The sequence below is a fragment of the Schistocerca piceifrons genome, chromosome 4, assembly GCF_021461385.2.
Source record: "Schistocerca piceifrons isolate TAMUIC-IGC-003096 chromosome 4, iqSchPice1.1, whole genome shotgun sequence".
Classification (NCBI taxonomy): Eukaryota; Metazoa; Arthropoda; class Insecta; order Orthoptera; family Acrididae; genus Schistocerca; species Schistocerca piceifrons.
Window position 1 is genome coordinate 602,696,131 of NC_060141.1, and position 288,358 is coordinate 602,984,488.

At 41.8% G+C, this 288,358-nt stretch overlaps 1 protein-coding gene across 1 annotated transcript; it reads left to right on the plus strand.

Moving 5' to 3' along the window:
- Positions 1 to 33,549: 33,549 nt before the first annotated feature.
- LOC124795088 (transmembrane protein 229B-like) lies at positions 33,550 to 212,951 on the plus strand. The gene is made up of 3 exons (XM_047258912.1): positions 33,550 to 33,644; positions 170,751 to 170,888; positions 209,849 to 212,951. Exons 2-3 carry the CDS (start codon positions 170,759 to 170,761, stop codon positions 210,202 to 210,204), a joined length of 486 nt encoding a protein of 161 aa, XP_047114868.1. The 5' UTR covers positions 33,550 to 33,644; positions 170,751 to 170,758; the 3' UTR covers positions 210,205 to 212,951.
- Positions 212,952 to 288,358: the final 75,407 nt, after the last annotated feature.

Sequence of the window (288,358 nt, forward strand, 5' to 3'; positions counted from 1 at the left end):
CAGTCTTCTGACTGGTTTGATGCGGCCCGCCACGAATTCCTCTCCTGTGCCAACCTCTTCATCTCAGAGTAGCACTTGCAACATATGTCCTCAGTTATTTGGTGGATGTATTCCAATCTCTGTCTTCCTCTACAGTTTTTGCCCTCTAAAGGTCACTCTAGTACAACGGAAGTGATTCCTTCATGTCTTAACAGATGTCTTATCATCTTGGCCCTTCTCCATATCAGTGTTTTCCACATATTCCTTTCCTCTCTGCGCAAAACCTCGCCACTTCTTACCTTAGCAGACCACCTAATTTTCAACATTCTTCTGTAACACCACATCTCAAATGCTTCGATTCTCTTCTGTTCCGGTTTACCCACAGTTCATGTTTCACTACCACACAGTGCTGTACTCCAGATGTACGTTCTCAGAAATTTCTTTCTCAAATTATGACCTATGTTGTCTAGGCCAGGAATGCCCTTTTGCCATAGCTAGTCCGCTTTTGATGTCCTCCTTGCTCCCTCCGTCATTGGTTATTATACTGCCTAGGTAGCTGAATTCGCTAACTTCATCTACTTCGTGACCGTTAATCCTGATATCAAGTTTCTCGCTGTTCTCATTTCTGGTACTTCTCATTACTTTCGTCTTTCTTCGATTCACTCTCAGTCCATATTCTGCCCTCATTAGATTGTTCATTCCGTTCAGAACATCATGTAATTCTTCTTCACTTTCACTCAGGATAGCTATATCATCAGTGAGTCATATTACTGATATTCTTTCACCTAGAATTTTAATTTCACTCCTAAACCATTCTTTTATTTCCATCATTGCTTCTTCTATGTACCGGGAAAAGACTAAATCCCTATCTTACATCCTTTTTAATCCAAGCACATCGTTCTTGGTCGTCGACTCTCATTATTCCCTCTTGGCTCTTGAACATATTGTGTATTACAAATTCTCCCTACAGCTTACCCCTATTTATCTCAGAATTTTGAACATCTTGTACCATTTTACATTGTCGAAGGCTTTTTCCAGTTCCACAGATCCTATGAACGTGTCTTGATTTTTCTTTAGTCTTGCTTCCATTATCAACTGCAACGTCAGAATTGCCTCTCTAGTGTCTTTACCTTTTCTAAAGCGAAACAGATCGTCATCTAGCACATCCTCAATTTTCTTTTCCATTCTTCTGTATATTATTCTTGTCAGCAACTTGTATACATGAGATGTTAAGCTGGTTGTGTGATAAGCCGTAAGGAAGGTATATATACGGACCAAAGACGGATGTGGAATCATTCTAGCGACGACAGGAGAAGCAGATAGGAAAAGCCACTGACAAAGGGCACAGTGTAATGATCCGGCACCTGGGAAAGAGCATATCGGCGGTGCTGGTCGGCTGTTCGTGTGCCACTGTCGTGAGCATCTTTGAAAAGTGATTGAAGAATGGCGAAACCACAACTAGGCCACAAGAGGCTGGTCGTCCACATCTCATCACAGAACGTGGAACTTAGAGACTTGCCCGCACTATATAGCAGGTCAGACGGCTATCTGTGACAAAGCTGACGACAGTATACAGTGCCGGTGCAATTACAAGTGTTTCGGAGCACATTGTTCTGTGTATATTTTTTAACATGGGGCTCCATAGCAAACGGATTCTATCTGTTTCCTAGTTAAACCATCATCATTCATGGCGTTTGCAGTGAGCACTTGGTCATCGGTATTAGACTGGAGACGTGTCGGTTGGGCGGTTGAATCATATTTCTTGGTCAGTGAGGGCAGTATTATGGTATGGGGACAGTCATCTTGATTTCCGTGGGGTCTGTGGTACTAATCGAAAGCCCCAGGAGACTTTTCTGTTGAGCTGACATTATTGCGGACCACCTGCATCATTTCATGCTTGATGGTTTTCTGCCGGCGATGATGTCTTCCAGCAGTATAACTGTTTGTGTCACAGGGCTATACACGTCTCAGAAGAATGGTACTGAACTCACTTTTGATTTCTGGGCTGCCAAATTCGCCTGATCTGAACTAGGTGGAACATAACTCGGACGCTACTGGATGCCAGCTCTGCACTGATAAACCATCGGAACATAACTTACGGGAAATGCGTGGCCTGTGCGTAGACATCTGGTGGTATACAAGGTGTAAATTTTAAGTTGACAAACCAGAATAACTCGAAAAATAAGCTTCACACGAAAAAATGTGTAGAATCCAAATTTGATTATTTTCGAAGGGGACATCTGCTGGTGCTAAAATTAGCCCGTCAACCCAGCCCCCTGGGGGTGGTGCGGGGGGAACTTTAAAATTTCAAATGGGAACCCCCATTTTTTATTGCAGAATCAGATTCTACATAAAAGAACTACGTACATTTTGTCTTAAACAATTGTTTTGATTCTCGGTAGTTGGCGCTGTAATTCAAGAAAATCCATGTGCTCATTTTTTCGTAGAAAATGGCCACGGATAAATAAAAAATACTCATTTACTTCGTAAATTTTGATTCGCTAAAACTAAAGCTCTCCCTCTCTACCCTTAGGGTGAGGTTTGAGAGAGAGGAATCAGAGTTTTACAAATCTTTACCCATATATTAATTTCTCTCGCAGATTCGGATAAGTCCTGTTTATTTCGTGGTCATGAGGCCACACAACTTTTAATTATCAAACAAATCATCTGACTAGCTAACTACCTAACCAATACCTATTTCAATAAGTATTTTTTATTTATCTGTAACCATTTTCCACGCAAAAATGAGAACATTGATTTTCTTGAATTACAGCGCCAACTACCAAGAATAAAAACAAATGCTTAATACAAAATGTACGTAGTTTTTTATATAGAATATGATTCTGCAGTAAAAAATGGGGGTTCCCATTTGAAATTTTAAAGTTTCCGCCCGCCCCACCCCCCAGGGGGCTGGGGTGGCAGGCTAATTTTAGCACCAGCAGATGTCCCCCTCTAAAATAATCGAGTTTGGATTCTACACGTTTTTCATGTGAAGCTTATTTTTCGAGTTATTCTGGTTTGTCAACTTAAAATTTACACCTTATATACCCCCCAGAAACATTTCAAGGACTCGTGGAATTCATGTCACGCAGAATCACTGCAGTACTGTGTTTCAAAGGTGGGGCAACACGCAAGAAAGCGAGTGTTCATGATATTTTTTCTCTTCAATGTATGTAGACTTTACTACACTAAGACAATGAACGAATGTATATAGACTTTACTACACTAACACAGTGAACCAATGGTTTGTTTCTGAACTTCTGTTATTCCGTAATTCATACTAAGCAGGAATCCATACTTTTTTGCACCGTTGTATACTTCACAGCTTGCAAAACGACCATTAGCGTATATTCACTTGCTTGGTTGAAACCTATAGTTTTCGTACATAGTTTGTCTTGGTTTTGGAAGCTCTTGTACATTTCGAAGAGAAAGACTTATATTTTTTTAGGTCTTACTCTAAGAAAACTACAGTAGTTACAGTAATTCTGGACTCTTTATTGAAATATTCATTCATTTTAACACCATGAGATGTGCGGAAGTCGTGGTATAGTAAGTCAACGAATTATTCCTCTGTGTCTTACCTGCGATAAGTACACTAAATATTAATTACTTTTAGAAAATAGGATGTTACATTTTATTAAAAATAAATAAACAGAATTAGCTGACAACGATTTAAAAACTTCACTTTTTTAGAAGCTTGTGTAGCTGCAAAGCATGGTGACATTTGTTCTGATCCGACGAATGAAACAATGAATGCATATTATTATTGCTTTTTGTCGTGGGAAAAGGCGTTATGATCATGTTTCGAAAACATGCTTCCAAAAGTTGTCCACAGACAGAAGTCATGAAATATAATATCGTGCCCGACCTCCATTTTCCCGGCGTAGTGCAGCACTTCGGCGTGGCATGGACTGAACAAGTCGTTGGAAGTCCGCTTCAGAAATATTGAGCCAAGTTGCTTCTACAGCCAATCACAATTGCGAAAGCTTGCCGGTGTAGGATTTTGTGCACAATCTGGCCTCTCTATTATGTCCCATAAAAGTTCGACGGGACTCATGTCGGACGAGCTGAGTGACCAAACCATTCGCTCGACCTGCCCAGAATGATCTTCTAACCAATCGCAAATATTGTGACCCGGTGACATGGCTCGTTGTCATCCATAAAAATTACATCGATTCTTGGGACATGCAAATGGTCTCCAACCAGCCGAACACAACGATTTCCAATCAATGATAGGTTCAGATGAACCACAGAACCCAGTCGATTCCATACAAAAGTAGCCCACACCCTTATGGAGCCACCATCATCTTGTATAGTGCCTTATTGACAACTCTGGTCACGCAGCTACTATCAGCTCTTACCAACTCAGAGCGGGACTCATCTGACCAGACCGCAGTGTTCCAGTCGTCTAGGGTCCACCCATTATGGTCAAGAACACAGGAGAGGCGCTGCAGGCAATTTCGAATAGTTAGCGAAGGTACTTGAGTCGATCGTCTGCTGCCATAGCCCATTAATACCAAATTTCTTCGTTTGTCCCACGTTGATTTATGCGGTTATTTCAGGCGGTGTTGCTTCTCTGTTACACTGACTGCTCTACGCAAACGCCCCTGCTTTCGGACGTCAAGCGAAGGCCGTCGGCCGCTGCATTGTCCTTGGTGACAGGTTGTTGTTGTTGTTGTTGTTGTGGTCTTCAGTCCTGGGACTGGTTTGATGCAGCTCTCCATGCTACTCTATCCTGTGCAAGCTTCTTCATCTCCCAGTACTTACTGCAACCTACAGTCTTCTGAATCTGTTTAGTGTATTCATCTCTTGGTCTCCCTCTACGATTTTTATCCTCCACGCTGCCCTCCAATGCTAAATTTGCGATCCTTTGATGCATAAGAACATGTCCTACCAACCGGTCCCTTCTTCTTGTCAAGTTGGGCCACAAACTCCTCTCCTCCGCAATTCTGTTCAATACCTCCTCATCAGTTATATGATCTACCCATCTTATCTTCAGCATTCTTCTGTAGCACCACATTTCGAAAGCTTCTATTCTCTTCTTGTCCAAACTATTCATCGTCCATGTTTCACTTCCATACATGGCTACACTCCATACAAATACTTTCAGAAACGACTTCCTGATACTTAAATCTATACTCGATGTTAACAAATTCCTTTTCTTCAGAAACGCTTTCCTTGCCATTGCCAGTCTACATTTTATACCCTCTCTACTTCGACCATCATCAGTTAATTTGCTCCCCAAATAGCTAAACTCCTTTACTACTTTAAGTGTCTCGTTTCCTAATCTAATTCCCTCAGCATCACCCGACTTAATTCGGCTACATTCCTTTATCCTCGTTTTGCTTTTGTTGATGTTCATCTTATATCCTCCGCTCAAGACACTGCCCATTCCGTTCAACTGCTCTCATCGGCGAACCTCAAAGTTTTTATTTCTTCTCCATGGATTTTAATACCTACTCCGAATTTTTCTTTTGTTTCCTTTACTGTTTGCTCAATACACACATTAAATAACATCAGGGATAGGCTACAACCATGTCTCACTCCCTTCCCAACCACTGCTTCCCTTTCATGCCCCTCGACTCTTATAACTGCCATCTGGTTTCTGTACAAATTGTAAATAGCCTTTCGCTCCCCGTATTTTACCCCTGCCACCTTCATGGCGACAGGTAATGCCCGAAATTTGGTGTTCTCGGCACACTCTCGCCAGTGTGGGCCTCGATATACTGAATTCACATACGATTACCGAAGTAGAATGTCCCATGCGTTCAAAGTCTGTTAATTCCCGTCGTGCGGCGATAATCACGTCGTAAATATTTTCACGTGAGTCACCTGAGTACAAATGAAAGCTGCGATGATGCACTGCTTTTTTGTATCTTCTGCACGTGGTACTAAGCCTGTCTGTATTTGTGCCTATGGCTAGTGGCCGGAAACATGTTTTGAAAATATGTTTCAAGCTCAGTGTCTACGCAGCTTAAGATTTCTTTAACATGAGCTGAGACAGAAGACAGTATTGAAAACAATGCCTCCCGTACCAAAACATGCTGACTGTTTATCGAGTAAAAGTAATAAGTCAATAACACTCCTTAAGGACGTTCATTTTTATGTATAAACAGGGAGCGCAGTAAACGCCACTCAGAAGCAAACGCATTTCTGTCACTCTGCACATGACGTCAGAGAGGAAAACTTCGCGTCCACATTTGTCTGTTGGGGGTTGTATGATTTCGCGAGTGTTGTTGCTTAGCAACTTTTGTGTAGTGTGTGACTTGCAAACGAAAGCATTTCGAATGTGTCCAAGCAATGCCAGGTTGTGTTGTTGTTGGCTGCAATTCTCACTATCAAAACACTACAGGGACTGAAGCTGTGCTTCCCTCGAGGTGAAAGTATGCAGAAGATCTGGCTGTCAAAATACAGTAGAAAAGATGCTGTGAATATTGCAAATGCTCTCGCCAATTCAGAGAAACTGGTTATGTTTGGTTCCCAGCCATTCTTAGACAGTTACACCCCTAATCAGACATTAGCTAGTGCCCCACTCTCCTCCCTCCTCCTTCCATCTATTGCCCCTCCTCTCACACGCATCGTCACCACCTTTAGCACCTAAATAAACTGATATTTAATTTTTGTGTGTGTGTGTGTGTGTGTGTGTGTGTGTGTGTGTGTGTGTGTGTTTCTGTTAGAATGAAAGACAAAGGAATTCGTGGTCCATCGCAAGTCCTACCCACAAGTCTTTCGCAGAAAAGAAAGCCGACTATCCACAGTGATTGTACACACTTGCTACAAAACACGCTTCCACTTCATTACCCTCTCCATTGCGGCACTTGCTTCACCTGCGCACTGCAACCCCATTTAAAATCAAACAAATTCATAAGTGTGTATTAACTGTTCGTGAAACACTTCATGTTGCACTCCTTACTTCCGAACTGACAGAGATTGGACGATTTCAGGCTGTTAATGCTTTGTGTCTAATCGCTCTAATAATAGCAATAATATTAAAACTATGTACAACACTATAGTAGCCCTTATGTAGTTACTGCTGTGTCGTGCTATCAAGTAATTCATTTGTTTCGAAGCGAGTAATGAAGCAATTTCTGGACTACAGCAGGTGCTATCTGCAACTTTGGGAAGACATTTTCTTAAGCAATTTAGCATTTGTTACTTATATGTCTCACTTTCATCATCAGCGATGTACGGGACGAAACACAATGTATGTTTGTAATGGGTGGACTAAGTGAGGAACCTGTAACCCCCATCGCATTAATGCTACTAATTGAGAAAAAGTGATTATTGATAACGTATACCTGTATAATCGATATTATAGTCCATTAAATTTCGGGCATGCAGCCGCTCAAATAAAACTTCTTCCACTGATATTTCAGCTGCGTATCGTCCGGCCACCCTCAGAGCGAGTCGCAAGATGGCCGGACGAAAGGCGGCTGAAATATCAGTGGAAGAAATTTCATTTGCGCAGCTGCATGCCCGAAATTTCATGGAGTATTCATTACGTCGCGAAAAGTTGAAAATGCACATTAATATTAGAGTCTAATAAAATTGTGATAATAGCAATAGTCTTTTAAAAATAATTTAGTTCCGTAACTGCAACAGAATCGCAGCGTTTAGTTTTTACCCCTCAGAAAATTTCATTTACCCTCATAGGATGGTTACCCCAGGTAGGGAACCACTGTGTTACAGACTTGCCTACTAGACTACCAAATTTACCGTGGAAACGAGTGCTTAAGAGCTATGCACTTCTATAGTGTGATTTGCCTTGTACAGTAGTAATAGCGCCAGTGATGGCACACCATGCGCAGCAGAACGTTAGAGCCATAGAAGAAGCGTAGAGATATTAGAAAAGCTTTCACCGCGGAACGGGTAAGTGTAAATTTACAGATGAAGTTGTTTGTGACGATTCATATAAAGCCATCTTACATAATTCAGTAATGGGACTGCCGAGGACGCTCTGAAGAAAATGTACATTAAATTGGGAGCGCGTATTATGGATCTTCAAAGTCAGTTTTCATCAACGAAGCGCCGTCTGCATGATGGAGAAATTACTCGTAATAAAAATGCATTAATGTCCTGTGAAATTGATTGACTACTGCCGAAAATATTTTTATGCAACCGAAGAAATTTTTTTACATGGATCAAAACGGGCTCTGTGAGTCAAAGAGTAAACTTGCAAATCTGTTACTTCGCGTGCCTTTTCATAGGGAAAGCTACATTTCCCTCAAGGAAGAACTCGGATATCTCTATCTCCGTGGTTAATCTTGCTTTCTTGGGAAAAACGCAGTTTCAGTTGGAATCCAGGAATTTTGAAGGATTTGTTGTTAAATTAGCTAATTCTAATGCTTTCTACAAATAAGACACTTTTATAATCAATTGAGTGCAAGCGACAGTGTCCGCCTGTTAATTTAAGTAGATTTAAGCGTCTGGTGAATATAAAAAAAAATGAGCACTATGCAGAGTGATCAGAAACAGTCAGAAGGGCTTGTAAGGGTGTAGCAGGGTGGATTGCGCTAAGAAGTATTTGTTAACAAATAATTTTCGTACGTTGCGCGGTTTATGAGTTAATTAGTATTACGTTAGCCCATCAGGCCGCTGTGGTCTCAAATTCAAGCTGCCCGTCACATACGATTAGTATCAGTTGTTCTCATAGCTTAGATGATAGCGCACAGGTCTGCTAGGCCTTTGGCTTGGGTTCAGTCCTCACTACCGCCCCATGTCCAATTTTTGTATCGTTCTCTTGTTCGGTTTTAGGAAACCAAACGAAGAACACATTTGACGACAATGTCTCTAGCGGGCCGATTCAGTTTGCGCGTGCAACGACCTGATTAGCTAACTTCAATGCTAATGAACTCGGAAACCTCGCAATGTATCGAATTGTTCCTTATCAATAATTTCTCAGCACAGCTTACTCTACAACTCCGTTATAAGCTTTCAAACTGTTTTGGACCAGCCTGTACGGATCTTGATCTTCAAATTTTTCTCAGAGGCAATTTAGAAAACAACATTGTCATTTCAAACATTTATTTACAGAACACTGCTATAACAGACTATACTTTGGGTTTTTTTTATTTGCATGTTTAGATTCGGTAAATATTTAATTTTTTTTAAGCGGAATTGTCTGTTTAAAGGCTGTTTAGGAACATTCCAGCAATAGCAGAATAACAATTTACGTTCCATTATTTCAATTGAAACTTACATAGAAGACAAATACATCGCATAAATACCAGGCGCACATATTATAACGCTCTTCACGAGGTAGATGCTCTTTCTTAGTGACGTCATAGCGTCAGCCAGTGTCAACATGGAACGCTTACTGTCCAACCTTATTTTCCTACGGATCTCGGCACATAAACAGCAAAACAGTTGGGTGGAGACGCTACAAGCTCTGGGTTGAGGAATGTCTACAAGTGGTACGAAGAAACTGGATAAAACAAAACTGCTCCAAGAACCGACGGGAAACCAATATTGATTGGTAAAGACTGTCATACCGGCTGCCGTCTTTCTCTGTGAGATTGTCAGCGCACGGCAAAAGATGTAAATTCTATCTTGAAGACTTCTAATCGAATTTCAGATAAAAACTTTGATAAAATGTTTTTTGAGCAAGGACACCAGAAAGAAGCCTTATCTGAACAAAAGGCAGAGGCGGAAACGTATGTAGCAGACTTTAATAGCCGGCCGCTGTGGCAGAGCGGTTCTAGGCGCTTCAGTCCAGAATCGTGCAACAGCTACGGTCGCAGGTTCGAATCCTACCTCGGGCATGGTTGTGTGTGATGTCCTTAGGTTAGTTAGGTTTAAGTAGTTCTAAGTTCTAGGGGACTGATGACCTCAGACGCTAAATCCCATAGTACTCAGAGCCATTTGAACCATTTTAGACTTTAATATACATCTAAAGGACACAAGAAAACATGACTAGAGTCATTTGAAGTGACGAGATTAAGATCACCGTCACTGGATGCGATGGGATAGAGTTCGTTTGTCGTCGACCAGTGAAGACTTTTTGCTTCAGAGAACCATTGCCACAATGAATCACCCCATCAATGTCATGATGTTAGGCAGCAGGGTACGACAAGACATTCAGCATCTGCCAGTGGTACATGGCAACATTAGCGCCAAAAATTACCAAGAAAAAGACTCTTTGCGCGATTTACTTCAAGGCAATAACGATCAGCAAGGTAGTAAGCCATTTTACAGCGATAGAGTCGATAAGGAAAGGTTCACAGACCATCGCACAGTGCTGACAGCCTCGTAACATTCCCAAACTCAATTCAATTGAGAATCTGTGGTCGAGGTTGAAAATTATGGTTTTACGATGGAATCCCAGTAACAAGAGGGAGCTGCTAGAGGCCATCGTCAGTTCATGGGCCAGAGAGAACAAACCAGAAGATCTCCGACGTTTGTTAGACTCGACGCAGCGCAGAATTGAGGCAGTGGTTAAATCAAACCGATATCACACTTTGTACTAAATAATTTGTAACTTTTTGAAATTGTTGGGTTGTCTATTATTTTTTATTTTAATTAAACTTTCATATTTTAACTCAAATTTTCAATCAGTGGACATTAGTTTATGTTTCCTGAAAAATTTTATAAATTCTGATACGTTTTTCAACTAAAATAACCTTCTGAGTGCAATATTCAATGAACCTCTATAAAGCGTACAGATTTAGTGTTACTACTGTATTAATCACAAAGGATCTGTAGCTGTCCACCGGTAACAGTTTGAGATAACAGATGGAACGTAAATATAAAGAATGAACCGAAACATGTCCCATTTAAAATGTTAAAGAAATTTTTATCCACCTATTTAAAGATTCTTGATGTAGTCGGTGATACCCCAGACTATCGTGTATATAAATGAAAGTAAATATCGTTTTGTACATGGACGAAAACTGGCGCATTAAATTTTCTTTACAGTTAAGAAGAACGCTACATTGTTGTTTGACGACGAAGCAATTAATTCATCGAACCTTTCATGTAGCGTACGGGTCAGTTGTTCTCTATCGTTTCTCCTCCGTCTCTGCTTCACTTATCAACTTTTATACATTTATGGGAAACACAGACACTTCAGCGGTCAAACAACTTTTCTTTATAGCAGTTTCACCATTTCCCTCCTCAGAAGAATTAAATATTTCATTCATATTGCACCGACAGTACCAAATAAACAAAAGTAAGGGGGGCTAAACAACGACAGAAATGAAATCTCTTGTTCCACTCGTTCGCGTTCCAGAACACGAGAGAAAAAACTCTTGAACTGCCTTCTGTTTCCCTAGCTGTCTGAGTGCAAACAAACACCCTATAATCACTGAGAATGTTATTACAATATTTACTATCATGAAAACACGGATGTTGTCTGTGATACAGAAGATGAAGGTTGTTCTCTGGCACCATGTACTGAGTTGTGTCGTGGGAAGTGCCTCAATGCAGAGGACACGCATCACCAAACTACCGAGCGGGTAGCCTACAAGCGCAGGATGCAGCCAGTTGCTGCATGGAATGGAATCGACCAGCTTTCAAGCTTCTTTAATTGAATAGCGTTACAGTGGCTGAAGACGTAATCGTATCTACATACTTCAGTGACTAGTATATGCACACTGTCTGCGATTCGAAACGAAGCTCGTACAGAGAATTATGCAGAGACATAGCAGCGGTACGCATGCCACAACATGAGCTACCTGATGTGTTCCAAAACGCTGGTATATAAACGAGATGTCTCCGGGGTTCATACCTCGGGTTCTGTTGGTGATAGGAAGGTACGGTCAAGTGTTTTGGATAGCCCTTGGACTAAGGACCGATATTATAAGTAACCTAAGGACCGTCTTATTATCACTGTCCTATAGTATAGGGTGCAAGTATGAATATTACACAATTCCTCCTTGCACCCTAGGCAAAAGGAGTAAATCGTTTGGCTTTCTTTGCATTTGATGTGATCTACGATGGGCCTTAAGGGTCTTGCAGAGGACCATTAGTTCATAGGTTGTTCCTTAGCAAACCCTAAAAGACCGGTTTTTATTATATTTTCGTACCAAAACCGAGCCGCAGATTCCAAGACGGCTATGCACAGCATATGCCTGAAATTTTTACCCTATTAATACATACAAAATACGCACGTAAAGTCCGGTGTAGGGTGAAACCTAAATAATAAACAACCACATAAAATTGCTCAAATGTTAACTTTACGTTCTCCAGGAATTTATCTGGGAGTTCCATTAATAAGTTTTCAAAAATCTTCTCCTTTATTGAGAGACACCTGGAAAACTTGGTTTCTGAGTACAACATAGAGCCGCAGATTCCAAGACGGCTATCCACAGCAAATAGTTGTAATCTATACAATATATGCGTAAGATTCCGATCTCAAACAATCTCAATTTTTTATACATTTATCCGTTCTGTAAAGCCCCAACGACCACCTTAAAGTCAATTAAGAAAAAACATGAAGTAGGGAAAGTTATCTTGGCAGTTACATCTTTGCCGATGAGCTGACACGAAAGAGTTTTGTCAACAACTACATTGTACACCACTGAGCATATTTGTTAGCGAAAGAGAAAGAAGAAACATTGTATTTCAGCAATGGACAAATATCCATGTGACAAATGTGAAATTAATATCTCAAAAGTTAAGTCCAAAGTAATGTCATCAGAGATAACTTTTATGTGGAAGAGAGTTGTAAGCGCAACGAAGAAAATCAATGCGCCTACAATGCTCTTCCACAGAAGAAGTCGCTTGCTAAAACTCATCCAGTGCAGACGTACGAGAGCAATTCTGATCTGAATTATTGAGATTGCGAATCGTGACGACATTGTGTTCGAGTTTAGAAGTGTTTGTTGCTTGACGGGATTCACGGCTTAGGAAACTGACTTTATGAACTGAGACAGGAACAGACAGACTCATTTAACCGTGCACTACGGGTTAATTGAAATCTAATAACGGAATTAGTGAACATTGGACTTGGCTTTAAATTAGTTGGACCTTAAGGAGAAGTGAACATTCTATGAAAGAATACACGCAATTAGTCTTGAGTAGGGCCCAAGTACACGACATCATGAAGATAAAACAATTACGCTAAAGTGTTGAGTTGTGGTAAGAAACTATATCTCAATCGGACTGACTTAACTAAACTATTCCGTGTGCGTGTGGTGTGGGAGTTATGAGTATTTAGTGATAAAATAACAATAAACTGTTCGTTACCAGTTAAATACCCGGTGTGGACTACATCATTAAATAGTTTGATAAATGACTAAATCAACGACTACTCATGAAAGTCTATTTCACTGAAGTGCAAATATTCATTTCATCAGTTGAAAAGTGAACTTTAAAATATTTTCGTATCACGACGCAATCTTACAAAGACTGAATCACTGAGTATCTCTGGATCTCGCTGCATACCAGCACAACAATTCCATAGCAACGAGACAACAGCGTAAAAAAAAAAAACTGTTAACTAAAATATTTCCTCGCAATCAGTGGTGCGTGCTGTGCGAACGAGAGAAGAATTAATAACGACTGCAAATCCGGGCAATTAACAATACAATATTAATAATAAAAAGCATCAATTATACGAGTTCGCATAAGTGGAATCGCTGTGGACTTGTAATTGAGATACAACGACTACGCGAGGAACGCCTTTTCCGAAGTTTTTCAGGTTTTTTTTCTCCCGTTAATCAACGGGGACTGACGTTACATCGCACCGTGTCTCTACTATGCTGCGAGAGCTGTGGCAGTAGCAGCTCTACGGCGTCGACTACATCAACACGCGGTTGGAGTCCGGGGGCACGCGCCACACACAGTTCCCGAGATACAGAGGTTCAAAGTTACCGTAGTTGTACACGTAACATAAACACATAAAATCCGGTATGAGGCGAAAATTTGTAGTGGTGAAGCGCATGCAAAATTTTTATTCACGTAAAGTATGGTCTGAGGTGTCCAATTAGTTTAACGTTATTTCAGGTTTACGTAAGTAAATTATCAAACTTTTACTGACTCATAAAGTTCTTCTCATATGAGAGACGTGCTCTGCTGTGGAAGGGGAAGGAAGGGAACCAGTCGAAAAATGCACCTATTGGATCACAAAATAGGTGAACATGCTCCTTTTTTAAAAGACTAACTGAAACTTTGGATACCAGCTGCTCATTTACTTTCCTTAGCACCGTTAAAAATTTTCCCAAAAATTTTGGCATGCCAATACAATTGCGCTTTTTCATGCTCAGAGAGAAGAAGGTAGTGGCAGTGGGAAACAATTGGAAAAGTAATAAATACTGGAAAGTAGTAGACAGTAGTTGTGGTATAAAAAAAGCGAAGGAGACAATAACAGTGTGGGTGAAAGAAAGGAACACAGTGGCAGTAGAACCTAGTTTACAGTGACAGAACAGTGCTAGGAAAATAATGAAGGGGACAGTGCCACTGGGTCAGGAGTAAAGAGAAGGGGAAGTGGAAGTGAGAGGTAGTGATAATGAGAGACAAAGTCTGTGATAATGACAACGAGGGAGAAACACACAGTCACAGTGGTAAAAGACAGCAGCAATGGGCATGAATAAATGAGATAGTAGTAATAAGAAGGAGCAAGACGGAGACATAAACAGAGAAAGGAACCAGAAGTAGTAGGACAGAACGAAGGATACTGTGGCTGTGAGACAGGAGACAGTGACACTTAGATTGGCACGAAGAGGTAATGATTAGTTGGGCTGAATGAGTGAGTGAGAAAGTGCAAGTGGGAGTGGATGGTATGGGCGACGATGGACTAGTGGGTGTGAATGTGTTACAGGTAGGGGAGCTTGTGGGAGTGAGAGGTAGGTTTCGTGTTAGAAAGAGCGCGAATATGCCCGCATGGCAAAACTTTTGGGAGAAATTTTAAATATGCTGAGGAAGATAGAATAAGGCAGCTGGTACCCCACTTTTCATTCAGAGTCTTTTAACCAGGAGCATAGTCGCCTTTTTTGCGCACCGAGGCGAGCATTTTTTCGATAATCAGAAAGAATGAACTAATTGTAACAACAAGCAAAAGTACTTCATAATTATGCTGCCAGAAAAAATTAGTACACCTTTATTTTGATCCAATGACGGCATATGCCACCTCGGGGATAGTGGATGTACTGATAAATGTTTCAATGTCGTCCACCAACAGATATTGTAGTGGCGTAGCTAACAGGGCGCCATCTGTGTCTACCCTTTAATAAGGAAAGCTCACAGTCAGAGGGCTAAGTGTGGTGCAAACGTGTTAAGCAGGCAGGTGACCATGCCAAGGAGACGCACTCGTATTTCCTATAGCGAGTGAGTTTAACAAGAGTCAAATTGTGGTCTTCCGAGAGGTGGGATGGTCCTCTCGGAGATTTGTTACTCATGTCGGAAGTACTGCGTCAGTTGTGCACCAGTGCTGGCATAAGGGATCACGTGAACATTCTCATACTCGTAGACGAGGTTCTGGACGTCCCCGTAGCATAGACGCCGGCTAGGATCGTCGTATTTTAAGGGCAGCAGTAGCAGGTCGTACAGCTACCACAGCAGAGATAAGACAGTTTGTGAGCCAAGGCGTGCCAACACGAACTGTTGCGAACCGGTTGCTTTTTTTTTTTGTCATCAGTCTACTGACTGGTTTGATGCGACCCGCCACGAATTCCTTTCCTGTGCTAACCTCTTCATATCAGAGTAGCACTTGCAACCTACGCCCTCAATTATTTGCTTGACGTATTCCAATCTCTGTCTTCCTCTACAGTTTTTGCCCTCTACAGCTCCCTCTAGTACTATGGAAGTCATTCCCTCATGTCTTAGCAGATGTCCTATCATCCTGTCCCTTCTCCTTATCAGTGTTTTCCACATATTCCTTTCCTCTCCGATTCTGCATAGAACCTCCTCATTCCTTACCTTATCAGTCCACCTAATTTTCAACATTCGTCTATAGCACCACATCTCAAATGCTTCGATTCTCTTCTGTTCCGGTTTGCCCACAGTCCATGTTTCACTACCATACAATGCTGTACTCCAGATGTACATCCTCAGAAATTTCTTCCTCAAATTAAGGCCGGTGTTTGATATTAGTAGACTTCTCTTGGCCAGAAATGCCTTTTTTGCCATAGCGAGTCTGCTTTTGATGTCCTCCTTGCTCCGTCCGTCATTGGTTATTTTACTGCCTAGGTAACAGAATTCCTTAACTTCATTGACTTCGTGACCATCAATCCTGATGTTAAGTTTCTCGCTGTTCTCATTTCTACTACTTCTCATTACCTTCGTCTTTCTACGATTTACTCTCAAACCATACTGTGTACTCATTACAATGTTCATTCCGTTCAGCAGTTCATTTAATTCTTCTTCACTTTCACTCAGGATAGCAATGTCATCAGCGAATCGTATTATTGATATCCTTTCACCTTGTATTCTAATTCCACTCCTGAACCTTTCTTTTATTTCCATCATTGCTTCCTCGATGTACAGATTGAAGAGTAGGGGCGAAAAGCTACAGCCTTGTCTTACACCCTTCTTAATACGAGCACTTCGTTCTTGATCGTCCACTCTTATTATACCCCCTTGGTTGTTGTACATATTGTATATGACCCGTCTCTCCATATAGCTTACCCCTATTTTTTTCAGAATCTCGAACAGTTTGCACCATTTTATATTGTCGATCGCTTTTTCCAGGTCGACAAATCCTATGTAAGTGTCTTGATTTTTCTTTATCCTTGCTTCCATTATTAGCCGTAACGTCAGAATTGCCTCTCTCGTCCCTTTACTTTTCCTAAAGCCAAACTGATCGTCACCTAGCGCATTCTCAATTTTCTTTTCCATTCTTCTGTATATTATTCTTGTAAGCAGCTTCGATGCATGTGGTGTTTAGCTGATTGTGCGATAATTCTCGCACTTGTCAGCTCTTGCCGTCTTCGGAATTGTGTGGATGATGCTTTTCCGATAGTCAGATGGTATGTCGCCAGACTCATATATTCTACACACCAACGTGAATAGTCGTTTTGTTGCCAATTCCCCCAATGATTTTAGAAATTCTGATGTAATGTTATCTATCCCTTCTGCCTTATTTGACCGTAAGTCCTCCATAGCTCTTATAAATTCCTATTCTAGTACTGGATCCCCTATCTCTTCTAAATCGACTCCTGTTTCTTCTTCTATCACATAAGACAAATCTTCACCCTCATAGAGGCTTTCAATGTATTCTTTCCACCTATCTGCTCTCTCCTCTGCATTTAACAGTGGAATTCCCGTTGCACTCTTAATGTTACCACCGTTGCTTTTAATGTCACCAAAGGTTGTTTTGACTTTCCTGTATGCTGAGTCTGTCTTTCCGACAATCATATCTTTTTCGATGTCTTCACATTTTTCCTGCAGCCATTTCGTCTTAGCTTCCCTGCACTTCCTATTTATTTCATTCCTCAGTGACTTGTATTTCTGTATTCCTGATTTTCCCGGAACATGTTTGTACTTCCTCCTTTCATCAATCAACTGAAGTATTTCTTCTGTTACCCATGGTTTCTTCGCAGCTACCTTCTTTGTACTTATGTTTTCCTTCCCAACTTCTGTGATGGCCCTTTTTAGAGATGTCCATTCCTCTTCAACTGTACTGCCTACTGCGCTATTCCTTATTGCTCTATCTATAGCTTTAGAGAACTTCAAACGTATCTCGTCATTCCTTAGTACTTCCGTATCCCACTTCTTTGCGTATTGATTCTTCCTTACTAATGACTTGAACTTCAGCCTACTCTTCATCACTACTATATTGTGATCTGAGTCTATATCTGCTCCTGGGTACGCCTTACAGCCCAGTATCTGATTTCGGAATCTCTGTCTGACCATGATGTAATGTAATTGAAATCTTCCCCTATCTCCCAGCCTTTTCCAAGTATACCTCCTCCTCTTGTGATTCTGGAACAGGGTATTCGCAGGGAATTCGCTATTACTAGCTGAAACTTGTTACAGAGCTCAATTAGTCTTTCTCCTCTTTCATTCCTTGTCCCAAGTCCATATTCTCCTGTAACCCTTTCCTCTACTCCTTCCCCTACAACTGCATTCCAGTCGCCCATGACTATTAGATTTTCGTCCCCCTTTACATACTGCATTACCCTTTCAATATCCTCATACACTTTCTCTATCTGTTCATCTTCAGCTTGCGACGTCGGCATGTATACCTGAACTATCGTTGTCGGTGTCGGTCTGCTGTCGATTCTGATTAGAACAACCCAGTCACTGAACTGTTCACGGTAACACACCCTCTGACCTACCTTTCTATTCATAACGAATCCTACACCTGTTATACCATTTTTTGCTGCTGTTGATATTACCCGATACTCATCTGACCAGAAATCCTTGTCTTCCTTCCACTTCACTTCACTGACCCCTACTATATCTAGATTGAGCCTTTGCATTTCCCTTTTCAGATTTTCTAGTTTCCCTACCACGTTCAAGCTTCTGACATTCCACGCCCCGACTCGTAGAACGTTATCCTTTCGTTGATTATTCAATCTTTTTCTCATGGTAACCTCCCCCTTGGCAGTCCCCTCCCGGAGATCCGAATGGGGGACTATTCCGGAATCCTTTGCCAATGGAGAGATCATCAGGACACTTCTTCAATTACAGGCCACATGTCCTGTGGATACACATTACGTGTCTTTAATGCAGTGGTTTCCATTGCCTTCTGCATCCTCATGTCGTTGATCATTGCTGATTCTTCCGCCTTTAGGGGCAATTTCCCACCCCTAGGACAAGAGAGTGCCCTGAACCTCTATCCGCTTCTCCGCCCTCTTTGACAAGGCCGTTGGCAGAATGAGGCTGACTTCTTATGCCGCCAATGCTGATTATTTATCAAAATTTAGGCAGTAGCGGGGATCGAACCCGGGACCGAAGGCGTTTTGATTATGAATCAAAGACGCTACCCCTAGACCACGGGTACTACCAGTGGGAATAAGGGCTCGCACACCTCTAGCTCATCTTCCAGTCATGCCACAGCATCGCCGTGCACGGCTCGATTGGGGCCGTCAGAGAATCATTTGGAAAATGGAATGGCGCACCACGGTCTTCAGCAACGAAAGAAGATTCTGCCTGCACGCAAGTGATGGTCTTTTGCGCGTTCGATGCAAAGTGCATTCGTTCAGGACAACATGGCCCCAATCCAGGCCTTATGGCCTGGAGTGCGATAAGCTACAACTCTCGTTCACATTTGGCGTTTCTGGAGGTGCCGCTAGCCAGCCCTCGGTATGTGCAGGACATTTTCAGCCCGCTCTTTTGTCGTTCTTGCAATAGGAATCTGTGTTGTTCCAACTGGACAATGCTCACCCACACACAGCCTGAAGAAACTCAACGTGTTCATGAAGGCACGCAGTAATTTCCCTGGCAAGCAGATCTCCGGTCTTGTTTCCAATCGAATACAATGGGACGAGAAGTGACTCATGCGACTCGTCAACCAGCAGCTCTTACAGAACTATATGAACAGGTTGAGCAGACGTGGCATAAAATAACCCTGGACAGTACACCACGAATTGATATGGGTGTTTCAACATGGAACCTCGGAAGTGCTTGTGGTGTTGATCTGTAAATGTAGTCATTTCATGTATTCCATATGTACTGTTGCAATAATAAATATTGAGTGAATTGGATACCTTAAAAAGGTGTACAAATTTCTTCCAGTAGGGTACATACAAGTTCACCATGATCACATTCTTTGCGTCAAGTAAACAGGGTAACATAGCTTCTAAAGTTAATTCCTAGGGAGCTGTTGTTTGTTGAAGTCTCCAGTCCAAAGACTGGATTAAACCAGCTCTCCACGCTAATAAATCCTGTACGAGCCTCTTAATCACGTAGTTACTACTATAGAATGTATCCATTTGTCCCTGTTTACTGCAGTCAACTCTTAGTCTTCTCCATCAATTTTTACGCTTTAGATTTCCTTCTATAACGAAATTAACTATTCCTTGATGACTCGCGATGTTTCCCATCCACCTATCACTTCTTTTACACAAAGCTCTTTTCTCCTCGTTTCGATTCAGTACCTCTTCACCAGATATCCGATTTACGCATGTTACGCGGTTGTCTATAAGAAAGTAGCAACGCCAGAAGACATTAAAGATTTGCAGGATGACCTGCAGAGGATTGATGAATGGTGCAGGCTGGTAACATTAGCTACCGTAAAATACATAGGAGTAACTGTTCTGAGTGGTCTTAAATGGAATGACAACATCAAACAACTAGTAGGAAAGGCAGATGACATACGCAGATTCAAAGGAAGAATCTTAAGGAAATGTAACCTATCCATGACAGAAGAGGCACAAAAAGTGCTTGTTCGACCAATTCTTGAGTATTGTTTATCTGTCTGGGATCCGTACCAGGTGGAACTGATAGAAGATATAGAGAAGATCAAACGAAGAGGGGCACGTTTCCTCTCGGGATCGTAGAGTTGACGTTAGAGCGTTACAGAGATGATCAACAGACTGCTGGCAGACGTTACAAGAGGTGCGTTGTGCATCACTGGGAGGTTTATTATTGAAGCTTCGAGTGAGCACTTTCCCGGAAGAGTCGGAAAAATGGTTCAAATGTCTCTGAGCACTATGGGACTTAACATCTTAGGTCATCAGTCCCCTAGAACTTAGAACTACTTAAACCTAACTAACCTAAGGATATCACACACATCCATGCCCGAGGCAGGATTCGAACCTGCGACCGTAGCGGTCGCGGGGTTCCAGACTGAAGAGCCTAGAACCGCTCAGCCACCGGCGGCCGGCGAAGAGTCGGACAACATAGTACTTCCTCCCAAATACATCTCTTGCAATGGCCACGACGAGAAAATTCGAGAAATTAGAGCTGGTACAGACGCTTACGAACAATCATTCATACTATGCTCCATTATCGAATGGAACAGGGATGGGGGATCGGTTAGTGGTACCTCCGACACACACCGTAACGTACCTTGCGGACTGTAATGCAGATGTTGACGTAGATCCAACCTTCAGCATTCTTCTGTGTTACTAAATTTCTAAAGCTTCTATCACCTTCTTGTCTGAACTATTTATCTTTAATGTTTCACTTCCAAATAAGTCTACCCTACAAACAAAGTAGATTCAATAAAGACCTCCTAACACTTAAATTTATATCCGATATCAATATAGTTCTCCTTTTTTTCGAAAAGTTTTACTTTGGATTGCAAGTTTTTATTTTACTTTGACTTTACTTCTTGCATCGTTAATTATTTCCACTACTTCTGGTATGTCATTTTCTAATCTAATCCCCCAGCACGTGACTTAATTTTATTGGTATTGATATTCATATTATAACCTGTTTTTCAGACAGTATCCGTGTAAGTCGATTTGAATCCATGACAGAGTGAATAAATGTGCCTCATTTTCTACTTATAGTGTTATTTCCTGTGCGTCTATAGAAATGAAGTACTCTGCTTTAAAATGAGGCTGAGTCTGTTTTTTTGGTGTAGGGTAGAGTGTCTGCTAACGCAGGTTTGCCAGTCCTAAAACATTAATGCGTGGACAGAGAAGTGACCTACACAGCTCTTTGTGCACGTAGCAAAGGGGGTGTTTTGGCGAAGTTGGTCAGGGAACAGTAAGCTTCTTAGGTGCAACTTTCCCCCTCCAAAACCACAGGCAGATAGGGTGCGGAAATCGCTTTGAAACGGCGCTTGGGACCTGGGGAACGAGTGAAACGGATGTGAATACGCTCCACTCTTCATTCTGCATCGTGTACGTTCATATTCTTACCTCAGAGTCCGGCCCCGGCAGCTGAGTGGTCAGCGTGACGGAATGTCAATCCTAAGGTCCTGGGTTCGATTCCCGGCTGGGTCGGAGATTTTCTCCGCTCAGGGACTGGGTGTTGTGTTGTCCTAATCATCATCATTTCATCCCCATCGACGCGCAGGCCGCCGACGTGGCGTCAACTCGAAAGACCTGCACCAGGTGAACGGTCTACCCGACGGGAGGCCCTAGCCACACGACATTTCATTTCATTTCTTACCTCAGAGCGTTTTCAGGTTGTTCAGTCAGTTTTCTTTCGGTGTTTACACTGAGGTGACAAAAATCAGCGATAGCGATATTCATGTATACAGATAGCGATAGTATAGACTATATAAGGTATAAAATGGCAGTGCATGGGCGGAGCTGTCATTTGTACTCAAACGGTTCATGCGAAAACTTTCCAAGGCTATTATGGCTGCACGATGGGAATTAACAGCCTTTGAACGCGGATTGGTAGTTGGAATTAGACGCATGGGACATTCCATTTCGGAAATCGTCAGGGGTTTCAGTATACTGAGATCCACAGTGTCAGAAGTAAGCCGAAATACAAAATTTCAGGCAACTCAATGTCCGACAGCCTTCACTTAACGACCTAGGGCAGCGACGTTTACGTAGAGTTGTCAGTGCTAACAGACAATCGACACTGCGTGAAATAAGAGCAGAAATGAATGTGGGACCTATGTCGAACATATCCGTTAGAACAGAGCGGCGAAATTTTGCGTTAATGGGCTGTGGCAGCAGACGACCGAGTGCCTTTGCTAACAGCACGACGTCTCCTGCAGCGCCTCTCTTGCGCTAAAGTGTGCGTCATTTACGACGGCGGCCGAGTTTCGGTTCGCTCTGCGCATCTGACGTCACAAAACGCAGTCAGCCAATGAACAGAGAACGACGTTGCCAGAGTTCGACTGCAGTGCAGAGCCTGGACGAGCGTCTTCAGTTTTAGAAACATTCAGTCATAAATAAAGTAATTGAACAAAAGCAATGTCCTGATAGCAGACTTTACAAAAGAAAGTTTGGAAAAAGCATTCTTTATACCAATTCCTTCATATTCTATTAATTAATTAAACCAAACAAGCAATAAGCCTCATAATGCAGGCCATAGCAAGGAAATTCATTCTCATTAACCGCTTTTTCGCAATAAAGAACAGCAGTAATTGTTTATTTCCTATTGTACTTCGACGAAACGTAATTCATAGTCATACCAACAGTGTTTGTCGGTATTTTGCGTGATTCTTTAAAATCCTCCAGGAATTCCCTTGAATGACGAGCTGCATTAGCGTAATGGTTAAGCTGTTAGACTGCTAAGCTAAAGGTGTTTCGTTCAAACCTTGTTCAGTGCTTGGTATTTTCTTTATATAAAAACAACATCGAAGTGTCTTACTTCATGAATTTTATTCATTTGAATGCAATTTTTTGAAATTTCTAGTGGCAACTAAAATCGACCATACAGAAAGTATACGCTGTGGACTCCTACCTCTGTAAACTCTTCAAAATTTCGTGAATGGTTGACTACATTTAATGCTGCACAATAACTGCGTTGAACATCGAAACAAAATTAAGTCATTTATGGGGGGAAGGTATCAGTCAAGAAGATGTGTAAAAATCAAATTTTTGGGCCAAATAGTTTGTGTGAAATCGAATGATAAGTATGTCAAATCAGTCAGAACACCATGTGTCTGCACAGGCGAGCAATGCAGTGATGACAAAATCGCGCACAGCGCGGAATGCGGGGAGCACGTCTCTGTAGCAGCGAAAGGGTTAATCCGGCCGTGGTGGCTTTACTTCATAAACTGCGCGCTCTCCCCTAAACGTAAGTTGGCGAACTATTCTATACTATACTATGGCGCTGCTTCTCTTGGCGCGTGCAACTGGCAACGCAGCAATCTCCCCCGTCTGGGCGGGCATGCGCGAGCCGCCAAGATAAAAGAATTGAACTGTACTACCACATCGGTTGGACCCTGGACTACTTAAAAGTCCGTGGGCTAGTCAGACGAGACCCTATTTCAATTAGTAAGTGCTGATGGTAGGACTCAACTGTGGTGCAGACCCCACGAAGCCGTAGACTCAAGTTACACTGTGCAAGCTGGTGGTGGCACCATAATGTTGTGAGCTGTGTTTACACTGAATGGACTGGGCCCTCTAGTCCATCTGAACCTTTCATTGACTGGAAGAGGTTGTGTCCGGCTGGTTGGAGATTACTTGCAGCCATTCATGGACTTCATGTTCCGATGAAAAAACGCCATGTGATTGGGTCATAGTTGTTCGCTTTTGGTTTGAATAATATTCTGGACAATTCGAACGAATGATTTGGCCACCCAGATCGCCGGAAATGATTCCCATTCACCATTCACGGGACATAATCGAGAGATGAGTTCGTATAAAAAATATTCCACCGGCTCAATATTTCTGCGGATTACCTCCAGCGACTTGAGTCCATGCCACGTCGAGTTGGTGTACTGTGCCGGGCAAAAGGAGGTCCGACACGATGACTTTTGTCACCTCAGTGTACATTTTGTCGATGTTTCAATGCTTAGAAGTTTGCAAACCAGACATTCAGGAGAACTTTTCGCTCACTCGCATGATTGCTTTGTGTAAGGACCGCTGGGCCACAAGTAACGATTGTACAAAGGAAGTAGACATTTAGGCAACGCTTATAGCAATAAATCATTTCTCAGTTTGCTGGAATAATCATTGCGAGTCGGCGCGCTTCACCTGAATTCAAGGTTTACAGTCTTTTTGTGTTAATGAACTTAGAATATTCGTGTCTTTATGGGATTGCTGGGTAACGCGTATCACTGTCCAAACTACATTGGATGAGGGTATAAATCATTAGATAGCTTTGGTTATTCAAATCATACGTACCATTTGAGGCGTGTACGACTCGCGTTCTTGCCGTTGGTTACCTCTGACTACCTAACAATCAGGTTTCACTATTCGAGGTATTGCACATCAACATTTTAATTGGTTTTCTTGGTGACAATCCATCGATGAACTGCCACGTGTCCCTCAGACAATCCGCCGGCATTCACAATACCAATAGTGGGACAAGGTCCACTTTGGTGCTGGCTGAAGTGGCCGAGCGGTTCTAGGCGCTACAGTCTGGATCCGCGCGACCGCTACGATCGCAGGTTCGAATCATGCCTCGGGCATGGATGTGTGTGATGTCCTTAGGTTAGTTAGGTTTAAGTAGTACTAAGTTCTAGGGGACTGATGACCTCAGAAGTTAAGTCCCATAGTGCTCAGAGCCATTTGAACATTTCCACTTTCGTAGTCATTAGTTAATCTTGTGCAATAGTAGGCGATGTCCGGACTCGCGGTTTTCTGAGACGTAACACTTTTCGGGAACTTAAAACTGTCTTATTGGTGTGGTGGTGTCTCTCTGTTCATGTATCGTAGCACTTTATGTCGTAGCGTTATAATGGAATGTTTGTCGCGAAAGATTCAGTGAATGTGTGTGCAAATGCACGATTATGCCCCTCGTATCAGAAGTCCGATAATGCCCGTTGTATTCCTCATGCCCGTGCACAGAAATCGTTTGATTACTTTTCTGAAACTAGTAATCAGAATATGTATCAAAAGCTATCTGGGTAATAAAACTTCTATTTAGAAGTCATTTTACGTAGATATAGATATGGCTCTCTTACTGATAATGCCGAGTAATTATAATAACAGCATGTTACTCTCCCACGTACAGGTTGTACTGGGATACATTAATAGCGGGAAACTGTCTTCTTTTGTTTCGTATGTGTGTTTAATAGTACTTTAAATCGTGTCAATTTAAAAGTGAATGAACCACATGCGAGGTAATGCTGGTTCCATCCCATCATCTGCTGCCTGGCACAGCAACCGCTCATGATATTTTTTTGAATAGCCCCAGTCTCGGTGGCAAAATTGTTTTTATCGATATCAGTTACTCTACTTGCCCTTGCGAGGCATCATCGGATGATATGAAGAGAACTGAACAAAGGACATGTAACGAACGGTAACGTAATGGAGCAGGGTTCTAAATCATGCAGCCATGCATGCTCGTATAATAATATATGTCTGAACTCACGTAAAAATGCAGCTGAATAAACTTCACTGGTCAACTGCCACATCAGGGCATAAAATGAGGAAAAAAATTCGTCTGGATAATGCATCCGCTCGTGAAAAGTCTTACCGTAACTAAAAAGAATCTATACGGAAATGAAAATAAAAAAGTAAAATTAATGGAAGGCAATGAAAATGTAAAATGAATGAAATACGTGAGCTGTTATATAGCTTACATGTCCTAAGACCATATCGGCATGTTATACACAGCATAAAAACACGCGTACAACATATATACTTCGAGGTTGAGAGCGTTCTGATGAAGCAGGTCTGCTAAGCACTACAGCAAAACGTACTGTTCTGTACATAGGACAGTCACAGCTAAAAGTACATTATTATTATTTAAGAGTCTTCAAACCGTTTTTTATTCAAAAAAGATCTTATGAACGTACTATTCTGTACATAGGACAGCCACAGTTTAAAAAAAGTACATTGTTATTCTTTAAGAGTCTTCAAATAATTTTTTTTATTAAAAAAGATCTTATGAACTGATGGGTTTCATAGTGAATGAAGATTCTTCAAGCCGTTTTAGCTTTGTAGTCCTACAAAACAGCTGAAGCAACTTAAAGAATCTTCATTCGCTGTGAATCGCATCAATTCACAAGACCTATTTCAGTAAAAAACGGTCCGAAGATTCTTAAATATTAACTACAGCAAAAGCTTCTACCCACACGTGTGGGTTCATGATGACCCTTGAGCTTTAATTAACGATTCCCCAATCCCATTACGATTCCACTCTGGTAATCTGAATATGATTGCACATTATTTAAATATATTTGATCTTGATATAGTGAAGTTGCTGTATGTCTATTGATGGTCATATAGCTAAATGATCAGAGAGTTGTTTTGGGAAGCTATGAGGAAATAGAAGCCATGTCGTTTCCGTTGCAGGCCATCGAACAAACCCTCATCTGCAATAGCTTTTGGAAGGAGTCATCCTTTCCATATTTAATAAATAATATTTTTATGAGATTAAAATTGAAGTATAGCCACAGTGCGTCCCCCACTCATTTATTCATGGCAGTGTGCTTTATCTGGCGACCCATTTCTTTAAAGTATAACTTAAACAGAACGTTCCCTCCCAAAATAGTACAGATAGGCTACACATCATCTCACTGTACTGTCACAACCTCCATCCATTACTCAAATAGTGCGGGTAGGTTACAAACTCATCTGACTGAATTACAATAACACTGACATTCTTAACCACTGCCTTCTTTTCATATCCTTCCACTTGCATAGCTCCAGCATAGTTACCGTACAACTTGTGGATACTTCTTAGTCTCTTTACCTAAACCGAGCGAGGTGGCGCAGTGGTTAGCACACTGGACTCGCATTCGGGAGGACGACGGTTCAATCCCGTCTCCGGCCATCCTGATTTAGGTTTTCCGTGATTTCCCTAAATCGCTTCAGGCAAATGCCGGGATGATTCCTTTGAAAGGACACGGCCGATTTCCTTCCCTCACCGGAGCTAGCGCTCCGTCTCTAATGACCTCGTTGTCGACAGGACGTTAAACACTAATCTCCTCCTCCTCTCTTTACTTTATCCCTGACAATTCAAAATTTTAAAGCATTTTTGTCTAAATCAATATGTGCTACAAATTTGGATTTGCATTTTTTTCAAGGGATCATACTAGTTGCTACAGAATGCGATGACACGAAACTATAATCTTCGTGAGCGAAAACATACAGCCAGAGATTGACGTAACACGTTGCCACACAATGCGGGATAATGGAGATTATTACCTAATATTAATTACACAAGGTTTTGAACCCTGAAACTACTTAATAGTCTGTAATCCCGCACCTGAAACAAGTTGTCACAAGTATCATGTAAAAGCAACAAAAAAGGTCTCGTTAACAATAAGGGCTAATCCTCGCCGATAACAGAGAAAAGCGTGGTTGGAAAGCTATGTCGAGTGGAGTCGGAACTACTGATTGTGCTAGAGACACAAACTCTAGGTCGCTGGCGTTTGCAAAAATGAAAAAATAGAGAAAGGCATGAAGTGTTCCGGGCATATCGATATGTGACGAAACCGACCGGCGGGCCCGTCGGACACATTTTATTGTGTCACTTACATGCAGTTAATATTGTTAGCAAAGTGTTTATCGCCAAGCGTGAACATGCATCGTTTTCCTCTCAGTTGTTGCTGTAAGTGGGATAAGCAGGCTGCTAGGTTGTTGATGTACAGAATATCTAATAATAAATCAATACATAAACATATAGCTCTAAAACAGGCAGTATATTTACAATGTACAGCCGATATTTTTATAAGCCAGAGCTTCGGTACCTTTTCCGTCGATATATCGAAACATTTTCGCGATATATCGAGGGCCGGTAAAGACACTATTAAATATCGATATATTGGAACCCGATATTTTCGAAAGAATCAACAGTCCTAGTCGGTATACCTCGGTTCGAAGGTAGCTGACGGTTAGAAATAACCAGATAATGGTAATGTAACGGAATTATATTATCTACTGATCACTGACATATAAAATAAATCTACTTTTTTAGAAATGTGCTTTTACGTTTGTTACAGAAAATAGAGCAGCCACGATAGAAAGTTGTTTTCCATAAGATACCGAGTCCTTACGTAGGACCCGGCAGCATCACTCAGCCTTCTTTTGCCAGCTTTGGACTGGGCAACACGCAAAGTGAGTGTCCGGTTGTCAGTGTCCCCCACAATGAACCTCTTGCTCGGAACCTCGTAGGCGCATGTCTTCTATCGAAGACTCACACCATCAGACGAGTGACAAGGTCTCTTTCTATCGAGCGCAATGTTTACCGTTAGAGATGTGTAAATTATCTTTGCAATTTACACGACTGAAACTTGAAGCACGCCCGCAGAATGCAGTCAAATTTCGAGGTACAGTGCGTTGGTTCTAGTCGTCCTACGGCTTGGCATTACCCTTAAAAAACATGTTGGCTGAGAGATATTCCCAAGTTGTCCTCGGCAGTCGATTAAACGAACAGATAAAAACATAACAGTAGTGTTCTGTAGCGTTCAGTTTTGGTACTAATTCTGTTCAACTTATCCACATCTGATCTCTTTGTAACAGTATCGAGAAAGTCCGTTTATGAGGACGATCTAGCTTTGCCCATTCAACAGTGTTGAAGCTGGTGGAAAGGTACTCTTTGCGTAGCTAAGAACAATGTATGTATATTTCAAAAAGTGGAGGGCGACACCGATTCAGCGAAGACCGAAGTTAGCTGTTTTCGTCTTAATAATAGAATGGCCAATGCATAGCTAAATGTCGCCTTTATCGATAAACTCCCAAAATATTTAGGTGTAACTGTTGACAGAACCTTGTCGCACAAGAAACACACAGAAAATACCGCAGCAAAGACGAGATCGCGCATTAACATCATACAGATGTTAACTGCTACCTCATAGGACGCTAGAGATCCGACACATCAATGTTCTTCCGTAGTTCTCGTCTGCACTGCTTCCAGATACTATGGTCCAGTATGGATTAATAGTTCACACGTGAGAAAAATCGAAGTTCAGCTAAATGCAGCGATGAGGACAAAAACAGGATGCATCAGCGTGAGACCTGAGTTTCTCCTGGCGTATACAATGTTCAAATAAAATACGGAAATGCAGCTGGGTGACCTTGTCGACAATCGCCAACATGTCTACAGGCGTACACACTGTCATTTTCAAGACAAAACTTCAGCACGTAAGAGCTCCGTACGGGAATTTAATACCTCGGATTTCAGAGAAACGCCAGAAAGCTATCACACCCACATGCACGCACTGCAAACGCTAGTGTCATCACAAAACAAAGATGAAAGTATCGATGGTGAAATCAACGCGGAGGTAGCATAAAATCTGTCCTTCTGTTGTTCTTGACAAGGGAGAGAGCAAGATTCCATGCAGAATTTAAACAAAAACCACCATGTCTATCTATAAGATCACTTTAATTCCAACAGCTTCCTTAATAACACTATCCCAATAGTTGGAAGTGCATCTCAGAATCTGCGTGTTATATTCCATACGATGGACCTCCATAGGATGACCAGTGCCAAGACAATGTTCAGCAATGGTAGATTTACTCGGCTGTTGTAAGCGTACGTGCCGTTTATACTCAGTACACCCGTTCTCCACGGTCCTGATAGTCTGACCAATATACGACACGCCACAACTCCAAGGAATACGGTAGACACCCGCCTTACGCAACCCAACGTCACCTTTTACGGAATGTGAAAGAACCCCGATCTTAGATGGTATTGGAAAAACACACTTCGCATCATGTTTCCGGACAATACGGCTAATCCTGTTCGAAATTCTCGCTGCGTGAGGAGAAAGATGCAATGGACTTTGGAGTCGCCTTGGTATTATCACCACTCATCCGATGCACATTTGGTCGATAGCCCAAACCGAGTCTCATCTTTCGCTGTACCCATTCTGGCGAAAGATATCTAGTGGGCTAACTCAGCTGACAAATACTCAGGGTTCTAGATGACATGGGCTCTGTGAACCAAGGTACGAAGAACACCTTCACGTTGAGCAACTATCAGCCTGCACATATAAGTCAATATGAGTAGGATTCCTACAAACGGCGTGTCTCGACGTACCGCCCATCTCGAAAGTGGACCCATAGTTCTCAGGAAAAGGAAAAAATATAGTGCAGTCCTGTGTTTTGCTTTCAAGAAAATCATTTAGAAATCTCTGTCAAGCATGGAACTGGAACTTTTTTGTGGCTATTTAGAAGTCGCCATTCGTCTTGTAAAATATTAAAAATACTATATTTCCCCGGTCTAACACCCCCCCCCCCCCACCCCACCCCCTCCCCCCACCCCCTCCCCCCACCCCCAGGCTATCGTATGGGCACCTTTGAATGCTCTGTAGCGGTTCTTAGAGTAATTGCATACAGACATACGTATCACACGTAACACATTTTCCGCTGGTTAACATCGTTGGTTCCGTATAGTACTTCCACCAGTTCCCGCTTGACTTCACAAGCTAAATAATGATTCATAAAACATCATCTTCGTCAGAGAACTATAACCACTTCAATAGTGTTAACACTACTTGGAAATAAGAGTAGTGCCAATTTTAACAGATGGTTCAAATGGCTCTGAACACTAAGGGACTTAACGTCTGAAGTCATCAGTCCCCTAGAATTTAGAACTACTTAAACCTAACTAACCTAAGGATGTCACACACATCCATGCCCGAGGCAGGATTCGAACCTGCGACTGTAGCGATCGCGCGGCTCCAGACTGAAGCGCCTAGAACCGCTCGGCCACGGTGGCTGGCCCAATTTTAACCTATGATGTCGTGGTGGTTCAATAATTTTGTGCTCTCTGCTCATGAACTAGCTAATGTTTGCTGCTCTCCCACACAAGAAAACACTAAGCTGTTTTTCGTATCTTGTGCTCATGTAAACTTAGGTTTTATTGAAGTATTTTCAGCAGTTGGTGTGTACTGAAAATCTAATTGCACCGCCATCAGGTGCTACTAAAATGTTTATCACTCCTACTAGTTATAAACCACCATCATGTTCAAGAAAGCTTTTTGTCACAGTATCTGTGTGGGATACATACGTGACGTCCCACGCCTGTCTACACAAAAATCAAATGTATACACTGACAGCAGAACTGAATAATTAGCATTGAAGCATTGCTTACAACATCCATTTGCTTCAGACATCTAACAGTGATATTGTTCCGACACATTACAAGTTTATACAGGATGGAAGCATTGAATTCTTGCATCATATACCTGATAATATTGCTTAATTTACAGCAGTCGAAATTGACAGCAACAATAAATGATTTCTTAGCACCTGATAGTGGTGCAATAGGATTTTAGTATTGTTGAATTGTTACTTCTACTTCCTGTTTTGCCGGCCGCTGTGGCCGAGCTGTTCTAAGCGCTTCAGTCGGGAACTGCGCTGCTGCTACGGTCGCAGGTTCGAATCCTACCTCGGGCATGGATGTGTGTGATTTCCCTAGGTTAGTTAGGTTTAGGTACTTCTAGGTCTAGGGGACTGATGGCCTCAGATGTTAAGTCCCATAGTGCTTAGAGCCATTTGAACTTCCTGTTTTAAACGGTAACTGAAGCGAAACGTGTGTAAAATTTCTTTTTATAAATACGCCTTTATATAAATATCTGATGTGACTTGGACAAAATTAATTGCAATGTCTTCTATACACCTGATGTTCCTGGAAATTTTAAGAGACTAACCCGGCCAGAGAAATTCCAAAACGTTCATGTCTTCCAAAATGAACTGTAATTGGACTGTACACAGCGTTAGTTTCATATTTCTGACTTTCTTTCCTCTTTCAGTTTTTTGGCAGCATTAGTTTAGTAATTTAGTTACATATTTCAGAAATAATTATTACGGTATTTCTTATATGGTGTAATGCTACACTGTGCACAGGCTATATAGTAATTTCTTTTTGTGTGTTACTACATGGTGTCAGTTGATGGATTAGTATCCAAAATGGCAATTCTCTCTTTGTAATGAACAGGTAAGTGCTCTCACAATGCAAACATCCAATTCGTATTGTACTAAGTCACACAGACAGTAGGAGGTAAATGAACTATTAGTTTCATGTAACTTGTGGCGTTTTTCCATTAGTTTAATAAAAACAACAGGTACACATAACAGAGACTTTGTTCATCAATAATACATTCCCCTTCACTTTTTACAACAGTCTGCCAACGCTGGGATAACTTTTCGACTATAGAAATCGCTGTTTTGAGGCGTAGAACTCGTCGAACCATGTTCGGAGCGCACTTTCATCCGGAAAGGAAGTTCTTGGAGAGTGCGGGCGGGCGTTATCGTAGACTAGCATCACTTCATGCATTCTTCCTGGTTGCTGTTCTGGTATTGCGTCTGCAAGACTTCTCTGTTGTTTACAATAAATGGCACCAGTGATGATTACACCTCTGGGAGTTGCTGCTTTGTCTGAGCTCAACCATTCCTTTCTTTTATCTCATTGCCAGTAACGACACAGGATAAGAATGATCGGTGTTGCTCACGAGCCAATTGATGACGAGCAAGTAAAAACACGCAAATGGACACCTGCTGATTTTTGTGATTTTGGCTTAGAGCATGTCGTATCCATACACCCGATTTTTGAACCTTCCTCATTTAATGCAAATGTCGCACTGTGGTAGTACAATCACAATTTATCATATTTCTCGAGTGGATCATTGTGGATTAATGCATTTCTACGATCTTCATCATACCCCGAAGGTCTTCCTGAACGTGGATTGTCACTAACGTCAAAAAACTCTTCTTTAAAACGAGGAAACCGCTTTCTTGACGTGCTCTCTCCGATGGAATTATCCCAATGCCAGTGTGGATAATGGCAAATGTTTCCGGATACCTCTGCTACTGTCAGTGCACTATTGAACTGTTGGAAACTTTCCGATTTCTCCGCTTGGTACTCCATTTTGTAGCGTCCATAGCTCTACACACTGCCTGCCGATATCAAACCGACAGTCTGTTAACTCATGTGGCAACAGTGAACTACTAATAAAAAACGACAATCGATAATAAACCCATAGCAATTGGAAAACAAACACGCTACGAACCTATGAACCAACCGAAAACGTTACTACACGGCTGATTTTTGAATCGATCTCCGTTGTGAACAGAGATCACTTGCTGCGAAACATCGTGTTGCAATACGATTAGCAGAACAAAACACTGTCGCCCGTTCCAACTACGCGCGAACCGCGAGTAGCGCTCGTGTTGGCCAGCTGGTCGCCGGCAGAGCCACCAAGCGGCCGTCGCCGCGGCCGGCATCATGGCGGCGCAGCGCGGCGTGCGGGCGGAGCGACACTGCTGCGGTGGCCACAGCCGTCGCCACGGCCGCTGACTGCTCAGGTAGGTGCCGAGTGCGCATGTGCCACAAGCGATCTCGCCGGGAAAGCGTGGTCTCTCGCGGAAATAGCTCACGTGTGTGGTACTCGCCCGTTCTCGGCCAGGTAGCACCCGCAGCGCCGCTGAAACAGTAGCAGGTGCGGCTCATTGATTGCTGCCGTGGCCCTGCGAACCGGTGAGGAAGCCGACGACATGACGGCACAGCAGCCCCGACCGTCGCGTTCTCTGATAATATAGAAACGCACGATGTTAACTGTCATGTTCACAGACTCTGGTTCCTTCTGATAATACAGTATCCTACCCCTAAAAACAAAAACAAAACATTGAAAGTAGTGTAGAAACTTTGGTACAATCACGTCGAAAACTCATAGCAGCAAACCTAATTTACAATCGTTGAAACTGATTTTTTCATATCTGTAAAATACTTAAGTAGCGGAGTATGTGTTTAAGTAGGAAATAACATTTCGTCGCCATTATTTTCTTTTTCTATTCCTACTGCATGAAATAAAAGGTAAAATCTACATTGTTTCATGGATGATGTTAGATGTTGCTTAAATAACAGGAATAACAAAAATATTAAAAATAACTATAATAATACATCAGCATAAAATGTTAACTTCAAATCATTAGTAACGACAAAGAAAAGAGGAAGAGGTCGCCACGGCATAATGACGGGAAGCAGATAGGAAAATCAAAATCACCAGAAAACTATACATGGGAAGCAAGACAACTGAAAGAGTGTCTCAATATTGCCGCATATACGAGTCCTAAAAAAAAGAATACTAAAAAAAAAAACGCAAGCTTCATTTGCAGCTGAAAAGTTATGAGTTAGTACCTCTTATGCTGTATTTCTCAAAACAGCTGATACTTAACAGTAAGAAATTATCAAGCAACAACAGTAGAATGACCTTCAGGACTGAATTACCTACGCAATGACCTGTCTGAAGAAAGTTTAATCTGTAACTGTCAGAAATATGTAGGTACCTCATCAATACTTCATCGACATGAATTACACTGTACGCTTTTCGTCGATAAGTGTTTATCAATAATTCCTTATGTAATCTCCAATCTAAATACAGGGAAAGCGATAACTGAATGGATATACACGTCATTATTGTCCTCTGTCTCACAGGTACTTTGGGAGATCAAGCCTACGTGAGGAATTTGAAAATATAACTGAGACGTTTCTCAAGTTCTTACCAATGTACCAAAAGCAATTTACCTCGGATTGTCATTCTATGAAGATAAGCAAATTAAAAATTTCTGGTTCTGTCTTTCAGGAAACTTAGTTCTTCTGTCAACGGCTTGGGCGAAAAGTAGAATTGCTACTTTGTTTTGAGGAACTAACCCCACACCAATCGCAATTTTCTCTGACATTTTCTTACTGTTTGAGCAAACAATAGTGAAAGTGATGTTCTATTTTCAACTGCCCATACTCAGAAAAATGATGAGATGGTAGAGGAAAATAGATTCGTGTACTACCTAAAATAACTTTCTGTCAGAATATTTTCTTATCTATCATCATTTCATCCTGTGCCTAAGTAAGCAAGAATTGTGTTGTTCGTTTCTTCGCTTCGCTACAATTCAATCGGCCAACGACGAATTCTGCTGTCAGCAAATAGGGAAAAATGCCAGGGTTCAACGTCCTGTCGACGTCAAGATCCTTAGAGGCGATATATCTGATTTATTTATACGTCTTGCGGCAGTCATTTTTGTCTATATAAAGCAAAAGCTCCTATATGACATTCTGAAGTGTTTTAACACGTCTGCTGATTTCTAATTTCTTCGTAGCCTCACTGTCGAAACTCACTAATCGGAAAAGCACAGTTTTACTAAATTAGCCATAAAAGCTCTCTCCTGGTATAGTTAAGACAAACGACGGGACATTTAAATCATCAATGAGGTACAAAAATGGCAAAGACGAGAGGTCGCTCTTCGAGAGGAGCTAGATTCAAATAACAGCCATCTTTCGTGATTTTCGTTAACGTTTCAGGCCGACATAGCGTTACGGTGTTTTTAAGTCAATATTACATCCAAGAACATCTGACTATGGTGTTTGCTGAACACTTCAGAGAATTTCTATTACTGCTACTTACAAATGTACAACATCGCTAATGATGTTCTACTGGCCTGTTCTTTCTTCTCGTGAACTTCTTCCTTTACAGTACTCTTCATTACGAGATTTATTTGCCCGCTTAGTCATTAAAACTTATTATAAAGCATTACAGTTTAATCTGCTCCACTATGCATGTTTCATTTCTATGCAATTCAGTACTTCAGACTTACATTAAAGGTTTTTCAGAAACCACTACACGTCTCTGGAAAACCTTTTTCGATTTTTGAAACATTCACGGTCGATTAATGCTCAATGTGTCTTTAAATTGTTTAAGGTTCTAGTTTAACGGATGCCTTCATGATTCTCTGTCAGTATTTGGTGTAACTCGCGTTCTTTTCCTACACACACTAATCTTGATATTTTCACTTCTGATATTTTCCTTGGTTCGTTCATCTTTTGCCATATTGCTTTCTACACAGCAGAGAGTTTTTCATTTCTTCTAGTACTGCAAACCAACTTGGCTCACGCCGGTCTGAACCCCAGATCATGTAAGAATTTAAAGAGATCTAATTATTTGGCTCCTGCACCCAAAATTTTTCTTAATCCATCATCGAGGTCGCAATCTGCTTTGTCGACATGAGCTCTCGAAAACAATTACGCTGTTATCCTCTCCAGTCTTTAGGTTCAGCAGTTCTCTTTACACTATTGTACCATTTGACATCCCTTCCATAAGGGCTTTCTAATTACCTAATGTTATTCAGTTCGATAACATTTCTAAGCCTTCATTCTTTTCCACGTCTATACCTCCTACGACCTTTTGCATTTCTTTTTGCCCCTTTTTTTTTATTCCGCTTGTAATAGTATCCCTTCCTTCAAAGTTTCAAACAAGTTAAACAACAGTGATTATTGCGTATCTGCCTGACGTCCTTAATGAAATGACTTGTCTTTCTAGAACTTTCACTTTCATTGCCCTATTTAGTTTACCTGCAGCCACTGTAAATTATTCTTCTGTTTCTATAGTGTACTTATATTCCTCTCTAACCTTGAACATCTTGTTTTTCTTATATTGTCGAAAGCTTTTTCTACGACTGTAAATATTACGAAAACACTCTTGACATACTTCTACTCAATCACGAAAGGTGAAACAATGCAATATATACTTTCTGAACACGCCGTCGTGTCGTCAGCTGTAAACCTGACGCACCCATGTTTAGAGATGGAAGAAAGATTAGCGTTTGTCGTCTGATCGACCGCGATTTCAGAAGGCGTGGAGCATACATTGAAATCTGGTGACGTGTGTAGATGCAGATCGGCGGTTTCGTTTTTATACTGCCCATCGTGACGTTTGGCTTAAACGATTTAGGGAAACCACGAGAAACCTAAATTCGGATGGCCGAAAGAGGTTTTGAATCGGTGTCTTCCTGAATGAGAAGTCAGTGCTCTTACTACTACACTAACTCATTCGGTCGCTGATCAAGGCTTTCCGAGTTCTAACAATGACATACTACTGCTAATTAGTGGGAAATTACGGTGAAGACCATTGGCAGACTGAGATTTAATAGCAAAGCCCTAGGAAGTGTAGTTCTCCAAGGAAGATCACTTACAAAATTTGTGACAGCAGCTGACAATGTAATTAATGGAAACGGAACGCCGCAGCCGCATTTTCAAAGTATTTATTGTTCAGACGGCCAGTTTCAACGCTTCATCTTCAGGTCGTGTTTATGAAAAATGGCTCTGAGCACTATGCGGCTTAACCTCTGAGGTCATCAGTCACCTAGAACTTAGAACTAATTAAACCTAACTAACCTAAGAACATCACACACATCCATGCCCGAGGTAGGATTCGAACCTGCGACCGTAGCGGTCGCTTGGCTCCAGACTGCAGCGCCCAGAACCGCACGGCCACTCCGGCCGGCCCTTGTTTATGAAAAAACAACTTATGTTGTTACAATGCCTATGTGTAATAACGTAATTGGTGTGTAAATAAGATACCACAACTACTTAAACATGGTAAAATGAACAAAACTCAACCAAAGTATCCCGAGAGTGTACACATAAATACATAGAAAGGATTTATATAATTTTTTTTTACAGAAACCTGAGTCATAAAATGACTAAAAGTACATGAACATAAAGACACAGATTAGAAAAAATTGTCATAGTAATCATGCATGTGGAGAATACGGACTCTTCAAGGTAACTATTGGAATACTCTAAAAGTATGTTGTTTTACACTCTTATCCATTTTATGAGTCAAGTTTCTGTAAAAAAATTACATATAAATATAAAGCCTTTCCACGTATTGGTGTGTACACTCACAGGGTACTTGGTTGAGTTTTTTTTTTTTTTTACGATGTCAAAGCAATTCTGGTATGTTATTTTTACATCAGTTAAGTTATTAAATGCAAGCACTGTAACTATATAAGTTGTTTTTTGGTAAACAGGACCTGAAGATGTCGCAAATGTAGCTTCTTTTGAAAATACAGCCGTAGTGTTCCGTTCCCGTTACGCAAAATTATTCGTTAGTCTTGGCCGCTACCAAACTGGATGAACGGAGGAAATATCGAAAATTCAACGAAGAGTTGTGCAGTCAGTTACGTGTGTGTGCAGCCAGCGTGGTAGTGTCACAGAGCATACAACACATTCAAACGGCTGACGCTGGAGTGAACGCACTGTGCATTTCGGAGAGCCTCTCCCACAGAATTCCAGGGGTCCTACATTCCAATATGGTTCAAGAAACACATTACTGTTTCCGACTCATATTGCGTGGAACGATCAAGAGGGAAAGAAAAGTTAGAGTAATTTGATAGTGGACATAGCGATAGCGACGATCACTATCCCCGTCTGTCATCTGTAAGTGTAACAAGGAGAGAGGAAAATATTGTGGTGAGCCATGTGTCCTCTATTGCCATATCGTAGCTCACGGAGTACAGCTGTAGATGTGTTATTGTCTATGTTGTGAAAATTTTTGTCAGTTTTAGGGAGCTGTAAATTAGAAATTCTTGGACGAACTTTACACATATTCAGCACACCGTTCGAATTAACGCATAAACGTGAAGCAAACTACAAAGACAAAGACATACGGCAGAACACCGCATTAATTAAAATCAAACTGAGAAAGAAGTGAAATAATACAATTACTGTATTCAGAAAGCCAGATTCCACAAACATACGAAGATCATTTCGTAAATTCATGGCAACTATGTTATGTCGTGCGAACATGTGGCGTCGCTGTAATCGGACACTTTCAAATTCCCGCAACAAACAGTACCTAAATCAACCGACAGATTGCCACGGCTCGATACGAGCGCCTGAAACATTCAGTGTGAGCTCGGCCGCGCAACAAGACGTATGTAAGCAGAGTGAAACAGCGAGCATACGTGAAAATTGCCTTTGTCGCCGGCAGAAACGCTACTCAGTGTCATGTGCGGAACTACGAACAGCTGTTGCTGACAGCGAAAACGTCCGGAATTTCTGGATAATGAAATCATACTGCATGATAATACTACAGCCCACACTGCAGACGTCATCAAGAATTGTGTACTACGGTAGAGTTGGAGATTCACCCCCACCCATCCTACTCAAATGACCCCCAATCCATTCCACTTCGACCTCATTCCAGCTTTGCAAACAGGGCGAATATCCTCACAGCATTTCGGCACACGTGGTACAAAAAATGGTTCAAATGGCTCTAAGCACTATGGGACTTAACATCTGAGGTCATCAATCCCCTAGACTTTGAACTACTTAAACCTAACTAACCTAGGGATATCTCACACATCCATGTCCGATGCAGGATTCGAACCTGCGACCGTAGCAGCAGCGCGATTCCGGACTGAAGGGCCTTGATCCGCTCGGTCACAGCGGCCGGCCACGGGGTACAAATTTATGACAATACTAATGGCATTCAACGACTGCCCCATCATCGGCAACGCTGTCTGGATCCACTGATGGACTATTTTGAAGGACGGTGATTGATTCTGATTCATTTTTGTTCCGTTTGTACTCATGCACAATGAATTTGCGTAGACTTCCAATGTGTGAATTTCATTTCGCCCTTTGTCTCGACCTCATGTACTGGAACCCTATTGTATGTTGGCATTTACATACAAAGTGCCTTACCGGTTCAACGCACACGGTGAGATTACAATGTTGTCGCATTATCGTAAGATATACTATAGTTGTTCATAACTTATGGACTGACTATCTTCTTGGGATAAATTTCATGAAGCGGATAAAAGTCTATCGCGTGACAAATTTACCTAGATTTGAAGAAAACTTTGATGTAATATATATATATATATATATATATATATATATATATATATATATATATATATATATAATAAGTGAGACGACGACGTGGAGAAAAAGGGAGAAGTAGGACTTCGAAGCATTCGCACTGGTACGTCGAAAACAAAACGTGCGAAGAAACAAAGGAAATGCAGGAAAAGACCCTGTTAGCAGTTGTACGAGAAAAATTAACGAGACACGGTAATAACATGGTATTAATATATCCGAACGGCAGTGTTCGAACCGGTAGCAATAATAGAGAGGAAAGTTGCAGAGAAACACAATTATAGAAATGAGTAATATGGTTTATTAAAGAAGTGTGGGTGCAGGCAATACGAAGAGACTGGCGAGGTATAGATTGTTCAAATGGTTCAAATGGCTCTGAGCACTATGGGACTCAACTTCTGAGGTCATAAGTCCCCTAGAACTTAGAACTATTTAAACCTAACTAACCTAAGGACATCACACACATCCATGCCTGAGGCAGGATTCGAGCCTGCGACCGTAGCGGTCACGCGGTTCCAGACTATAGCGCATAGAACCGCTCGGCCACCCCGGCCGGCGGTATAGATTGTAATAGGGTTTATCAGTCTGATGAAGAGGCTAACCATTACCAGTACAAGGGAGATATTTAGCACTCATGTTAGACAAATAAACAAATCCAGTTTAACAATACATAGTAAGCGACTGATCTAAAAGAAACGCCTTGCTTTGCAGCAAACACTCGTAAGACAACGCTCATGAAAACTGTCAAATCGTTCAAATGGCTCTGAGCACTATGGGACTTAACATCTATGGTCATCAGTCCCCTAGAACTCAGAACTACTTAAACCTAACTAACCTAAGGACATCACACAACACCCAGTCATCACGAGGCAGAGAAAATCCCTGACCCCGCCGGGAATCGAACCCGGGAACCCGGGCGCGGGGAAAACTGTCAATGGCACGCTTCGGAATTTACATTTAAATTGTGAACACTTCTCCTTATACACTCTTACTGTCCTCGAAGTGCTGTTGTCCATTTCAAAGCGGTTCATTTTGCTGACGTGAAATATGCAGTACTGTTAATGAGAGTTTGAAATAATACAAAGGTTTCACGAGGATGAATGGCGTCTACACATTATTTAAAGTACTACGAAGATACAATTAAATATTTAAAGTAAATAATATGTTGTTTCATACAAAAGAAACATATTCTATTAACTCAGTCTGTACTGTCTTAAGAGTTTGCATACATTTGACACAAATTAAAGAAATTTTGAATATTTATCTAAGAAGTTTATTTAGTATCTCGTAGTTACATATGTCTTTGGTAGTCGATTCATCATGCGAATGAGCTTGAGAAGATAATTTATGTACATTGAAGAGCCAAAGAAACTGGTATAACTGCCTTATATCGTGTAGTCGTGTAGGCAAGCATGCAGAAGCGCCGCAACACGACGTGGTATGGATTCTACTAATGTCTAAAGTAGCGCTGGAGGGAATCGACACCGTGAAGCCTGCAGGGCTGTCCATAAATCCGTAAGAGTGCGAGGGGGTGGAGATGTCTTCTGAACAGCACGTTGCAAGGCATCTAACATACGCTCAATAACGTTCATGTCTGGACAGTTTGGTAGCCAATGGAAGTGTTCAAACTCAGAAGAGTGTTCCCGTAGCAACTCTGTAGCAATTCTGGACGTGTGGGGTGTCGCATTGTACTACTGAAATTGCCCAAGTCCGTCGGAATGCACAGTGGACACGAATGGATGCAGGTGATCAGACAGGATACTTACGTACGTGTCACCTGTCAGAGTCGTATCTAGAACACGCCACATGTTTCCAGTGATCAACAGTCCAATGTCGATGTTAACGAGCTCAGGCGAGACGTAAAGCTTTGTGTCGTGCAGTCATAAAGGGTACACAAGTGGGCCCTCGGCTCCGAAAGCCGATATCGATGATGATTCGTTGAATGGTTCATACGCTCATACTTGTTGATGGCCCAGCATTGAAATCTGCAGCAATCTGCGGAAGAGTTGCACTTCTGTCACGTTGAACGATTCTCTTCAGCCGTCGTCGGTCCCGTTCTCGTAGGATCTTTCTCCGGCAGCAGCGATGTCGGAGATGTTGTGTTTTACCGGATTCCTGGTATTCACGGCACACTCGTGAAATGGTCGTACGGGAAAATCCCCACTTCATCGCTACTCGGAGATGCTGTGTCCCATCGCTCGTGCGCCGACACAATGTTCAAACTTGATTAAGTCTTGATGATATATCCTGGTAGCAGCAGTAACCAATATAACAACTGCGCCAGATACTTTTTGTCTTATGCAGACGTTGTCGACGGCAGTGTCGTATTCTGCCTGTTTACATACATCTACGTTTGAATACGCATGCCTATATCAGTTTCTTTGGCGCTTCATTGTATAATCTGTGTAATAATGTATTAATATGTGTAATATAATATGTATAATGAAGGTAATATGATAAACAATAATATAATATACGTATATTAAATATAAAATTTCCTCGCAGGTATAGCTTATGCAATCAATAACAAATGAAACCACTATATCTGTCAGTTGCAGACATATAATTAAAGAAATTTATTATTCTGTTACTATTGGTTAACTTTCTTGAGCTTACTGCAGTTTAATTCAAGAGGATTACACCAGAGGCATTTCATTTTCATTTATAAAGTATCTTCCGTGGTTATTCTGCAAATTGAATACGTATGTTTGTACTTTTTTTGTTTGTTTTAGGCTAAAAGCAGCGTATTGTTTCTGAAGTTGGTATGCGATTTACTTACAGTATGTCTTTACGTATTCTGCTTCTTCCTTCCTTGCTAGCAGTGGTTGACGTCGAAAGACTTCGACTCACATATGCACTTGGCAGTTTTTGCCATTCTACAGTATTTCTTGCGATGCGTTGTTTACGCTTCAGTTTTGTAAACTGAACTGCAGTTATATGTGTTTCTCACTCTGCACAGTAACAGTGTTTATGTTTGTGCATTTGTTTTCGTTCACATTGTGGGTGTTCCCAACCTATGAAATTACTTTTGCTTGTGTGTGTGTGAGTTAATGTAAATTAGTGGAATTGTCCTGTACATTAGGTAGAGATGTGAGAGGAGATAGGGGTTGAATGAAATTTCCTTTTTTTTAGTTTCACAGGTTGGCAATACTCACAATGTCAACGAAAACAAATGAACAGACATAAACATTGTTACTGTGCAGAGTGAGAAACACATAACTGCAGTTCAGTTTACAAAACCGAAGCGTAAGTTCAAAAATGGTTCAAATGGCTCTGAGCACTATGGGACTCAACTGCTGTGGTCATAAGTCCCCTAGAACTTAGAACTACTTAAACCTAACTAACCCAAGGACATCACACACATCCATGCCCGAGGCAGGATTCGAACCTGTGACCGTAGCGGTCGCGCGGTTCCAGACTGTAGCGCCTTTAACCGCTCGGCCACTCCGGCCGGCGAAGCGTAAGTAATGCATTGCAAGAAATACTGCAGAATGGCAAAAACTGCCAAGTGCATGTGTGAGTAGAAGTCTTTCGATGTCAACTGCAGCTGTTCTCAAAGGTAAAGAGTAAATTTTGCAGCACAAGAAATACTGAAGAACGGCAAAAACTGCTATGTGTGATTCTAAGTCTTTTGAGATCAACCGCTGCTAGCAAGGAGAGAACCGGAATATGTAAGGAAACACCGTAAGTAAATTGCACACCAATTTTATAAACAAAATACTGTTTTTAACGTAAAACATCCATAAATGTACAAACGTACATATCCAGTTTGCAGAAAAACCACGGAAGTTGCTTTATAAATAAAAGTGAAACGAGTCTGGTGTATTTCTCTTTAATTAAATTGCAGTAAGCTTTAGATGGAGAACCAATAGTAACTGATTTTAACAGCTGCTGCGGAAGATGGCCATGCAAACAAACGAATTTATTATTGCTTGTATTTCACAAAATACAGGGCGATCAGAAACAGTCTGAAAAGCTTGCACGGGTATTGCAGGGCAGGTTGTGCTAATAAATAACTGTTTAGAAAAAAAAAATCTATACGTTGCGGCGTTTCCGAGATAATTAGCATGAAGTTAGCCAATCAGGCAGTTGTTTGCGCTAATTCGAGCGCCCCTCCACAGACGGTGTCGCCAGACACGTTCTTCATTTTGTTTCCTAACACTAGATAAGAGAGCGATGCAAAAATTGGACGTGGGACGGTGGAATGGATGGAACCCGAGCCAATGGCTAAGCAGTCTCTTGCGCTGTCATCTACCCTATGATAACAACCGGCACTAATTGCATCTGGTCGGTCTCTTGAATTTGCGCTTGCAACGGCCTGATTAGCTAACTACAATGCTAATTAACTCGGAAACGGTGGAAAGTACGGAACTGTTTCTACAACCATTATTTCTCAGCACAACCTACCCTACAAAACTCTTACAACCTTTTGAGACAGTTTCTGGCCGCCCTGATATTTGTTCCGTATCACATTCAGATTCACTATACAAAACTTATCAAGTCTCAGTCATACCAGCTGTATATAGGATCACTTTACTGTCTCCTAGTTATTAATTTAGAACAAAAGAAACATTTTTCGGGAAGTAACTCCAAGCAGACGCCTTGTGTGATGGTTCAATGTTTATGGTAACAAAAAAACTGTACCATCACAGAAGGCGACTGTGATGAGTAAATTTTTTACGAAATAAGTGAAACCAGTTGCCTTTTGGGATTGCACAATTTTATGGTAAAACAAAAATTAATAATTTTTGACGCCATAGCGGATCGACCGCGTTCATACTCAATACTACAACAGTCTAAGTCGCCATCTTCAGATCAAAAGTTCCTTCATGACGTGTGGAGCCGCTTTACGAAGCTGCTGTGCGTATCAAAAAGTAGCAGCAGCCAAGGTTGACACCGAGAACTATTACACTCAGAACAAGTCTTGAGCAAGCTCCGAGGATAGGTCGCTGTGACCCACATCGGCGACAGTAGCACAATATCCCATACTTGACGTATGTCCTCTCTAATGTGTTGCATAATTTGCTCTAATCTTCTTCTTTCAGCGAATTGCTCAGTTCAGATCCTTGCCTTGCTTCTCAACCATTAAGCAACATGTTGAGTAGTTTGTGGTTTAACATAAGGCACCAACGTGAACAGGAGAGCAAATGTAATGGCATGTACTCATAAACGTGAATCCAACAGCACCCAGATTGTATAGGTTACCTAAGCCTCACAAAGAAGGTATTCCAGTGAGACCTGTAGTGTATTCAGTTTCGGCACATTGTCACACACTATCCAGAGAATTAGATTCACAAATGTAAACTAAATTTCGACCAAAATTTTGAATACCTGAGTCGCTTGCATTTGTGAAACAATTAAAACACGATCGTATTCCACTAGGGCTAAGACAGCCTCATTTCATGTCAATGGCCTGTTTCCCAATATTCCTGCTGGAGACGCAACGCAATTTTTTCAACAGAATTGTTACGTGGAGACAGAAGACATGAGACTGAGACATGTTTAAAGAAAAACTATTTCCAGTTTCTACGGACACTGTACAGTCACTCAGATGCGCTAGCAATTGGGTACCCATTGATCCCCTTATTGGAAAAAATGTTTATGGATAATTTTGAGCGAACATTTTTAAGCCTCTAAGTTGTAACATACAATGCTAGACTAGATATGTGGATGACGCACTGTGCTTGTGGACAAACACGACCAGACAGCTAAATAAACTTTTTCAACATTTAAATTCACACTACAGAAAAATTAAGTTTACAATGGAGTTGGTACTTTTGTACCTTTCATTGGCATTTGCAAGCAACAGCATTTATTTAAGATATATAGCAAGCCAACCTCTACAAGCACAGCAATACCTGCCAGTTCCCAGCATACCATAACACACAGACATGAAGCCTTCCACTCCATGGTGCACCGCCTACTATCTATACCACAAACCAAACTAGATTTCGCAGCCGAATTGAAAATAATTAAGGAAAGAGCATCCAGAAATGCTTATAGTCTGACCTTCATTTATGACATACTCAGTAACAAGAAGTGACAGGGTAACAGTACTTCTGTATCCTCCACAGAAAGCACTAGACCACACAGGCAACACATGGCGCCACGCGCTATATGTATGCAGGACTTCACTGGTACCTGCCAGCAAACTAAAATCTAGGACCTACAGTCCAGCTTTCTATATATAAACACTGTTGCCCGCATTCTATTCAACAGTAAAGAAGAGACTCCACCCTTAGGACAGTTTTTTTTTGACAAACTACACTAGTGTCCAAAATTGAACAACAAAAATTTTGCAAGATTGCGTTTATTTTGCCACAAAATAGTACCAACAGGTGGCAGTAAATCGGAAACAATGTAAATAATACGGAACGTAAACATATATGTGTAAAGGTAGAAAAAATTCTTCGTTTTTTCCGAGTTAACGGATTTGCACACACATTTCGACAATGTGTTAATGTGCTCAGTAAGCGGTGTGATCAACTCTGGCAGCAATACAGGCCTGACAACGACGGGGCATGCTGTGAATGATGTCATCAATGTCATCGATCTCATTTTGAGGCAAAACATTCATTCTTCAAGCAGAGCTGCTTGTAAGTCTTGGAAAGTGGTTGATGGATGTTTATGTGATGCACCCCGTCTCCCTAGTGCATCACCGACATGCTCTATGGGATTCAAATCGGGAGAGCAAGCAGGCCAGCCCATGCGTGCAATATCTTCCGTTTACAAGAAAACATCAGCCACCTGTGCTCTGTGTGGTCGAACATTATCGTCCATCAATGTCTAGGCACACAAAACACCGCAACAACCGCATATGAGGTCCCAAGATCTCGTCACGATACCTGACAGCACTTATATCTTGCCGATTTACTCGTACAATTTCATGAAGAGATATTCGAATGGTCAACATAACCCCTCCCCACACCATTAGGGATGCTTCTTGATATCGGTCTCTTTCCACAGTGTTTGGGTCCCGACATCATGTTCCACGTTCCCTCCAGCTGCGAATCCGTAGAGTATCTCTTTCCAGACCAAATCGGGACTCATCTGTGAAAAGAACATTGGCCCACTGTTCGACCGTCCAGATGGCATGTTGACGACTCCACTCTACACTTTCTCTTCTGTGAAGACGCGTCAGAGGCACACATACGGCAGGTCTCCGACAGCAAAAGCCACTCTGCCGAAGCCTTCTGTACACCACCTGCCTCGGTACAAAGCATCCAGTGGATGCTGCGAGGACAGATGCCGTTACCGTGCTGTAGTAAGGCGCCACCGTCGTGTCCCTACAGCCAAATAACGGTCCAACCTTTCTGATGTCACATGTGGTCGGTCCTACCCTGGTCTTCGGGACACGGTTTCGGTCTCCATAAACTGTCGCCAAATCTGAGAAACAACAGAGCGATTCACATTCAGCCATCGGGCCACATCGGTTTGCGATTGTCCTGCCTCCATTCTTCCTATGGCCCTCCACCGTAGAGAGTCTAGGAGGCGTCTTCCCTGTACCAAACAGCACCCTTTGTGGCCGTGTCTACAGCGACTGTGGATGTGGGACTACCCGACAAACACTACCCCGTGTGATAGGTACCGTGACGTCATAGTTGGCGTGGTTGTCCGTTGACTGGAATGTCATCTACAGTGGAGAAAACGATCGTACGAACATCTGTTGACTGTGTGATGAAATCGTGAATTAGACACAGGACGGGGACATCGCAGTTTGTGGCTTTAATTTTGGACACCAGTGCATATGTAGGTCAGTCGGGTAGGGCTATAAATACTAGACTGACTGAACATGAAAGTAAATGGAAATTGAAAGAGGAAGATTACGTCTTTGCTGGACGTGCTCTGAATGAATGTCTTTCTTATGATGTTAAATGTGATGTTTTCCGCAGGGAACTAAAGACAGAAAACTAGGAACACTCGAAATTTTAGCTATTAATGAACAACAGTCAAAAATCCCGAACTGTTCCTTGAAGACCAAACACGGTTCCAATTATTAACCCTTTCCAAAGTAGCAGCAGTCAGTTAATATTTCTCACACAGTTAGATAATACACTGTTATAAGTGTTCGACACCCACATTTCCTAGACACCTTTACCCTGTCTGCCCTCCCTTCCCCTCCCCCTTTTTCAGGATGTTCATCACATTACATTCACCTGTTTGTCGATATAAAGTGGTAGTCTGTGCCATCACTCACTTGCACTTCCTATACTTTTAATCTTAGAGTATAAAGTAATATAAGATTTATTTGTTCAGCGTTGGCCGGCCTCTGTGGCCGAGCGGTTTTAGGCGCTTCAGTCTGGAACCGCACGACCGCTACCGTCGCAGGTTCGAATCCTGCCTCGGGCATGGATGTTTGTAACGTCCTTAGGTTAGTTAGGTTTAAGCAGTTCTAAGTTCTAGAGGACTGATGACCTCAGATGTTAAGTCCCATAGTGCTCAGAGCCATTTGAACCATTTTTTCAGCTTTGCTTTGGGAATTACACTATGTTTGTGTTTTTGTATCGATATATAGTCACAAAAGTTATATATCTTTGAAAAACAATCTTTGTAGAGCTCTGAACTCTCTCTCATGTTCTGTGGATTATCTTTTAGAAATCCAAAATCCGCTTCATAACGACTAAATTAATATTACTGTGGAGCCTCAATAGTGTATATTCAAGTTTTTAGTACTTAGACTCTTCCTATTCTCCGCACGCAGTGTTATACAAATTACGACAACAAAAGAACGAATGAAATGATTTCTAAAATTACATTTGGTTTCAGTTGCTTGGCACTTACTTACTACTCCTAAGCTAATAGTCAGCAGTATCACCATTATTATCTCCCTCTCTCATAGATGTTTGCGGTCACTGCTTCATTCATAACCATTAATTTAAACTTCGCATTCTGCAGTCTAGGTGAAGATATTACGAAGTGTGTACTCCACACTGACAGGCCACAACATTGAGATCACCAACCTAATAACCGGTGTGTCCATTTTCGGCACGAGTATCAGCGACGACGAGTCCTAGCATCGCAGGAATGAGGCATTTGGTAGATCGCTAGAGGGAGTTGTCACTACATCTGCACACACAAGTTACCTAATTCCCGGAAATTCCGGGGAGGGGGCGATGAGCTCTGACGCCACGTTCAGTCACATCCCAGATGAGTCCGATCGGGTTCAGATGTGGCGGGTTAAGGGGCCAGCACATCAATTGGAACTCGCCACTGTGTCCCTCGAACCACTCCATCACAGTACTGGCTTTGTGAAATGGCACATTACCTTACTGAAAAATGCCACTGACGTCGGGGAACATGATCGTCATGGAGCGGTGTACGTGATCTGCAACCAGTGTGCGATATGCCTTAGCCGTGATGGTGCCTTGCACGAGCTCCACTGGACCCGTGGATGCCCACGTGAATGTTTCCCAGAGCATAATGGAGCAGCCGCCAGCTTGTCTCCGTCCCGCAGTACAGGTGTCAAGGAGCTGTTCACCTGGAAGACGACGGATTCGCGCCTTCTCGTCGGCATGATGAACAAGGTATCGGGATTCGCCAGATCATGAAACGCTCGGCCACTGCGCTATTGTCCAGTGCCGATGGTCACTTGTCCATTTCAGTCGTAGTTGCCGCTGTCGTTGTGTTAACATCGGCTGCGGAGGCCCATCGTAAGGAGTGTTCGGTGCACTTTGTGTCCAGACATACTTGAACTCTGCCCAGCATTAAAGTCTACTGTTAGTTCCGCCACAGTTCGCCGCCTGTTCTGTTTTACCACCTTGTCCAGCCAACGACGTCCGACATCTGTAACGAGAGGTGGCCGCCCAACCCCAAGTCAGGACGTGGTTTCACCTTGGTTTCGTCACGTGTAGAAGATTCTCACGACAGGTCATCTCGTACATCCGACAAGTAGTGCAGTTTGCGAAATGCTCCTGCCGTTTCTCCGGGCCATCACAATCTGCCCTTGGTCAATCGCAGATGGATCGCGTTTTCCCCTTTCTACACGCGGATAGTGCTCGCTCGTACTACGTGCACCGTGCATTTGTCCGACAGGTTTCGCTGCTATTCCCTGGACGGGTTTATATCTATAGTAGGTGGCTGGTCGTAATGTTCTGGCTGATCAGTGCTAGCGACTGCTATAAGAATGATTGGCATCCGTTACCTTTCACAACAACGTGCAGTCTGTACAAATTTGAGAAGGGAATGGTACGGTTTTATCGCCTCGAAAATTATATATATATATATATATATATATATATATATATATATATATATATATATATATAATAAGTAATGCAACACATTTTTTTTCTCGGCCAATTTTGGTTGAAAAAAACCGGATATTTCTTGTGGAATATTTTCAAACATTCCCGCTTCGTCTCGTATAGTTTCATTGACTTCCGACAGGTGGCAGCGCTGTACGGAGCTGTTAAAATGGCGTCTGTAACGGATGTGCGTTGCAAACAACAGGCAGTGATCGAGTTTCTTTTGGCGGAAAACCAGGGCATCTCAGATATTCATAGGCGCTTGCAGAATGTTTACGGTGATCTGGCAGTGGACAAAAGCACGGTGAGTCGTTGGGCAAAGCGTGTGTCATCATCGCCGCAAGGTCAAGCAAGACTGTCTGATCTCCCGCGTGCGGGCCAGCCGTGCACAGCAGTGACTTCTGCAATGGCGGAGCGTGCGAACACACTCGTTCGAGATGATCGACGGATCACCATCAAACAACTCAGTGCTCAACTTGACATCTCTGTTGGTAGTGCTGTCACAATTGTTCACCAGTTGGTATATTCAAAGGTTTGTTCCCGCTGGGTCCCTCGTTGTCTAACCGAACACCATAAAGAGCAAAGGAGAACCATCTGTATGGAATTGCTTGCTCGTCATGTGGCTGAGGGTGACAATTTCTTGTCAAAGATTGTTACAGGCGATGAAACATGGGTTCATCACTTCGAACCTGAAACAAAACGGCAATCAATGGAGTGGCGCCACACCCACTCCCGTACCAAGAAAAAGTTTAAAGCCATACCCTCAGCCGGTAAAGTCATGGTTACAGTCTTCTGAGACGCTGAAGGGGTTATTCTGTTCGATGTCCTTCCCCATGGTCAAACGATCAACTCTGAAGTGTATTGTGCTACTCTTCAGAAATTGAAGAAACGACTTCAGTGTGTTTGTAGGCACAAAAATCTGAACGAACTTCTCCTTCTTCATGACAACGCAAGACCTCACACAAGTCTTCGCACCCGAGAGGAGCTCACAAAACTTCAGTGGACTGTTCTTCCTCATGCACCCTACAGCCCCGATCTCGCACCGTCGGATTTCCATATGTTTGGCCCAATGGAGGACGCAATCCGTGGGAGGCACTATGCGGATGATGAAGAAGTTATTGATGCAGTACGACGTTGGCTCCGACATCGACCAGTGGAGTGGTACCGTGCAGGCATACAGGCCCTCATTTCAAGGTGGCGTAAGGCCGTAGCATTGAATGGAGATTACGTTGAAAAATAGTGTTGTGTAGCTAAAAGATTGGGGAATAACCTGGTGTATTTCAATGCTGAATAAAACAACCCCTGTTTCAGAAAAAAAATGTGTTGCATTACTTATTGAACTGCCCTCGTATATATATATATATATATATATATATATATATATATATATATATATATATATATATATATATATATACTGCCTGACGAAGAAGTGCAGGAAGAAAAGAAATGAAAATTCAAGGATTCAAAGAGTGTGTGGCTTTATTTCGGTGACTACAAAATCGAGTCAAATTTAGAAGAAGCATGGAAATATGAGCCCACGTATCAGTATGACGTTGCACCCCCTCTTGCCTGGATGCATGCACTGGTTAGTTTGTGAGCGTCATAAACCCGTTGTATTCACTCCTGAGGCAAGCTAGTTCACAGCTGTTATAAGTGGTCCTAGATATCTTGGAAAATAACGTGGGGACTGAGCTGGTCAAGCACATGTTCTATTGGAGACAGATTTGGGGATTTTGCTGGCTGCAGGAGTACCTCAACATCACACAGACAGTTTACAGAGACATGTGGTGTGAAAAAATTACATCGCGGTCTTTTCGAATGAGACGTGAGGACGTAGGATGTTTGTAACAGGCTGTCGTCGCTTCAAAATTCCCTCAGTCACTGCCAGCTGTGACTTGAAGTCATACCCAACCAGAACCTTGTCGAGTATGCTTGTTCTGAACTTCTCATCTATTCCAAGGTTAGGGCCACCGTCCCCTCAGAATGCCTGACAAACGTGGATGCTGCACTATTCGACGAGCCGGTCAAATGGAGACCTCGAATTGAGACTCCTTCCAAAAATTGTCAGGTGCAGACAACGCTAACACGAGTTCGCAGCAATATGTGTCCACAGTGATCACTCAACATCCAATACTGTTGACGTTCCCTACATTCCCCTCCAGGACTGTTAACAACATTAAACACAAGCCGCACTATTGCACTCTCGTGACCGTACTAGCTGTCACAGAGAAGAGCAGCCGATGATTTACACATATACGAAGTTATTCTGACATCCGAGAATGTCTTCTGGGTGCTTCATTTTCTTTTGTGAAGCAGTATATTTTTTTGTTTATTTGGAGATACATACCACCCCCCGCCCTCCCCTCCTCCTTCCCACTCACATATAGGAATGTAGCACGCAGTTAGAAGTGGAGTATCGTGCGTTAATCCGTTTTCTGGGACATGCAAGTCCAAAGTTATATCCAGTTGAAAGATCTGACGAGGCCACTAAACCACATGAAATTATTATTATTTGTTTTCTGCATAATAACGACGCAGCATTCCATTCTGACTTAGTGGGGAAAGTACAGGAAGAATGCACCATCACATAATACAGTGGTCAGATGGTGCAGGTGCTTCGAGTGTTGTCAGACAGGCCCGAAGGAGGAAGAGAAAAGTGGGAGAACCTGTCTAGGTGAGGAACTGAGAATCATAATAGGACTTACCGCTGCTCGCAAACCAGCATACCACAAACGAGGCGATAGTGAAAACGGTAAGAACATCTCATGGGTCAGTTCTCAACATCTTGCGAGCCTTTTTGACATGACGAAATTCGCTGCCGGCTGGGTTCAAACTGAGGCAGCAATGAAAGTCCTTTATCACGCCAACGAGGACTTCATTATCTCTCTAATCACCAGAGACGAGTGCTATATGTGTGACTCAGACTCAGTGGAAACATGAGGATTTACCATCGTCGACTCAACCATGATCGGAAAAGGTGATGCTGATTGGTTTTGGTACAGGCATGCAGTGGTACCAACAGCTATGCTCCTAAGTTGCAAACCATCACAGAAGCATACTATCGAAACCTCCTGCCGAGGTTGCGTGGTGGCTGTCAAGACAGGGGAATTGCGAGAAGCTGTGCAACGGGGGGTGTGGGGGGGGGGGGGGGGGAGGGGGGCGGTTTGCTCCACAACAAACGTCCACCGCCTTTTCTACAAGACAGTCTCACATGCTGATATTCCTTTTTTTTTTTTTTTTATGTCAGCTTTATCCTCATTATCGTCATCTTCTGACAAGGCACCTAGTGACCTCGTCCTCTTTCCTAGGATAAAGATACCCCTCCGTTTTCGGCTTTTCTAGAATGTGCGAGTCAGTTTTTTAGGCAGAACCTTTGCTGAACACTCAAGATCTCCGCCATCTCATTCATCGCCGGAGAAAAGCATGTTGCATTGAAGGACTAACATCATCACAATTTCGTGGTAGCAGTTGATTCTTTTTTTATTCCTCTCACGCTAAATGCAAACGTCACCATAGCAAAAATTAAACGTAATTACGTACAAAACCTATATAGAAGTTTCTCCGTTTATCCATGATTCCGTAGAAAGTATAAAGATGAGATACAGTATAACTTGTCATGCCTTCCCACCCTAGACTGTGTAATTTAAATAAACTCTTTCGTGAATTATCGTAATGAATTGGAACTTAGGCTTTCCTCCTATCTGTTTTCTGTTTATCTCTCATAGATGTTGTCACTCAAAGCAGTTCATGTAGCGCACTAGACTCTTCAGAAGGTGTAAGCACGCTACCCGCTATTAAAAGTGGACATGCGGATAGTTAATTTCTTTGAAATAAGTCCAAGGATGCCATTACGATGCATTTATTAGCGAACATCGTGAAACACTAACAGTTTAATATTTTGAAACGATTCATCTGAAAAAGTCAATAAAATTCCAGAGCATGATGGTACCGGCTATCACCTAAGAACAGATTTCAGGTACCTCCTATCGCCAACTGGCGAGATCGGAGCGCGTCTGAAATCTCCTACTTACTTCATAGCTCATCTTACACCTTTGGTAATTTGACAATATTCATTTGTCTAGTGAATTAACTGCTTAACTGTATAGCGATGTTGTGGTATTAAAAGCCTCACCACCAGCAGAATCCTCCTAGTATTCACTTTGTCAGAAATAGGCGTTAATAATCAATATTCAGCAAAGAAAATTCTGAGTTTCGCGACAGAAAGCTTATGGTGCCCTTACGTACTGACTGCCAGGCAAGATTCGCTCTCAAGGCTCGCATACTTCTTCCATGATTCACTACTGTGCCATATGTCACACGCCACCACTACCTTCGTGGGAGCTAGCTTCCTACTCCCTGCCATTGTATTCTGGACAGCTGCTTGAGACAGTGAATTACTTCTCTTACATGCCGAGCTCTACTGACTGTAAAATTTATAAAACAAAATACAGCCTAAAACAGCAGCCATTCCTGAATTATAGCACACGTCCGAAACTACACGGATCAGCCAGAACATTATCACCACCGACCTGCTATCGATATCAACCCGTCCGGGCGATAGCAGCGTCACCAGGCTTTTGTCTACTAGTCAGACACGCGCACGGAGCATGCTGTTCGTGCCTGGAAAGAGGGATGTGCGATCAGTCTGAGTCTGACCGAGGGCTTGGGCGTTCGAGGAGTGGTGTGGTGGTGTCTTCGAGACGTGGCGAAACCAAGGTGAAGCCACTTCCACACGTCGTGGTGTTAGGCGACCGCCCTTCATTACAGATGTCGGACTTCGTAGGCTGGGTAGACTGGTAGAACATGTCAGGCGGCGAACTGTGTGTTTGAACACAAAGTGCACCGAAAACTCCTAAAGATGGGCCGCCGCAACTGACTATCCAGGCATGTGCCAATGTTCGCACCACGACATTGGGAACTACGAATGGAATGGGCACGTGACCATCGGCACTGGACGCTGGTGCGATGGCAGAGCGTTGCACAGTCTGATGAATCCCGATGCCTTCTTCATCATGCTGATGGGAGGACGCGAATCCGTCGTCTTCCAGGAAAACAGCTCCTTGACAGCTACGCAGTGGGACGAAGACAGGCTGGCGGCAGCTCCATTATGTTCTGAGGAACATTCGCTTCAGCATTCATGGGTCAAGTAGCGCTCGTGCAAGGCACCATGACGGCCAAGAAGTATCGTACTGTGGTTGGAGACCATGTACACCCCTCCACGACAATTACGTTTGCCGACGGCAGTGGCATTTTTAGGTAAGATAATGCGCCGTGTCACAAGGCCAGGAGCGTGATGGAGTGGTTCGAGGAACACAGTGGCGAGTTCCAGTTGATGTGCTGGCCCCAACTCGCTAGATCTGAACCCGATCGAACACGTCTGGGATGTAATTGAATGTGGTACCAGAGGTCATCGACCCCTCGGCGGAATTTTCGGGAATTGGGTGACTCGCGGGTGCTGGTGTGGTGCAAACTCCCTCGAGCCACCTACCATGGCCTCATTGCTTCCATACGGCGACGCGCCGCTGCTGTTATCCGTGCCAAAGGTGAACATACCGGCTGTTAGGTAGATGGCCATAATGTTCTACCTGATCAGTCTACACAGCAGCGATAGGAAATAATGCTAATTTAAAATAATGGCGATTGCTGATTGTGATGTGTGATGTAAGCTATTATTCAATGCAAAAAGCTACTAAAGCTTTATCTTCAAACGTAAGAGGGCCTCGTGTTACATTGGAAAAATACGGTCCTTTGCACAACATTAATCCTTCGCTCAATCCCACAACACGGAGGTATTCACATCATCGCCGCAGGATTTTCAGAGTGCGAGTCTCAGCCCATGCTAATTTACCATATAAACTGAGTACCGAAGTACCCTAATTTGTAGGTTCGAGCAAACTGTATTTTCACCAACTTAAATTATGTAAAAACCATTTAAGAAAGCTAAGTAAATGTCAATAACGGAAGTTTTTTCGAAGGTCTTAATCCACTTTTTAAAAGAAGAGGCAGGCAGCACTGGTCGATTTTGATTAATTCGAAAGTGGGCGCGGAAGGCCATGCCTAGACGTAAAAGCTACTGTTTTGGTAAAACGCGCGATGTTGCGTTTCCATCGCTCCGTTGCTTTTGAATGCTACCGCGACGGGAACATGGCAGACTGCATCCTCACTATCTTCCATCAACAGAGCGCGATTCCCGCACCTTTCAAACTAGCTCTTCGCTCTGCCGCGCCCTGTACTTCTCCAGATATTGGCACACGACAATAGCTTTTCCGTAACGCATCCAAAAAAAGAAGTCAAGTATTAAGTACAGAGTGTAAGAAAATAACCCCGACATATTTTGAACGGTAGCAGCTGACATTTTAGATGGCGATAAGTTTGTCTTTAGGAAAGCCAAGTGCGCCAGAGGCAGTTCTGACGTTGCGGTTGATAATGGAAGAAAGACTGAAGAAAAGTGAAGACACGTTCATAAGGCTTGTCGAATTGCAAAAGCGTTCGACAATGTCAAATGGTGCAAGATGTTCGACAACTGAGAAAAATGGGGATAAATTTCAGGAATGGCAGGTGATATACGGTACATACAAGAACCAAGACTGGAAGACCAAGAAAGAAGTGCTCGAGTTAAAAAGGATGTAATAAAGTGATGTAGTCTTTCGCGCCTTCTATTCAGTCTGCACGTCGAAGAAGCAATGATGGAAATAAAAGAAAAGTTCAAGAGTGGGATTAACATCCTAGGTGAAAGGATATCAATGTTCAGAATCGCTACCCTCAGTGAAAGAGAAGACGAATTACAGGAGGTATTGAGTGGAATGACAGTGTAATGAGTACAGAACAGAAATGAGAACAGCGAGAAACTTAACATCATAACTGGTGATCACAAACTAGGTGAATTTAAGGAATTCTGCTACCTAGGCAGCAAAATAACCCATTACGGACAGAGCAAGAAGGACATAAAAATCGGACCAGCACTGGCAGAAAGTGATTTCCTGACCAGAGGAAGTCTACATAGGTCTTCATTTGAGGAAGAAATTTCTGAGAATATACATTTGGAGCACTGCATAATATGGCAGTGAGTCACGGACTGTGGGAAAACCGGAACAGAAGAGAATCGAAGCGTTAGAACGCGATGCGCCGGAAGAACGTTGAAAATTATGTGGATTCATAAGGTAAGGAATGAAGAGGTTCTCGACAGTCGGCGAGGAAAGGAATATATAAAACACACTGCCAAGGAGAGGGGACACGATTTTAGGACATTCGTTAAGACATTACCGAATAACTTCCGTGGTACTGGAGGGAGCTGCAGAGGGTAAAAGCCGTGGAGGAAAACAGAGACTAGAATACATGCAGCAAATAATTGGGGAAGTAGGAAGTAGGTTGTAAGTGCTGCTCTGAGATGAAAAGGCTGGAACAGGAGAGGAATTTGTGGTGGGCCACAAGACTGATGACTCAAAAAAAAAAAAAAAAAAAAAATGAGGATAGGAACCAATGTCTGGATGCGATGCAATGACACTACAAGACGTGGAAGCCACAGCGACAAACTCCTACCGCTAGGCCATCCCCTTGGCAGCAAACGTGAAGTTGAACGCTTGTAGATCGCTAGCGGAACTTCTCGTAAAGAGCCTGTCAACATCTCGGAATTTAGATGGCGTCAACGCATCTATGCCTGTCGTAACAACAGAGCTTGCAGTTTTTACAGTCATCCCAAATATATACAGTTTTTTCGATCATTCCTAGCATTTACAGTGATGGAACAATATGTTAATCACAAATCATTTCTTCAGAGTCTTCTTTCTTTCGTTTCATCGGTTTCCCGTATCTATTGATACCGTAGCCCCGTTCTTAATGTCGGCACACCTGACATACCATTTTTGTTTTGTTAGTCATCAGTCTTCTGACTGGTGTGATGCGGCCCACCACGAATTCTTCTCCTGTGCCAGCCTTTTCATCTCAGAGTAGCACTCGCAGTCTCCGCGCTCAATTATTTGCTGGATGTATTCCAGTCTCTGTTTTCCTCTACAGTTTTCACGCTATGCAGCTCTCTCTAGTACCATGGAAATTTTCCCTGCATGTCTTAAAAAATGTTCTATCATCTTGTCCCTTCTTCTTGGCAGTGTGTTCCATATATAGCTTTCCTCACCAGTTCTTCCGAAAACCGCCATATTCCTTACCTTTAAAAGAAATAACTTCCATAATAAAATCTTTAAAAACAAAGCATTCTAGTGGTTACGATGAAATATCAACAAAGTTAATTAAGGCATGTTCTTGTGAGTTTAGTACAATTCTAAGTTACTTGTGTAACCAGTCAATTATAACTGGGACATTTCCTGACTGGCGAAAATATGCAGATGTTAAGCCTCTATTCAGGAATGGGGATAAAGAGATACCATCAAACTACAGACCGATTTCACTTTTGCCAGCATTCTCAAAAATTTTAGAAAAAGTAATGTGCAGGCAGCTTCTCAACCATCTCACCACAAATAGCACATTATCAAGAACACAGTTTGGATTTCTGAAGGGTTCTGGTATCGAGAAGGCTATTTACACCTACCGTGAAAATGTACATAATTCATTAAATAACAAATTACAAGCAGCAGGTATTTTCTGTGATTTGTCAAAGGCATTTGATTGTGTGAATCACAACATCCTTTTAAATAAATTAGAATTCTATGGTGTCACGGGCAGTGCTGCAAAATGGTTCCAGTCATACCTCGCTAACAGGAAGCAAAGGGTGTCTGTGCAAGGAACTAGTGAATTAAGTCATCAGTCATCATCAGAATGGGAAGAAATTACATGTGGTGACCCACAAGGATCCATCTTAGGGCCATTGCTTTTTCTTGTGTACATTAATGATCTCTCATCAGTTACACTGCCAGAAGCAGAGTTCGTTTTGTTTGCAGATGACACAAGTATTACAATAAATAGTATGTCGAGTGTAGTTCTAGAAAGATCTGCTAATGATATTTTCATTGATATTAATAAATGGTTTAAAGCCAACTCACTGACATTAAACTTCGAAAAGACTCACTATATGCAATTCAGAACCTGTAAGAGGTTTCCACCCAACATATGCATAAAGTATGAAGAAGAACAGATAGAAGAGGTTGACAGTCTCAAATTCCTGAGATTACAACCTGATAATAAATCCAGTTGGGTGGAGCACACCACACAACTTCAGAAATGCTTTAACAAATCTGTATTTGCAATTCGAGTGTTAGCAGACGTAGGAGACATAAAAATGAAAAAACTTGCATACTTTGCCTACTTTCATTCCATAATGTCATATGGTATAATATTTTGGGGTAACTCTTCAAAAGTTTTCAGAGTCAAAAAGCGTGTAATACATATTATTTGTGGAGTAAAATCACAGACGTCCTGTAGAAACCTCTTCAAAGAACTGGGTATACTAACTACTGCCTCTCGGTATATTTACTCCTTAATGAAATTTGTCCTAAATAATATATCTCTTTTTACAACAAACAGCTCAGTTCATACATACAGTACCAGGAACAAAAATGATCTGCACAAGAACTTAAAAGCACTTACTTTAGTTCAAAAAGGGGTCCACTACTCAAGAACATTCATCTTCAATAATTTGCCAGCAAACATAAAAAATTTAGTTACAAATAAAGATCAGTTTAAAAGGAACCTGAAAGACTTACTAGTGGCCAACTCCTTCTACTCCATTGACGAAATTCTTAATAGAAACAAATGATGTATTGTATATACTCATACTACTAGTATTGTCATTTTAGCTTAAAAAAAAAGATCTATTATATATACTCAAACTATTAGTATTGTTATTTCAGGTAAAAAAAATGACATGTTCCACATCCACGAGGATCTCCTCAGCACGAATCGATGGAACGAAAAACTAATCTAATCTAATCTTCTAATTTTCAACATTCTTCTGTAGCACCACATCTCAAACGCTTCGATTCTCCTCCGTTCTGGTTTTCCCACAATCCATGCCTATCTGTCATACTATGCTGTGCTCCAAATGTATGTTCTCAGAAATTTCTGCCTCTAATGAAGACCTGTGTTTCATGCTAATTGACTTCACTTTGCCAGGAACGCCCTTTTTGCCAGTGCTAGTCTGCTTTTTATGTCCTCCTTGCTATGTCCATAACGGGTTATTTTGCTGCCTAGGTGGCAGAATTCGTTAACTTCACTAGGTTTTTGATCACCAGTTATGATATCAAGTTTCTCGCTGTTCTCATTTCTGCTACTGCTTATTACTCTCGTCTTTCTTTGATTTACTCTCAATCCATATTCTGTGCTCATTAGACTGTTCATTCTATTCAACACCTCCAGTAATTCTCATTCACTTTCATTGAGGATGGCAACATCATTAGCGAATCTTAACACTGATATCCTCTCACGTTGAATTTTAATCCCTCTCTTGAACCTTTCTGTTATTTTCTTAATTGCTTCTTCGACATATAGATTGAACAGCAGCGGCGAAATAATACGTCCCTTTCTTACACCATTCTTAATCGGAGCATTTAGTTTTCGGTTTTCCGCTCTTACTGTTCCTTCTTGGTTCTTGTACATAGCGTATATCACCCGTCTTTCCCTTAAGCATACCTATATTTTTGTCACGATTTCAAACATCTTGCACCATTTGACATTACTGAAGGCGCTTTTACCAGGTCGACAGATTCTATGAGCGTGTCCTGAGTTCTCTTCAGTCTTCTTTCTATTATCAACTGCAAGGTCAGAACTGCGTGCCTGGTGCCTTTGGCTTTCGTAAAGCCAGACTAATCGTCAGCTAACAGCAAGTGAATGAATTGAATTACCCTGGGAAGGTGCCCTGTGTGTTAGCACAGAAGAGACAAAGTTAATTTTGCGTTACGTTTTGAATGACGTCGTGTTTATGCGAATGGAACTCGTTTTTGAATAGGTCTTGAGCAGAGGAAGCGTATTATCGAATAAAAATATAAGATGCTATTTTAAAATGATGTATTGTTGTTCATATGCTCGTAACGAACAAAGATACAAGAAAGATAAATCTTGCTGATTAATGTACCCCAGGTAGCGAAACACAATTGCTTTGCTCTTGACAGTAAGTTGTTTGAGGTGATCAAGATTAATAGGACACCCTGTACGTGTGGCAAACTACGCTGAGCGGCATGTCGACAGCTTCTGTTCAACAGGAGATCCGTTCTTCTTGAAAATTTGCTTCTTCTAGCAAGCAGTCAGTATCTGTTTAAGATTGCAGTGCGTTTTTCGCTATACCGGGTGATTCAGTTGCCCCTGCCTATCGGCTTTATGCAACCCACAACACCTTCAAAATCCATGTATGAGATTTTCATATTTTCTCGCTCGCTATGTGCAAACTATACTTCCTGCAGAAAAATGTGGTTAAGTTTTGCACTGAGATACGTTTCCACCGAAGACCACTCAAAAAAAACGAGTCTGAAGGTCGTTTTTATATGTTTCTCTTGAATGATTAGAAAACTATGGCCTCTAGGGAAAACGTATACCAGTGCAAAATTTAACTACAATGAATTTCCTGCAAAAAGGTCCTGTTCATTTTTTTCTGTAGCAAACGAGCATGTATTAATATCCCGCACATCGTGTTTGAAGGCTTTGTGGGTTGCATAAAACTCACAAGCAGAGGCATCTGAATCAGCCTGAATAACTTTTTTCTCTGTGGTTCCACCTCTATAATTATTTTCTTTCATCGTGCTGCAACAGCTTTTTAATTCGCCTTCTTAATGATACCCGTTTTTATGATTATAAACGACATAAACGCAATTTGGATTTATCATTTTTCCATAAATGCGACTATGCCCTGTGGGACGTGAGCCTCCAAAAACGAACTGTCATTAAAGCCGAAGTTTTACACTAGACGTATTAAATAAAGTTTTATTGGTTCTTACAGTTACTCCTAGGAAATTAATGTTGCCAATTTTTGGGTTACAAACATTCCTTCATTGCGCTACTTTTGATGTAACAGCAACACTTAACAGCACTGGAGCTATGGCTTCAAAATTTACTTTAGAGCATACTCAATCTGGGGCGGTGGTGGCAGCAGCATATGCGCTGCTTTTCAGCCAAAAGACAATAATGATACAACAGAAGACATTTAAAATTACAAAGGAGAAAATATGGCGGAGAAAAATATAAAAAAGGGGGGAACATAATGGACGAGAACAGACAAGAAGTGGGTGACTGTAAAATGGAGACAAAAACCTTAAAAAGTATTGAGCACAAAAAACCACACACTTGGACAATTAAAAGAACACAAGGCGTGCGTAGCACATAATGATCACTGACAGTAACACTATGTTCAAGTCCAACACACAATTAAAGTCACAGCTCGCAACACACAGGAGAACATCACCAAACACCACGCTGACGTAGCACACTAATAATGATGAGCAAAACACAGGATCTTCCAGGGGCATGGAGATGAGGGAGAAGGGAAGGAGGGGTGAGAGGGGGGAGATGGGCGGGGACGTGACAAAGAGGGCTGGGGAGGGAAGGACGTGGAAAGGACACAGTTGAGGAGGGCGTGCAGGGACCCAGGGGAGGAAAGTAGGAAAATCAGCTCTGGGGGAAGGAGGGGAGAGGAAAAGGAGCCCTGGGGAGGAGAGGGAAAGGCCAGGTTACAGTTGGAAGGAAGGGTAGATGTTACAGCGATGTTCAACATCCTGGGGGGGGGGGGAGGTGCTGGAAATTATCCTGATGAAGGAAATGGGGGGTGTGGAGGTGGAGAGAGGGAGGGATACAGCGATAGAGGTGCAGCAATGGGCGGGGGGCGGAGAGGAAGGATGAAAGCAGGGGGTGGGGGAGGGATCAAGCGTGCAGACAGAGTAAAGGTTGCGAAGATGTTGGAGGAAAAGGAGGAGGGGGGGGGGGGAGGAAGGGGATGAGGTCGTACAGGAGCCGTGTGGGGGAAGGAAGGCGCATAAATAAGGCAAGGCGGAGCGCATGGCGTCCAAGGATTTGGAGGGCCTTGTAAAAGTGGGTGGGTGCAGAGATCCAGGCAATGCTGGCATAACAGAGGACAAGATGGATTTGTAGGTGTGGAGGATGGTGGAAAGATGCAATCCTCATGTCCAGCCAGACAAGAGTTTCAGGAGGTGGAGGCCATAATGGGCTTAATGCTGGATGGCCAGGTGGTGAGGGGTCCAGGTGAGGTGACGGTCGAGGTTGAGGCCAAGGTATCTCAGGGTGAGGGTGAGCTGGATGGGATGACGATTGAGGGTGAGGTAGAAGTCATGGAGACGGAAGGGGCTGGTGGTGCTGCCTATGATGATTACCTGAGCATCTTGTGCTGTGAAAAATTTACAAAAAGGCTAACACTCCACACCCGCCACGGGTACATGACGTAGCTAACTGTTTATGAACCTTACGCACGTTTATGTGGTGTCTCTAGTGCAGCAGCAGTGGCCCTAGTTCCAAACTTGGTCATGGAGAACGTTTCCTGTGCAGTTCTTTATTGACAACACAACACACAGTTACACACTGATAAGTCAAAACATTATCACCATCTCCAGCGCGACGGTGGATGCCACATGGTCGCGTTAAGGGCACGTGACGCGTTAGCAAAAGCATGCTAGAGCAGCAGACACGGACAGGCGATCACCCTAGAGGAGATACGGGCTGAAAATCTACATCTACATGATACTTCGCAAGCCACCTAATGCTGTGTGGCGGAGGGCACTTTTTGTTCCTCTAACTGAGCCCTCCAGCCCTGTTTCACAGACGAATAGCGCGTGAGAAAAATGATTTTCGGTAAGCCTCTGTATTGGCTCTAATTTCTCGAATTTTCTCCATGTGGTCATTACACGAATCCTATGTGGGGGGAGGGGGGGCGGGAGAATTTGTCCGACTCTTCCCGGAAAGTGTCCTCTGGAAACTTCAATAATAAATCTCTCCGCGATGCACAACGCCTCTCTTATAACGTCTGCCAATGGAGTTTGTAGAGCATCTCGGTCTCCTCTATCAGTCCTATCTGACAGGGATCCCAGATAGATGAACAATAAAGAATCGGTCGAATAAGCGCCTTATAAACCGCTTCCTTCGTGAATGAGTTACTTTTCCTTAAGAGTCTTCCTATGAATCTGGGTCTGGCATCTGATTTTCGCACTATTTGGTTTACGGGTCACTCCACTTAAGATCGCTCTCAATAGTTACTCCTAGATATTTTACGGTAGATACTGTTTCCAGCGGTTTGTCATCAATAGCGTAGCTGTACAGTAGTGGATTTATTTTCCTATGTATGTGGAGTATATTACATTTATTTACGTTCAGGGTCAGTTAGCAGAGCCTGAACCATTCATCAGTTCTCTGTATGTCATTCTCCAAATCGTTACTATCATCTGGCGTTGCTACTTTGTTATAAACGACCGCATCATCTACGAACAGCCTGGAAGAGCATCCAACACTTTCTGCTAGATGATTTACGTATATTGTAAACAGTAACGGTCCTATCACACTTCCTTGTGGTACTCCGGAAATTACCTTTACAGCTTTTGATTTTTGTCCCGTTAGGAGCGGCGTCTTGAGTTCTGCCTGCCAGGAAGTCTTGATCCAGTCACAGATCTGTCTTTGTCACTACATGTCAGTGCGGAACGTGTCAAATGCCGTCCTGAAGTCAAGGAACACGGCATCAACATGAGCGCCGTTGTCCACGTCGCTGTGGATCTAATGAAGTAACACAGCGAGTTGAGTTTCACAGGATCTCTGCGGAATCCATGTTCATTTGGATGGAGGAGATATTCACTCTCCAAAATCGTCGTAATTCTTGAGCATAAAACATATTTTGTAATTCTACAACAGATTGGCGTCAAGGACGTAGGTCTATAATTGTGTGCATATGTCTTAGGGCCTTCGTAAAAAACGGAATGCCCTCGTTTTCTTCCAGGTGCTAGGTGCCCTTTGTTCAAGCGATCTGTGATAAATTACTGGTAGAAGGGGAACGAAGTCTTTCGCATAATCTTTGTAGAATCTTGTAGGTATCTTATCTAGACCTGACGCCTACTACTAAGCGATTGTAGCTGTTTTTCTATCCATTGAGATAAGCGACCTTGACAAAGGTTCGATTATTATAACGCAGAACATGTGAACGAGTGTCTAGAGAACGGCAAAACCGGTCGAATGTTCACTTGTTACTATCGTGAGCATCTACAGAAAGAGGTAGAAGGACAGTAAATGAATGTCGCGTGACTAGGGCCTCAAGTTTTATAACAGTTTAATCTGTGGCACTTGATGTATTACGTCTAGTATGGGGGGCTTTCAATAAGTAATGCAACACTTTTTTTTTCTCGGCCGGTTTCGATTGAAGAAATGCGGAATTTGTTGTGGGACATCGTGGAATACTCCCGCTTCAGCCCCTGTAGTTTCATGAAGTTCCAATAGGTTGGAGCGCCCTACGTAGCCCTCAAGACGGCGCCTGTAACGGAGGTGCTTTCCAAGCACAGAGCTGTCATTGAGTCTCTATTTTAGCAGAAAACCAGGGCATCGAACATATTCACAGGAGCTTGCAGAATATCTACAGAGACGTAACAGTGAACAAAAGCACGGTGAGTCGTTGGCCAAGGCGTCTGTCATCATCGCAACGAGGTCGCGCAAATCTGTCCTGTTTTCAGTGAGCAGGTCAGCTGCAGACAGCACCGATTCCTGCAATGTTCGAATGTGCGGAAACTCTCATTCGAGGTGATCGACGACGGATCACAATCAAATACCTCGATGCACAACCGGACATCTGTGTTGCAGGTGTTGCCGCGTTCATCCACCAGTAAGGGCACTCAAAGGTATGTACCCACTAGGTTCCTCGCTGCCTAACAGAAAACCATAAAGAGCAAAGAAGGAGCATTTCTGCGGAATTGCTTGTGCGTTACAAGTCTGATCGTGACAATTTTTATCGTACACCGCTACACGTGACGAAACGCGTTCATCGCTTCGAACCGGTAATAAAACGGCAATTCATGCAGTGGCGCCATACCACCTCTCCTCCGAAAAAAAAGTTCAAAGGCGCATCTGCAGACGGTAAAGTCTTTCGGGATTCTGAATGGGTTATTCTGTGGTGCTACTGTCAACTGTGAAGTGTATTGTGCTACCCTCAGAAAACTAAAGACACGGCTTCACCGTGTTTGTCGCCATAAAAATGCATACTAACTTCTGCTTCTCCAAGACAACGCGAGGCCTCACACAAGTGTGCGTACGCCAGAGATCACAAAACCCCATTGCACTGTACTACCTCATCCACCCTACAACCCGCAGCTCGCACATTCTGTCTTCCATCTGTTTGGCTCATGATGGATACGCTGTTTGGGAAGCCGTATTTGGATGATGGGATGGTTATTCATGCTGCAAGACGTTGGCTCCGACATCGACCAGTAGAGTGGTACCATAAGTACATACAGGCCCTCCCAGCAAGGTAGCGTAAGGGCGTCGCACTGAACGGGGCTTATCTTGAGAAACAGGGTTTTGTAGGCAAAAGAGATGGGAACGTCATGGTGTGTTGTAGTCCTCAATAAAACCAAACAGTTTCCAGGAAAAAATATTTTTCATCTCTTATTGAACGCCACTTGTGTATGGTACCGAGTCTTTGTAGGACCGGACAGCATCACTCGGTCTTACTTTTGCCAGTTTTCTGGAGCTCGCAGCACGCAGAGTGAGTGTCCGGCAGTCAGTGTCGAGCACAATGAACTTCGTGCAAAGCGCCTCATAGACGTGCAATGAAATCTAAATAACTTGCCTGTCTCTTGGTTGGATGTCTACGACACTGTCACTATGACTGAAAGTAATTATGCAGACACTTATTTGACTATCCCCGATGTTATTCAATCTGTATATTGAGCAAACAGTAAAGGAAACAAAAGAAGAATTCTGAGTAGGAATTAAAATCCATGGAGAAGAAATAAAAACTTTGAGGTTTGCCGATGACATTGTGATTCTGTCAGAGACAGCAAAGGACTTGGAAGAGCAGCTGAACGGAATGGACAGTGTCTTGAAACGAGGGTATAAGATGAACATCAACAAAAGCAAAACGAGGATAATGGAGTGTAGTCGAGTTAACTCGGGTGATGCTGAGGGAATTAGATTAGGGAATGAGACACTTAAAGTAGTAAATGTGTTTTGTTATTTGGGGAGAAAAATAACTGATGATGGTCGAAGTAGAGAGGATATAAAATGTAGACTGGCAATGGCAAGGAAAGCGTTTCTGAAGAAGACAAATTTGTTAACATCGAGTATAGATTTAAGTGTCAGGAAGTCTTTTCTGAAAGTATTTGTATGGAGTGTAGCCATGTATGGAAGTGAAACGTGGACGATATATAGTTTAGACAAAAGAGAATAGAAGCTTTCGAAATGTGGTGCTACAGAAGGATGCTGAAGATTAGATGGGTAGATCACATAACTAATGAGGAGGCATTGAACAGAATTGGGGAGAAGAGAAATTTGTGGAATAACTTGACTAGAAGAAGGGATCGGTTGGTAGGACATATTCTGTGGCATAAAAGGATCACCAATTTAGTATTGGAGGGCAGCACGGAGGGTAAAAATCGTAGAGGGAGACCAAGAGATGAAGACACTAAACAGATTCAGAAGGATGTAGGTTGCAGTAGATACTGGGAGATGAAGAAGCTTGCACAGGATACAGTACCATGGAGAGCTGCATCAAACCAGTCTCTGGACTGAGGACCACAACAACAACAACAACATTTGACTGTCTCTGTTTCTCCGTAAAAGTGACTGCTAAGTTGGAATGTAGTCTTCTGAACCGAACTCGTAAAACTGTACTGAGCTGGCTGCAGGCAATAAACTGAGAGCGTGTCCGCGGCTTGGCATGTTTTGAGTCTCTTGGCGGGAGGATCTCCATCCCCACCAGCACTGGGCGGAAGCAAGGTAACCCCTTGTTGACAGCGCACTCTCTGTGAGCTGGCAACGCTATCAGCGGACGAATACGATGTGTTGATGGACGTGGGGCGGAAAGAGTAATTCTGAACAGCGAGCGCCCTCTAGAAGCTGTTGGTCGGAACTCAGAAGGCGCCAGGCGAGTGTTTGTGCCTGTGTCTTGGTGGCTGGTCTCTCGTAGTACTGTTGACCACCTCTTGAACCATGTACGCAACAATTTTGCTATTTAGTTTGCACCACTGTGGAAGTTCTCGACAGGAGATTGAAACCGAATCTTTACCAACTAAACAATCCAGCCACGAATCAAGAAGCGTTTTTATTGCTTGAATCCTGCGAAGATTTGCCTTCTACTACAACTTGACTGAGCAGCTCGCAGATGAGGCTACACCAGGAAGTAATGCCTTAACCATAGCCCGTGACTTGTTTGCCGAATGAAGGTTTCACTAATACAGTTTGGATAGCAAGTATAGTCAACAACGCAGAGCTTGTTAACAACGCAGAGTTTGTTAACCTCGAATTCTGTTTTAATGTGTTTCATTAAATCTATAAGCCAGCGTCTCACAGCAAATGACCGAGTGAGGTGACAACTGTCTTCGACACATTGGATTCGAATGCGTGAGAACGGCGGTTGAAAACGCCGTATGGCCATCCACGTTTCGTTTGTACATTAAAGAAAATGTGTGTATGTTGATGATGTTGGGACAGCAACCAGCCACAAATTTACTTTCAGTTCCCTTATTCAAAGGGTACCGTTACCGGTTTCGAATCGGTGTGATTCATACTCAGACGGTTTACACGCTTTCTTTATGACATGTGGTGTGTTTTTTATAGATTAATTGTCCTAAAATATAAATAATACATAATTATAAACATGCCACACACAGATGGTTGCGTTACCGATTTTCGTTGCATGTGACTTACGTGAAATGTCGGTTTGGAATGTTTGTTTTCATAACATTCGTCCAACAAATGTGAATACATTCCCACTGCATTCTTATTGTTGCATACGTAAATTTTTCTCACTGAACACTTCAGATTTGTCACTGAGAAGATTTCTATCACGCACCACATTTTTTGATACATACAAAGAGCTTACAAACATATGAGTATCAAAGATGCTATGATATATAGTAACATTTGACGATGATGTCCTATGTTTGGAAAGGATTATATATTCTTTTACGCAACTGTAATGCTTTTTACAATAGTACAGAGACACTGATTTTTTGAGTTGATATTGTTACATTAATTATAAAGTACTGCATAGGTAAAATAGTACATTATTTAATTTCATTTAGCATCATGAGAATTATAGTAACATATAAATTAGCTACTAGATCTGCAGATAGGCGTACTAATATTATTTGCTTTGGAGGTTGGAAAATAACGTTTGGAAATTTTTCAGGAATGGGGTGTTAGCTAACTCCGTTTGTTCATTAAGGATATGGTCTGAGGTGCTGTTTTTGTGTGTGTGTATTTCTATTTCTTCTAATATATTCATAGTGGCTCCTTTTTCTGCTAGATGCAAAATTTTTAAGTTGTCCTCAATGTTTCCCACTGAATGGTTTTCTTCAGCAATATGGGCTGCAAATGCGGATTTGTTTAAGTTACCAAGTCTTAAAGCATCAATGTGTTGTTTATATCTAATTTCAAAACTTCTGCCTGTTTGTCCAATGTAGAATGTTGGCCATGTATCACATTTGAGTTTGTATATTCCTGATTTACGGTAGGGACTCTTGGAGATATTTACATCATGGATTACTTTTTGTTGTAATTTATTATTTGTGGAAAAGCTGATTATGATATTTTTCTTTTTAACTAAGTTTGCTATTTCGTATGAAAGTAGGCCTATATATGGGAGAGTAGCATATTATTTAGGTTTGGCTTCTGTGGCACACTGATTTGGCTTGAAGTGACTGCTGTGAAGTGGATCTGTGGTTTTTGTCTGCATCTTGTTGTGAAGTTTTTCTATTATTATGGGTTTATATCCATTATTATGAGCAACTGTTTTAATTATATTGATTTCATTTTGTTGGTCTGTGTCACTCATTGGCACTTTTTTAATTCGGTGTAACATCGTTCTGAAATATGCCATTTTTTTTGTTGTTGGTGGGGGTGGCAAGATGAGTTGTCAGTACTGACATTTGTGGTGGTAGGTTTTCTGTAAATACTAAATTGATGTTTATTGTTACTATTGCAAATTTTCAGGTCAAGAAAGTTAATGCTTTTATTAGTTTCATGTTCAACTGTGAATTTAATATTTTTGTGCATTTTGCTTAGATCTGCTGCTAATGTATCTATTTCATTGCTTGTACCATCAAAAAGCGAGATTGTATCATCTACATATCTTCTGTAGTAGATTATTTTGTTTGAGATGTGCTGGTTGGTTCAGAAGAATTTTTGTTCTATATGGTTGATGTAAATGTCAGCCAATATCCCAGCTAAGCTACTTCCCATTGCCAAACCATCATGTTGTTGGTACAGTTTGTTGTTGAAGTTAAAGTAATTATGCTCTAGAATAAGTGAAAGTATTTCTATGAGTTCACAGATCTCTGCAACACTAATTTTCTTATATTTAAGCAGATTGTTTCTTATAACGTTAATAGTCTCTTTGACAGGGATGTTCGTGTATAGGTTGACTACATCTAGTGATGCTAATTTAGCTGTTGGTGGGATGTGGATGTCTTTAATTAAGCTTATGAGTTCATGTGTGTTATGTATAGTGTAGCTATTTTCAAATATATAGTATTTGTTAATGAGGTCTCTTAGTTTACGGCTTCTGAAGTATGCAGGGTCGTTTCTTGAGTTAACAATCGGGCGAATGCGACAATTTTCTTTGTGAACCTCTGGCTGTGCACGCACTTTTGGTCCTGAGGGATTCACTGCTATGCAGCTACGTATTTCATATTTGTTCAGTAGAAAGTTACAGTTTTGTAGTAGCTTTCGGAGTTTAGTTTGGAATTTTACTGTAGGCTCTGACTTTATTTCAGTAATATTGTTGCTATGGAAAAATTGCAAGGTTTTCTCTACGTATTCTCTTTCATGCATTACGATTGCTGTCGCAACACCATCAACATTTGTCTTCAAACAACAGCCACGGTCTCCATCATGTCATCATATGACAAAATTGCAAATGTGTGTATGTCTGAACAAAGCTGAAATCTCGTTATCAAAACTTCTGCCAATAAGTGATAAGGATTCTGAAAGATGGATCTTTGTGAACAAAGATACTAGAGCGAAGATGGGTACAGATCAGATCTACTTAGTTTCAGTGACTTTATCTTGCCAATGAAGTCCTCAGAGTTGCGTATGTGATGAACACATTTTCTCACAAGAGGCTTTAGTAACGATGCTATGTGCTTGGCACAGTCATAGTTTGTGGAGACAGTGTTACTAGCTATTGGATACGGAGGAAGCCTATGAAGCCTCGGAGGAATCTCATCTCTTTGTTTCCCTAAATTAATTGTATCACGAGTGGTCTCTTTGAACAGGACATGGACGATTTCCTTCCCCCAATCCGAGCATGTCCCGAGCCTCGAATGACATCGCTCTTCCTTCCTTCTTATAATATGATACTGTTGACGTTGATCATATTTTTTTTGTTCTGTTTTGTTCAAGAGCTGACCACCTGCCATCAAAGTATTTTACTGCCCCCCTTCCTTACATTCTACCCTCAACTGCAATAACAACGTAAGACGTAACATTACTTTGTGTAAGCACTCTTCACAGTCGTTCATAGTTTATTAACAAGCTGGAGAAACACACCGGCTAACCCACTCGACTAGGATCTTGACCAAGATACCACCCCCTGAACACTCCGCCAGTCCCTCAGCTAGTAACGTTAAAGTTTATAAATAAGTTTTATAGCGTCCTATACAGGTCACAATTTTTTGTTATCAAAATGATTGGAACTTATTTCGCGTGTGATCTCATTATCAGGCAAAACTAAATAGTTGAAATACCTTGAAGTACTGAGCTAATTCAGCAAGATAACAAAACATTGTACTGTTATCGGTCTCTGTAAAGCCTGTCAGTGAATTTCACAAACTGTCGCGGGTGAGTAAGAGCGAGTGAGGCTACAAATGGCGCTACGCACTGGGAATCACTCTAGCTGCCGGCGGTCGTATAGGTACTGTCGAGCTATTTCAATGAGTATCCGCAGTTAGTTGTCGGAGACTGAAAATCAGCATCTACACAAACACATTGCACTGAACGCTGATGCCATGTAAGGATAGGTATCCTCTGATCATCGTTTCCGGGAGACGTGCTAGTCAATTAAAGCTATGTTAGGCAAATATTGGCCTGAAAGAATATCGTGGCAGGCCAGTGCTGCGGTAAGAGCGTTATCTGTACGTCGTTTGCTTTACCGCAAATACCGAAAGGTCACTCAGTCACTATAGAAAGTGAAACATCCCCTTCGAAAAATTTATGACAGTGCTGGTAAACCTCTTGCGTTATTTGATTTTCAAACAGCTGAGCAAAACTGAACGTACTCAGAAATTTCTCTCATTACTTATTCTCATCATCACTAAACTGACACACAATATTTTTAGCACAACGCAGTCTGACTTTCAATAATCCCTACAAAAGAATGGCCGTGACTAACAATAACCTATACCTTTCATGAATCACTTACCTCTCAAAAATCTCCGTTACTCGAACTACTGCAATACAGCGAGCGCCAATACAGTCAGCTAAATAAAAGATTCTAACTACTGAAGGCTCTAACTACTGATAGACATAGTTAGAAAATGAATATGTAAGTAGGCTGTTTAGGTTTTTATGCTGGTAACGCCACGTAGCGCTCTGTATGAAAATCACTGACTGTACTGTGTGCAGTTTGTGGCTGGTTTGCATTGTTGGAATATTTGTTATTGTAGTGTTGGGCAGTTGGATGTGAACAGCGCATAGCGTTGTGCAGTTGGAGGTGAGTCGCCAGCAGTGGTGGATGTGGGAAGAGACATGGCAGAGTTTAGAGAGCGGACGATTTGGACGTGTGTCCGTCAGAAAAACCAAATTTTGTAAGACTGGATGTAATGAACTATTATATATATTACGACTTTTGAACACTGTTAAGGTAAATACACTCCTGGAAATGGAAAAAAGAACACATTGACACCGGTGTGTCAGACCCACCATACTTGCTCCGGACACTGCGAGAGGGCTGTACAAGCAATGATCACACGCACGGCACAGCGGACACACCAGGAACCGCGGTGTTGGCCGTCGAATGGCGCTAGCTGCGCAGCATTTGTGCACCGCCGCCGTCAGTGTCAGCCAGTTTGCCGTGGCATACGGAGCTCCATCGCAGTCTTTAACACTGGTAGCATGCCGCGACAGCGTGGACGTGAACCGTATGTGCAGTTGACGGACTTTGAGCGAGGGCGTATAGTGGGCATGCGGGAGGCCGGGTGGACGTACCGCCGAATTGTTCAACACGTGGGGCGTGAGGTCTCCACAGTACATCGATGTTGTCGCCAGTGGTCGGCGGAAGGTGCACGTGCCCGTCGACCTGGGACCGGACCGCAGCGACACACGGATGCACGCCAAGACCGTAGGATCCTACGCAGTGCCGTAGGGGACCGCACCGCCACTTCCCAGCAAATTAGGGATACTGTTGCTCCTGGGGTATCGGCGAGGACCATTCGCAACCGTCTCCATGAAGCTGGGCTACGGTCCCGCACACCGTTAGGCCGTCTTCCGCTCACGCCCCAACATCGTGCAGCCCGCCTCCAGTGGTGTCGCGACAGGCGTGAATGGAGGGACGAATGGACACGTGTCGTCTTCAGCGATGAGAGTCGCTTCTGCCTTGGTGCCAATGATGGTCGTATGCGTGTTTGGCGCCGTGCAGGTGAGCGCCACAATCAGGACTGCATACGACCGAGGCACACAGGGCCAACACCCGGCATCATGGTGTGGGGAGCGATCTCCTACACTGGCCGTACACCACTGGTGATCGTCGAGGGGACACTGAATAGTGCACGGTACATCCAAACCGTCATCGAACCCATCGTTCTACCATTCCTAGACCGGCAAGGGAACTTGCTGTTCCAACAGGACAATGCACGTCCGCATGTATCCCGTGCCACCCAACGTGCTCTAGAAGGTGTAAGTCAACTACCCTGGCCAGCAAGATCTCCGGATCTGTCCCCCATTGAGCATGTTTGGGACTGGATGATGCGTCGTCTCACGCGGTCTGCACGTCCAGCACGAACGCTGGTCCAACTGAGGCGCCAGGTGGAAATGGCATGGCAAGCCGTTCCACAGGACTACATCCAGCATCTCTACGATTGTCTCCATGGGAGAATAGCAGCCTGCATTGCTGCGAAAGGTGGATATACACTGTACTAGTGCCGACATTGTGCATGCTCTGTTGCCTGTGTCTATGTGCCTGTGGTTCTGTCAGTGTGATCATGTGATGTATCTGACCCCAGGAATGTGTCAATAAAGTTTCCCCTTCCTGGGACAATGAATTCACGGTGTTCTTATTTCAATTTCCAGGAGTGTACATTGTTTGTTCTCTATCAAAATCTTTCATTTGAAAACAATGCCGATCAGTAGTTAGCGCCTTCTGTAGTTAGAATCTTTTATTTAGCTGGCAGTATTGGTGCTCGCTGTATTGCAGTAGTTCGAGTAACGGAGATTTTTGTGAGGTAAGTGATTCATGAAAGGTATAGGTTATTGTTAGTCATGGCCATTCTTTTGTGGGGATTATTGAAAGTCAGATTGCGTTGCGCTAAAAATATTGTGTGTCAGTTTAGTGATGATGAGAATAAGTAAAGAGAGAAATGTCTGAGTGCGTTCAGTTTTGTCCAGCTGTTTGAGAATAAAATAACGCAAGAGGTTTACCAACACTCTCATTATAAATTTTTCTAAGGCGATGCTTCAAAAGAAAGCGTAACAATATAAATGGTATTCATACGGAGGATGCCCATCATTAAAGTTGAAGTTTCAGAACGTTGTTGAAAGAGAACCACTGCTCAGAATGACCTCAAATATGTGACCAAATGAAGGCGCAGTAAGCTTCAGAATATGCACACCAACAGACTCACTTTCACGGATGTTCTTCAGTTTGCGTCCGAGACCCCCAACATCACAGTCTCCACGGCGGATCCCATGCTGCTGGTTAAGCTCCTTCACAAGAACGGTGAGTGTGCCCCGGTAGTCCTGCAGAAGTTCCGGACACCTAAGGGAATAAAAAAAGGCATTGGTCCGATGTCTGCTAAGCGTCTGGAGAAAATGATTACAAAATTAGAAAGGAAAGGTTCTTTTCAACTACAGTGTGGCAGGGGGAGGAAAGCAGTTGATAAAAGGTCTGTTGAAGACGTGGCCGCAGCGCTGCAGGAGGTTCAGAGCATTGGTGTCCAAACCTGTTGTGCACGGGGAATTTCTCAAACGTTGGAGAGCCGGCCGCTGTGGCCGAGCGGTTCAAAGGCACTTCAGTCCGGAGCCGCGCTGCTCCTACGGTCGCAGGTTCGAATCCTGCCTCGGGCATGGCCGTGTGTGATGTCCTTAGGTTAGTTACCTCTACGTCTAGGTGACTGATGACCGCAGATGTTGAATCTCATAGTGCTTAGAGCGATTTCACAATTTTGAACACTGGACTTGCGTTAGAGCAAGGGGTATAAAATCCTTGAAACTCCTGCAACGCTGTCCGTACAAAGTCACCCGTGTTCAACAATTGCTTCCTACTGACCTGCCAGCAAGACAAACGTGCGCTCTGGAATTCCTTGTTCGCGTGGAAGAGGAAAATGAATGGCCATGGATCCTTATTTGGACAGACCAAGCAGATTTCCATCTCGAAGGACAAGTCAATATGCAGAACTGCAAAATATGGGCAACGGAAAGTCCGTACGCGCATCAACCGGTGCCACTTCATTTCGCGGAGGTGACTGTGGTGTGTGGGTTGATGGCATCGATTATCTCTGGGCTATAGTATTTTCTACGAGATGAGTCGTGAGACCTGTACCGTCACTGGCGAATGCTATGAGAGTCTTTTGCGCACCAACGCCATTCCAACCGTTTCTAGACGCTGCACGGCAGTATAACTGAGTCTCTCCTCGTGTGCAGTATGCACGCTTCAGTGGTTCTCTTTACATACCACAATTTCATTGTTTCACGAAGCCGAAATGGCTAATGATTTTGACTGCACCATCACATACGATGGGGTGATACGTGTAATGTAACACGTTTCTTCACAGGTATGGATATATTGTACAGTTGCTTTATAATATCTTCTGTTTTACATCCGTATAGTTAGGATAGCGTTAATAAATGAGGTTGCCTCAGTGTTTTTATAGTTTTCTAGGTATGAAGATCGTCTTATATACCGAAATACATAATCTGATAAAAAATAAACATTGCCATCCAAGACTGGAAAGATAATAAAGCAAATGTTCGCACTGACCACAACTGTCACGGCGCCGTCATTTAATGCCACAGTCACCGTGGAAGCCCGGGTGAATAGACGCGATAGAGTAACAACGGCATACCGACCAGTGTCCTTGGAGCGAGGTCTGTCTCGAGTAGCTGTTCGCTTGGACAACGGCGTATCCCGACACGACCTTTGACATGGTATAGAAAGAAATATGATTCATCGGAGCACGCGACACGATTCCACTGATTCACGGTCCAATCTCGATAATCCCGTGCCCGCTGCAATCTTAATTGACTAAGACGTTGGGTCAACATGGAGACATGTAGGGGTCGTCTTCTGTGGATTCCCATGCTCGACACCGTGCGCTGAACCGTGTGTTCTGGAATACTTCTCCTTGCACCGACATCTAACGTTAACGTTCTGTCCTTCTGTATAGAGTGGGCTAACCTCCAGCCTGTGATGAGGCTGCTCGTTGGTTTCAACCACTCTCCATAGGTGCTTACCACTTTCCCTAGATGCAGCACGAGAACAGTCTATCGGCTTTGCCGATTCCGAAATGTTCGTTTCCAGGAGCCGCGCCATAACACTCTCCTCTTTGTCAAAGTCGCTCCCGTCATTGGATTTCCCACCTGCGTCCCGTATCGTCGTCGTCGTTAGAATGATTGCCCAATCAACTATTCTGTGCTTGTACTCTTTCCTTATCGCATAACGTGCCCGAAACGCAGACGCCCAGACGTTCGAGTCAAAGCTCCACCCAAAGATGGTCGTCAACAGAACAGTACAAGTGACAGAAATCTTCGGAGGAGACGACCCTATGGACGATATCAAAGATCGTCACGAGATGGTGAACAGAACAATCAGGTGAAAGAAGTCGTCGGAGCAAGAGGCGTCCTGATGACATACGAAGAGAGAAAAGGGTATGCCAGGATTTTCTTTCGTAATTGCAGATGACGGAATAGCTAATAAACACCAGCAACTCCAACCATGGTCTTTGAAGGTTTCTCTTGGCCGTAAGACGCATGCGGAAATTTTCGCCCAAATCCCTCCATATTCCCAATTGGGAGAAAACCCCATACCCTTAAGTCCCACAAAGTACGAAAAGACACTAAAACCCAAGGAACCAATGAAAACAACTTGAACTAATCTAGATATGAAAGTGTGCCCTGTACACCAGTTGGCTGGAAAGGGCAAAAGCAAGCCTTCAAGCAGCCCCATAACGTGCCCACAACACCAACAGACGCCATTCAGTCTCGTGTTGGGCACGTCGTAACAAATCTACATCTGTATCTACATGATTACTCTGCAGTTCACAGTTAAGTGGCTGGCAGAGGATTCATCGAACCATCTTTAAGCAACTTCTCTACTGCTCCACTCACGAACAGCGCGCGGGAAAAACGAATACTTAAATTTTTCCCTGCGAGCTCAGTTTCTCTTATTTTGTTCAAAATGGTTCAAATGGCACTGAGCACTATGGAACTTAACATCTGAGGTCATCAGTCCCGTAGAACTTAGAACGACTTAAACCTAACTAACCTAAGGATATTGCACACATCTATGCCCGAGGCAGGATTCGAACCTGCGACCGTAGCAGTCGCGCGGTTCCGGACTGAAGCCCCTAGAACCTCTCGGCCACCGCGGCCGGCTCTTATTTTGTTGTGATGATCTTTCCTCCCTATGTTGATTGCCGCCAACAAAATATTTTCACACTCTGAGAGGGAAAGCTGGTGGTTGGAATTTCATGACAAGGTCCTTCCGCAGCGAAAAACACCTTTGTTTTAATGACTGCCACCCCGTGTATCATATCCGTGGCATTCCCTCCTCTGTTTCGCGATAGTACAAAACGAGCTGTCCTTTTTTCAACTTTTTCGATGTCTTCCGTCAGTCCTACCTGACGTGGATCCAACACTTCACAGCAGTAGACCTACTCCAGAACAGGGCGGACAAGTGTACTGTAAGCAATCCCTTTAGTAAACCTGTTACATTTCTTAAGTGTTCTGCCAATAAATTGCAGTCTTTGGTTCGCTTTCCCCATAATATTATCTGTGTGATTGTTCCAATTGGATTGTAATCTCTAAGTATTTAATTGCGTTTACAGCCTTTAAATTTGCGTGATGACATTACATGACGGTAAATGGCAGTATCATCTGCAAACAATCTAAGAGGACTGCTCGGATTGTCTCCTAAATCGTTTGTGTACATCAGGGCCGGCCGAAGTGGCCGTGCGGTTAAAGGCGCTGCAGTCTGGAACCGCAAGACCGCTACGGTCGCAGGTTCGAATCCTGCCTCAGGCATGGATGTTTGTGATGTCCTTAGGTTAGTTAGGTTTAACTAGTTCTAAGTTCTAGGGGACTAATGACCTCAGCAGTTGAGTCCCATAGTGCTCAGAGCCATTTGAACCATTTGTACATCAGGAACAACAGATGGCCTATAACACTTCCTTGGGGAACACCAGATATTACGTCTGTTTTAATCGATGACTTTCACTTATTACCAACCTCTCTTAGAGGAAATCATAAATCCAGTCAGACAACTGAAACGATGATCCATAGACAGGCAGTTAAATTAGAAGTCTCTTGTGATGTGCGGTGTCAAAAGCCTTCTGCAAATCTAAAACTATGAAATCAATTTGACCTTCCCTGTCAATAGCACTCATTACTTCGTGAGGCTGAAGAGCCAGTCGTGTTTCATAAGAACGATATTTTCTGAATCCATGCCGAATGTGTGTCAATAAATAGTTTTTTTTTTTTTTCGAGGCGATTCATAATGTTCGAGCAGAGCATATCATCCCAAATCCTACTGCAAATCGACGTTAGTGATACGGGTCTGTAATTCAGTGCGGTTAGTGTATGAATAGAAAGGTGTAGTATACACAACGTTGGACAAGAACCTTCCATTTGTTCAGCAATGCATAAAATTCTGTTCAAAATGTAAGATTGTCTGGATGCCAAGCAAAGGTCACTATCAAGGAGGAAGACGCGTTTGATCAGTGAATGACAGCAGAGGACATCCACTGCACCTATCAGCACATCCACTCTGCTGTTCTGAAGTAAAGATGTCACACAACTACTCCTATAGGGAAGACCTTTTTTTTAAATTTGTAATGTAAGATCTTCCGAACGCACAACATTCTTGACTTGAGAAATGGAAGTGGAGGATTAGGGTTAAACTTTCCGTCAACAACGATTACTTTAGAGACAGAGTGCCAACTCGTGTTGGATGGCGGAGCGAAAACACTGACCAACACCTTTTCAAACGAAGCATCCCGGTAGCCGACTTACGTGATTTAAGAAACAACAGAAAATCTAAATCTAGTTATGGTTATCACTGTTAGCATTCAACCGCGATTCTTATACACATATTTTAACAACGCGTTTCAAGAGACAATGTTCTCATCATCAGGTTGTAAAGTCTATGTCATGAAATTAAACAGACTAAAAAGACAAAATACCATCACAACTAGTTGGGATGGTATTTTGTCTTTTTAGTCCGTTTAATTTCATGACATAGACTTTACAACCTGATGATGAGAGCATTGTCTCTTGAAACGCGTTGTTAAAAAATATATGTATAAGAATCGCGGTTGAATGCTAACAGTGATAACCAGTATAACGACAACTGCTACCTCGACTCCATAATGGATTATATTAAATCTAAATCTAGATTGACGAATAGGGACAGTATCGTGAATACGGTTCCAGTGCGTTAACCACCGCCTCACCTTCTTACAACCCTCCGCGTACCACCGAATCGCAGCCAATTAAGCAATAATATCTACAGAATCGCAGAAGACCCGCGACGCCTAACACGAACTGAACACTGCGTCAGCAAAACGCTTCGGCAAGCGGGCCTCTGGCCACCCATCGCCCAACTCCTCTGAGACGTTTGCAGTCGCCGCAACTTGACTTGCTGACACGCGAGCTCTGTGACAAGGTGACCTGTTGGCAATCAAGCTGCCACTCTACTTGTAGCGTCACTTACGCCGAGGTCACTGTTTATCACGAAGCTTCTCCGGAACCGAACGAGTCGTCTCTTCAGACGGCGTCGACTGCCGCAGGCAGACATCTTGTAACAAACTTACTAAGGTGTGTACATCATAGAAAACTTCTCTTTTTTACATTTTTCATTCTTTACTCCTGGGATCCTGGCGGGCTGTTGTACAACTTTGTACTTCCAGCCAAATATCCCTGTAGGATGAGAGTGTGAGGGAAAGAAGGGAAATATTTTTGGGGGGAATTGCAAACCACATTTTTTTTTTTTTTTTTTTTTTTTTTGAGTCATCAGTTTTCTGGCTAGTTTGACCCGGTCCGCCACAACTTCCTTTCCTGTGCCATCCTCTTCAACTCAGAGTAGCACTTGCAACCTATATTCTCAATTATTTGCTGGATGTATACCAATCTCTGTCTTCCTCTACAGTTTTTACCATCTGCAGCTCCCCCTAGTACCATGGAAGTTGTTCCCTGAAGTCTTAACAGATGCTCTATCATCTTGTCCCGTCTTCTCGGTACTGTGTTCCATATATTACTTCCCTCGCCGACTCTACGGTGAATCCTCCTCATTGTATACCTTATCAGACAACCTAATTTTCAACATTCCTCTGTAGCACCACATCTCTGTTGCTTCAATTGTCTTCTATCCTGGTTTCCCCACAGTCAATTTTTCACTATCATACAATGCTGTGCTCCAAACCTACATTTTCAGAAACTTCTTCCTCAAACTGAGACCAAAGTTTGATGTTAGTAGAGTTCTCTTGGCCATAAACGGGCTTTTTTATATCCTCCTTGCTCCGTCATCATGGGTTATTTTGCTGCCTAAGTAGCAGACTTCCTTAACTTCATCTATCTTGTGATCAACAACCCTGATGTTAAATTTCTCGCTTTTCTCATTTTTGTTACTTCTCATTACTTTAGTTTTTCGTCTCTCAGACAATATTCTGTACTCATTAGACTGTTCATTCCATTCAGCAGATCCTGTAATTCTTCTTCAATTACAATGAGGATAGCAATGTCATCTGCGAATCTTATAATTCATATCCATTCACCTTGAGTTAAAATCCAACTCTTGAATCATTCTTTTATTTCCATCATTGCTTCTTCGATGTATAGACTGAAGAGTAAGGGCGAAAGATTACATCCCTGTCTTACAGCCTTTTTAATCTGAGCACTTCGTTCTTGGTCTTACACTCGTATTTTTCTCTCTTGGCTCTTGTACATATTGAATGTTACCCGTCTTTCCAATTAGCTTGCCCTTATTTTCCTCATAATTTCGAACATATTTCACCATTCAGTTTTGTCAATTGTTGAACACGTTTTCCAGGTCTACAAATGCTATGAACGAATATTGATTTTTTTTTCAGTCTTGCTTCCATTATCAACCTCAACATCAGAACTGGTGCCTTTACCTTTCTAAATCAAGCTGATCGTCATCTAATAGATCCTCAGTTTTCTTTTCCATTCTTCTGTATATTATTCTTGTCAGCAAAGTGGATGCATGACCTGTTAATCTTATTGTGCGATAATTCTCGCACTTGTCAGTTCTTGCAGTCTTCGGAATTGTGTGGATGATATTCTTCCGACAGTCGTATGGTATATCGCCATACACACCAAATTGAATAGTCGTTTTGTTGCCACTTTCCCCAATGATTTTAGAAATTTTGATGGAATGTTATTTACCCCCTTGTGACTTATTTGATTTTAATCCCCCAAATCTCTCTTAAATTCTGATCTGGTTCCAATACTGGAGCCCTTCTAAATGGACTCCTGTTTCTTCTATCACATGAAACAAATCTTCCCCCCCCCCCCCCAATCACAGAGGCTTTCAATGTATTCTTTCCACCCATCTGCTCTCTCGTCTGCATTGAACAGTGGATTTTCCACTGCACTCTTGATGTTATCACCGTTGCCTTTATTTTCAACGAAGATTGACTTCAGTTTTTTATATGTTGCGTCAGTCCTGACGACAATCATTTCCTTTTGATTTCTTCACATTTTTCGTGCCGCCTTAGCTTCTCTGCTCTTTCGATTGATTTCATTCCTAAGTGACTTGTGTTTCTGTATTTCCCTAAACAATTTTGTACTTCGTTCTTTCAGCGCTCAACTGAAGTATTCCTTCTGTTTCTTTCCAATTTCTGCGATAGCTCTTTTTAGAGATATCCATTTCTCTTCAACTGAACTGCCTACTGAGCTATTCCTTACAGCAGTATGTATAGCCCTAGAGAACTCCGTTCCTTAGAACTTCCGTGTCTCACTTCTTTGAGCATTAATTCCTTCTGATAAGGCTCTTAAACGTCAGCCTACTCTTCATCATACAATCCATACAGATTGTAAAAAATGCCGCGTCGGACATAACATTTTATTTTATTAATTCTTCATTATGTATTCGTGACACATTTGCATATAGTTTCCACATATACCGCTGAGTGTATCTGCAAAATTATATCATTATATGACTTCTAGTTCAGAAGATATGCCGTAAACAGTATCCTCATAATTATTGGACTCATTTCATCGGAACCTAGTATCCATATTACTTACTGTATAGAAAGAATAGCTATGGATGTAACAACCACCTACGTATCAAAGGAGTGGGGTGGGGATGAAAAAGAAGTGTAACCAGCGGTGTGCGGATACCCAGACTTTATTCATCCAGTATTCGAAATGAGAGCGCTTAGTGACTTGTAACAGACTTTGCACAGAATTTCAAACCTTTACCAAACTTTTTCTCCCTTCCACCCACACAAAACTACGAAAGGAAAAAAGTTTATCGCTTACTGTATTTTCGCTGTTCATGCAGTAAAACGGCCGCGTCAGGCATAACATTTAACTTTATTAATTATTAATTATCTATTTGCGACAAATTTACATATAGTTTCCACATATACCGCTGAGTGTATCTGCAAAATTATATCATTATATGACGTCTAGTTCAGGAGATATGATGCCATAAACAGTGAGATTCGTGAAAAACTGCTTCATCATGCATGATGTTTAAATTTATTACTACATTGCTACTATATTCCCAAAACATTTCGCATATAGTATCCACATACGCCACTGTATGTACCTACAAAATTATATCATTGTACGACACATAGTTCAGGAGACGTGACGTCATAGATACTGAGATGCGTGAAAAATTGCCGAATCGTGCGTGAAGTTTTAATTTATTACTTCGTAACACATTTCGCGGACGGTATCCACATACACTATTGGATGCACTAAGAAATTATGTCGTTGTACGACACGTGGTTGAGGAGATATGACTTCATAAACATTGACCTGCGTGAAAACCAAACTGCAGGGCGAAATTCGCTACAGATACCGTTGAAATATGGGTACAAATATGACTGAATTATGTTAAATATATATGGCATGTACGTATGCGGGTAAAACCGCAGATAAAAATCTCCTCCTAAACCCCTAGATAGATTTCAGCCAACCTCAGTACACAAATTACTTACTTTGCGGAAAGAAATACGATGGGGGTTAGGACGAGCAACTTAATAATGGGACGGAAGTGATAATTTGGAGAGAAAAAGGGGAGGGGGAGAAGGACAGGCAGACAGGGGGCATGGGGATATGGTCATAGATTGGGGGGGGGGGGGAGGGAGAAGTGGACGCAGAAAGGAAGAGATGAACAGAGACAGGAGGAGGGGTAGACGACCAGAGAAAGGGAGAGATGAGAGATGTGAGTAAAGATGGACAGAGGAAGAAAAGAGGAGGAGATTGACAGAGAGAGGGGGAGGAGGAGATGCACTAACACAATACTGGAATAAATACATACCCAGACGACGCTGGGTGCCCAGATAGTTACAAATAAATTAGCCTCTGACTGGAAGAAAGTTTTTGAATTTTTATTGTATAATCGATTTCTGTATTGCCAGCCTCATCTTTAGCTACAACTGTTCATGGAGCAAAATGCTCCAAAAATTACATTACAGCAGTGCATATACAACATAATCGCATACCGTATAGTATACCGTATATTACAACTTACACAATCTCTACCAGTCATGAAATCAGATTAAAGTTCTTATGCTGTAGTCATATTGTACATGAAATGACAAATATTCATATTCATAGAGCAAATATTAAGAGAATAATATTTTCAACCTTTCGTGCATGAAATATCATTATATACCGGCTGGTTATAATTAAACGTTCCAGATTTATCACGTTATAATACGGAAACTAATTACCGTACGAGTACCGAACTTGGTAACGTTAATACCAAGGACATGGGGAAGAGAAATGATGCGGAATCAGTTCAATTGAAACACTTTTAATGTGCTGCTACAGTACATCATACCATAATACCGCTGCCATTACTGCTACCAAAGGGGCTCAATATGGCATCAGTGTCCAGAAGAGTCTGAAAGCGCAGAATTGCATTCTGCATATCACAATGAAGCGCGTCCGTACGTATGCTGGCTACCTTTCTTGATATGCTGCTCTTCAGATAAGCCCATGCGTGAATGTTCCCCTGGTAAATCCTGTCGTTCAGGGTCACGCAAACCACAGGGAGTGAGATCAGGTGATCGTACAGGCGAAGAATTTGAAACGATCGGGTGACAGTTCAATCGTTCCCAAATGTGTTGCCGGCCAGAGTGGCCTTGCGGTTCTAGGCGCTTCAGTCTGGAACCGCGCGACCGCTACGGTCGCAGGTTCGAATCCTGCCTCGGGCATGATGTGTGTGATGTCCTTAGGTTAGTTAGGTTTAACTAGTTCTAAGTTCTAGAAGACTGATGACCTCAGATGTTAAGTCCCATAGTGCTCAGAGCCATTTGAACCATTTTTGAACCCAAATGTGTTTCGGAGAAGCAGGTGAACTTCACGAGCGAAGTGCGGTGGGGCCCCATCTTGGGTGAAAACTGTTGAGCTCAATGCCTCTCTCTTCTGTAGGGATGCAGGGGGCTATGACATGCTGACGAAGCATATCGCAATAACACTGGCCAGTCACAGTGCACGTCTTCGGTGTTGAGCGCCAACCTGTTCAAAAAGGAATGGGCCAATGATGAACGTAGCCGTGAAACGGCACTATACGGTGACACGTTCGCCATACAGAGGAGTTTCATGCTCAGTGACTGGAAGTGGAGATCCCCACACTCGGTAATTCTGTGTGTTCACCTCACCCGTGAGAGAAAATGTAGCTTCGTCTGTCCATAGGATTGTCCAGGGCCAGCCGTCGTCAACTTCAATCCTTGCGAGAAAGTGGAGAGTGAAGTCAACACGTCGTTGTGCGTCCTGTGGTGCAAGTTGCTGTACGATATGGATCTTGTACGGATACCATTTGAGAATGACTCGAAGCACCTTCCGTACAGTGGATCTCGGGATGTTCAGCTGTCGTGACACAGCACGCGCACTGCCCGGCGATCGGAAATTGCGCGTAGCGGTGTGTGCCACAGCAACAGCGATTTCGTCAACCACCTATGGTGCAACCGGTCGTCGGTCTCTCCCCTGAGCGACTCCCAGTTCTCCTGCTGATTCGAACTTCTTCATGATGTTCCGCACAGTAGGTGGAGAATGAGGACCCTTCTGTAATCCTTTCAGCCAGCGATATTCTCGAAGTGCAGCTGCAACATTACTGTTCTTTTGATAATACAGCTTCACCAATAATGCCCTGCTCCATTTGCCCAAGCTCATGTTGACACTTCAACTAGTGCACTGAAACTGGTCAGGTGTGTGAGACTATGAACCACGTTCACTGATGACGGCACTTGGCGCCCATAGTTGGAACTGGACGGCGGTGCTGTGACGCACAGAAATCGTGCACCCCGTACTCTGGACATTAATGCTACCAAGTTTGGTACTTGAACGATAATTAGTTTACTTGTTATAACATGTTACATACGAAAAGTTTAATTATACCCACCCGGTATGCACTACTGTTCGTAATAAATAAAACACTCCGATACGAAGTGGAAATGTGTAACTAACTGCCACAGTACCTCGCCGACATCACATGAAAGATCGGCATGTGAGAGCGTTCGAATGGCGCAGAACGAATGGTCTGCGTGAAGTGTGTCTCTCGTTCCAAGACACTGTGGCTCGTACAGGGCACCTACTACAGCGGTGAAGCATATGTGGAACCAGCGGAAAGAATAGGGCCATAACCGCGCCGAGAGGGTATTGGATGACATAATGTGACCACAGTGCAAGATGACCTCCATCATGTCCGTTTGGCCGTAACGGCCATAACAGCTTCGTCCACCGTGTTGGCGCGACATTGGAACACTGGGACGGGTGTGGACATGTCTGCGTCGACGGTTCGCCGCTGTCTCCTGCTGGCTGTATTGGTGGCTTGCATGCCATTGCATCAGCTTCCATTGACCAAAACCCATATACGCCGTAGTGTGCAGCGGACACGTCAATGATGACACTGACGTACTGAGTGACAAAATGTAGTGCTCTCTGACGGGTTCCAATTCAACTTGTCCGAGAGTGATGTCCGAATAGAGTTCGACGCCGCCTTCGTCAACACAGCCGGGGAGACTGGATTGTAGAGGGGCATAGCGGACAAACACCAAGTGTGATGGTGTGGACAAACACTAGGTGTAATGGTTTGAGGCGCCATTGGTTACAACAACTGATCTCGCCTCATGCATGTTACGGACATTTTGAACAGCAACCGGTACCTAACGGAGGTTGTGGAGCCTGAGATACTCCCCCTGCTTCAGGCATCTCCACAGGACACATTTTAACGGATAATGTCTGGTCACACATTGCGAAGAATGTATAGGCCTTCTTCGAAAAGCGACGGGTACCATTGCTTCCCTGGCCTGCACGTTCGCCAGACATGTCGCGCATCGAACATGTCTGGGATATGATTGGTCGGTACCTGGTGCGTCACGGTCCTCCAGTAATTGGTGTCATGGATTTGTGGACTCGGATACAAATTGTGTGGAGGGAAATCCCTCAGGAATGTATTCAGAGCCTTATTGATTCAATGCCACGGCGTATAGAGCTGTAATTGCAGCGCATGGTGACCACTCGATATACTGAATAGTAGGGCTCAAAGGACATGTACAGATTTGAAAAGGTAATCATTTGTTACTTGTTATGTACCTAAGCTGTAGTATTAAATAAATTGAATTCATACGTTTCCTCCTTGGTGCTACAATTTCCACAAACGGTAATGTATTTCTCGGACACTGTCCATCATTATGGCGATGTCCAAGCCAAAAATTAAAACTGTGTATGTGGATAGTAGTATATATAGATAGTATGTGGATAGCATATACAGAGAAACACTGAAAAGCTTGTAAGGGTGTTGTAGAGTAGGATGTGCTGGAAAGTAATTGTTTAGAAAAAAATCAGACCGTTGTGCGCACAACTTCAAGGGGCCTGCCAGAGACGGTGTCGCCAAACGTATCCTTTGCTTGGCTTCCTAAAATCGAACAACAGAGCGAAAAAAATTTATACGTGGGACAGTAGTGAAGATCGAACCCAAGCCTTGGGCTGAGCAGTCGCGTGGGCTATCGTCTACGCTGTGAGAACAACTGATAGTAATGGTATCTGGCGGGCCACTTGAATCTGCACGCGCAACGGCCTGGTTGGCTATCTTTAATGCCAGTTAAGTCGGAGACGAGGTACCGTATCTAATTTTTTTCTTAACAATTTTTCTCAGCACAATCTACTCTGAAACACCCCTAAAGGTTTTTCAGACCGTTTTGTGACCACCCTGTATATGTTGTATGTATGTGTAAGTGTCACTGAATAGTGTGACGTATTGTAGCGCCTCGGCATGACGAGCTAGATGCTCACATTAAGGACGTAAATTAGTGTCCAAGGCAAAAACCGAGAGAGATAGTCGAAGGATGAATACACTGGAGTCTCGTTCGGGAGGTCAGCGATTCGGATCCCCTTCCGACCACCAATATTTAGATTCCCCTTGCTTTCCCTAGTTTCTTTCTCCTTCTTTAATTCTACGTGAAAAAAATCACTGGATCTACAGTTGTCTTTAGATTAGTGCTGCAGCATGATAACCTCGCAATACAGGGCACATGTGTTCTAGTCGCTAATGTCAATTGCCGAGACGGTATCTTAGAAAATGGCACTGCCGATTTTCTTACCCAACCTTCCTCAATACAAGTTTGGGCTCCATCACTAATACTCGTCGTTGGCGCAACATAAAACACTAATCGCCCTTCCTGCCTTCGTTCTTGTATGTACCGCCAGTCTGTCTGATTGCAGAACCACTCTGTCACCGCGAAAGTCCTTTTTAGTTAATGAGATTTTCACTCTGCAGCGGAGTGTGCCCTGATATGAAACTTCCTGGCAGATTAAAACTGTGTGCCGCACCGAGACTCGAACTCGGGACCTTTGCCTTTCGCGAGCAAGTGCTCTACCAACTGAGCTACCCAAGCACGACTCACGCCCCGTCCTCACAGCTTTACTTTTGCCAGTACCTCGTCTCCTACCTTCCAAACTTTAAAGAAGCTCTTCTGCGAACCAGCAGAACTAGCACTCCTGAAAGAAAGGATATTGCGGAAACATGGCTTAGTCACAGCCTGGGGGATGTTTCCAGAATGAGATTTTCACTCTGCAGCGGAGTGTGCGCTGATATGAAACTTCCTGGTAGATTAAAACTGTGTGCCGGACCGAGACTCGAAATCGGGACCTTTGCCTTTCGCGAGCAAGTGGTAGAGCACTTGCCCACGAAAGGCAAAGGTCCCGAGTTCGAGTCTCGGTCCGGCACACAGTTTTAATCTCCTTTTTCGATATTTGCAGTCTTTCCGGGGCACCCATTTTCACTTGCATCACACACATCCATGCCTGAGGCAGGATTAGAACCTGTGACCGCAGCAGTCGCGCGGTTCCGGACTGAAGCGCCTAGAACCGCTCGGCCACCGCGGCTGGCATCCGCTGGACACCCTAGGTTCATTTTTTGTAGTCCTAGACAGCTATTAATTGCCATCCATATTCCCCAATACCGATTTTGATTACATATAAACGATGCAGTACGTAAACACATGTGATTTACGAAGAGGTAAAATAAATACTATTCCTTAACGCACAAGTCCCATAACATCAGACGTCGACCCTGCGTGTCTGATGTGTAAAGAGGAATCGTGTTGTAGGAAGGGGCCACTTGATTAGAAAAGTGCAAAACCCACCTCTGGGTGTCGTGAATATGCCGCCAATCTTGAAGAACATACTCTGAGACATGAAACTTAATGCTACACCGTGACTTAAAATACATCCACTCTGTAATATTATCGTGGCACATTGATTCGAGTTATATGACACAGGCAACTGTTCAGTTATATGACCACATTGGACGCAGTTGGACATTTGTAATGTACCTGTCCTTTACTCTGTACTTGATAATAACCAAGAAGATCGAAACCGGTTGTGCTACAGTGAAATAAAGGATTTCCCTGGGTACAGCCAATGATCTTCTTCCAGAATGTTATTTAGTATGTTCACTTACAGGTAAAATGCTGTTAGGAACCTAACGTCGATCTGTTCGTATCACTCGAAGCTCCTACGAAGTAACTCGACAGTTCAACATATCGCATAAAGAAAGAAAAACCGCAAATCGATCTTGGTTCGTGACGTCACCTTCCGGTCAATAATATAGGTCTGTTACATATAATAATCTAAATACTTCTGGAAGGCAATGAAGGTACAGTGCTCGTTTGAGAATGTAACGCCAAATCAAGATTTGTTATTGATGATAAAATCGTCTGAGTTGTTAGACCGCGTCGTACATATTCCTCTTCAAACTTCTTCACTGTTCGACGTTTCTATATGTCTGCTAGGATCTTCTTCAGGAGTCCATAGGATAGCTGAACACCGAAATAAAGTGTCGTGTTCGCATATAAAACGCTATTCTCACGCACTTTTACTGGGAAATGGAGTTACTGGGTAGAAAAACTCCAGGCTGCTGTTGGCGGGCCGTCGTAATTGAGTAAATACTGGAAGCAGACACTGTGAGATAGGGGGAATGCAAAATACTATTTTTGTTGTGCCGCTTCGGTTGTTTTCCGGTAGCTGTTAAAGGCTGCTTGCTCGCCGTGGCTGGGTGTTTACTTCCGCAAGAGCCGGTAGCCACGAAGGTGGAAGCCTGTAGCCGTCATCTCTGTTGAAGCTGTACTTAAGTGCGATCAGAAAGCAACAAAAAATTTTGTTTTTCTTCAAGGATCTTTATTTCTTCATTAATATCAACTTTGTTCCCTTCAAAGCAATTCCCCTCAGATGTACGAGTAATACGCTTGTGCCAGCACTTGTCCCAATCTTGTAAGCACTCCTGGAACTCACTTTTCGTTCTAGTGTTCAGGTCCTTCAGTGGTGGAAAAACGACGTCCTTTCATGGTTCTCTTCAGTCTCTGGAATAGAAAGAAGTTGCAAGGGACCATGTCTGGCGAATACGGTGGCTGAGGCAACCTAACGATTTTGTTTTTGACCAAAAAATCACGAGCAAGCAATGAGGTGTGAATGGGAGCATTATCGTGATGTAATTCACACGAGTCGTTTTGCCACAAGTCTGGCTGTTTCCTCCTAATTGCTTCACGCAAACGGCGGGTAAGTTCCAGATAGTATTCCTTATTAATCGTACGACCATAAGGCACGAAGTCATGATGCACTATCCCATTGTAATCGAAAAAAACAGCGAGAAGAACCTTCACATGTGATCAAACTTGTCGAATTTTTTTCGGTCTTGGCTCTTCAGGCAGTTTCCATTGGGACGACTGCGCTTGGCTTCAACGTATAAACGTGTAACGATGTCTCGTCACCTATTACAACCTTCTTTGGAAGTTCTGCATTGTTGTCGACTTTATTCAGCCATTCCTGAGCGATGTCTATGCTGTGTCTTTTTTGGTCGTAATTGAACAATTTCTGGACGGACTTTGCTGCTACAAGTTTCATGTCCAAAACACCCGAAAAAATGGCTTGGCGTGAACCAGAGGTCATGCCGACATCCTCAGTCAACTCTGTAATGATGATTATTCGATTTTCCAGAACCAATTTCTTTTCAAAATGAAATTTTCACTCTACAACAGAGTGTGCGCTGATATGAAACTCCCTGGTAGATTAAAACTGTGCGCCCGATTTAGACTCGAACTCAGGACTTTTGCCTTTCGCGAGAAAGTGTTCTATTAATAATATTCAACCGAGCTACCCAAGTAAGACTCACTACCTCTCCACATAGCTCTACTTCCGCCAGTATCTCGTCTTCTACCTTCCAGACTTGACAGAAGCTCTCCTGCGAACCTTGCAGAACTAGCACTCCTGGAAGAACTGAAGCTCAATTAGTAGAGTAAAGGTCACGAGTTCGAGCCTCGGTGTGGACACAGTTTTAATCTGCCAGGAAGTTTCACCATTTTCTTTACTTTTTCCACATTGTCATCAGTAATTGATGTGCTAGGGCGTCCAGGACGGTCGTCATCCTCAACGTTTTCTTGACCTCCTTTGAAAAGGTTATGCCACTCGTACACTCCTGTCTTACTCATAGAAGATTCGCCAAAAGACCCGGTCAACATTTAGAATGAGGTGCTGCACTTTATTCCATTTTCAAGCAAACTTTAATGCAAATTCTTTCATCCATCTTTTTCGAAAGTAACCATCCAACAAGTACTCGGAAACACGTATAACCGTGGCCGACCTCAGTCTCCACTTCCACGGTTAAGTTGATTCTCGGATGAATGTTGTCCGAAAAACCGTGAAATTTGCGTAGCTCTTCCCTGTTGTGTGGTCATACAGCAAATGTGTCCTCCACATAGTGGAGCCAGAAAGGTGGTTCGAAATAGTAATCCTAAATGCTCAGAAGATTTTTACCATCAATCATGACGGCCACGGAAGCCTACAGACTTACATAACAATGCTTGACCTTGTGGCGCTGGAACAAGAGCAAGTGAAGTGTTCTGAAGAAAAAGGTTTCGAGCTCAAAGCAGCACGCATGCGGAGGTCAACCGGGAAAATTATCTTCCGCTCTCGTCCGCAGACCGGTTCCGCGGGATCGCTGAACTCAACGACAACCGAATCCTGTTCCGCAGAAACGCGTCTTGGTGACCACGCACGCAGTCTACTGTTGCGATCGGAGAACAGGACTCTGCTGCGTCGCTGCCCTGCCACAGGACAGGTATACGCGTTTCTCCGACTTATCGAGGCTCTCCCACGTTGTGATGTAATGCACTGGGCGCGTAGCTGCCACCTGCATCGTCTCAGGATCGGCTTCGAAGAATTTACTGAGGTTGTGGACGCAGTGAAATAAGGTAAGCCCAGGAACCACTTACCTAACACAACACCGTTTAACACTGCCTCTATCACTGATAATGTCTGCAATTCCGCAAGACAGAAAATCCTCAAATTTTTATATTCAGCTTAAGCCAAACAATGACGGTCTCATCCCATACAGTTGTAAAATCTTCTGAGATGTTGCTTGCTACGATTCGCCTCCTGTCCCAAATAGCACCAGGCATTTTCAATGATCGGGTGATTTAGTGGGCCAGTTGAGTTTCTGTGCAGCGCCTGAGTGTCTGCCAAACAAAACACATATGCATGCAGCTCTGTGAACAGATCTGTTATCATCTTGGAAGACAGGATTTCCGCAACATACTCATCACGAAGACGTAAAGGAGAGGGCATCACTTGGCCAGTGAGACTGTAGAAATAAACATCGAAGTTTCATATCAGCGCACACTCCGCTGCAGAGTGAAAAGCTCGTTCTGGAAACATCCCCCAGGCTGTGACTAAGCCATGTCTCCGCAATATCCTTTCTTTCAGGAGTGCTAGTTCTGCTGGTTCGCAGAAGAGCTTCTGTAAAGTTTGGAAGGTAGGAGACGAGGTACTGGCAGAAGTATATCTGTGAGGACGGGGCGTGAGTCGTGCTTGGGTAGCTCAGTTAGTAGAGCACTTGCCCGCGAAAGGCTAAGGTCCCGAGTTCGAGTCTCGGTCCGGCACACATTTTTAATCTGCCAGGAAGTTTCATATCAGCGCACACTCCGCTGCAGAGTGAAAATCTCATTCTGGATCGAAGTTCATGTTTACGATTACTTCAGTGGGTCCAAGTACGCAAAATAATCACATACCCACCTCCGGTCTGAAGTACACCCTCCATGCCCTGCAGGTTTAATACTTCATTTGGAAAGAGCAAAATCGCGACTCGTTGGATGCCTCTAATCAGCTACTCACCAGTCCGGAGCGGTTTGTCCAATAGAAGATATACAGCCTTGTCTGCCACTGTGAGCAATGGGCTTTGGAAAATATCCGACTCAAAATGTCCATTGCATACAGTTCCCTTCGCAATGTTCGCTCGGAAAATTAAAGAACAATATCCCTAACAAACCTACGGCATTGCCGTAGTGATAACACCGGTTCCCGTCAGATCACCGAAGTTAAGCGCTGTCGGGCTTGGCTAGCACTTGGATAGGTCACCGACCGGGTCTATCGGGGGCTGTTGGCAAATGGGGGTGCACTCAGCCCTTGTGAAGCCAATAGAGGAGCTACTTGACTGAGAAGTAGCGGCACCGGTCACAAAAACTAACAACGGCCCGGAGAGCGGTATGCTGACCACATGCCCCTCTGTATCCGCATCCGGTGACGCCTAATGGCGAGTATGAGACGGCGGCCGGTCGCTACCGCTGGGCCTCCAAGGCTGTTAGGAGGGTGTTTGTGTTTGGTTTTTAATATCCCTTACAAAGGTTTGTTGCAGAATCCTTGAACATATTCTCAGTTCGAATATAATAAATTTTCTTGAGACGGAGCAGCTTATGTCCACGAATCAGTATGGTTTTAGAAAGCATTGCTACTGCGAAATTCAGTTCGCCTTTTTCCCACATTGTACACTGCGAACTATGGATGAAGGGCAATAGGCAGATTCCATATTTCTAGATTTCCGGAAATCGTTTGACATGGTGCCCTACTGCATGCTGTTGAAGAAGATACGAGCATATGAACTAGATTCACAGATACATGAGTGGCTCGAAGAGCTCTTAAGTTATAGAACCCCTTATGTTGATCTCGACGGTGAGTCTTCATCAGAAAGAACGGTATCGTCAGGACCGCGCCAGGGAAGTGCGATAGGACTCCTATTATTCTCTATATACTCGTACATAAATGATTTGTCGGACAGAGTGGTCAACAATCTGCGATTGTTTCCTGATGGTGCTGCAGTGTACAGTAAGGCGTCGAAGTTGAGTGACTTTAGGATGACACAAGATGATTCACACAAAATTTCTTATTGGTGTGATGAATGGCAGCTAGCTCTCAATGATGTAGAAAAACGTAAGTTAATGCGGATGAGTAGGAAAAATAAAGCCATTATGTTCAGATGTAGCATTTGTAGTGTCCTGCCTGACGCGGTCACGTCGTGGAAATATCTGGGCGTAACGATGCAAAGCGATGTGAAATGGAACGAGCATGAGAGAGTTGTGATAGGAAAGGTGAACGGTCGACTTCGGTTTATTGAGAGAATTGTAGGAAAGCGTGATTCATCTGTAAAGAAGACCGCATATAGGACGCTAGTGCGACCTCTTCTTGAGTACTGCTGGAGTCTTTGGGATCGTACGAGGTCAGATTAAAGGAAGAGATCGAAGCAATTCAGAGGCGGGCTGGTAGGTTCGAACAACTCGCAAGTGTTACGGAGACGCTTCGGGAAGTCAAACGGAAATACCTGGAGGGAAGGCGACGTTCTTTATGAGGAACGCTATTGAGAAAATTTAGAGAACCGGCATTTGAAGCGTCCAACACACATCGCGGATAAGGACCACGAAGATAAGATACGGGAAATTAGGACTCATACGGAGGCATGCAGACAGATGCTTTTCCCTCGTTCTGTTTGCGAGTGGAACAGGAAAGGAAATGACTAGTAGTGGTGCGGGGTATCCTCCGCCATGCGCTTAATGTGGATTGTGGAGTATCGCTGTAGATGTAGCTGTAGATGCATTCAGTAACGACGCATTTCCTGTCGGGTTTCAGCACCAACTGTCACTGACAGGGTGTCTCATTCGCCTCCGGTCACCTTCAGCTATGATCTTTTTACTTCACACGGTTCTTGTGCCAAGTTATATGGCTTTGAGTGGTACACCATTCCTCGCAGGCACGTTGAACAGTCTCCACTGACACACCAAGAAGCCAGGCAACTTCATTCGTGTTAACTTTCTGGGCACATCCTGACACTCCGTCACGTGTCTTAGTCGACCCATCTTACTCGAGGCCCACGAGAAAGGCGCCGTGGCGCGTACACCACAGCGCGTATCATTTCAGGTCTTACAAATATCAGCAGCCGTCTCCAGGTGGCGAGAGGATAATTATTTCAGACGAGTTTAATAATTCTTGACTGTGTGTTTTAACGCATGCAGGCTCTCGATAGCACACGGCAAAGTTAAGACCTTTAGTGGGTGTCTTTTCAATTACATATTGATTTCCTGAGGGCCCTACACGGAGACGAGCATTCGCAAAGTGTGGCGGACAAGCCGACTAGTGTGACGTCACATGTTCGATGCGGGACCCTAATTCTCTTCGGTCCCGATCTTACTGCGCTGACTTGTAGAACCGACTGGCAGACTCACGCCGTTTCACTGCTATGACTTAATCAGCGGCGGATGGTCACATGACTGCCTTATACCAGCTGAAACCATTTACAATGCTCTAAAGCGACTTACTAGTATTTTGTACAGTGACTATGGTGCCTTTCGAATTTGTTCTCTTTTACACAAGTAAGAAACAGCAATCTCAATGTAGCTGTTTTCAAGCCGTTGCCTTCATTTTCTATTGTGACACTGATAGGATTATTAGAGTCTTGTGGCCTTACAAGCTTGATATCAAGTAGGAAAATAATAACAAGTTTCTTTGTGTGGCCATCCTCCGCAGCAAGCATATAAATACTTATTTGGAAATAAACTGCCTTTTTCTGCTGCTAGTTACTTTATTTATCCCATACACGTTTCGCCTTCTCCTGTTCTAAGGCATCATAAATGTGATCTATAACGATACAGTTTTGTTAGTTTTAGATTATTAAACAGTTAAAAGAAAACACTCATCGGCTCTCTCCATCTCTTTCCCTCACTCATCCACACACACTGTATAAACATCGTAAGTAGAAGTTAGTCTCGAACATATACTTCGTTAGGTTTGCAACAAATAGGTAAACATACAAAAATGATGAAACACGTAATGGAGTCGCAATATTTACGTTGTGAAAAACAGTGTACGACGAAATAATTGTATCGAGTGACAAAAGAACAATAGTCCACCACAAAAAAGGGTGAGAAACATGGTGAACAGTGTGTGGAAGGCGAGAACACAAATATGTGATTATATGGGAGTGATAAAAGTGGTAGTGCGACCTCCAGACCAGATGTGAGGAAACGCAGATAAGCAAATCGTAAGTAATTACTTTTTTTACAAGAAAGTCGCCAAGTGAAGTGTTTAATAATCTAAAACTAACAAAACTGTATCGTTACAGATCCCACTGATGATGCCTTAGAACAGGAGAAGGCGAAACGCGTATGGGATAAATAAAGTAACTAGCAGCAGGAAAAGGCAGTTTATTTCCAAATAAGTATTTCCAAATAAGGAAAATAATGAATTGCCTCCGAATGCAAATAAATGCTCATCATTTTATTATATAATCGACTTCAATGCTCCTACGACCCATCAGTGCTGGTCTCATACAGTAGATCATTATTTCGGAACCGCAGTACTGTTAATTCCTTAACGACTCTGAAGCTTTCATCATTGGTGAGAATCGCGTCTCCCATAGAGTAAGTATAGAAGTGTAGAGCGAAAGCGCTGATTGCAACTATGAGTTATATTGTTGGTGTTCTAAATCCCATATAAGAAGCATGATCAGCGCTAAACTGTCAGCCTCCATAATTTAGATAATTATCATCTCTTAGTTCATTAACCTACTAAACTTTTACCATGATATATATAGGATGTCAAAAATTACACTCTGAACACCGCGAACTGGTATAAATTATGTCAATTTATTGTACGCCATCTTGTCGTACAGTAATAGAGTCTCATTTAGCATGTGAGGACATGACAAACACTGCCCAGCCTCATTAATGTGACCACGTGTCATAAGCCTTAAGAACCACTTTTTGCAGCGTGGGATGCTGAAGACGTGCAGGAAGAGGGTCCGTGAGTTTCAGAGATGTGGAGCCGCGCAGACTCCAATGCCGCGGCCAGAAGTGCTAGGCTTCTAGATTGAGGATCCATGGCGCCTACAGTCCGAATGAGGCGGTCCCACAGTTCTCAATTGGGTTTAAATACGGGAAGTGGTTCAAATGGCCCTGAGCACTATGGGACTCAACTGCTGTGGTCATAAGTCCCCTAGAACTTAGAACTAGTTAAACCTAACTAACCTAAGGACAGCACACAACACCCAGCCATCACGAGGCAGAGAAAATCCCTGACCCCGCCGGGAATCGAACCCGGGAACCCGGGCGTGGGAAGCGAGAACGCTACCGCACGACCACGAGATGCGGGCAAAATAAATACGGGGAGTTTGGGAGCCAGGGGAGTACGATAAACTCACCCTGGTGCTCTTCGAACCACGCACGTACACTGCAAGCTGTGTGACACGGCGTACTGTCCTGCTGCTAGATGCCATCGACGAAAAACAAGCTGCATGTGGAGGTCAACAAGGACAGACACATACTTGTTTTGATCCATTGTGCCTCCTAGAATGAAGATACCACTGAGAGAAAGCCACGAAAACATTGCACAGACCAGCACGCTCCCTCTTCAGGCTTGAACTCTTTCGACGATCCAACGACCAGCTGCCCGATGGAGTATGAAACGTAATTTATCTGGAAAAGCCACCTGTCGTCATTCAGTGGACGTCCATATGCGGTATCGGCATGCAAATTCCAGCCTTAGTCGCCGATGAACAGCAGTCAGCGTCAGTGCATGAACCGAACACCTGCTACGACGTCCCATGCGCAGCAATGTTCGCTGAACGGTTGTTCAGCAGATAGTATTGGTAGCCCCTTGGTACGTCTGGCCGGTCAGTTGCACATTTATTCGCCCGTACACATCTCCGCAGCTGTCGTTCATCCCTGTCTTCTAGGGCCCGTGGTGCACTCCCTGTTGGCTTTGGATAGAGCCATTTTGCATGTACGGTATACTTTAACGACGGCGGCATGCGAACAGTTTACAAACTCACCCGTTTGGAAATGCTCCCACCCTTGGCACGAAACCCAATGATCATGCCCTTTTGGATGTCAGATGGTTTTGGAAATGAGCGTTTGGCGTCATTGGCCGGGAGGCCTCTTACGGGGCAGGTCCGGCCGCCTTGTTGCAGGTCTTATTACATTCGACGCCACATTGGGCGACCTGCGCGCCGGATGGGGATGAAATGACGATGAAGACAACACGCCACCCAGTCCCTGAGCGGAGAAAATCCCCGACCCAGTCGGGAATCGAACCCGGGCCCATAGGACGGCACTCCGTCACGCTGACCACTGAGCTATCGGGGCGGACTGGATGTCAGATAAATCGCTGCGTTTCCGCTATGCGACAACAACTACACAGTTTCGCCGTCCTCCCTCTTCACGCTTTATGTACCCTCCACTGCTAGTGCTGCCACCTGCGGCCTGTGAGTGGTAATTGCATGTTGACTTCGAGCATAGGCGGTGGTCACATTAATGTGACTCGACTGTGTACACTTCACTGAGGTGCGAGCGACAAAGTCTTAAAAAATTGGAAATCAGCATGGAACGAGGCTAAACGTAAAATATGCGAAAGTAATGAGCATCAGAAAACGTGAATGTTCCGCTACTATACCACTAGAAGTTAATACCTAGTAACAACTAAAAACTTCTAGATACTTAGCAAAACTGCTCACGTGAGATGTGGAGGAAATAAGAAGTGGAATGCTTTGGAGGAGGACGAGATTTGTGTTTTACGTCCCGTCGACAACGAGGTCCTTAGAGACGGAGCACAAGCTTGGGTTAGAGAAGGATGGAGAAGGAAATCGGTCGTGCCCTTTGAAAGGAACCATCCCAGCATTTGCTTGAAACGATTTAGGGAAATCACGGAAAACCTAAATCTGGATGGCCGGAGACGGGTTTGAAACGTCGTCCTCCAGAATGCGAGTCCAGAATGCTTTGGGTTAAAGAGCTTACGAAAAGGTGAAATGTTTATCGCCAGTAGGAGAAATTCCGACAGAACTAAGGAAGAGAATCACAATTTTTTTGCTGTATTATGTAGCAGCGAATCATGGACAGTCGATAAGAAACGGGAAAAATACTTACTTTGCTTTGAAGTTTTGTCTCAGAGATAAACACTAAAAGTGAAATTAACCGACAAAAAGCACTTCTAAGGAAAGGAGAATAAAATTTCTAGTGTAGATGATAAAAATGTGGAAAACGTATTGGGTGGGACATATCTTGAGAAAGTGTTTGCAACGAGTAGTCATCGAAGGAAGTATAGCAGAGAGGGAAGGCAGCGGAGAAAGAAGATTTGGGACGCTGAATGACGTTAAAAACGGACGAAGCAGCGGCAGATTAACGATGAGGTCCAGGTCAGAGGAAAGGACAGACGACTCAGTCGATATCTGAGCTGTCGTAAGACGGATGTACCGAAGAAGAAAGAGTTGATTTACCGGCTTCTCGAAGTCTAAGGGTTTCCGGAACGTTATCAGGTGCAAGCTAGGACCTGACTGTGGAACAACGTGCTTTGAATGTAGTCCACACTCACAATTTTCTCGATCCAGTATTTTACCAGCGTGCAGATTTCATACCCCGAGTGCAGTCCTGGAAGTCTACAAAAACGTCTTTAGACTAAAAACTCCTTTCAGCTACACTTTTCTTTATATCTAGGGATAGGTACAAGGAAGGGTCGTGTGGCAAACGTGATTATATGTTAAACATTTCAACAATTCATATGATAATCTCCCTCCAAACCATCTTTCTAGCAGGTTGATTTCACTTTTTAAAGATGATTTTTTTCTTTTGTAAACAAGAGCTCTTGCATCAGTTTGGTTTGGTAATTATTTTATCCTTCGCAAGATCATCAGTAAGAAAAATTCATTCAGCACCTCAAGAAAAACATATCATACCCTTTTCGGCAGATGATATCTACTTGGATTTTGTTTTTTGGCTTCCAGCAACTACTTTCCGGCTTGACGCAGCTGTCCCATGTCTCACTTACAGTTACAACATGCCGCACTTTTTTTATATACAAAAGTCCAAGACCGCTGAGAATTTCGTTTCCTCGTTTGTTTTCGTTCAGCATTCGACAAATGCGGCACCCATTTTGCTTATGCTTTTCATAGCTAATTCTCCGCGAGCATTTTATACGTTTATTGTTTAATATTCCTTTACATTTAGCACCTATAGTAAAAATGAGAGAGCCGCCACTTCAAAGAAATGAGTAATAATCATGATCTTTACCTTTTTGCCATTCACCGCGTTAAATGTTTAAATCATGTAGTTCTTGTTCAAAATCTCACTGGGCAGTCGCCTTCTCTCTCCTGCCAATCTTCCTCATGTGAAATTGCCTTTCGTAAGAGCTGTGAAAACTTGTGAAGTTGTTTAGTGTTCTGTTGTGAGATATAATCTCGAAAACCGTTAAAAAACCGCCAGAAATTGATTTTTCTTAACGGTGTACGAGTTTTGCCATATATTATTTCACCGTTGTTATATAGGTCCTTAAGATGAACATCAACAAAAGTAAAACAAGGCTAACAGTATGTACTCGAATTAAATCATGCGATGCAGAGGGAACTGAATTATGAAATGAGATACTAAAAACAGCAGATGATCTTTGCCTTTTAGGCAGCAAAATAAGTGATGATATCCGAAGTAGAGAAGACATTAAAAAAACCAGGAATGTCACTTTTTTTCGAAACTGAGTTACTGGTATAGTTAGATTCAGGCTATCATACGCATCTGTTGAGAGGCTAAAACTGGAGAAAAGACAAGAGAGTCCAGTGATATTAGAATTGGAAGTTTTACTTTAAGGGGAAAGAATCAGGTAAATTAGTTTTACATCGGAAAGAAGCAGGCAGGTCAGTGATGACTCATCCGGTCACGAGAAGCAGAGCAAACGCAATTCCTATGCAGTCTCTTTCCTCAGTAAATGGGAGGAGAGGAAAAACAAAAAGAAGGTGGCTATCCGCAAAGACTTTGCAAAAAAACGTGTCCCTGCCAAATAGGTGACCAATTACACTTACTTTATGCAGCGACTTTCGATGTATTCGTTCAGTATCCATGTTCTTCAACCAGGCAAAACAAAAATATGCTTAGCTTGACTGAATTGCGAAAAAGGGCGCAAATGAAGTGACGCCATTTTTTTCCACTTTATCACTCATGCCTTGGGTGAGGACATAGTGTCCAAGGAGGAATGGTCAATATTCAGGCATACGACAGTAACGATCACTCTAAATAAAAAAGTCTATCAAACATGGGCTTTAATATGCATACCTTAGGAACTATGAGCACTTTTTCCTTAGAAGAGACGTGTTTCACGTAGCGAAGACGAACAAGTGTTCACAGATCTTAAGTTATACACTTTAAAGCCAGTGTTTACCAGACAATTTTTTCTTGATTTGATCCATACTCCTTCCTGCCAAAATATAGAAAGCAAAGAGCTTGCAGTAGAAGAGATTTGTTTCACAGTATCGAAGATGAGGTGGTGATCATAGCTCTTAAGGTATGTGTTTTAGAGCCTTTGTATACCAGAATTGTTTACTGTCATACCCCTGAATACTGACCATTCCTCCTGAATCATCCTCTATATCTTGTGATTCTGCTGGTGGTGAAAATAAAAATGTTCCCATCATTCATTATGTTACTCTGAATCAAATTAGTGGCCTGAAAAAAGATATATATTACTTTCCCTGTGCATGGTCATTCGTATGTAAACTGCGATAAAAATGTTGGATTATGGAAAGCAAAGGCGCTGATGACAACACCTGAAGATTTCAGGGAAATGATCGAAGGATCCACATGTAAGCCATCTCCTTTGACTGTGGTCAGTAGTAATCAAGAAATGTAAAACATTTCTGTACTCAAAGTGCCCTGCAGAATAGCCTTTCAAAACTCATCCTATTGAGATTATATCATCTAAAACTAACCATTGCCGAACGCTGAAATGTCAAATGACTTATTACAGAAGAATGTAAACTGGCATCATAAGGACACCATGACAATGTCAACCAACGGACGGGCTGTTTGAGCTGCCTATAAACTTAACTCCACCCGAACAGGTCATGAAGGCCAAACGGAGCGACCAACCGCCGTGTCATCCTCAGCCCGAAGGCGTCACTGAATGCGGATATGGAAAGGCCGGTACGGCCACAGGTTCGAATCCTGCCTCAGGCATGGATGTGTGTGATGTCCTTAGGTTAGTTAGGTTTAAGTAGTTCTAAGTTCTAGGGGACTGATGACCTCAGATGTTAAGTCCCATAGTGCTCAAAGCCATTTTTTGAACTTCAGAATTTCTTACTTGTCCAGTGCACAACAGCTTTGCAGCTACCTTCTGCTCGGTGTAATGTAACTCGAACAATGCTGGTCTTTATTCCAGAACTCCTTCCATTTTCAGACTAAGATATAAAGATTTGCAAAGCCTGAGTTTTTCCCTCCTGGTGCTGTAAAGTTCTTCAGTCAGCTGCCCCATGGCTAAATATTCGTGATACGAGTAGTACCACTGTAGTTTCACAACCAAAAAATTCGGTTAGTCGTGGTTATTATAAAATCATTACCGCTGTTCCGCTTGAATTATCTGTTTCTTTCCCTTTACAAAGTGACTTTTGGCTGTGTTTTGGGAAGTTAATTCGTTCTGGGACCACTCCGACTGCCAATAACGCTATTTCCACATTTTATCCGCCAAATAAGTTTAATTTATGAAATAAAAATATTGTATGTTCTTATATATTGATGTAATAACAATTGAAACATTAAAATCGCTCTTTCTAGGGTTCCATAAAAATTGGGTTACCAGGTTTTTTGCCCTGACCCTTCAAGTGAAGACTGATCACAACAAAACAAGAATTTTTGAAAAAAGTAATTTGTTAACATCTAATATAAACTTAAGTGTTAAGAATTATTTTCTGAAGATATTTGTGTGGAATGCAGCCTTGCACAGAAGTGAAACTTACCGATAAGCATTTCAGACAGGAAGCAAACAGAAGAATACTGAAGATTAGATGGGTAGACCAAATAATTAATGACGGGGTACTGAATGTAACTTGAGAAAAGAATGGCACAACTAAACTTAAAGAAGAGCTCAACTGATACGACACATCCTGAGATACTAATGAACAGTCAGTTTAGTAATGGACGAAAGAGTCGGCGGTAAAAAGTGTAGAGAGAGAGACCTAGCCATGAATGCAGTAAGCTGGTTTAAATGCTTGTAGGTTGCATTAGTTATTCATAGACGAAGAGACTTGCTTAGGGTAGGCAAACGTGGAGAGATACATCAAGCCAGTCTTCAGATGGAAGACCAGAACAATAACGTAGTTCGTACAAAGTGGAATTTCATGTTACACTGTTCGACTGCGGTGTGTCGTTTTTATGAATCATAGATGGAGAGAATATGGCATTTTGTTGTTCGGTTGTTACGTTACTTTATTGCCACAATTAATCTAACCCTCGCCTAGCGTGGAACCTAGCGACGAAGCAGGCAGGGTACTTCTTATCAGTTGGTAAAGCGATGTGCAAGCTGCGAGCTGCTAGCTGTAGAAGTATACGTAGCGCAGTGTTTACTTCCGTGTTAAACTTACTGCGAAGTATGCAGCTCCGACTAGGGACTTGGCACAGCGGCTGAAACGCTGAACTCGTGTACCACTTAATGATGAAGCCATTATAATGTATATAATGTATGTTTATAGAACGACTACATTACCTCAGAAGGTAAGAATTTTACGTCCTGTTGATAAAGAAGCCACTACATATGAAGCGTTAACTTATAGGAGCAATGACGAGAAAACAAATCAATGACAGCCATGTTTAAGAAACAGTTCCTGCGTTCACCTTGTGATGTTTCAGTATCTTCACACATCTTTTACAGCAATTTTAATATTATTTACACGTCTTATGAGCAGTGATACACAGTTCTGGGTTATGCCACATTTGGCAAATGAAGCTACGAATAAAAGGAACCTTCGAATAACATTGATGAACGGTGGATTGACAGTGTTAAACGCTGCTTGCGCTGGAGTGGTACGTTTGATCGAATACGGTCAGTACTGTGGAGTTTGTTACAGGTAGTCGTAATACACTACGTGATCAAAAGTATCCCGACATCTGGCTGAAAATGACTTACACGTTCGTGGCGCCCTCCATCGGTAATGCTGGAATTCAATATTAACCTTGATGACAGCTTCCACTCTCGCAGGCATAATTTCAGTCAGGTGCTGGAAGGTTTCTTGAGGAATGGCAGTCCATTCTTCACGGAGTGCTGCACTAAGGAGAGGTATTGAAGTCGGTCGGTGAGGCCTGGCACGAAGTCGGCGTTCCAAAACATTCCAAAGGTATTATATATGATTCAGGTCAAGACTCTGTGCAGGCCACTCCATTACGGGGATGTTATTGTCGTGTAACTACTCCGCCACCGGCCGTGCATTGTGAACAGGCGCTCGATCGCGTTGAAAGATGCAATCGCCATCCTGGAATTGCTTTTCAACAGTGGGAAGCAAGAAGATGCTTAAAACATAAATGTAGGCCTGTTCTGTGATAGTGCCACGCAAAGTAACACGGAGTGCAAGCCCCCTCCATGAAAAACACGAGCACACCCTAACAACACCGCCTCCGAATTTTACTGTTGGCACTACACACGCTGGCGAATGACATTCACCGGGCATTCGCCATACCCACAACCTGCCATCGGATCGCCACACTGTGTGCCGTGATTCGTCACTTCACACAACGTTTTTCCACTGTTCAGTCGTCCAATGTTTACGCTCCTTACACCAAGCGAGGCGTCGTTTGGTATTTACCGGCGTGATATGTGGCTTATGAGCAGCCGCTCGACCACGAAATCCAAGTTTTCTCACCTCCCGCCTAACTGTCATAGTACTTGCAGTGGATCCTGATGCAGTTTGGAATTCTTGTGTGATGGGCTGGATAGAGGTCTGCCTTTTACACATTACGACCCTCTTCAACTGTCGGCGGTCTCTGTCAGTCAACAGACGAGGTCAGCCTGTACGCTTTTGTGCTGTACGTGTCCCTTCACGTTTCCACTTCACTATCGCATCGAAAACAATGAACCTATGAATGTCTAGAAGTGTGGAAATCCCGCGGTCGGACGTATGACACAAGTGACACCCAATCTCCTGACTACGTTCGAAGTCCGTGAGTTTCGCGGAGCACCCCATTCTGCTCTCTCACGATGTCTAATAACAACTGAGATCACAGATATGTAGTACATGGCATTAGGTAGCAGCACGATGCACCTAATATGAAGTATTTTTTGAGGGTGCCCGGATACGTTTGATCACATAGCGTAAGTAACGCTGTGTTTGAGACTGACTCGGACTGCTCGAGCTGTTTTCGTCACATCTCGAGGAATCTCAAGTTCTGCTCGATTTTTCGAGTGTTCCGCAAGCTAGTGACTATCGTTGGTACTATCTCAACGACGTAACTTAGGGTTCATTATGTAACATCGATTTTAACAATAAAAGTAACTGTGAAACACGGATTGCAATACCATCCTGGGCGTAGATTATATGTAATAACAGTAATTATTAAATCAATGAAAGATCGCTAACACGAATCAGTTCTATTCTTGAGTTTTCGCTCGTCTCGCTATCTAGTGAGGTCTGCTGGTATTATCTCCATGACGGGTCTAGCCGCTGTAATTTTCTCACAACTAGCTGATCATCCAGCGTTACTCAGCTATCCGTTTACCAACGCAAAAACTCTCCTATTGGGACACAAAAAATGCTGATATATTCCCATTTATTTAAAAGACTCTGACTGAAAAGTGGAGTACCAGCTGCCTCATTCTACCTTCCTCAGCACAATTAAAAATTTTCCCAAAAAATATGGCATGCAAACATATCCGTGCTCGTTTTAACTCGCAACTCATCTCAAACTCCCACAATCTCCCCTAACTGTAACTCACACCCGCTAGTCCATCGTGTACGTCGCTCATACCCATCCACTCCCAGTTGCCTTTTTCCATTCACTCTGTCAGCCCAACGCGTTTTCATTATCTCTCTGTGTCTCTCGGTCTTTTTCTCCTGTGTCGCAGCCACAGTCTCCTTCGTTCTGTCCTACAACTACAGTCTGTTCTCACTGCCACTGTCTCTCTCTTGCCCCCTCTTATTGCTAATATCTCATTGCTTCCTTCCTACTGTTGCTGTCTCTTCTCACTGTCACTCTCTCTTACACATTGTCATTGTCATATACTCTGTCTACATTATCTCTGGATCTCAACCACTACCATTTTTTTCTCTTATTCCTCCCTCCAACCTGGCATTGTCTCCTTCACTCGTTTCGTGGCGCTGTTCTGTCACTGTCAACTGTGTTCCACTGCCACTGTGTCCCTCTCTCTCTCTCTCTCTGTCTCTCTCTCTCTCTCTCTCTCAGACACACTACCATTGTCTCCTTCACTCTTCCTGCAACACAGCAAGAGTCTTCTACCTTCCAGTATTTATTATTTTTCTGTCTCTTTTTGTCACTGCCATTGTCTTCTTCTCTCTCAGCACGAAAAAAGCGCTAATATGTTTGCATGCCAAGATTTTTGGACAAATTTTTAAAGGCGGTGAGAAAGTTAGAATGAGACACCTGGTACCCCACTTATTAGTCACAGTCTTTTTAAATATACCGGAACACATTCGTATTTTCTGTGCTCCTATAAGAGCATTTCTCCGCTGGTTCCTTTGTTTTCCCTGTTAAAGCGTGGAACGTCAACTCATATTAAAAGAAATGTATTGGTCAGTAAAATTTATATAGTTTAGTTATGTAAAATTGAAATAACCCAAAACCAGTTTTACACGTGCTTAAGTACTACAACACAGGGTTCCCAGATGATAGCGGAGACACTTTACAGCATTTTTCCCCGCGCTCATCACGTTATAAACTATGTTTTCGCCTCATGTCGGATTTTACGTGCGTAGTTTACGTGTACAAGTAGGTTAACTTTGAACCTCTCTAACTCGGAAACTGGCAGAGACGTGAAGAAAATTTTGAAGGTTGTTAGACATCGGAATCTTAGAAACACATCATAAAAATTACAGCCATTTGCTGTGCATAGCCATCTTGGAATTGTAGGCTGGTTTTGGTTCGCTGGAGACGGCAAAAATACAGTGAAAAACCCCTTTTCGCGGTTTCCCGAGGAACCGTCCCTCAACTAATGGTGCCTCCATAAGTTTCATCAAGTCCACCGTACATCACAGGAAATGCAAAAATAACCAACCGATTTGCTTCAGTCGCCTAGGTAGGAGCAAGTGTGTAATGTAACACTTTGGCCCTGTGCCGTAGGATACTAAGACGATCCTTCCGTTGGGTATAGAAATGGTCACTAGCCCAAGGGCTATGCAAAACACTTGGCCGTACCTTTTTATAACGAACAGAACCCCAAGTGTGAGCACCGGAAAACTCCATTTCTATGCGCAGCTTTTTCGAACATTATGTACGTATGCTGTCGCATGTAAACAGTTACAATCTTCTACATGTTCACCTACATCTACATCTATACTCTTCCTGTTCCATTCACGAGTGAAGCGCGGGAAGAATGATTATTTAAATACCTCTGTGCGTGCAGTGATTATTCTAATCTTATCCTCACGATTCCAATATAAGCGATACCTAGAAGGTCGTGGTATACTCCTAGAGTAATCATTTAAAGCCGGTTCTTGAAGCATTATTAAGACTTTCTCGGGATACTTTACTCCTATCTTCAAGAGCCTTCCAATTCAGTTCATTTAGTATCTCTGTGACACTCTCCCACGGATTAAAAAAACCTATGACCATTCGTGCTGCCCTTCTCTGTATATGTTCAATGTCCACTGTTAGTCCTATCCTGTAAGAGTCCCATGCATTTGAGCAATAATCTGGAACCGGTCGTGCGAGTGATGTGTAAGCAACCTCCTTTGTAGACTGATTGCACTTCCCCAATATTGTACCAATAAACTGATGACTACCACTGCTTTACCCACGACTGAACCTATGGGATCATTCCATTTCAAATTCCTACAAAGTGTTACATCCAGGTATTTGTATGAGTTTGCCGATTCCAACAGTGGCTCGTTCTCATTATATTCATAGGATCCCACGTTTTTTTTGTTTTGTGAAGTACAAAACTTTATATTTCTGAACTTTTAGAGCAAGTTGCCAATCCCTGCATCACGCTGAAATCTCAATAAGATCTGACTGAATATTTATGAAGCTTCTCTCAGACAGTAATTCATTACAGGTAACTGCATCATCTGCAAAAAGCCTGATTTTACTATTAATATTGTCTGCAAGGTCATTAATAAACAACGGGAACAGCAAGTGTCCCAACACACTTCCCTGGGGCACACCCGAAGTAAATTCTACATCTGACGATAACTTTCCATTCAAGACAACAAGCTGTGTCGTCCCCACCAAAAAATCCTCAATCCAGTCACAAATTTTATTTGAACCCCATATGATTGCACTTTTGACTATAAACGTAGGTGCAGTTCCAAGTCAAATGCTTTTCGGAAATCAAGAAATATTGCATCTACCTGGCTACCTTGATCCAAAGCTTTCAGTATGTCATGTGAGAAAAGTGCGGTTTGGCTTTCACGGGATCTATATTTTCGAAATCCACACCGGTTGGCATTGAGGAGGTCATTCTGTTCAAGATACCTCATATGTCTGAGCTCAGAATATGTTCTAAGATCCTGTAACAAATTGAAATCAAGGATATTGGACGGTAGCTTTGTGGATCAATTCTACTGTCCTTGTAGATGGAAGTGACCTGTGCCTTTTTCCAAGAATTGGGCTCAGTTGTTTGTTCGATGAACCTATGATAGATTATAGTTTGAACAGGACCTAACTCAGCCCCAAATTCAGTATAGAATCTAACGGTAATTCCATCGGAGCCTGGAGCTTTGTTCAATTTTAACTATTTCAGCTGTTTCTCAACACCAATGACACTAGTATTTATTTCATTCATTTTTTCAGTGGTATGAGCATCAAATGGGGGCAGTTTCGGGTTTTCCTTTGTAAAGAAACATTTGAAAACGGAGTTAACTATTTCAATTTTTGCTTTGCTACCCTCAATTTCAGTTCCTTTCTCATCCACTAGGGACTGGGCACTAACTTTGGTGCCTATAACAGCTTTTACATATGGCCAGAATTTCTTTGTATTCTGTGAAAGATCACTTGACAATATTCTGCTACGGTAATGATAAAGGCATCACGCATCTTGACAGCCAAAAGCGTTTCATTCAGCATCTCTCCACCTATAGCCCTACGCTTTGTTTTCGCCTATTATGCAGTAATCTCTGTTTCTTTAGAAGTTTCTTTACATTGATTGTATACCACGGAGGTTCTCTCCCATTATAACCTGTTCTACTGGGTACATACCTATCCAGTGCGTAATCAACTGTTCTCTGAAATTTGAGCCAGAGTTCTTCTACATGCTCCTGCTTGAAGTGCTGAAAGTTTCAAGTTCCTCATCGAGATATGACCCTACTGTTATTGATCTAGCTAACTGAAAATACAGTATATATCTAGCTTGTTTTAGTTGTCCTTTGTACTTTGATAATTATGGTCACTGATAACAGTTTCTGGGCGGATATCCTCTGTCAGGTCTATTTGTTGCCTTTAGATACAGTATATTTCCACCATGAGTTGGGTTCCTCTATCTGTTCTAGGTAGCTTTCAGAGAAGGCGTTTAGTAAAGTTTCACAGGACGTCTTGTAACGCCCACCACTAACAAAACTGTAATTTTCCCAATTAATTCTTTGATAATTAAAGTCTCCACCGATAATTCCAGTATGATTTGGGAACTTACATACAAGTGAACAGAGGTTTTGTCTAAAGTTTTCGGTTACCGGTACCTTAGAGGATGAGTCTGGCAGGTGATAGATGAATGCAGTTATTATTTTATGCCCACCCCTGATACTGAGACTTGCCCAAACGACATCAATGCAGCTTTAATTTTTATCTCCGTATATCTGAATTTCTTGCCAACTGAAACAAATATATCATCTCCATTTTCCATTTGCCTAGCCTTTCGATATACACTCGAATTTTCCTCAATTTATTGTTAGTCCACCCCCTCCTTCCCCCTCTTCCATCTCCTGTTCTCTCTCTGTCCATCTTCTCCTGCCCTTCTCTCTGTCCGTCTGCTCCTCCCCTTCTCTCTTACCATTTGCTCCTCCCCATCTCTCTGTCCATCGCCTAGTCCCTGCTCTAAGTTCATCTCATCTTCCACCCTCTAAGCCGCGCTGGATTAGCCGAGCGGTCTACGGCGCTGCAGTCATGGACTGAGCGGCTGATCCCGGCGGAGGTTCGAGTCCTCCCTCGGGCATGGGTGTGTGTGTTTGTCCTTAGGATAATTTAGGTTACGTAGTGTGTAAGCTTAGGGACTGATGACCTTAGCAGTTAAGTCCCATAAGATTTCATACACATTTGAACATTTTTTTCCACCCTCTAAGTTCATCTCCTCACCTCCTATAGCCCTACGCCTTGTTTTGCTCCTGTTATGCAGTAATCTTTGTTTCTTTAGAAGTTTCTTTACATTGATTGTATACCATGGAGGTAATCTCCCATTACGATCTATTCTACTGGGTGTATACCTATCCAGTGCTTGATCACCTTCTTTTAAATTTGAGCCAGAGTTCTTCAACATGCTCCTGCTGAAAGTGCTGAAAATTTCAAGTTTCTCATCGAGATATGACCATACTGTTTTTTATCTAGTTAAATGAACATACAGTGTATATCTTTCTGCTTTCTAAGTCAGTCTTCTCCTGCCCTCTCTCTGTCAATCTCCTCATCCTCTTTTCTCCATCCCTCTCTCTCTCCCCTTGTCCACTTCCTCCTACTGCCTCTCTGTGGCCATCTCCTCCTCACCCCCTCTTTGTCCATATCTTCCTCCACACCTTCTCTCTTCATGTTATCACCCACATCCAAATAGCAGGCTGGTGGTTCTTACCCCCTTCGTATTTCTTTCCATATAGTAAGTAATATGTATAACAAGTCTGACTGAAATCGATCCAAGAATTAAGGATTAGCTTTTCATCTGCAGTGTCGCTAGAGAACGCATATGTCACACACACACTCCAGGAAATGGAAAAAAGAACACATTGACACCGGTGCGTCAGACCCACCATACTTGCTCCGGACACTGCGAGAGGGCTGTACAAGCAATGATCACACGCACGGCACAGCGGACACACCAGGAACCGCGGTGTTGGCCGTCGAATGGCGCTAGCTGCTCAGCATTTGTGCACCGCCGCCGTCAGTGTCAGCCAGTTTGCCGTGGCATACGGAGCTCCATCGCAGTCTTTAACACTGGTAGCATGCCGCGACAGCGTGGACGTGAACCGTATGTGCAGTTGACGGACTTTGAGCGAGGGCGTGTAGTGGGCATGCGGGAGGCCGGGTGGACGTACCGCCGAATTGCTCAACATGTGGGGCGTGAGGTCTCCACAGTACATCGATGTTGTCGCCAGTGGTCGGCGGAAGGTGCACGTGCCCGTCGACCTGGGACCGGACCGCAGCGACGCACGGATGCACGCCAAGACCGTAGGATCCTACGCAGTGCCGTAGGGGACCGCACCGCCACTTCCCAGCAAATTAGGGACACTGTTGCTCCTGGGGTATCGGCGAGGACCATTCGCAACCGTCTCCATGAAGCTGGGCTACGGTCCCGCACACCGTTAGGCTGTCTTCCGCTCACGCCCCAACATCGTGCAGCCCGCCTCCAGTGGTGTCGCGACAGGCGTGAATGGAGGGACGAATGGAGACGTGTCGTCTTCAGCGATGAGAGTCGCTTCTGCCTTGGTGCCAATGATGGTCGTATGCGTGTTTGGCGCCGTGCAGGTGAGCGCCACAATCAGGACTGCATACGACCGAGGCACACAGGGCCAACACCCGGCATCATGGTGTGGGGAGCGATCTCCTACACTGGCCGTACACCACTGGGGATCGTCGAGGGGACACTGAATAGTGCACGGTACATCCAAACCGTCATCGAACCCATCGTTCTACCATTCCTAGACCGGCAAGGGAACTTGCTGTTCCAACAGGACAATGCACGTCCGCATGTATCCCGTGCCACCCAACGTGCTCTAGAAGGTGTAAGTCAACTACCCTGGCCAGCAAGATCTCCGGATCTGTCCCCCATTGAGCATGTTTGGGACTGGATGAAGCGTCGTCTCACGCGGTCTGCACGTCCAGCACGAACGCTGGTCCAACTGAGGCGCCAGGTGGAAATGGCATGGCAAGCCGTTCCACAGGACTACATCCAGCATCTCTACGATCGTCTCCATGGGAGAATAGCAGCCTGCATTGCTGCGAAAGGTGGATATACACTGTACTAGTGCCGACATTGTGCATGCTCTGTTGCCTGTGTCTATGTGCCTGTGGTTCTGTCAGTGTGATCATGTGATGTATCTGACCCCAGGAATGTGTCAATAAAGTTTCCCCTTCCTGGGACAATGAATTCACGGTGTTCTTATTTCAATTTCCAGGAGTGTATTTCACATACACTTATCATATTTCATGCATATTTGTATACATATTTCGCCTTGCAACTTGGTTTGCACGCAGCTCATGACGTCCTATCTCCAGAATAATGTGTACTACAATGGTATGATTTTCCAGATACATTCAGTGGTATATTTGAGTACTGTCTGCGAAATAGGCTGCGAATAGGGTTAGTAGTAAAGACGTAATAAATTAAAATGCCGTGCATAATGCGGCAGATTTTCACTCATCTCAGTGTCGTACAATGATATAATTTTGTAGGTGGATTCAGATATTTAGATACTGTCTGCGAAATTTGTTGTGAATAGATTTAGTAGTAAAATGTAAATGTCGTGTGAATTGGGCCTCCCGTTGGGTAGACCGTTCGCCGGGTGCAAGTCTTTCGATTTGACGCCTCTTGGGCGACTTGCGCGTCGATGGAGGTGAAATGATGATGATTAGGACCACACAACACCCAGTCCCCGAGGGGAGAAAATCTCCGACTCATTCTGTCGCGCTGGCCACTCAGTTACCTGGGACGGACATTTAGTAATAAAAAGTAATGAATTATAGCTTCATTCCTGATGTGGCAGTTTTACAATATGAACAACGAAAATATAGAAGGTGATAAACTTTTTCTCTTTCATCATTTTGCGGGGGCTGTCAGCGAGGCAAAGTTTTGTAACGGTCTGGAAATATGCGCAAAGTCCGCTGCAAGTCACTAAGTGCTCTGATTCTTAAATACTGGATGTGTAATTCTCGAGCGTCGTGGACTACACTCCTTTTGTATCCGCTCCATCATTCTTCTGATATACAGCTGGTTCTTATTCCCTCCCCTCCCCCCGCCCTCTCCCCCGGTGGTTCTTTCAAGATAGTAGGTGATATATATACCAAGTTTGGTTGAAATCGGTCTAGCTGTGTAGGAGAAGATGTGGAATTTGCATATATTATTTTCGGAGTATTCTCATGATGTCAATTACAGTCAGCTTAATATGATTTATTTCATTTGTTTGGAGTTCAATACCTAATTAACCTTCTTTATTGTTTCGTCTTAATAACGGCATCTTGTTTTCAGCTGATTGTAAGCTGGTAACTTCTTCACCTCTTTATTCTAAATTGTGAACGGTTTTCGAAATACTCATCTGCACCCGGCTTGGTAAATATCTACTGTCTCTCATAACCAAATAAAATATTCGAACAGGTTCCGGGTGAAGTAATATCTTTATAATGATAATATTTTCGTCTTTGACTGTTAGATTTACTTTTAATCAACATAAATGTTTATAGTCATGTATCCATACAAGCCGGTATTGTACGAGAATTACTTTTCGAAATGTGTTCAAATACAACGAAAGTTTTCACGGTGGTGGAATTTCTTCCTGTGTTTCATAAAACTGTCAGACTTTAAGTATAGCAAAGCTTGTTGTTGTGATTACTTCATAGCCTCTCGCATATCCCTTTCAATCCCTCCGCGCTGTTCAAATATCACGTGATTGTTCGAGCAGACTCGATACTGCATCGAGAATAGCGGCGTATTGTGAAACCTCGACCCCGTTCGAACGCGAGTATCGTTGCTCAGCGCTAGTAATGGGCAGTTAACTCCCGTATCAGTGCGGAATTATAACAGCAGTGTGGAATGGAGTAATGATGATTAGTCACGTATTGTATGTGTGATTACTGTAAGTGTGTAAATATGTTGTGCTTTGTTTTGATCCTAGTTGTTAACGTTCAAACATAGATAACCACAAGGAATAGTTAACTGGAAACTGGGTCACGTTACCAGCAGCGGAAGCAGTAGGTAGAAGTAACATAAGCGACTTTGCCTGTACCGTCGTACCAAAATGGAAGAAGGTGGGTAGCACGGTAACCAGTAAACAGCTAGCTCAACTTAGACTTTCATTCACCAATGTTAAGTACACATTTCTGATGTCTAATTATACTGGAACACTTAAATATATTTTCTTAACAAAACAATTTTTTTTTCGGAGATAACTGTTCCCTTCTCCTTTTATTTAGAATATTATGACACTGTAAATTGCTATTTAAAAAATATATATTTCAAAAAGCATCTATCCGACTCGTCCCATGAAGTGCTTATGGCTGTTCCCAGAAAGCTGTTAAACGAAAGGCTGGTTCATTATGGTAGCGACATTTTTTTTAATTACGCTCTTATCGCTAACGGACTTCCGGCGAGCGATGCGCCGTAATTTGCACCAGATGTGAGCGATATTCAGTGCCTGTTAGCTTTGGTAAACAGTCTCCCTGTAATTCGATGCAAATACTGTACCTCGTTAAATTTCAACGGATTATTAGAGCCAGGATTTTCATGCGCTATCGAATCTTAAAATATGTAAGCGTTCATGCAGTATCATATCATTAAACATGCACAATAAGGCAGCAAAACAATGAAAAATCGGTATCAAAATTCGCTTCTATATTTATTTCTGTTTGTTTGTAAAACAGCACACAACAGCCAATTTCTCTAAATTTTCTTTACTTTGGCCCATACGTATATTAGACAGAACACTTTTGTACATAGAGGATGACCTTTCTGCGCCACAAGAAGCGATAGGTGAGTACTTAAGTGAAGAAATTTTGGACAAAGGCAGATGAAATTGAAATACTTTTACATGTTCGCCACAAAATATTTGTTTGCCAACTTCATAAGTTAAAAATCAGGTTTAGATCCGATAACCAGATGTCGGTCTTGTAGAACACAACGAGCTCTTTATTCTCAGGAAGTAACGAGTACTATCGACGAACTGAGTCCATTTTGGTATTTTCCCAGAATGCTTTTGACACCGTTCCGCACAATTAGCTTCTAATCGAATTGTGTGCCTATTGAGTGTCGTGTCACTTGTGCGACTGGATCCGTGATTTCCAGTCAGAAAAATCACAATCCATAGTAACTGACAGAGAGCCATCGAGTAAAAGAAGTCATATCTGGTGCTCCCCAAGGAAGTGTTACAGGCCCTCTGCTGTTCCTAATCTATAGAAAGGATTTAGGAGGCAATCTGAGCAGCCCTCTTAGATTGTTTGTTGTCATACTGTCATTTACCATATCGTAACGTCATCAGATGATCAAAATCAATTGCAAAATTACTTAGACAAGATATCCGTATGGTGCGAAAAGTAGCAACTGACTCTAAATAACGAAAAGTGTGAGATCACGCTCATGACTATAAAATTAATTAGTTACATTTCGGGAACACGATAAATCACACGAATCTAAAGGCCGTCAAGTCAACTAAATACCTAGGGATCATAGTTAAAAACAATTTAAATCGGAATTATCGTCAAGATAATTTTGTGGGGAAGCGGATCCAAAGAATGTGTTTTATTGACAGAAAACAAGAAATGCAACAAATCATCGAAAGAAACGACCTACATTGCCCTTGTCCGTCCTCTGCTAGAATACTGCTGTGGTGTATGGTACCCTTAGCAGATAGGACTGACGGAGGATATTGAAGAAGTTCAAAGAAGGGTTAGCTTTGTGTTATCGCGAAAATATGGCAGAGAGCGAATTAAGGTGGCAATCATTTAAAAACAAATGCGAGATCTTTTCACAAATTTTTAATCACCAATTTTCTCCTCCAAATGTGAATATATTTTGTTGACGCCCAGTCACATAGACATAAATGATCATTGTAGTAAAATAAGAGAAATCAGAGCTCACACGGTCTGTAAGTGTTCGTTCTCACTGCGCACTATTCCACAGTGGGACCGTAGAAAAATGGTGCGAAGGTGGTTCGACGACCCCTTTGCCAGGCTCTTAAATGTGAACTGCAGAACAGTCATGTAGATATGGATTATTTTGTGATTCATGAGAAGTTTTCCCGCCGTACTGAAAGTTCGATGAGATTTCGGGATTGCAGCCGGATCACGTTCACTTCTTGCCACGATATTTCGGCTGGCAATCGTCCAGCCATTATCAGGTGAGTGTCCGTCACTGGAGAATGCAAGTTCCCGGAGTCAACTTTATAGCAAAAAATTGGCGCGAAAATGCATGCGCATTGGCCTCCGTCACTGGAGCGTCCTCTATCGAAATCCGCGCCCTCTGGAGCTACTGTTCTATCTGTGGAGTGCAGCGCATGCGTAAAGGTGAAAACTACATGTCCGCCCTCTGTCGGAAAGCGTCATTAGGGCATTCTGTCTACAGTAAGCCAACACATACGGACCTTTACCAGCAAGCGTCGAGTTGTCATCATCCTTCACAAACTACCGGCGTCCTTAGAACGTTGGTGCACCGGGCTCATGTCGTTTCTGATGGAGACAGCCTTACAAAGGGGCTGGAACATTTAGAGCGGTGTTCAGAGGTAATTGTTACTCTCCACATCAGATTACAACAGCGCTAAGAAGAAAGAAACGTGACCACCCCAACATCGAGAAGCTAAGGACCTTTTCAAGTCCAGGGCATTCCGTCCATACGCCGGCAACCTTTCATCTAAAATAGGCAGGGTCCTAAGGAAACATCAAGTTAAAGTAATCTTCCGGCCACCGGCGAAGATTAGTGCCCTTCTCGGTTCAGTAAAGGACGATCTGGGTCTGCGGAAGGCTGGGATCTATAAAATTCCTTGCCGTTGTGGCAAAGCTTACATCGGTCAGATGACACGCACAGGACATGAAAAGTGCGTTGAACACGAACGCTACACTCGCCTTTCGCAGCCCAGTAACTCGGCCATAGCTGAGCACTGTATTACCACATGACACGCTATGGATTTTTCTGCCGCGAAAATCTTGGCCCCAGCAAAAACTTTTTGGGATTCAGTAATTAAAGAATCTGTGGAGATACGCGTAGGGCAAAATCTTATAAATCGTGATGGCGGTTTTCAACTGGACAAGGCTTGGGACCCGGTGATCTCTCTAATTTCCTCTGAGAGAAGACAGTTTATTCATAATGTCTCGTCTGGCGAGATCTGACGTCGGCTTTTAGCGACACGGGCGCGCATTCCGACAGAGGGCGGACATGTAGTTTTCACCTTTACGCATGCGCCGGCGCGCCACAGATAGAACAGTAGCTCCAGAGGACGCGGATTTCGATCGAGGGCGCTCCTGTTACGGAGGCCAATGAGCATGCATTTTCGCGCCAATTTTTTGCTATAAAGTTGACTCCGGCATCTTGCAGTCTCCAGTGACGGACACTCACCTGAATGTGGCTGGGCGATTGCCAGCCTAATTATCGTGGCAAGAAGTGAACGTGATCCGGCTGCAATCCCGAAAACTCTTCGAAAATAAATTATTTTGTTCATCTTATCCTTTGTTGCAGTACCCACTTCTCCAAAGAATTACTGCAAAGTTTTTTCAATTGTCAGAGGTCCCAATAGTTGCCTGCGACTCCCAACTTCGTTTTTGCCTGATGGAAATATACAAAATTTGATTTGTTATGAATCGCCGGCCGTTGTAGACGAGCGGCTCTAGGCGCTTCAGTCTGGAACCGCGCGACCGCTACGGTCGCAGGTTCGAATCCTGCCTCGGGCATGGATGTGTGTGATGTCCTTAGGTTAGTTAGGTTTAAGTAGTTCCAAGTTCTAGGGGACTGATGACCTCCGATGTTAAGTCCCATAGTGCTCAGAGCCATTTGAACCATTTGTTATGAATCAGATACTGCTTCAAACCGTTTTTTTAATCCCACTTCCATGTCTTTAATACAAGCTGTTGTAACAGTTTCGAAAGTGTCTACGAGCCTAAACCGAAAAAAGCAGTTTGGCAGCAGTAACTTAAGGCTTTTCAATAGAATGAAACAAACAGATGTTAACTTTAATAAATTTGCGGGAATTTAAGGTCTCTTGATGACTTAACTTCATCAAACACTATCACAGTAAAACATTCCAGCATTTATCCATATACCCCATCTGGTTAAAATAGGTACTGATGGCAACATATCTCTAAACGCGCCTACACTGGCAGGTGCTTCCAAGAAAACCTACATTAGGAAAAAAAGCCAGCACATGACTTAATTAATGCTGTCACAGCCATCAAACCTTTGTATTTCGTGCGTCTGTTTACCTTGTTTATGGAGAATATCAGCGTATTCACATTTCCATATTTTAGAAGTACGGCTTCAGCTACACGATATAGCACAAGGGGGAAACATGTTTCTTATTTTAACTTACGCCAACATCATGTACGAGGCGACGTCACTTAACAATAGGATCCTTTTGTATTTAAATTTATTGGCACGAAGTATATTGACTTCTACCAGTATCTACTGAGCCGATGTATGGCACTTGAGCTCACTACAAAGTTTACAGAGTGTAACGAAATTCCCGAAATTACTCATGTTCTACACTTTTGGCGTAATTCATGTGAAGAAAACATCAATAAAAGACGCCATCATCCAAGTTACAGTAATATCTGCACTGAGGCCATAAAAATTTTATAATATGCATTATAAATGTCTAAATTTATGCAGTTTTATCCACGAAGTCTTCGAAATATGCATTTATTCCCCAAATGGTCAAAATATGCAAACATGCATGCAACATGCATTTGCATGGAAATCCGTCCTCTACTGATTATGTCTTACTAAATTCTGTTTGTCCGACGTATGATGCCTAGTTTGTAGTACGTTTGCGACAAGACATACGATACTGCTTTTTATAAAGAATGGGAATTACTGAATTGTTGTGTGGCTAAAAAGGGAAACGGAAATCTTGATAGTTAAAATGTTTGCATTGCGTAGTTATTTCAGAAATAGCAATAAAGTTCCATTGTGCCGACCACTTCTTAAAATAAGTTATTTTAAAGTTTAAATCTGTTTCAACAAATGTTTTCCGTAGCGTCAAATTCAAAAGTTAAATAGTGTAGTTTCGTATTTAAAGGACATATGATGTAATCTGTCTCCAGCTCTATTAAAATGTGTTGTCTTTGGTACAATTTTCATACATTAATGTTAGGACGACAATTGCTTTCTCTAATCTCCTGACAAATAGACATGATTTCGATTTCTTGTTTCTCGCTGTTTTACCTCTGTTCAGTAAATTTAAAATGTCAAATTATTTGGAGACGAACAAAATGAAAACGTGCACTCACATTAATATTATACATAAATTAGGAAACAAGTTGAAAATACATACTATGATTAAGAAACGACTGTAGCTCAAGAGATATTATTAAAATTCCCACTTCGCTATTTTTTTATTAGTTGTAGCTAATATAAACAAAAATTCATAATCTTATATATCTCCAACAAATGCACGAAAGAAATCAACTATGACATCTACTGAGGAACTGCAGAATTAGTGATTACTATAGCAGACTGATAACCCAATAATCTTTTGGTATAACGGAAGAAACTAAATAAATAAATAAAGGAAATAGCAACTGTTTTTCGTCTACTTACGTCTTTTGACTTACACATACACAAAATAAAGATGTATTGGTGGAATACTACTACATATGATATAAAAAAAATTATTAGCCGTCCCTTGATCCTATTAACGTTAGGAGATACCTTTCAACTTGATAGCAGTATTAGTACAGTACTGGATTCCGTAAGTGATTGCTGGTGAACACAAAGCTGCTTTGTTGTGGCAGCAATATGTTGCCGATACGGCTTTATCTCGTATGGATTTCTGGGAAACAAGACAAATTTGGATAGCACATCCTTGACCCTTGAGCAAAAAGGCACGCAGGTCTCTGCTGCATCCGTTTTCAGTAAGCTACCTTAAAAATTTAAAAATCTAATCAGTAATCTTCGTACTTTCAAGTCTAAACTGAAGAAGTTCCTCATACCTCACTCCTTCCATTCTGTTGGATAGTTACTGGGAAAAAAATTAAGCAAATTCCTGTGTTATATTGTTGTCTATGCTAATACAGGGTGATTCTGCAATGATGTTATAAATTTTCAAGAATGATGGAAAAGGGTAATTGCGTCAGTTTGAGGTAAGAGGCCCTAGTCCAGAAAGGACCGAGTCAAAAGTTAAAATTGAAAATCATTCTGATAACCCTTACAGATACTGGCACTCCCATTGCTATGATTGTAGAGGAGGCAAGTTTCAGAGGGAGTAGTACGGACGAAAAAAGAAAAAATGTCCGGTAAACATGGGCTCCAAAATGCAAATTCTAAGAGCAAGGATCACATGTTCGTCTTTGATACTGTGGAACACACAACTCTTACTGCAAGCTCTTTGGCTACCACATTTTGGGGGAGTTCGTATCGACCAAAACAAGAGAACATGTTGAATAAAGATGGGCTCTAAAACGCATACCTTAAAAGATATGAGCACTTGTTCATTTCCGATAGTGTGAAACACATCCCTTCCACTGCAACCTCTTTGGTCTTCATATTTTTGGAACAGATAGTGTGGACCCAAAGCAAGAAAAAAACGTGCAGTTAATACGGGCTCTAAAACACGTAACTTAAAAGCTGTGAGCACTTGTTCATCTTCGCTAATATAAAATACTTCTCTTCGACTGAGCAAAGGCCCATAGCTCTTAAAGCAAAAATTTTGGAGCCCATATTAACAGGAGTTTTTTATTGTTTTGGGTCATATTACCTGTTCCAAAAATATAAAAGCCAAAGAGCTCACAGTAGAAAAGAGTTGTTTCACAGTATCGAAAATTAATGTGTTCATAGCTCTTGAGGTATGCGTTTTACAGCCCGTGTTTACCAGACTTTTTTCCTTGTTTTGGTCCACACTATCACTTCTGAAAGTTACGAGCTTAACAACAAAAGTAATGTTACATACGTCAGCTGTCAGATGCATCAGAGCTATTTTCGCTTATAACTTTCGACTCGATCGGTTCTGCACCAGGGTCTCTTATTTGCAGTTGAAACATTTACTCTGCTCCATCATCCCTGATAATTTGTAACATCATCGCGAAATCTTCGATTCCCGGCGGGGTCAGGGATTTTCTCTGCCTCGTGATGACTGGGTGTTGTGTGACGTCCTAAGGTTATGTAGGGAAGCAGCCTACTCACGCCTTAAAAAATTCACATCAGTCTTTCCATTGTGTACCAGCCAGTCCGCTGCAACTAGCTCTGACGTCATAAATGTTGCGCAATACTTTAAAAATCAAGTAAATAACCTGAAACGTTTCTAGCATGTCAGGAGTAATACTAAATCAATAAGTGTTGAATATCAGTTCAATAACTTTAACTATTTTCGAAATTTGGACGTTTTTTTTGTAAAAATCATTGGCACAGCAGAAAAGAGCTAGAAACTTAAAAATTTATATTTAGATTCCTTTTGCATAATAATTTAGTAAAAACAGTATTCTGGATCTCACAAATTAAAATTTTAGTTGAAATTCATGATTTTCTGGTTTTTATCTTAAAAATTAAGGAAGCAAGATAGATTAAGTAGGCGAATAAATAAAGCTAGGATGTTTAAATTTAAGTAAAATGGAGATCCGCTATAATCATAAAGATGTGAGAAGTTTCAACTGAATAACTATAAAACTATAGCGATAGTGTATCTCCAAAGAGCAAGTTCAGAGCTCATCTACTGCATGTAGTGTAATTAAATTAGTTCTCTCGCCCAAAATATTTGACTTAGCGACGTCAGACTTTTCTTACGATTACTTACTTGTGTGCTGATTGCACATTTAAATTGAGAGCTTCATTGGCCATCAGCAAAGGAAGCAATGATTTATTCGATAACTTAAAGTGGTGCATTACTAGCCCAGCGGCTAGTCGGGAGAGCAGATTTGATCAGGCATTCCCTTAGCCGTCCGCACCGCGGCTTTATATGTAAGAAAGCTGCGTGAAGAAGAAAGGCCCCAGCTCTCTCCAGACGCTGATTAGCGCACCACCTGTGCCAGGAGTCGCGTTGTGTCGGTATCGTTGGTATAAACAGCCTCGGATGCAGTAATAAGTTACTCGGGATACGCGTAACCATGAAATCGTTTTAGGGTGAAGTGTTAATTTTGGGATGACATTAATGATCTATCTTTAGTTTGAGTATGTCGTATTTTCACGTGCCACCGCAGGACAGACATTCTACCATTATTAGCGTGGCGTTTGATGAACATTATCATCAAATTATGGCGAGCATTCACTTAAACATTTAATTTGAACAGTTATAGTTGCATCAGCGCATTAGACTCTGAACTGCTCTGGTAGTTGGATTGTGTGAATTCTTTTTGGTCTGTGACTTTCAAAATATAGTGAACATTTTAGAGAGAATGGTTTTTGATTATGAATCCCAGACAATCTCCTAATTCCTCAGAGCTATAAGCTGTAGCTATAAATGTATTTCTCAGATGAGGTGGGCGCTAGGAATTCTAATTACAGGCTTCAGGTTTTGCTAATCACTTTCTGGTTGCCAATATTGTAGTTAGAGAGCCAGTGTTGAGAACGGCAAACAACAGCATTAAATAAATAATAGGAACATTAACAATTATTCCACCCGCCGCCCCACAGTTAGGTTTAAGTAGGTCTCAGTTCTAAGGGACTGATGACCCATAGTGCTCAGAGCCATCTGAACCATTTGAACCATCGCGAAATCACCCTTTTGCGTATACTCAGCAGCTTGCCATCTATACAGCATTCTATCTATTACTAACATTTTTCATGTTAATTTCATGTACTGACTCATTCCCTGACCATGGATATTTACTCCTCAATTTGGTCCTACGGAAATAGAAGCGTAAAATATAATATCAGATAAATAAAAAGTATGGAATCATAATTTTTAATAAACCTAACATCTTACTTTTTATTAGTAGTCGTGCAAAAAATAAATTAACATCTGATAGACATGCGAAATTCTTTATTGTTAAATAAAAAAATCATACCAATATACATCAGTAACCAGTTCAGACTCTAAAAATGAAAAAGTATTCTATTTTCTGCTTGATCTTTTGCTTTTACACCGAATTTTAATTTATTGTGAATACTGGCGTTTTCATCCGATTAGTAATTAAAAATAAAAATGTTTTTATTAATGAATTGTGATACAATCTTCGTTAACTAAGATTTATATTTGTTAATAAAAATAGAATTTAAATATAAGTGCACAAAAGTTGCTACTAGCGAGATACAAACCAACAACTTTATGGTTATAAATGCTTTGAGTAGAACGCTTTTCTTCTATCGACAACTATGTTAATTAGTTACAAATGTTTTAAACATTGGTAGAAAAAAACAGTACATCAAGAAAGACGACGTCAGTTTTGATCCGATGACGACATATGACGTCTGTGGGGACAGTAGATGGTCTGACAATGGTTTCAACTCTTCCGCCAGAAGATAGCGAAGTGGGGCATAGCTGCCAGAACGCCATCTATGTCTACCCTTTAATAACGAATGCTCGTAACCAGCAGGCACAGTGTATTACAAACGAGTGAAACAAGCAAGCAACAACACCACAGAGGTACACTCGTACTTTCTACACCCAACTGAGTGAGTTTGAAAGGGGTCAAAATGTGACCTTCTAAGCGGCGGGACGGCCCCTTTGGAGAATTGCTATACAAGCTAGATTTGCTGCGCAAGTTGTGCGACGACGTTGGTATCATTGGTCACGTGAACATCCTGATACCTGTTGACAAGGTTCTAGATATCCATGCAGTAAAGACGCTCACCAGGGTCGTCGCATTGCAAGGGCAGTAGTAGCAGAACGTTCAGCTACCACAGCATGGATAAGACGGCTTGTGACCCTAGGCATGTCACCACGAACTGTTGTGAACAGGTTATTAGCAGTGACACTACAGGCACGCACTCTAGCCTGTCTTCCAACTGAACCACAGCATCGACGTGCCCGGCTTGACTGGTGCTGTAAGAGGATCACTTGGAGGATGGAATGGCGCGCCGTGGTCTTCAGCGATGAAAGCAGATTCTGCGGGTAAGCCATGGTCGTTAGCGCGTACAACGTAGACACCGTGTCTCGCAGAGTACAATTCGTCCAAGGTACACTGACCCCTCCCCAGGCCTAATGTTCTGCGGTGGGATAAGCTATTGCAACGTAACCTTCCAGTACTGGTGGTGGTAAAAGTCTACCTAAGTAGGTAGATTACCGTCGCTATTACATGTCCTACCGCTCCTGCAAGCTACCGTCTGTAGTAAATGGTTTCTTAAATTTGTGTGGTCCACGAAATTACTGGCCCCTGCAAGCTATTGCTGGGTATTAATAATTTCTAGTGGACGGTTTTAACGAACCGGTAGAAATTTGAACGCAACGGATTACGAATTTTTTTTTTTGAACCACTACAGAAGGCACCTATACAGGGCTTAGTAGGCAGTATATAGCTTTTATTTGCTTTCATGACCCAGAATTCGACTGTGGTACTGACTGCCACCTATTCTTTATGATGGAAGGAGTAAATAATCAGTCGAGGGTAGAGATTACATCTACATCTACATCTACATTTATACTCCGCAAGCCACCCAACGGTGTGTGGCGGAGGGCACTTTACGTGCCACTGTCATTACCTAGCTTTCCTGTTCCAGTCGCGTATGGTTCGCGGGAAGAACGACTGTCTGAAAGCCTCCGTGCGCGCTCTAATCTCTCTAATTTTACATTCGTGATCTCCTCGGGAGGTATAAGTAGGGGGAAGCAATATATTCGATACCTCATCCATAAACGCACCCTCTCGAAACCTGGCGAGCAAGCTACACCGCGATGCAGAGCGCCTCTCTTGCAGAGTCTGCCACTTGAGTTTATTAAACATCTCCGTAACGCTATCACGGTTACCAAATAACCCTGTGACGAAACGCGCCGCTCTTCTTTGGATCTTCTCTATCTCCTCCGTCAAACCGATCTGGTACGGATCCCACACTGATGAGCAATACTCAAGTATAGGTCGAACGAGTGGTTTGTAAGCCACCTCCTTTGTTGATGGACTACATTTTCTAAGCACTCTCCCAATGAATCTCAACCTCGTACCCGCCTTACCAACAATTAATTTTATATGATCATTCCACTTCAAATCGTCCCGCACGCATACTCCCAGATATTTTACAGAAGTAACTGCTACCAGTGTTTGTTCCGCTATCATATAATCATACAATAAAGGATCCTTCTTTCTATGTATTCGCAATACATTACATTTGTCTATGTTAAGGGTCAGTTGCCACTCCCTGCACCAAGTGCCTATCCGCTGCAGATCTTCCTGCATTTCGCTACAATTTTCTAATGCTGCAACTTCTCTGTATACTACAGCATCATCCGCGAAAAGTAACGATGGTATTTCAACAACTAGTCGTGTTTCTCTTGCAATGTACATCATCAAAACCGGTCTCTACTTAACATGGTTCAGTTTCGCCACGTAATTATGGAATGGGACAGAGGAGCGCAGACCTGGCTTCAATGTAATTTTATACAACCGCACAATTATACCTAAACCTTCGGCTATTACATTCAGTTGCTATAGATTACTCAGAACAAGTTCCGCAAAGACAATACAAGCAAAACTAGGTCAGGGTGGAAGAGTATTTCGCAAATCGTTATCAAATCAGTGGGCATTAAAATCTGATACTTTTCCTAGTGGCACGAGTATTTTACTTAACGCACAACATCGCCAACAAATCAAATCGTTATGGGAGTGCACAAGAAACATCACTTCAATGCTCTTCAACCCACATGGCCAAGTTTCAGTAGCCAACAGAAATCCAGAAAAATATGGACACACACGATTATTCCTTCCCTATTTTACACTCGCTCACTATCCAATGATTATTCATCCTGTACAATATATTTTCAGACCGAAACTACAATTTATCAATGCGGCGGTTGCTCCAACCGACCGCGTGGCGCGAAAGCAAGTTCACAAAGAAAACATATGGAAAATAAATAAAAATCCCCAAAATATTATTGTAAATGAAAGAGCAGATTAAAATACATTGAATGAGTGAATTTCCGTTAAGCACAAAGCAATAACGTGACCGTGAGCTTAAGGCACACGGTGCGTTGCCAGAACAAGGCACTAACGCAAGGTCTACTGAAATTCGAGTAAATTAAGAAAATCAATTCCCTTATGGGGTCCAGTGGTAATTTCGCACCTGATTTCAACATCTGGACTTCGTTACAGAGCAGATTTCAGACAATCTAATACCTATGTTAACATTACCAAAACGAGAGCTGCGTCTCCATGTCTGTCCAGCACCACGACCCAGGAACAAGTGCTCTTCCCACCGAATTCGCCTAATAACCGTTCCGCTTACAAACGTGGTGGGGGTGGCGCGCCAACCTGACAGAGCCAATACGCGCGCCTACGTGTCATCTTTGCCCTGACCTGCAAACTTGGTCTCTGCTAAACTTGTTCACGCTTGGTGGGTTGGTACTACCCTACCCCATAACGACCATTCATGCAGTGTTACATTCTATGCCTAAAGCTTTCTGCTAGTTCACACACTCACTCATTTATACCGTCCAGGCCGCACAAAGGAAAGGAAAAATGGGAAACGTGGTACACAACATAAAAAATTTCAATAAATAACACTGTTTAGTCCATTCTCTCCTTTTGGACACCAGAAGAGGTATTACCTGCAAGAGAAGAAACTCTTGCTAATATTTTCTGCGTGCTAGCAATTTAATAAAACATTGGAACGGTACCACGAGTTCCGTTTCGCTATAACTCTTGTTCACCTTTGGTGTTTCTGGAGGGGACGATAACCATCACTTGGTAGAGGCAGAACATTATTGTTGTTTTGCCGTTCTTGCAACAAGAAGGTGATGTGTTGTTCCAAAAAGGTCAATGCTCGCCCACACAGAGCCCATGAAACTCAATGCGTTCTGCAAGACGTACAGCAACTTCCCTGGCCACCACGATATCCACACTTGTCTCCAGTCAAGCGAAGGGGTATAAAGGGACGAGAAGCGACTCGTGCGACTCGTCAACCAATAACTCTTGTAGAATTACGGCGAGCAGGCGTGTAATAACGTATCCCAGGAGAGCATTAGCCAACTGTACTATCGACTGGATGCCAGTCAGTGCCTCCATTGCCGCCAGCGAAGGCTACACAAAATACTAATATGGGTGTTTCAGCAAGGGTCGACAGCTGGTTCTTCAGAACCGCTTGTACTGTTGATTTGTAAATGCAATCATTTTGTGTAATCTGTGTGCACTGTTGCAACAACAAATCTTGAATGAATTTGGACCCTCTAAATGTGTGTACCAACTCTTTCTGGCAGTGTACGTACCTTAGAGATCTAACGGCAATTTTTTTTTTTTTTTTTTTTTTTTTTTAGTACATTGACGTCCGGGCACTGTGGTTCAGATTCTGTAAATATGAGGAAAATCAGAGAGGACCACTGCTTAAGGTTGCATCGTTAATTCTGACGACGACGGGGCAATGCAGCGATCACGTGACATTGTCCCTCCAGTCTCACACGTGCTTCGCTTGTCAGGCTCCACAGCGCTCGAAAGAAACACACTCATTGGGTCCCATCTTCGTTCCATATCTGCACTGTGACAGCGTTCTGTCCGGGCGATGCCCTAGTAGTTTTTACGCTATAGTCATTAGTGTAATTTTGGTGTCTATTTAATTCTCACATACAGAATATAAATTTGCACATTTGCCCCTTCATGCCACATTTTTTTCAACTAGAGTGATATCTGTTCAAGCTGGATGTTGAACTGCAGCTGTTTTAGCATGCCTCGCAAAGGTCCTTATACTTAATTTCTTGCCTATCTAAAATATGGTGACCAGTAGGTGTCATGTGAACACAGAAGAAAAAACACTCCGCGACTAAAAAGAAACAGGCACCACAAAAGAGTTATCCAAATTTGTCACAAGTTGATATTCATACAAGTATCGACGGATAACGCAAAATTGCAAACTTTGACATTCAATGGATGAATGTGTAATGCTGCAGCGCAATTTCACCGCTCACCTGCAAGGATAGTAAACAGGGGACATGCCGATACCAAACGTAGTTTTTGCGGATTTCATTCTGTGCACTCAGCGGGACAGTAACTATGTCTCACAGACACGCGCATGAACTATATACGCAGGTGTCAGTCTTTGAAAGAGGATGTGTAGCTGCGCAGGAATGCAGGAATGGGTGAACCATGGCCGAACACAGCGTCAAGGAGGAAGCGGTTGACCTAGAAAGAAGACAGAACGTGAGAACCGAGCGACAGTCAGAGGCGCACTCAGAACCCCGGATTCACCATTGTCACCGATCCGGCGTGAGACTGGTGCTTTCAGTGACCACAAGGACCATTAATAGGCGGCTCACAGAAAGGGGCCTGAGCTCACGGCACCCCTTCCGTCGATTACCATTGACACCTGCAATGGTGTCAGACACATTTGGCGTGGAATTTCGTTAACCAGAGTAGAAGTGTCTATAGTGATAAGTTCTGCTTCCAACTGAGGCAAGACGTGTCTGGAGACACCCCGCACAGAGGTGGGATGCCAAAATGACGGCCCGACAGACAGGATCGATGGTCTGGTAAGCCATTTCATTTCATAGCAGGAGCCCTTTGGTTGTCATCCGCTACACCCTTACGACACAGCAGTATGTCGACGATATTACGCTCAGTTTCGTTGCCCTTCATGGCAAGCAATGCTGGGCTTACATTTCGGCAAGATAATTCCTGCCCGCACACGGCTTGTCAAACTCTACCTCGGCCAGCAAGCTCGCTCGATCTCTCCCCGATTGAGAACGCTTGCAGCATTATTGGCAGGGCTCTTCAACGAGCTCGGGTTTTTGACGATTTAACGCACAAGTTGGACAGAATTTGGTACTACATCCTTCAGGAGTATACCCAAGAAATCTGTCACTCAGTGTCAAGTCGAATAAATACTTGCATAAGGGTCACAGGTGGACCAACGCATTGTTGACTTGCTCAATTTCTGACGCTCTTTCTCTTGATTAAATCGTCTTATCTTTCTGGAATTTTAATCATTTGTTTGTCTGCAGATGTACATTACTGTACTGTGCGTCTAGTGTTGACAGACTGATCAAACAATTGATTCTGCTTTATTCCACTTATCTTTTGCTCATGCATTTCTTTTTCTAGCAAAGCAACGCCAAGAGATATGATAAAAACGGATAAATGTGTTACTGTTTTAGCGAAATCTTTAATTCTGTGTAATCCATACGATTAAGGTTCTTAAAACTGACAGCTTTAGTGCCTATAATGATGATATGAAGTCGGCATATGCCACCTGGGGATAGTAGATGTACTGGTAATGGTTTCAACCTCGTCCGCCAACAGATAGCGTAGTGGCGTAGCTACCAGAGCACCATCTGTTCCTACCCTTTAATACGGAGTGCTCACAGCCAGAAGGCTCGGGGTGGTGTAAACGTGTGAAGCAAGCAGTCAAAAAAGCCGCAGAGATGCACTCGTCTTTCCTACAGACAACTGAGCAAGTCTGGAAGGGGTGAGATGGTGGCCTCCCGAGTGGTGGGGTGGTCCTTTCGGAGAACTGCCACACAAGCTGGACGTGCTACGTCAGTTGTTCAAGGATGTTTGTGTAGGTAGCCATATGAACGTTCTCCCAAGTGCAGAGGAGGTTCCGGACATCCACGCAGCACAGACGCCCGCCAGGACCGTTGTATTGTAAGGACAGCAGTGACAGATCGTACAGCTACTACAGCACAGGTAAGAGAGCTTGTGAGCCTAGACGTGTCAGTACGATTTGTTGCAAACCGGTTATTAGCAGTGAGACTACGGGCACGTACACCTCTACCCGTCTCCCAGTCACGCCACAGTATCGGCGCGCACGGCTTGACTGGTGCCGTCAGAGGATCACTTGTAAAGTGAAACAGCGCACATGGTCTTCAGCGATGAAAGCAGTTTGTGCCTGCACACAAGTGACGATCGTTTGCACAAAAAATGTGTGTGGTGTCTTGTAGAGTGCATTCGTCAAAGACACGCTGTCCCCACTCCAGGCCTTATGGTCTGGGTTACGATACGCTACTGCTCCTGGTCACCTTTGGTGTTCCTGCAGGGGACTAACCAGCACTCGGTACGTACGGAATGTTGCTACACCCGTTCGTTTGCCGTTCTTGCAAACAGGTAGGTGATGTATAGGGCCAAAAGGATAATGGTCGCCTACACACTGCTCGTGACACTCGACGTTCTGTGCAAGACGTATAGCAACTTCCCTGGCGAGCACCATCTCTAGACTTATCTCCAATAGAGGTCGTGTGGGATATAACGGGACGTGAAGTTACTCGTGCGTCTCATCAACCAACAACTCTTGCAGAACTACTTGAACAGGTCGAGCAGGCGTGGCATAACGTATCCCAGGATAATATTCGAAATCTGCACGATAGACTGGATGCCAGGCTCAGCGCAGCATTGCGGCCTGTATTAATATCGGTATTTCAGCATTGGCCGATACCTGGTATCTCAGAACCGCTTGTGCTATTGATCTATAAATGTAATCATTCCATGCACTCCACAGGCACCGTTGCAACAATAAATCTTGAGTGAATTGTAAAACTCTAAAAGATTGTACTATTTTTTGCGGCGGTGTATTATCTGACATCAACATGTAAGAGGGTACCAACTTCCCAATCTAAAAGGAAACACAATTTTAGATACTTGGCATCTGAAGTGTATTTGCAATGGTTTGTGTATTTCTCTGAACACGACATTAAATATCTTGTTTTCAGGAAGATTATTACACTCCTGTGCACTAAATATATTCAGCTTTCATACATGTACAGTGTGATATTACAGTGCCTGACAAAAAAGTGAAGAATAAGAAAGGGAAGAGGAAATTAAATGAAGGTTCACGTATAAAGCAGACATATGATTTAGTTCACTGATCACAAAATCGAGTAAAATTTACAAAGAACTTGGCAGAATGAGACAACTTACCAGTATGATGGTGCACCTCCCCTGGTCTGGATGCACGCGTTAATTCGGCTGAGAAGGGTATCATAAAGTCGCTGTATCTTTTCGTGAGTAGAGCTGTCCCACAACTGTTGTAGCTGGTCCTTCCTGACCTGGATTCTGGACCTATACAGAGCTGATACCAGAGCTGGCCGTACACATGTTCCATCTAAAACAGATATGGGGACCATGTTGGCAATTGGACTACTCTAACATCACGCAGAAAGTTGACAGACAAGCGTGTCATCTGATGTTGAGAGTTGTTCTGTTGAAAAATGACACCACGACATTGTCGCATCAAAGGAAGCAGGATGTCCATTATGTATCGTTGTGCTGTCAGATTTCCCTCAGTCACTATCAGCCGCCGGCCGACGTGGCCGAGCGGTTCTAGGCGCTACAGTCTGGAACCGCACGACCGCTACGGTCGCAGCTTCGAATCCTGCCTCGGGCATGGATGTGTGTGATGTCCTTAGGTTAGTTAGATTTAAGTAGTTCTACGTTCTAGGGGACTGATGACCTCAGAAGTTAAGTCCGATAGTGCTCAGAGCCATTTGAACCATTTTAGCCACTATCAGCCGTGACATGAACCACCACCGTGCCTCTCCAAACCATTGGAAGAATGACACCTCTCTAGATCGCCGCCGCCATACTCGCAAACGATGGAATACTGAAGAGCCACGAATCATCGATGAACACAATGTGGCGCTCTGCATCAGTGGTCCATGCTTCCCGGAACGGCATCACTCTTTATGTTAACGGTAACGTACGCACAACGCAAGGGACGGTAATTCCCAAGCCCAGCTGCTGCCAATCTCCGACCATTGGTGCAGGATGACACAAAATGTTATAGGAAGTCCTATTACTTGTTGTCGGGTCGCAGGCAGAGACGTGATGGGGTTACGATGTTCTTGGTGCATAATTCGGCGATCCTACCTTATGGTGGTCAGACGTTGTGGGTTGGAACCTTAACGACGAGTATGCCAACCCACTTGTTCACGCTCCTTATATACCTACTCTACCAGGCCTGGAGACAACACAAAATACGAACAATACTAACGCACTCAGGTACCCGTCCTACCTTTCACAGAGATTTGCAGCGCCGCCTGTGGTGTGTACATGTACGAAGTTTCACTGACTTCCGACCATGTCTTATGGGTGCTTCAGTCTTTTTTGTCAGGCAGTGTAGTTCTGAAAGTATCCTCATCTCTGTTATTTTAATCTAATGATCCCTACGCGAGTTAAACAGTGATCGTCATATATCGGTCGCACGTTCTATTATATATTCTAAGTTCCCTAAATTTACTGCCGCGCGGGATAGCCGACAGTCTGGGGCGTCTTCTCACGGTCCACGCGGCTCCGCCCGTCGGAGGTTCGAGTCCTTCCTCGGGTATGGGTGTGTGTTTTGTCCTTAGCGTAAATTAGTTTAAGTCAGATTAAGTAGTGTGTGAGATTAGGGACTGATGACCTAAGCAGTTTGGTCCCATAAAATCTTACCAGAATTTTTTTTTTCTAAATTTACAATGATGTCTTTCTTCCAAGGATACCCACATATATTCCGCAAGTATTTGTGTTACACTGAGCCGTGAGCAGCTCGCGTTCATCCCGTTTATTGTTTGTCATCTTCTCTTATGGTACTGCCGCCTCGTTTTCTTATTCCATTTACTGGCGTCACTAACTTCCTGCCTCACCTGCCGTGAGTGGCAACAGCAGCAGCACCTGCCGTACCATCTCTGGAGCGACTGATAGTATTTCTGGGTGTCGTGCGTCTGGAGTTCAGTCGGGACGCAGCAGCAGTGAAGTCGGGGACGGAGCGTCGGTGAGGCGTGGACAGCCAGTGCTCGCCGACCGCTGGAGACACACTGCCCTACGGAAGGAGACTGGAGCGGGAACGACTGTTGGTTGGTCGTTCGGTCGGCCGTCTCATCGGCCGACGTGTATTTGGTCCTTTCACCGTTTCCGGACCTAGACAGTCGGTCGGTTGGGGCAGAGCAGCAGGGAAGTCTCCATGGCAGGTAGTCAGGCCGGAGCCGCTGGCGGCGTGCACGAGTGGTTGGAGTTGTCGCCCACCGATCCTGGACACTAAAGTTAAGTACTCATTTAACGTACTATCGAGCCTCAACTGCTATTACATCTGTTCGTTTGGCCGTGGTTGTCGCTTTCTGGGAGATTCCCTCGAGCAACAACGAGTGTGCATTGAAGTCGGCTAGAATTGCAGCCGTCTTCCTGTGTCGTGCTTAACTTAATTTAATTCATTCCTTCATTAATGAAGTGTACCAGCGGTATCTTCCGCCGTGTGGCCATTGACGTTCCGGTGACCTGCCCTGGTTGTTGACGTAGTTTTTGACAGTGTATTTTCCTCGTCGTGTTGATGCTGTCCAGCACGGCGTGTAGTTCGACAGGTGAGGTGTTGTTGGTAGTTTTGGGCGTTTATTCTGACTTGGCTGGATTGGGCACCAGTATCCAGAACGCTGTGCTATTGCCATCTTGATGTCGTTTTTGCAGGTCGGGTGGAGCAGAACTGATCTTGTTGGTTGGTTCGTTGGCTGGCTTTCAGTTGAGTTGCCTTCCGATTAAGAGGTTGTCGGTCTGGCTGCCTGTCTCACCTAAATGTGCGTTAATGTTACTTCCCTGGCCGACCCTTGGAACCTTCTGAGCGCTGCTCCTTGTGATTTACATAGTGACATCCTTTTTAGTCTTAAGTACTCTGTGTGGCCTTCAGCCGAGTTTTAGCTTATGAAAATTGCAAGGCTTTTCTTCTTAGGCCTTCAGCCGTAAAAAAATTGTTTCTTGTTTGTTATATGGCCTTCAGCTGAGTTTTCAGCCTTTTCAAATCAAAAGTTGAAAAATTTTGTCTAGGCCTTAAGCCAGGGCCGGCCAGAAATTCTGCACGCGTGCGGTGCTCCTGCACATGTGCAACTTCCGGGTCACAGCGTGCACGCCGCAGCCGTCAGCCTTCATGTAGTGCATGTTCCTACGCACAGATGTCGCTTTATCCACTTGCTGGGATACTCTTTACCGGCGCATTCTAGTGCTCTTTCCAGAGCTTGCAAGCCAACCATGGGAAGGTATTTCGCGTATTAAACATTTAAAATACTGTGACAGTCTACTCATTGAGACGTATACTTTTATGTCAACAGTTTAACCCAGTAAGACAAGTAATACAGTTAACAACCGTGAGTTTTTATTAAGGAAGCTTGACTGACGGCACGTAAATACGCGTAATGTTTTTGATCTAGTATTTAAGAAAGAGAGCACTTAGCGACTTCCAACGAACCATATTCATGATTTCAAATAACATTAAACTAATGCAAGGTTTCCTATAACTAATTCCCGGTGCCCTCAGTTACACCCACATAACTTCTGTCTCACTGACCTCTGAACAGAATGATAAGCGCAGACCTCTCGATGATCATCTGTTATTTCAATTCCATTATTGCTATATCTTTCATCAGTTACGTCTGAAATCTGCATAATAACCGACAATTAGATGGATGTTACGCCTTATCGACTTCAGTTGAGCGTAGCCCTTCATACATTAAAAAAAAACAAAATATAAGTTTACATTGGAACAATCGGTTTAATGACCAACTTTCCTGATGATAATGTAACATGAAGCAGAATGAGGCAATAATGCACAGTTAGTAAACAATAATTTTTAATTATGAAAGGAATAAATCCAAACACGTTTATCACTGGTCGTGAGAAATGATAATCGAGTTGATGTGTCTCATCCATTTTCTTAAGGACATTTAATTTTGCTTGCCGTTCTTTACTGTTGAGTACACTACACTCGTCTTTGTGATATGTATTGTAGTGTCTTTCAATTGAAAACTTACGCTGGCCGCCTGTTATTCGGCGGCACAGCAAACATTGTGAGTTTTCAACAACGGCTACAAAAAAGAATTGCAGTTCCCAGTCATTTTTAAACGTCAGAGAACATAGATCTCCCGTCCTTTGCTTTTTCACAGTACCTGCCATTTCTCAGTACTTCTCTGTTAACGTTACGGTTACCAGGGGTAAACGAGACTGGGTATGTTGCGCTCTTGCTTGTACCACATAAACAAGGAAGTGGAGCCGCCGCCGTTCATTTAGGATACATGTCTAATAACAGATGTCGCTGTCGCTCGCTGTCGCACATGTGCAGCTCTTCCGCACGTCTGCACATTGTGAAGCGTTTGGCCGGCCCTGCCTTAAGCTGTAAGAAATATTTTCTAGTTTGTAAGTGGTCTTCAGCCGAGTTTCCCAGCTTAAATTAAAAATTTGAAATTTCTTTGTCTGGGTTTTAAGCTATGAGATTGTTTGGGTTTCGTATGTGGCCTTCAGTCCAGTTTTATGTGAAGCATTTTAGGATAAAGGCTTTAGCCTATTTTAGTTGACATTTAGAAGCTCTTCTCTTTAGGCCTTAAGCCGTAAAATTGTTTTCTGCATGGTGGGTGGCCTTAAGCCGAGTTTTAATCTCTCTGAATTTAAAAATTCAAAATCCTTGTCTTGCCCTTAAGTCATAAGATTGTTATTCTTTAGTATGAGGTCTTCATCGGAGTTTTACACGAAATATTTTAAAATAACGCCTTCAGTCTTTTCAGATTGAAAGCTCTTCTTCCTAGGCCTTTAGCCGTTAAATTGTTTTGTTGATATGCGGCCTTCAGCCGAGTTTTCAGCCTATTTAGATTAACCATTGAAAATCTTTGTCGCGGCCTTAAGCCGTAACACTGTTCTTGCTTAATGTGTGGCCTTCAGCCGAGTTCTGTGGGAAAAATTTAAGCTAAGGCTTTCAGCCTATTTATGTTGAAGTTAAAATTTTTTTCTAAGGAAGTGAAATCTCCAGAAGAACTCCTGTACCTCAACTCCTTGCTTAGGCCTTGTGCCTTGGATTTTCGATGTAGCCTTCAGCCGATCTGAATTAAACCAAAAGAGATCTTTCGTTAAAAGCTCGGCGTTTTGATTCTTGCATGTGTGATTGGGTGTTTTAAGAAATAAAGTTTATATGTTGAGTGCAACTGACAGTAACTTATTTTGGCCCCTTTCCACAATATAACCTCATCCGCTCTGCCCTGCTAGCCCAGGGATTTCATACACAGTGATATGGACCGTACCGTTCTCTTATGATCCTAGTAATGCGTGTCAAATTTCATTCGATCCATGTTGCCAAGTCTACTTGATAACGACTCCAGAAGATGGAATGACAGAATTAGTCACACTAGAGTACTGTATGTAATTCAAGTTCTCAGAACCCTACCGCCAAATCTAAGCATTGCTATCACCTTCCTTGATAGTTTTCACGTGATGGATCCATTTCATACAGCATCTTCGTACTATTCCTCAATACTTAAGCGATGTGAGGTGCTTATGAAGTTCACCGAAATCTTGTAATCGAAAACTGTCGGGCCTTTTCCCTTGTTACGGAAATTATCTTTCATTTATCTCCATTTAAAGAGGGTTGCCACTCATTACACTAACTGTAAATGTTGTCAACGTCTTTCTGCATTTCTTTGCGATCGTCCAATGGTGATACTTCCCTGTATACAATAGGATTCACATCGAAAAAAAATTATATGGTGTTTCGTCATTGAACAAAACATTATTCCGCTCTTCCAGCCTCCTGCGGCCTCACTGCAAACAACATTAAGGCAGCACTTTTTATCATTGCAAATTGTACAGTTTTGTTCTTAGCGTCGAAAAGTTGTCATAGGTCAGTCAGATAAAGTGGCTGATCATTGTTGTAATTAGACAATGTCTCTACGTCTGACAGCTACTGCTGAACGTGTTCTATGTCGAAGTTATAGCGCCTATCCACTCCTAAAGTAGAAGCTGTTAAATTTCGTAAGGTCCTGGTAAATGGCCCTCATCAAGCTCAAAATGAATAAACAAAATTTACCACCTTCTCTCTCTCTCTCAAGATTCATCCACTTACCACACTGTCTATTCCACCCATATCATTCATTCTGTTCTGTAATTTCGTTTGCATATAAACAGATTTATTAAATACACTACAATTCAAATTTATGTGTATTTCTGTTGCAACTATGTATTATTCTCCATTAACTACCATAATATTTGTATCTTGCAACTGGGACTAATGATCCGATTTGGCTCGCCTGCGCATAGCCCTACTTTTAACTCAGCGATTAGTTGAACCGTTCCTGTTAATATTGTAGCTACGTCATCACATTTAGATGGTCTGACCTTTCATCAACAAACCTTTTAGTGATATTTATTTACTAGCATGCGGCCATCTTTGACAACGGTAGTGAGTTATTATTCTTTGATGATCATCTTGTGAACCAAAAACAGTTCATAAGAAAATTAATTATGAGATAAACACTGTGCTCTTTATTTTTAATCGTTTAATTGACAATGTTGCTATCAAATAATGTTAATGTCGAATTAGTAGCGGGGTCAGGGATTTTCTCTGCCTCGTGATGACTGGGTGTTGTGTGATGTCCTTAGGTTAGTTAGGTTTAAGTAGTTCTAAGTTCTAGGGGACTGATGACCACAGATGTTAAGTCCCATAGTGCTCAGAGCCATTTGAACCATTTTTTTCGAATTAGTATTTTTAAATGGGTACGAAGAATTCTAATGCATTTTAATAGGCACTGTTGTTTCTTTCACCATTGGCTAAGCACAGATAAAACCAACTATGTTTGTAGTGCCATTTTTAGCCATCTGAATCCAGGTAAACAGCTGGTTTCACGAGAACAGTAAGCTATCACAGACGGCTTTTGTTTAGTTTGATCGCGAATGAACAAATAATTAATTTTGCACAGGCTTTGTCAGATCGCTTTCATAAAACACACACATGATGAGTTCACAAACGTACATGTATCACATTGGAACAACCGAAATAAAATGTTCAAACGTACCTACGTTTCGTATTTTAATTTAAAAAACCTACCTGTTACCAACTGTTCGTCTAAAATTGTAATGCCATATGTTTGTGACTATTACAGCGCCATCTATCACAAAGCGAAAATAGTGGTCCAAGTAAAACATTCATATTTCTTCACGCACTAAACGAATATGTAATAAAAATGGGGGTTCCTATTTAAAAAACACAGTTGATAACCGTTTGACCTATGGCAACGCTATAAAGCGGGCCACCCATAGCGTCATCTGGTTTCCCCCTTCAAGCTAGACGAGTTTCGTTCTTTGTAGTTTTTTCGTTTGATGCTTATTTCGTGAGATATTTGGCCCGGTCACTATCAATGGACCACCCTATATATATATATATATATATATATATATATATATATATATATATATATATATATATAAAAATAGCATAACATTTTAAACATTTAAGACCTTACAAGCGGCATGTAAAAATACATTTAAAAATATGTAAATACTTGCTGCATTCAGGAATCACATTTACTCGAAAAATAATATACCATTATTATTATAAATAATATGCCATTTTCTCAAAATTTGAAAGGTGTTTCAAATAAAGGATTAAATATTCTATTAAAGTGTGACGTTATTTGCTAGAGATAGCTGTCGAAGGCTGATGATGTTCAGGACAATGTATTTCTTAACACTTGACTCTCTCCACGGTTTGAAAAGTGTGATTGGCACAATTCAATGTGAAGACGCCCTGTCACGTTTACACTTTCTGTGATACCTGCAAGAAGTGAAATCTGTATATTGGGTTAGGAGGAGGGAGAGATATACAGGATGTTCTAAGAACGACCTGAACACCTGATAGTAGGAGCGGCTCAGTGTGACGTCCACTCCATGGCAGTGCATCCTTCTTCGGTGTAAGAAATCCCACACTCGACTGGTGAACGTAAATGCATGAATTGAAGACGTGACGCTGGAGTGTCGCCACGTCATTGACTGAAGTGGCATAAAATACTTTCAAGTGCTGCCGTAACTAAAGGCGTGAGGAATTGAAGTCTGTTGAATGTGGAGGCCTTACCGCATTTCCACTCTGTGGTCGCACGTATGGCTCTATTAATTGAATACCAAAAACACAAGCCCATACTAATTTGAGAAACGGTGTTGGTGCCTTGTTTATTTTTTTTTTTTTTTTGAAATTTCGTGGGGTTTTTCATTAGATCGTACGTGCCGACTATGAAGCAACCACCTCTAGTGAACCCGCTTCGTTTCTCTTCGTCAGAAAATTAAATCTTGGACTCAAACAGTCAATCTGCACCCCCCTTTTGCAAGCGCCATTGACAGAATTGTAATTGCCTTAGATTCTGGGCCCGCCGATGATGCTAAGGGTACAGCAGTTTTCCATGAAGCACCGTCCAGACAAAATGTTGACCCATGCCTCCCGCTGCTGCTAATGGTTGAACTCTATTTCCAGGATTTTCGTCCAATCTAGGACACGCTCATTCATCTGAGGCGTGTGTTAACCTTTTGGAGTGCTTGACAACCTCTGCCCCTAGGACACCGGAATAGAAGTGGAACAGTTTATCAGATGGTACTTGCAACGTTGATATTTTGAGAGTAGCGTAGAGAGTAAGGAGTTGTGTTCCAATGATAGCTTTTCAAGAATCTTTCTCTGGTTTCGTGGTTTATATTTTTATAAGTTAGTAGCTATTTCTTTTTATAAAAAGTCTTTTGCCTTTTAAAATCCCTGCTATTATATCAAACACTTATGATTAATGTTGATGAATAATGATTGTTGTATATGGTATTAAAGGTGCTCAGCGAAAATATTTTTCTTGAGAGTAAGCAGAAACTAGCAAACCAAAAACGTAAATATTCACGTTTTGAGATAGTATTTAATTCTGGTAATTTCAGTTTCCCTGTCGTACGCTCTGTGAGGTAATTTTTAGGTTTTGTAACACGAAAAAACACATATGTCGCATGTAACAGGTGATTGTCATCTACGTACACTTCTGGTCACATATCACACGTGGGTGTTTAGCATGCGCAAATAACAATGTAATCTTCAAAGGTGAAACAAAATTGATAGGTAACTGATTTAAATGTTTCTTAAACAAGCTTCTGTCAGTGAAGAATCGGATCAAATTGCAGGAAAACAATACCCAGAAACTTCCTGACAGATTAAAACCGCTCAACGGACCGTTTTAAAACTGTGTCTTTGTTACATATCCTTCCCTGAAGTAAGAACGGGGGCTAATTTTTCTTGCAGGCCGACAATAATAAAAAACGCTCAACAGTTTGATCTGTGACAGATAGTGAATGACCTGTATTGTTGAAAGACATGTAGCCTTGTTTGTATGGTCATTGGCGTTTATCAAATTTCATCAGCGAATTAGAAGCAAGAAGTATGTTGTGTGTCTCTGTGGCTGCTATTTAAAAAAACCGACAGCAACGAAGATTATTCATAAAGTTACAGTTTTCATGTGACAAACTTCCGCCAACGTAGCTGAGTGGACAGCGCACCGGCTTGTCATGCCGGCGGCCCGGGTTCGGTTGCCGGCTGGGTTGGATATTTTCTCCGATCAAGAACTGGGTGTTTGTGTCGTCTTCAAACGGTTCAAATGGCTCTGAGCACTATAGGATTCAACTTCTGAGGTCATTAGTCCCCTATAACTTAGAACTAGTTAAACCTAACTAACCTAAGGACATCACACACATCCATGCCCGAGGCAGGATTCGAACCTGCGACCGTAGCGGTCTCGCGGTTCCAGACTGCAGTGCCTAGAACCCCACGGCCACTTCGGCCGGCTGTGTCGTCTTCATCATCATCGTTTCATCCTCATCGACGCGCAAGTCGCCGGAGTGGCGTCACGTCAAAAGACTTGCACCAGGCGATCGGGTCTACCCGCCAGGAGGTCCTCGCCACACGACATTTCATTTTTTCATGTGACAAACAAATAAATACACATTTCGTAAGCACTAGGCTTTCGGTGACTACGACATCTCAACTGCCGATTGCAAGAATGATAAGAGCATTTAAGGCGTCCTCCAAACAGGTGCCAAATAACACCGCTAAGGGCAGTTTCACCCTGCAGTGGGTCAATCGTGTTCCAGAGGTAACAACAGTAAATGCTACCTGCTGAGCATAATACCTGCTGTTTAGACGTAGGAGACCGCATCTCCTGAAATCACGAAAATTGCTACGTATTGTTGGCCGTGAGAACGCCAGGAGCCATGCGTCATGTGACACAGACTATGTATACCGCAGATGTGTGGTCGGCAGCGGCACGAGATTACATCGACGGACCGCAGCTATTTAAAAGGTCTTTCACAAATACCCGATATCTTAACGCTTCAACAATAACCGCTGTTGTAATCAGTGACCTGTCCGAAATTAGGTTTGGTGTCTTTGTTTTTAGCAGGATGTGTTGGATATGGCTTGCAGCTGCATCCTTCCTTACCGAGGAACTGACCACCCAGCCAGTGATAGGAGAACATGGAATCAGAGCAATGGTACGATCTAGATTAATTAATTAGTTTATTAAAACTTCCTGGCAGATTAAAACTATGCACCGGACCGAGACTCCAAGGCAAAGGTCCCAAGTTCGAGTCTCGGTACGGCACACAGTTTTAATCTGCCAGGAAGTTTCACATCAGCGCACACTCCGCTGCAGAGCAAAAATCTCATTCCGAGAAAAATCCCCCAGGTCGTGGCCAATCCGTGTGTCTGCAATATCCTTTCTTCCAGAAGTGCTAGTTCTGCAAGGTTCGCAGATGGGCTTCTGTGAAGTTTGGAAGGTAGGAGACGAGGTACCGGCAGAACTGAAGGTTTGAGGCCAGGTGGTGACTCGTACTTGGGTAGCTCAGTCAGTAGAGCACTTGCCCGCGAAAAGCATAGGTCCCGACTTCGAGTCTCTGTCTGACACATAGTTTCAATCTGCCAGGAAGTTTTGAATCAGCGCACACTCCGCTGCAGAGTGAAAATCTGGAATTAATTTATTCATTTTTACATTGACAGCATTTTACCATACGTGAGATTTAAATTACATATCACGAAATCTCCCCGTGCGAACTGTATTTCGATGTTAGATCGCTTGCTTCAGTAACTTCGAACAACACAATCTCCAAGCCACATATTTTTGTAGTCGCTTGCCACATGCGACGTTTATGGCAACGCCTTTATCTTCTTATAGATCCACTCGATATTACTTTGCGAAATTTGCATATAAAAGAGTTCTCTCGGGTATGAAATAGCACTTTATAGTTTAAAACAATGGTTCAAATGGCTCTGAGCACTATGGGACTTAACATCTTAGGTCATCAGTCCCCTAGAACTTCGAACTACTTAAACCTAACCTACCTAAGGACATCACACATCCATGCCCGAGGCAGGATTCGAAGCTGCGATCGTAGCAGTCCAGCGGTTCCGGACTGCAGCGCCTAGAACCGCGGCCGGCTTTATAGTTAAAGTAATTAGCTTTCTGGGCTAATTTCACATTTAATTAAAGCTTAGCTAGAACATTAATGAATCGGTTGCTAAACGACACAGAACTTATGAAGGGTTTTAGGGGTATAATTACGGGTATTGTGATCATTGGCACCTTATTATGCACTCACTTCAGTGTGTTAATTGTTTCTTTTCTCTGCATCTAGCAGTCTTCCCAGAAACACGTCACGTAATTTACTACTTGATGTCTTCTGTAAGATTATAACTGTACCCCGCAGTGAACTACGCCTGTCAGTGTAGATTATCCATTATGCGTCCAAGAGTCCACACTTCAATACCTGACTTGCTGCCCAGGGGGAAATAAACACTAATGGCTTACTTGTACCATGCTTACTTGGAAGTACAAACCACTCTAACAGCATAATACTCGTAAAAGCTACAATAATTACTTTGCAAATTAAGTAGATACTAATGCAATGTTTGTTGTTCAGTACTCTGAGGTCATTTATAAAAAATATCTGCCCTTGTACCTAATATAACCCATAGATAAAAATCAGTGTGTGAGATAAGAGTGTTCTCGTTCATCATTTATTTTTAACATTGTGGTAATAATATTCTTGAAAATTGCAAATTAGAGAATTATACAAGAAATAAATTAGATAAACACACTAATCTAAACGTGTAATTTTTCAGGTAATGAAATAAACAAACAAGACGTTTTAAACCACAAATACACAAATTCGGTCTTACAGTCTCACTTCAAAAAAATAAGGTTTTCGTTTTCCAATGTAACTATCCGATACGGTCGAAGACAGCAATTAACAACAAAATAATTGAACAGGTCTCAAATTTTAAATAACTGAGTTGTGACACAAGTGCTAATTATTATAACGATCTAGATGAAAAGTTGCACAACTTTCAAGCAAAATATTTAACAATAAACAGAAAACTTTTCTAAAAAACCCAAAAAGATAAAAAAAATCCAATTTAGACCTATCGTCGGATAAACAGATATACGACAACAAAATGCAAGCAATAGAGATATTATTGAGGACGCGTTGAGGGCTGCACAATAATAAATTTAATTAAAAATTCAAAAGTTCCTACTGAGTTGTGTTTACATGTTATGAGGAAATAGCTGAACACGGAACTAGGTGGAAACAAAATGTGAATAGAATGAGAAATGAAGATCCACCAAAGAATACACTTAATTACAACCAGAAAGGAAAGAATTCATCGATCAACGAAGGAAGCGATGGATATATAATAAAGACGGAACAGATGTATTACTAAATCGTGTATCTAACACAACTACGACAACTGTAATTTCTTCGCGGCATTCCATTTTATACTCATCTACTCTGACGTTTACTCTAGTATGAAGATATGTTTCCGTTCTGTGGATTTTTAGCGCACTGCCACTCCACGAGTTCTGTTTACACTTATCACTGTGGTTTATGAGACATCATGCCCTGATTGAAGCACTACCGCCTTCCTCTCTAGCAGCTAAGAAAGTTCTTAAACGCGAATGGTGATAACTGGTAATTACTGCGCTGTTAACTTCACGTCCATTTCGCAGTTGCGAAATTGTTAGCTGTCAAACAAATGCGTACACAGAAAGCGAACTGCCAACCAGAAATGACTCAGAAATTTATTAATCAGTATTCATTACATGCGACGACAGTTGATCTGACAAAATCGTTCATTTTGCAGGCAAATAGCGAGTAGTCCGTTGAAATATGGCATTTTCCACATCAAACGAAGTAATTAATTACTTCACAGACGTGATGAATTGTAACCTGCAGTCTGAATATTGGCTGACATTTGTAATGTAAAACGGTTTAGTGACATAGCAAGTCGTAATTTCAAGAGGGAATTCGCAACGCAGGTATGTGATAGCGTTTATAACACAGACGATAACTACTATCATCCTGAAAAATCAGTCTAGAAAGAGTAAAGCTCTTGAATGCCTTAAGTCTATATTCATGCAAATAAATTAAAAAATTTCGTCAGTGAGCAGGCCAGACCTCAAAATATTATCAAGAGGACACGTTTTTGATAATCAGGCGGAAATCAATTTTGCCAAAATTACTATTTGACAGGAAAACTAGTGTGCTTGAAGTATGCTCGTAACTGTCACAGTGCTGTTTCCAGGGATATTTCAACTTAGTGGCAAATCTAAACTCTAGAAACTCTAAAACATTTAATAAATAAAAATGGAAATATTCGTTTATTGAAAATATTAAATCACCGAAAGCTCTTCCTCCATTTCTTTGATATTTTGACACAACGTTGCATACGAATATGCGCGTGTTAGCATATACTTACTGGAGCGCCTTCTGTTGAACGTGATAGCAACACGCCATTTGGGAACGCATTAATATTGCTTGCAGACTTCAGGCAATCGTTACGCGTAATTCCTTAGGCGACACTAACTGACAAAATCAATGCCTGAAATACACTATTTTGTGGCGACATGTAAAGTCGTTGAAATTAACGAAATTTGTGTGTCCAGCTGCAAAACGATGGACAAGCTGAGATATTCTCACATCAATTGTTAGAAATTGGGAATGGAAAGATGCAGGTTTCTCTGACCTCAGAACGAATATCATTGTATCATTACTTCCGCAGTTTAGAGACGTTTAAAGAAGAATTAATTGAGAACGTATTTCCCAGTATTCAAACCATTTATAAAAATTAGGCTGGTTGAGAGAACCAGGTGTTCTTGTTGCCAAGAACAAAGACGTATATGGACTTTCCAACATTTTTCGAACATTCAAAGCGATATTTTTACATACAAGTCCGTCGACACTGTTTGGGAAACAGAGGAAGCAGTTAATTATTCAACAGCATTTGTTTTTAATTCACTCGATTTGCAAGGGATGCCACCACACATGCTAACAATTGAAAATCGGCGTGCCAAGTATCGTGTTGCGAAATAACAACCAGCCAAAGCTTTGCAGTAGCACGCGGCTAGCAGTAAAAAAGAAAAGTAATGAGCAACGTCGTAGAGGCAACAGTCTCCAATCTTGACAGGATCTTTCAAAGATGAAGATGTTCTCGTTCCTTGTATTTCTACGATCCCAACGGATGTTGTTGTTGTTGTTGTTGTTGTTGTTGTTGTGGTCTTCAGTCCTGAGACTGGTTTGATGCAGCTCTCCATGCTACTCTATCCTGTGCAAGCTTCTTCATCTCCCAGTAACTACTGCAACTTACATCCTTCTGGATCTGCTTAGTGTATTCATCTCTTGGTCTCCCTCTACGATTTTTACCCTCCACGCTGCCCTCCAATATGAAATTGGTGATCCCTTGATGCCTCAGAACATGTCCCACCAACCGATCCCTTCTTCTTGTCAAGTTGTGCCACAAACTTCTCTTCTCCCCAATCCTATTCAATACCTCCTCATTAGTTATGTGATCTACCCATCTAATCTTCAGCATTTCCCAACGGATATACCATTTCAATTCAAGAAACTGCAGTTCCCAGTCAGATTGGCGTTTCCAGTCGCCATCAGCAAAGCTCAAAGCCAGTCTTTAGAACTCGGTTTAGATCTAGAGACGTGAACCGGGCAACCTCTATATCTGCACAGACAATGGAACAACATATAAATTTTGTATTCCCACAAGCATTGTGAAATTAAACGTATTAGAGACGTGTGTTTTCTCTTTTCTTTCTTTTCCATTTAACCAAAATGAGCCACAGCAACGCGTGAACGGGTACAGCTAGTTAAATATAAATAAATATTGTACATCGGTAAATGTATAAGAGTTTACATATAAAGCGAAGGATCATTGAGAGAAAAGAGTGAAATTATAAATCAAATAAAATAGGTTAGCAAATAAGTGTCATTGTTGTAATAACGATTTATGTTTTGTTACCAAATTATGGATACGTTCGCAACTCATATGAAGCGAGTAATAACTAGATTCAAAACTTAAGCTGTGAACTGGTGTAGTAAGAATATTTTAGGGTAGTCTACATCACAATATGAGTCTTCGGCTGTGTATGTCGTAAGCCACTTTATCTAATGGAGCGCTACCTGAGCTCAACACGCGCTTCGCCAACAACAGCGTGTGGTGTGTGTTCCACGTACGTCGCTTATTAAAGGGAACCTACAATTAACCACTCTACAGAGTAATTTAACAAGCCTGGTACCTTGAAGGTCACACTGGGTGCCAAAATTCAAGAGCACATCCTTAGCGTGACATAGGAGACGTTACGAATCGAAAGCAGCTACACGATTTGAAACATGGCGCTCCACGTCTTCATAGCTCATAGAAGCGGTCTGAAGGCATCCTCACACACATGACGCAGGAACGGAGGGGCAGACGTAAAACAGGATGTCTCCGAATAACATGATCCATATTTGAATTTAACATAGGGTTGTGACATGAGAGATAGTTGCAAGGAACTCTTATTGTGTAAAGCTCTTGACAGAAGTATAAATTTCGTAATGTAATTTCTAACAGAAAAAAGACCAACTATCTTTATACCAGTAAGTTATACCTCTTGCATTATCCCTCTTGAAATTCTATAGTAACATGAAGCATTTGAATTTAAAGTTCGTCGAGGGAAACGGTTAGGTGGTTATGCACTGAACACATATTTGGTATGAGGTGGCCTTATATTTCTGATTGGCAGCTCTGATTTAGATTTATGGTGGTTTCCCTAAATCATTTTAGGAGATTGCCTCAGTAGGACCACGGCGATTGTTGTCCAAGCTACAAATCCGACTCCAATGACTTTTGTGTCGACAGCACGTTTAATTCTGAGCTTCCTGTGCACATTCCTTCCTGCAAATAGTTTCCTTTTTTTGACCTTCAGCTCTGCTAGAATATTTTCTAATCTTTCACTCCCTGGTACCTACCGAGATGAATGCCTGCGTTATTTCAGCTGTAGTCAGTAAATTATTCGTTGGGTATTACTGAATAATAGCAACATTATGTTTGACGGTCTGCCTCTCAAAACGTTTGTGGTTTTCCTATTTATGGTGTTACAGTAAACTGGTGAAGAGCAGATGGATTGAGTGTGTAGGTAATGAAGACATAATGCAGCGACGTTATACTCTTCATTGTTATTCATATCTCTATATATAAAGGCAATGTCCTGACTGACTAACTGACTCAGCATTGCCCAGCACAAACCTCTAAGGATAGAAACTTGGAGTTTGGCGAAGGTGTGGATCTTATACCGCTTTTTTTTCATCAGTCTTCTGACTGGTTTGAGGCGGCCGGCCACGAATTCCTTTCCTGTGCTAACCTCTTCATCTCGGAGTATCACTTGAAACCTACGTCCTCAATTATTTCCTGGATGTATTCCAGTATCTATCTTCCTCTACAGTTTTTGCCCTCTACAGCTCCCTCTAGTACCATGGAAGTCATTCCCTCATGTCATAACAGATCTCCTACCATCCTGTCCCTTCTCCTTATCAGTGTTTTCCACATATTCCTATCCTCTCCGATTCTGTACAGAATCTCCTCATTCCATACCTTATCAGCCCACCTAATATTCAGCATTCGTCTGTAGCACCACATCCCAGATTCTTCGATTCTCTTCTGTTCGGGGTTTTCCCACAGTCTATGTTTCCGTACCATACAATGCTGTACCCCAGACGTACATTCTCAGAAAGTTCTTCCTCAAATTAAGGCCTATGTTTGATACTAGTAGGCTTCTCTTGGCCAGGAATGCCCGTTTTGTCATTGTTAGTTTGCTTTTAATGTCCCCCTTGCTCCGTCCGTCATTTTACTGCCTAGATAGCAGAATTCCTTAACTTTATCTACTTCGTGACCATCAATCCTGATGTTAAGTTTCTCGCTGTTCTCATTTCTATTACTTCTCATTGCCTTCGTCTTTATTCGATTTACTCTCAGTACATACTCTGTACTCATTAGACTGTTCATTCCGTTCAGCAGATCATATAATTCTTCTTCACTTTCACTCAGGATCGCAGTGTCATCAGCGAATCGTATCATTGATATCCTTTCACCTTGAATTTTAATTCCAGTCTTGAATCTTTCTTTTATTTCCATTATTGCTTCCACGATGTACAGATTGAACAGTAGAGGCGAAAGGCTACATCCTTGTCTCACATCCTTTTTAATACGAGCACTTCGTTCTTGGTCGTCCAGTCTTATTATTCCCTCTTGGCCGTTGTACATATTGTACATGACCCGTCTCTCTCTATATCTTATCCCTACTTTTTTCGGAATTTCGAACATCTTGCACCATTTTACATTATCGAACGCTTTTTCCAGGTCGACAAATCCTATGAACGCGTCTTGTTTTTTCTTTGGTCTTGCTTCCATTATTAACCGCAATGTCAGAATTGCCTCTCTCGTGCCTTTATCTTTCTTAAAGCCAAACTGATCGTCACCTAGCGCATCCTCAGTTTTCTTTTCCATTCTTCTGTATATTATTCTTGTAAGCAACTTAGATGCATGACCTGTTGAGGTGATTGTGCGATAATTCTCTCACTTGTCAGCTCTTTAAGTCTTTGGAATTGTGTGGATGATGCTTTTCCGAAAGTGAGATGGTATGTCGCCAGATTCATACATTCTGCACACCAACGTGAATAGTCGTTCTGTTGCCGCTTCCCCCAATGATTTTAGAAATTCTGATGGAATGTTATCTATCCCTTCTGCCTTATTTGACCGTAAGTCCTCCAAACCTCTTTTAAATTCTGATTCTAATACTGAATCCCCTATCTATTCTAAATCCACTCCCGTTTCTTCTTCTTCTATCACATCCGTCAAACCTTCCCCTCGTAGAGGCTTTCAATGTATTCTTTCCACCTATTTGCTCTCTCCTTTGCATTTAACAGTGGAATTCCCGTTGCACTCTTAATGTTATCACCCGAAGGTTGTTTTGACTTTCCTGTATGCTGAGTCTGTCCTCCCGACAATCATTTCTTTTTCTATGTCTTCACATTTTTCCTGCATCCATTTCGTCTTAGCTTCCCGGCACTTAATATTTATTTCATTCCTGAGCGACTTGTATTTCTGTATTCCTGAGTTTCCCGGAACATTTTTGTACTTCCTCCTTTAATCGATCAATTGAAGTATTTCTTCTGTTACCCATGGTTTGTTCGCAATTACATTCTTTGTACCTATGTTTTCCTTCCCAGCTCCTGTGATGGTCCTTCTTATACTGCAGGCATCGTTTAAGGAGGGATTTTTCGAAATTCCACTCCTGAGGGGTAAAATAGGGGATGAAAAGCTTTTTGAAAGTATGTCGCTATTAAGTGAATTTTGAAACTAGAACTACGGAAACTGGTATTTGGTTTCTCAGTCAGAAAAATAAAACATACTTGATTCAGAATTTCGAGAAATTCAACCACTAAGAGGATAGTATAATGGGTGAAAGTTTAATTGAAAAAACATAATTACTAAAGAACAACTAAAGGATTTTAAGGCTACATCTATGACAACTGATATTTGATTTCTCGGTTACAAACAAAAAAATACGTGTTTCAGTGTTTCTGGAAATAGAACCCGTAAGCGAGTGCAATAGAGGACGAAAATATTTTGGAAAATATTTCATTACATTAAAAAAGTTTAAAGCTAAATTTATGAAAACTGTTATTTCACTTCTCGCTTAGATATAAAGAAATATTTGTTAGAGCAAGAAAGTTGTTATAGAAACTTGTCCACAGGAACGCAAAAGGCATTATTAACAAAAACTTTGGACTCCAGCTGTCAGAATCTCTTTTTGGTGAGAAGAGCATTCGGAAAAGACCGAGCTTATGCGGCCTTAACTAGCATCAGAAGCTTAAAAAGTGTTGCAATTTGTGAACAAAATAAAAATTCGATTAAATAAAAACAAAAAATGCCTCTGCAGGCCATGCAGTCTACGTGAGCTAAGCAGCGGGCGCCAAGCAAGTAAACAATAAAAGGATGTTTTCAATAAAATGTAATAAAAAGGGTAAAATATACAGAAAATTTCCATAAAGATCCCGCTTCGCTATCTGTAGTAGAAAATGGAATCTTTTCTAGTACAACAAGACTTAAAAATTACGTCACTGACGTGTGGCAGGAACACTAAAATGTACACAAAATTAAATACTGTCCCAGAATTTGAACATTTGAGTTTTGTTTTGCTAATTTCTCTTAAGACTCAAGGAAAAAAATGTCTGTTGCAATTAAGCACCTGTCATACAACATACAATTGTTACTCATCAACATTAATCGGTATAATGTTATAATTATTAGACAGTAAACTTACTACAAAAAGCAACTTACAACAAACAAAAAATACAAACCTCAAAACAAGAAAAAAATCATGAAAAGTTATGATTGCCACACAGCTCTGTATGGTTATGAAATATGGAATATAGGGTACTCAGAAATGAAATCTTTCGAAATGTGGTCTTACAAAAGTGTATTGAAGATCACATGGATTGATCGAGTACGGAAACAAGACGCAATGATAAAAAAACTTTCTCTTAAACAACATATTAAAACGAAGAGATAGATTCCTTGGGAACATACACAGTCTGATCAAAAGTATCCGAAGACACTTACGTAATGCGGAACATTTTTACTTTTTCCCCTGCGGAATATAAAAGGGATCCAAAAATAAGGAAGGAATATTGCCACCCCCACTTTGGCCATAAATAAAAAAAAACACCACTTCAGGCGTTGGCCCCTATCTAATCCTACTCCCAGGAAGACTAACCTAGAGCTGTGAGGGGGCGAGAAAGAATTAAGGAAAGGAAACCAAAGGGGAGCCACGAAAATTTAACGTAATTAGTTTTTTGTTGTATATATATATATAATTCGAGACTGTAGCGCCTAGAACCGACAGTGGAATCTACTTCCACTGAACGAGAAGACACATTTGGGCATGCTCGCCGACGCAGGATATATATATGAGCGCGTTGAGTAGCGGATCCTGCGTCGGCGAGCATGTCCAAACGTGTCTTCTCGTTCAGTGGAAGTAGATTCCACTGTCGGTTCTGTTCGATTCGCGTAGCTTCAGATCAGTTCAGATCAGTTTTCAACTTATTGCTTGGACGTTCCATCTACACCTATATGATACTCCGCAAGCTACCTAATTGTGTGTGGCGGAGGATACTTTCGGTAGCACTATCTGATCTCTCCAACCCTGTTCCACATGCAAATAGTGCGTGGGAAGAATGATTGTCGGTAAGCCTCCGTATTGGCTCTAGTTTCTCTAACTTTCTCCTCGTAGTCAATACGCGAGATGTATGTAGGGAAAGCAATATATTATCCGACAACTCCTGAAAAGTACTGTCCCGAAATTTCAACAGTAAATCTCACCGTGATACACAACGCGTCTCTTGTAACGTCTGCCAGTGGAGTTTGTTTAGCATCTCCGCAAAGCTCTCTCGCCAACTAAACTATCCGGTGACGAAATGCGCCACTTTTCGTTGGATCTTACCTGATAGGGATCCCAGATCGATGTACAATACTCAAGAATCTGGTGAACAAGCGCCTTATAAGCCACTTCTTTCGTGAATGAGTTACATTTCCAACGAATCTGAGTCCGCTTTTCCCACTATCTGTTTTATGTGGTCATTCTACTTAAGGTCACTCTGGATAGTAACGCCTAGATATTTTACGGCAGACGCTGTCTCCACCTGTTTGTCTCCAGCTGCGAGGCAGATCGTTAAAGGTGCTCGATAAGAAATTAGAGAAGTATTGCTGATAGTGTGGGTTGCGTGTTAGGACGCAGTGTCGTTCGTTGAGATAATTCCAATATCCTAGCACTGACTTACGGCCAGAATCACAAAGATAACGAATCGTGTGGCCACAGATCAGGAATTGACCACAAGACACCAGAATAAAAGGAGGCAGGGAGTTTTGTATTGTCAGGAGAGAGGCAGTAAAAGCAGAACTGGTCGCTAGGGAGAGCTCAGTGATTTCGAAAGTTGAAAATTCATTGATTTTCACCTTAGTAACAAATCCATCAGGGACATTTCAATACTTCTCAAGTTACCCAAATCGACTGTTGGCAACGAGACTGGGAGTGGAAACGCGGACGCGGACCATCGAGTACTTTGAAGGGTGACAGTAAGAAATAATACGTAATCAGCGGAAAGAATTGTTCGAGAGTTCCAAAGTGCTATCACACTGACTGAGCGTAGCGAGTTAACGAAGAATGGGATACTCTGGTTGAGCAGCTCACTATCAGTCTTCTGACTGGTTTGATATGGCCCGCCACGAATTTCTCTCCACCACCAACTTTTCATGTCAAAGTAGCAATAGCAACGTACGGCCTCTATCATTTACTGGATATATTCCAATCTCTGTCTTCCTCTACAGTTTTTACCCTCTACAGCTCCCTCTAGTACCATAGAAGTCATTCCCTAATATCATTAAAAGATGTCCTATCATCCTGCCCCTTCTTCTTGTCGGCGTTTTCCATGTATTCCTTTCCTCGTCGATTCTGCGGAGGAGAACCTCTTTATTCTTATTCTTTGCTCATTAGACCGTATCGGTAAGCGGGGAAGCCTGCAAAATCTCTACAGTTTGGTTCGTATACCTCGCGTTTGGAACATGGGAATGAAATAGGACAGGAAGAGGCCAATATTGGTACGAAGTATAGTTCGGGGAACGCTGTGCAGCGGTCTGCGGAGTATACACTGTGTGGTCACCTATTAGTGGACATAAGTATGCGATGTGTCCACTCTTCGCCCTTATGACCGCTTGAATTCTGCTACGGACATTTTCAATGAGATGTCTGAATGTATGTCAGTTGATTCTTCCTCTGGAGCCGAAACATGAGAAGGCAGTGATGTTGGACAATGAGGTCTGGAGCGAAGTCGACGTTCTAACTCATCCCAAAGGCGTTCTATTTGCTTCAGGTCGGAACTCGGGGCAAGCCAGTCCATTTCAGGAATGTTACTGTCACAAACCACTGCCTCACAAATGCTGCTCTATGACTGGATCCATTATCGTGCTGATGCAAAGGATCATCGTCTCCCAATTGTTCCTCTCCTGCACTCAGTAGACAATGCTGTAAAATGTGTTCATATCCTTCCACATTTAACGTTTTACGAGAGCGTGCTGAAAAATAATATCTCCGAATTTTTTATGTAAAAACTCTTAAAGCTGCTTAAAAAACTTTATTAACAATCAGCTCTTTATTCTTCATATCTACGTACCTGTTTCTCATCACAGCCTCGCTGACTTCGCTGTCAAAGTGAAGTCCTCGCAAGTATTCTTTAAGTTTTGGAAACATATGAAAATCGGATGGAGCCAAGTCGGGATGGTATGCAGGATGATCGATGACAGTGAACCCAAGATATCGGATTGTTGGAGATGTCGCAGCGTTCGTGTGTCTTCTGGCATTCTCATGCCGAAGGAGAAGGCGCTCCATGTGTGGACCAAGTTAGAAACTCGTGTACAGCACGCTGTTTCTCACGTACGCACACGATTATGCAACACACCGCCGTGTTACATGCTACAATTCGGAGCCTTCTAATGACAGAGAGCTGCAGCTTGGATCAGCGAAGCGGGAAAGACGACCGAGTAATAAGTATGAAATGCAGTACCTAAACCGATATTGAGAACTGAATCAAAAATTCGGATGCATTACTTTTCAGCAGGCCCTCGCATTAAGTGCAATAAGGTGACCACACCGTAACCATGAAAAACACCGCTGTTCTCCGTAATATCACGTTCTCAGTACTCCACTGTTGGCACTACACATGAGGGCAGGTAACATTATCCAGACATTTGCCAGACCCAAACCCTTCCATCGGATCACCACAGGGCATAGCGTGATTCATCACTCCAAATCACTCGTTTCCAGTCATCCAACGTCCAGTGGCGTCGCTCTTTTTTCCACCTCCAGCATCGCTTAGCGTTGACTACAGACATGTGTCGAGCTACTCTTGCACTGTACCCCATTTTTTTTAACTCCTTACGATACGTCATTGTGCCACCTGGACTGCTGATAGCACTTAGGAACTCGCGAGTGATTCCTTCTTGTAATTTCACATACTTCTTACAACCAGCTTCCGCAGCACTCGACGGCCCGTAACCCTTCAAATGGTTCAAAGCACTATGGGACTTAACATCTGAGGTCATCATTCCCCTAGACTTGTTGTTGTTGTTGTGGTCTTCAGTTCTGAGACTGGTTTGATGCAGCTCTCCACGCTAATCTGTCCTGTGCAAGCTCCTTCATCTCCCAGTACCTACTGCAACCTACATCCTTCTGAATCTGCTTAGTGTATTCATCTCTTGGTCTCCCTCTAAGATTTTTACCCTCCACGCTGCCCTCCAATGCTAAATTTGTGATCCCTTGATGCCTCAGGACATGTCCTACCAACCGATCCCTTCTTCTTGTCAAGTTGTGCCACAAACTTCTCTTCTCCTCAATCCTATTCAATACCTCCTCATTAGTTATGTGATCTACTCAACTAATCTTCAACATTCTTCTGTAGCACCACATTTCGAAAGCTTCTATTCTCTCCTTGTCCAAACTATTTATTGTCCATGTTTCACTTCCATACATGGCTACACTCCATACAAATACTTTCAGAAACGACTTCCTGCCATTTAAATCTATGCTCGATGTTAAGTTTCTCTTCTTCAGAAACGCTTTCCTTGCCATTGCCAGTCTACATTTTATATCCTCTCTAATTCGACCATCATCAGTTATTTTGCTCCCCAAATAGCAAAACTCCTTTACTACTTTAAGTGTCTCATTTCCTAATCTAATTCCCCTAGACTTAGAACGACGTAAACCTAACTAACTTAAGGACATCACACACATCCACGCCCGAATCAGGATTTGTACCTGCGACCTTAGCAGCCGTGTTGTTCCGGACTGAAGAGCCTAGAACCGCTCAACCACAGCGGCCGGCTCTGTATCCGTCAGGACATAGGGTTTGCCCGGTCGTGGTTTAGCTAAGGTTGTTCCTCCGCATTTCCACTTCACAATCACATCACCAACAATCGACTGGGACAGATTGAGAAGGGTTGAAAGCTGACATCCAATGACAAGTCCACGTTAGAAGTCACTAAGTTCTTACGACTGACTTATTGTGGTGTTACTGCATCTCTGCTGACATCACTAGGCACCTCCTTGTATACAGGCGGGTCTGCCTCTCGCGCACTTTAGCGGCCACCTCTAGATTACAAAGCAGCACCCGGATGCTTTTGACCAGATATTCTACGAAGCTGTACAGGGTCTCCACGAAGTCTGGGTGCATAGGGAATTATAATAAATTGTAATAAATATCCTATATTCCATAAATATTAATAAAGAAATAATAATAAAATAAATTCTAACAATTCTAATAAATTTCGTTTTTTCCAGGTTGGTCGGTTGGTTGGTTGGTTGTTTTGGGGAAGGAGACCAGACAGCGTGGTCATCGGTCTCATCGGATTAGGGAAGGATGGGGAAGGAAGTCGGCCGTGCCCTTTCAGAGGAACCATCCCGGCATTTGCCTGGAGTGATTTAGGGAAACCACGGAAAACCTAAATCAGGATGGCCGGACGCGGGATTGAACCGTCGTCCTCCAGAATGCGAGTCCAGTGTCTAACCACTGCGCCACCTCGCTCGGTTTTTCCAGATTGAATTATGGCTCTATCTAAAAAAGAACGAGTGGAGTTGGCACTCTTAAGTGGACGAGAAGGGCGGTCGTATTGCAAAACTGCGAAAGAATTTAACCGTAGACTCTCTCCCACCCACCCACCCCCACCCACCCCCACCCACCCCCCATCGTCAACCTATCTGTTTTACTGCCGTCGGGAAATTAACCACCAAGTTTAAAAACAAAACAGACAGTATGTTGGACAAACCCCGTCCCGGACGACCAAAGACTTCAGACGGAATGAAAGAGGCCGTCTTGGTCAAAGTTTGTGCTAGCCCAAAGAAATCACTTCGTCGGACATCCAAGGAGTTGGGTGTTTGTTCTCAGGTCAATCGCCCACAAAATCGTGGCAGAGGAGAGGTTTCATCTGTACAAGTTATAGATATTGCTTCACTTAAATGAAGATGACCGCGACAGGCACTTGCACATGTGTGAATGGTTCGAAGATAAACTGGATGAAGCTGGCCGGGGTGGCTGAGCGGTTCTAGGCGCTACAGTCTGGAACCGCGCGACCGCTACGGTCGCAGGTTCTAATCCTGCCTCGGGCATGGATGTGTGTGATGTCCTTAGGTTAGTTAGGTTTAAGTAGTTCTAAGTTCTGGGGGACTGATGACCTCAGAAGTTAGGTCCCATAGTGCTCAGAGCCATTTGAACCATTTTTTAAACTGGATGAAAATATCAGTTTTACTAAAGACTGTGTTTTGTTCAGTGATGAAGCCATGTTTTACGTCAATGGTGAAGAGAAAAGACAAAATCTTCGATACTGGTCTCAAGGCAATCCACGGCGGATGAGTCTACCCAAACAGCAGAACTGCACTGCCAAAAGGTGATAGTGTGGTGCGGTTTGCGGGAAGGTCATGTGCTAGGACATTTCTTCTTTGACGAACGTGTAACAGGTGAGACTTATCTGTACACGCTGATAGAGAAATTGATGCCTCACACTGAGCATTTGGGTGAGGGACTTCAAGACTAGTTTCTGCAGCGTGGGGTCCTGCCGACTTTGCTGCAGCTGTTGGTTGAGTGACAATTTTCCTTACTGGAATGGGAGAAGAGATCATGTGAAATTAGCCGCGGACGCTACGCTGGAGTTTGCCCATGACATATTAATTTATCACAGTTGCTGACAGGCCTGCAACATGTTAAAAATTCTTAGAAATGAAATGAAGTCCCCTGCTTCTTGACAGAGCGTAGGGGAACGATGCTAGAGACCCGCACCGCATTACTAGGCAAGGTCAGAATGGACGTGGTATGCCTTATTCTGGCATGTATTAGTTTATTTCATGCTTCTGAAGAAGGCTAGACTACTCTGGCTGAAACCTGGGTAAAGACCAGTAACATTTCGCAACTGAGGCTGATTTTTGACATATCCATTTCATTTCCATTCATCACTACGTCCTTGTGGTGATATTTACTTTGACTCCTTTCACGTACTTCAAGGTTTCACTCATTGGAGGAGCTACTAAACGCAATGCGAGGGTGAATGAGACCAATTTCGTGTGTATGCGACCAAATGTAATAATTCTACTGTTTTTAGCTTTATGGCCAGTGCGCCACAGATATGGCGGTGACTCTGGGATGAAACATTTTAATGAGGTCGAAAGGATTGGCGAGATGGTGTTGACCGTTCTGCGACATCTATACCGTGAAGAACTTTCTATTTGTGTCTATAGAACACGTGTGAAGTGACGGGAACTGTTTGTGAATCCATTTTAACGGAAATCGTACCTAATTCTTGCCTTTGAGCTGCGCAATGCTTTGGACGTATACCGCTGCTGACGGCTATTTTTTTAATTTTTGCAACAGTACGTGGGCATTCTTCAAATCAGTGTCTAACCTTAATTGTGTTCTAGCTATTGTCCAGAAGGTTTACCTGTCTATAAGTGCCTGAATGGCGCGATAGTGCAGTCACTTTGTCACTGAATGTGAACCGGTCGTAGCTCTTTTACCCCAGAAAATGTTTCTGCTAAAGTGCAGCCAAATATCGCAGGGAAAATTGTTGAACGAACAGGGAAACGAGGTTTCTCCAAAGTTACTTCTGCTGTTGAATTTCGTGATAGACACAAGAATCCAAATACAACTTTTATCCCATTCGTTACTGTTATTTGCGCGCAAACCATTTCAAATACAGAATCATTTCCTGCTTTAGTTGATTTTACATTCTTATCTACTGCTACAAATACACCACCGCTCATACTGTGGAGCCCGTCTTCTCTGTAAACAGGTCTGCCCCAGAACACCTCGTTGCCTCCAGTTTCACGTCTCCGCCAAGCCTCATTGTCGATAATTACGTAGCCCCCACAGCTTTTCAGTATTATTTCAACGTATGACACTTTCTTTTAAACACTTCTACGATTTACCACTAAGATCTTGATATTATCATCTATTTTGGGACATTTCTTGAGGTGTGACATAAATAATCGAGCCAGCTAGAGATAATATCTACCCAAAGTGGCCATTTGACGTCCCAGCCGAAATGTCGTCTAGAATATTTCTTGGATTTTAGCGATTTGTACGCAAGGAGAGTCCAGCGACATTAACGCGGAATGACTCAGAGATTACAGGTGGCTCAGTCGATTGTCAACCACTTTGTAGAAACTGTACTAAACTGTTCTCATTATGTGGCGGGAATTTACCTCTACCAGCCCCTCTGATCTGCTTCGCTTAAGATTGTGTACTAATGAAGATTATTTTTGTAAAGGTGCAAGACCGCCGTTGATAGCTGATGATATTGGCTTCCTTGAACATCATAAAAATCAAAAATATTCACTGTTTGCAACTGTGGTGACCCTAATGGCGTACGACTGTCTTTGCCGCAGGTCTCTTTCTACGATCTAAATAATCTGAAGCTATATTTAAACCCAATACGTTTTATGTCTTTCTTCAAATCCAAGTTTTGGTTACAAAATATGTTTTTATCGTAATGGATAGCATAACCCGTGCTGCAGATTATCACAGCTTAAACCGAGTCTTTAAATATTTATTTTAATAGGAACCATACGGGCTTTCAGCTCAGGAAAACCACGGAATATGTACATCTGGAAAGACCGACAGGGATTTCAATGCCATGTCGGTCCATTGCTTTTCTTGTCGGTCCACTGTTTCAATTGCTGTTCCGTCTTGTTCAGTAATTACACTTAGAGGCTAAAACCCTGTTAGATGAAAAAGTGTTAGCGACAGTGAGACAAGCGAATACATTTTTATATTGTTTTAGGATTCCAAAAAAATTACTAAATTCGCAAGTTCCCGTAATTCCGTAAGTATGTTAGGCGGCGTCCTGAGAGCGTTACAGAGAAAGTTGGATGATCGGTTGTACTATGTCGATATCTTGAAATACCATATCGAATTTTCGACATATCAAAACGAGTGACTCTTATCGTTAAATTTGAAACAGGGAGCTGTTATCAGTTCCCAGTAAATGTGTGGCTGTAGAGTGCAGAAGTGCCGAAGGCTAAATAAAAAATTTAAAAAAATAAGTGTATTGTATGAGTTGCACCATTGTTGATATACACTCCTGGAAATTGAAATAAGAACACCGTGAATTCATTGTCCCAGGAAGGGGAAACTTTATTGACACATTCCTGGGGTCAGATACATCACATGATCACACTGACAGAACCACAGGCACATAGACACAGGCAACAGAGCATGCACAATGTCGGCACTAGTACAGTGTATATCCACCTTTCGCAGCAATGCAGGCTGCTGTTCTCCCATGGAGACGATCGTAGAGATGCTGGATGTAGTCCTGTGGAACGGCTTGCCATGCCATTTCCACCTGGCGCCTCAGTTGGACCAGCGTTCGTGCTGGACGTGCAGACCGCGTGAGACGACGCTTCATCCAGTCCCAAACATGCTCAATGGGGGACAGATCCGGAGATCTTGCTGGCCAGGGTAGTTGACTTACACCTTCTAGAGCACGTTGGGTGGCACGGGATACATGCGGACGTGCATTGTCCTGTTGGAACAGCAAGTTCCCTTGCCGGTCTAGGAATGGTAGAACGATGGGTTCGATGACGGTTTGGATGTACCGTGCACTATTCAGTGTCCCCTCGACGATCACCAGTGGTGTACGGCCAGTGTAGGAGATCGCTCCCCACACCATGATGCCGGGTGTTGGCCCTGTGTGCCTCGGTCGTATGCAGTCCTGATTGTGGCGCTCACCTGCACGGCGCCAAACACGCATACGACCATCATTGGCACCAAGGCAGAAGCGACTCTCATCGCTGAAGACGAAACGTCTCCATTCGTCCCTCCATTCACGCCTGTCGCGACACCACTGGAGGCGGGCTGCACGATGTTGGGGCGTGAGCGGAAGACGGCCTAACGGTGTGCGGGACCGTAGCCCAGCTTCATGGAGACGGTTGCGAATGGTCCTCGCCGATACCCCAGGAGCAACAGTGTCCCTAATTTGCTGGCAAGTGGCGATGCGGTCCCCTACGGCACTGCGTAGGATCCTACGGTCTTGGCGTGCATCCGTGCGTCGCTGCGGTCCGGTCCCAGGTCGACGGGCACGTGCACCTTCCGCCGACCACTGGCGACAACATCGATGTACTGTGGAGACCTCACGCCCCACGTGTTGAGCAATTCGGCGGTACGTCCACCCGGCCTCCCGCATGCCCACTATACGCCCTCGCTCAAAGTCCGTCAACTGCACATACGGTCCACGTCCACGCTGTCGCGGCATGCTACCAGTGTTAAAGACTGCGATGGAGCTCCGTATGCCACGGCAAACTGGCTGACACTGACGGCGGCGGTGCACAAATGCTGCGCAGCTAGCGCCATTCGACGGCCAACACCGCGGTTCCTGGTGTGTCCGCTGTGTCGTGCGTGTGATCATTGCTTGTACAGCCCTCTCGCAGTGTCCGGAGCAAGTATGGTGGGTCTGACACACCGGTGTCAATGTGATCTCTTTTCCATTTCCAGGAGTGTACATATAAGTTTTCTCAATAAAAATGTGTAATTTTTGTGAAACAGCTTTTAACACTTTTATTGGTTTTAGATGAAAGGGAATGTATAGAGCTGCAGTTACACTTAATCAGATGTGAGAGAGGATTAGCAACATTAATATGGTTTTTTAAATCCTCTTTCTGTGCTGTCCCAAAGGAATGATATTCGAAAGCGATGCCAGTTTAAATGTGAAAACAAAAATATCGCAGTTCAAGAGTAGATTAACTCATAAAACATTTGACTATGTGGCAGAAACCGAGTAACCTTTGCTTTTGAAACTATGAAAAATCTTTCCTTTCTCTGCGTTTCCACAGAGAGACATTTTCTTTATTTTACAAGTGAGGGTTACACCATTTTTGCGTCTATGTCGTGATTTACAACTAACAATTAAATATGTTTACTTCTAAGAAGTTTTCTGTAATCGAGCATATGAGCTTTGATAAAGGCAGAAGATACTGTTCTGTTGACGACACAACATCGGATCATAAAGTGAAAGGAGCGTCTTCAGATTTTATATTCATATGAGAACGCTTTAATAGGAAATACATTGCAAAAAAAGATACCAAAACACTCGCTGAACTGGTGTCTCTATATACCAGTGAAGATAACATTATTGGCATACGAGGCAACGTCCCAACATATCACCTCTTGCAGCTGTTCTATCATTTTTTTTCTGTGTTGTTATTTCATCCCCCTCACCCCAGACACGCTGGGGGGGGGGGGGGGGGGGGGGGAAGAGGTGCTATCAGCGATTACAGTTCGTCGCTCTTCAGGCAAACGAATTTTAAATATGATGAAAAAATTTAATGGTATTAAAAATCGAATATTTTTACAAATAACACATAGATGGTGAGTTGTGTTGGTTAAAACACGAAACGCAGAATTGTTGACCGTTTAAAATATCCCCACTTATGTAGATTGCCAGGAGTAAGGTTATCACGGAATTTATAGATATTTGGGAAGTGTATAGCATGGGTTTTAAGTGAGTGAATGTTTGGCTGAGAGATTTGGGAGGACGATCAGGGATGAGATTCCGAACCAAATCTTGGGATGTCGAGGTGGGGTAGGGGGGTTGAGGACAAGATCCCTGACAAGGAGAGGAGGGGCAGACCTCTTGATCTGGCAAGACGAGTATATATCTGGGCGGATTCCATGGTCGGGTAAGGGGAGGCGATTAAAGTTTGGTTGGGAAAGAATATGGAGTGTGTGTTGGTGTAGTGTTATGGGACTATGTTACCACAGGCATGACGGAGTACTGGTATCATAGAGCGGGGAGGGGGGCGATTAGAGAGCGAATGAGGTATGATATTCATAGCTGTTGAATCTGGAAGAGAATGGTGAGGATTTTATAAGGTGATAAAGGATTCGTGTATGGGTGGGCAAGCTGAGCCGAAAGCGTACTGGGCAGAGTGCATAGCGTTGTAGGCTTTACAGAATTTTGGAGGAACTGAAGACCATGCTACCTTTACATAGCAAAGGATGGATTGGATCAGGGATTTGCAGGTGTGGAGGTTTGTGTAAGGATACAATTCCCGTGTTCGAACGGTTAGTAGTTTTAGGCTGTCATGGCATTTCTGTTGAATGGTTAGTAGGTGGTGTTTCCATGTTAGTTGGCGATCAGTCGTTGGTTCAAGGTATTTTAGTGCGTAGTTACATTGATTTACATTGCCATTGGTCAAGTACTGCTGATATTGTTTCCTTAAAAGTTTTATTACACATTCCCTGCTCCAACCTTTAACAACTGAGCCTTCTCCACCCTGTTGTGACGACGCCATCAGGAGGCGGTAGTGCAGTGACTGGCAGTGCCTCTCCCGCTTATGTGGACAGGCGCTGCAGCGACACCGGAGAGCGGCCACGCTCTTTCCCAAGGCACCGGTCGCGTTTCATACGCAATTGACTTGCTCCTCTCGCTAATTCAGCTAATTGTACAAAGGTCGACTGGCCAGTCGTTACTGATCCGCGCAATTATTTGATGCAAAGTACGACAGATATATGGCGACCTTGTATCGTGTGCCCGCATCTCGTGGTCGTGCGGTAGCGGTCTCGCTTCCCACGCCCGGGTTCCTGGGTTCGATTCCCGGCGGGGTCAGGGATTTTCTCTGCCTCGTGATGGCTGGGTGTTGTGTGATGTCCTTAGGTTAGTTAGGTTTAAGTAGTTCTAAGTTCTAGGGGACTGATGACCTAAGATGTTAAGTCCCATAGTGCTCAGAGCCATTTGAACCATTTGAACCTTGTATCGTGTTTGGAACACCGAGTGAATCGTTCAGTGGCGAAGACTGTGCACTCGCTTTCAACTCAAGTGCGCTTCATTTCCTCGTCCATCGATTCTGATTCTCATATAGTGACTTCAGGTGAATGCTGGAATGGTTCCCATGAAAACATTACGACATTTTATTGTTGTGTATATTCAGCAACCGAAACACAAAGAAGCAATGTTAACACATCTCGTCATCTGGCTGTGTTTAAATTGTAAAACCGAGCTACTTGCGCGAGCGAAAGACGAGGAATAGTCACGGTTTTCATTACCACCTCCAAAAAATAAAGTTCTGCATTTAATTTTTGGTATGTGTGCAGATACATATCTGTAGTCCTAGTACATATTGGAACGCTCGTGCCGTAGTACCGTATCATGCCAAAACAAAATGGCACAACCTGTAGACAAAATGGAGTATTGTGCAATAATTCATTTTCAGCAGCCTAGTCCTCATGACATCTTTAGTCGTCTACATTGACCTAACACAGGTGCACCTGTTTTGATAAGTACTACACTTGGTCCAGCCATTCTCCAGCTTTTTCGTCTCATCGCAAAAATATGTTCTGTCAAAATCTCCAAAATACTAGGCTCCAACTCTCACTTCCTCTTTGATGGTAATTTCTTGCCAGCAAGCCAAAGTTTCAAGTTAGGTAACACGAAAAAGTCACTTCGCGATAGATCTGGTAAACAGGGTGAATGAGGAACAAATTTAAAGCCCAGTTCATGCACTTTCGTCACTGTTCGCGATTATGGGATGGTGCATTAGCCTGGTGAAAGAGCACTTTTTTGTGTGCCAACTTTTCTCTTTTTTTTCATCCAACGCCAGTTTCAAACGATCCAACAACGGAGCGTAATAGGGTACAGTTCTGGTTCTGCCTTTTTTTCAGGTAATCTATAAGAACTATTCCATGGGAATCCGAAAACACAGAGGCCATCACGTTACCAGCTGACAAAATGGTCTGTCTTCTTCGGTGCACTTTCACCAATGTTTTGCCCATTGTTTTGACTGCCGTTTTGACACTGGTTTGTAGTGATGGATCCAGGTTTCATCAATAGTCATATATCGGTTCAAAGCGCTTTGTGGACTGTGACTAACTATCGCCAGAAATTGTGTTGAAATGTTGAGCTGGATGCGCCTTTGATCGACTGTGAGCAATCGCGGCACCCACTTGGCACATGGTTTCCTCATAACCAATTCTCCATGCAGGATACTATGCACTCGTTCATTTGAGATGCGAACAGTCTCAGCAGTCTCACGAATTTTTTTTTTTGTCGTCTTGCATTAGCATATCATGGGTTTTGCCCAAGCTGACCTCAACTGGATGGCTGGAGCGTGCTTCGGCTTCAGTGCTTGTCAAACCACGTTTAAATTCATTAGTCCAAAAGTAAACCGTCTTCAATGACGGTGCAGAGTCTGCGTGAACTTCTTGCAGCTCTATTTCGATTTGTATGGCAGTCCAACCCTTCAAATGAAAAAGTTTAATAACAGCATTAAATTCGGTTTTCTCCATTTACTATCGCATTTGACACACTCACTGAACCGTACGCTGTACATCGTTGAAATTCTTTATACGATCATTGGTATAATCAAGCTTATCAACAATGTTGGCGCAACAAAAATGTTCGATATTTCCATGGAAATTTACGAGAACGAATTATCGAAAACGAATTATCGCACGATACGCCACTTTATCAGTGGGCTGCACCATTTTGTTCTGGTTACTCTATTGGCAGCCAGGCTACTGTGGCGCAACGATTTCAATGTGTACCAGGATTGCAGACATGTATCTTTTTTCCCTTCATCTTCGGTCTTCTGGCTGGTCTGATGCGGACCGCCACGAATTCTTCTCTTGCACCAAGCTCTTCATTTCAGAGTAGCACTTGCACCCTATATCCTCAATTATTTGTTGAATGTACTCCAATCCCTGTCTTTCCCTACGGTTTCAAAGCTATACAGCTCCCTCTAGTACCGTGTATGTCATTCCGAGATGTCTTAACACATGTCATATCATCCTGTCCCTTCTTCTCTTCGGTGTTTTCCATAGGTTCTTTTCTTCGTCAATTCTGCGGGGAATATCCTCATCCCCAATCTCATCCGCCCAACTGATCTTCAACATCTCGAACACTTCGATTTCCTACTTTTCCCATAGTCCATGATTCACTACCGATCCTTTGCTCAAAACGTACATTCTCAGAAATTTCTCCCTCCTGTTTAATACAAGTAGACATGTTTTGGCCAGGAATGCTCTCTTTACCTGTGCTAGTCCTCCTTCCTTCGTATGTCCTGTGTTATTTTGTTCCCAAAATAGCAGACTTCCTTCACTTCGTCTAGTTTTCGTCACCAGTTTCGATGGTAAGCCTGTTGCAAGTCTTATTTCTGCTATTCCTCGTCACTTAAATCGTTCTTAGGTTTACTTTCAACCCACAATCTGTACTCTCTAGAATTTTCATTCCTTTCAGCAGGTTTCTTCTTCACTTTCCCTGAGGATACCAATGTCATCAACCAATATTATCATTGATATCCTTTCACCTTGAAGCTTAATTCAACTCTTAAATCATTATTTCCGTCTTTTCCGATGTATAGACTGAACAGCAGGGGCGAAAGATTAGATCCCTGTGTTACACCGTTTTTAATCCAAGTATTCGTTCTTGGTCTTCCATTCCTATTGTTCCCTCTTGGATCTTGTACATTTTGGACATTACTCGTCTTTCCCCATAGCTTATGTTTTCCCTTTTGTTTCTTGTACTTATTGTACTGAATACGGGGTGAACATTAATGAAACCGACAAACTGCATGGACTGGTTCCTGACTCGAAATGGAGGAAGAAAGGTCCTATGAACTTGCGTCCAGAAATGCATCGTTTCCACGGTAGATGACGCTGACGAATCACAGTTCCTCTTAACACGTGCCGTGAGTTCCTTGGGTGTTGCAGGTTTGTGTGATTGACGAAGCGTGCTGTAAGGGGTAGAATGGTCCGGTATTCATGTCGGGAACAAGTCGGGATGGTGTTTGTGTTCGGCCAAGCAGATGGAAACGGTCAAGAGGCAGCACGGCTATACCAAAACAATTATCCTCACAGACACCAACCACATCAAACAACATTTCAAGCCCTTTCTGGCGTTTGTGAGATCGTGGGTCCTTTCAGACAGATGAACATGCGTACACCAGATTTGGAGGACCAGGTACTACAGGTTACAGCCAAACCATAGTACAAGCTCCAGGCAAGTGACCCGCCAACATGGAGTAAGCCAAAGTACTATTATGTGTATCCTGCATGACAACCGCTACTATCCCTATCACCGGCCACTTTGAACATCTGTTGTGACGTGGATTTGCGCAGCTCTGTACTGTGTTCAGGGACGATTTGTTGTCGTTGCACGCACGCCGACCATTTCCGGAAACATATTCATAGGACCTTTTTTCCTTCACCTCCGGTCAGAAATTCGTCCTGGCAGTTAGTAAGTTTTATTAATGTTCACCCTGTATCCGTCTTTACCTATAGCTTACTCCGATTTTCCTAATAATTTCGAAGATCTTGCACCACTTCACACCAACACTATTTCTAGGCCGACAAATCCTACAGACAGACAAAAATTTAATCAAGTAACATTATTTCTTGAAGGTGATAGTCACAGACCATCCTTCGTAGTAATCGAAGTTTAATGTTAGTGGGAAAAAAAGTCTATGGTTCCTGTAGGTTATGATCTTTTAATGGCCACTGTTCTTTCGCCATGTTACATGATCGCGAATAGTCCACTATTCCTTGTAGATACGTTGGACACTTCATGTTGATAAAGCTACAAATCGGGCAGCTTCATTGGTGGTATGGTTACGGGCAGCTAATCACGGTGGCTCCTTTATGCAGTTATCTCACGTCTCCAAATCTACCCATCTGACTGCACTGATTCCATAAATCAAACTTTGTTCTATGACGTAGCATGTAAATCATAGACACTGACGGATTGCTCTTGTAAGCGACGTACACAGATCTTGATGGAACAGAAGCTGGTCACTGTTATACAAACATATGCAATCTAGATAGACAATGAAATATGTCGTACGACCATTGACTGCGGATTTTCTTCAGAAAAGACAATATGTCGATTTTCCCAACACTTTAATCTCCTGATGTATAATCCACAAACTCTGTTGTATTCTCATCACATAAAACTTCCAGGCTAATAGGCCGTGGTCGATGTGTAATTCTTTATTCTAGAGTTTCCTCTCCGACTGCGGGAGACACCTTCAGAGGTAAAGAGGCGAACTGCAACCAGAACTCGAGGTAGCGCCGACTATATGGGCAGTGTAGAGGGCACCATAGATCATCACGTGATACCGGGTACAAGATTATCGCTGGTACTCGAAGGAAAGTAATCGATCGTCATTCTTACGTTGCAACGTTGTCATTCAAGAGAAAGGTATTAAATTACATAAAACCTACTACCAGAGATAAACTCGTAGCCGACGTCACGTGACGAACTGTGGTGCCCTCTACACTTGCAAGGTGTCAGGCAAATCCAACACCTTCCATGAAACCCCTGACATGATAAGCAAATCCAGTAGTATGTCACATAGCTCCGAATAAATCGTGACATTAAATTAACCAAAGTAATACGAGTAACGAGTCAGCAAATGGAATACCACAGACTAACACAAGAATGCCTAAATGCATGTCTTACCTTCCCACCGTGAGATAGACGCAGTTCCGAGGGGAGAAACGAGAACAGAAGCCGAGAGCAGAACCGTGTTAAGCTGGAAGGCCCTACGATAAGGGACGGACACCCACATCGCCAGCTAACCGCTAGGACCACACCCCAGCCGCAAGTTTTAGCGTGAGACTTTTTCGCGTCTCTGTTACGTCAGGACCACCCCCAGCCCATGTTAAAAGCTAGAGCCCTCCAGAAGAACAGTATAGATCTTACGACAACACAAAAAGGGCCACCCCAAACGCAAGTTTTAGCGTGAGACTTTTTCGCGTCTCTGTTACGTCAGGACCACCCCCCAGCGCATGTTAAAAGATAGAGCCCTCCAGAAGAACAGTATAGATCTCACGATAACACAAAAAGGGCCACTCCAACCGCAAGTTTTAGCGTGAGACTTTTTCGCGTCTCTGTTACGTCAGGACCACCCCCTAACCCATGTTAAAAGATAGAGCCCTCCAGAAGAACAGTATAGATCTTACGATAACACTAAAAGGACCACGCCAGCTGCAACTTTTAGCGTGAGACTTTTTCGCGTCTCTGTTACGTTGCAAACTTTAAAAACATTGCCCCACCACGAAAAGTATAATGTTTCTCATTGGATAGACATAATTTTTGTAGGCGGAGCTTAATGTTAACATTGAGACCCTGATTGGTCAGATGAAAACACAACCAGATGGTTTTTTTAAACCAACTTCGGTAAATTGTAGTAAGGAGAAGTTAGGAGAGAGTTGCTTCCGAGACGGCGAGGTGAGCGAAGCTGTGCTGCCCGCTGCCCCCTGACGAACACTGACAAGGTAATGAACGCACGCGATGCCGCACAACAGCGCATAAAGCTTCACTCAGAACTGCAGAAGTCTCATCTGCTACACCCCCTTTTTGCGTAATACTAGTGTCGATCGTCAATTAAAGCTCATGGTGTTCACATTTGCCACTTGAAGTAAAAATCTGAAACGCGATGATTTTTCTGTTATATAGTTATTGAGAAGCCACATCACCCACTGCATTTACGACAAGTTAGATAAGTAATTGAGGGTCACTGTAGACCATTTTGATAGTTTTCTCTCTTGTGAAACTTAATTTAAACCTAGATTATAGATGTGATATGGCATAGGTCATCCATCGATCCATTGTAGAACTTGGAAACCCACTCAGGGAATATTCGTTCACATTTTTGTTGAACGCAGTTGGTTTTTATTATCCTGTATTAAAACATTTCCTTTTACCAATAGTGCAATTTATAAACAATGTTTTGTGAGTAGAATAAAACTTCTAATGGTAAACTTAACTGCTTTTTCGACGTTATTTTACCAGCTAACTAAAAATAGGAAAGCCTTGAACCCCTTCCACTAAATTTAGTTAGTATTAAGATTCTTTTACAGGGAGTGCAGTGGAGCTGGCGCTGAAATCATTAAGTATTTGGTTATATCATCACTAGTCTCACTGAACTCTTTTGAACTCTACATGTCATGTGTGGTCTGGCGTCTCCTTACCAGCAACAGGTCCCAGGTTCAAACTAGTCAATTCCCTAAAAAAACACGCTCAGAGCGTCGTTGCGCGAAAGTGGTAGGAAGACACGATATAGAACAACAGACACCACGCAAATGTTAGACACTGCCTACGTATTCGGCGCTCCCTCGAGTTCTGATTGCAGTTCGCCACTTTACCTCTGAAGATGTCTCGTGCAGTCGTAGAGGAAACGTTATGAGAAAGTTTCATACATCGACCACGGCCTTTTAGCCCGGAAGTTTTAAGTGACTCAGTACCAGCCATGAAAGCTTATTATGTGATCTGTTGTATTCCCTTTTTTATTATTTTCCAGCTACGATTGTGGAATGTTAACAATGTTTTTTTTTTATCTTTAACTTGTGTGAATTCTATGAAATTATCTGAAATTAGTGTGCAGATTCTATCATAATATTTCTATGCATATGTTTTTTTTTTTTTTTTTTTGGGTACCAAGTCGCGCTGCTGCTACGGTCGCAGGTTCAAATCGTGCCTCGGGCATGGATGTGTGTGATGTCCTTAGCTTAGTTAGGTTTAAGTAGTTCTAAGTCTAGGGGACTTATGACCTCAGATGTTAAGTCCCCTAGTGCTTAGAGTCATTTTGTACCAAGTGAAGAAGAGGACACTGTTAACTGTGAAATGTACAGGTCGGCACTAGCTACACTTCTCTGTTCCCAGCACACCTTAAGAAACATAAAGGAAATGTCTTTTTTGCAGAGGGCGGCATGCAGCAACAGCAGCTCCAGCTTTCACCATGCATGCGACTCTACATCTACGGACTTCATGGCTTTTTGACTGAAATAATCTTCACGGCAGCTTGGGAATACGTCACACAACTTAACTGGAAACTACCAGGTAACTTGCTATATGTGGGCAATACATTTATCTCATGGTTTCACCATAACTACGTCTACATTACGTACACTGGTTGGTTGGTTGTTTTGGGGAAGGAGACCAGACAGCGAGGTCATCGGTCTCATTGGATTAGGGAAGGACGGGGAAGGAAGTCGGCCGTGCCCTTTGAAAGGAACCATCCCGGCATTTGCCTGGAGCGATTTAGGGAAATCACGGAAAACCTAAATCAGGATGGCCGGACGCGGGATTGAACCGTCGTCCTCCCGAATGCGACGTACACTGGAAACCAATGCCATGTGCATGGAAGAGGGTTCTTGCCACTGTATCGCCTGTTACCGTGTCTTCTGTTCCACTCGTGTCTGGAGCCTTGGGATAATGACTTATTAAACCCCTCTGTGCACATTGTACTCTGTCTAATCTCGTTTTCGAGGTTTACGCGGAAGCGATATTTGGGGGTGTAGTATATGCCTAGGTTCTTTACTCAGTGTTTCATCTCGAAACTCTGTACGTAGGCTTTTCGTGGGATAGCTGATGGTTACCTCCAAGCGTCTGGCAGTTCACGTTTACCAGCTTTCCGCGATGCTCTCCCTTGATTCAAACCCGTGACCACTCGTGCTGCCCTTCTGTTCAATCGTTCAATATCCTCTGAGAGTCCCGTCTGGGTTGAGGTCTCACACACTGAGCGGTATTCTAAGATGGGACGCACGAGTTATTTGCGACCAGTCTCCTTTGTAAACTGACTGCGTATTCCCAGTATACCATTAATGAACCCCAGTCTGCCACCGCCTTTATCTGCAGTTGTGCTTAGGTGCTCATTCCATTTCATATTCCCAGAGTTTGTTACAGCCAGTTATTTGCATGAGTTGACGGACCCCAGTTGGCATTCATCGATATCTTAGTCATGGAACATTGTTTCTCTGTGTTTTGTGAAGTGCATATTTGACATTTCTGTACTTATAAATGAAGTTGTCAATCTTCGCAACACTATCTGTAATCTCATAGCTCTCCCCCCCTTCCCCCCCAATATTTTTTTACTAGACATGCTCTACACAAGTCACTTCCTGTGTATCCACAGCCAGAAGAAGTGCCACCTACAAGATTAGTGTCCATCTCTGCTAAACTTTACTCATGACAATTAACGTACTGAAATTAAAACTGTGGTGCAATTGTCCACTACAGTGGACAGTTGTTAATGTCGCTTCTTTGGCGTTTTTCATCAGTCCTGAGGCTGCAGATGCACGCAGTCCACTCCAGTGGCTATTCAATACTGATCCTGTTCCTTGCGTGCATTTGCAGCCTCAGGACTGATTAAAAACGGCAAAGAAGCAAGGGCACCCACGCTCAGGAGGAGAACCCCTCTCCCCGTAGCTCTCAGAGAAAGGAAAAAATGTACACTCATGCTCATAAATTAAGGATAATTGCAGAATGTGGTGCCACACAACGTGGCACTAATAGCATAGGCACCTAGGGACAACACACGAGACAGATCTGTAAGTCCACGGTATTGGAAATAAGTTGAGAAAAGCGTCCCGAAACACATGTGCTACAAAACGCCAATGTTTCCTGTGCATGTACTCCGACATCAATATGGGATATTATCACCATGCACACGTACACAGGCCGCACAACGGGTTGGCATACTCTGCATCAGGTGGTCGAGCAGCTGCTGGGGTATAGCCTCCCATTCTTGCACTAGTGCCTGTCGGAGCTCCTGAAGTGTCGTAGGGGTTTGAAGACGTGCAGCGATACGTCGACCGAGAGCATCCCAGACGTGCTCGATAGGGTTTAGGTCTGGAGAACAGGCAGGTCACTCCATTCGCCTGATATCTTCTGTTTCAAGGAACTCCTCCACGATGGCAGCTCGGTGGGGCCGTGAGTTATCATCCATCAGGGGGAAAGTGGGACCCACTGCACTGCTGAAAAGGTGGACATACTGGTGCAAACTGACGTCCCGATGCACCTGACCTGTTTCAGTTCCACTGTCAAAGACATGCAGGCGTGTACGTGCAACAATCATAATCCCACCCCACACCATCAAACCACGACCTTCAGACAGGTCCCTTTCAAGGACATTAAGTGGTTGGTATCTGTTTACTGGTTCAGGCCAGATGAAAACCCGGCGATAATCACTGTTAAGACTACTCCTAGACTCGTGCATAAACATAACCTGGGACAACTGTTGCAATGACCATGTACTGTGTTCTTGACACCAGGCTTTACGGGCTCTCAGGTGACCAGGGGTCAGTGGGATGCACCTTGCAGTTCTCCGGGCGAATAAACCATGTCTGTTCTGTCGTCTGTAGACTGTGTGTCTGGAGACAACTGTTCCAGCGGCTGCGGTAAGGTCCCGAGCAAAGCTACCTACAGTACTCCGTGGCCGTCTGCGGGCACTGATGGTGAGATATCAGTCTTCTTGTCGTGTTGTACACTGTGGACGTCCCGTACTGTTGCGCCTGGACACGTTTCCTGTCTGCTGGAATCGTTGCCATAATCTTGAGATCACACTTTGTGGCACACGGAGGGCCCGTGGTACGACCTGCTGTGTTTGACCAGCCTCCAGTCGCCCTAGTGTTCTACCCCTCATAACGTCATCAATATGTGATCTTTGAGCCATTTTCAACACACAGTCACCATTAGCACGTCTGAAAACGTCTTCACTTATTCGCTGTATCGTACTCTGACATGCACCAACACACTGTGTATGTGGACTGCTGCCAGCGCTACCGTGCGACGACCGCAGGTCAAATGCACCGCATGGTCATACCCCGAGGTGATTTAAACCCACAAACCGCCAACCAGAGCGTTGTTTCACCATGTATCAGCATTATCTTTAATTTATGAGCATGAGTATAGTATGATTAGATGATACCAGGTGTATTTCTTTTAAGAAACTGGTTTAAAAGTAGGTACTACGCAGGCTTTTCACAGGGTCAGAAGGAAAACTTCCTTATGGCTACGTACAAGTCGCCATTTGTCTTCCAAAATATTAAAAATACTCCAAACTCTCAGGGCTATCCCCCGTCCCATCCCCCTCCCCCCACCTACAGAGTATCTTATGGCTCCGTTGCATACATGCTACATTAACAGCTGTGCGATACAGTGGACAACTGCCTCATAGGTTTAAAGAAAGACACGATGCTTTGCAGTCTTGCGCAGGAGCTTTGCGCAATTGAAAAAAAGAGGATAATGAGAAGATACTAATAATTTCCTGGTGGTCAGTGGCCGAATTCGGTAACTTGCGCGTCCCTAATCCACCCCAATTATCCAACCGCGAAAAGGGCATTTACAGTTTAACGTGGAATCCGAACCAAGTGTCGTTCGTGGCAGCTTCTCAAGTCGTTGACAGGTGAGGTCTAGATTAAAGGCTGGCAGCAAATTTCCGTAGATTTCATCTTGCGACATGTTAGCTTTTAGGTATGCGCATTGCCACTAAACTACCAGGCCCGACAATGTGACGCTAAAGGTTAACAGTCACTATAACCAGCTCATAAAGACACTGGTATAGTGCTCTCCGAATAGTAAAGAATTACTGACCATTGCGAATTGTCCCAGTCGTGTATCCACTCCCTGAAGTGTACACCACAATACCATAATGGCGGTATGGGGCCCCGTTAGAGTGCGTCATTTCAAGGCTTCGGTAACTATTCCTAAACATGGGAAATGTTCGACGTAGGCAAGTACATGTTCAACTAGTCGATAATCTCTCCTCGGATACAAGAGTTGGCTGTAACTGTCTACAGAACCTACAGTTGCCAGCACACTCTGTATTAGAATCAGAGAACAGATGTTTTGTATGCCAGTTGCCTGACTACGTGCGCCACTCACAGTTTTACCTACTGCAGAGTCAGCTTGGATAATGAACGTATGTAAGAATTTTCTTAGACAGGCATACAGTCTGAGGAGGGCTATCTTGTAAACTATTTATTTTTATATATTTATGTATAGCGTGATTCAGCTGACCCTACTTATGGGTTTTATTCCAATCGCAATGCCTTCAAAAACCATTCGTGAGATTTTCACATTCTCTCGCTTGCTATGTGCAAACTATTAGTCCTCCTGTAAAAGATGAACAGGACCTTTCTGCAAGAAAACCAAGGTTTTCGAATTATTAAAGGAAAATGCGTTTGAAGGACACTTTTGTACTTTTTTCTTGAATATTTCGGGAACTGCGGCCTCTAGCAAAAACGTATCCCAGTGCAAAATTTAACTACAATAAATTTCCTACAAAATGGTCCTGTTCATTTTTATCTGTAGGACTAATATTTTGCACATAGAGAGCGAGAGAATATGAAAATCTCGCGCATGGTATTTGAAGGCGTTGCGGGTTGCGTCAAACCCATAGGTAGGGGCAGCTGAAGTACACTGTATATTTTTTTACAGGGTGTTTCAAAAATAGTCATCCGCTTTCAAAAGACTTCTTCTTAGCGTGAAACCCATCTCGTCCAGCATCCGCTGTACTCAATATTTGGCAGTTTTATGGGTGAAACTGACTGCGGTCAGATACCTTTGCTGCCGCCACAGTAGTCAATTACTTAATGGAGGGAGTCGTGTACGCCGCCTGCCTATGTGTTAACTTTGTCCTCTTTGTGTATCGTATTTTCTGAAGCGGAAATTGGGAGACCAGTCTGGCATTTGTCTAAACAAGAGGGAGAAACCGCTTAAAACCACACTCAGTTTCGTCAGCGCACAAAACTCGGTCGTTTATCCGTCATGAGGATTCCACCCAGGTCTGACTTACCTTCCTGTATCGCAAGCTAGTGCACTGTACGTAATGCTATCCAAACCTATCAACCTATACCACAAGACTACATATTCTATATGAAGATCCTCTGAATTACCCATCGTCGATGCGATTCGTATTGAAAGCATGTGTAAGGTACAACTAGGATTTCAACGTATGTAAACAGGAAGATGCAACTCTGAACCGAGATAATCGAGTTTGAATATTTTAGGTGTACTTATATACTTTTTATGGTTGCTACTGCTCGAGAAGCCCACAGCCGGGTGATTAAGTCCGTAGTTTCGTAAGAGCGAGGACTTCGGATCGAATAGCGCTGCTGGTACTTCTTTTACAGTCCCACGTAAATATAACAAAAGATTATTATGAGTGTGAAAATTGTCAATACTTAGTGATTCAGTTACTGTTTTCACAATATTTATGCTGAAAAAAGGGGAAAAATATCTTCGTGAGGAACCTCGAAATGAAGAAAGTAGTCGCGCCAACGAGAACTTTCTGTCAAATCAATGCATCCGTGTTAGTTGTAGTATTGTACCTACATTTGTGAGAGGTATAATTTATAACTTACGGAATACTGCACGAATCGGATGATACTGATCGTAGAAACAAGGAAAACTATAATTATTGCGACATGAAGCACATGTAATGAACGCTGAATTTTTGCTTGTCCATTGTTTCTTTCAGTGAGTCTGTTGCAAAACAAACTTGGTTTACATTGTTACACGGTTCTTGATCATCATACAATTTCAAGGCCTACCACCCGTACGAAGCACATAACCGAATATTACGATGCGTGTTTTTTAAGTAAGTACCGTTTTGAAATTAAAAAATGACGTGCTAAGATATCTCAATAATTTTATTTTTACATGAAAGCGTGTACCTTAATCTACTTTTCTACATAATTTCCGTCAATATTGAGGCACTTGTCATAATGTTGTACCAGTTTTTGAATACCTTCCTCATAGAAGTCTGCCGCCTGACTTGTTAACCACTGCATCACCACTGTTTTGACTTCATCATCGTCTTGAAAGACGCTGATCGCCCAGGTGTTTCTTCAAGAGCATGAACAGATGGTAGTCACTGGGCGCAAGATCGGGGATGTACGGAGGATGATTTAGAGTTCCCCATCGAAAAGATGTGATGAGATCTTTGGTCTGATTCGCCACATGTCGACGGGCATTGTTTTGCAGCAAAACGATGCCCTTGCTCAACTTCCATGGACTGTAGCTTTGATTCTGGTGTGACGTAGGCCACCCACGTTTCATCGCCCGTAACAATTTGGCTTAAGAAATCATCACCGTCGTTGTGGTAACGCTCACGGAAAGTCAATGCACTGTCTAAACGTTTGGTTTTGTGCACATCCGTCAACATTTTCGGTACCCAACGTGCGCACAATTTTCGGTAATTCAAGTTCTCGGTCACAATGCCATACAAAACAGTACGAGAAACATTAGGAAAGTCATCCCGCAAGGAGGAAATCGTAAAGCGTCTGTTTTCTCTCACCTTATTGTCCACTTCCTGCACCAAACTTTCATTAACGACCGAAGGACGCCCACTCCGTTGTTCATCGTGCACATTTGTGCGGCCATCTTTAAATGCTCTCACCCACTTTCTTACCATTCCATCACTCATAATGTTTTCTCGGTAAACTGCACATATCTCACGACGAATATCGATGACTTTTAGGCCTTTAGCATTAAGAAATTTTATAACAGCCCGTACTTCACAGTCGGCGGGACTCATGGTTATCGGAGGCGTCTTAAACACTCAGTACACAACGTAAACAAGGAAGATCAGACTGTAATGGCTTTCATGCAAAAATAAAATTATTGAGATATCTTAGCATGTCTTTTTTTACTTTCAAAACGGTACTTTCTTTAAAAAAATACGCCTCGTAGTGTAGACAACTGATGGTGTGCGACTGATTGAATTTTTTTTAGTCTTCTCTAGAGGCTATCTCGTTATTCTGTACAATGACGTACGCACAATTTTGTAGTCATTTTATGAGGTTCTTCACCTGCCTGTAAAAACAAATGTCTCAAGGCTGAATCGACACTGTGCATTTGTGAGCGATTACTTTGATATTGCACGTTGGCAGACCCTCGCCATCCTGAAAAGTTTCGTCGTACAAACCTGGATTCGTTTGCCCTCCCAATGAGTCAAGGAGCAAAAGATTTTTTTTCTCTGACGTATGGCTTCAGGTCGTCCATTAGAAAGTTCTTTTACAAAGCTGTTGTGAGTCTGCAGCAGTTTGAAGATGTTATGGTAACGTGATAAAGGGTATGAAAATAATAAATGAATCAGGAATTACTGACAATTTTCACAATCATAATAAACCTCTTGTTAGAAATACGTGGAAATGGAAAGAACAGTAGCCGCAGCGAGATTGGAGCTGCAGACCTTGCACTTGTGAGAACTAAGCGCTTATTCACTCACCTGCTTACTTCTTGAACACTGAGCACGATACAAAGTGTGATTTTCGTCGAGACTACGGTACTGCAGCGTCGTACGTATCTCACATCCCATCACTGGACTCCACAGTCTCCTTATCTCACAGAACAAGTTTTTTGGCCAAATGTTTGAGCAAAGTAAAAACAAGACTCCCTAGAAACGCATTTTTTCCGAATTTTCACAGGCAAACGAAGAGTGAGAAATGGACAAACGGGGTATCAAACTGACCAGCGTGAGGTCTATCTTTACAAAAAAATTAATTGACTAATTACTTGGAAGTATTCGGGGTAATTACGAAAAACTTAACGAGCAGTTTGAGGTAAAACTGAAATGTTTCACGAACAGCTTGCTAGCTATGTAAATAAAGTGTCAAAAAGTTCATCTTTTTAAGACCTAGCTCTTTTGCGCAAAAAAATTTACATTTGTGTAGAGCTTACGGGAGTCTTTCTTTCAGGTTGAAAAAATAAAACAAAAATTAAATTCCAGCATCAACTGAAACTTATCTCCTTTCTCTCGCTGTGTATACCCTTAATAGTAATACAATACCCGTGTAGATTTAAATATACACTCCTGGAAATTGAAATAAGAACACCCTGAATTCATTGTCCCAGGAAGGGGAAACTTTATTGACACATTCCTGGGGTCAGATACATCACATGATCACACTGACAGAACCACAGGCACATAGACACAGGCAACAGAGCATGCACAATGTCGGCACTAGTACAGAGTATATCCACCTTTCGCAGCAATGCAGGCTGCTATTCTCCCATGGAGACGATCGTAGAGATGCTGGATGTAGTCCTGTGGAACGGCTTGCCATGCCATTTCCACCTGGCGCCTCAGTTGGACCAGCGTTCGTGCTGGACGTGCAGACCGCGTGAGACGACGCTTCATCCAGTGCCAAACATGCTCAATGGGGGACAGATCCGGAGATCTTGCTGGCCAGGGTAGTTGACTTACACCTTCTAGAGCACGTTGGGTGGCACGGGATACATGCGGACGTGCACTGTCCTGTTGGAACAGAAAGTTCCCTTGCCGGTCTAGGAATGGTAGAACGATGGGTTCGATGACGGTTTGGATGTACCATGCACTATTCAGTGTCCCCTCGACGATCACCAGTGGTGTACGGCCAGTGTAGGAGATCGCTCCCCACACCATGATGCCGGGTGTTGGCCCTGTGTGCCTCGGTCGTATGCAGTCCTGATTGTGGCGCTCACCTGCACGGCGCCAAACACGCATACGACCATTGTTGGCACCAAGGCAGAAGCGACTCTCATCGCTGAAGACGACACGTCTCCATTCGTCCCTCCATTCACGCCTGTCGCGACACCACTGGAGGCGGGCTGCACGATGTTGGGGCGTGAGCGGAAGACGGCCTAACGGTGTGCGGGACCGTAGCCCAGCTTCATGGAGACGGTTGCGAATGGTCCTCGCCGATACCCCAGGAGCAACAGTGCCCCTAATTTGCTGGGAAGTGGCGGTGCGGTCCCCTACGGCACTGCGTAGGATCCTACGGTCTTGGCGTGCATCCGTGCGTCGCTGCGGTCCGGTCCCAGGTCGACGGGCACGTGCACCTTCCGCCGACCACTGGCGACAACATCGATGTACTGTGGAGACCTCACGCCCCACGTGTTGAGCAATTCGGCGGTACGTCCACCCGGCCTCCCGCATGCCCACTATACGCCCTCGCTCAAAGTCCGTCAACTGCACATACGGTTCACGTCCACGCTGTCGCGGCATGCTACCAGTGTTAAAGAGTGCGATGGAGCTCCGTATGCCACGGCAAACTGGCTGACATTGACGGCGGCGGTGCACAAATGCTGCGCAGCTAGCGCCATTCGACGGCCAACACCGCGGTTCCTGGTGTGTCCGCTGTGCCGTGCGTGTGATCATTGCTTGTACAGCCCTCTCGCAGTGTCCGGAGCACGTATGGTGGGTCTGACACACCGGTGTCAATGTGTTCTTTTTTCCATTTCCAGGAGTGTATTTCACGTTTTCTGAAAGAAATTTTAAGATAATATATAATTTCGAAGAAAAACGATCAAATGTTTGTGAACTGATTTGTCCAGAAGTAGGAAATAAAACAGGTAGAGAAAAATTTGACGCACCTTTGAATGATGCTCGAAATCACGTACAGCAAAGGAAGCGTGTCAAATGTTTCTCTACTGTTTCCTACTTTTACCCAAACCATTTCGTAAAATATTTGATTTTTTTCTTCAAAATTATTTTCGGTTTTGTGGAGGTTCCTGAAAGACACTATCTACTCGTCTAACAACTTTGGGTGAACGGCAATGTGGTACAGCAACAGCAGGAACTGCAGTACCTCCAGACATGCTCGCAAGAGCATGGGCCGAGCCTCACTATCGGTGGATGTCTGTCGTGCATTCAGTCGAGGGTACACTGAACATGCGTGAAAAGTAAACGAAAACTTTTATCCCAAACGTAATTATAAAAAATACCCCAAGGTTGTATGTGTACACGTGCAAAATAAAGACACTTCTTAAATCGTGTGGTTCGTTTGTAAATGAATTACCCAAGCTTCTACCTTCATTCGTGCAGAACATAAAGTCGTGTGAAATCGGATGATTGTTTTAGAAACGCCCTGTATTTTTCCGCCTCATCTAAATCAGATGATACTCTTAACCGGTTTCGACTTCCTAGCAAGTCGTTGTCAGATGATCTGTACAAATGCTGGGAACCTGTGGCCTTGGTGGTCGAGTACAGACCTGCCCACCGATCCGCTCGAGCGTGCTGGCTCGCGCTAACGTCGCAGCCGTGAGAAACTGGCCGGCTCACAGCGCGTAACGGTATAGGAAAGGGAGGGGGAGGGAGGGAGCGTAGTCCCGCACGAGTAATGTCGTCAATGAGTCTATTCTACTAATAGTGCTGCGGAGACGTATCGCTTCAGGGTGCCTAATTAATGCATTTTCGTAAATTCATTTTGTAAGACACTGAGACGAGATATAACAGTGAAATGAATTTTACATTTCTTTTAACAGATAAAGCGAAGAACACTGGCAGCTAAGTATGAAAAATGATATTTCTTACGACTGATGAAACCTTACGACGAAAGTCGCTTTCAGATGAAGTTTACATTGACATGTACTTGTGACTGTTTTATTCATGCGTTAAACATATCAATGAATACTACATTCTGATAAAAATTAGGTGATGTTGACACTTCACACTTTGGAGCTGGTTTCGTTCCTAGCAGAGCGCTCAACGTCACTCCCGAACCGTTCGCTGTTGCCAAACTGCCACAATAGTTCGGTCAGTTCACTTCTAATTCCTTGTCCGTCATTCTTTGTTATTGTGTTTGGGTTTAGAATCATGGGCCTAGCACTTTTATTTCGTATTTAATCGTACATGATAACCACACCACAAGCAACTCACGCATACTATGATGCTACTGAAACACACACGTTTCATACACAACACTAACTAAACACTACTGAAAAACTTCCGTCCAAGACGCGATTCAGCGTCACATACGCGCTTACCATAATCACAGAGAGACTTACATCGGATAAGTTTCGCACGACACTGCGCGAAAAGGGGTTTCTGAAGGCTGCACTTCGTCATTGCAACTGGGGTCTGCCCCCATAGGTGAGTGGTCAGCGCGACGGATTGCTGTCCTACGGGCCCGGGTTCGATTCTCGTCTCGGTCGGGGATTTTCTTCGCTCAGGGGCTGGGTGTCGTGTTGTCTTCATCATCATTTCATCCCCACCCGGCGCGCAGGTCGCCCAACGTGGAGTCGAACGTAGTAAGACCTGCACCAAGGCGGCCGGACCTGCCCTGTAAGGGGCCTCCCAGCCAATGACGCCAAACACTCATTTCCATTTTCCATTGCAACTGGGTAATCGCAGTCAAAAATGTAACTAGTTGACTCATTATTATACTATAGTGCAATGGATAGCGTACTGAAACATGTTATGTTGAAGTCATAGGTTCGAATCCCGTCAGAGGTCGCGAATTTTTCTTCATTTCAAAATCTAATCAAAAGAGTATGATTATCGTTTTCATTCCATTAATTAATTGGAATGTATTTTTTTATTTCTAATTCCCTGTATGTCATTTTCATCATCGTATTAGCCTTTTTATTTGCTCTTATTTTTCTGCCTGGCATTCTGTTTTCGTCTGGAATCTGCCTGTGTCGTCTACAGTCTCCAACTAAGTACTAGCGAGGAGAGCTCACCGGTTGGTAACACGGCAACACTTATAGCCAGTGTGAGCGTAGTATGAGGCAACCAATGATAGCAAGTTTGCTTTTAGCGCCGAAACTGAACTTTTACTGTCTTGAGTTTTTCTTCGCTGACCACTTTTTTTTTATTCCACAAAAACAGTAACAAAAATAGCTAGCTTACAATGAAATAACATAAATAAGGTGACAGATAATTGCAGTCATAAATTACAGCATTCAAAGAATGAGGAATGATATTCAGTCTTTAGCGGTAGCACACATTTAGCACCTTCACTGTCACCTTCAACCCGTGGCAGTTCAGCATGCACATTTTCTTCTTCTGCAGCCTGAGGTTCCTCATCATCATTTGCCACACCCAAATTAATCATTCAGTAAATCCTTGGTGTGTGTTCCTTCCAGGGTATGGTCGTAGAGGTCAGCTATAATCGTGAACAAAGCGATCGTGATTATAGTGCTGCTTCAGATTGCTAGCCTCCGCGTTCTTGGATTCTTTACACAACACGAGGTTGTGGTTGGCTTACGACATGAGTTTAAATTCAGCGCTACAAAATGCGTCTGCTGTCATGTTTCAGTCATCGGTCACTTACAATCATTTGTCGACAGAGGATCTCGCATTTCCGACGTATTTTGCGGCGGTCACTTCCAACATTGCTCCATGTCACACTTTAACAGTATTTGTGAAGTGACTTGCCGTGTGTTACGTATAACCGAGTGATAGCCGGCGACCTATGAGGCAACACCGTAGCGACAAGTGACAGACGTCAACTATCAAGTACTTTGAAACAGACATTACTTATTTTGCATCAACGTGTTTACCATGTTCTAAGCACTGCTAATGCGAAGGTAAGCTTTTAAGATCAAGTCTGTCAGTGAGCTTCTGTAGGTAGATTTCGTTCTCTTCATTGCAGAAGAAAGTTACATAATCGTAGCTACAAACTTACAATGTCGTGCAAATTTATGTGGAGGAAAATTTTAATTCAAGTCTATGACGCTGGGCGTCTAACTGTAACTAGGCATCCTGCTTGTAAATTAATGTCGGTGTGTGTGACCTTCGGCCTTAATGCAGCTTCTAGTTGATTTAAAATAACATACTCTCCACTTCAGGCCTGCGCCGTAAGTACATACCCCTGTGTACAAGGCTACAGCGAACCTTACACGTGGTCATTTCCCTTCAGACAGTGCACAGTTTGCGCTTCCTCCGCTCTACATACACTGATGAGCCAAAATTATGACCACTGCTTACGGCGACGTTGGATGCCACCTGGTGGCATTGCGGACGCGTGACGCGGTAACAAAAGTACACTACTGGCCATTAAAATTGCTACACCACTAAGATGACGCGCTACAGACGCAAAATTTTACCGACAGGAAGAAGATGCTGTGATACGCAAACGATTAGCTTTTCAGAGCATTCACACAAGGTTGGCGCCGGTGGCGACACCTACAACATGCTGACATGAGGAAAGTTTCCAACCGATTTCTCATACACAAACAGCAGTTAACCGGCGTTGCCTAGTGAAACGTTGTTCTGATGCCTCGTGTAAGGAGGAGAAATGCGTACCATCACGTTTCCGACTTCGATAAAGGTCGGATTGTAGCCTATTGCGATTGCAGTTTATCGTATCGCGACATTGCTGCTCGCGGTGGTCGAGATCCAGTTACTGTTAGCAGAATATGGAATCGGTGGGTTCAGGAGGGTAATACGGTACGCCGTACCGGATCCCAACGGCCTCGTATCACTACCAATCGAGATGACAGGTTCAAATGGCTCTGAGCACTATGGGACTCAACTACTGAGGTCATAAGTCCCCTAGAACTTAGAACTACTTAAACCTAACTAACCTAAGGACAACACACACATCCATGCCCGAGGCAGGATTCGAACCTGCGACCGTAGCGGTCGCGCGGTTCCAGACTGTAGCGCCAGAACCGCTCGGCCACCAGCGGCCGGCCGAGATGACAGCCATCTTATCCGCATGGCTGTAACGGATCGTGCAGCCACGTCTCGATCCCTGAGTCAACAGATGCAGACGTTCGCAAGACAACAACCACAACCATCTGCACGAACAGTTCGACGACGTTTGCAGCAGCATGGACTATCAGCTCAGAGGCCATGGCTGCGGCTACCCTTGACGCTGCATCACAGACAGGAGCGCCTGCGATCGATGGTGCACTCAGTGACGAACCTGGGTGCACGAATGGCAAGACGTCATTTTTTCGGACGAATCCAGGTTCTGTTTACAGCATCATGACAGTCGCATCCGTGTTTGGCGACATCGCTGTGAACGCACATTGGAAGCGTGTATTCGTCATCGCCGTACTGGCATATCACCCGGCGTGATGATATGGGGTGCCATTGGTTACATGTCATGGTCATCTCTTATTCGCACTGACGGCACTTTCAATAGAGGACGTTACATTTCAGATGTGTTATAACCCGTGGCTCTACCATTCATTCGATCCCTCCGAAACCTTACATCTCAGCAGGATAATGCACGACTGCATGTTCCAGGTTCTGTACGGGCCTTTCTGGATACAGAAAATGTTCGACTGTGGCCCTGGCCAGCACATTCTCCAGATCTCTCACCAACTGAAAACGTCTGGTCAACGGTGGCCGAGCAACTGGCTCGTCACAATACGCGAGTCACTACTCTTGATGAACTGTGGTGCCGTGTTGGAGCTGCATCGGCAGCTGTACTTGTACACGCCATCCAAGCTTTGTTTGACTCAATGCCCAGGCGTATCAAGGCCGTTATTACGGCCAGAGGTGGTCGTTCTGGGTACTGATTTCTGAGGATCTATGGACCCAAATTGCGTGAAAATGTAATCACAAGTCAGCTCTAGTATAATATATTTGTCCAATGAATACCCGTTTATCATCTGCATTTCATCTTGGTGTAGCAATTTTAATGGCCAGTAGTGTATACAAGCGGAGCAGATATGGGCGAGGGATCACCCTAGCGAAGATATGGGCTGCAAATGGGGAAATCCATTGAGATAAGCGACTTTGACAAAGAGCAAGTTATTATTACGAAGAGCCTGTGAACGAGTATCTCGAAAACGGAGAAGCTGGTGGAATGTTCGCGTGCTACTGTCACGATCATCTACGGAAAGAGACAATGACAATGAAACCACGACTACGCGCTAAATGGTTGGATGTCCACGACTCTTCACAAAGAGAAGTGTTCTGAGGCTTGTCTACTCTGTGAAGTAGGATAGATGTTGATCTGTGTCATCTCTGCCGAAAGAGCACAATGCTTGCTGGTGCACGTACAAGTGTTTCAGAGCACACCATTCATCATACATTGTTGAACATGGAGCTCTGCAGCAGACAAACTTCACATGTTGACCTAACGACATCGTCGATTATGATTGTAGTGGAGACGAGGCCATCGGGGTTCGACCGTCGATCGATGGAAACGTGTCGGCTCTTCGGGCGAATCACAGTTTTGCTGCACTAGGTTCAAATGGTTCAAATGGCTCTGAGCACTATGGGACTTAACTTCTGTGGTCATCAGTCCCCTAGAACTTAGAACTACTTAAACCTAACTAACCTAAGGACATCACACACATCCATGCCCGATGCAGGATTCGAACCTGCGACCATAGCAGTCCCGCTGCACTAGGTCTGTGGTCGTCTCCACAAACGCCGTCATTCGAGATGAACGGTGGCTCGAAACGTGCAGTGCACCGCGGACGCATGCTGGTGATAGCAGGATTATGCTATGGAAGATATTCTCCTGCGCTTGCATGGGACCTGTAGTAGTAATCGAAGGCGCGCCGACAGCTGTGAACCACCTGCATACCTACATGATTGAAGTCTTCCTAGGGTGACCAGATGCAGTTCTTTAAAAAGGAGGACAAACAGCTTCAAAAAGGAGGACACAGGAAGAAAAAAGAGGACACATCAAACGGGTCAACTGCAGATGAGGATACCACCCGTCAGCTTTGAACAAGTCACGTGACTGCCGGGAATTACCGGTAAAACTAGTAGTTAATTGTTACTGGTGGTCAAGTGGTGATTCCCACAGCAATATTTTTTATTTTAAATTAAAACGTTGATTGTGGTGATAGTGTGGCATCAACTGTTTTTATATTTACGCGTAGTTTTAAGATTTAACAAAGACGGCTGCCTAAACGCCACTCCTGATTGGCTACTTTCATGTGACTTGTCCAAAGCTGACGGGTGGTATCCTCATCTGCAGTATTTCCCATCAAACATACGTTCAATTTTAATAGATGAGTTTAGTATTTATAGACATAACATACATACATTCCGTAACAATTATTGATACTTCTACAAATAAACTGAATGACTATGATACAATGAAATAAAACCATCAAAGTTAATCTGTCGAGTTATTTCTTACCTTTATTGGCCACTGAGACGTACGTTCCAGCTCCACATATCTTACATTCCGCTTCAAGTTCATTTCTCCCTTTCTTGAAAGCCGGATATTTGCAAGAAAGGACATCAGAAAATGTACACTTTCGTTTAGGCATAGCCAAATATTTTACGTAACGGTTAAAAATTACACTCACAAATCACACGTGCAGTACAGAAAGTCAAGCCAATACAAAGCGAAAATACGAAACGAAAATTTTAAGTAATCGATATTCGCATTCGCTTATAGGTCGATCAACGATAACATCGACGATCCTGGTTCCACCTACTAACACCGACTTCATGCCTGTTTATCACGAAGGCTGTGCCAATAGTTAAAGTATTTAAGAAAAGAGCAATAGAACGGGACGAAATGTTAATTTAATTGTATTACGCACAACTTTGCGAAAAAGCAGGACACTGTAAAAATCCGCCCGGACGCCAGACAAAGAGCTAAAGGGGAGGACATGTCCGGATTAATCTGGACGTCTGGTCACCCTAAGTCTTCCACGACGGCGAAGTCATCTTTCAGCAGTACGATTGTCCGTGTGTCGGAGCCAAAACCGTGTTACAGTGGTTTGAGGGGCATTACAGTGAGCTCATGTTGATGTCTCGGCGATCCAATTCGCGTGAATAAGGAACCCATCTGGATCGACGTCGGGTGCAATCACCACTTATGCAAATCAGAGGCCCGTTATTTACGCGATTTGCATGACCTGGGCGTATACATCTGATGCTACTTACCTCCGCAAACCTACCAACAAACTGTCGGATCCCTCATGCAGAGAATCAGTGATGTATTTCGTTCCAAAGACGGACAAACAAACTATTAAGCTGGTGGTCATAATGTTTTGGCTTATCAGCACAATTATGTCGTTTTACCGCGAGCGCTCACTACCCAGGCAGCGAGCCAGTGCGAGCGGTCGCGCTCGCCCGTGCGCTTCCTGGACAGCCCTGGTCCAGAGAGTAGAGCGCTCCGGCGCTGTTGATCCTGGATCAGTCCCGAACATGGATGAAGATTTTTCCTCGTTCCAGTCTCTCCAAGACGGCCCCGAGCGGACTGCATACAAAACACTCGTGAGACCCATCCTAGCATATTGTTGAAGTGTGTCGAACCCATATCGAAGGACAGCACGAATGGTCACAGGTTTCTTCGACCCACGGGAGAGTGTTACGATTAAAATGAAGGAACTAAACTGGATGCCTGAAGATAAAACCAAATTATCCCGTGAAAAACTACTTATAAAGTTTTTAGAACCAACTCTAAGTGATGAACCTAGGAATGTACTAAAGCCCCCTACATACCACTACCGCACGGTTCGCCAAGACAAGATTAGACTAATTACAGCAGCATGGTAGCATCTAAAAGACCATTCTTACCGCGATCCATATATGAACGGAATGGAAGAAAGCCCCAATAACTGGTGTAATAGGACGTACCATTTTCCATACATTTCACAGTGGTTTGCAGAGTATAGACGTAGCATACATGTAGGTGTAGATGTCAAGTCACAGCGCGAGCCGGAGGCATTTTGGTAGGCAAACGTATTTGGATAAAGGAGTAGAAAGTTTTTGCAAAAAGTATTGGAGATTTTATTGCACGACAATTGTCTTAGTCTCACAGATTGCGTAAAAGGAACTAGTATTACAGAGCTGAATTGGAGTCTGAAAAATAGAGTAAATGCGGTTCAAAAAATTCCTGTCAGGTTGGTGTGTTTGTGGAAGTCAAGAATAAAGCAAGGTTTTGTGTCTTAGAATGAGATTAAGTTCTAGCTCAGTTAGAGATTAATGGATGAAGAAAACAGCCTTTATCTGTTTACCAATCTAGTCTGTAATTCACTCGCAGTGTTTCACGTAAGCAGAAACTTGTTCTAGGATTATCAGACGGGTATTAAATGTTAGAAGAGATTCATAGGGCGAGATGTGACAGGGCATGATGCGAAACCAGTTATCTGAAATGCAAACGAATGTTAGTGTCTTGCGGGCAGAATATGTCGGTGGCCTTGCTCGTTGACATCGTATAAGTTGAGTATACTTAATCCAAGAGTCTCGAAGAAGACTAAGTCGTACGATTGTTCCTTCAGCCATAGGTATGGCTTTTCCTAACTTTTTCCTTCCAGCTTGTAATGACAAAAATCGTCTTTAAGAGATGAGAAATTCGCTATTTTGAGATGGATTGCGTGTAAAGGCTGTGGTGACGGTGTTATACGGCGCAGACTGCTTGTAATGGCACAAATAGAGTTAAGAGATGAGAAATACGATAATTTTGAGATGGGTTGTGATATCAGCTGTAGTGACTGTGTTTTAAGGCACAGACTGCAGTTCAACGAACTCCGTACTCTGCGCGAGCATGAGAATTAAAGTATTTGCAGCAGCGAAAGAAAGTGACTGTGAGAATAAACATGGTGAAAACGATACTTCCCTTTACTGATTTAGCATCCTTGACACTGGATTAATATTGCTTTTAGTATGGCCTCAGATACTGGAACAGAAATACTTGCTGTCGAAGAGGATCTAATTGTACTGTTGCACGGCAGCCATTACGGAATAAGTTAGAGAATTAAGTTTATTTAAACCCTGAGGCGTAAAATCTTGTGAATAGATATACGAAAGTGGAAGTTTTCCTAAAACGAACTGTCGTATAAATAAATAATTACTAAAAGGTGAGCAATTTCATCGTTTTAACAACTTCCTGCTTCCAGTTTACACATACGCACGATTAGACATTCCTCTCTGCTATTTTATGAGTGTCCGGTTCCGTCACAATAGGCCTTCTTTGTATTGCAACGGTAACTTACTAATATTTTACCCCCGAAAATTAATAGGACTACATTCATACATCCCAGAGTGTGCTACGAGTGTAGGTGGCCACGCATGTCTAACGTGAGAAATAAACTTAAATAAGCTGAAACGTCCAGTTTCAACAATTATAAAAGACTGTGCTTAAACTGACACAGAATATTTTTTAGCGCAACGCAATCTGACTTTCAAAAATCCCTACAAAAGAATGGCCCTGACTAACATTAACCTATACGTTTCACAAATCACTTACCTCACCAAAAATCTTCGTTACTCGAACTACTGCAATACAGCAAGCGCCACTACTGCCAGCTAAATAAAAGATTCAAACTACGGAAGGCACTAACTACTGATAGGCATAGTTAGCAAATGAAAGATTTTAATAGAGAACAAACAATGTATTTACCTTAATAGTCATAATATATATAGCAGTTCATGACATCCAGTCTCACAAATTTCAAAACTCCGCCATCTTTCTCCCCACGTCCACCACTGCTGGCGGCTCACATCCAACTGCGCAACGCTACGCGCTGTTAACATCCAGCTGCCCAACACTACAATGGCAGATATTCCAACAACAATGCAAACCAGCCACAGATTGCACACAGCACATACAGAGCGCTATGTGGCGTTACCAATGTAAAAACTTAAACAGCCTACTTACAAAGCTTTTCAGGAGAGCGGCGTGCAACAGCAGCGGTGCGGATGCTACAGCTGTGTATCGGTATCATTTGATCATTACGGCGACCGTACGAACCTACACGATACAAGCAAACTTATTAAACATCGGCATAGCTGGACACTCCTGAAAGCTCTTTTATAACGGCTCTCTTAATAAGGTGCTCTTAATTAAGGGGAAAAACTTCTTTCTCAAGCACATTAACGTTTAACTTAACAGTCAAGTAACATTCATTTCAACTTTAATATTTCAAGATTAATATTCATTGAAGTGAATCGCAATTTAAATTTTTCTCTCTTTATTTTTCTGTGGTCATATAAAAACCTGTCTTTTGCTTTTCCTTCGTTTTCCCTGATGTTGTGCGTTCTCGTCACTGGCGCTGTTCTGCCAGCATAGGAAGTCTGCGTAGCGTGTGCTGATGCTTCAGTGCACCATGTGTCCTGTGAGCTCTGACTTCTTAAAAAATATTTCTTGACGTGTTCTTGTAAGAAAAGGTCTTGCGTGAATCATAAAATTTTCCTGGCGTATTGACAACTCGATGGTGTTTCGAGTGTGCAGCCGGTCGTCGCTGTCTGCTACGCACGATACTTCAGACATCTCCAGGTGAGAGGTTCGTGCGCGGTAGAAAACGACGACCGGCTCGACTTCCGGAACATTGTCGAATAGTAACAGACTTTCCGTACACAACATCCGTTCGGTGACCTCTCGGGAACTGAAGCAACAGCTTTAGCAGCCATCCGGAGTCACCTGATGCACTGCATTGTCACATAAAGTGACTGCATACTAGATGAGTTCGCGCATACGCGAATGTAGATCGTCAACTCAATGTGCAGTAACAACGTTTTGCTACCCCTTTCAGCCAGGAGGGGTATCTGTTTATTCGGTTACGATTCATTTTTTATCTGCTGACTAGGATGCAAGGTGGGATTTCTTACAATACGAAACTTACACTGATGATCCAAAATATTAAGACTACTGCCGACAGCGTTATTGAATGGCGCCTGGTGGCTTGCAGCCACCTGACACGGCGCGAGGGCACGACAGCGTGCTGAAAAGTAATGTCTCCGAATTTCTTGTGTGAAAACTCTTAAACTTTTCAAATACAACAATACACAGCACGACTTTATTCTTCATGTGTACATATTTGTAGCCCACTGCCGCTAGAGGGCATCAACTGTAGCATGTAACATGACGGTATGAAAGGTCGGTGCGTGAGAAACAGCATGATGAGTTTCAAGGAGGAGGATATTAGTGTTTAACTGTCCGTCGACAAGGAGGCCATTAGAGGGATGAGTTTCGAATTCGAAGAGTGCGTCCAAACATGAAGCACCTTCTCCTTGAACATGACAATGCCAGACCACACACGAGCGCTGCGGCATCTCCAACGATCTGACACCTTGGCTGCACTGCCATTGATTATCCTCAGTGCACATTTGGTACCGTTCGATTTTCGTCTGTTTTCAAAACTTAAAGAACGCCTTCGAGATCTTCACTTTGATAGTGACGAAGCGATATAAGCAGAGGTGAGCTTATGGATCCATCAACAAAGTCATTCTACTCTGATGGTATCCACAAGCTGATCCCTAGTTAGGAGAAAAGTGTTCGTCGCTAGAGTGACTACATTGAAAATTACACTGAACCGCCAAACAAACTGGTATAGGCATGCGTACTCAAATACAGAGATATGTAAACAGGCGGAATACAGCGTTGCAGTCGGCAACGCCTACATACAACAACAAGTGTCTGGCGAAGTTGTTAAAGGGTTCAAATGGCTCTAAGCAGTATGGGACCAAACGTCTGAAGTCATCAGTCCCCTAGACTTAGAGCTACTTAAACCTGTCTAACCTAAGGACATTACACACATCCATGCCCGAGGCAGGATTCGAACCTGCGACCGTAGCAGCAGCGCGGTTCCGGACTGAAGCGCCTAGAAACGCTCGGCCACAGCGGCCGGCAATTGTTAAATTGGTTACTGCTGCTAAAATAGTAGGTTATCAAGATGTAAATAGTTTGAACGTGGTGTTATAGTCGGCGACCGAGCGATGGGACACAGCATCTCCGAGGTAGCCATGAAGTGGGGATTTTCCCGTACGACAATTTCACGAGGAATCAGGAATCCAGTAAAACATCTAATCTCCGACATCGCTGTGGCCGGAAAAAGATCCTGAAAGAACGGGAGCAACGACGACTGAAAAGAATCGTTCATCGTGACAGAAGTGCAGCCCTTGGCGCAAACTACTGCAGATTTCATTGCTGGGCCGTCAACAAGTGTCAGCGTGCGGGCCATTCAAAGAAAGATAATCGATATGGGCTTTCGGAACCGAAGGTCCACTAGTGTGCCCTCGATGACTGCACGAACACAAAGATTTACGCCTCGGCCTGTCAACGCCGATATTGAACTGTTGATGAGTGGAAACATGTTGCCTGGTCGGACAAGTCTCGTTTCAAATTGAATCGAGCGGATGGACGTGGGCGGGTGTGGAGACAACCTCATGAATCCATGGACCCTGCACGTCAGCAGGGGACTGTTCAAGCTGGTGGAGGCTCTATAATGGTGTGGGGCATGTGCAATTGGAGAGATATGGGATCCCTGATACGTCTAGATACGACTCTGACAGGTGACACGTACGTAAGCATGCTGTCTGATGACCTGCATCCATTCATGTGCATTGTGCATTCCGACAGACTTGGGCAATTCCAGCAGGACAATGCGACACCCCACACGTCCAGAATTGCTGCAGAGTGGCTCCAGAAACACTCTTCTGAATTTAAACACTTCCGCTGGCCACCAAACCCCCCAGTCATGAACATTACTGAACGTATCTGGGATGTCTTGCAGCCTGTGTTGAGGAGAGATCTCCACTCATTCGTACTCTTACAGATGTATGGACAGCCTTGTAGGAATCCTGGTGTCATGTCCCTCCAACACTACTTCAGACATTAGTCGAGTCCATGCCACACCTTGTTGCGGCACTTCTGCATGCTTACCGGGGCCCCACGCGATGTTAGGCAAGTGTACAAGTTTCATTGGCTCTTCGGTGTAGATATGTAGACACGAAGAATAAAGATGTAGAATGTCAATGACGTTTGTTTTATTCAATAATATTTAAGTGTTTTCACATAAAAAATTTGGATAAGCGAAGCAGTGACGATTGGGGAATCATTCAGCGGACGATACAGCCACAAATGGAGATATCCACCGACATAAGTGACTTTGACTGTTATGGAATGCCACCTGTGAACGAGTATCTCGGAAAGGGCGAATATGGTCGGCGTTTCGCGTTCTCTTGTCGTGAACAATTGTGGGAAGCGGTTGGAAGACGTTGAAACCACGAGAAGGTCTCGTGGTGTTGGACGTCCACCCCTCATCACAGAAGTGGAAGTCAGAGGCTTGCCCGCTCTGTAAAGTAGCTGACGAGAGAGTGCAGTGCTGGTGCGGGCGCAAGTGTTTCACAGCACACCATTCAACGCACATTGTTGAGCATGGGGCTCCGTAGCAGACGACCCCTACGTGTTCCCAAGTTGACCCAACGACTTCATCATTTACGACTGCAGCAGGTACAGCATTCTCGAGTGATGGGAGCGTAGCCGGCCGTGGTGGCCGAGCGGTTCTAGGCGCTTCAGTCCGGAATCACGTGGCTGCTACGGTCGCAGGTTCGAATCCTGCCTCGGGCACGGATGTGTGTGATATCCTTAGGTTAGTTAGGTTTAAGAAGGTCTAAGTCCAGGGGACTGAAGGCCTCAGATGTTGAGTCCCATAGTGCTTAGAGCCATTTGAACCATTTGATGGGAGCGTGAATCAGTGGAAACCTGTTGCATGGTAGGGTGAATCACCTTGTTACACCAATCGATGGTCGTCGTGCCACGAATGCTGGCCGTGGGGGCAATATTATGCAATGGGAAACATTCACCTGGCTTCCATGAGATGTGTGGCATAATCCAAAGCATCACATAGCTGAAGACTCCGTGACCATTACTGGGGTCTATCTACAGCCCTCAGTGCTTGATATTTTCCCCGACGGTACAGTAAGGTAATTGTCCATGTCGCAAGGCCAGAATCGTGCTACAGGGTTTGAGAAGCATGGTTCTGAACTCACATCGATGCCTTGGCCACCAAATTCGTCTGATCTGATCCTCATGGAGCACGTCTGGGAGGCTATCAAGCGCCATCACAATGCCCACGAAACACCAGCCCGTAATTTCCGGGAGTTATGTGGCTTATGAATGGACATCTGTTGCCACATATCTTCGGACGCTAACCAAGGTCTTGTTAAATCTTTGCCATGGAGGATTGCTTGCTGCATTGCGTTCCAAAGGTGAACCAACACGCTGATGAGCGTGTGTCCATAATATTTTAGCTCCCAAATGTATTTATTTAGAGAAAATTTCGGGGATGAGTCGAATTTTCTTTTCGGTCAAGGAAAACTTCAACAATACAATCGAAACGAAAATTCCATCGCACTGCTGCCGCGTCTAAAACTCCTGTTCGGGTATTCATTGTGGCTCTCGTACTACTTGGTATGCCACGCGGAGTGGCCGTGCGGTTTGAGGCGCCATGTCACGGACTGCGCGGCTCCTCCCGCCGGAGGTTCGAGTCCTCTCTCGGGCATGGGTGTGTGTTGTTCTTAGCATAAGTTTAAGTAGTGTGCAAGTCTAGGGACCAATGACCTCAGCAGTTTGGTCCCTTAGGAATTCACATACATTTGAACATTTGAACTACTTAGTATGATGGTCACAACCACATCGCCGTGCTGCAGTGAAGAAAACACCAGATCCTAACGGCATTCCAATTGGACTTTACACCAAATACGCCGCGGTATTACCGCCCTTCCTAGCTCATACTTTTCGAATATCTCTTGCGCAGTGAATAGCACCGTGTAACTACAAAAGAGCCAGGTCACTCTTGCCTCTAAAAAAGGTAATAGGTCGGATGCACACATTTACAGACCAGTACCACTGACGTCTGTCTATTGCTTGTTCCTAGAGTATATTCCAAGCTCAAACTTACTGACGTTCTCGGAGGAAATCAAGCTTGTCTCAAATAATTATCGCGTATTCAGAAAGAACCATTCGTGTAAATCATGGCTCGCATTATTCATATTAGTCGGCCACAATATTATTGCACCTGAGAGTGAAGACGCTTCGGTCAGCTTATCGTGAGTAATCGGGTTGAAGGAAGGAAGGTCGATACAGCTGACGTTATGGAATGGAAACTGCACTGACTTCGGTGATTAGAGTTATGAAGTCGATGGTCCATCACACAAGTGTCAAACGGCAATGACTTCATCTGCTTTATCTGCTTCGCTGGAATCCGTTCCATTTTCATCTGAAATGTCAGTTTCTACACAGTGGTCAGAAACAGTATTGAAAAGCCTGGGCTAGCAGGCCAGCGCGGATTAGGTTGTGGAAAGGGGCCAGAATAAGGTTGCTGCTAGTTGCACTCAAGATAAAAACTTTATTTGTCCACACACATAATATTACAACAAGAATCCAAAACACTCAAAGTTTTAATCGACCTCCTTTGATTAACTTTAGATCGGCTGAAGGCCACACTCAAAATCTAAGACGGAAGGCAAAGCAAGAAATTGAAATACGAGGTTCTTCCGGAGGTTTCGCCCAAAATATTTTCTAAATCTTTAATCAAACAGGATGAAGGCCTTAGCAATTTAATTTAAATGGAACTTAGCTGGAGGCCGCATATTAAGCAATAAGAAAAATTTCATTTCAAAGGCAGAAGGCTGTATCTTAAAATATAGAACGCAGAACTCGGCTGAAGGTCCATAGCAAAGCATCACAATCTGATGCCTAAAGGGCAATACAAGAACATTAATTTAAGAGATATTAAAACTCGGCTAAAGGCCACACACTAACAAATGATTTAACGGCTTAAGCCCTAAAAGATTTGATGTAGAACTCGGTTAAAAGCCCCATATAAGGAACAACAATCTTATGCCTAAAGGGCAAGCCAGGAATATGTAAAAACTCGGCTGAAGGCCACACATCAACGAAATAACTAAAACTAAAACAGGGAAGTTACTATGTAACAGACACGGAACGGTGCTCAGGAGTTTCCAAGGGTCGGCCTGGAATTGTAACACTGACACCAGTTTAGGCGAGACAGGCAGCCTGACCAACAATTTCTTAATCGCAAGGCACCCAACCGACAGACAGCCGACGAACCAACCAACTACCTGATTTCGGTCACAAGATCAACGGCTCCACAGCTATGCGAAGAGACCAGTAACAGTCCTCTTCGAATATTGGTGTGTTAATAAGCCAAGGCACAATAACCACTGACATACATGAACATCGCAACGGCTGTGAAACTACATGCCGTGGCGGACAGCATGAACACAGTAAGAAAACACTCACTCGCTGCTCTGTCGCAACCGATCAACTGGCTACTGGAGTACGTACACAGCATTACAGCATTTAAAGCATGCTCAGTGGAACTGACACAGGGTACACAGTGTTCCACGAAACACTGCCACAAGAAACTAGAACACTCGTAAAACGAATCACTGACGAACAACTAGAACAAATCACAGGTGGACACACACATAAAACCAAAAGACGGTCGGTGACAAAACACATATCGCCTGACCAGACGACCGACCAACAACCAAGCAAGGTCGTTCCCAATCAAACAATGTGCGTCAGCAACGGTCGGGCGTGTCTTGACTGTCCAGGCATACTGGCTCGGACCCAGTCATGCAGAGGTAACTCTTGCCTATTGGCCACGACGTCTCCGCACAAGAAGGAACCAAGCCACGTCCAGCAAGATGGCCCAGTGGCGGGGCCCAGAAACGGTCAAAAGACCAAACACACGTCGCCCAAAGAGACGACCAATTGAATGACCGATCAACGGTCGATCCCGCTACCATCTCCGTCCGTCGGACAGTTCATCCTGGCTGTCTGCGCCTCCCTAGCAGCCCGCTGCTACGTCCTGACTGCACTTCTGCCGCGTTCCAACTCAACGACTGCCCAGTGCGATCTCTCTCTACGACACACCACGACCCGAAGTAATAGCCGTCCAGCAGAGATAATACGGCAGGGCAAATATCGATACGCCCTGCTGCTGCCACTCACGGACAGGCACGACAGTAATTCAGTGACACCAGTAATTGAAATTTAAAATGACGAGGTGGCCATACGGTAAAACAAGATTCTACATAGTAGATGGCACGAACATGAGCCACGCACGGCTCAATTATGAAAAGCTTGTAAGGGTGTCGCAGGGTAAATTGTGCTGAGAAATATCAGATGCGCCGTTTCTGAGTTTATTAGCCAATCAGGCCGTTGCGAGCACAAATTAAAGCGGCCTACCAGAGACACGGTCGCCAAATTTGTTGTTCGTTTGTTTCATAAAACCGAACAAGAAAGCGACTCAAAAATTGGACATGGGACGCTACTAAAGATGGAACCGAAGCGAAAGGCTGAGCAGTCTCGTGCGATATCACCTACACTGTGAGAACAACTGTCACTACCACAAATGTGTAGGCGGGTCGCTTGAATTTGTGCGCGCAATGACATGAATGACTAACTTCAATACCAATTAACTGAGAAATGGCGCAACGTATCGAATTTTTTCTTAATAATTATTTCCCAGCAGAACCTACCCTGCAGCACCCTTAAAAGCTTTCCAGACTGTTTCTCACTACCCTGCATACGACTGTCATCATCATGTGCTGCATACACTGATGAGCCGACACGTGATGACCGTTGACCACAGCGAGGTTGAATGTCTCCTAGTGTTGTTGCGGGCACGTGACGCAGTAAGGAAAGAATGTATACGGAAAATAGACGAATGAGCAGTCATTATAGCGAAATACGGGCTGCAAATGCGGAATTCCACTGATATAAGCAGTTTTGACAAAGGGCACAATGTTGTGGCGCTGCGGCTGGAAATGAGAATCTTGAATCTGCGAAACTGGTCACCTGTTGGCGTACTACTGTCATGAGCACATATAGAAAGTGGTTGAAGGCTGGTGAAATAACGATTAGGCTGTATGGTTCTTGATGTCTGAGCGTCATCATAAAACGTAGAGGACGGAGGATCCCCCACCGTGTCATCCAAGACAGGCAGCAATCTGTGGCAGATCTGACTACACAGTACAATGCTGGTACACACACAAGTGTTTCGGAGCACACCGTTCAAAGGCCAATGTTGAACATGGAGCACCACATCACACGACCCCTACGTGTTCCTGTGTTGACGTAACGATTGCAGTGGGCACAGCATCACTGAGTTTTACCGTGGATCAATGGAAATGTGTCGCCTATCGAATGAATCGCTTTTTTTATAACACCAGATCAATGGTTGGGTCCTTAAACGCCGTCATCCAGGCGAATAAGCCGCGAGGGATAGCCATGCGTTCTGAGACGCCTTGCCACGGTCCGTGCGGCTCCCCCTGTCGGAGGTTCAAGTCCTCACTCGGGCATGGGTGTGTGTGTTGTCCTTAGCGTAACTTAGTTTACGTTAGACTAAGTAGTGCGTAAGGTTAGAGACCGATGACCTCAGCAGTTTGGTCCCATAAGGCCATACCACAAATTTCCAATTTCCAGGCGAACAGCTGCTTGAAACGTGCAAGGCGCTACAGATCCAGGCCGGTGAGAGCAGAATTACGCCACAGGGTACACGAGTTCGGCTTCTATGGGCTCTATGATCGCACTCGAAGACATCATAACAGGAGTGAACTGTATGAACATTGTTGCAGGCCACCTGCATCCCTTTATGGTTGAAGTTTTCTCTGATGACGATGACATCTTCGAGTTGGATAACTTTCCGCGACACAAGGCCAGAATCGTGCTGCAGTGGTTTGAGGATGATGGTGAGCTGACATTGATGTCTTAGCCAGTAAATATTGGGCGTCAGCTGCGTGCCCACAAACCACCGTCCCGTAATTTGTGGAAATCTGTGAGTAGTCATTGTAATTCTATCAGAGACAGCAAAGGACCTGGAAAAGCAGCTGACCGGAATGGACAGTGTCTTGAAAGGAGGATATAAGATGAACATCAACAAAAGCAAAACAAGGATAATGGAATGTAGTCGAATTAAGTCAGGTGATGCTAAGGGAATTAGATTAGGAAATGAGACACTTAAAGTAGTAAAGGTGTTTTGCTATTTGGGGAGCAAAATAACTGATGATCGTCGAAGTAGAGAGAATATAAAATGTAGACTGGAATTGGCAAGGATAGCGTTTCTGAAGAAGAGAAGTTTGTTATCATCGAGTATAGATTTAAGTGTCATGAAGTCGTTTCTGAAAGTACCGGGTGGTCAAAAAGTCAGTATAAATTTGAAAACTGAATAAATCACGGAATAATGTAGATAGAGAGGTACAAATTGACACACATGCTTGGAATGACATGGGGTTTTATTATAACCAAAAAAATACAAACGTTCAAAAAATGTCCGACAGATGGCGCTTCATCTGAGCAGAATAGCAATAAATAGCATAAAAAAGTAAGACAAAGCAAATATGATGTTCTTTACAGGAAATGCTCAATATGTCCACCATCATTCCTCAACAATAGCTGTATTCGAGGAATAACGTTGTGAACAATACTGTAAAGCATGTCCGGAGTTATGGCGAGGCATTGGAGTCGGATGTTGTCTTTCAGCAACCCCAGAGATGTCGGTCGATCACGATACACTTGCAACTTCAGGTAACCCCAAAGCCAATAATCGCAAGGACTGAGATCTGGGGACCTGGGAGGCCAAGCATGATGAAAGTGGCGGATGAGCCCACGATCATCACCAAACGACGCGCGCAAGAGATCTTTCACGCGTCTAGCATTACTTTGTTTTTTTATTTTGGGTCCAATAAAACCCCATGTCATTCCAAGCATGTGTGTCAATTTTTACCTCTCTATCTACATTATTCCGTGGTTTATTAATTTTTAAAATTTATACTGACTTTTTGATCGCCCGGTATTTGTATGGTGTGTAGCCATGTATGGAAGTGAAACATGGACGATAAATAGTTTGGACAAGAAGAGAATAGAAGCTTTAGAAATGTGGTGCTACAGAAGAGTGCTGAAGATTAAATGGGTAGATCACATAACTAATGAGGAGATACTGAATAGAAGTGGGAAGAAGAGAAATTTGTGGCACAACATGACTTGAAGAAGGGATCGGTTGGTAGAACATGTTCTGAGGCATCAAGGGATCACTAGTTTAGTATTGGAGGGTAGCGTGGAGGGTAAAAATCGTAGAGGGAGACCAAGAAATGAATACATTAAGCACATTCAGGAGAATGTAGGTTTGCAGTAGGTACTGGGAGATGAAGAAGCTTGTACAGGATAGAGCAGCATGGAGAGCTGCATCAAACCAGTCTCTGGACTGAAGACTACAACAACAACAACAAGTAGACATCTGCTGCCACATACTTCTGGAAACCTATCATGGACTTGTAAGAGTCCTTGCCAAGCAGAATCGTTGCTGTACTGTGTTCAAAAGTGGACCAACACCATATTAAACAGGTGGTCATAATATTTTGGCTCATCGGTGCATTCATCTTCACTCTCCGGACCAACATTGATTATTATATTCCCTATTGCTTCTTCCGTTGCACCAACTCTGCACCAGTATTCATTTTCAATGCCTTTTACATGTTCGCGAGTTTTTAACCAATCATGTCGAGCGATCTTGAAGACTCTTGTTATTTGTTTTAGGGTCGTTGAATTAATGTAAGAAATTTTTTCTGCGTTTATTCCAGATTAGCTCTGTAAGGTCAAATTACAATGGGAGCCACAGAACAGTATAACCCTTTCTTTACTCTTTAAAATTACATCTGCTTTGAAAACAGGCTTTGATTTACTAAGAAGTACAGTTTGTAAAAGCTCATTCCTATTTAGGTCAGTTCGAAACTGGTTTTGTTCTGAATGAGCCATTTAGTCATATATTTCTTGCGAGTCGCAATAGGGGAGGTGGCTTTTTGTCTGCGTCTTTGTCTTTATTTGTCTGCGTCTTTGTCTTTATTTGTCTGCGTTATCAAGAACATCAATAATACCAGCTGGGATGTTAGGAATTAGTTTCTATTCTAACCGTTTATAGCAGTCATCTCCATTCATATGATCGTGATAATCTTAGGATTTAGATTTCGAATCAAAAATTAACTCCATCTGTGAAACCAGTTACTCCTCCAGCATGGCCAAAAACGCCTCTTTGGCCTGGAGTGCTGTTAGTCATTACACACGGAGCACTTCCACGCTGCCAGAACATTTTCATGGTACAATGCGTATGCACCCACGTTTCGTCCGTGAATACCACTGGTTTATTTGACCACTTTACATTATTTCTGATAGCTCTCATGTATTCCTCACGCTTTGCAACAATGTAGGGATGTTCTCCTAGGGTGGTTCTCGTAGTTTTACAGTTTTTTGAAACGAAATCCCATATCTTTCAAAATTTTCCGAATGTTTCCTTTCCCCCTTAAAATTTACCTCGGTTTTGAAAAATATAAACAGCTTTCCCAACGCTGGGATTTCCTTCTTCTGCTCATAACACTCCAAAAATTTTCTTCCAGTAAGTGCTTTATTGAAGTGATCTAGAGAAACTAGTTTTCTAGAACTCCTTTCTCTTGTAGGATTTTTAACTTTTTCCCCCGCTTTCGTAAGTACTTTCAAAATGTATTTCACTCTTCTTCCTGACCTCCCTATATTTCAGCCGCCCACAAGTTGGCTTTCTGTAGATATTATCATTACGTGCTTCGCTCTTCTTCTGCCTGTGCAAAATTGTACAACATTGAATAGAAGTTTTTTCACCGTAAAGTGTCCGGTTCTGCTATATCTTCCTCTGCTTTCCACTCTCAGAGGCAATCATGATTATGGATAACATCGCACTGCGCTATTGACGATATTTCACGAGAATACGCTCAGCCACTTGATAGTACATGCACAACTGACCTGAAAGCGTTCCAGTGTAATGCGTTTTCCTTACCAATGTACTTGTTTACTGTAACGTCAGCACTCGTTTCCAAAAATAGCCACTGGAGGACAAATGCGATAATATCGTTGTTGGGAAGTACAAGATTTCTTGAACTAAAAGATGCAAGTGCACATGTAGATTACATCTGCCTACATATGCGAAAGACATTCGACACTACCACATCGTGACAACTACCCATGACACGAGCGTAACGTGTGACTGGCTCTAGATATATTTGACTAACAGAACTCATTACGCTGTACTGGACGGCGAATATTCTGCCGAAACAGAAGTGACATCGGGTGTGCCCTAAGGAAACGTAATAGGACCGCCAATATTCACATTATTATGTAAACTATTCATCAAATAGAGATTGTTCGAAAACGATGCTACTGAATTCAGGAAACGTGCTTGCAAATGTGTAGCTCATCTTTTTAATGATACAAATAAGTTGTAAGAGCGTAATACACAGTTACGGAAATAAAATCGCAACACCAGGAAGGAGTTGCGCGACATAAACGAAAGTTGGTAGGCGTGTTTCTACATCGGAAAGGTGATGTCTATTCATATTTCGCGCCAATCGCGTAATAGTAGCACTAATAGCACCATTGTGAGGATGCAAATCAGGTTTGTTTAAATACACGTTCTAACGATCGTGAACATTACTTAACTTTGAGGCTGGATGTGGTGAGTTGATTTTAATGCCTTTAAGGCGACAGAGACGTCGTTATCACCTCACTGATTTTGAACGAGGTCGTGTAATAGGGCTACGAGAAGCTGAATGTTCCTTCTGCGATGTTGCAGAAAGACTTGGCACGGATGTAGGCACTGTACATAATTTCTGGCAGCTGTGGTCACGAGAATGTACGGACGCAAGAAGACCGGGCTCCGGACGACCACGTGGCACTACCGAGAGGGAAGACCATCGTATTCGGCGTGTGGCTCTGGCGCATCGTACTGCATCTGCAGCAACATTTGAGCAGCATTTGGTACAACAGTGACACAACGAACTGTTACAGATTGGGTACTTGAAGAACAGCTCCGAGCTAGACGCACTGTATCGTGCACTCCACTGGGCCCAAACCACCGCCATTTGCGACTTCAATGGTGTCAAGCGAAGGAATCGTTAGCGCCAGGATTTCACCCGGAACAAGTCCCGCCCACTCACCCCCGGTTTTCCCGGTCTTTGTTCCGCGCCTGGGCTTGGTTTCAGTTGACCCACGTGGTTTACCGCGTTTGGCTGCACTTGGAGTGAATGTTAAATTAATATCTTGCTAGGTCCTAAATTTTGCCACATACTTAAAAGACACATTACAAAAAACGTGCACAATTGGCCTGAGCTGAGTCAGGTACTTCCACAGCAAACATAAGAGAAAACAATTTAGCACTGAATTCTTTAAATACGAGAACTCAGTATTCAGATGAATAGCCTATGAAGAAACATACTTCTATGTGAGAAAAAGCACCCAAAGCTAAAACAGGAAAAACCTACCCTCAAAGAATAATTTGCTTGGAGAAAGAGGAACCACGGTTTTTAGAACTCAGACAGTATATGCCAAACAAGCACCAGTGTTCACTATAAATCCAGAGGGCATCAAAATTACTTTGTTCTTGCTAGATCCACCCAGGCTGTTTCTGCGTGTTATTCACTGAATAGTTTTGCTGAAAAGTTTTAGGGGTGGAAGAAGAGCTGGCACAGCATGAAGGACGTTTTACAGCCGTGAAACACCGCAGCATTTATTTCCTTCTTAACTGCTCTGTGACAAACATACACATCATCATTATTATTTTTAAAAATGGTTTGAATGACATGAAATTAATTTATCTTTTGGTTAAAAATAGACAGAACAAAGAGTAACGACAGATTATTGTCCTGAGACGTTTGCAACAGCATATAGGACACTAATTACACAGAACCGCCACAACTCTTTATAACCTCGTTTATAATGCGCAAGTATGACATTGGAAGAATTTAAAAGTTAAAATTCACCCATTACCCCTGCAAATACTAACGAAATATGTCATATAAGCAAATGTCTTACTGCTTTCATTAGGCAGTTCTACTTCATGGCATTCTTATATTCTTTAATTTTCGTGAGCTACTATGAAGGTCTACATAAACAAAACGACTTTCACTTATTTCTGTATAACGCTGCTTTTAGACAACAGAGTTAGTCGACTGCATCCGCGGCTTTACTACCGACATGAGAGATTCAAAACCATTGTTTTCGCATTGTATGTTTGCTCTGCTGTTTCTCTCAAATAAACGTACTATAATAAGTGAATTAGTTAATGAAAATTTGTCCGTATTGCCTTTCAATAAAATCACGTTATTTTTTGTTTTCTACTGCTGGCGATGCTTTCAATCCTGTATAAATATTTTTATTTCTTTAATAATACACATTCGTATTATATTACTATCCAGAAAGACTTAAATTTCTTATCATTACTAAATTTCATCACAGTGTAACATGTGTTGGACTGTGACGATAACAACTTTGATGTAACTTCCAGTTTGCTGAACTGGCGGCTGTTTAGGGGAGGGCCTTCTACTTTGGATAGGCGTGGAGGGGGATGAATGGGCGGGACTTGTTCCGGGTGAAATCCTAGCGCTAAGGGCACGTGTCAAGCGAGAGCTCTTTGAACGACAGACTGAAGGTCTGTTACGTTTTCTGATGAAATCTGGTTCCACCTCGGTGCCAGTGACGGCCATGTGTTGCTTTCAAGGAGGCCAGTTAAGTGCCTGCAATCATGTGCCAGACACGTTGGACCTATACTTGTAGTTATGGTCTAGGGTACGATTCCGTATGACAGCACGAGCACTCTCGTGGTTATCACATACACCCTGCCTGCAAATCTGTACGTCGATCTGGTGATTTCCATTCATGAATAGCATTCCAGGAGGTGTTTTCCAACGGGATAACGCATGCCCACATACAATTTTTGTAACCCAAAATGCTCCATAGAGTGTCGACATCTTGCCTTGGCCATGTTTGTCTCCAATTGAGCTCATATAGGACATCATCGGACGACAACTCCAGCGTCATTCACAAATAGCATTAACTGTCCCCGTATTGACCGACCAAGTGCAACAGGCATGGAACTCCATTCCATAAACTGACAACCGGCCACTGCAGAACACAGTGCATGCACGTTTGCATGCTTGCGTTCAACATTCTGGTGGTTACACCGGTTATTAATGTGCCAACATTTCATATTTTCAATGGCTACCTCGCGCTTACAGTAACCACTGTTAATCTCTTCAGTGTGTTGCGTACACAAATGTATTCGCGAAATTTCATTACTTTACACAACCTTTTTTTGTGTCACGAGTGTTTCTCTCTAGCAGCGTATATAAAACAATTCTTAATTAGATTTCTAACTATTCATTATATGCTATGCAGTTTGTTCTAAAAATTTAAAGGAAGTTGTTGAACCAACATGTAAAAAGATTTTCTGTTCAGCACATTGCGCACTGCACAAGTCCTTAAAAAAGATTTGTATGGACTAAATAAATAAGTATATAAAATATCGTCGTTGGATGATCGTAAGGAATTGTTAAAAGACTTGGCCAGAGGCAACAGCTATAACAAAGAGAAAGAACTCGACATCATCTGTTTACGAGACTACTGATCAACATCTCAAGCACATCATATCGTTTAAGTATTTAGGGGTAATACAAAGACGTGATGTAAAGGGGCCGACTAAGTAAAATCAGAAAAATCGAATGTAGACTTATATTTGTTGGAACCGTACTGGGAAAATGCAATGCGTCCGTAAAGAAAATCTCATAAATGGTACTAGTGCGACCAGTTCTACAGTATTGTTCCAGTTTTCGGAGTCCCCATCAAGCAGGTATGACAACAGACATCGAACGAATGCAGAGGCTCTGCCAGGATCGTAAGAGATCGGTATGGCCCATACAGAAATGTAATAGAAACGTTTGGGGAGCTCAAATGGGTGTCGTAGGAAAAAAGATGACATTGTTCTCGCGAAACTCTGTTGGGTAAGATTAGAGAACCTGTATTCGAAAATGATCGTTTAACCACTATGCCGACACCATCGCATATGCCGCATAGGGATCGTGAGAATAAGAGAGGTGGGGACCGCGTACAGACACATATGGGAAGTCTTTTCTCCTTCTCTCAGTGCTCGAATGGAATAGCGAAAAAAATGATTACATCGATATGATGTACCTTCCGCTACGCACTGTACAGTGACTTGGGAGTATACAGGGCGAGTCATCCCGTTTAATTAGTGAACGATTTTAGATATTACACGAGATTTTCGGCAACTGACAGTACACTAAGAGGCACTTACTTTGGCATGTAATAAATAATCTTACCCCATGTATCGATGAAGATACTGAAGCAAATATGGTTTTAAAAAAAATATAATGATATATTTTTTCAACGGCATCCGAAAGACAAATACAGTGATATAATGCTTGTTTATTTTGAGGTTGAAACTCAGCTAGCACTGAAGCTGCCGTAGTTCCATACGCAGAAATCAAAGCTGACCCACCTACGTCGTATGGGAAATGAGGTTTTACCGTAGTAGCTTAGGCCTGTCTTGTTGCACCAGCCTATAACGACGGAGCCTGACATGAGAGCTCTGCACGACGTTGTTTACACCGCGATAACGGACTGTGGCCGCGTTGTTTTCCAATTTTAGTGCATTTCTCGGATTGTTTTGCGAAAGGTTGTTACGTCGATACCAACAACCACGGCATCTTTGCATCTATTACGGTTGGGTAGATACAAGGGGTGTTATGACTTCACTGCCTCACCCTGTATAATACCTAGGGACTTAATCTTGGCTATTATATACGCAGATTTGTAGTTTCATGTTGCTAGGAAAACAGTCATCAATATCACACATATTCCTCACGTTTGCTGCAGACTTCAAAGTAGATCTAAATACAGACAGTACTGGCAGCAATGTTAAATTGGAGGTTACTGGAACATGGAGAAGCTTGTGAGGAGTGTGGTAGGAAAGGCAGAGAATTCTAGGGAAGTGTGATTCATCTGTAAAAGAGACCACATATAGGATGCTATTCCAGTCTGCTCTCGAGTACTGCTTCAGTGCTTGGGATCCATGCCAGGTTGGATTAAAGGAAGACATTAAAACAATTCCGAGGTGGGCTGCTAGATTTGCCACTGGTAGGTATGTACAACACACAAGTGTTACAGAGATGTCAAACGGGAATCCCTCGAGGGTAGGCAACATTCTTTTCGAAGAACACTATTGAGAAAATTTAGAGAACTGGCATTTGAAGCCGACTGCAGGACAATTCTATTGCCTTCAACCATATTGTGCGTAGGGACTACAAACATAAGATACAAGAAATTAGGGCTCATATGGAGGCATATAGACAGTCATTTTCCGTCATTCTATTTTTGAGTGGAACAGAAAAAGAAATGAGTAGTAGTGTTTTGGAGTACACTCTGCCATGCACCATAACTGGTTTGTGGAGTATTGATGTAGATGTAGCAGTGCCACCCATCTGAAAACTAAAGGATGCAAAAATTGTCCTAAATAAACTATCTAGTGGAAAACAGTATTTATTTCAATAACACACTTAGTCTTACTCATTAGTATGTCTCCAGAACTCGTTTCTTTCTTAGATTTGTGCAGGAGGCTCTGTTTTTTCTTCTGATGCACTTTTGTAACTTTGATCACTTTGCATCAAGTCATCAGATTCATCAGACTCTGTGTTGCACTCACCTGGATTAATTCTATTGACTAACTCATTGAGCTCTTCATCTCTTACTCCTGGGAATCAAGTGAAAAAAAATATACAACCACATTTCCACCAACGTAAACAAATTTGAGTTTCAGTCATAAGATATCATGTATGACACCCAAAAGTTTGTGTGAATCCATTATAATATTAATTTATCTTGTCTTAACTGAGGAATGTCTGTACAGCCTTAATAAGTTAGTAAAGCATGCAAAAAGAGTTGTAATTAGAAAAAAAGATATTTCTTTATCTTTATTTCGCTGAGACATTCTGTGCAGCTGCAAAATCCAAAGTTTTCAATCAGTGCTGCCTCATTGTGGGACTTGGCAGAAGGGCTAACAAGAGAGCTATGGTAAGCACAAGGTGTCTTGTACATGATAATACAGATCAGAAAAGTTTCAGCTGCATATAAGCTCAAGAAAAATGAAAAACCTGGAGGTATCTTGCATGCCACCACATGACTAAAGAAGCTATAAAATGTTTTAATATGTTCATAATAATGCATTTTCATCATGGTGTAGTATTCTGTTTTATCCTTATATTTAAGAAATTGCAGTTCAGAGAAATATAGCAAATGAAAAGCATTTGTCCAAAAATTTGCAAAGTGAATACCATACAATTAAAAATTTCAGGATCATAGTAGCAACAAACCCTCACCTCTTCAACAACTTCATAATTTGTATAATATAAAATCAAAGATATTACCATTATCAGAATTTCCCTTAGCATTGCATTATCAACACAGATCTGCAGACTATGGAAGTAATCCAGATTGAATTTGTTTACAAACCCTGGTGGGCACTGTAGTTTATAAAACAAGTACACAACATAACTAAGGTCTACTTTTGGATCCTCCGTGCATCAGTGCACACCATGTGTTTACCTTAGAAATGTTATGTTCATACTCAGAACAGGCATGCAGATTTTTATAAGCTCATATGCTGACATTTTAGGAATGAACATGACGACAGACATGGAATGTGACCTCATCTCTAAACATGATCTTCATCAATTGTTCTTGATGGTCAATCACATTAAGCATATCTAACAAACTCAAATCTTTTGGGTCTACTAGTTGCTTTGACAGCATGCTACCACTGCAGTTTGTAACACAAAAAACAGAGATATTTCTTTAAAACCTTATGAACTGCAGTCTTTGTTAGGTGTAATTCTTGAGTACATGCACACAGATCTTTCTCAGATCTTTTGAAGCTCCTTAAGTGCTATCCTGTACAGCTAATACAGATTCATCATTTATCGAAGCCCTACAATACCAGTAGGTGTTCATCCAACAAACTGTTGGTATACTTAAATTACTTACCAGTATCCGACTGATTAATATTATTTCCATGTTGTAGCTCTCCACTATGTATGTGATGATATTCACATTGAAAATTGGTCATAGATTTGAATTTAGCAAACCACAAACACACTGAACTTTCCTCCGTACCATCCACATCTCGACTGACGTAGCCTGACCCAATGCTGCTACACAATTCGTTTTGTTCATCACCTGCATGTACACACCATTGAACATCATACTGCAGAAACTCTTTGCAATACTCCCCAGCACAGTGGAAGTTTCAGTTTTTTATTTTGTTCCTGTTAGCCACAATAAGTGGACATAACTACACCAAGACTTCAGAGACACACTGTACATAAGTACTGAAACTATGCAGTCAAGCTATGTTGGCATGACAGGATGTAAAAAAGAATCAGCAGCTTATAAACCTTCTCACATTTTATTACCCCTTTTTGACGTTTCGCCTTTCCCAGTTTCCCCTGTAATTTTATGTATTTCTTCCAATTCATATGGGCCTTTGACAGAGATTTAAATACTATTTCATCAAACCATACTAACAATATTTGAAACTGTTTCTGCCTGAATTTATCTTGTACGAACTGCATTTTGTGCTATTCACAGACCTCAGATGTTAAGTCCCATAGAGCTTAGAGCCATTTTTTGCTATTTACAAATTGCATTTTCCTTACCTTCACAGTTACTTAATAATTCTTCTGTGTTTATTTTCAGGTTGTTCCAGTGTGTGGTCTCTCCCCATCTATGGTATTTCTGGACTTGTGATGGAAAGCATACTGACAGCTTGCATGTCTTTCAAAATACCTATTCATATACGTGGTTTGTGTTATCTTTTGTGGGTTTATCTCTGGGAATTCTCAACAGGATCCATCCTGAAAACATTTGGTGCATGTCCATGGGACTACTCAGAATTTACATACAATTTCAGAGGACTAATAACGTTTGAATATGCTCCTTTATGGTATGTTGTTTCTTTGCTGATGGAGAAAATCATAATCAACAAGGTGCTGCAACTACGGTGGGTGATCCCACATATTCACAATGGTTCAGCCACAAAGCTGTGTGACTGAGGTCAGTTGTACTGGCTGTTAAGAAAAATTCATCCTGTGAAATATCTGCCAAAAATGGGTTGAAGTCCCGTTAATACCAGAGATTGGCAGTCTCATGAAAAACAAACAAATGTAATCAAATACAGTACTTAAACATGACCTTTTTGAAAACTTTAAGTGTAATGTCATAGAGCAACTTTAATACGAAATTGGCAGCTCTATGTTGTAAATATGATATTGTGACATACGTGTACTTTCTTTCCTGAGAAGAGAAGTGTTTTACTATGCAAGTGAAGTCAGTAATCCATACCTAGAGCAAATAGGTTAGCTGACTGACAGTATCTAGTTTGCTTCAAAAAACAATTTTGTACAATTCACATTGGTATGCTCTTGCTTGATAGATTACAGCCTTAATGCTTCCTCTCATTGTTTCACTTTCTTTTTTTTTTGTGTCTTTATTGGAGGTAAATGGTATTTATGTCCCACAGGTAGATAACATCATCATTCCACTTCAGAACTATACACTCTATCTATCAAATATTGATACAGTACAGATAAATATTAATAAATTTTCCAAAAATACATAAAATGAAGTTATAATAATTCAAACACATTTTCACAATGATACAATGATAAGTAAGTAACAAAGGTTCGATATGTAATGCAACCATACTACAAAAAAATATCAATACTTTAGCATTCAGTTTATAACTAATGTGCATATGCCTTATCAGTAGCGTATAACATAATTTGCAAGTACAAGTATTTTAATTCATGTTGCTACTGATAATCCCTCAGAGAAAAAAAAAGTTAGCTTAAGGGCAGAAAACTGGAGAAAAATATTGTTATTTACAGTTTCAGCTGTATCATTAGACTCATAGTTTCATAAATTCTTCTTATCAAAAGAACTCTACACTCCTTTACTATTCAGTTCACAAATGGAGTGACAGTTACACTAGTGAAAAAAAGCAATTTATTTGCTCTGTTGTGTTTCCAGCATTACACTCAACTCTAAACAAATGAATAATGAAGTAATACATACAATAAGTAATAAAAACAGAAACAATGAGTCAAGTGACAAATAAAAAATCACATCCAACAGTAACTCGACAGCACTAGAACACTGATTAAGAAAGGAAACTTCAGACACATCTCCCAAAAGCATCAGCTTACAAATAACTTTCTTCACAAGAAAGTGCAACATTGTTTCCAATTATACCAGTACCAGCTGCCAAAATGGAAAACATATGGTGGTCTGTTTCATTTTTCCATCATTTGTTCCTTGTATATACCTTCCTGTCTTCCTCATTTTCCAGTTATGCACACATACAACAAAATACACACACACACACACACACACACACACACACACACACACACGCACACACACACACACAGAGAGAGAGAGAGAGAGAGAGAGAGAGAGAGAGAACATCCATATGTTACTGTTGATCACCTTCACAGTTATATTTTAGATTTTTCAGTGCAAGAAAGCACATTTCCACAACATTCAGTATGGAAGTCAACAGCTGATTTTACTTCTGTATTACAACAACCAGAGAGCATCTAACAATTATATTTCTTATGTGATTTAGCGTACGCAATATAAACAATATACATGGAATGTAATGTCCATTTTATCATTTCACTGGGCCTGAGACTTTCCATGATAATGAACAAGTTTAAATGAGTATTTTTGCATCAAGAATGTGGAAAAAAATTCAGTTGTTTAGCCATTAGCAAGTTCGCCTCAAAAATACTAAAAGTTCGCCTCAAAAATACTAAAATCAGATAAATCAAAAATGAATATTTCTCCAGATACATGTTTAATTGAAGAAGACATAAAGTTAAAGTATAAATTAAATCTGAATACTGCACTGGGAATTTTTAGGCATATTTCAAGTTTGTATAATTACTACAACTTTGAGACATTGTGTCCTGGTGAATTATTTAAATGAATATTTTGAATACTGTGCTTCATTGGGTAGCCGCTGGAAAAGAAGGTAACACGTAAAGGTGCAGAAAAGGGGCAGAGTAATGAATATCAGCTGTGTTTGGAGTACATGGGTAAGAAAATAATAGTAACTTCTGAATGAGCCATCTTTCGAATGATGCCCAGATTACATATATGTTTATTTTCTACCTACTCCAGAAGGTGAACAGTTTAAGGTCCAAGATTGTCTTTCTATTTCTTCAGTTGGGTGGATTATAATTTCAATTTTTTTTACAAAATTTTCATCCACTTTTCTCAGTTTCAGTTCAGTGAGATCACAACACATCATATTTAATGCCTCTTGTATATTAAGAACATTTTTCTGATATAGTATTGAAAAAATGTGTATGGCAGAGATGTAATACTATTTTGTTGTATTATGAGACTGAAAAGATTATAAATGGAGTTAGCAACCTAATAATCTGAACAAATCAATGTGATAATGTGATTGAGAAATATTAATCAAGAACTCTAGAAAAAATTGTACACAGCAATAACTTGAAAACATTATAACATTCTTGATAAAAATTCTAATGACTACTACTACAATATTTTTGGGTCACCATCAGAATGAAATAGGTTAGCCTGAGAGTATCCAATGAACATTTTTACATTCTTTTTCAATAAATTTTGCAACATGTTTTAGTCAGTTGTAGCATGTTCTCTAAATGAATCTATTTGTAGAATTGTTTGAAAATTTAAATATTATGGGAACAAAAGAAAATTATAATGTGGTCTTTATATCCACTGCATAATTTGTATCATATCTTACATTTTGTAAATGTTGTTTACTGTACTTTAATAACAAAATGTCAAAAAACCATGTTTGTTTTTCATTTCTTTTCAACTAAATTTAAGGAGCACTAAAAAAACAACCAGTAGTTCAGAGACTTTTTATGACAATCTGCTGTAAAAGAAATTGTGTAAAACTGAACAGACAGCACTATTAATTACTCTATTTTGAATATCTACCCTTACATCTCATAAATACAGATTTCTTACTCATCTCTGCTAGTTTATTTATTGTGGACCACATCCATAGTGCAGCCAAACAAGAAGGCAGAACATCTGGTAAATGTTGAATCTTTTGCTCTCCAACAGAATTCAAGCTACAAAGTTACTTCCTGATAGACTGAGAATATGTGACAGACTGGCCAAAGAGGCATAGAAGAGATATACTGACAGACTGAAGCTTTAAGTTATATCATCGCATTGATGACTTAGATGAAAAGAGCACTACATGTAGAAGGCTGATATCCAGGTTCAAATTCAATTTCAGGTCTCAGCTTTACTGTTTCAAAACACAAACTGTCAACAGTTAATATTTAATGACAAATCATCCTGTGAAATTGCAAATGTCTTACCAAATAGAAATAATCCATAAAAGTCAAAAACAAACGACCATTCCAATTACTTGGATCAAATATTTGGAGTTCACCTCCCAAGAAAAATCTAGGAACATCAGCTCACAACAAGTAATACTTTCCTCTCCTCTACTGCTAAGAGTATAGATTCTACAAGCTATGGACCAAATTTTCTGCCCATTTCTTCACTATAGTACAAAGTTGAGAAAGAAGCACATACAGACATGACAGACTTACTAAGCACTAATACAGACATAATAGACTTACTGAGATCAGTCCCATACCTGCTTTCCTGTGTTAAGTCACAAGGAATACTACCAAGAGTAATACAGTGTTTGACATACTGGGCTGATATTCTGAATAAATAACACTCAAATACACTTCCCACTATTCTGATCTAATTATTCATGGTTTCACAGATTACTTTGGCCTACTTCCACTTTGTTTCCGTGCGCAAGACAGAATTCCGTTCATTTGCATTTAATAATGCAAATGATTGAAGATTCCACCTCTATTTCATTAGACATGAATGTGGTATAGATATAGCATTTCTTCCTATTTGATAATTAAGAAAACAAAAAATACTGGATCACTGATAAATGATAATGACCGTAATTGTGATCCTTGCAAACTACCGACACTTTAGAAACTTCTCATGGGGTCTGTCTCTAATTCCTTCTATAATCAAAAGACTCTCTCCCCCCCCCCTTTCTCTCTCTCCCTCTCTCTCTCTCTCTCTCTCTCTCTCTCTCTCTCTCTCTGTCACAATATTAGTTCCTTTATTGATTTATAATTCATTCATTCACACATCATATTCCATAAATCCCATCATGTAGGAGAACCTTCATTGATGTGGAATGAGCCAAACATTCACAAGCAGAAGTAGCCATTGTTGATTATTGCTGTGAAATATACTAACAAAAATTATGAATAGTCCTAATCTACCCAAACTGATACTTACAATAACTATTTCTGGTTTACTTTATAAGTCTATGTGGTCCACCTCCATAGCAGTATGGTCAGCCTACCTGACTGTCATGTGGAGGACCCAAGTTCATTTTCCAGTACTGCCAGAAATTTTTTCTTGGTGGGAGGACTGGAACAGGGTTCATTCCACCTTGTGATGTCAGTTGAGGAGCTACTTGAATGTGCAGATCCCACTTTCCTCCAGACCACATTCACACGACACCACATGGCTGAAGATGAGACAGTGGTCTGTCAGTCCCAACTGACCCACCTGTGGCCAGAGTAGCAGAACTTTGCTTTTTTTGTATATGTACATAATGAGAAAAACAGCTGCTTTGAAAAAAGTCACTGCTCCTCCTTCTGTACTACTCAGCTGCTGTTATATCAAACAGTTCAAATAAAGCATTTATGTAACTATTCATGAAACACACTATATACTGAACTAGCTAATAAAAATATTAGAGTTAAGTGGAATTTACATTTTTGAGTCAAAGTTTTCAGATAAATCATAGAAGGAGTGGTTAGTGAGGTAGTCTTTTAATTTGTTTTTAAATATTTGAGAATGTTCAATTCCTTGTGCGATATCCACTGGCAAAATGTTAGAGACCCTTGCACCGAAATATAAAGCCTACATAGAATGTGAAACCTAGAGAGTTTCTATGGAAATTGTTTCTGTTGCTGTTATTGTGACTGTAAACTGTTGAGTTCTTGCTAAAATCACTCTTGCTCGTATCCACAAATACCACTAGGCATTGACATATGTTGGTAAGTGTAAGGAAACCTATGTCACTGAAGAGGCTTCTGCAAGATGTTCAGTTGTCACCTTTACACTATATTCTTATTGCACACTTCTGTAGAATAAACCATCTTTTGTCTTAGCTGTAATGCTCCAGAACATTATACCAGAGAACAGAACTCAGTGGAAGTATGCAAATTATGCTAGCAGTCATGTCTGTAGGTCAACACAGTGAGAAGGATTTCTCAGTGCAAAACAGGCAGAGCTGAGTTTTATTGGTTAATTTACACACATGTCATTGCTACCTCAGTTTAGTACCCATCTGGATACTCACTGATATTACTTTTAGTACCTATAAGTAATTTTTATTTGTCTGAAACTGAAAAATATGATTTTTGCAAGCTCAAGTGTTAAGCTGTTGGCTGTGAACCTGTTGTAAGCCTGTTCTGCTATTCTGCTGGCTCTGACTGGTATGGATATGAATGGGCCCTTTATCAGCATACTTGTGTTCTCAACAAATATTAAAGTTTGGTAAATCATTAATGTACATCAAGAATAGGAATGGGGCTCTCACTGAATCTTGTGGTACACCGAAGTTAATGTTTCAGCACTCTGAATTTAGTCTTATTTCTGTTGTATCATTTGATAATGTTGGCCTCTGTTTTCTGTTGTTAAGATATGAGTCCAACCATGAAAGGGAGAAGACCTTTAATGCCATACCATTCCAGTTTCCCTCACAACATTTTATTGACTATAAAGTCAAAGACCTTAGCAAGACCACAGAAAATTCCAACAGTTAGTGTTTTGTTCAGTTCTACTGTAATTGAGTTTGTGAGATCATATGAAGGTGAGGTTAAAAAATTATCAAATTAGGAATATAATATTCTTTATTTATACTTCTTCACAACTTTGACACTACCTCCTCCAAAATACTCCCATTCACTAACCACACACTGCACTGTATGAATTTTTACTGCTGAAAGTAGTGTTTGAAGCTATCTTTTGAAAGCATGTTCATGGTCTTCATCACTTTTTCTTTCACAGCTTCAACTGTCTCAAGTCTTTTTCCTTTCAGTGCAGATGTCACTTTCAGGAACAGAAAAAAATCAGACAGAGGAAGATCTGGTGAGTATGGTGGATGTTCCAACACAGAGATCATGTGCATATTCAAAAACGACTTGACAAGCATCAAATTCTTGGCACAATTTTTGAAAAACCTTTTCTCATGCGAAAATGTTCAAGCAAAATGTGTCAAATTGCTTTTTTGTTGATTCTTACAATATCAGCAACCATGTGAATACTCAACTGATGGTCTTTTTGGATTAATTCTCACTTTTTTCAATGTTTTAGTCCTCTGTTGGCCTGAAGGTAGACCCAAGTATGACTCTTCAGTCTCTTATAGTCTCTCTTAGAACCACTTCAACCACGCACAAATTTGTGTGCAGGAAAAACATTCATCCCCAGTCCTTATTTCAGTAAAGTATGAGCCCCTGTGATGCTCTTTCTAACTTTCACTCAAAATTCCACATTAATCTGTTGTTCTTTCAAAATTTTTTGATGGGTTGCAGGTACTCAATATGACACAAATGAAGGCCACAGGCCGACTGAGAAGTCAGCTGGTGAATGGGTGGCAGGAATGTAAAGAGGACCACAAACGCTGACTCCATGGGGCTTGAGGTGGTCTGAGCCCCCTTAAAAATTCGTTTGGAGGGGTGGAGCAACCCTAGTAATTTAAGAAAATTATTAGTTATATTATGCTTTGTAAAATCACAAAATTATGTTGGAATTTTCAATTTTCCTTTTAAAATACATTCATTCAGTAATGAGTAAAAATGAATAATTATTATGGTAGTAAGCAGGTTAACTGAAAACAAGTGGTGTGAATCATGATAATGTTATGGTGCTGCAGGCACACTTAGAATATGTCCCGTGTGCGAACCTTCGGGTAAAGTCTGGCGCCGAAGGGCCGGCGCTGCGGCCACAATGACATCAAAAGGACTGGAGCAGAAGCACCTGGAACCCTCCACTGCGTGTCGCCTTGATGCTTCACGACATTATGACACAGCGGCTATATAAAGCCCACGCTGTTGTCGCAGTCATTCAGTGTGGATAGTTTCGTTCAGTGCATGCTGCAGACGTGTTTAGCGTTAAGACTTTAGTGTCTAGTAGACTATTTCATATTACTATTTTTTATTTGTTTACTTTAGTCTCTTAGTGTATGTGAATTAAGTTTGCAATGGATAAATTTGTTACCAAAAAGGCACACTTGGAAATTGATGATACTGCAAGTCATCCTCCAACAATTATTGTGTCATCAATTGCTTCGTCATCTTCAGGCGAGAACTGTTCACAGCCAAAACTTTGACAATCCGGTAAGGGAAGATCATTTCAGAAGTCTTGGTTGGTCCGATATACATGGCTAGAATATGAACCATCTACCAAAAAAGTTTTTGCAAAACCTGCAAAGAGGCAGTTGCTAAAAATCTGTTACAATTTTCTTCAGAAAAAGAAGATGAATTTACTTCCATAGGGTTTTCTAACTGGAAAAATGCTTTATAAAAATTCTGTCTTCATGGAAATACGTTTATGCATAAAGAAGGTGTTCTGAAACTATATTCTCTAACTAACTGAAGTGTGGCCTCCCAACTGAATAAACAGTTAGATTTATCTCTTGAGACAATTTTTACTACTGTCCAATTTCTTTGCCAACAAGGACTAGCAATTAGAGGCCATGAAGATGTAAACTCAAATTTTTTTCAATTGTTGGAACTCCGAAAGAATGACATACCTGAGTTTGAAGATTGGTTTAGGCATCTGGGGTACAAGTGGACATCCCACGATATTCAAAGCAAGATTATTGACCTACTAGGAAAGTCTGTGTTGAGAAAGGTATTGGCTTCAATCAAGAAGACTGAACATTTTTCTATTATGGTTGATGAAACAAGTGATTCTTCGGTTGATGAACAAGTGTCATTTTGTATTCATACTGTCGATGATTCCTTAATCATCAGTGAAGACTTTATTGGCTTATACGAGACCCCCAACACTGAATCACAAACTCTGTTTAGTATTTTAAAAGATGTTTTTGTTCATCTTGATTTGTCAATGGATAACTTAAGAAGACAGTGCTATGATGGTGCCTCGAAGATGAGAGGTAAGTTCAAGGGGCTAAAAGAGTTAGTTTTGGATATACAACCAAAAGCACATTATGTGCACTCTACTGCTCACAGTTTAGACTTTGGTAGACAGTCTCCGTGATCTTATGTCTATGAAGGAAATTATTGCTTTACCCAAGGACTTAATAAACACTGTAAGGGAATCCAACAAAAGGATGGGACTTTTCAGAAGCATACGCTGTGAGAACGCCAATGACCAAGATAGTCTACAACCCCTTTGCTCAACTCAATGGACTATGCGAGCTTCTAGTATCTTGAGAATATTGAAAAACTTTGAAGAACTTCTAGAGTTTTTTGAAACATTTTCTGCAGTGGACAAAACAGAGGCAGGTTACAAATGTGCAGGCTACCTTGAGACAATGTTACAATTCAAGACATATTTCTTATTATGTCTTTACCGCAATGCAATGAACCCAGTAGAGGATGACAATGAAAAAATTCAATGCTCTCATCTAAGTGTTGCCAATCTGGAAAAAATATATGACGGCTTGATTTCTATATTGACTGGAAGGCGTAATAGTTTTGAACACTTTTGGGAATTGTGTTTATAAGAAAGACCTTCACAAGTTGATGATTCTTTGCTTCCTCAGAATCGAAGTATACCAAAGAAGTATGAAAACAATGAAGCCAGCTCACCGCACACTTTCAAAACCCCAAAGGAATACTACAAAACTATTTACATTGAAGTTTGTTAAACGGTGCAATCTTGCATTACTGAGTGGTTTGCTTCAATTGGACTCACACAGGTCATGCAGTTGAACAAGAGTGCTTGCTTTTAGAAAACAGAGGTGAAACAAATTTGGAAGAATCAACTGAGTTTTTCAAAAATGACCTGCACATTGAGAGACTGTGCTTACACTTGAATATGTTAGCCAATATCACTAATAAAAAACAACTGGTCTTAAAAAACATGTTTGATGTAAGAAAGTACATTACACAAGAGCCTGCAGTTGGGGGAATGTTATGTGAAGTAGTGAAGTGCATTAAGCTTCTCCAAGTAGTTCCAATCATGACAGCAACAGCAGAATGGTCATTTAGTTCCCTTAGACATCAGAAGTCATATCTCCAATCAACAATGGGACAGAAGTGATTGAATAACTTGGCTGTTCTTCATGCTAACCGAGATTTTTGGGATGAATTGGATATGCGACCAGTCATCAACAACTTCATATTTAGTAATCCAGTCAAACGGTCGACATTTGCACTTTTTTAAGGACACTCTAGCCCTAATAATGGCATTTAGAGCAATATTAAAAATCTTTAAAAAATAGAGAATTAAATACAGACATAATGTTAAATTTTCAATTTCGAAATATTAGTACTAGTTTAGTACTGTATTACTATATTATTATGGTACTGTATTAGTTATTTTCAGATACTTAAATTTTTTAAGGTGTAAGACACAATTAAAACCCACTATTTACATACTTTTTGACTGAAAGTGTTAGGCATACTGTATTAACTTCATTAACTGTATTAAAGCATTAACTTTGAGATATTGTTTATATTTAATGAACCTGAGCCTTATTTAAAGTAAGCTTAAATTAGCTATTTCACTTATTAATCAAAGTACTATTACTTTGTGACAGCAATGTTTTATTCTTTGAATGACAGTTTAGGATTTATTTAAATATAATTTCAGTCTTTTCAGAGCTATGAATTCACTGCTCTGTAATAGTCTATAAGCATGATTATTACTGTAAATTAAATTAGCTGTTTATGAAAATACTATGTGTGTGTATGTTTTGTTTCTTTTCTCAAAGCCAAAAAATGTGTCAGTCCTGTCGAGTTTCCCACAGCGTTGAGTTATTGAGAGTCCAATTTTCGGGGTTCTAATGTTGATTGTATGACTCTAAAATGCTTAAAAAAACTTCAAAACATACTATTTTTCGTCTAAAATTTAGAAAACTTCCCGGCGCAAGACCCCCCAATATGGACCCCACCCCCCCACCCCCCACCCCCAATATTTTTTATAAGTCGGCACCCTTGAAGAGGACATGCCACATGACTCGGCACTGTAGTATTTGACCTTGATGTCCATGCTGGTTGTCTGTTAAAAAATTGGTCCACTTATTTTTTAGCTGGACATTATCAATAAAGACACATTTATGAAAACTAATAATTTATGCTTGGGTAGTTTTTAGCTCATTCATTGACCACAAAACTATATCTATAGTAACTATGGTATAATGTTCAGTTGAGGTAGACCTTATTTTATTATAAATTGTAGCTGTTTAGTTTTATTCTTCATACATATAGGGGATGAAATGTGTGATTTTTGTACCACACTACAGTCTTTTTATATAGATAAACAACCTATTTATGCTTATTCACCAAAATATCCCTAGTATTATAATCTGCACTCATTTGGGCTCCAGATTATCCACATTCTTTTTTAAATTTTGGAAGCCTTGTGTGTGATGAATTGCAGGCATATAACATAGATAGGAAGTTAGACAATTCACTATGCTATTTTGCTCTGACTTAGGTGACATAACTGCAAAAGAAAACTTAGACATATATAAGCAAAGGCAGCACAAGCAAAATAGGGACACTGTCACTTGGATGTAGTGATCACAACACTGTTGGTTATATAGATATTTTAAAAATATCTGTTTTGGTCATAAAGCACTTTTATTAACATTTGACCAGTTTCAATGAATTATGAAAAGCACTGCAGGTTGAGTCTAATGTTTATGTCACATTAATTCACACTGGTGTCCTGTTCATAGCCAAGCATTTTCATCTCTGATTATGGTGCACAAGGTACTGAAACCAGTCATATATTAACAAAAATGCTTTGCAATCAAGGCAGAGAAAAATGTATTACTAGAAACAAAATCAGTTAGCAAAGTAATAAACAAAAACACAGATACAATCAATGTAACAGTAACATTATTTGCTGTAAATAAAAATCATTGAATATCATTTAATGGTACCAAACATTGAATCCATAGTAAGAAAAAAAACAGGTGCTAAAACCAACAGAGATGTTAACAACAAATAAACAGAAACTTATTTTACAGTTAGTAACACTGTCAAAATACAAGAAATACTACACCTAAGCAAGAAAACAACAACAAAAATTGTTAGACTTGTAATATCCTACACAAAATGATTACATAAATTATGAAAGCCAAAGATTCTTTTCTTAAAGATATCATAAATATTTTTTTGATACAGAAATATTCCCAATTTATCTCAAACAATCAGTAGTGAAACTCTACCAATGGAAACTCTAGGTAGGAATATCAAGAATGTAGGAAAAGATAGATTACCACTTACCATAAAGAAGGTACATTCAGTTGCAGATAGATACAATTAAAAGACACTTACACAAAGTGTATATCTTTTCTCAAATATATTGTAAATACTTTTTGGTACAGAAATATTTCCAAATGTTATTACTTGTCAGCGTTATTTATGAAAGTTAAAATTAAAAGACAGACTGTCTTATTGAGCACACTGGTGTGCTCACGAAGACACTAAACTAGCATTCAGCAGAAGCAAGATTTAAATGTTCACCCATCCACCAAGATTTATGCTTTGTTTTATTTTCCTAAACCATTTATGGTGAATACTTGGCTGGTTTCTTTTCAAATAAGGCAGTTGGTTTTTTCCCATATTTGTCCTGTTTATTCCCAGAATCTACTTCTAATGATCTCACTGTTTAGTAGGATGTTAAACACTAATCTTTCTTTCTCTCTTACTGTCTATTTTCTAGTATGAATATAGAATACAGTTCAGAGTACAAACTGGATCCAGGAATGAATGCACTGAACAATTAAGATGTCATTTTTTAAAGTAATTTTTCATTTTATAAATAATAGATAACAAATCTGTGAACTGGTTCTGATCAATAAAAGGTCCTTGACATTATCAAGTATATAATAACTGGCCTACTTACTGGTATTGTGATACTATGGCAAATTTGTGTCTAAAATTTTACTATCCTTTTAACAGCAATTGTTGCACTTCCTCTTTTACAACATCAGTTTGTTTATTAATGGGTGAAATGAAACAGATCTGCAGCAAAAGTCTAAGTAATAAGAGAAGAAGCAGGAAAAGGATTTTTACAAATGCTTGACAGTTAATGGTTAATTTTCAAAAAATAGAAAAAAACATTAACTTAACCATGTGAAGTGTTAGAAAGACCACAAACTTAACCAAATAACATAAGGTAAGTCTTCTCTCTGGTTCAGTTTATGATGAAACACATAATGATAAAAAATACAAGCAAACAAGGTGACACTTCAAAAACCAAAAATACAGCCACTGCTCATTACTTTCATAACTACCCACATGATGATCAGCTTGCAGTTCATACTTTTCACTGTTTTTTTGCAAAATCAGGCCAGTAATTCACATGGTCTCCAAAGAAGATAACCTATTTATACAAGTGGTAATAAAATGACTTTTGTGACTGTAAATATGTAACTGATGGTGACAACTGGCATTAAGTAGCAGCATAACAATGACTGATTTTGATTGACTCTCACTGACTACCTGAGAATAAATTTTAGTGACTGATCCAGCTCAGTCATGGCATGATGATTTTTCTCCCCCTCCCCAAAAACAGATAGATTTTGTATATGCATAAGTGATTACATATACATGATACAAATACAAGTGTACTTAGTAAAACAACAGAATTGGGTTTACATCATAATTTATTACAAATATCCAGATTTTACCTACCAAAATTTACAAAGATTTTAATGCAATTTAATGTTAATATTCACTCAAGGAGTATGAGCACTTATCAATCAGGAATGATTTCAGTTTCACTTTGAATAATTTTCCTTTGTAATACCTTATAGAGATCAGCAATTTATTATACCATATGTGGCCATTAATGCCTGGACTATGGACTTTTGTTTAGCTCAGTTCTTTGCCTATAGTACATTCTTCTATTGTAGACTTGGATATTAGAGCACATGATTGCTTTGTTTTGATGTGTCACAAAAAATGTAATTAAATTGTAAAGATACAGTCAATAGATTGTGAGGCATTTATGATGTACAAAGATTTTTCTGTGGGAGTCTCTGTGCCCAATTCCATGAAAAATTGTGATTGCATTTTTCTCTAGCATTAATATTCTGTTAGTATGTATGCCAGTAGCAGAGCCCTATATCTCTATCCCATAATTAATCTGTTCAAAAATTGTCCCATAATAAATTGTTTTTAATGTCTAATCAGAAACTTCTTTTGATAGCTCACTAATTTGATATACTAGTGAACTACTGACACTATCGAATATAAAATTGATAATTATAGTTTACCTATTATAGATTTTCATCTGGGGAACACCTAGAAATCTACAGTCTGCTGTGTCTACTGCTTCAGTCCATCTACATTACTGACAGAGGTTTGGTTGGAATTTGTGAGTTTAAATGGCAATAACTGTGATTTGCTGAGGTTGTTCTTTGATGTGGTCTTCATTCTGAACACAGCTCTCCATAATACTCTGTCCTGTCCAATTCTCTTCATCTTCAAATAACTGCTGCAACTTACTGATACATCCTTCTGAATCTGCTTAATGTATTCATCTCTTGGTCACCCTTTACGATTTTTACCCCCCCCCCCCCCCCCCACACACACACACACACTTCCTTCCAAAACTAAATTGATGATCCCTTTGCATCCCAGAATGTGTCATGTCAATGGAGTCATTCTTCTAGTCAGGTTGTGCAACAAGTTTCTCCCCATTTCTACTCAGTACCTCTTCATTTGTTACTTGATTTAGCCATCTAATTTCCAGCATTCTTCTGTAGCACCACATTTCAAAAGCTTCTATTCTCTCCTTGTTTAAGCTCTTTTATCATCAAGAAAGACTTAAATCAATATTTGATGTTAACACATTTGCTGATACTAACCTTCAACCCTTGATCCTGGAAACAAGTAGTCCCACACTTGCAACCAATATTAACTCACAATTTTGTCTGCCAAGAAATAACAGTGAGGTATCATTTGCACAAGTTCCCAATTAGGAATCAAAAGGTGGCTCTGTATCATTACTGTACACAAAAAGGAGGAATTGGCACAAAACTGAATCTAGGTACACCTTTTGTGACTGTTTCAAATCTGGATTTGAAATTTATGACCTGATCACAGATTTTTTTAAGCAGCTTTGTACACTGTTTATGGTTAACTAGGTATGTAGTAGGAATTTGCTTGGATTTGGCATTTATATTGTAGTTCTCAAGCTTACTTAAGACTAATTCGTGCTTTACCTGAGTCAAAGACTATAGTGAATTCTAGAAATGTGCCTACTGTTTGCATTCCTTGATCAAGGACCCCACACGCTTTATTATGAAAATCTGTAATTGGTGTCATAGTGCTATGATCCTTTTGGAAGCTATGCTGTCTGTTTGTTAGTAACTTATTTTTCAGGAAATAACCACTAAGTTGTGTCAGCAATACAATTTCAAAAACTTTACTGAAGATACAAGCCTGAAGTATGAAACGTCTTATTGGATTCTTTTTTGTGCACTGGTTTAACTGCACTCCATTTCAATACATATGGGAAGTCATGTTCTCTGACAGTACAGTCAATCAGATGAATAATTATTTTAACTGAATCTTTATTACATTTTTTAATCATAACAATACACAAACCATCCTAACCTGATGTACTTCCTATTCACTGACTTCTACGAATTCAAAAAGTGGTTCTTCAATAGGGCAGGGCTTTAGCTTACCACTCACATTTGTGGGATTAACTGGACTGACAGCTGCAGATATAAAATATTTATGAAACCACTGCAGACGTCATTCAGATCTTTAATTATGTTTCCTTCACATCTGATGTTTGCAATTTCAGTTTCTGGCATTTGACATTGCAAAATTTATTTACTATTTTCCATGAAGTCTTGGGTATATTGGCTGATTGACCTATTTAACTGCCGTATATCTGTTTTCTTACATTTAAGATCTCTTTCTGAACGATATTTTTTCCTTCATTGTACTTATCCCTGAAAATTTGCAACTTTGTTTACTTGTGTAGCACATGCAGCTCCTGGATATTTTGCCTGAATTTGATCATCTGTCACTATGATGTTTTTTGCACTATGGTTATAGGTTACTACTGTCTGTATTTCCTTAACAGAGCAGAATGAGTCAAAATGTCTTAGTATAATGTCATAATATTTGGGCTGTTTGCTTTCTGACCCTGTAGTCTGGTAAATCAAATCCCTATCCTCCATAGGTAATTTATTTTTGATGGTATAGATATTGCACCTTTTAGAATTCATTTATTTTCCACAACTTTTGTCATTTTTGAGATACTTGAGTTTACATGCTCCAATTTGTGGTCAAAATAGTTAAAATCCACATATCTGCACCTAACACCATCTTTAACATGTTTACTAAGTTCAAAGCGATCTATTCCACTAGAAGTGCACTTTGCTGCTCTGATGTCAGTATTTACTACAGTTATAAGATTATATGAGTTAAGAGTATCTTTTAAACTCATATTAGCCACAGTGCAAGATTTTGCCTCAGTATTCAGACCGTGAAGTACAGTGAGAACACTGGGACCACATAATTCCAATTTTCAGCCAAATATGTCTATGAAACTCCCTACTTCAGCCTTTAGCAATGACAAATACCAATAATTTTATGTTTTCTCATAACCTTTCTGCACCATTTGGTGGGAAATTCAATGGCTGTCACTTTGATCAATTTTTGTTTGCTGTAATTGTCTAAACAGTTTGTTTTCTTAGGCTTGAGATTCTCACCAATATAAATTGCCATTCTACCACCCTTATGTTGCTTTCTGGTATAACTGTTTGCTAAGAAGTAGCCCACTAGTTTACAGTAAATAATTTTATCAGGTTTTAATTCATGTTCAGTAAATACTAATACATGAGGTGAGTTTTCATTTACAAAAGGCTGCAATTCATTAAACTTATTTCTAAGGTACTGTATATGTAGGTGCATGAGTCTTAGGGTATTTTTAACCGGTCACTCTGGTTAGTTGCCTTTGCAAAGCATTCAACTGTTTCACTTAAATAAGTACAGGATCTGGGCATCAAGGGTGAGTTTGTTCCTGTTCACTGCCCATAATGCATTTCTGGAACTACTACCTAACATGTATGTCTGTCTAGATATAATAGAAGATGCTGAGGAGCCTTCCTTCTCCATACAGTCCTCGAAGTTGTGGAACTGTGTGGTGATGCAGCAACTGGAACTGTATACTCTACAACATTTGATTGATTAATTGATGCTGAAGAGTCTGCAGCTGTTAATACCAGAACTGCTGTTGTTCATATAGATAGACTTGGCAAGCTGTCCACAGACAATAAAAGGAATTTGTAATTTTGTTTGACTCTGCAATAAAAAAAGACACTTTAGGCTCCGGGTTTTATTAGTCTTCAACATCTTCTAGCGGCACTACTTGTGCCTTGCCTTTAGAGAATTACTTTTGCTGCAAACTTACCTTCTTACTTGACTGTTCATCACTGTCACTGCTGTAGTTCCATTTGGTCACTTGCATCTGGATCCTTCCCTGGTGACTTGATGAAGATTGAGTGAAATCTTAATGGACACTGACTTGTGGCATTGTCTACATTTCCTATTTAAAGACTTGCAAAGGATATTTCGTACAAGTTACTTACAGAGTTTAAAACACAGTTTCATGTCAACATACTGTACTATTTAATGTTGTTTATTCTTGTCACAGCTAAATTTGATCAAGTAAATGGAAAGGATGCTGCTACTTTGAAAAAAGATGCTGCCTCCTCCATTATACTACACAGCTGCTGCTTATCTGCTAATGGTAGCTTAATACTTAATTGGTCACAATGGCATTTTTCAAAGGAAGTATTTATCTATGTCTGTAAATTTTGATTCTGTTTGTAGTACATTCCTACCTGTTGTAAGGCTTTGTCATAAACACTGCTATTTATCATGTAGCTAATGGAACTTTTCAGTCTCTGAATCTAGGCATTCAGGTGATTTGTGGAAAGATTGGCTAATAAGGTATGTTTTTAATTTTCATTTCAGATGATTAGAATGTCTGATTTCTTGCTTTATGCTGGACAGGAGTTTGTCGAATATCTTCCCACAAATGTACATAATTACATTCTGAACTCTAGATACGGAGGCAAAGGCATTTAAAAATTATTTTTGCATCTTGTATTGTGACTGTGAAAATCACAAATCAACTAAAAATTATTTTCTAGTATCAACTAGAAAAACTGTTAATGAGTGAACATATTGGAAAGTGGCTATAAGAATTCCAAGATTCTTTAAAATGCTTCTACAAGATTAATGGTTATCTACTTGTGTGACGCATCTTAGAATATTGCTCAAATGTATACAACACATCCCACACACAACCAACATGAGATATTAAATATATTCAGAGAAGAGCAGTACAAATGGTCAAGTTTGTCTGACTCATTAGAGAGCATCAAAGAAATGCTGAGAAACCTTGATTGGCAGACACTTGAAGATTAATGTAATTTACCCTGTGAGAGCCAACTTCAAGAACCAGTATTAAGCAAAGAATCTAGAAATATACTTCACACCCTAGGTATTGCTCTCACACAGACTGCAAAGAGAAGATTAGACTAATTACAGTGGACACAGAAACATTTAAGCAGTCATTTTTTTCACATTCCATACATGATTGGAATGAAAAACATCTATAATAAGGTGCAATGCTAAGTTTCCTTGGACATACACTTCACAGTGGGTTGCACAGTATGTAAGTATGTGTACATTTGCTTTATACACCTTTCTTACTGATAACTTCTGCTGAATAAACACTTTACTTATTTTAGGTTATGACATAATCTCTTCATCATAAAATGAAAATGGTGATCTAATCTTGCTGCTGTTAAAACTAGACTAAATATAAACAGTTCAGATGGATAGTGTAGCTCTGATAATCAACTTTTTTTTCTTGTCCTGGGCTTGTCACATAAATAGGATTTGCATGAATAATTCATTTAACGTGATAAGTGAACTCAGTTAAAGACACAACTTTACACTTTTCATAACATTTTATTACTCAAATTGATACAGGTGGTCTGTCACAAATATCAGATCAATAGTAGACTGGGAGGTCCATAACTCTCACACTTATATGCATATTCAAACAACTACTTGATTGTTAGTAATACAATTTTTAAAATTTATGACATAAGCTTACAGCAGTTTGATACACATACAAAAATTTTATAATTGTTCTTATTTGCTCCATGAATACAGTTTGCCCGGAAAACAATATTATGACCTGTATTTACATCATACCTGTAGAACCAGCAATAATTTCAATACATTCATTAATTACTTGATGATGAAATTAAGTACCGTGTCCCTACCACATTTTCAATACATATGTGACCAGGGCTTTTTATCAGTATTAACAGTAAATCTGTCTTTTACAGAGAAAGAATCTTTTGGTGATTTGTAGAGCCTGGATTTATGTAATTACATATATCTGTTCCTTTACATCAAACTAAAATTTCAACAAATTACACTGGAAGGACTCCTTTTTTTTCAAAGTTTTAAATCACATATTTTTACATATTTTAAGGTGCAACACATATTTCACACTATACTAAATAATTTTACACATTTAAATATTATTGTGGAATTATTATACATTTTGTTGGTCCAATACATTGTCATTACATAACAAAAAATGAAAAAGAATTTTAAGTTTTATTATTGTGTTTCTCATACTGATGTCAACCCATTACACTCAAAACTAAACTGCACAAGTTAGATGCAGACAACAATAACCATTTAAAATGTTTTTCAGTGTGTAACCATCAATTGCATCTAAGTTAACGAAGACACTAGCTGTGTTCTTCATTGTGATCAAAGCTGAAAACATGAATTTCTATTGACCACTGACTGTAAATTAGTCCTCCACCACACTTGTGATAAAGGTATATAATGTACAATGAAATCTCAAGCTGAACAACATTTATGAAGCATTCTATGTATTAGGAATAAACAATGGATTTCTTTATAGAAACAGGTTCCACTTACATAGTTGCAGGGACAGCCTCCATTACCTAACAATGAGTTTTACGAAGAAATGAGCTTTGCATTGGTTGCAGGTAACGTGTCCTGGAATGAAATTCAGGTACCCAAATTTAAACATATCCTACAGAAATACTACAACCGCAACATTTCCAATGAGTCCACTCTCAGTGAGAATTACCTGGATTCTTGCTATGTTTACATCTTAGAAAAAATCATTGCTGAAATTGGCAAATCATGTATACAGATTTTTTCCAATGAGAATACACTTCATCACTAATCCAATTCTGTAAAATTAAGGTGGAGGGGAGAAAGGAAAGAAAAAAAAGGATATATTGATGTCAGCTGCATCGGGGTTTCTCGCAGAATCAGTGGCAATGAGTGAAAATATGTGCCGGACCGGAATTTGAACCCAGGACCTCCTGCTTACTATGTAGTTGTGTTAATCAGTGCAGCATTCAGAGACAATGTTTACTACAATTGCGCAGACTATCTCGGCACGCTCCCTGTGGTGACCCTTATTCCCACCTACCTCCATGCCCTCCATGCTCACTACTTCAAGATTCCCACATCAGGTCAAATGGAATTGTGCATCCACTCTGATAGTGGTAGATTCATTGCCCATTGAAGGAAATCAATTATATGAATGCCTGGCATTCATATAACCTAATTGTGGGCAAGTTGGACTCTGAGGCTGCATCTGAACCCTACTTCATTTATTGTAACACTTCAGAGGTGACAAATGGTTCAACAATTGCTAGATTCATTAATGGTGTATTTTATGTACTATGGCCAGATGGCATAAAAGAAAAGAGGGTCCTATTGGTGTATGCAGATGCAGTTTCATATATGTTGAAATCAGGAAAATCGCTTAATATATTTTATGCAAACTTTGTGTATGTTACACATATGGTTCACGCATTGTAACCAGTGGCAGAGATAGTTAGACATCAATTCCCCTAAGAAAATACACTGATATCAGCAATGAAGAAGGTTTTTAGAAATGTTCTTCTCCAGTACAACGCTACAAGCATCAGCTGCCTGATGTACCTGTATCTCCAGAGCCATTGATAACAAGATGGGCAACATGGACTGAAGCTGTGATTTTCTACAGTAAGCACTTTGAAGCTGTGAAATCAGTGATGGAGAACTTTCCTTCTGATCCTGCTGTGTCAGTGGGTGAATCCTTGTTGGCATTCAACAGATCTAAAGTGCTCAGTCCAGTTTCATACATCACAAGTCACTTCAGCTGGCTTCCCAACAATATCCAGAAACTGAAGACTTCAAGTATGCCTCTGCAGGAGGTTTTGGGAATAATAGAAGAAGCAGTTCAGAAAGTCAGTGTTGTATCAGGTTAGTGGTGTAGTTTCCAGTAAACTGCAATTTGTGCTGAATAAGAACCTTGGATACTCAAATCTTGTTAATTTGTCTCACTTTTTAATGGTGAAATTGTGCAACCCCCCTGAGAATATTATTCTTAACACAATTTCCTATATAAATATGTGTCATTTACTTCTTGTGAAGCTGAACCATCTTTCCCTATATGTAAAAACATATTGTCAGACACAAGACTATGCATGGCAACAGAACATTTGGGAAAGTATATTATACTTAATTGTGCATCCCATTCCAATGTGACTTAAATGCTTGAATAGGAGATGCTTGTACTCCAATACTTTGCAGCAGAAGAGATCTGCTTAAGAATAAACAAAGATGTCTGACTAGCATATCTGTGAACTTATATTTTCTAGAATAAAATAAAATTTTGGATTTTAGATATAATTACTTCATTACATAACTATTTACATATTTCACCAATTTCTGTTGCATATTTATGTACATAATTCTTAATATATGAGGGGGGACCCAAAAGCAACCGGACTCCGAAGGCACTGCCACTCGTAGACGTAGTGCAGGGTTCTCACGCTAGATGGTGTTAGTAGAGACCTTCATGAAACAGCTGTGGAGATGGTGTCAGTGTAGAGCTGAACATGCAAGTGTGGTATTGTGTGTCTCTGACTGTCAGCGGGTTACCTCTGTGAAGTCGTTATGGCAACTTTAAAAGAACAAAGAGTGTGTGTGAAATTTTGTTTCCTGCTGAAAAAAACTGCAATGGAGACACACCAAATGCTTCAGGAACCTTTCCAGGAGGAGGCTATGAGCTGCACATAGGTTTTTGAGTGGTTTGGGTGCTTTAAACGTGGTGAGATGTGTGTTGAGGCCAAGCTCATTCTGCACGCCCTTCTACATCGCGAAATAAGGAGAACATTGAAAAGGTCCGCCAAAAGATCAACGAGGATCATTGCCAAACGATCAACCAAATTTCAGCAGAGACAGAAATCAGTTGGAGCTCGTGCCAGCGGATTTTGAGTGAGGATTTGCACATGAGACGTGTTACTGCTAAATTTGTTCTGCGCCTTCTCACACAGGAGCAAAAAACCATCCACATGAATGTCTGTTAGGACTTGAAAACAGAGATTGCACATGATCCAAACTTCTTGAACAAAGTCATTACAGGGGATGAGAGTTGGTGTTAAGAGTATGACCCAGAAACCAAGCAAGTGTCAAGCCAGTGGAGGACTCCCAACTCTCCCAGACCAAAAAAAGCAAGGCAAGTGAGGTCAAATGTGAGACGATGATCATTGTCTTTTTTGATGTTCGTGGAATTGTGCATCGGGAATTCATACCCCTGGCCAGACTGTTAACCATCACTTTTACTTGGATGTTTTGATTCGTCTGTGAGAGGATGTGAGAAGGAAACCCCCGGAACTTTGGCGATCATGTGACTGGTTTCTGCATCACGACAACGCTCCAGCACACACGGCCTTATGAGTGACCCATTATTTGGCATCTCAGAGGTGGGCTGTCATTCCCCACACTCTGTATTCGCCAGACCTAGCCCCATGTGACTTTTTTCCTATTTCCAAATGAAAAAATGCTAAAAGGGGAGCATTATGACGATGTTGAGGCGGTAAAAACAGCTTCGCAAAGGGCACTGGAAAATATCAAACTTGAAGAGTTCCAAACATGCTTCCAACAGTGGGGAAAGAGACTTTACAAGTGCATCGCATGTAATGGAGAGTATTTTGAACGTGACTGAAGTAATTTTGTAAAAAGGTTCATCAATAAATTTTTTATGACAACAATCCAATTTCTTTTGGGTCCCCCTTCATATTACATACAAACTGGGCTCTAGTGATTTGTTGGCATATGTTTGGTTTCCTTGTTTTAGAAACTCTCATAATTATTTAAAAAATAGTGAATTTAGTTATGTGCATAAGTTATACTGATTGATAATAGAAGTACATGTGTCAATCCAGACTTTGTTTCATGCATTTTGAGTGATAAATGGAAGTGAGTCGTATCATGTAACATTATTTCATTCTTTGCTAATTGGAACACAATGTGATAATTTAAGATGTTCCTACCAATTGACCGAGTTCTGTAGATTTGATATATTGGTATTTCGCTGAAGAGCCAAAGAAACTGTTACATCTACCTAATATCATGTAGGACCCAGGGAGCATGCAGAAGTGCCTTAACATGACATGGAATGGACTCCACTGATGTCTGAAGTAGTGCTGGAGGGAACTGACACCATGAATCCTGTAGCACTGTCCATAACTTCATAAGAGTACGAAGGAGTGGAGATCTCTTCTGAACAGCATGTTGCAAGGCATCCCAGATATGCTCAATAGTGTTCATGTCTGGGGAGTTTGGTGGCCAGCAGAAGTGTTTGAACTCAGAAGAGTGTTCCTGGTGCCATTCTGTAACAATTCTGGATGTGAGGGGTGTCACATTGTCCTGCTAAAATTGCCCAAGTCCATTGGAATCCACAGTGGACATGAATGGATGCAAGTGATCAGACAATATGCTTACATACGAGTCATCTGTCAGAGCCATATCTAGAAGTATCAAGAATCCCAATCACTCCAAATGCACACTCCCCATGCCATTACAGAGCCTCCACCAGCTTGAAAGGTCCCCTGCTGACATGCAGGGTCTATGGTTTCATGAGGCTGTCTCCATGCCTGTACATGTCCATTCTCTCAATACAATTTGAAACAAGACTCGTCTGACCAGACAACATGTTTCCAGTCATCAACAGTCCAATGTCAGTGTTGACGGGCCCAGGCAAGATGGAAAGCTTTGCATCATGTAGTCACCAAGGATATACAAGTGGGCCTTCAGCTCTGAAAGCCCATATTGATGATGTTTCACTGAATGGTTCACATGCTGACAATTGCTGATGGCCCAGCATTGAAATCTGCAGCAATTTGTGGAATGGTTGCACTTCTGTCATGTTACAATTCTCTTGAGTAACCGTTGGTCCCTTTCTTACAAGGTCTTTTTCCACCCAGAGCAATGTCAGGGATTTGATGTCAATCAGATTCCTGATATTCATGGTACACTTGTGAAATGGTCATATGGGAAAATCCCCACTTCATTGCTACCTCGGAGATGCTGTGTCCTATCGCTCGTGCGCCATCTATAACACCACATTCAAACTCACTTAAATCTTGATAACCTGCCATTGTAGCAGCTGTAACCGACCTAGCAACTGCACCAGACACTTGTTGTCTTATATAGGCAATGCCAACCACAGTGCCATATTTGTCTATGCCAGTTTCTATGGCACTTCAGTGTATTAATCACAAGGTTGAGATTACTGGTTCTCACATTAAAATTATCTTGTTTATTGGAATCTGGATGATCACTTGGAAGTTGTGGTACTGGACTGGCCCAGAATGTATGTCCATAAGTCAAAACAGAGTGAAAATATACAAAATAATCCAACACTATTGTCTTTAGGTCAACACAATGAAAAATGCTACTAAGGGCATAATATACTGAACTGAGATTTCTGATTAGTTTTTCTATGTGTTGATTCAGTTTTAACTTATTAAACAACTGGATCTCAAGGAATTTTTCACAATGTTTTCCAATTAGTGTACAACCATTAACGTCTAGTTCTGGTGCTAATGGATCACCACTGCTTGTCTGAAATTGTCTTTGTAAGATTAAGGCTTATACACTGAAGTGATAAAGTGAGGGGATAGTAATAAGCATATATACACATGGTGGTAATATGGCTTACACAAGGTATAAAAGCGCAGCGTATTGGCGGAGCTGTCATTTGTACTCAGGTGATTCATGTAAAAAGGTTTCCAGTGAGATCATGGCTGCACAATGGGAATTAACAGAGTTTGACAGAGATGCTTTTAATCCTATGAGACTTTAGTTCATCCAGTACAGTTCCATAATCCATGCCCCAAAGGCCTTCTTAAGTTACAGAATGTACCAACAAAATAATTTTTCTTGTTTAGCTCTGTTTCATATCTGAGTTATTGTATTACTTTCTCTGTGGAGACCTCTTTATAAAAGCCTGATTGTGAGGCAGTTAAAAATTTCTGCTCAGTTAAATAGGTCAGTATTCTACCACAGGCTACTTTCTAAAACACTTCTCAAAAGTCTAGAAGGAGTGCAACAGGTAATCAGAGTTGGTTTGCTTATTTCCAGTCTTTCTGAAACACTGATCTGTAATTAGAGTTGATTTGCTTATCTCCATCTTTATATATGCATGTCACTACAGCAAATTTAGTTCTGTCATGAAATATGAGGGAGTACCAAAGAAACCAAATTAATTGTTTGGTGGGCAGAGCTTTTGTCGTACCATGTATTACTGCTAGGGGTGCATAGGGAAAACATACCAGAGACAGTACACAGAGTTCTGTCGCTGAAGAAGGTCAGGAATAGTTCTGGCAGAATTTATAGTGACAACTTGTAAGCTTGGTTGCAGAGTATCTTTGAGAGCAGCTGTATTGCAGAGCTGAGCATGGACATGGAGCTGCTATGTTGTGTTGTGGGTAACTCTGCATGGAAAAGACATTATCGTGGAAGTTTAAGTCTGGCTGCAAGTACTATTATTGGGAGGTAATGAGATATGGAAGTGGATTCAGTGAAAGGTAATTAAGTATGAGCCGTGCTGCCAATAAAGTATTTGAGTATCCGCCCGTTACGTGTCGTACCGTGCAACATCAATCATTGAAACTAATTTGAATCAGTAAAATAGTTTACCACAAAGGACAGCAAGCAGGTGCCCATGTCTTGTAGTGAGCATGAGAACATGTGTTCAGTCATTGCATTTCTGCATCATCAACAATCAGCCCCATCGATAGGCTCATCCAGGTGATAATTGTGGACAGATAATCATCATCATTTGCTGTGTTCGGCCAGGGTAAGACTGTGGAATACGTGTGATGTTGTGAAACACAATAGTGACAGACATTAACATCATCAAGAATAATGTACAATAATAAGGGAATGATAATTATGACCTCTCATCAATTAGCAAAGATGTTACTTGGCATCAACATATATGACTTTGTGTGTAAAGAGTGCAACCTGCAAGTTTCTTATCATCTCAGAAAATAATTGTTTATACCAGACGTAGTAAAATGTTGTGATTAATGTTGAGTGGCTCCCCTGAACCAACTTGCATATTTATATACATAATTTTAGGCAATCCAGCAGCAGTCCAGAGCAGAAATAATATGACCGCCTTGGGAGTACCAGGTACATGGCATAGACAGGGTGCACGGTCAAGCAAGAACAGTTTCAGGGTCCCCCACCAGTTATACCATAGTGCGTGTTACATGGTGACATGTTTACAGGAGCTGCAAATTTTGGATAAGAAGTGCCGTATAATTAATTAGTAGAGTGAACAATTTGTGTATAAACAGTGACTGTTAATTTGGATTGTTGAGTGACATCAAGCAAGCTGTAGGATTTCTATGCCAAAGAACTTGTGACACTGTGAATACCCTCATCCGATTAGAGACAGTGCAAAGAACTGTTGTGAAATAATCATACTCCATTGTGTTATGCTCATGATGACACTAGTGGTACCTAGGTATAAAAGTGAATAACTATCTGGCAGCCATTACTGTACGCAATGTGAGCGGCACCTAGGAATGATGCTGCAAACGCTACCATGCTTTGCAGAGATGGTGCAGAGCTGACAGCAGCACTGCATCATCTGAGTCAGCACCAGGGAACAGCCATGACGGCAGGGCCAGAAGACAATGCAAAGTACATCGCGAATCGCAACGTTACCTCACACAACTGAAGCAATGTGAGTAATTAACTGGTAGTGCATATTGCATTCTATAATTGCGTACTTACAAACAGTGATAGTTAAAATTCTTTTGTATCACTAAATTATGAGACATTACTTACTCTACCAATCATACAGTAAAGTAAATGTCACTGCCAGACCCTGCTTACTAAGTAGTCTAACTTTTTAACAACAATTAATACAACTGCAGAACTGTATTTACCTTATCTTATATTTCATTATTTTTCCTCTATTATTTGATATTGTATGATATGTGTGCTTCTAAGCATGAATTACAGCATTGAATGCACATGCCGTTGTAGTTTGGTTACTGATATTGCCATCCATTCTATGCTATGAATGTTACTGTGATTTGTTTATTTCTTGCTTGGATGACATATTTGTGGTTCAATATGGCAAATAATGAGGTTGGTTGCAACTGCAGTAGACAGGGAAGTGAAAGTAAATTCTTTAGGGGAAAGTAATCAGGTGGAGACAAAAACAGAAGCAAGTAGTAGTGAAATGTCAAAGGATTCCAGTATGGGGGCAGTAGTTTATCAACAGAGATGTGAAGTCCGAATGTGGTGTCGTCACCAATCATGGAGATGCCCAAACAGGATGAGTGTAAACTTAGGTCTGACCTGTCCATCATTGATGTTACTGCATGATAACAAACAATGAAAGGAAGATATTATGTGCCAGAAAGAAGATATTAGGCAATCAGTAGACAACCATAAAATATTATTGCAAGATAACGAACAATTAAAGGAAGATATTAAGCAATTGGTAGAACAGATAAATGAAAAACTCAGTAAAAAGATCAATGAGACTAGTGAGGCTCTAAAGAAGCTGGCTGAGTCAAGTCATCAAAGGCTAGATGAACTTACCATTCCATTTGAGGAGAATGTTGAAGGCAACGCTAAATGTTTTAAAAGGTAGAATCGAATGTCAAAGAAGTGAAGGAAGAACTTATTAAAAAGGTTTAAATTCATGAAGAGCATTTCGAACAACTGGATCATGAAGTGAAAAATTATACACAGGATATCAGCTGTTGCACTACACCAGCATGCTTACATATAGCGAGTAGAAGAGGTGTACAGTGAGGTAGGCAAGACTCAAGACCAGGTAAGTCAGCAGGAGAAGAGCAAAGCGAAATCACTATTATGTAATGGAAGCATTTCAGGAGGCAGCTTAATTAGTATACAAAATGATGAGGTCTTTCTTGGTATAGAGAATTTTAAGAATTTCAAACCAAATAGAAGATGGCATCCCAGAGATTTCCTGCATCAATTTAAGGGTGTGTTACCTGAATTATGGGATAAGCAGAGAAAGGTATGCTTTGTTGCAGCAATATTGGAAGGTGAAGCTGGTACATGGGCTATGAGAATAGGACATAAGAGTAAAGCCTTTGTTGCATTTGAAGAGGAATTTTTACAGCAATATTGGTCACAATGGAAGCAAAATGAAATATGTAACAGTCTATACCAAGGTAGAAGGTTTGAGAGAGGCTGTGACCAGAACTCAAAACAATTTTTTTCAAGATTATTATGAGAGGAATTTGTATTTAGATGAACCAATGACAACAGAAGCAATAGTGTCCCTGATCATAAGTAAACTACCAACTGGCATTCAGTTACTAGCAATCCATAGAGACGACACAGAGGCAATGAAATCAGCCTTAGGACAATTAGACACATTGTATGAGGGGACAATTAGACATGTTGTATGAGTCATGAGGAACAGGAGGAGGAGAAGATGATAGAAGAGTATCAGGGGACAATGAATCCAATACAGATCCCCGTTCAAACCATAACAATAGACATTGTGGATGATAGTGGAATAACAATAATGGCAGGAGGCATGGCAGCAGTTTCTGTGGCCACGGTGCTCACAGAGGACACCGTGGCAACTACGGATGTCAGAACTCAAGGCATGACGCATCAGATGCCCAGGTGCGAAACTCAAACCATCGCCCAGACAGGCAGCAAAGGGAAGGAACACCAGAAAACTAGACTAGGTTCTTGATGTGGCCTGGTCAGGAATGGAGGATGGAGAGCCCATAATTACGTCTATATGCAAGATGGATAATGTGGCAGAGGTTGTGGAAGACCTATTGCAAGAAGTTGGTAAAGGTTGTGAGGAAGCTATACAGCCTATCATTGAAGCAGAAGTCTTTGATACCAATATCGAGTTTCATTGGATTCTCATAGCCAGGTCAATGCAGTATGCAATAAGCTCTATACGAAGTGGTTAGAACAAGGAAAGAGGATACCTAGTTTCCCTGTACCTGTAATATGTATCACAGATACCATGGCTACAAAGATCAAAGTTATTAAGGAACAGATCTTAGTCACATTGAAGCTTGGAGATGAAGATTATGACATGTGGATGTTAGTCACGCCCGGGTTGGCGTTGCCCATAATTTTAGGGGTTGACTGGTTAAGTGAGCACAAGGCTTGATTAAACCCTGGAAAAGGATGTGTGGAGGTGCAGAAAGGAGGAATGGAAGTTGTTATTGCCTTTAAAGAGAGGATCAATGTCAAAGAAGTGGTTGGTACGACTAAGATATGCTGTCATAGTGATCTGCGAGTAACACCACAAGGCACTGTGAAAGGAGATTTGGGAGCTCGGAGCAAGAAGCAGTGGAGATGGGAGAGCAAGGAACAGAGGATACTGAACCTGCTGCTGAGTGGAAACTCCAGTCACTAGAACACCAAGACCATGAGATGATGGAAGAATTGATGAGGGTCCTACGAAGGTACAGGCATGTTTTTCCTAGTGAGCCTGGTATAATCAAGACAGCTGAGTGCAAATTACAAGTGAAGGAACATGAAGCATTTTATGTACAGCCTTATGTGATACCTCAGTCGAAACATGAAGCAGTAGAAGAAGAGCTTCAGAGAATGTTATGGATGGGAATAATAGAACAGTGAACTAGCCAATGTAACAACCCGTTGTTCATTATGGAAAAAAGGAATGACGTCAGAGGTATATCGGATGCTTGTCCAGTGAATAAAATTACACAGGCCAATGATGGAAAAACTTCTTTGCTGAAAATACCTTATCTTATGTTTTTTATGGTGGGAAATCCAAATGAGATACTTAAAAAACTGTATTACCCACCATTTCTTCACATTTAACAGTTAAATTTATTAAATTAAGTGATTTTTTAAAGAATCTAACAGCTTTTATATAGTTAAAATAATTTAAAAAGGTGGTGTAATGAATGTAGATGATGTTGGTAGCACTGCTGTAAAACATTTGCTGGCATAAAAAGGTCGATTCTATTTTTATGTTAACAGATGGTGTTTTGTTTACTGTCAACCTAATGTCACTTTGCTCAGCACAATTTCTAATTGTGGTTGAAAAAACTCTGCTGACAGTTTTTTGTTATATTTGTGGTGAATTTATGATTAAAAAACACCAAAGAAACATTACAGACTTTGTGAAACGGTTTATCTATCATACTTAGGGTCTAAACTTGGTCATCAAGATAAATCTTGGGTGCTGCATAAGGTATGTTATGTGTGTTTTGAAGATCTGAGAAAAAGATCCAAAAAGGAGAAAAAAAAGCCTTTAGATTTAATGTCCCTATGACATGGAGGGAGCCAAGAAATCATTCCAATGATAGCTACTTTTGCAATGTTGATATTATGGTCATAATTCGAAAAACAAGAAGGTAATAAGTACCCTAACCTTCTGTCCTGTCCGCCCCCAGTAGCTGAAGTGGTCAATGTGACATAATGTCAATCCTAATGGCCCGGGTTCGATTCGGCTGGGTCAGAGATTTTCTCCACTCATCATTGTGCACATCGCCGAAGTGGCATCAAATCAAAAGACTTGCACCTGGCAAATGGTCTACCCAACGGGAGGCCCTAGGAGATGACATTTATTTACCTTCCGTCTGCCGTCCGATCAGTAGGGCATGGTGTAGATTTGCCAGTTCCTGAACCACCATATGATTTAAATTCTATTCCAACAGAAGTATTTTCTGGTGTACAATCTGATTTAGATGAACCAGATGATGATGAATTCCATTGTAATACAGAAAGTCTAGAGCCCAAATTGTTTACTCAGACCAAGCTTAACGATCTGGGCTTAACGAAAAATAAAGCTGAATTTCTTGGCTCTAGATTAAAAGAAAAGAACTTATTGGCAGTTGGAACCAGCATATACATGTACAGAAAGAGAGAGCAGCAATTTTCCAAGTTTTTTCAACAAGAAGGTGATTTAGTGTACTGCTCAGACAATCCCGGTCTGATGAATGAGTTTGGTATTGAATACAAAAAGGAAGACTGGAGGCTGTTATTGATTCATCCAAAACTAGTTTAAAGGCTGTTTTATTACACAATGGTAACATGTATGCATCTATACCTGTTGAGCATTCTGTACATAAGAAAGAAAGCTCTGAAAACCTAGAAATAGTGCTAAACAAAATAGGCTAATCTGCTCATAGTTGGATGATATGTGGTGATCTAAAAGTAACATGCATGCTCCTTGTTCAGCAAGGTGGCTTTACCAAATTCCCATGTTTCTTGTGTGAATGAGTCAGTAGGGCTAGGGATCAACAGTGGTGCAAAAAGAACTGGCCTGTGAGGGAGTCTTTAAAACCTGGTGAGAAGAAACTTTCTCCGCAAAAACCTTGTAGATCCAAAAAAACGTACTCCTACCACCACGACATATAAAGTTAAGCCTAATGAAACAGTTTGTAAAGGCTTTGCCTAAAAATGGACCATGTTTTAAGTATCTCTGCCAAAAATTTCCACACCTTTCAGAAGCTACACTAAAAGAAGTCATCTTTGTCAGACCTGACATTAGAAAATTGATGTTTGATGTTAACTTTGAATCCATAATGACCTTAAATGAGAAAGAAGCATGGGTATCATTCAAGCAAGTTGTTACAAAGTTCTTCGGACATGAAAAAGACCCAGAATATGTTTCTGTTATAGCTACAATGTTAAAGAAGTTTAAAACTTTAGGATGTTTAATGAGACTGAAAGTTCACTTTTTGAACAGTCATCTTGATTACCTCCCAGACAATATGGGAGATGTTAGTGAGGAGGAAAGAGACCATTTGCACCAGAACATGGAGTGATGGAAAAACACTACCAAGGCTGCTGGAACACCAATATGATAGGGGACTACTGCTGGTCACTTCACTGAGAAGTTCAGCAAGTGACTCATCATATAAAAAACTACACAAGAAGCTTCAATGAAAAAAGAGAAAGAAAATATAAACCAATTCCAACTGACAAGTGAAACCTCTATTAACACATATCATTGTTTTAAGTTGCTTACTGTAAATACAAACAATGCTTATGTTGTAACAAAGTGTTTCGTTAATTTCCCCTTTTACTGCATAGCATAGGACTTTCATACAATATAATAAAAAGCATATTGCTTGAAAACTATGGGTGATACAAAAAAACTAAGGCTAGATTTGGATTCATCTCATAACAATATATAAATATCAGCTATCAAAGTAAAAAGAAGTTTTTCAAAAAAAATTTTCATTGGCCTTTTCTATTATTCCAGAAAGAAACAGACCTGAGAATTTGGAAGAGTCACTCCAAAAGTTTCATGGGGCAAGAGTATTCAGTAGCATAGATCTCAGACAGGGGTCCTGGCAGGTCCCCCTAAATAAGGATTCAAGACTCTTCACTGCATTCCTGTATGGAGGAAGAAGCTACCAGTATTGTGTACTACCATTTGGCCTCGATATTCCGATGTCTGCCTTTGTGAGAGCATTGGATGAGGTACTGTGTGAGCAGTTGAGTAAGAAGGTGACTGTGTACATTGACAATATCTTAATAGCAACAGCAGACTGGGAAGAGCATGTTAAAATGACTGAAGATGTGCTCATGACCTTTGAGAAGGCAGGAGTGACAGCAAATTTGGAGAAATCAGATTTTGGAGGTGTGAGGTTAAGTTTCCTGGCCACATTGTCAATGCGCAGGGGATCAAACCAGATGAGGATGAACTACAGGCCGTCAACGATCTTCCTGCACCACAATGTAAGAAGCAATTAAGAGGTTTCCTTGGTTTATGTGGATGGTATAGGAAGTTTATAGGTGGTCAGTCACTTAGTAACCCACATTTGTTGAATCCGCTGAAGAACAAAGTGTTATGGGACTGGAAGATGAATGCCATGGTGCTTCCAAAGAAATAAAGCAACAGCTGTGCAATCATAAGCTGCTTTTGCATTCAGACTTGAGCAAGGAATTTTACTTCGCTTGTGACAGCTCAGACTATGGATTAGGATTGCACTTATACTAATTGCATGAAATGGACTCGGATAATGTTAAAACAACCACATTTGAAAGCAGGGCTCTGAATAAATGGGAATGACAATATCAGTCACAGAGAGAGAGAGGCACTTGCTGTCCTGTGGGGTTCCACAAAATTCAGATATTTTCAGATATTACCTGGCTGGTAGAACCAGCTAGGTAGTCACAGACCTTAAGGCATTGACCTTCCTACTTGATGGCAAATTATGCCATAGACGTCTCACCAGATGGGCACTTGCCTTACAAGAATATCAATTTAGTATTGTCTACCAACCTGGGAACCAAAACATCATACCTGATGCACTTTCGAGTACGCCACCTGGCATTGATGACATAAATGTTAATGTGCCACAAGGGCAGGAACTGAGCATTAATTTGATCAAGGACATTCTATATGAGTCATTTGTTACCAAATTACTTAAGAGTATCCAACTAGAGCAAAATGAAGATCCTGCATTGAAGAGTGTGAAGGTGAGATATGGGTGTGCTAGAGTAGATAAATTGAAGAAATAGAAATATTATTTAATTCATCACAACATTTTATACTGCCATGTGGATGAATCGTCGCAAGACTGGAAGTTGTGCATTCCAGAACATGCTATTGAGAAGCTGGTGTGGTACACACAATTCAGTAGTGCCCACTTTGGTGCAGACAGATGTCTAGAAAAACTAGCAAAGGAGTGTATTTTCTTGGCAGGGGCAAAAAAATTAAGGAAGATAATACAGACCTGTGATTTGTGCCAGAAGACTAAGGCAACTACTGTTAGTCATCAGGGACCTACACAGCCTGTAATTCCTGATAGAATCAAAGACATCGAGGCCATTGATTCACCAGGTCCACTGCCTACGTCCCGTGGCAGTTTCACACAGCTCATGGTGCTTTTATACAGTTGAACTGGTTAGTGATAAGTCAGGTAACCATGAGGAGAAACACCATGTGGAAAACATTAGACCATACCATAGTGAGCAAGATTAATGACCAATTGATATATGTGACATGTCTGAATCTGTACATATGTCAGCTGCTACTCCTTATTATGTATAAGGTTTTATGAAGACACTCTAATTGAGTGAGATTTAACTAGGATGTGTTACGATGATATGCAATATTATAATTTTTTTCGCTTTCTATCTGTTCAATCTAGACTATATGTATCATGTTTCTTCCTTCCCATACAGTGATATGGTTTGAGTGATTACTGGTGTTTATAGGTTGTTCTATCCAAAAGGTTTTCCATTTAAAAAATTCCTATTACTCCTGATTAGTGATTGTGTACCCATTATTTTATTATATTATTATATTATATTATATTATTCACTTAGTAACTGAATTCAGCTTAGAGGAGTTTCATATATTTTTTTATTAGCCTTTGTGTTTATTATGTCCGACAGAACATTATAATGTCCACTGTAGTAGTAACAGACTAGAAGTAGGTTGAACAAGCATTGTTAGGACAACACTGAGAGCACTGTAAACCTGTTTCATGTATGACAACAGACAGATTACCACGAGGTGAGAGTGGCGATCAGAAGACTATACTGTACATCTGCCAGTCAGCGCAACATCGACACTACAACACTCCCCATCCCCTTTCAGCTTTCAGAATGTTCCCTTGTGATGCATATATATATATACTGGCACGTCGATAGACACACAAACATACACACAAAATTCTAGCTTTCGCAGCCAATGGTTGCTTCGTCAGGAAAGAGGGAAGGAAAGGGAAAGACGAAAAGATGTGGGTTTTAAGGGAGAGGGTAAGGAGTCATTCCAATCCCAGGAGAGGAAAGACTTACCTTAGGGGGAAAAAAGGATGGGTATACACTCGCACACACACACATGTCCATCCACACATATACAGACACGTGTCTGTATATGTGTGGATGGATATGTGTGTGTGTGCGAGTGTATACCCGTCCTTTTTTCCCTCCAAGGTAAGTCTTTCCGCTTCCGGGATTGGAATGGCTCCTTACCCTCTACCTTAAAACCCACAACCTTTCGTCTTTCCCTCTCCTTCCCGCTTTCCTGATGAAGCAACCGCTGGTTGCGAAAGCTTGAATTTTGTGCGTATGTTTGTGTTTGTTTGTGTGTCTATCGACCTGCCAGAGCTTTTGTTTGGTAAGTCATATTATCCTTGTTTTTATAGAAAGAAACATTCCACATGGGAAAAATATATTAAAAACAAAGATTCCATGACTTACCAAACGGAAAGGCGCTGGTAGATAGGCACAATAAAAAAACACACAAACACACACACAAAATTTCGAGCTTTCTCAACCCACGGTTGCTTCGTCAGGAAAGAGGGAAGGAGAGGGAAAGATGAAAAGATGTGGGTTTTAAGGGAGTGGGTAAGGATTCATTCCAGTCCCGGGAGCGGAAAGACTTACCTTAGGGGGAAAAAAGGACAGGTATACCCTCGCACACACACACGTATCCATCCACACATATACAGACACAAGCAGACATATTTAAAGGCAAAGAGTTTGGGCAGAGATATCAGTCGAGGCGGAAGTGCAGAGGCAAAGATGTTGTTGAATGACAGGTGAGGTATGAGTGGCGGCAGCTTGAAATTAGCAGAGATTGAGGCCTGGTGGATAACGGGAGGAGAGGATATATTGAAGGGCAAGTTCCCGTCTCCGGAGTTCGGGTAGGTTGGTGTTAGTGGGAAGTATCCAGATAACCTGGACGGTGTAACACTGTGCCAAGATGTGCTGGCCGTGCACCAAGGCATGTTTAGCCACAGGGTGATCCTCATTACCAACAAACACTGTCTGCCTGTGTCCATTCATGCAGATGGACAGTTTGTTGCTGGTCATTCCCACATAGAAAGCGTCACAGTGTAGGCAGGTCAGTTGGTAAATCATGTGGGTGCTTTCACACGTCGCTCTGCCTTTGATCGTGTACACCTTCCGGGTTACAGGACTGGAGGAGGTGGTGGTGGGAGGGTGCATGGGACAGGTTTTACACCGGGGACGGTTACAAGGGTAGGAGCCAGAGGGTAGGGAAGGTGGTTTGGGGATTTCATAGGGATGAACCAAGAGGTTGCGAAGGTTAGGTGGACGGCGGAAAGACACTCTTGGTGGAGTGGGGAGGATTTCACGAAGGATGGATCTCATTTCGGGGCAGGATTTGAGGAAGTTGTATCCCTGCTGGAGAGCCACAGTCAGAGTCTGATCCAGTCCCGGGAAGTATCCTATCACAAGTGGGGCACTTTTGGGGTTCTTCTGTGAGAGGTTCTGGGTTTGAGGGGATGAGGAAGTGGCTCTGGTTATTTGCTTCTGTACCAGGTCGGGAGGGTAGTTGCGGGATGTGAAAGCTGTTTTCAGGTTGTTGGTGTAATGGTTCAGGGATTCAGGACTGGAGCAGATTCGTTTGCCACAAAGGCCTAGGCTGTAGGGAAGGGACCGTTTGATATGGAATGGGTGGCAGCTGTCATAATGGAGGTACTGTTGCTTGTTGGTGGGTTTGATGTGGACAAATGTGTGAAGCTGGCCATTGGACAGATGGAGGTCAACATCAAGGAAAGTGGCATGGGATTTGGAGTAGGACCAGGTGAATCTGATGGAACCAAAGGAGTTGAGGTTGGAGAGGAAATTCTGGAGTTCTTCTTCACTGTGAGTCCAGATCATGAAGATTTCATCAATAAATCTGTACCAAACTTTGGGTTGGCAGGCTTGGGTAACCAAGAAGGCTTCCTCTAAGTGACCCATAAATAGGTTGGCATACAAGGGGGCTATCCTGGTACCCATGGCTGTTCCCTTTAATTGTTGGTATGTCTGGCCTTCAGAGGTGAAGAAGTTGTGAGTCAGGATGAAGCTGGCTAAGGTGATGAGGAAAGAGGTTTTAGGTAGGGTGGCAGGTGATCGGCGTGAAAGGAAGTGCTCCATTGCAGTGAGGCCCTGGACGTGCGGTGTATAGGGAAGTGGCATCAATGGATACAAGGATGGTTTCCAGGGGTAACAGACTGGGTAAGGATTCCAGGTGTTCGAGAAAGTGGTTGGTGTCTTCGATGAGGGATTGGAGACTGCATGCAATGGGTTGAAGGTGTTGATCTACGTAGGCAGAGATATGTTCTGTGAGGGCTTGGTAACCAGCTACAATGGGGCGGCCGGGATGTTTGGGTTTGTGAATTTTAGGAAGTAGGTAGAAGGTAGGAGTGCGAGGTGTCGGTGGGGTCAGGAGGTTGATGGAGTCAGGCGAAAGGTTTTGTAGGGGGCCTAAGGTTCTGAGGATTCCTTGAAGCTCCGCCTGGACATCAGGAATGGGATTACCTTGGCAAACTTTGTATGTAGTGTTGTCTGAAAGCTGACGCAGTCCCTCAGCCACATACTCCCGACGATCAAGTACCACGGTCGTGGAACCCTTGTCAGCCGGAAGAATGATGATGGAACGGTCAGCTTTCAGATAGCCTGGGCTTCGGATGTGGTGATGTTGGGAGTAGTATTAAGGTTTTTCAAGAAAGATTGAGAGGCAAGGCTGGAAGTGAGAAATTCCTGTAAGGTTTGGAGAGGGTGATTTTGAGGAAGAGTAGGTGGGTCCCGCTGTGATGGAGGACGGAACTGTTCCAGGCAGGGTTCAATCTGAATAGTGTCATGGGGAGTTGGATCATTAGGAGTGGGATCAGGATTATTTTTCTTCGTGGCAAAGTGATATTTCCAGCAGAGACTACGAGTGTAGGACAGTAAATCTTTGACAAGGGCAGTTTGGTTGAATCTGGGAGTGGGGCTGAAGGTGAGGCCTTCTTGAGAAACCTTAATCCTACTCCCAACAGCACCACAGCCAAAGCCCAGGATGTCCGTGATCTGAAAGCTGACCATTCCATCATCATTCTTCCGGCTGACAAGGGTTCCACAACCGTGGTACTTGATCATCGGGAGTATGTGGCTGAGGGACTGCGTCAGCTTTCAGACAACACTACATACAAAGTTTGCCAAGGTAATCCCATTCCTGATGTCCAGGCGGAGCTTCAAGGAATCCTCAGAACCTTAGGCCCCCTACAAAACCTTTCACCTGACTCCATCAACCTCCTGACCCCACCGACACCTCGCACTCCTACCTTCTACCTCCTTCCTAAAATTCACAAACCCAAACATCCCGGCCGCCCCATTGTAGCTGGTTACCAAGCCCCCACAGAACGTATCTCTGCCTACGTAGATCAACACCTTCAACCCATTGCATGCAGTCTCCAATCCTTCATCAAAGACACCAACCACTTTCTCGAACACCTGGAATCCTTACCCAGTCTGTTACCCCTGGAAACCATCCTTGTAACCATTGATGCCACTTCCCTATACACTGCATGTCCAGGGCCTCACTGCAATGGAGCACTTCCTTTCACGCCGATCACCTGCCACCCTACCTAAAACCTCTTTCCTCATCACCTTAGCCAGCTTCATCCTGACTCACAACTTCTTCACTTTTGAAGGCCAGACATACCAACAATTAAAGGGAACAGCCATGGGTACCAGGATAGCCCCCTTGTATGCCAACCTATTTATGGGTCACTTAGAGGAAGCCTTCTTGGTTACCCAAGCCTGCCAACCCAAAGTTTGGTTCAGATTTATTGATGAAATCTTCATGATCTGGACTCACAGTGAAGAAGAACTCCAGAATTTCCTCTCCAACCTCAACTCCTTTGGTTCCATCAGATTCACCTGGTCCTACTCCAAATCCCATGCCACTTTCCTTGATGTTGACCTCCATCTGTCCAATGGCCAGCTTCACACATTTGTCCACATCAAACCCACCAACAAGCAACAGTACCTCCATTATGACAGCTGCCACCCATTCCATATCAAACGGTCCCTTCCCTACAGCCTAGGCCTTTGTGGCAAACGAATCTGCTCCAGTCCTGAATCCCTGAACCATTACACCAACAACCTGAAAACAGCTTTCACATCCCGCAACTACCCTCCCGACCTGGTACAGAAGCAAATAACCAGAGCCACTTCCTCATCCCCTCAAACCCAGAACCTCTCACAGAAGAACCCCAAAAGTGCCCCACTTGTGACAGGATACTTCCCGGGACTGGATCAGACTCTGACTGTGGCTCTCCAGCAGGGATACAACTTCCTCAAATCCTGCCCCGAAATGAGATCCATCCTTCGTGAAATCCTCCCCACTCCACCAAGAGTGTCTTTCCGCCGTCCACCTAACCTTCGTAACCTCTTGGTTCATCCCTATGAAATCCCCAAACCACCTTCCCTACCCTCTGGCTCCTACCCTTGTAACCGTCCCCGGTGTAAAACCTGTCCCATGCACCCTCCCACCACCACCTCCTCCAGTCCTGTAACCCGGAAGGTGTACACGATCAAAGGCAGAGCGACGTGTGAAAGCACCCACATGATTTACCAACTGACCTGCCTACACTGTGACGCTTTCTATGTGGGAATGACCAGCAACAAACTGTCCATCTGCATGAATGGACACAGGCAGACAGTGTTTGTTGGTAATGAGGATCACCCTGTGGCTAAACATGCCTTGGTGCACGGCCAGCACATCTTGGCACAGTGTTACACCGTCCGGGTTATCTGGATACTTCCCACTAACACCAACCTACCCGAACTCAGGAGACGGGAACTTGCCCTTCAATATATCCTCTCCTCCCGTTATCCACCAGGCCTCAATCTCTGCTAATTTCAAGCTGCCGCCACTCATACCTCACCTGTCATTCAACAACATCTTTGCCTCTGCACTTCCGCCTCGACTGATATCTCTACCCAAACTCTTTGCCTTTAAATATGTCTGCTTGTGTCTGTATATGTGTGGATGGATACGTGTGTGTGTGTGCGAGGGTATACCTGTCCTTTTTTCCCCCTAAGGTAAGTCTTTCCGCTCCCGGGACTGGAATGACTCCCTACCCACTCCCTTAAAACCCACATCTTTTCATCTTTCCCTCTCCTTCCCTCTTTCCTGACGAAGCAACCGTGGGTTGAGAAAGCTCGAAATTTTGTGTGTGTGTTTTTTTATTGCGCCTATCTACCAGCGCTTTCCCGTTTGGTAAGTCATGGAATCTTTGTTTTTAATATATATATATATATATATATATATATATATATATATATATATATATATATATATATATATATATATTTTTTTTTTTTTTTTTTTTTTTTTTTTTTTTTTTTTTTTGCTGGGTTTTAACGGCTAGTGCTGATGGAGGTTCTCTTGGGTTTTTTTTTATGCCTAATAGTGTCACTATCTGGAGTAGCAGTGCACACATGTGTTTTTCTACTATTTTTAGTTTTTATCTCTCTCTCTATCTTTCAGAGATCTGTATATTATACCTAAACACTTGTATTTGTAAACCTTTCTGTTTCAGGGACTTAATATTCTTTCATCTTATTATATTAACTCTCTGTTTATCCACTGTATTGTAACTGTGTTTTGCTATGCAGGTTGCACTGTAGGTAGGGTTCCTTTGTTGCGTTTTTTCTCTATTTGACAACTGTTTACTTACTGTTCTTTATGTTTCTATGATTGTTAGTAACTCATGTCTGATTCACAATGTGGCAGTGGGTCTATATCCATGGGATGGGGTAGTATACCCCCCCCCCTTTCTCTCACACCATCTCTTTAATCCCCTGAGGGAGGGAATTATCTAGATTATGATACTCTCTTCGACAATTTGAAAATGTCTTCATGTGGGAATGTAAGCATATTGTCATATAGCTGGCTTGGTTGCAGAGTATCTTTGAGAGCAGCTGCATTGCAGGGTCGAGGATGGACATGGAGCTGCTATGTCGTGTTGTGGGTATCTCTGCATGGGAAACGCATTATTATGAAAGTTAAGGGTGGCCGGAAGTACTATTATTGTGAAGTAATGAGATATGGAAGTGGATTCAGTGAAAAGTGCATAAAGAAGCAATTAAGTATGAGCCATGCAAACAATAATGTAGTTGAGTATCCACTCATTGCGTGTCACACCTTACATCATCAATCATCCGCATCGTGTTCAGCCTCCCAGAATGACACTAATGTGAATTAGTAAAATAGTTTACCACAAAGGAGAGCAATCAAGTGCCAGTGTCTTGTAGCGAGTGTGAGAACATGTGTTCGGCCATCGCATTTCTGCATCATCAATATCAGCCGTGTCATGATGGTTACATGCACGCTTGTACAAGTGAGTACTGTGAGCTGTAAATTAACTTCTACAAAGAGTGTTATATTATTACAAGTATCAAGAAGAACCAGTACCAGATCTATGTGTGCATGTAACGAGTGTAAGAACCTTCATTCAACCATTCAGCTTCCACATCATCAACAATCACCCACATCATGTTGGTTACGCGTACACTCATCCAAATGATAATTGTGGACAGGTAATCATCATCACTGCCTGTGTACCTATCACTGAAGATTCAGCCAGAGTAAGACTGTGAAGTACATGTGACGGCGTGAAGGACAATAGTGACAGACATTAACATTGCTAAGAACATTATACAATAATAAGGGAATGATAATTATGACCTACAATCAATTAGCAAGAATGTTAATCGGCATCAACATTTATGACTTAGTGTGTAAACAGTGCAACCTGTAATTTTCTTATTGTCTCAGAATATAACTGTCTATACCAGGTGTAAGACAGTGTTGTGTTTAATGTTGAGTGGCTTCCCTAAACCCACTTGCATATTTATACACGTAATTTCAGGAAACACTTAAATCTTCTGGGCTGATATGATAGGCCGTGGTCGAAGCAGAAAACTGGCTCCTGACATTTCGTCTCCGACTGCGGGAGACATCCTCGGAGGTAAAGCGGCGAACTGCGAAGAGAACTCGAGGAAGCATTGATTATATAGGCAGTACAGAGGGCGCCACTGTCGATCACGTGGCCTCGGCTATGAATTTGTCTCTGGTATTGCCAACATTCTCGATTGAAAGTAATCGATAGTCACGCTTGCGGTGCAACGCTGATATCCAAATTTTATCCAGTTTAACACCATCGTCTTTCCTGTTAAAATTATTACACTGTTAATCAATCTCAATAGCCTCTCTATACAAGCATGCATAATAATGCAAGGTTTTTGATATGACACATGTCTCGCTGAATTTTATTTCATGATCACCTTCCTGGTAAATATGTTCCGCTACGGCCGATTTATCCGTGTGACCCAGGCAGCAGTTCCTCTTATGTTCGACAAGACGGGTGTTGACACTTCTCTTTGTGGTACCAATGTAAACCTGTCCACAACTACAAGGAATTTTATATACCCCACTGTAGCCAAAGGGTGTCGTGCATCTTTTGCCGACCTTAAAAATTCTTTTATTTTCCTAGTAGGTCTGAAAATAGTTTCTACCCCATACTTGCCTAAAACTTTCCCAATGCGATCTGTGAGCTTACTAATGAACGGAGGAAAACTTTGCCCTTGGACGACTGTTGTTCGTCATTACTCCTGATTCTCTGCCTAGAGCAAAGTGCTCGATCTATATCCTTGCTAGAATAGACATTCTTCACAAAAGTTGATTAAACGACGGGACGGAACGTTGGGCCATAAGGTGCATAGAAAGCCCACACATACTGATCGTTATCTACACAAAGATTCAAACCACCACCCTAGACAAAAAAGAGGTGTAATGAAAACTGGTAGACAGGGCGTACAAACTTTGTGAACCTGTTTATTTAAAAGATGAGATTGAACATCTATGGTCAACTTTCGTGAAGTCGTCCAAGGGCAAAGTTTTTCTTCCGTTCATTAGTAAGATCACAGATCGCATTGGGAAAGTTTTAGGCAAGTATGGAGTAGAAACTATTTTCAGACCCACTAGGAAAATAAAAGAATTTTTAAGGTCGGCAAAAGATGCACGGCACCCTTTGGCTACACCGGGGGTATATAAAATTCCTTGTAGTTGTGGGCAGGTTTACATCGGTACCACAAAGAGAAGTGTGAACACCCGTCTTGTCGAACATAAGAGGAATTGCCGCCTGGGTCACACGGATAAATCGGCCGTAGTGGAACATGTTTACCAGGAAGGTGATCATGAAATAAAATTCAGCGAGACGAGCGTCATATCAAAAACCTTGCATTATTATGCACGCTTGTGTAGAGAGGCTATCGAGATTGATAAACATCGTAATAATTTTAACAGGAAAGACGATGGTGTTAAACTGGATAAAATTTGGATGTCAGCGTTGCACCGCAAGCGTGACTATCGATTACTTTCAATCGAGAATGTTGGCAATACCAGAGACAATCTCATAGCCGAGGCCACGTGATCGACAGTGGCGCCCTCTGTACTGCCTATATAATCAGCGCTTCCTCGAGTTCTCTTCGCAGTTCGCCGCTTTACCTCCGAGGATGTCTCCCGCAGTCGGAGACGAAACGTCAGGAGAGAGTTTTATATTTCGACCACGGCCTATCAGCCCGGAAGTTTTAAGTGAAGACAATACTGGCCGTGAAAGCTTACATTGTATGATCAAACGCCTTTACGGGGAGGATATGTCAGCATCGGTTCGACGCTTTGAAGGAATGCGCAAGAAGAAAGCACAACAACTGTGTACTCTCACCTTCTTGTTATGCTGCAGGGACACTTCAATGGTTCCGAAATTTCTGAAGGTGAAGAGTATGTTTCGCTCGGCCCAGGCACATCATATTTACAACCGTATGGAGTCTGCAATGCTGCGTGAGAGGATTCATCAGACGCAGTGAGCACTGGAGGTAACAAGCAGTAAACTTTTTCATCTCCACTTGTTTCTTAGTAATAATATGCAGTGTGGTGATTGGAATAAGATTGACGGTCTAACATTCAAAACTATGGAAGTTAGTGCAGAAATATCAGCAAATAGGCAGAAGAAGAAGTTCAATAACTTACAGAACAACATGTCTGGAGGTTCAGTTGAGGACAATTCTCGAACTGTTATTAACCTGTCTGATAAATATTTGTCAAAAGTTGAAATTTCTGTACTAGCGAAAGGAGGCAATTGTGCTGTGACGCCCCAAAACGTACCCACAGAGGATATTGTAGCAAATATTGAGGCCGGTATCCGTCAGCTTCCACAGCAGTCCTCTGACATAATTAGGATGGAAACGGCTAGGATTTTTTGTACGTGTAAGCCACCTAAAAGTAATTTGTTGCAGGCTCAAAGGAAGGCGCTGAGGGATATAAATGGAGATAAAAACATTATTGTTCTTAATGCAGATAAAGGCAATGCCACCGTCATACTGAACAGCAAGGACTATCATGGAAAAATCAATGATATTTTGGTTCCCTCCAATTACAAAAAAGTCCAGAAAGATCCGACTATGAAGATTTTAAGAATGACAAATTGACTGGTGAAAGCGTCTTCATTTGGCTCCGATGATAAGAAGCTGCTTTGTAAAACAGAAGTGTACCCACCTAGACTTTATGGCTTACCCAAAGTTCATAAACCTGGGATTCTGTTGAAGCCAATTGTCAGCACTACAGGCGGACCAACACACGAGTTAACTAGACACCTTGCCTCAATGCTGCAGCCTTATGTTGGTAGGATGGACAGTCATATTAAAAATTCAGCTCATTTCATTGACAAGTTAAAGGAAACGAGCGTGATTCCGGATGATATCCTTGTCAGTTTCGACGTTCTGTCGTTATTTACCATGATTCCGGTAAACGAAGCTATCTTATGCATAGCGGATATTTTTACTACCAATATTGTGGCATTATTCCCACACTGCCTCACCACAACCTACTTTCAATACAATAATAAGTTCTATGAACAGATTGACGGGGTGGCTATGGGCAGTCCTCTCAGTCCTGCTGTGGCTAACCTATTTATGGAGACTTTTGAACAACGGGCGTTGCAGACTGCCAGTAAGAGACCAGCCGGATGGTATCGCTATGTCGATGACACATTTGTAGTATGGACCCATGGAGCAGTGGAGTTGGATGCCTTTCTGACACATTTAAATAGCATTAATCCGAAAATCCAATTCACTATAGAGACAGAAAGGAATGGGCAATTGAATTTCCTGGATGTGTCTGTGATTAAACGACGGGACGGAACATTGGGCCATAAGGTGCATAGAAAGCCCACACATACTGATCGTTATCTACACAAAAATTCAAACCACCACCCTATACAAAAAAGAGGTGTAATGAAAACTTTGGTAGACAGGGCATACAAACTTTGTGAACCTGTTTAATTAAAAGATGAGATTGAACATCTACGGTCAACTTTCGTGAAGAATGGCTATTCTAGCAAGGATATAGATCGAGCACTTCGCTCTAGGCAGAGAATCAGGAGTAATGACGAACAACAGTCGTCCAAGGGCAAAGTTTTTCTTCCGTTCATTAGTAAGATCACAGATCGCATTAGGAAAGTTTTAGGCAAGTATGGGGTAGAAACTATTTTCAGACCCATTAGGAAAATAAAAGAATTTTTAAGGTCGGCAAAAGATGCACGACACCCTTTGGCCACACTGAGGGTATATAAAATTCCTTGTAGTTGTGGACAGGTTTACATCGGTACCACAAAGAGAAGTGTGAACATCCGTCTTGTCGAACATAAGAGGAATTGCCGCCTGGGTCACACGGATAAATCGGCCGTAGCGGAACATGTTTACCAGGAAGGTGATCATGAAATAAAATTCAGCGAGACAAGCGTCATATCAAAAACCTCGCATTATTATGCATGCTTGTATAGAGAGGCTATCGAGATTGATAAACATCGTAATAATTTTAACAGATAAGATGAAGGTGTTAAACTGGATAAAATTTGGATGTCAGCTTTGCACCGCAAGCGTGACGATCGATTACTTTCAATCAAGAATGTTGGCAATACCAGAGACAATCTCATAGCCGATGCCACGTGATTGACAGTGGCGCCCTCTGTACTGTCTATACAATCAGCGCTTCCTCGAGTTCTCTTCACAGTTCACCGCTTTACCTCTGAGGATGTCTCCCGCAGTCGGAGACGAAATGTCAGGAGACAGTTTTATACTTCGACCACGGCCTATCAGCCTGGAAGTTTTAAGTGAAGACAGTATCGGCTGTGAAATCTTACATTGTATGAATTTCAGGAAAGCCAGCAGCAGTGTGGAGCAGAAATAATACGACCATCATGGGAGTACCAGGTACATAGCATGGACAGGGCACACAGTTAAGCGAGAACAGTTTAAGCATCCCCCACCAGTTGTACCCCAGGGTGTTACAAACTATTTTGTATGACTGTCGTTTTTGCAATGGCTGATTTTCATGAAAGGAGGAGTGGTGAAATTCTGCTTTTAGCTCAGAGAAAGATGAGCAGAAACCCTTGAAATGTTAAAAATGGTATACAAGAATGATGCTATGTGGAATAATAACGTGTCTGAGTAAATTTGTGAGGAACTTCATTTTGGTCATCCTTCCACGATCCAAACACATGAAAAGATTGAAAACATTTGTGCAATCATCAATGAAGATTGATAATACACCATTGAAGAAATTGTGGAGCTGCTGGTAGTGACTTGGAGTTCTGTGCAGCAAACTGTGGCAGAAGATTTGGGGATTGAAAGGGTGGCTACCAAATTCACACCATGATTGCAGACTGCTGAACAAAAACTAGGTCACATGGAAGCATGCTGAGCTTTGAAAGTAGCGTCCCAAAATGATCCAAACTGTTTTTCGAAAATTATCACAGGTGATGAAAACTGGCGCTTTGCTTATGATCCTGAATTAAAACAACAATCAACCCAGTGGAGGATTTCATGTTTGCCTCACCACAAGAAAGCTCATCAGCTGAAATCAAACTGTAAAACAATAATGACGTTTTTCTTTTTTTTAATGTGAGAGGAGTCATCTATTCAGAGTTTGTTCTACAGTGTCAGACAGTGAACCAGGCTTTCTACTTGGAAGTATTGAAAAGACTGCACAACAGTGTGCGATCGAAGTGGCCCTATTTGTGGCTGTCGGGTGAATGGTTTTTCCATCACGACAATGACCCTCCACACACAGCCCTGTATGTATGACTATTTTGGACCAATAATGGTATGACCCCTGTTCCTCACCCCCATACTCACCCAACCTTTCCCCTGTGACTGTTTTTTGTTTCCTATAATGAAAAGAGACATGAAAGGAAAGCGTTTTGCTGATGTCGCTGAAGTTGTGGCGCCAATGAAATTGACACCAACATCGATATGCATTCATCTTTGGACTCTAAGCATTATCTTTGGCTGTTCCACCATGTTCAGTTCAGTTCTTTGTGATCCTTGTATGTGTTAAGGTTAATAAATAAACTATTGCTAAATGGGAGTGTTGTTTGGTGCAACCAACCCAGTAATCCTCCTCACTGGTGACCTCGAGTTTTAACATCTTCCGTTTTCGCCATTTTACTGTGTCCGCGACCTCTGCGTCAGTTATTTTCACGTGTATGACATCGACACAGCATTAGAACAATGACTTCGGCCCAGCACCTAACGTCGGATTTTGTGATCGACATCCATCACATTGCGGGCGATGTACACCTGCCAGGACTGCAACACGATGCCTCTCACTCAATGATTCCACCGATTTCGCCGGACGTTTTTGAGCCTGCAACAATAAGTGAGGTTAGGAGAGCGCATGACTCCGGCTATCAAACGCTTTTGTTCACGTCACATGTGCCCTCCCTCATCGACTGTGCAGTTACCTCTTTCAGATCTCTGTGCAGTGTGGGACCAATGCCAATTTTTGCAAATGCTTCGTCGGACACGGTTTTGAGTGGAGTGACTATGAACAGTGAACATTCACCCATTCCATCCCACATTCCACATCATTTCCCACACTGTGCTTCTGGACAGCCCGCACCTCCGCAGCCTCCCTGGAACACAGGTTGCCCTGGCTCTGATCATACGTCGAGCCTTCCGAGTACTAACACACGTTCTCAAACTTTGAACTTTTTCTCACCTGTCACCCCCGTACTGTTACTTCCACACACAGTTTGGTGAGGCGGCACGGAACTGCAGACCATCCTGCTACTTCCCAAACACCAATCGCAGGTAGGTCCAGGTGCCGCCTCCTCTGCACAACATGATAGGCAACCCCCAGTGCTCCATTCTGTCCAGGAACGACCGGATAATTGCGGACGACTTTACATTAAACACATTTCGTCGGGATACCTTTTCCTAGTGGACACAGGCGCCAATGTTTCGCTACTGCCTACGTCCTTAGCGTTGTCGAACATCCGCTCTCATCATACTTCACTGCAAGCCGTGAATTCAACTAAACTACAATTCTCGGGTTCAACTTCTCACGTCGTCTCACTCTCCGCAAACTGCAAACTCGAGTGGACTTTTTTAGTGTGTGAAATTGACGAACCTATACTAGGCATTGACTTCTTGCTACACCACAAACTTTCACCAGACCTAGTGCGAAACACTGTGTTTCATCATCCTTCCAAGATTCAGTTCCCCTGTGATCTGTCGAGCAACCCTCCCTCCCGTGACACATCAGTCCATGCTCATCTCATCCATACATGCTCGTCTCTGTCTATGACGCTACAAGAAACCATGCACAAGTGTCTTGTTGAGCTTGAACACATCGCTCGCCTACACAAGGAAAACTTCGAGCTCTCCCTCCGGCTCCACGAAAGACAGCTCCAGCTCTCCAATGCAGCAAAGGAATTACAGACACTACAGCAAGGACAAAGCAAGGTTGGTAAGTGTGCCGAATCTGCTTGCAATCCAGCAATCGAGCCTCCGTGTGTTTACCTCCCACTACCACTCGCAACTGTGCTAGCAAGACTGCCATAACGTGTACTGACAGTTCCGCAGGGCCACACCCTCCTAACACGGCAGCATTTGACACTCGGCTGGACACAAGTGCACATGTGCGATGAGCGTCACGTGTTCCCGAACTGACGGCTCCTACCCTGCCCCTTGCAGACAACACCTCAAACTATGCAACTTCGGCTCCTGCACGCTACCATGCGACCGCCACTGCCAACACAAACAGTGCACTCGCGCCAAGCATTTCACCCACAACCGTGCTGCCACAGGCCGCGCCCTTGAACAATGGACTCACTAATGGCTCACAAGCTCTGCCAAGCTCACCCGACCACGGTGCCACTGCTTTGGGCCAGCGGCCATCTTGTCGCGTTGACTCCTGGGACACTTTGCCGCCTTGGCTCCCGTTGGATCCGCCGAGTGGCTCTGAACACCACGACCACGCCTCGCCCACCCTGCTGCCACACATTGTAAACAAACCGCCTCTCACGCCGGCCGAAGTGGCCGTGCGGTTAAAGGCGCTTGCACCAAACCGCCTCTCGTGCCGCTGGCAACATTTCCATCTTCACCAACGGCACGATTCACAAGCTTCGCCTCACGCCAGGTCCACCGATCTCCAGTAAACCACGTCGACTTTGTCCCGAGTGCCTCTCCGACCTTAAAAATCAGATTTCTGAACTACTAAGCTCCGGCGTCATTGAACCCTCTGCCAGTAACTGATCTACGCCCATACATATGACACCCAAGAAAGACGGGTCCTGGTGTGTGTGCAGAGACTACCATCGACTAAACGCACGAACAATTATGGACACCTACCCCATACCCAACATTGCCGACTTTACCAGTTCTCTCGCAGGTGCGATCATGTTCTCTGTCATTGATTGCAAACGGGCCTACCACCAGATCCCCATGGCACCTGAAGACATCGAGAAGACAGCAATCACCATCCCAATCGGGTTATTTCAGTTTCGATTCATGCCCTTCAGTTTGAAAAACGTAACCCAGACCTGGCAACGTTTCATCAACGAAATACTATTCAACCTAAAATTATGCTTTGCATATCTTGATGACATTCTTGTGTTCAACTCCTCCGTCGAGGACAACATTCGACATGTGCAAACTGTTATGAACACTCTCGGGGCAGCAGGCAACGAGATCAACCAGGACAAATTGCAGTTACATCAACCCACTGTCACGTTTCTTGGTTTTCAGGTCTCTGCCGATGGAATTTCACCGCCCCCTGAGAAAGTACAAACAATACAAACCTACCCAGACCTTCGTCATTCAAAGAGCTCTGGTGCTCCCTGGGGACGGTTAATTATTATCGCCAACATCTACCTCGGGGGGGGGGGCTATGTGGCGCCGATGAAATCTACACCAACATCAATATGCATTCATCTTTGGACTCTAAGCATTATCTTTAGCTGTTCTGCCATGTTCAGTTCAGTTCTTTGTGATCCTTATATGTGTTAAGGTTAATAAATGAACAATTGCTAAATGGGTGTGATTATTGGTGCAACCAACCTGGTAATCCTCCTCAAAGTGAAGAAAAAAATGAGAGAGGCACTGTCAAGCATCACAAAAGATGAATTTAAACTATGTTTTCTAAAACAGAATAAAGGATTAGACAAGTTTATCAGTTCAAGTGTAGAGTACTTTGAAGGGAATTGAAGGTACATCCTTAAAATGTGAATAAGTAAGCTCCAACAAAAAAATAAGTTAGGTTTATTTTGGGCACCCCCTCATATGCCCATAGTCATGGATTGATTACAAAGGTACTGTTATCTTAAGGTTACCTATCAAGCCAGTACAAGATTTTAATATTCTGTTAAAAACCTCATTATAGCCAGTGGAATATCTGCATTTTAGAAACCTTTCAAATTTTGTAATCTCCTTAGGGGTTGTGCTTTTGAAACTAACATCTGTTGGTGGTACATACAGTGTCTGCACAAGCAAATCTAATGCATCTGCATTTCATTGTGTTTTATTGGGTGCAATTTTTGCTGTCAATGTGAGCAACTAATCATTGAATCCGAAAGTGTCACCATTTCTGTCTGAGCTCTTTTCTTGGGGCTCAATTATATTTGGGTTGCTACTTTTTTGTTTATTGTTTTATAGTGCTCCAAATAGTTTTTACATTTTTCTTAGAGTTTTTATTTTTTGAGCTAAGTACGTGAATTTTGCCTTTTTAGAAACAGTATGGAAGATATTACAATACTGGTGCTAATGGAGTTTCAAGTCTTGATCACAGTTTGTCCCGTAAATTAGGTAGAGCTCTCTTTTCCTAACACAAGATAACTTTTATCCCATCCTTGCTTCTGTTCAATTTTTCCCTTATTTATTTTAAGTGAAACAAGACTCAGACTGCTCTAGAAATATGACAGATATTCAGAAAATAAGGTTACAACATTTTTTCTTATGCAAACACAAATGCATCTACTTCAATGAAATATATAGGAACAGTAGCATAGATATTACATCATTTTTCCACATAATCACTATTTACTTCAATGCATTTTGACGACTCTGGGATGAGTCTTTTTTATACCTGCATCATATATGTCTCCCGCCAACTCCTTGAACCATTTCTCCACTTTGATTTTCACCTCCTCATCAATGGAAAAGTGTTTTCTGCCCACACATTCTTTCAATTTAGGAAATAAAGGACAGTCACTGGGTATGAGATCAGGACTGTGAGAGGGGGATTTAAAAGACTCCATTCATTTAAATGAGGTCAACAACTCTTGTATACCACAGCCTAGTACTGTCATGAAGCAGTTATACTCCCTTCATCAGCATTCTATGGCATTAGTTGTGTATAGCTCTGTGGAGTTTATTGATGGTCTCATAGTATCACACAGAGTAGATTGCTCCACCTCTTCACAAGAATTTGACAAGCAGAGCCCATTTTCTGCCCCAGAAGGTGATTGTGATGACTTTTCAATCTGATTACTGTTCTGAATTTTTTTATTAAAGGGAAATGAGTGTGGTTCCACTGCATTGATTGTTGCTTGTTCTCCAGAGTATCATGGTAAACCCATGTTTCATCCCCCATCACTACGCAGTTGAGAAAAGCCTCTCCATTACTCACAAAATTATCAAGAAACTTTTGCACAACCTTGACTGTGTTGGCTTTGTGTCCCAGTAAGCATCTCTGGAACCCATTGCACATAAAGCTTATGATATCCTATTTAGTCACTCACAGTTCCATGAACAATGGTTCGAGAAACTTCAGGACACAGCTCTTGCAGGTCATCAATGGTTACATGGCAATCAAAAGGAATACACTCTTAAAGTCTTTGTACCAGTTTGTCAGTCACCAAAGACAGGTGTCCATTTCTCTCTTCATCATGAATTTTCATTTCTCCAAAAGTGAAATTCTGTACTCGTTTTGTCACATGTTGCAGTGACATTACCTCCTCCCAATACATTGACAAAATTTTGTGATGAATGACAGTGGCATTCATGCTGTTGGCATTCAGGTAGCATATCACAGTGCGTACTTCACACTTGATGGGAGACAGAATGAGACTGCTCATCTTTAACTATCATTGCAACAAGAGTCAGGATATTCATTCATTTCAGAGAGCACTACCATACCCAACAGTGGTGCCAACTGTGAAAAACTCAATTCCTTGGTAGAGTTACAGGCCTTGTAACCTTACTTTCTTGACATCCCTCGTATGTTAAGGAAATAGTTAAATTTTCCATCAATACTGTCTGCTTTATAAATTTCTCCCCAGTGTTCTTCATTTAATTTCTTTCTAAGCAGTTTAGCTAAGTCATTGTTTATGATTTTTGATACAGTACTTCTCTTCTACAATTGGTACATAACTAGTCAGTATATTTAATTGTTAACATTTAACCACCATGGCTGGATGTACCACTGGCTATTGATGTCACAGCTAAATCGCTGTTGTTGGATGCAAAAACAAATTGGTAACAGCTGTTGCACTATATCCTTCAGTCATTGGAGGAAATTTTACTGTGTAAAATTATCCATGGCTGGACATCAACAATCATAGATGTCCATAGTCAGTATAGTCTGACAAAATCAAAATTAAAGTTTCCTCAAACAATGATTCTTCACTTAAGTCTGCATTACTTTATTAAAACTGTTTCTAGCTGTTTTATGAAGCTTAAGATGCTTCCTGCGGGTGGTCTGTAAACTATCAGTACTGCAAGCCCTTCAATACAATATTTGTGATCCTAATAGTCTGGGACTTAACTCCAATGTTGACCACAAATAGCCACATCTCCTTTCTTCTTATTATTTCTATGGCACTAAGATATTAGCTTGCACTCATCAAGATGAATCGTTTAACATCAGTGATTTCCAAGTGATGTTCTGATAAGAACAAAAAGTCTGCTGAAATTTCATCAATCCTTTCAGTGTCCTATAGGGTATGAGAAATTCAGTCCTTTTTAGTTATGAGGCTTCTAATGCTTTGATTTGGTTTAATTTAATATTCTTGGCTTTGTCTAAGCAGCAGTTTTCTGTTTTGCTAGAAGCTGTTTCAGCTGTAACTATATCTATTCTGTAGCTCTGTTTTCATAAAAATTTACCCTACCACTTACATTTTTAATAGTAATATAAACGAAATGAACTATAGAAATACTTATTTGCATTTACTAATACAATTATTTTGTTTAACTATTGACTGTATATTATTCTCATGGTTTTCAAGCTTTTATGAATGGATTTTTAGGTGCACATTTTTTTACATCTTTTTCCATAATAAAGTCTACTCAGGTTATTTCAAAAACTAAATCTTATATTTGAAATATTTCACTCACATACATGTTTTCCAGTAAAAGTGTACATTTTTGGGAACAAAAAAATATTAACACAAGACTTTTGAAGTATTTATATCCCTATTTGTACAGCATTAAGTTTCTTATGACAACAACTTGTCTGAGTTCTAAAATTTCCAAAACTACAAAATTTTGAAAGAAGGGAAAGTGTTCTTTATATAGAAGAAAAAGAGGAAAAACAATGTTTTTGAATTTGGTCTATAACTCATGAAGAGCACCCTTGTTAACAAAATTTTGAGTGCACATAGTTTTACAGGATCATAAATTTTTAATATCTCCTCAAGTAAAATGTTCTATTTGGAAAATTTATTTCTAGATAACCATTCAACTGTAAGTTATATTTTAATTCAGGAACATGTTGCATTACCATACATCAATGGTGTGCATGACTCTACTGAATATTTTCCTATGTATTCAGATTTCAAGCTACAGTGATGAGGAGCATTCCCTTCGTCTTTGATTGACAAGTGTTGCAAGAAACATGAGTGAGTGCTTCAAATTAATTTATTATTGAGCATATAAAAGGTTTTTTTTATTTTTTTATTAATTAATTTATTTATTTATTTGTTTTAATATATTACATAATGGTGTTAGAGATACACGGCTGATGATGCTATCACAATATTTAGTAATCTGAGTAAATAATGATCAGCATATCACAGTTTGAACATTGCAGTTTGCACTACCTATAGACCTTCTTATTTTTTGAGTTCCTTTTACATTGTAGGCCAGGATTTTTGCTTGCTGGAGCCATAAACATATTACTGGATGAGGATATGACTGGAGATACTTTCATGGAGCCCCCAGATGTCAATCTAGAAACAGATGAGGATTCAATAGATGAGAATGAGGTTGAGTAAATATGTTATTTCCCATATAGTTCACAATTTTGCGATTAGCATTTTACATATCACTTATCAGTGTTGAATATATCATTACAGGCTTCTTGATAATTTATCATCTCAGAAATTAAGGGCTATTGCAGAAGTCAGACTTCCCAATAACAAAAGAATGGGCATCAAAATTATGACACAGCCAATTCATTAGCAGGAGCTAAATCTTTGCTTGATTCAGCTTCACACTCTGTTCTGCCTTCAACCAATGATGATACTGCACTAAGCCCTTCATTGTCAAAGGTAGCGAAATGGATCAATGAAAGAGAAGCAGGTTCATCACAGTGAATAAACGGAGCAGATTTTGACGTTGAATACTACATACTTCATTTCAAAAGTTGATTGTTCTACATATAAAAGTATGTCTGCTTGTAGATTTTTGAAAGGATTATAGACAAGATAACTGAGCATTTAGTTTATGAAACAAGACATTATGCATTATTTATTTATTGTACAGGTCCAAATATAACAGCTGACCAGATCAAATGCTCCATTGGTAAGTTAGTGGGTACAATACAGACATTACTGAAGTTGTAATGATGACATGAGAAATCAAGCTGTGTATAATTCCATGAGGTAGGATGGATTTCTACAAATCTGTCAATTTTTGCACTTTGCCAATAATATCAAAATTGATCCTAATCATGAAGCTTGGAAAAGCCATCCACTTATGGAAATGCTAAAGAAGCAGTGTATAGATAATTTTGTACCTGAAGACCATCTGGCATACAACAAATGCATGATTAAATATTTTATATGCCATGGTTGCAAGCAATTTACTGGGGTAAAAAATACAATTTAGGTACAAAATGTGGAGCCTCAAAAATAAGAATGGGTATTTAGTCAATTTTGAACATTACCAGAGAAAGGTTCAAAAGCAAACACCAAGTATGGGAAAGTATTTGGCGAGGCAATGAATCACTTACTGGCCGTACTTGCTGATATTCCAGCTGGGAGGGGGGATTTACAGTCTATGTTTTTCGTGGATAATCTGTTTTCCAGTTCTGCACTTTCCTCATTTTTAAAATTCTCCAGGTATTCAGCCATTGAAATTATACAAGAAAACAGAATTCCCAAAAACAGCTCATTTCAAAGTAAAGGTTATTTTTTGAAGAAAGATTGTGGGTCCTATGAAATAGTAATTGACTGGTGTATTTCATTTGGATGGGCAATGTGGTAGTCACCATGCTTTCCTTCTCAAAGGCAGCCAGACTTTTAGTATGGTTAGGAGATCTTCTTCTTCTTCTTCTTCTTCTTCTTTTTCTTTTCAGATAACAAACAGGAATGTGGCAATCCTGAGGCCTCAAGTAATTGCAAAGTACAACATGTACATGGGAGGAACAGACCAAATGGACCAAAAACTGGATGCTACTGAATTGGAATTCATAGCAAGAAATGGTATTGACCCCTGTTGACATGGTTGCTTAATGTAGCTATATAGAATAGTTGGATTCTGTATAATAAATCAGGCAGACCAAAAATTTCTCAACTACAGTTCAGGCAGGAAGCAGTAGATGTGCTGTTATGTAAGTCTCAGGTCCTTCCAAAGGAACCAGAAGACTGTCTTCATCAAAGGCTTTAACTGATAATTGTTTATCCAGTTTCATAAGGCATGACCAGACTGATCATTTTATTCAACACAGAGAAGGGAAGAAAAAGAAAAACTGTGCTGGAAATAACTGTAAGTCAATTGTAAGAACAATGTGTTCACCAGGAAGGTAGGAGATGAGGTACTGGTGGAAGTAAAGCTGTCAGGACAGGTCATGAGTCGTGCTTCGGTAGCTCGGTCGGTAGAGCACTTGCCCTCATAAGGCAAAGGTCCCAAGATTGAGTCTCAGTCCAACACACAATTTAAATCTTCCAGGAAGTTTCATAGCAGTGCACACTCCACTGCAAAGTGAAACTTTCATTCTGGAAACATTCTCCAGGCTGTGGCTAAGACATGTCTCTGCAATGTGCTTCCTTCATTCTGGAAACATCCCCCAGGCTGTGGCTAAGCCATTTCTCTGCAATATCCTTCCTTCCAGGAGAGCTTCTGTGAAGTCTCGAAGGTAGAAGAGGAGGTACTGGCAGAAGTAAAGCTGTGAGGGCAGTTTGGGAGTCATGGTTGGGTAGCTCAGTTGGTAGATCACTGGCCTGTAAAAGGCAAAGGTCCCAAGTTTGAGTCTCGGTCTGGCAAACAGTATTGATCTGCCAGAAAGTTTTGTATCACCACACACTCTGCTAGAGAGAGAAAGTTTCACTCTATCTGAATATGGTCATACCCCACCTAGACTGAGTGCTTATATAAGTGCAGAATACTAACTACTGTAAGTGCCAAGTGTTGCCATATGGCAATGGCATTTACATGTATTTAGAAAATTAAAGAAGTGATAATTATTCCTGCACATCATTTAATTTATTTAATTAACCTTGAGATACAATAAATCAAAAATACATAAAAAATTGAAAAAAGTAATAATTCCATCGCTAATGGGTTAATCAGTAAGAATTTAACAATCTTTCCTGAAAGAACTTTGATACTTGATGCAAAAACAGTATGTGGCTCAGATAATAAAAACAAAGAAAAAATAATCTTTATGTTAGAGCCACTACAAAATCGTGAAGCTATTCCACCTTGCCTTATTTCAACATTAAACCAAATTTCCAAACATGTTTCATCACAATTGTGCCATCATCAGTGGATTATTATTTTATTAAAATCTTAATTATTACTTGATTGTGTTTGGAAGACCCTCCATAACAGGTTGGATAGCTTGCTATTGTTTGCTTCAGTGTCATTGTCATCATGCACATATTCTTCTCATGAATATGGGGCTCATAATACTGTTAGTAACATCACTCACACATTTATAGCACAGCCTACAATTCACAGTGTTTATATTTGAATAGTGTGTGGCTACAGCAAATGTTCAGCAGCAAACATTTAAAGTTTTGAATAGTTCTTTAAAGTCTTTGGAAGAGCATATGATTTATAATAATTATTTTCAAATCAGGAGTGAATACCATTCAAAATCATGTATTCCATGTTTCTCCACTCTAAGTTTACTTTTATCCACAACATACAGTTTGTTTACATGGCTCATTGCTGTTTGTTATGAGAGCAAACTCCATCACTGCAGGAAGGATACAACAGGAGGTAATACACATACAAAAAGAATATTAGAGGATCTAACATGAAACCTGAGCCACATTATTTGAAAATGATTACATATCCGACTGAGAAAGGTAGTTAAATGTACAGTTACTAATCACATATTATTCACTCTAAAGTGTTACTTTTCAGAGGAAGAATATATTTATGTTAATATTTGTAAAGAGCTAGTCTCCTGTGCGTACAATGGTCAGCTAGAACATTATGATCTCGTACCTAACAGCTGTTATGTTCACCTTCGACATGGATAACAGCAGCAATGCTTCATGGCATGGAAGCAATGAAGCCTTGATGGTCACTGGAGGGAGTTGGTACCACTGCACACACAAGTCACCTAATTCCTGTAAATTCTGAGGATAGGGGGTGATGATCTCTGATGCCATGTTCAATCACATCCCAGACGTGTTTGATTGGGTTCAGGTCTGGTGAATTGGGGAGCCAGCACATCAATTGGAACTCACCACTGTGTTCCTTCAACCACTCCACCATACTCCTGGCCTGGTGAAAGGGTGCATTACCTTGTTGGAAAATGTTAATGCCATTGGGAAATATGATCATTGTGAAGGAGTGTACATCATGAAGAGGTGTACATGGTCTGCAACCAGAGCACGAGATTCCTTGAGCACCATGGTTCCTTGCACGAGCTCCACTGAATTCAGCGACACCCATGTGAATGTTTCCCAGCGCATAATGAAGCCGCCATCAGCTTGTCTCTATCCTGCAGTACAGGTGTCAAGGAGCTGTTCTCCTGGAAGATGACAGATTCATGCCCTCCCATCAGCATGATGAGAAAGGAATCATCAGACCATGCATCAATCTGCCAATGTGCCAACAATCAGTACTGATTGTCATATGCCCATTTCAGTCACAGCTGCCAATTCCATGGTTAACACTGGCACATGCATGTGTCATCAGCTGCAGAGGCCCATCATTAGGAATGACTGGTGCCCTGTGTATTCAGACACACTTGTACTCTGCCAAGCATTAAAATTTGATGTTAGTTCCTTCACAGTTTGCTGCCTGTCCCGTTTTACTAGTCGGACCAGCCTACAACGTCTGATATCTGTAATGAGGGGCAGCCACTGAACCACATGGTTGGAGACACTCACCACAACACTCCTCAAACACCCTACAAGTCATGCTGAGCCTCCGGGCCACCACAATCTGCCTTCAGTCAAACTCAGATACATCGTGTGCCTTCCCCATTCCACACACAGACAGCATGCTCAGTGATACCACATGCACTTAGCCTGTCTCTGACATTCCTTGCCGGGCTATGCTGTTATTGTCTGGGTGGGTTCACATCAGTAGTAGGCTGGTGGTCATAACATTCTGGCTAATCAATGTATTTTTTTTTTTCTTTAACAATTTCTGTATAAGGAAGAAGAAAAAACTCCCACACAATGTCTTGTTATTTAAAAAAATGTAATAATAATAACTACTGAATTCAGTGATCTACCATCTTACAATTAAGCGTTGTCCTCCTGTGAAATTGTAGGGTAAAGTAAGAGAACGGTAAAAAGAGAGATGCAACACAACAACTGCTGTAAAATATTTTTTTTTTCTGAAAGAGTTTTCTTATTTATGCCATCAGATGACTAATGCAGGCACAGGCAATAAAATTTCCAACACCCCCCACTATAAGCAGTGCCTCTCAGAACTACAACCTAATAGTCTAAATTTTTGGGTCAACTGATGATGTCCATTTCTTTGCAGCACCTTTGTAATTATGTCCACAAGCATTCCATTTGTCGAAATTTGCTGTGCTTTATTTCCCCTGGATCAATTTTTTCCCCTGATGAAATTATGCCTGGTGACAATGTGTTTCATGTAACCTTGTGTCCACTTGTCTTTGACAGGTCTACTGCATATTTATTTATGCACGACAATTTTATGAGGTCTTCTTATGAGGAAGTAAATGTTTCTCCTTGCAACCCTGTGCCACTAAAGGGCTTCCTGACAAGCAGACTCTAATGCCGTGTATTCTGATTCTTTCATCAAAATACCTACCGTTGGTTGTTCTCTTACAGCTTCATGAAATTGCTACAGATTGTGACATAAACAAAAACTTGTGGTCGATTTCCTATCTTCATTGTCCCTAGCCAATTCAGCATCAGTATATACTGTGATTTCATGGTCCTTGTCTTCAGAAAATTGTAGTTTGAAATCTTTAGTTCCCTTTAGGAACAATAGGATTATTTTTACAGCTTGCCAGTGACACTCTATAGGGTTATTACTGAATTGACTCAGCACTCCAATTTCATATGCTAGATCTGATCTAGTATGTCATTTTGGATACACTAGCCTACCTATAGCTCCCATATACGGGACATTCTTCGTGGTACCTCTTTCTCTCTCTGTCTTTGGGCTAATATCATAAGTTAATACTTCGCTGTGATCTAGCAGTGTGGATGCTGGATGGTAGTCCTCTATGTTATAATTTTGTAAAATCTGATTTATATAATGGGTCTGTCGTCCACTCATAAAAGTCCATACCTGTAAACTCTTGTTACTTGGTTAGTGTAAACTGTTCTTTTAGTTTCTCTTTAAACACAATTTTTTGTTGCAGATGGTTAATGTTGTATGACCCACTGGCCTGATTTATGTGAACTGGGCACATAACCTGTTTTAATTTTATCTTTAAATAAAAAGTGGTCACAATTTGCAACTAAATAAAGCACTTAATTTTTATGCAAAATGAATGTAACAGTCAACAGTAACTATTACAAATTGAAAAGGTAAAGAACATGCATAAAAAAACTTCCATAGGGACAAGATTAAAGATGGCTTTCTAGTACAGAAATTGATTCTACCTCATAACTTCCAACATTGGGCAAATACTGCAAGTTACATCCATTTGAACCTGCCTGGGCCTATTATATTCCAGTCTTTGTCTCCCTCTACAGTTACCCCACCTCCATACCTCTCTATCCCATTTCCCCCAATTATCAAATTAGCTCTGTGATCTATACATGCAGACTAAAGCAATGAATGAAAATTTATACCACGGCCCGGATTCAAACCTGGTCTCCCACTCACTAGGCAGATCTGCTAACCACTACACCACCCTGGCACAAAGGCTTTGCACAACTGCAGAGGATACCCTAGCAAGCCTCCCTCCTCAATCAAAATTACCATTGACACCTCAACCCATTTGGTGTTCTCCCTAAATTCAAACAGCATTGCAGAGGCTCTCCAACTGTATTGGAAAAGCACCTGCATGCATACATCATAGATGTTTGAGACTTGAAAAGGTCTCTGGAGCCACATAGTATCATTTGACTAAAGAACTTCATGCAGGATCCCCCATTTCATTCAGTGCTGAGGCACTATTCCAATACAGTAGGAGAGCATCTGTAATGTTGTTCGAGTTTAGGGGGATACCAAGTGGGCTGAGGTGTGAATAGGATTTTATATTAAGGAGGTAGGCTTGCTAGGGCAGTCTATGCAGCTGTGCAAAGCCACTGTGTTAGGGTGGCTTAGTGGTTAGAGTATCTGCCTAGTACGCAGGAGACTCAGTTTCGAATCCCAGCCTTGGTAGAAATTTTCATTTGTTGCTTCAGTCTGCAGGTATACATCATAGATGTCTGATACTTGAAAATGTCTCCATACTTTCATTTTATCAAATTAACTCTTCCTTGGTCTCTCAGGATGTGCCTTATCAACAAATACCTTCTTTTAGCTGAGTTGTATCATAAAGCTCTTTTCTCTTTGCTTTGATTCTGTGCCTGTTCATTAGCTACTTAGTCTACCCATCTCATGTTTGGCATTCTTCTGTAACACCTTGTTTCTTAAACTTCAGTTCTCTTCCCGCCAGCAACATTCATCATTCATGTTTCAGTTCCATAAAAGGCTACACTCCAGAGAAATATTTTTATAAAACTTCCTAACATTTAAATTTATGTTCAGTATTAACATTTTTTTTCATAAAGGCTTTTCTTGCAACTGCTAGTCCGCTTCTTCCATCCTTCTTATTTCCACCATCATCCATTATTTTGCTGCCCAAATAGCAAAACTATTACTGTGGAATGTCATTCTCTAATCCAATTCTCACCAAATCATCTGATTTATTTTGAGTACATTCCGTTACTTTACTAACCCACTACTCCACCCAGGCACAGTGGCTTTGCATAATTGTACAGACTACCCTAGCAGGACTCCCTCCTCAATCCAAGTCCCCATTCCTCAACCTACTTATTGCAGAGGCTATAACGTCTTTTTAAACTATACATCCTGTTCAAGTGATCTTCCAAATCCTTTGGTTTTGCAGTATTTATAACTGCAATGTGGTTTCTCTACTAGTTGTAGAGAATTTTTCATTTTCTGTATTTTATTTTAATAAAACATCTTCCAGTTCATAACACGTTTGGTACAGCAACCAGTACATAGGTTTGTTTCTTTATAGTTTTGGCATAATCAGTATCACTTCAGGCAGGGGGTTACCTTCATAGTCTCGGATGTTATTGAATTTAGAGTATGTTAAAATTCAGGAGCAAGTAAGATTTTTTTGTTTTCTTCAAAAAAATTCCTGCCCCTAGATACAGACCTCCAAAGATGACACTGCGAACACCATTTTGAAGATGCGAACTTCAGAAAAATTTTTTAAATGCTGTATCTTTGTAACAGTTCTAGATATTTTGTTAGAGATTTTTTTATTTCAAAGATAATTTCTTTATGATTACAATGGTATCCTTCATTTGGACATACCCATCGAAGTTCTTTTACTGTCGCCTTTTGAATTTTTTTATAATTTACGGAAAAAAAAATTTTTTTTTTTTCAAAAATGCCAATCCAGAAAAAGTTAGATTTTTTTTTTTCTATTGATTAATACCATGTAGTACTATATTCTCTGTAAAGGAGAGCTTCCACTTTTAAGTTGGACAGGTTTTATTTTTTTTTTTTTTTTTTACTTCACTGAAGTTGTTTCTCACTAATTTCTTTGTTACAACATTTATTTGTATTGTCTTTGTTGCAGTTATTTCTTATCACTTTCTTTTTTGCAGTTATTTATTTTCACTTGCATTGTTGCACATATTTCTTACACTTTGTTGTAGTTTCTTGTCAGCTTCTTTGTCATGGTGGTTCATTGCTAATTTGTTTACTGAAGAGGCTTCTAAGAAATCTGAGACCATCCAGTGATCGTGAGGAATTTGCCAGTTGACAGAGTTGCAGTGTGTTTTGTGAAAAGGACTGTTTGAAATGTCTTCTGGCTGGGGCCATAGGAGAGTGAAGTGTGCTGTTTATTTGCATATCCTTAAAAGAGTAATATATAAGACAAACAAAAAAACAGACTTTGTTCAGGTTGGGAATAAGTGTTCTCATTTGAAGACTCTGTTTCAAAGTGAAGATGTTTCCAGAGATGACTTTTTGTGTTCTAAATGTTTTGGCAGAAAAACAACAATGATAGTATCTGAACAAGGTGAAGCCTCCCAGGTGCAGATGATGCAGATTTTGCATCAGTAGAGGAAAAATTATATACCCTGAATCAGTCAACTACAGAGGTAGATGTTAGTCCTGTTAAGAAATCGTGGTCAGTTGAGTCGAGTCATAAGCTCTACGCATCATGAAAGCACAGAGAAATTTCTAAAGCTATGGATGGATACACTACAGCAAAACTGACCTCACTCTACAAAGTAAAAATTCCATCTTCAGAAGAAAATGAACCAAAGCACTCTTGCCAGGAATTTTTCACAAATAACAATTCAGCTGTTGAATATTGTGCATTCCAGAGAAATTTTCATAGAAAACAATTTTGAACCACGTTCCATCAGTATCAAAGTACATGGTAGACAAATCAATAAATGTGAGGCTTGTAAAAGGAGCCTGTGGAAGACCAGGTCCCTATCACAGTCATACTGTAGATGCAGCTCAAGTTCAAATAGTGCAGTGATTTTATCTGGAAAATAAATGGGACTGTTCTCACCAGAGTGACAACAAAAAAGACACTATAACTGTAACAGTTGAAGGTCAAAAAGTTGTGAAAGTGAAGAGGTACATGACTCGCAGTATTAAAGAAACTTTTGCAATTTATAAGAGCAACTATACAACTTCACATACTGTAAGATCAAAATTTATATGCACTACGACCTAAGTGGTTAGTTCCCACTTAGGTCATAGTGCATATAAATTAGATGTCTGTATATGTGTGTAGTGCATGAATTTTGAACTTTGTGTGCTAACTTTGAAGAACTTAATGGAGCATGTGACATATGACACCTCAGTTGGGTGTGTGAAGTCATTAGTAATCTGTGGCGTAAAGTGATAGACTTGTTTGTTTCAAGAATGTGGTGACACTTGACACTTGGCCTGGAAGACATAGCAGATAACTGCAGAAATTAAAATATACAACATGGAAGGAAAATAAACTAATTAAGAAAACTATTGCCTTTGACAGTTTCATTGATGAACATGGTAAATGGTCAATGAAAGCAGTAACACACCAGCATCTGAAGAAATTGCAACAACACATTGCAGGAGTGAAAGGGTGTGTACAGGCTGAAGAACTATGTTTAATGCTTCACTGTGATTTTGTTGAGAACAGGTTTGTAATTCTCCCACAAGAAGTACAAGCGTATCACTGGAGGAATGTGTAGCTTTCAATTTTTACAGGAGTGACACATTTTCAAAACAAGACCACAAGTATTGCGGTTATAAGTGATGACATAGGACATGACTCAGCACAGGCTTTGCTAGCAATGTGCACAATTCTTCAACTGCAAACAGGGACAGAGAAGATCATCATTATTTCTGATGGTGCTCCTAGTAATTTTAAAAATCATTACCAGCTGTTTGAATTGAGTAAGTTGTTGGTGCTGCTGGTCACTGGAAGGGGCCTTGCAATCATGTAGGAGGCCTGCTAAAGCACCATGTTACAAAACATAATCTTTCCAGACCAAATACAGCTGTGATTCAGAAAGATGAGGATTTTACAGGAGTCATGAAATCTCAGACATTGACAGCCCTCTTTCTTTTTTCCAAAGAGGAAATCGAAGAATTCTGTGAACAGAAAAGAAGAAGAATAGTCCAAACAAACTACTCCTGTGAAAGGAATTAAGGAATTCAGAAGACACATTTTTGGACTCAAAGTGATGGTCGAACTCATATTGCACGCACTTTAAAGGGCAAAATAGAAGAAATTTTGTTCGTTCAGCCAACACCGCAGAAACAGCGCGATTATACTCAGATTCACAACCTGAGAAGGGGGATGTTTGTGGCGTGTGTGTATGACTGTGACTGGTGGATTGCAGAGATTCCAGTTATGAGTTAAACAAAATTGTACTGAACTTTATGCTACCACATGGACCAGCTGCTGTATATAAGTTTCCAGTTGAAGAACAGCAACCATGTCATCAGTGCTCACTTCCTGTTCACAATGTTTTGAAGATTGTAAGTGCTCCAGTTTCTATTGGTTCGACAGGAAGGCACCACCCTATATCAAAGCAAGATACTGAAGCAGTGGAACACATTTTTAGTTCATTGACTGGCTAATTTCAGTACAAAACAGAAGCAGCCTAGTGTCCAGAAAAACAGCAAATTTGACGCTAATATTGTTTTTTTTTTATTACTTTTGTATATAATCTCTTTTAAATGTATGGCCCACCATTAAGGGTTCCAGGACAGTCATAAGAAAAAGAGTACTTTTTTCCAAACAGTAAGTCATACACATGAAATGTTTCATTGAAACTATTGCAGATATGATACTTACATTCATCATTTTGCTGCCCCCAACCATACAGATAGTGTTGCCAGTAATGTCTTAACCAACAGAGTTGTTTTCTTCCAGATAGTGAGGCATTTTTGTACAAAGAAAGGTTGAAATTTTATCAAATGTTTCAGAGTTATGGTTACAAGTCACCCCTTTCCCTTCCCTATCCCTATTTAGGGAGAATGCTAAGAGTGTCTTAGTCTTCTACTATTTTATCCTAATAATAAGTCACATGTGTAAAAAGTATGCTTATGCTCCTTTCATCTTATGATATGCTCATGCTGTCAAATGACAGCTGCATGGATCAGCTTACTCTCACCTGTTGACACACTTCATTCTTAAACAGAACTGTACGAAGGAATCCTGTGCCCCTGGCTGACTTCCAAAAGTGCCTCCTCCTCCTCATCCCCCCCCCCCCCCTCGTTTATCCTGTAATTTTTCCACAACAGATTTTCAAATGTTATAACTTTTTAAGTAAGTTTGATAAAAATGATGCATCATTGCCCCCATAACATTAGTTGCAGAAAGAGGATCAGAGATAAATTTAGTAAGAAGTTCAGTACACACCAACAAAATTTTATCATCATTTTCCAAAGAACATTAAATATCCATTTTTAAGTGTACTTGCATGAGTAGGACTTAAAAATACATTTATTGTTGCCAAAACCAATCACTTATACATAAATTGGCTCATTCCACATCATTTTGATAGAAGAAATCATTCAAATAGTCTATGGGAACATGTAACTAACATTAAAATTGAAGGGGAAGGGGTGATGGTGAAATAAATGAAGGAATTCTAACTGCTCTAGGAAAAAAAAAAAAAAAAAAAAAGACGTCACACTTGCCCAAATGAAGTTCAGTACTATTAAACATTGGCGTTCATTTGAGGAAGATATGGCTGAGAATGGACTATGTTTGGAGCATAGCAAGTGAATCAGGGCTTGTGAAAATCTAGAAGAGGGCAGAGATGAAGTGTTTGAGATATAGTGCTGTAGAAGTGTATTAAATTAAATGACCAATAAGATAAGAAATAAGGAGGTTCTCCATTGAAACGGTGAGGAGAACAACATGTAGAAAATATTGACAATAAAAAGAGAATGGATGATAGGACAAGTGTTAAGATATTAAAGAATTACTTCCATGGTACTTAAAGGAGCTAGAAAGGTTAAAAATTATAGAGGTAGGCAAGAATGATATGTATCTAACAAATAACTGAGAACATTGGGTGCAAATACTACTCTGAGATGACAAGGTTGGCACAGGTGAGAAACGTGGTGGACAACATCAAACCAGACAAGAGACCGATAACACAAAATATGATTAATCAGATACAAAAAAACTTACATTTCCATCCAACTTTTTTAATTGCCTCATCCACCACCACATCACACTCTAAACCTCAGTTGGCAGAAATCGGTAAAAGTCAGAAGCCTTCAATCAAATAACATATTTGCTTCACCACCTGCTCATAAACTTTTGAAATCCTGCAGTAATGTAGCGAAGTAACAACAAGAAATCCACTGTTAAACATGACCAAGTTGTGCTCGTGGTAGCTGTGTGAACCAAGTACACAGCTGCCACATAAACTGTGTTAGTGATTGCTGTCTGTTCAGTAGAAGTCACTTTCTTACATACATACTTGGACAAAGTACCACTTGACAACAGTACGTCATACAACTGCAGGCTAAAGGAAAGCCTTCTTCTCTTAGACAGAAGGCTGGAATGAGAGGGATAAGAGAAATTGTGTACACCTCCTGCTTAATTCTTATACTATCTCTCTCTTCTTCCTTTTCCTTGGGAGGGGTGGAGGGGAGGGGGCTCACTTTTTGGATCCCACATCCCATGTGCCTGTGCCTGTGATCTTGGCAGGGGCCTATCTTACCAACTCCTCAGTATGGTCCTTGCCCTTCAGTATTAATCCATTGGGAATATTTTTTATGATGATGAGCGTATAATGATTGTGGCCACTTTCACATCTATTCCTTTCTTCAAAAATCTACCAAACACTTTGTTTTCAAAATGTGATGGAACTTTATCATTATCTAAAATTTAATTCATGATCTTGATAAACTCTTTAGCCTGATACCTGCATGAGTTCCACTTTTTGTGGATAGCTTTCTGGAATTCAGGAATGAGGACTGAATCTCCCGTTCAAGTTCTTGTACTTTGTCCTCACTTTCAGCTAACGGTTTCTTTTGAAGACCTATTTAGTTTCTCCCAACATGGTTCTCCTTTTATGACCTTGTCTTATGCTTCCAATACCCAGTTACATGTAATGTCTTAAACATTGTGCTCTCATAAGTGACTGTTTATTATGTCATGTTCCAGCCATTGGTACTGTCTGAGAATGAACAACTTGAATCTTGGGTGTCAGCCAGTTGACCCAAGTGAGAAGGGGGGCTTGACTTGGCTTCATGCAGATCCCTCATTTATATGAGGAAGACTGGAGGACGACGAGAGAACAATTAACTCAAAAGATACATTTGGTTCCTAAGCATGTATTATAGCTTCCAATACAGTAACAGCGCTACCACTTTTGTGATGTCTCCACAAGACTGGGCAAGCTGTTGCACACAGATGGTGACTGTCTGTTACCATTCTGTCTGAAACTCCAAGACTAGCAGGAACCCAGCAGCTGATTTGACTGTTTCATTACCAGCTTAGCAGAATATTAATGCCAAATCCTCACTCCAACTCTTAGGTACATTGAACTGACTGACTGTCTAACAGTCAGTAATCTCTTCAACTGCAAACAGAGTGCTGTAGTTTCATGCTGCCATACAGTTAAGTGATTCAATGGATTTTCAATGTTAAGTTTAGTCTATGCTATATAACAAATAAACATAAATAGGAGATCAATAGGTGTATTGGACAATTAGAGGAGAGCAACAGCCACTATGGACACAGTTTGACTTTTTACTGTTGAGTTCATTACATGTGTGGGCAAATATATGACATAATCATGTCACTCAACCCTTACTAAACTACTCCCTCCCCCCCTCTTTCCTAAGCCACACCCTTCTGCCCTTTACCTTTGCCCCCCACCCCACCCCTCCCCATTTCTATTTAATTTCTTCAAAATAGGTTAATTAGAAAGCTTCTTAGCCAGTTGTGTTATACATATTTAGCTCAGTCACAGCTCAGTATTTAACGGACTTATCAGTTCATTCAATCACATTTCTCAACTCTCTGTGATGCCTTGTCCTTTCACACTTTTTTTTTACTTTATTTCTTGGAAACAGGCTAATGAGAGATGTTCCTACATCAAGGATGGCCAAGGTATGGCATCACTTTCATCCAATGGTGATTGCTAATGCATAATGTGTGCACATGATGGTCTGCCATACTTATATTGTGCTGTGATTTAGTAATTTGGAGCACACCTTGTTTCTTGCCCTACCCAGCCAGCTGAGATAGCACTGCTCTAGCACTAACATCTCCAGAGGAGTCACTGTTGCCAATGCTTATGATGCTGCTGGCAGCCTCCCGAGCCTGAGTGTACAGTTCAAGTTAGGAGAAAGCAGTCACTTGCTTCACTTCGAAGGTGGGGTATCTCCCAGAAGACAGCACTATGTACATGGCTGGAAACTGCCCAAGTCATCAGCAGTCAGCACAGGACACAAAGGTCTGGAGCACTAGCCAAGATTGGTGGCTCAGGCTGTGCTTGGAGATGGATGGCAAAGTGGAAATCTGGGGCTGGACATCATATGAACTGGAAGAGATGGCACTGTGAGCAGTTGCTGGATTGAGACGAATGAGCAAATTCTGGAAAGGCCATGAATCAAGGCCTCAAGAAGATAGTGTGCTGTGGTTCTGTGAGCCATATATCACTAACACACATGCAGGATGTGACACTGTGTGTATGCAACAGCCTGGTGGAGCGGTCGGTGTCTCTTCACAGCCATATGGACAGTGATCCTCATTCAGATGGAGAATGGGGTTTCTGTATATCAAGAGAAGCAGTACCTGAGCACTTTTGCAGCTGTCAGTTGCACGCTGGTTGTTTTATGGTTATACAGTGCACTGTGTGGTAAATGAGCAGCGCAATGGCAGTGTTTGCTAGCCACAAAAACTGCATGGAAGTCTGTGCTTGTTGTGTAACAAGTTCTGATATCTTATTTATGGTTTTTTATTGATGGCACAAAGGAGAGTGGGTGTGTATGCTGCGAGTGAGGGCAGTTCCATTTATTAGCTACACATGGTGAGTGTGATGAGTTTTGTTTAAACCACACCATGAGGGCTACTCAGTTGTTAACACAATTCTGCTGAGAGTTCATCTTGTTGCTTGCTCCACACAAATAATCAGTTGTTTGTGTTATTGTATAAGAAATTATTACGATACACACATAGGTAGTTTGGAGGAGAGCTGCAAGTAGCTCGTTGTGGCAGGTATCTGGTGATGGTGGTGGTGGTGGTGGTGGTGGTGGTGGTGGTGGTAGTAGGACTGGCTCTCGCTGAGGTCCAATCCCTCTGAATTGTTGATGTTGTTGTCTGGTTACTTAGATTAGGGCTAGGGCTGGACTGTAATTCTTTTATTTAATAGAAGACATTCTTTCACTGATTATGTGGAGGCCTGCTTAGGGATCTTTATGGGCTATGGGAATATTGTGCTTTGCTGAAAGTATATCTCTATTATATTAGCAGAAGTATGTTGATTTACAATAAATAATTGGTAAATTGAGACTCTCATCTGCACAAACCCCAGCCTGAAACCCACTGCATCCAAATCCTCCACTGGACATTTTGCTTGGCTACATGCAGTCAAGTTGTTACACATGCACTCTCTGGAAGCTATCATGTGATAAAACCTAGGCAACTGTACACAAACATGGAGATAGAATATTCTGTCTGCCATGAAGGTACGGACAAGCATGATAGATTCAGATCATAAGAAAAACACTGAAATATGTAGTTCACTAAAATATGGAAGTTTTTGTTACATTGTTCTAATATATCTACAACTAGTGTGTCTACAACTGAAATATGGAAATTTTTGTTACATTGTTCTAATATATCTACAACCAGTGCTTACAGTTTCAGTTTCACAAAACATCTACAAGATGCACAACTGCACATGCTCCATTGGAGTGTGTATGTGAAGATCTAGTCAGCTCAGCAGTAGATATCATTCACATATGTAATGGCCACACTGGCCCACTGTTAGACAGGATTCCCAAGTGCAGCTGGAGTGCTTCACACCAGCTGTCAATTTCATGACATAAGCATCTCAGAGAACTTCCACACATTCATACTCACACACTACAAAATTTGTCAGACATAGTGCACACCAACATATCTATAAAGCCAGTAGTTGTTGCTCTAAAATCTGTTGGTGTTTCTATAAATCTGCTGTTATTATCACAGCCATTTTGAAAAGAATCCAGAAATATTAGAGAGATTGAAAAATATGGAAAAGTTACACAAATGTTCAAAAATATCAGTACTACTGAAAGAATATGACAACCATCAAACAATTGAAGAGCATCAAAAAAAAACACCACCATAACTATACAAAAGTATTGAAAAAATACTGTAAGTGACAGAAAGAATTGGAAAGTATCAAAATAATCAAAATTTTGTTGCAAATATCTGAAACATACTTGTAACATGAAGTTACACAGCTCTCAGTTGATGAGGCAAACAATTCTGGCACAATTCCTTGAACGCACTTGTGCAGGTATAAAAAAATTTTTACTTGTATCAGATTTTCTGACTAAGCAGGAAGACATATCAAAAGCATGGCACCCAACAGTAGCAATTATCCAGTGGCAGCTCATTAGTGTACATTCTGGGTGTTCACATATTTTTAAATTCATATAAATTTGTGAGTGCGAAATTAATAGCATCTGCTGTATAACATTCCATTTTTTCGGACAACTGTGCAACATTCCTAACAGATTTATTAGTTCAAGAATTTAATTCCGAGCTGAAAATCAGGTATTCTTATGCTGCACCCACACAACAACTTGTGCTAACTGTACACTTCCTTGTTAAACGTTCGTTGTAGTTACGCTTATTTGATTTCGTCTCTCAATCAAAACATCTGTTCTCAGGGGCCCTAGATCCTTTGCAGCTAACTTTTCCAGGTAATTTTCTTTTCTGCTCCCAGAATGACATTTTCACTCTGCAGCAGACTGTGTGCTGATAGGTAACTTCCTGGCAGCTTAAAGCTGTGTGCCAGATCGAGTCTGGAACTCAGTAGCTTTGCCTTTCGTGGGCAAGTGCTCTACTGACTGTGCTACCCAAACACGACTCATGACCGATCCTCACAGATTTACTTCTCTCTTAGCCTTTAAAATGGTTCAACACAGTTCATGTTTACACTGCAAACGAAAGCTAATTCCCACACATTAAATGGCCAATTCCAAACACAAACTGCCATTTGTGGATATGATTAAACTCAAGTAGTACTGTCTGCCAACATGATCACTTGACTAGAATACAAGTGAGGCACTGAGATCCATAAGAGCCTAAAGCACACCATCTTCGATCCCACATTAAACTGATTATCAGAGAAACACGTGATACACCTTTTCATGACTTTTCACATACACAATGCGGACCTACAGCACAAATAAACCTGACTCACCATAAGATCACCAGATTTCAGAAGCATGAACAAATGCTACAATCGACAGTGATGTACTAAAGGCTCTTACAATTCTCAGTGCCTCAAATGGATTACTGTATAATAAAATTCATAATTTAATATACTGTAACTCATTCACAAACCCACAAAATAGGTTGTCAGTATAACTTATGACTGATCTAATTTTACTATATAGTGAGTGTAGCATATCTGAGGAGTGTGCTATCATCGAGCAGGATTTACTGCTGAGAAAATGGAGAAAAAAGTCTGCCGCAGTGTGCTACCACCTGGTGATACTGACATAAACTTCTAGTTGAGTGGCAATGGCTAGCTGTGCACATCATGAACCGTGTACTTTGTTTATCAAATCCGTATGTATTTAGCCTGTAAGTCAATTACGTCACACAAGTTGCACATGCTGAAAAGTTCTTTAAAATGTGCACATTGAAAGTGCGCTTGCGACCCTGATGCCAAGTTTCACCGAGTCTAGGGGAGCAGTAGTGCAGTAGATTTAATTGTCGTATCATTCATATTACAGCATCTATGTTACGTTTAACAGCACTAAAAAATCAGGAAATCCACAATGTGTTGAAAGTTAGGGTGTCCACATGCTGTTGTGCTCTTACACAGCTGCCACCACTGTAATTATTGATGCTGTTGTTGGCAATGTCCTGTGTACATGTGTCATTGAGAGATCCCTCTTTCGCTTCAAAACATAAGTGTAAAATATGTCACTACTAATCCTGTCTAAATACCTATATTTTTTGTGCTAGAGTGCTCAGAGGCTATTCTTCTTGCAGCTACAAAACATAACCATGAAATTTCAGAATACTGTGATGTTTCCATTTGCAAGCTGTTGATGAAGAAGGGGGGCTGCTTTGCAGAGTTCAGTAGTTTAATTTACGTAATAATACACTATAATTATGAATAATGGGTGAACTACCTGCAAACCAGGTTAAAATCTGTGATGATTCTCTTGAATGGATTTCTGTGGAGTCTGCAATTAAAATTTAATTTGCCTTGTAACTTACCATGATGGACTTAAAGGTCCCAAATGCTTTCCTGATACTTCTCTTCCAGTTTTCACCAACAGAGAATTATAGTCCAATTGGCCTCTAAAGATATAAGATTTGACTGTGTATTCCTACATCCCAAGTCAGGTGAGGTTAGGGAAATGTATATGAACAGTGACTAATGACACCAATGAATGGTATTTAACAAATGTGATTGAATTACTTCTAAAAAAAAACTGGAAATTTTTGAGGTTTGCAGATCCAGTTGTATGTTAAAAGAAATTTTGAAACTTTGCATTAAACTGAATATAAATAAAGGATTTTCTTCAGGAATCCACAGATAATTTCCAAAAGCGATTGCAAATGAACATCTCATGAAAAATGTTGATTCAAAGAATGATAATTATTGCTTCAAGTGATCAATTACAGCTGATCTGTATCCAACAGATAATCATGTGAGCTACGTCTGTAATTATTTTCCTTATTTAAATGCACTAAACTTTGCAAACATTTCATTTCCTAGCAATCTGGAACATGTGGAAGTGTTTGAGAAAAACAATGAAGATGTATTTATTTGAAACAGAGCAAGCCAGAATCTTCCCTTTTGCTTTTATTGCACTCCTACTAATAATTTTTTTCCTATTCAGTCTCTTCTTGTCCAAGTATCTAAGAAGCGATTGTGTAGTATGTACCTGAATCTATCTAAACTTTAATCAGACTTTGTCTCACTCAGATTTATTATTCAAGCTTTCCTTTCCAATATGACCATTCCATAAGTGAAATTAGTTTCACTGGAAACAACATTAATTACAAGTTATTAGCATCTAAAAACTTTGTTAAGATATGACATTTACTGAGCTAATCAGTCGAGTTTAATACGTTAAAGACTGGCATTCATACTTTATAGTAACTTACTTTGATTTCACTTGTGATGACGTTCGCCTTCTTTGTTTCTTCATTTATCGGCGTACTGGCTGAAAAAAACGGGGTGGAAGTGCAGTACTGTCTACTGTAAATGATGTAGCCGACAGGTGCACATTTGCGTTTCACAGTTGTTTACTTTCACTTTTCACAACCCCCCTCCCCCATATACACATTTAATATGGCCATTGCACTGTTGCACAAAATTAGATCTAGTGCTATATTCTTTAAAACTGAGGGCCAACCTTTCTCTTGCATAAAAATGCAGATTACATTCATGTTCGTAAATGGCAATTAGTTAAAACTGAAAAAATGAATTCTAAGGAGGCAGATGGCAAAACAAGAGGGGAAGTAAAAATATCCCAGCTTGCTTAATCACACACTGAAACTTAACTTACCAGATAATTAATGTTAAAATTTGGAAGCACCTACATTTTACTTCCTAGATCCCAACTTTTATCACAATACCTTTGTCAGCCTAGTTTTCATGAACAAAATAACATCTTTCTCTAATTAATTAAGCCATTAATCAAGAATTTGCATACATCTGCATTGATGATCATAACTCAAAGATGATACCTTGTAAATGGGCTATTACCGATGTGGATGCATAGAATGGTTCCATGAATTTTGTAAAAAGAAAAATTGGTACTCGCCATATAGTGGAAATGCTGAGTCACATACAGACACAACACAAAGACTATCACAAATAGCTTTCGGCCAGTAAGGCCATCAAAATTATATGACAAACACATACATACACATTCACACAAATGCAACTCACACACACTTGACCGCAGTCTCAGGCAACTGAGGCCACACTGATTGTGACTAAGCATCTCCACTGTAGGGTGAGTAACAATTTTCCTTTTCAAAATATTTTTTTCATTCCATCCTGGATTTTCCATTCCCCCCCCCCCCCCAAACTTATAAACTGAGTTACTGTCATAACGATAGCTCATTCAAATTAGCAAAATCTCACCCAGCCATTTTACAAACTAAAATGTAGTTGTACATCTTCATATTTTCGAAGCACAAAGACTGTTCCATAAAATTTCATGCGTGCAGCCGCATAAATTCAGCTTCTTATAATATTTTGGCTGAATACCATCTGCCCACCTTCAGAGTGAGTCAAGGTGACCACACGGGTGAAAGCTATATGGAAGAAGTGACAACAAGTCATGTAGTTCCTTCCAGACAACTAGAAGCGCTACGGGTCAAACGAAGCTGGAATTGACCAATGAGAGCAGTCCAGTGGCGGTTGTTGATATTCTATCTTTTTGCTCTGTACTGAAGTCTATGGTTACAGTCATCTTTGGGTTTGTTTCATATGTACATACTACTGATCATTATAAACAGGTTTTTTACTTTAAATTTCATAAAGTTCACCATGGAATTGAAGAGATTTGCTGCTGAAAACATGTCTGCAATTAATCCTAAGGTAAGACATTTAATTCTCAGTAAATAATCTTGTAGCCTATAAATAAATGTATTCTCTTCTATCATGAATTAAGTTGTGTGGTTTCCGTTTGTTTATTAAAGTTAGATTGCTATGCCAGTAGTAGTTTCGTTTAATGAAGAACTTTATGCTTTTTTTTTTTTTTTTTTCAGAATGCTCAACACAACAAATCAACGTTTAAATACTCCTGTAAATTCCAGTTGTTCACTGGATATTATGTGGGTTCAACGGAGAACGTTAGCAACAAGCATTTCAACAAGTTTCCAAAACAACCTCAAGAATTTCTTCTGAAGTGGAAAAGTGTTTGTAAACTGTCACCTAATGTGAACTGAGCAACTTATTTTGTTTGTGAAGATCATTTTTTCAAAGAAGATTTTATCAATAAAACTAGACATAGGCTAAACAGGGATGTGTTTCTAAAACATATGGCAGGTGTTCCTTGTGAAATTGCTATTACCATTAGTGAAACTGTTGTTAATAGCGAAATTTTTATTGGTGTGCTTGAGAAATAAAAAGTAAGTTCACTATTTTTATCCACCTCTCATATTTTTGATACTTGATATTGATGTCTTTTTTTTTTGTGTTGAAGCATTTACAATCGTAAGATTTAGGAACATCTTTTTAAGAAAGTAATGGTCGGTAGTGCATCTTTCCTGAGCAATTACTCAGAAATTGCAGTCTTGAAACATAGTTGTAACAACTTTTCAAATTCTTCATTAAGGGGACATGCCCCTGAACAGGCTGCATTTTTAGCATTATCTTCATCCTCATAGTGCAACTGATCTATAAACGAAAGAGAGCTCAAAATTCTTACACACAATTAGAGTAATTAGTCAAAGCACTTCCAAATAAATCATTGAGATAATTATTATATTTGGTACTGACAACAATATGTATAACAGCATAAAAAACAGAACTCTACTTCACTGCAGTACCATTTTCTTTGGAACCACTGACAGTGCAGCTTGGAAAAAGAGTCAGAGTACAGACAACATTCACATAAGTGTTTTATGCCTCCAGTTTCCTTCTCTGATGCTGATCTGTGAAAAAGACAAGTAATTTATTTTACTACAACAAAAATATTTAAAAATGTAGCTCAAATATCACCAACATCATCATTATCATGTTATAAATTTTTCAGGAAATAGTAGGTAAGGGCGGTAGAGGAGTCCATTCTAAATATCTGCACCAATTTTGTGAGTTTAACTTCAGTCATTTAGGAGTAAACTGTACCTGAATGATGAAAATTCAAGTTTTCAGTAAACCACAAAAGATTTACAGATTTATTAACTTACCACTATGCTCGTTTATAATATTCCAGCTGCATACTCCAGCTGTCCTCCCATTTCCTTATCCTCCATACTCTCTCTCTTCATTCTTTTCTTTATCTTTGACTTCTTGGTAGCAGCTTCTGCGGCTGTCTCAGCTTCGGTTACCCGCTGCTTCTCAATAGCAGTTAGAGCTAAAGCCACATTCCTTCCCATCTGGATGTTCAATTTCTTCATAACATTGATCCCTGAAATTGCGCCATCATCGAATGTTATTGTTGCACCCATTACATCAATCTTCAGCACCGTCAGCCCAACAAAGATAGTTTTGGGTATTGTCTCCAATATACAGTTGTTGAAGCTTTCATTTGCAAATAATTTTTTTTTTATATATAGAAACCGTGCATACATTTCGCAAGCAGATTTTTTATTTGCCAGATCCCTATATATAGGCCTAATTGCCCCCATTACAGCAAGTGGTAAGGGCTGCTTGTGGGTATATTGTATGCCTGTATCATTGCTCAACCAGTACTTGCACCACGAATCTTCCCCTTTTGGACACAAACCATCCTGTGGGGTTTCATCTGTTAACACTCCACGAAACCATGTTGCCCAAACAGCTTGTCTCATCCAGAATGAGATTTTCACTCTGCAGCGGAGTGTGCGCTCATATGAAACTTCCTGGCAGATTAAAACTGTGTGCCCGACCGAGACTCGAACTCGGGACCTTTGCCTTTCGCGGGCAAGTGCTCTACCAACTGAGCTACCGAAGCACGACTCACGCCCGGTACTCACAGCTTTACTTCTGCCAGTACCTCGTCTCCTACCTTCCAAAGCTGTGAGTACCGGGCGCGAGTCGTGCTTCGGTAGCTCAGTTGGTAGAGCACTTGCCCGCGAAAGGCAAAGGTCCCGAGTTCGAGTCTCGGTCGGGCACACAGTTTTAATCTGCCAGGAAGTTTCATATCAGCGCACACTCCGCTGCAGAGTGAAAATCTCATTCTGGAAACATCCCCCAGGCTGTGGCTAAGCCATGTCTCCGCAGTATCCTTTCTTTCAGGAGTGCTAGTTCTGCAAGGTTCGCAGGAGAGCTTCTGTAAAGTTTGGAAGGTAGGAGACGAGGTACTGGCAGAAGTAAAGCTGTGAGTACCGGGCGTGAGTCGTGCTTCGGTAGCTCAGTTGGTAGAGCACTTGCCCGCGAAAGGCAAAGGTCCCGAGTTCGAGTCTTGGTCGGGCACAGAGTTTTAATCTGCCAGGAAGTTTCAGCTTGTCTCATGTTCTCCAAATCTCCTACATTTCTCCTTATTGCTAGTCCATAATGTTGAGTCCAGGAATCAATTTCACTTTTAATAAGATGACCTGGACTACCTATGTGTTTTCTGTCTGACAGTTTTTTTTTCACTAAAGTCTTTACAGTATTTTCTCAGCCAAGCTCCCATTCCTTTTGTACATGCCAAACACAGTCAAGCTTTTCTATCAGTGTGTCCCCATATGGTCTGTCATTAACAACAGTAGTGTGTCCTTTACAGTTTCCATCCCCAAGAAAGCCTACATAACTCACACCACAACTGACCTCTGATCTTCTAAAAATGTTTATAACTCTGTTCATTTCCATGTTTACACTTGGGCTATCAAAGTTCTATACACAAACATGGGTGCCAATAAATTTACTCGAACAACCCTGGCAGCGCTTTGTTAGACATTCATAATTTAGTATCCTACCAGTTTCAATAAATGTGGCAGTTACAACCCCATCCAGAGAAGTATGATCCTCTCTTCTGCCAAGATCCATCACATGCTGTTACAATGTCTATTCTCAGACAAAGGTACTGCTTCTTCTGCTGCTCTTTTCATTGAATGCTCACTTACACTATATAAAGCATTATGTACTAATTTATTGTATCTGTCAAACTTCAGTGGGGGGTGGAGACAAATCCATCACTGCACAAAATAATCTGAGCAGCTCTCCTACCCCTTCCAATACATCGCATTGCATAAGCAAGTTAAATATTTACACTGTAATGTCGACTGTCAGTTACGATATCGTCACAGTATCAC

Coding starts and splice junctions, on each gene's coding strand:
- LOC124795088 (XM_047258912.1), top strand. CDS start 170,759: ATGCAGCAACAGCAGCTCCAGCTTTCACCATGCATGCGACTCTACATC. Junction 170,889..209,848: donor ACTTAACTGGAAACTACCAG/GTAACTTGCTAT, acceptor GTTTATTTTCAG/GTTGTTCCAGTGTGTGGTCT.